The sequence below is a fragment of the Megascapheus bottae genome, chromosome 23 (genome assembly GCF_031878675.1).
Source record: "Megascapheus bottae isolate mThoBot1 chromosome 23, mThoBot2.hap1, whole genome shotgun sequence".
Lineage (NCBI taxonomy): Eukaryota > Metazoa > Chordata > Mammalia > Rodentia > Geomyidae > Megascapheus > Megascapheus bottae.
Window position 1 is genome coordinate 9,289,486 of NC_143531.1, and position 250,973 is coordinate 9,540,458.

A 250,973-nucleotide genomic window follows, 5' to 3' on the forward strand; every position below is an offset into this window, starting at 1 on the left:
CCAGGCACTTTGCTCAAATAAATTGATTGGCACAACCTATCAAGAATATACACAATACTACTGTCATTTCCATTTGCCAGAGGACAAACCTAAAACACAAAAGTTTAGTCATTCAATGAGCGAAAGCAAATCATAGCAAATGAAGAAACCTCACCAGGATGCAAGCAGCAGGGGGAGACAGGAATCCAGCCAAGATAAAACAACTTCTTTCTTTCTCTTTTTGTATTCCTTATACACCTAAGGCCGTAGGAAAGGAACTAGGCACAAGGCTTCCCAGGAACTGGGGCAACTTTATAGAGGAAGAACAAGAAAAAAGGAACCTCTACCTCCCTCCTTGCCCATCCCATACTCCCCTCCTCCAATTAAAGCATAGATCAGCTATAAAACATTTCAATCATATCAATGAGGTGCCACCAGCCTTTATCTCCTTGCAACTTATCTATTTGGATAGAGCTCAGTGCATGGGAGAAAGCCCTGTGGAATGAGAAGTTAGAGAACAGGAGAGGAAAGGAGGATTGTCCAGGCTTGTAGGTCGGGGACAAGGGTGAATGATGACCCGGGCAACAATGTGGGGAAAAAAGATGTGAGTGCTAAGCCAATGATGCTCTGTCTCTCCCTCACTCCTTTCCTTTATTTGACACGATGATCCCAAATCTCCTGGGGGAAGGGGTTCTTATATATTCCTGTCATTTATGAAAATGCCAACGTTCCTTTCCTCTGTCAAAAACCAGACTCCTCATCTAGCCTCGAAATGTTTCAATTCTCCACCTCAACTGCAGAAAGCACTCTCTACTCAAGCCCAGGCTACCAGAATACCTATGTTAGACTTTTCTCTTTCTTGTAGCTGCTGTGCACTTTTTTTAAAAAAAACCTAACATTGGGGAGAATTCTGTCTCTGTGTTCAAGCTTCTGATGACCGTTGAGATCCTTGCTTCTCTAGCTTGTGACAATGTCACTCTAAGCTCTGCCTTGTATTTATTTCTCTCCTGTCCTGTAAGTCCCAAGTCCTCCTCTGTCTTTCAGTGCAGTGAAGAGAGAGGAAGAGGAGGAGAAAGAGAGGGATAGAAAAGTAGGAAAAGGAGGAGGAGAAAAGGAGAAGGAGGATGAAAGAGTGAGAGAGGGGAAGAAGGAGAAGAAAGAAGAGGAGAATCTTCAGAACTAGAGCCCATCCAAATAATCCAAGATGACCTTTTTTCCTCAAGATCCGAATATATTCATGTCTACAAAGATCCTTTTTCAAAAAAAAAAAAAAAACCCCGAAGTTAACATTCACGGGTTCCAGAGTAAAACAGAAAGGATCTTTGATTGGGAATCACTCTGCAGCCCCACTACACCCCACAAGAAGGGCCCATTAAAAGAAAAATAAATAAACTGTAATGGAGTTGTATATCATCTTAGGATCACCCTGCCCATACCCATCTTACCAAGAAAAATACTAAACCAAGAAAATATATAGAGGCTGGGAGTTTGGCCTAGTGGTAGAGTGCCTGCCTAGCATGCACAAAGACCCGGGTTCGATTCCTCAGTACCACATACATAGAAAAAGCCAGAAATGGTGCAGTGGCTCAGGGTAGAACACTAGCCTTGAGGAAAGCCCAAGGACAGTGCTCAGGCCCTGAGCTCAAGCCCAGGACTGGCAAAAAAAAAAAAAAGAAACCCCAAGGACAGTGCTCAGGCCATGAACTCAAGCCCAGGATTGGCAATAAAAGAAAACAAATAAAAAAAGAAAAATAAATTAAAAAAAGAAAAAAAAAAGAAAATATATAGAGTTCCCTGAAAAGTAGTCCCAGAAAGAACACCAGGCCCTTTCCCAAACACGTTGCCAACCAGACATGTAATTCTGGGTGATTCATGGAACCTTCAGGGCTTGGGTCTTCTTATCTGGTAGTGGCAGACTGCCCCTGTGCTCTTTGAGGGCCCTTCCAACTTCTGCATCTTAGGATTCTCCAGAAAATTCCAGGCATAGTTGAAAGCCCAACAAGCGCACAGTTAGAAAACAGGCAAAAGTAATGTTATCACAGCTAGTCTTTCATTCAGCAAACACTGTCAAATGTCTTCTTTTTTCAGGGTGGGGGGGGAAGATTCCATAAACAAGCCATTGCATTGACTCAAGTAATAAGCCTCAGAACATTTCGCTGATATTCCAGCCAGCAAACCCCAATGAAGTGGACCTGTTTTATGTACACAAAATCTAAACTATCAAATAAAGAGGATAAAGAGGAGGGGACAAAGAAAAAAGGCCTGGCATAACTAATCTGAAGCAGAGGTGCCTCGTGGTTGCTTCTAGTGGCTGGATACTATTTTGTACATTAGGGAGACAGCAAGCATGGTGGAAAGAAAAAAAAAATGTGTGAGCACTGGCTAAGGTCTAGTCTGAGATACATCCCAATTCAGTGAGATCTGGAACAATTCTCTTCACATTCTAAAACTCTCTGTGTACTCATCAGGAAAATGGGACCATTGAAATGGAGAAAGGATGAGGGAATAGAGTCATGATATTCTCATATCCAAGGTATCTATGTGAACATTGAACTAGACAACCCCTTTGTACAACTACTTAAAGATAATAATAATAACAACAACAACAACAATAGTAATACTACTATGGAACTATTGCACAGAACCAAAGAAAGAATGGAAGAAGAGGGAAGAAAAAGAGAAAACTGTTAAGACATACTTGTGAGTGTGTGTGTGAGTGTGTGTGTGTGTGTGTGTGTGTGTGTGTACTGTCTGAACCCGGGACCTGGGAGCAGTCCCTTAACTTGTTCTCTCCAGGCTGGTGTTCTACCACTTGATTCATGCCTTCACTTCTAGCTCTTTGTTGATCAGTTGGAGATAAGAGTCTCAAGGACTTCCCTGCCCAGTCTGGCTTCAAACTGTAATCCTCAGATCTCATCCGTCTGAGTAGCTAGAATTAGAGGGGAGAGCCACCAAACACAACATGAATAGGTATTCTATAGAGGAGTTATGAAAACACAACAGGAGCCAGCATTCAATGGCAGCTGCCTGTCATGTCTTGCTTTCTTCTGCCTGCCCTGCCCAGCTAAAAGTAAACAGATCCAACCTTAAACAAAGCTATAAAATGTTTAAAGTTCAGTTTTCTCCAGTTTTCCTGAACTTGTCTTTTCCCTTTGGGTAGCAACCTTTCCAGGCAGAAAACTTGTGATATGCAATTGTTCATGGATTAAACCGAAATTATTTGCACCCAGATCAACCTAAACTGTTTTCCAATTATTTTGTCCCTGGCTTTACAATGTACCTCACTACGTACTTAGATATGAGAAAAAAGATGAGCAGAAACCCTATTAGGAACAGAGAAGCTTATGCTGAAGTTTCTTGACAGGAAAGGAGGTCTCTCAGCTGACTCAAAGACGGACTTTGTTCAAACCTTGTTGAAATGCAGTGGAGAACTGAATGTAAGAAACAAAACTCCAATTCTTTAAAAAAAAAAAAAATGCAGGCTGAGGGCCGGGAGTTTGGCCTAGTGGTTAAAGTGCTTGCCTAGCATGCACGAAGACCCAGGTTCCATTCCTCAGTACCACATACATAGCAAAAAGCCGGAAGTGGTGTTGAGGCTCAGGTAGTAGAGTGCTAGCCCTGAGAAAGTCCAAGGACAGTGCTCAGGCCCTGAGCCCAAGCCTAGGACTGGCAAAAACAAACAAAAAAAATGCAGGCTGGAAGCTAGGACCTCACTTAAATTTGCTACCAGAGCTGATTTAAATAAGTAAGGGGATGTCCTTAAGACAAGAAGCTGTCTGGCACTAACGACTCATGCCTGTCATCCAGCTAGATCTGAGGATGGAAAATTAGAAGTTATCCTGGGCAGGAAGTTGAGAAGCTAGCCTGGATGTCCATGAGACTCTTTTCTCTAATGAAGTACCACAAAAAAGTGTGTGTGGGGTGGGGTGGGGGAGACCCAGAAATGACACTGTGGTAGATCACCAGCCTTGAGCAGAAGCAGCTCAGGGACAGTACCCAGACCTTGAGTTCAAGCCCTAGAACTGGGGGGAAGAGTGGGGAATTGAAGTCTGGCAAAACCATTTATGCAAGTTTATGAGATATGATGCTGTAGATGATAAATAGATAGCCAGAAAACCACATTTTAAAGCAAATGTAAACTGTTAGGCTCCCGTCGTATCATTTTGTTTCTCTATAACTGTTATTTGGGTTTTGACTTTCTTTATAAATTGTTCAATAATCTGTAGTCAAATCACTCAGAAATCAACAACTCTGCTTTCCACTTTTTTTTTTTTTGCCAGTCTTGGGCTTGAGCTCAGGGCCTGAGCACTGTCCTTGGACTTTCTCAAGGCTAGAGCTCTACCACTTGAGCCTCAGCACCGCTTCCGGCTTTTTTCTATATATGTGGTACCGAGGAGTCGAACCTGGGTCTTCATGCATGCTAGGCAAACACTTTAACCACTAGGCCAAATTCCCAGCCCTCCACTTTTTTTTACTATAAGTAAATTCAAAAAGCAGGCAGAAGAGGATGTTGAACATAAGCAGAAATGTATGTCTGCTGTTCATATGGAGCTTTGTTTTTATCAGAAGAAAGAGAATATGTCACAATTTCTAAATTTATTGTACTTGCTAAAGAGTAATCAGTCTTTATGAAACAGAGTACAAGGTCAATAAAAAGCAATAAAAAAAGAAGACGAAGAAAAAAAATTTCCCAGGTAAAAAGCAAAGTAGCAATCAGAACATGACACATGATACAATGTCTAAAACTATTTCAACCCATCATTTCCTACTACCAAGAACAAGTAGTGCAGATCTTGATTTTTTTCACCCTTTAATTGACTGAAACAAGAAGATTTTCATTAATTCTCACCATCTTTATTCCAAAGAGTCCACTTCAGATAATACCATATACTTGTTTAATTGTGTGCAACTATGCCAGGATGTTCTTAGAGAGAAAAAATAAAATAAAAAGCTCCAACATAACCCTTTCTAAGAACCTTACCATGGGGACTTTACTCTTATTCAAATGAAGAGTCAATCCTTTATTAAATATATTCTAACCAGCTATTACTCTTATTGGAAAAGCACCTCTATGAATAAAGAGATTATGGATGGGAGAGGCAAAGCCAGACTGACCTAATTGCTTGGTTCATCTGTTCACCAGCACTCCAGAGAAAGTTTTGTAAAAATAAATAAATAAATAAATAAATAAGGAAGAGAGTGGAATAGAGCAGAACAAAGTGCAGTATAGGCATTAACTAGACAGGTTGAACTGAAACATGCACAGCCATTTAAAGATAATAAAAAATTTAAAAAATACCTAAAGCAAAAACAAAATGTCAACAAATAAAATATAAAGCACTGTCTTTACTGTTTAAGCACTATATCACACTGCATTGTGTGCTGTGAAATTGGGCGCTAGATCTTAAAGGGAGACTACATGAACTCACTAGGGCATGAGACATCCTTGACAAGGAAGCACGAGTAGTTAAAGCATGTTTAGAAGTTCTGTAAATTAGATGGAAGGCTTTCACAGTTTGATGACTATTTGTCTTTGTTTTTTTTGTTAAAATTATAAGCAGATAGGACTTACATGAAATGTTGATATATAATATAAGTATATAATGCATAAATATTTATGCACATCTATTCAGAGTAGCCTATTTAAAATCGTAATGCTTTATACCGACCTCCTATTGAGAATTCTTAAACATAATGTTCTTCTCTTTACATGTACAATCCAGGACACACACACTGAGGGAATAATTTCACAATAATGTGACTATTTTAAACAACATTTTCTCATTTATAAAAAGGGCTAAAAGTTAAGCAAACCACTATCGTGGAACTAAATCATTTTATTTCTAAGTAGTTAGCAGAGATGTCATTTACCTTTCTTAAATGTGTCAAGACTACTTTAAGGTAAGAACTCGAGTGAAAATAAAAAGATCTGGAAAAGATGAATGACCTTCTCCAGGAGCATGGCCTAATGGTAGAGTGTTTGCCTAGCATGCATGAAGCCCTGGGTTCAATTTTCAGTACCGTATACACAGAAAATCCAGAAATGGTGCTGTGGCTCAAGTTGTAGAGCTCTAGCCTTGAGAAAGCCCAAGGAGAGTGCCCAGGCCCTGAGTTCAAGCCCCAGAATTGGCAAAAAGGAAAAGGAAAAAGAAAGAAAAAGAATAACAGCCTTAGCCAGGCACTGGTAGCTCACACTTGTAATCCTGGCTGCTTAGGAAGCTGAGATGTGAGGATGCAGTTTAAAGCTAGCTTGATCAGTGTAGTCCATAAGACTCTCAAATCCAACTAACCACAAAAAAAGCTAGAAGGACTGGGAATATAGCCTGGTGGTAGCCTGGTGGTGAAGCCCTGAGTGCAACTCCCCCATACCAAATAAACAGGAAAGTAGAGCGCTAGCCTTGATCAAGATGTTCAAGTACAATGCCAAGGCTCTGAGTTCAAGCCCCAGGACTGGATAAAAAACAAAAAAGCTAAAAGGGGAGCGATGGCTCAAGTAGTAAAGTACCAGCATTAAGCAAAGCAATAAGAAATAGCACCCAGGCCTTGAGTTCAAGTCTCAGTACACACACACACACACACACACACACACACACACACAAAGTGAATAATATTAACCTAAAAAAACACACTGATCAAAATAATAATGAAAGCCATAGCAATACCCTCCCAAACAATGAGTTTTCAACTCATTAGTAACATTAACTAAAACCTAACAGCAGTAAGAATCTGTGGCCCTGGTGTCAGAGGAACGCTGTCATCCATTGCTCTGAAGCTGTAGAATTATACCAATTCCACAGTTTTCACTTATTTGCTCGGAATCTAAGGTCAGAAATAAGATGAGTCAGGTAAAATCAATGAAATTGGATCCAGCTCAGTAGTTCAAGCTACTCTTGTTTTACACTCACATACGTAGTATTTTCTCCTCACAGGGCAAGGGCTCATCATTGTCTATCGCGCTCTGGAGATCTGCGCCATGCAGGTAATGAATAATTCACAGAAAGTACAAGCGGGTGAACTCATTCCACAGTTGTCAACACAGTTGTCACCTTGAATGTGACAGCTGGACACCACTGCAGGCTACTTGGTATCTCCTCCAATCCCCTGCTCAAGTCCTGCTCTCCAAGTATTCCTCATAGGTTTGTCATCACCCAACATGGGCATTCTGGGACATACCTTTGGCGAGTAACTCATGCTCTTCACTATGAGCAATCCAGATTCACCAGCTGATAAGACAGCAAAGTGAGAGTTGCCTTGAAGTTGATACTATGTCTCATCTTTCTTCAAATACCAGAAGCCCTTTGAGGTCTAGATTGGTTCTTGATTGATTCATTTTCCAGTCAAATAATCTTAGAAAGGGCCCAGGAATAAGGTGCTTCTCCCAGCTGTTGTTGTTGCTGTTATTGTCAAACTTCCCTAAAAGATCCCTTTAAAGAAAAGGCAGGGACTAAACCACTGCATTCTTCACGACACAAAAGATCATTTGTAAAAACATATTGGGGGAGGAAGAAGAGAACATTACCTGTAATTAGAAGTAAATCTCAGGCTGGAAATGTGGCTTAGTGGTAGAGTGCTTGCCTAACATGCATGAAGCCTTGGGTTAGATTCCAGTACCATATATACAGAAAAGGCCTGAAGTGGTTCTGAGGCTCAAGTGATAGAGTGCTAGCCTTAAGCAAAACAGAAGCTCAGGACCAGTGCCCAGGCCCTGAGTTCAAGCCCCAGGACTAGCAGAACAAAGAAGTAAATCTCCAGTCTGTTTAAAAAAAAAATGCAATGTTATTTCAATGTTATTTAAATTCAATTGGAAAGGAGAAAGGGAAAAAAAGAAGAAGAGGTAGAAAGAAGAAAGAGAAGGGGGGAGAGGGAAAGAGCTTTGCCCAGCATCTGGTACCCCCAACCCCATTATTCTATACCTAATTAGAAATGAGAAGACCAAGGAAACTCATCAACCCCTCAGACAGCCTTCTGAGATTCACAGAGAAGAGTGACTTAGGAAAGGAGAAGGTTGAGCCCAGTAGGGTCCCAGACCTACCAAGCCCCAAACCTATCCTTGACGGAGAAGAGAGTATCCATCCTTTAACAGTCTCTATGGCAGGCGTACATATTGTGAACTTCAAAATCAGACACGCCCAAACTTAACCTTCCTAGGTGAGCAGTAGCACCAAGATGTTAGGTTTGAAAACCAAGATAATAGAACAATACTGTTCATGAGTGAAATCCATATGAAGTATCTGTTCAGGCTGTGTGGACTGCCACAACAAAATGCTATAAACTGGAATTCATTTCTCACTTTTCAGGAAGCTGAAAGTCCAAGATCCATGTGAAAGTGGTGTCTGATAATAAATAAGGGCCCATCTTTTCTCATGTAACCTCACATGGTACAGGGATAAACAAACTTTCTTAGAACTAATATGTGTGTGTGTGTGTGTGTGTGTGTGTGTGTGTGTGTGTGTATGCTGGTCCTGGGACTTGAACTCCAGAGCCTGGGCACTGTTCCTAAGCATCTTCTGCTCACAGCTAGCACTCTACCACTTGAGCCACAGCCCCACTTCCAACTTTTTGCTGGTTAATTGGAGATAGGAGTCTCACAGATTTTCTTGTCTGGGCTGGCTTTGAACTATCACCATCAAATCTCAGCCTACTGAGTAGCTAGAATTACACACATGAGCCACCACTACCAAGATTTAGAAGGGCTCTATCCAATGATAAGGGCTCTACCCTCCTGATCTAATTATCTCCCACTGGCTCCCTCTCTTCATTTTTGTCGTATTATGTCTCAAGGTAGGAATTTGCACATTTAGATTCTGACAGTATCTAGTGATATGCTTACCTGTCTGGTTAAGTGGCAGCTGTCACTTGACAGTTCTTAAATATTCCACATGAGGCTGGGCTATTTTTTTCTTGCTTTATGACAAAGATCAGAATGGCAACCATAACTGAATAGGCCTTTGAACCTGACTGCTGGCACAGGTTCAAAGCCTTTCACCAAGACTTTGAAATTAAGTTCTATTCCGGGGAGTCTAGGGATCTTGATTCTTCATGTGTTCACCCAGCTGATGGCTAGAGCAGAATATTTAACAAAGATGAGCAAGGGCAAGCTAGGTCCCCAACTCTACTGCCTCAGCACAGAGCTTCCCAAACACAGAAGATCATTTTGACTCCATCAGACATTTGGTGAGACCTGTAAACATCAATTTGTTTGGAGGGATTTTCTTGTTTGCTTTTTGTTTGTGTTTTCTCTCCTTTTCTTACCAGTATGTATCAATTGTATAATGGGGAAGTTTTCATTGGAATATTCCTGTGAGTGCATATAACATGACTTGCCTGTATGTACCTCTTTTCATTATGTATAGTATAGAATAAAATGTGATTGGTGTAATTTTAATAATAAAATAATAGGTTAAAATAATTGGTTCAATCTACAAAACAAAAGACTCAAACTAATCTTCTAAAGTCAATGTGAAACACAAATTTCCACTCTCTCCTACTCTTCTCTTTCTTCAATCCTGACTTTACTATAACAATTTAATCCTCTTTTCCCTTTCCTTTTTTCTTTTCTTTCCCTTTTTCTTTTTTCCTTTTTAATCACTTGGATATAAGTAAACACTTCTATTAGTCCTTTTATTTGCCAGTCCTGGGGCTTCAGCTCAGAGCTTGTGCACTGTCCTGATCTATCTCAAGGATAGCATTCTACCACTTGAACCACAGCACCACTTCCTGCTTTCTCTGTGTGTGTGGTACCAAGAAATCAAACCCAAGGCTTCATGCATGCTAGGCAAGCACTCTACCACTAGGCCATGCTCCGGGCTCCCCATTAGTCTTTTTTTAAGCCACCATACATATCTAATGATCTAGAACTCTCATTTCATCATCCAGAATTCAGCATAAGAAATTATCACAAACTGATTCTTGAAGCAGATGGTTCATGCCTGCATTTCTAGCTACTCAAGAGGCTGAGATCTGGAGGATCACTATTTAAGGCCAGCCCAGTGGAAAAGTTCATTAGACACTATCTCTAAAATAACTGGCTACAGGTAGCTTTGGAAGTATGGTCCAAGTGGTAAATAACAGCAAACCACCAAAGAGAGCACAAAGTCCTGAGTTCAAACTCTACTAGCTTAACTAAGTCATCTTGCTGTCTTGCTCAGTCATTTCTTCTTCATTTATGGCCTTCTCTTTATTCAACACATTCTTGTGGATTTGGACAGAGAAAACATGATATGTATCTTTTCTTAAGTATGAGAAAACAAACTAAATTCCCAAAATTGGGAGTAATCTGAAGTTCTTAACTTTTGCAGCTTTCACTTGATATTCATAAACTGAAAATGAATACAGTGAATGAATAAAGGAATGTCTTTTCAACTGTGGCACAGAGACTGAAGATTTATCACAAAACATCTTGAACCCGCAAGGCTCACAGCTACTTTATCTAGGAATAGATACAACATCTATACAATGATACAGCATGCCTTCATGGATAGCCACTTGCCTTTGTCAATGGATTATCAGTTACAAAATGTGACGTGCATCTCAGAAAGTTAAAGCAATAAGAGTCCTACTGGTTTTTGGACAGAATTGAATTTATCATATACAGTATGTTTTAATATATTCATATATTTATGTATGTATATGTATATATGTATATACCTCTGTATATCTATATATGCATATCCACGTTGTAGGATGATTCAGTCTAGCTACCGAATAAATAACTACCTCACATAGCTATCATTTGTGTGGTAAGAACATTTTAATATCTCCTCTGAATTTGTCCAGATTACAATATGAAGCCCTTAACTGTAGCTGTCCTGTTGAGTGTTAAGAGTGCTGAATTTACCCTCCTATATACTTGTGACTATACATGCTATTGCCAACACACACACACGCACACACACACACACACACACACACACACACACACACACACATCAGCACAGAGCCACCTGAACTAGCAAACCACCATTCTAGTCCCTATATCTAGGAGATCAACTGTGTTTATAACTGACATATATATATATATATAAACACTTTGTATTCATCATTTCTGTGTCTGGCTTGTTTTTAATTGACAAGTAGAAAATGTGTCCATTTGCTGAATCTGCTCTCTAGGAGGTGTTCTGAAGAATTCTTCTGCCTTTGTTCCTAAACTGTTCAGGAAGAACTTCACCTTCATCTTTGGAATAGGTGAATCTGAAAGAACAAAGGACATTTATACTCAGATCAGAACTAAACATGGAAAAACGTACTGATTCCATAATTACTCCAACACTGTCTCTTAGGAAATCTGAACATTTTTCAGTGAATCCCATTTCATGAAGTCGGGCTTAGAAAACAATCCAAATACATGGGTGAGAAAAGACACATATAAACAAAAGAGCAATTGTGAGAACCTCCAGAGTGACATGAACAAAACGACCTGCCTCCTCCCAAGAGACAGAACAAATATCAAACGTCCTAACAAGTGGAGATGGTCCCTCATGGTAGAAGGTATGCCATGTGCACAATTCCCAGCTAAGAACAAAATCATGACAGTAGCGGCACTGTTCGTTCCCTGGGATATTTGAAAAATATGACAACTGTCTCTATCTGTCAAGTAGCACTCACTGTAAGGGTGAAATTTTATCAACATTGGCTAACTTATGGTGTATTGGGAAACTAGCAAGGAGATAAATTGATGGATTAAAAGATAAAGTACTCACAGGCAGACACACAGAAGGACAGATAGAGTTACAGTCAAATGTGTGCTTTATTCAGACAGTAAGAAGTGATCTATCTCCCAGGAGAACCCTGAACGCAGCAATTTTTGTTTTCATTGTTTTTAATTTAATTCTTTCAGTGACATTCTATAACCAGGTAAAATTATCTAAAAATTCTCCTCCTCCTCCTCCTCCTCCTCCTCCTCCTTCTCCTCCTCCTTCCTCTTTCTCCTCTTTCTCTTCCTCCTCCTCCTCCTTCTTGGTTAACAGTCTTCTTGACACAGTTTACCTTTTTGCTTTATTTTTCCAAGAGGCCCACATATTTTTCCTCTGGGACAATCTGGACATGAATCATCTGAACTGTACTTCCTATGTAACTGGCATGCCAAGCATGTACCATCACACCTAGAATTTTATGGTTGAGATGGAACCTTTGCTAACTTTTTGCCTGGGCTGGCCTGGAACATATAACTTCTACCTCCTGAGTAGCCTGGATTACAGATGTATTGCCATCTTGCTTAACCTTTCATTCAGTTGTGCTTTGTTTTGTTTTTAGATGAAGTAAGCATGATATAGCTGAAGGATCCAAGAAAATGTATTTTCTATTAAGCTCTTTGATGTAACAGTATTTTCTTCAGTAGTTAGAGTTCATTCCATACACAAATGCTCAGATGTGAAATTGTGAAGCTTTAGAATACAGGGACAAGAGCTCTAAGAAGGATTGCCCTGCAAGTGAGTAGCTGGCTGTCCTTCTAGAAATGGCATAAACACAGGCTGATGCAAACAGACACTCCCTAGGTCCTTTCTAGTTCTTACTTTCTAAGGAAATTAGTTTTCCCATGTAAAAGAGCCACTATGAGAGGGTTGGGGGGAGAGAAATGGGAACAAAAACATGAGAAGGAATAGCAATGTTTGTTAAGTAATGCACCTTCTATCTGGTGAATATAATGTAACCCTTCTATTAATCACAATAAAAATGTATTAAAATAAATAAATAAATAAAAGAGCAACTATGAGATACCCAAGGATAGAAAATGTGAATTCTAATCATCCTCAGACATTAGCCTGTTATCCTCACTACTCAGGAGGCTGAGACCTGGGTAGGAAAGTCTATGAAGCACTTCTCTCCAATTAATCACCAGAAAACCAGAAATGGAGCTGCTGCTCAAGTGTAGAGTGCTAGCTTTGAGCAAAAGAGCTCAGGGACAGCACACAGGTCCTGAGTTCAAGCCTCATGGCAGATCCCTTCCCTGCTCAAAGTCCATAGCATTCTGGATTCCTGTAATGCTCCAGGTTGAAATCTCTTTTGAAATAAATTCACCTATCCTATTATACTTATTGTGTTATCATTATTATTTTCATTCGTATAACTCCTTTCTTCCATGTCACCTAGTCTACACACAGGGCAAAGTAAAATGGGAAATTGATTCTTCTGTTTTCCTCCTATGCTTCATGGAAAGCTAGCTTGCACTTATATTTACCTGTTCTAGGAAAGGCCAAAATGGGTCCAATTTTGGATCATTGTCAGTAATGCATAAAGCCTGAATTGAGAACTGAGCGCTGCTGGCTCACATTTGTAATCCTAGCTGTTCAGGAGGTTGAGATCTGAAGATTGTATTTCAATGCCTGTCCAGCAGGAAAGTCTATAAGACTCTCCTGTCCAACAAATTATCAAGAAATCTGAAAGTGGAGATGTTGCTCAAGTGGTAGGATGTTGCCTTGAGCAAAAGAAGCTCAGGAACAGCACCCAGGCTCTGAGTTCAAACCCCAGGAATCACACACACACACACACACACACACACACACACACACACAACTTGAATTGAGACAGTCATTGACTTGATATATTAAAATGGACAATGGATCCTGTGGAAGGTTCTGTATATTCTTATCAGGGAAATGTTCTACTGAAAATAGGCAAAATCCAATTTTCCCCAGCATGGCTACTCATAGACCATGCCTTTTAATGCACTTGCCCGTGCATTTGTCTCATGATACCACTGCATCCAAGATTGTTCTTCAGCACTGAAAGTTTTGTCACGTAACATTTCAAATGACCTCATGACAGTTATTAGAAATGCTAGACAGAAATAGGTAATAATAGGTAAAAAAAAAAAATCTCATGTCTCCTTTGAGCTTGTCTCCTAACAGGTTTTTCTAGATTTCATTTTCCACTCAACTTACATGTTTCTGCAAATATAGGTTTTCTGTATTCTGGGTCCTTATTTTTATCTCTCTTTGGTTCTAGGATAAAACTATTCAAATCCAAGTTAGAGATTTTATTCTCATTGGGAACCTCTGGGACAAAGTTCTTATAAAGTGGGTTCCTGAGATCTTGTATTAGACTCAAGCCAATCTGATTACCTGGGCAACAATTTGCCTATGGGTCAGAAATATCCCAGAAGTTAGTTTCTCTCTCTCTCTCTCTCTCTCTCTCTCTCTCTCTCTCTCTCTCTCTCTCTCTCTCTCTCTCTCTCTCTCTCTCTCTCTCTCTTTCTCTTCCTTCCTCCTCCTTCCCTCCCTCCTTCCCTCTGTGCCCCCTCCACCTGGAATGAAGTGCTATGGACAAAGGACAGACATGAGCTTTCTGTATTCCCTTTCCCTTACATGCAAGCATTTTTCTTTCCTCCTCTTACACACATTTCTGACTCTCTCCATCCTCTGAGAAATACATTGGCTTTCACTGTGTCTGCATGTTTCCTTTGTTAAAATGTCCCAAAGGGAATCTTCTGTTTCTATGCCCCAGGGGATTCTGATCTCCATTCATCATCAGTTCAAGGTACTAGTTAACATGTGGGACTTCAAAATTAGGGAAATTTACATACAATCATCTATCATTCCACTTACCAACTATGTACACTGAGTGATTTCTTACCCACCCTGGACTCCAGTGGTGAGAAGCTTCAATTTTACCAGCTCAAGGACCGTAGGCCAATGACAGAATCATAAAGAGAATTTCAGAGTGGCATGAGATGGGGGACGGGTGGGGGAATGGAGAGGGGAAGAAGAGAGGGGGAGAGTGACTTAGTTACCGCACTGAATGCAGGTTTGTTCAACTAAAGTTTCTGTTAACTTCAGAGTCCCCTTCATCTCTCACTGCTCTCAGTTCCTCCTCCAGAAAAGCAAGGAGACATTCTCCCAGGAAGAAGCTATTGCTGCCAGAAATCCCAAGGAAGTTTACAGGTTACATTTTTTAGGTTGGTGTTGACTAAGTAAAAGCTTAGTGTTTTAAGTTGGTTGTTTGGGGTAATAATACTGATGGTAGCATCTCTATAAACTCTCCAAAAATGTAAAATGAATGCAAAAAAAAAATAGTATGCCACTTTTACTTAGAAGGGTTAAAGTAGGTGTTCTGGGGGACATAAACCTAGAAAAAAATCAGGTTAAAATATTTCTGTGAGTCTCTCAAAAACAATATTGTACCAGCAGAGCAAGCTATTTTAAAATCAGTATAATTACCAAATCACCAAATATGATTGTGATGCCAAACAATGAAGTTACACTTGGTAAGGACTTACAGGTCTTAAAAGAGAGTTCAATGACAACAATCAGGGATAAGATTACATTACTATAGTATCACCACAATGGTCAGATCACCAAATTATTTTCATTCAGATGGCTTCTGTGGCTTTATTTTCTGAACTGGCTATCAAGGAATTATTTATTGCTGCTGTTGATCGAAACTCAGATTGGCAGATTAAGTGAAATCTATAAAGCAGTTTGTGTCTTCCTTGGTTCCACAAATTACAAATGAAGTTGAAAGCGTCACTGGTGGATCCTGGGAATTTGTCAAATAATTACCATACTCACATTGTTTCCTGCCCGGTTCTGCATATGCTGAAACTTCTGCAGTTACAAAGAAAAACAGACATATCATTTGCATCCTAATAGAATGCTCCAGAAATTCCTTCTGCACCAGATTTGATTGAAAAATCCTGAATTTGGAGTCATCTCTGAGGCTACCTAAATCCTCCCCCCACCACCGTGTACAGCATTAATTCCTCCCTATTTATAATTTGTTCAAGAATGTGGAGGGTGATGGTTTGGGGAGGGCACTCTCATACACATGTTCAAACGCCTTTACAAGAAGAAAAAAAGCAGAAGAGTGGCATCCACGTTGAAAGGAAGCAGGCATTTCTGATTTCCAGAAGCAACTGTGAAGAGAACATCTGTTAGATCTCCCAGGTTTCAGAACAGTCTGTGTAAGTCTTCCTATCTCTGAACGTATGCACATAATGGAAAGGGTGGAGATATTTCCGAGGGCCCAGATGTGCAAAAGGTCAGAGAGACCAATATACAGACCCTACCTCACAAAGAGGGGTAAGGTTAGGGTAGAATATTGCTGCAGAAGGGCCGCCACGGAGAGGTAAGAGAGTTTCTGAATAATTAAAAAGTTAAGAAGAAGCAAACTTGGTTGCTATGGGGGAAAAGAGGTGGGTTGAGGGGATTAAAAAAAAAGAAGAAAAGAAAAGAAAAGAAAAGCAGTTGATGTGGTAATTAAGAATTTGGTGGGAGTCTGGGTAGGTCACCTCCTTTCTCAGATCAGAGCCCCATCAGAAATTCTTTCAAGTGTCCTTCTGCGTCGCCAAAGATGACAACAGCAAATCAATAAGTGCTTGAAATGAAAGGGGCTGTTGGCTAGCCCCCAGGCTACAGATTTCCCGCCGCAAGCCTTTTCTGAACTCCTATAGCGTGCCTTTACACTGCCTCTCTTAAGAAGAGCTACCTTTTATTCCTATTCTCCGGACGAAGGTAAGTGCTCAGTTAGCATATCTATTAAATGTCGGCTTTGACTTCGGCTCTCTGATCGTTCTGAAAGCGCCTGCCTAGCCGCGGCTCTCACAGCCTGCTGTTGGGACAGAGGGACCGAAGAAACTTGGTAGCACAGCCTGCAGGGCCCCATACCTCTGATGCTGGCCCAGAATTTCAGGGCTTGGGGCTTCTGGGTGAAAACTGTAAGATCCCAGACAGAGCGGAGAACCTGAATGGCTGCAACCAACCAATTCCCTCTTTCCCTTCATTTATTTACAAACAAATACAAGTCATCACCAGCAGAGAAGAAAAGACCTGGATTGCAAAATTAAACTCCATTCTGAGTAGTGATCCGTTATCCTTCCAATATTCATCTCTTCCCTAACATGCCTTGATTTAACAATCTTTCCTGCTCCTAGCCATTCCCCTGGACGTTTTAATTAGGTAATTCATTAGTGAGTCAATACAGACATTTATATATTCTTTTAGCTCAAGTGGTTAAGTACTAATTTCAGAATGATTATAAAACACTGGAATAGGCAACGCATAATAATTTTAATTTATATGCAAATCAATCAGTTCATCTTAAATGCCTTTAAAAAAAACAATTATTGTATTGTAACATCAGACGTACAGATCAAACCTCTGGAACAGATCATTCGGAAACAAAATCTGGATAGGGAAGAAAATTTAGAAGAGCTAACAAATCAATAACGTTTGAGGCAGTTAAACACCGCTAGCCATTGGTATTTACATACTCGCTTGTGGTCAGATAAGAGGCTGGGGGAATTGCTCACCAGGGTTGAGATTGTAATCCGTGGTGGAGAACGGAAATGGTAGCATACAGCCCGTTGGAGCTGAAAATAATACTGTACCCTTCTCAGATCTTGACTTTTGGGTGAAAGGGATCTGGCTGAGGTCACTCCATGTTTGTCCTTGTATTTTACCTGCTGTGAGCATAAAATGCTTGTTTCTCTCCACTTCCCATTTTGGTTCTGGTTCTAACAGTTCTAGTACTTTGCTACATGATGTTGTCAGGAGGAATAAAATTCAGAATGTCCCTTAAAGTCACTGAATGCATTTTTCCCAGGTTATGTTTCAATCTGTGGGTGTCCATGTAAATCATAAGAAAAGTCAAAATGAATGACTGGAGGAAATGGGATGATACACTGCTTTACGGAACGACAACGATCTTCAGATAGCGTTCAAAATTACGGAAGAGCAGAAAAAGAATATAAACTGGGAATAAGAGGCTGAAGCTATTCTAGAACCAGTGAGTTGTACCAGGGCTCACCAGAGGATCGGCCCTGGAGTTGTTTATGTAAAAGGATAACATCCTTGAAATTCACAGCCTCCCCACCCCTGGCCTCCAGCCTCCAGCCCAGGCAATCTAGCTCGGAAGGAGCTGGTTGGTACCTTTGATGCTCCAATCTTGTTTACAGCAGCAGGCAGAGAATTACTCGCTTTGCTTGGATACTGTCTCTCCACCCCCTTGTAATTCGAAGTAGTAATCAGAAACTAAATACAATCACCGTGGCTCGTTCTTCCATTACTGCTTTGACAGGGGCGGGGGATAGGGGCGGGGGGGGGGGGGGACAAAACCTGAAATCCAAGTCTTAAATCAGCTCGGTGGTTTGTTGCCTCCCCACACCCAGCCTTCTCACTGCATGCTTAATGTATTCCCTGGTGATTCTGGGCATTAATTAGTTGTTTAATAGGAGTATGACTAAAAATGTAAAAGAAGGATTAGGAGCGTGAAACGTATGTCCAGCTCCTTCCACACACTCGAGGAGAGAATGAAAATCATTCTGTATCTTCTATTTCTCCAGGAGCCATTTGCATTTCTCACCAGCTGCTCACTTCAGCTGCACAAGCCCTGGGTAAAGCAAGGACCCATAAGCGCAGCGCGTTGACTGAGGCTGTCCAGGCTGAGGTTAAACCAGGCCCCGCCAAACAAAATTCCCGACACAAGTGGGGGTGGGTGGATGAGGGAAATGTGAGCTTTCTCCATATCCCTGCATCCTAGTGATGAATTCTGCAAAAGGAGAAAGAGTTGCATGCGTCCATTTATACGTCTCGGTTGCTCAGCTACTTTTCCTTTTCCAGCGTCTCTGGAGGATGCCTGAGCCTTCCTGTCTTTGATTTTTACATTCTTTCAAATTTTCTAGACAATTTCCCATCCTTGCCACCAGCTAAAGGCTAGGCCCTTCCGCTGCAAGCATCATTTAATCGAAAGCAAGCAAGCAAGCAAGCAAGCAAGCAAGCAAGCAAGCAAGCAAGCAAGAAAGAAAGAAAGAAAGAAAGAAAGAAAGAAAGAAAGAAAGAAAGAAAGAAAGAAAGCAAGCAGAGAGGGGTGATATTAATCCATTACTTAGGAAGGTGGAGGGAGTATCCCCAAACTGTCCATTGTGAGAAATGAAAAATAATATTTTCAGACTAGCTTTTTCAGATATGTGGTGTCTAGAACCCAGTGGGGAGGGGAGAAGGTAGGAAAAAACTTGTTGAAGGAATTTGATTTTTTAAACATAAAATAGTAAATTTTTTAATTCTCAGAGACAGAGAGCAAATTAAAATTAAAAACATCACGTGGGTATAGCCCCTCCCCCCCAACCACCCAGCAACACAGTCTTAAGTTTCCACTGGGTAAAAAAGAGAAAGTTTGACTTTTTGTGGACAGTACTTGGAGGTTAGAAATGACTTAAAATGCAGATCTCTCATCCGTTTTCTTCGTGGCTGAAGAGGCGAAGTCTTTCTGTAAAACGAGTCCATCTGTCGACTGTTAGCTATTTCCAAGAGAAGGGATTTAGCACTCAAAACAAATTGAGCGAGTTTGTTTGCCTGTTTTTACTGCTAACTCAAATGAATTCAAAACACGGAGTAATTCAAGAAAACACAGAACACGTTGCAGACAGTCCCCCAACTGTAGAGGAAGCTCAGCCATCTATGTGGTGAACCCTGAGCTAGAGCTAAACGCCTGGCTTTTTATATCTGTTTTGTACAAGGTCTTCCAATAGGATAGCGCATCTGCCTAAAATGACAAGAATTGGTGTCTTGATTTAGGAAGAGCAATACAACTTTCAGATGAAACTTTGATCTCTAGTGGGGATTAAACAGAAGAATCCTTTCATGGCAGGCCCTGGTGGAGGTTTTGTTCTTCCCAAGAAATGAACAGTGATGGAAGAACTCAGAGCTAAGTCTGTTGTCCCACACTTTGCAAAAACCCTGCATTCCCAGGACGCCCTTGAGATTGAAAGAACTAGGCTCCCCGCTTCTGCTTCCGCACCTGGTCTTCCAGGCAAATCATATTTATAGTCCTTCTACCCAAAGGCAGGACGGAGCTCAAAGACCCTGCGCACTACCAAAATACACACTGCTGACCGAGGAATCGGAGTAGCAGGGTTCCGAAAGAGGGCACCCCATCGGGTGAGAATAGCCCTCGCGGGTCACCTAGTCTTCGATTTTAGGCGCAAACGTGAATTTGAAGGCGCTAACCCCCCATCCACCAGCACTCCCCCAATCCAACCCCAGCCCGTGCAATTTAACACCACTACCATCGTCAGGAACCTTAACCTCGTCATTTTAAAAAATGAGATCCCCGTGACCCGGTGTGAACTTGTGAAGTGTGGGGGCAGCGGAGGAAATTCTACACTCAGCTCTGAGCCACGTCCAGGCGACCCCACCGGGAGCCATGGTCGGCGTGCGGCGTCGCCTACCTGCGCCCCGAACGCCCCCACTCGGAGCGCTCCGGGTCCCACCCGCCTGAGCTCCAGGCTCGGTGTCCCGGCCACTCTGGCCGGCCTCTTTCCTCCACCAGCGTGACTCCAGAGTTTTCTTCTCCCCTCTCCATCACACCCCCATTTTTTTTTTGTCTCCAATTTCTCTGAGTCGTCTTCTCTTCCTCCCGTCCACCCACCTCCACTTTGGCCCTCAAATGTCTCCTACTTTGCTTCTTTCACCATCATCCCTCCTGCCCGTGACCTTTTCTCTTCCACTCTACAGGCCCGAAAGGAGGTCAGGAGCGCGCGTACACACGCGCGTTCACACGCACATACACACACTCCAAACAAACCCCTGCACACTCTCCTTTGTTCCATCTCCTGGGCCACTTGGCCGGCCCCTTCCTCCCAAGTCGTCCCGATCTGTCCCCAGAGCAGGTTTCTACCCCTTCCACCCCCTAGAAGCTCTGATTTATTACGGCTCCCGCTCTGACTCTATTCCTCCCCCCCCCCCTTCTCCCCTCCCCACCGCATCCCCCTTCTCCTCCCCCTTCCCCTCGGGGAGAGCACGAGCCTGCCCGCGGGGTCGGCGGCGGTGTGAGCCTTGCGCCCTCTCCTTCTCCCTCTCGCCCCGATCTTTTTTTTTTTCCCCTCCTCTCTTGGGCTGGCGAAGTCCCCAGTCCGCTGCCTGCACGCCTCGCCTCGCGTCTCCCCTCCCACCCCACCCCCCACCCCTGCGCACTGGCCGCGGGCGAGCGAGCGAGCGCCCGGTGCCGGACTCGTCCATCACCCGCCGCCGCGCAGCCCCGCGCGCCCGCCCCGCGCGCCGCTGTGCACTGGAGTTTGGTGGAATCTCTGCTGACGTCACGTCACTCCCCACTCGGAGCCCGAGGAAAGAGAGAGAGAGAGAGAGAGAGAGAGAGAGAGAGAGAGAGAGAGAGAGAGAGAGAGAGAGAGAGAGAGAGAGAGAGAGAGAGAGAGAGAGAGAGAGAGAGAGAGAGAGAGAAAAGAGGGAGGGAGGGAGGGAGAGATGAGAGGGAGGGAGGGAGTGGAGAGAGTGTGCAAGACCCAGTGAGAAACCCGCCGAGGAGGAGCAGAAAGAAGCTGCTGCCCTGCCGGCCGGCTCTAGGCTCCCGAGCCCGGCCCCCCCTCCGCCTCCCCGCGCCCTCGTGGACTTGCTCGGCTCTTGGCACCCCTGGGAACCCCACACTCTTCTCGGATCCGGCTTTCGGGTGCAGCCCGACCCCCAGCTTGCTGCAAGTCGGCCCCGGGGAAGCGGTGTGGACGCCCGGACCAGCGGCAGCCCTGTCCCTTCCCCTCCCCCGGTAGCTGGTAAGTGGAGGCCGCCTCGCCCGCAGGGTTGTGAGATAATGCGAGTCGGGAAATTTGTTCCACTTTGGAGAATCTTCACAGTAGGTGATTTGTGGCTCTCTGGGCAGCGTTTCTTTCTCTCCCCCCCCCCCACTTCCCGCACCCAGCCACCCCCCGCCCTTCCCCGGGAGGGAACGCAGTTGGCAAACAGACCTTGCAAAGCTCTGTTTCTTACGTTTCCCGGCCGCCGCCGCAGAAACGAACAATCTACAGGGCGCGCTCAAGTGGAAAGCTAGACCACGGCTGGCATTTCAAACGAGGTATCTTCCCCGAAATCGCGGTGCCAACCGGCCCAGACACAAATCTTCAGGCCGAGGATTAGCATGCTCAAGATAAAGAGCTACCGAACAAAGTTTCAGCTACTGGAAGATTAGCCCCTTCTCCCATTATTATCCACTGGAGAAAGAAATTCCATCTTTAACTGGCAGTTTAGTGACCTCTCAGGCCCAAGCGAATTACCTGGGGAGCCAGGCCTAGGTGCCGAGTCCGCACATTTACTTCGGATTATAAATCCTTTAGTAAATTGATCACCAGACAACTCCGATCTCGCACTTCAGGAGAGACATTTTAAATGAATGCTGGAAGAGAATTGTTTTCCAACCCGCAACTAAGGGGGAGGGAAGGGGGTGATGGTAAACCTGGGAAATAAGTTATTTTTATTCCGATTTATTCGCTTTACTTTCTCTAAGGAATCAAGCTATTGTGACTGTGAGATTCTTACGCTGTTTCCTATGAGTGTTAGGTCTTATTAAAGTAAACGTAGAGAGAAAAAAAACTTACTGTTCAGACTGGCAACAATAGAAATACATACATGCTAAAATATTTTGATGAAAAACAATCTGATTGAGAGAGAATTCTTTTCATTCCTTTTAAACCATTAATCACAACTAAAGATGCTTCTGTAGCTTGAATATTAATATCAGTTCAGAGAAAAATCCATCTAAAATTCAAATACCAGTCAGGTCAGATGCAAAGCATGTGAGCAAAATAAACTGAGAATTTTTGTTGGTATCACATAAAATAAGTATATGACTCTAATAATCAAACTTTTCTGAAAAAATTAAATTGCCACTGCATTTATGAAATGTTTTACTTTGCCTCCCAAAAAATGATGTTTAATTATTCCAGCTCTTTGTCTATGAAGTTGATCATGTTTGTCTTTAAACACTAGTAAACCAAGTGTACGTATTCGTTTGAAAAGGTTTGCACATGGTAAAATATGAACTGCATTAAAGCAGTTTTTTATTTCCTTAAATAATCATCCACTGCAAATTAATTTACTAGCTAATCACACCAATTTAGCTCATGTTCTTTGTGCTGTTTATTTTTAAACTTTCCATTAATTATTCTGTTACAGGGTAACAAGATAAATGGAAAGAAAGGGAAAAGAAAGTGGAGCCATCACAATTATTAAAACTATGGTTCTTTTCCTGGGGTCAGTCCTCAGAAATTATGTTTAAGCAAACTTTTACTTCTTGGGGACTACCAGTCTGTCTTACCAATACACTTTTTCTGTGTACACTAACTGTTGTGTTGTGCTTTTTTTTTTTTAACATGGCCACAAAATAAGACATAAATTGGCCAAAATAAGATTCCAATCAGAATATAGATGAATTTTGGGATGGGGAGAGGTGAAAATAACTTGCCACTCAGAAATACTCCTCATCTCAATTTGTGAGATTTAGCCTTCAAAGCTATTCCCAGAATCTGGCAGCAAAATTTGCCACACAAAATTTGTCTTGACAGGGCAAGTTTAAAAATTAGCAAGAAAGTATTGGAGGTCTCTTTTTAAAAATTATCGTTCCTAGTTATTTAGGCTGAATCCCTCTAATAGGCCTGTTATTATTTTTTATAAAGCATGTAAGTCAGATCTTGGGACTCATCTTGCTGCAAAATAAATTCCAAAGTCACAATGATGTGTGGGAGTGAGCTAAGAATATGCCTTGACCCTCCTCTGGTCTGTACACGAAGCCCTCTAGAGATCTGGAAGATTTCTTTTCTGTTGCTTTGTTTGGTCTTCAATATTGGAGCATAGGCTAAGGGCAGAATGTGGAATCATTGACCGACTTTGCCACCCAGACTATCAAATCTTTCTCTCTTGTATATTTCATTTCTTAAAAAATAAAATTAAAATAAAAAAACTATTTGCAGTTACCATCTGCAATGCTCTAGTACCCACTAATAATGCAGCCAGTTCAGACATATAAAAAAAAAGATTATCGAAATGATGATGACATGCAAATTTCCCCAGAAATTATCATAAGTAAACATTTGAAGTCTGGACTAATAAAATCCCATCTGTGTTACTTCATATCGAGTTAGTAGAAAGCTGTGATAATGAATTTTGTAATATCTCACGAACAGACATCTCAATCAGGGACTAATCCTGTGATTTTACGGCGGAATCACTAAATCTGGAGCCGCCAAACTGCTACTTCTGGGCCCAGGAGCCCACAAGGATCGGCAGAGTCCCGGCCTGGGGCTCTGTAGCTGGTGGGGGAACAGCCTGTCGACCTCCACACTCGGCTCTCTCTCTCTGCCGCACTGGGCAGCCCCTCCGGTGGGCTTCGACTTGGCCAGAGGCCCCTGGACCAGGCTAGCTCCAGGAGAGTCTGAGGAGGATGAAAAAGAGACTCATGCCAGAACTAGGCCCCTAGCTCCCTACCCTGCCTCTGTCCCTCCAACCAACCCAGCCACGCGAGCTCCCACCCCAGCCTCGGACTAAAGACAAAGTGGCTCCCATCCGAACACCAGTTCTGGTTATCCAGAACCAAAAGACTGGGGAGCCGGAAATCGAACGGGCCTGGGGAGCCCGGGACTTGCTTTCTTTTCTCATATCCCCTTTTCCCGAACCCACTCTTACGAGCCTACCACCCCCCCTATCTGCCACCTACCTTTCCCAGTTTGCCTTTGGCAAAAAAAAAAAAAAAAAAAAAAAAAAGGAGGGGGAATAAATGCTTGGCTGTCTGTACTGTGGTTGGAAATTTTAAAAAGATTTGGCTTGCCTAGGAGAGGAAAAGAAATCACTGGAGAAGGAGCCCCCTCCCCCTTCCGTACTTGGCGCTTGGCGGATAGTAAACCCTTTTAAGAATGCTCGCTCAGTCCTCCCCTCGTCTCAACTTTGAGATCTTAAATCATACTTTAGGGTAAATAAATGGTTGGATGAGTATCTCCAGGGAAAAGTGTGGCTAAATATGGAAAAGTGGCTCCTGATGAGAGGCCCGGAGTCAAACTCATTCCAGGAGCATCCAGGCTAAAATTCCCTTCCTTTCAGAAAACCTAAGGTATCTTGCTGTCGGTGACACGAGAAAGTTGGCAAATATTTACTGAGTTCCAATTAATGGACATTGTGCCGAATGGTGTCTTTCTCAAACAGAAAGATCCACTTCGCCCATCACCAAATTGTGTCTATATGCTTAAGGCGCCTAGAACATAGATGCTTTGCAAAGTCATTGTGCAGCCTTTGCAGCTCTCGGCCGTTTTATCGGTCCCCACCCCCCTCCCCCGGGTCTGGACCCATCGGTTGCAGTTCTGGAGCTGGATCATCGACTGATGTCCAGCCAGAGGTCCTGGATGCGAGGCTAGGTTGGGCCTGGAGCTCGGCAGCCTGCAGCTGTCAGGCCCTCGACGCGCGCCTGAATCCGGGTACATATTAGACACACCACAGCTAGACTTCAAGTTCACCACGGCCCAAGCGGCCCTTCGGAAGCCTTGTGCGACCGTTTGGTCACACACTACTCTTGTGTTTTTCAGATAACGGGGAATGGAGACCAATTGTCGCAAACTAGTGTCGGCGTGTGTGCAACTAGGTAAGAGCCTGTTTCTCCTACTGGGGTCACTGAATGCGAGTCGGCGCTTGTGAGTCTCCCCAGCCATCGGCGCTTTTCCGAGGAGCCACCTAAGGCAGGAAAGACATCAGAACTAAGCCAAGTGCATCCTCACCTCTTTGGGGGGAGGTTTGGGGAGCCGTAGACCAGGAGGAGACTTGGCACAGAGTGCCCAAGGCCTGGACACACCTTCTCCCCTCGGCAGCAGCGCAGGGCAGCCAGGGAGACGCGGAGAAAGTTCGCCACCCTAAGCTGCTTTGCAGATGAAGGGGGGTGAGGGGGCTGACTCGCTTGGGCTCTTTCCTCTAACCGGGTCTTTGCTCTCGGTCCCTCTTTCTCATTCGTCTTGCCTTGATACCCACGCCGGCCCCCGGCCCGGTCCTGGGCTCCTTTAGGCCCGCGGCTTTGGGCAATCCCTTTGCACGGCACAAGGGTTGTGCCAGGGCCCAGGGGTGCTGCTGGCAGCGTTGTCCTGTCTCTTCTCCTAAGACTCTGAAATCCCAAAGACCGGGTCCACAGATCCCCCCACCCCCGGGAGCGGAAGAGAGGCCGCCTTGCAGCGGGTTGTTCCCGCAGCAGCAGCCCGGCGCCGTGGGTAAGGCCGGGAGGGCAGCGCAGGCCTCGCGCTGGGCACCCGCCTCGGGGACTCTGAGCCTAGGGCTGAAACTCGAGGCAGCCGGAGCCTTCTGTGGCTTGAACTTAAGACTTTGGCCCCAGGGTAAAACGAGCAACTGCCGTCCCCGGGAAGTGAATTCCTTTTCCCCATTTCCAGGACACTCCCGAGACCCAACACCTCTGTCTGGTTCTCGTTCTCTCTCTCTCTCTCTCTCTCTCTCTCTCTCTCTCTCTCTCTCTCTCTCTCTCTCTCTCTCTCTCTCTCTCTCTCTCTCTCTCTCTCTCTCTCCCCCTCTCTCCCTCTCTCCCTCTCTCCCTCTCTCCCTCTCTCCCTCTCTCCCTGTGGTCAGATCTCTTCTGCAAGTCTCAGCCTACCTCCGCGCCTCCAGCTGGCGTGGAAAAGTGGTCCAACAGCGACCTCTGTCGCTAGCCATGTCCCACTGCGCTCAAAGCCACCAGTGCCCACTCCATGGGCGCTCTACCTTGGCCCCATCCCTAGGTTTGTGGGGTGTGGGGTTGAAAGTCGGCAGGCGAGCACCGAAAACGTGTTGGCGATGGAAGATTCGCCCGGGGGGAGTCGGGGTTCTGCACACTCCTCTACGGAGTCTGGGACGAGAGAGCTTGCGCAGCCGCCGAGGGTGGAGAGGGTGTGGAGTGCTGCGGACCTGTGGTGCAGATTGTCAGGCCCCGGCTTTGGGTGATGTCATGACTTGATTGGCTGTTTGCATCTTAAACCAGTCCATAGGCTTGTGTAATCGTTACCCACGTCTCCTATCCACTGCCCAGGCCTCTGCAGAATTGAGATTGGGAGGTGGGTGGAGGATTTTTGTTGTTGTTGTTGTTGTGTTGTAATTGCCATGGGGGGGGGGACGGGGAAAGGCAACTCCCAAAGTACTGTTTCTCTAAGTTCTCCGACTTTTCCAGGCTCCGAAATAAATAAGTGTCTAGCCTTAGGAGGTTGTTGACCTTTGATAGTGTGAGGAGATAAAGACCCCCCCCCCCGCGCCCCCAGCCCAGGGGCCCTAACCTCCTCCTTCCGGATTAAAGTGTAAGGACAGAATGTAATGTGTGGAGAGCTGGAAGATTTGGGACAACGGCCAAGTAAACAAACCAGATTGCTCAGAGGAAAACAAAGACCCTCCATTTAGGCTTCTCTATGTATCCGAGAGATTGGAAGGGGGGTGTAGGGTAGGGAATTATTTGTTAAAAAAAAAAATCAAGTGTCCTAAGCGAGCCGGAGATTCGCAGGCCCCCCTGCAACTATTATTGCCAGTTAAAGGCTCACTTGTCCGGATTAACCCCATGGGGTTAAATGAGAGCAATGCAGAGATAATGTCGGGTGATTTCTGTCATTAAGATTGTGTTAAATTCTTCTTCTGTTTGATAATCGGTCGTAAAAATAAATTATTAGACCGGAGAATGTTTGAGATATGGTTAAAAATCAAGAGCAGCGATGACTCCCGGGGAAAATGCTTTGTGTAAATTCAGGCCCGGCTCTGGCTAGTCCAGAAGAGGTTCGAGGTTGTCCTTCGCTCAGGGCGGGCAGCCCTCGGCCTCTGGCCGGGCCGACCTGTGTCAGTCAGTGTGCAGGGAACCAGAGAGAACCGTTTTGTCCCCTCCTCTCCCCCCTCCCCATTTCCACCCAAGTTTTGTTGACCTAAGGAATGGTTTCTGTAAAGCAGCCACAAGCCAGAGGAAGCCTCGAAAAATCAAGCACCGGCGCCCCTGAGGGTCCACTTTTGATAATTAGCAAGGAAAAAAAAGGAGAGAGGACTAGAAATAATCAACGATTGCTTTCTAAAACATTACTTCCAGGCTTGTATTATTTTCATATGTGTGGAAGAGTATTCCTTTTACCTTGTCTGTTCTTCTACCTTGTGGATCGAAGAGAAACAATTACTGCCTAAACATGTTTAATGTTACTAATTACGAAGCGGCATGTGGTGGGAAGAAATGTTGAAAATGTTGATTTTTTTTTTTTGGCTTTTAGGGAACTGTCAGACAAAAAAAAAGTCATACACGAGTAAGTAAAAATATAGCTTCACTAAAAGAAAGTGGTTAGAATAAATACTCCTTAGCCATTCTAACGTGATTTGATAAAGATGTAAATGTTGTCTGAGCCTGCCCTTTAAAACAAAAGCAATCTTGTATTGCCATTTGTAGCATTTGTTTTATTTTAAAACATGTTCATAACGAAATATTATTTTTTGTTTTAAGAACTCTGATGTTATATTGTTGGCCCTCCCCTTCCTCCACAAATAAATACTAGTCCTACCCCGAGGCTGAAGTTCTCTGAAGAGATAGTTGAGGTGGATCAACGACCTCTGAGAGGTCGCAGCCAGCCCCACACCTCTTTAAAACTGAGTCTCCTTTCCCTCCCAAACCACTGATGGCACCACTAGCCCAGTTGAAACCCACCAATTTCTAGGCAGTGTGAGGGGTTAAGAGGGATCACCGGGCACCTAGAATGGTGTAAAAGGTTTGAGTTCAAGTTAAAGAGTTAAAGTCCTCTCCTCCTATCCCCTCCTTTATCCCCCTTCCCCTAAACAGTCGACCGAACCCAATAATCACAGACTCGAGGTTGAATTTCATCTTTGGGGTATCCCTCAAGGAGTATTTTGAGGAGCTCCTTAAATGGGCTTGGCCTTCAGAAAAGGGACAGGTTGACCTTTTCCCATCCCCCCCCCTCGAAAAGTTTCTAGGTGCAGATTCGAGATCCGAGTCTCCAATCCCACGAGACCCCCACACCTGGCTTTGCCTTGTCACTTGGCCACTTGTACTTGGCCAGGCCTCCTTCAGCTGTGGCATTAATTTTTAAATACCATCGACAGAGCTGTTGGACTAAAAGTGTTCCACTGAACCCAAGTCTAATTGTGTCCAGACCTTCTTCGCCTGGGAGGTGACCGCCCGTGGACACTTCTAATAGCGACCCAGGTCTTTCTCTCATTGCCACAGCTCGGCCCAACCTCCTTCCCTGCACGCGGGTTAACTCTGGCCAGATCAGTAACTATCCAGTGCCTCTTCTATGACCATGCATTCATTCAGCAAATGTTTGCCAAGCTCACAGTTGCGTAGATTGTACCCCCCCCCCTGCTCCCAGAAGCCAATAATCCGGTTTTCTGTCTCCTGTATAAAACATTAATACCAACAGGGAAGCCAGAGAGATCAGGTGATCTATCTATAGCAAAATGCACAGCGCAAAACATTTGATGCAACCATGGGTGATCCAAGACCTTGAGAAAGAAAGTGGAGGAGAACTCTTACTGTGTGTTTCCAAGACCAGGGACAGAGGCTTGTCAAAGGAAGAAGCTTGAGGCTTCCAGAAGAAAATAAAATTTTAAAAAGGGGGAAGAAGAAGGAGGAGGAGAAGGAGGAGGAGGAGGAGGAGGAGGAGGAGGAGGAGGAGGAGGAGGAGGAGGAGGAGGAAAAAGCCAGAAAAAGTCAGGATTGCTGGGGAGTGAATGGAGATTTCCGTTTCTTTTTCTCCATGCCAGCCAATGCCACCAGAATCAATTCTGCAGCTTACTCACAGAAGCTGCCTCTCTGTGGTATTTTTTTCTAATTTTCCTGTACCAGGGAGGGAATATTGTGCCCATCCTCCAAAAGTAGGCAGTCCCGGTGGGTCCTTGGCAAAATAATCTGCAGGTCCGGTCCCTTCTTCCTGACTCTGTTCGCACTCAAAGTTTCTTCCCGCTGCGAGGGCTTCCATTCGGCACCAAGTGCGGTTAATCTATGCAGCAGTTGTTAGAGCAGCCCATGGGGGAAAAGGAAATGTATAACGAAAGCTTATTCGTGAGCAGGAATATACTAATGGAACAATCTGATGTCCTCTTAATCCTATGTAAAAAGCTTTGTCATCTTCCTAATATTGACTGAATGGGTAATTAATGGCTCTTCATCTAGGCGAATACCCTGTAATCCAAGATAGGCAAAAGACAACAAGCCCAAGGTAAAAGACAAAAGGACCAACTGCAGTCGCGTGCTCCTCCCCAGGGCATCCAATTGGGAAAGCATATACCTACCATATCTGTCCTAGAGGTAACCACAGCACCTGGCAGCTCAATTCAGTTCTCTATGATTTGGTCTCTCCCTTTCCAGTCTTGCTCTCGGCATTTCCTTATTCAGAGTCACTATGATAACCCCCCATTAATTAAACTACCACCTTTCATTTAGGGAAGTGATCAATACACACAAGGTCTCCAAAAGGTTAGTACTGCATCCTTTTTAATCTAGGAGGCTTCTTTCTTCTTTCCTTCCATCCCTCGTCCCTCTCTTCCTCCCCTTCTTTTCCTTTCCTTTCTCTCATTCTTTTTTTCCAACCTCTCTTTTTCTTTCTTCCTACCTTCCATCTATCTGCCTTCCTTTCTCTCTCTTTTTTTCCTTCCTTTCTTCATTCCAGAATCGGGACTTGAATGCAGAGCTTGAGTGCTGTCCTTAGCTTCTTCTGCTTAAGGCTGGTATTCTACCACTTGAGCTATTCCTCCGCTTCCAGCGTTTTGGTGGTGGTTACTTGGAGATAAGAGTCTCACAGACTTTCCTGACTGAGCTGGCTTCTAACCTCCATCCTCCGATTTCAGCCTCCTGAGTAGCTGAGACCAGAGGCTTCAGCCACAGGCACCTGACTTACCTGTTTCTTTAACAAATCAGTGAAGACTAAGTTGGGTAGGGAGAGAAGAAATGAATGAAGAGAGTGTATACAAAGGTGTGTGTGTGTGTGTGTGTGTGTGTGTGTGTGTGTGTGTGTGTTAGAGATCAACCAAGAGTAATTGAATCAACTTCATTGTGTGGATTTGACTTCAAGAGTGCCCAAGATTCTCCTAGCATGTTTCTAACAGGCTGACATTTTAATTTAAACCTTTAGAAGTAATTTATTACTTGGGTTACTACAATGAGGTGGGTTCCTTTTTTGTTGTCAGCTGACAGCTTTTAAAATATTATTTCACTAGGGAAATAAAAGCTTCATCTCAGATTATAGGTGGGTATTTTTGGATTTATGTGATTTATGGTCACCATGACAACTAATGCTGAATGTTAGCTACCAACATGTCTGGGAGAGAAAAACAGAAAGAAGATAGAGTGAGAGAAAGAAAAGGGAGATGGACATGAGTTACCTAGAGGAAAAGAAGAGAGAGAGGAGTGTTTCTATCTAATTGTCTTTTAAGTGGCTTTATTCATCCTCTTGCCACTGTCTTTTCTCCAAACCTGGCTGTTCATGTTTAATCTCACACTTTCATTCCCTCCCCCCTCCTTTCCTCTCTTTCCTTTATCCCCCCCTTATTTCTTCCCCATCTTGCTCTCTTCCCCTCTCCCCTACACTTCTAATACATATGTATATAATGCCATTCTCTCTCTTTTTAAACTTAGCTCTTTAAAATACTCACTTTCTAGACATTAAATAAACACGCAGTAAACCCATAATGCTCACATTCAAATGTGTGAAGAAAACATGACTGGCATGTTGGCTTGGCCATTTTGGTACCCTGTCCTCCATTCCTCTCCTCTCCAAGTGAGGTGGAGATGCTCTCCTTGGCATCTTCTAGGCTGCCATTCTCTCCTTCGGCAGCTTGTGTGAGACCGTGTCATTTGCATTTTCAGGGACACAGAAAGGGTGAGCATTATCCTGGTTCAGGAAAGAGTCCCCTTAAACAAGCCTGCACCTTTTCATTCCATTTAGAGAATGGGAGGAAAAATCATTCACCGCAGAATTTTTGATTTCGGGGTCAGGTTCGTGGCTATGGGCAGTGAAGGGCACCTTTTCAGCTTCTTTGGTGAAAAGCCTGGCCGTGGAAGGCGGGGAAGGGAAAGCCAATTCTTGTGCAGCAGGGCACCTCTGGTCTTTATACCGCCCACCCTCGACTGCACTCACCCAGCTGAGTCCCAGCGGGCTTTGAGCCTGGACAGCACTTGTGGCCCCTCGGTGGCCTTACAGCTCCGAGAGACAAGTGACATCTTCTGGGTGAGTTCTGAGGAGAATTTCTTCCAGAACTTTCAGGATTTCTTGCTTAGGTCCTAGCCCATACATACTCTTCATTAGCTACCTAAAGTGATCCTCCAACCCAATTGTGCCCTTTGATAAGTAAAAGGGTTTATGGGGGGGGGTAGGGAGAAGATAAAAACAGAATACTAAAGAGTATGCAATTAAATGCGACTGTAAAACTAGTCCTTGATGGCAAATACCAACTCAAAACATGCTGCTTCCACCTTGCACATTTCCCTCCTGGAGCATCTTTATTTGAAAGAGTAAGCAAGAAGAGGCCATTGAGAAAACTGACCCCTGATTTCTTCTAGACTCAAAACTCAAACCAGCCCTGGGCTTCCTGGCTTTCCACCCCTCTCCTAACCACCACCCCCACAACCTGCCAAACGGAGACGTGTGCAGCAGAGCCAAGATCATTCTTTTCTGGATTGAAAACGTCTGTGATGAAGGCTAAAATCAGTCATTTCCAATCAAGAATCCAATGGAGAATCCAGTCTTTTGGATTGCAGCAATTCTGTAGTGTTCAATTCAGCAGTGTCTCCAACTTCAGCTTGCAATGCAACTAATTCCTAATCTATGTCAGCCAGCTCCCGGGTACAAGTCTTCTGTAGAATATATCTTCAAATCTGTCCTCCACCCGCACTCACCATGAAGTGATCACTGTAAAGGGAGCATTTCTTGGTGCCCCTCCCTCACCAACCCTCCTTTTATCCCATGTAGATTTCATGTTGGAGTCAGCTCTGTTGGTCTGGAGGAAAAGTGTCACTCAGTTGTGGCTGTTCAGAGTGTATAAAGTGATTAGGAGATTAGGAGAGGGTTGAGATTCCAACTAGAAAAATGCAAAGAAAATCATCACTTTGAGTCAATTATGTGGAAAGCTGGGAGTGTGTGTGTGTGTGTGTGTGTGCACAAAATACATAAATAGATAGATACATAAATAGATACATAAATAGATAGACCAACAGATAGATATTCCCTTGCTATAGATATTATTTCAATATATGAGTGTCTATATATTCTTTCTAGAAATATATGATGTATGTATGTATGTATAGATTCTATTTGAGAAATAAATGTTTAAGGAGCATAGAAATATGGGGCAGAGTGACAGGAAGGTTTAAAAGAAGGGATACGCAGAGATATATCTACATATATTTATATGTACATCACATATGGATAAGTGATTTTTGCTTTTGCTCTAACCAGTATTCCTTAGATTATTTTTTTTTTTGCCCTCCTGATTTCAGTAGACCTGGACAATTGAAGGTTCTTTCTCCTCCTCCTCCTCCTCCTCTTCCTCCTTCTTCCTCTCTCCCTCTCCCTCTCCTCTTCTTCTCTCTCTCTCTCTCTCTCTCTCTCTCTCTCTCTCTCTCTCTCTCTCTCTCTGTCTGTCTTCCTCTGTCTCTCTGTCTGTCTCTCTGTCTGTCTCTCCTCTCTCTCTCCCTCCCTCCCTCCCTCCCTCCCTCCCTCCCTCCCTCCCTCTCTCTCTCTCTCTCTCTCTCTCTCTCTCTCTCTCTCTCTCTCTCTCTCTCTCTCTCTCTCTCTCTATCTTCAGGGATTCCAGCAAATCCCCAAGCATTTCCAACGCATCTCATACTTTGGCACTATGAGGAGTTGTCACTTACCCCTGGGGTTTTCATATGCTTGTGCCTAACAGGTTGAGGTCTTTCCTATATGACTAGGTTTGGCAGAATGAAAGTTCCACAGGAAAAGCAGAACCATACAAGCTTCACAACAACAACAGCAACGTATTTCATAAAAAAGGAGCTTAGAAATTGTATGGCTCTTTAGCGCTTCTCAGGTTTTAATTGAGTGGACAGGCATTTTTAAAAATGTCCACACTTCAAAAATACTACTCCCTCCAAAAGTTTTGTTTCGTTTTGTTTCGTTTTTGCCGCTCTCAGATTTGAATCCTGAAACAAGGGTGAGCAAATGCTCTGCCATTTTTTTCATTCTTTGATATGATAGAGTCTATTCATGCAATGAAGTTTTAAGGGGAATTGTATCATAGGACCATACTGAGGTTTAGAAGAAGAATTGGAATATGGGCCCAAAAGAGCTGGATTCATATTGACTTAGTTATAGGTCATCGGCTGGTAGTGCAATGGGAGAAAATATTTACTTTACACACATATTTTATGATCTTGGGGGAATTAGAGGAAATTCAATAAGAAAATGGCTAGAAACATTTAAAACCCTTATTTAAAAGACTTAAGCAAATTAGAGTCTTATCAGATTAAAAACCACTACAAATGTAAGAACATTGTCTTCAGTGGAATGCTGTGGGGTCTGAGAAGGAGATCTTCTGCCAAATCTCAGGGATAAAACACGTCATTTAAGCACCAGATAATGAGCAGAATGTAAATTAATTTCACCTTCTTTACCAACAGACTCCTGGTGTACTACGTATAATTTAGTGATAAGATTGCAGGACCTAATATGGCTGAGATAGAAGCTTCGGTTCATGTAGACCTGTCAAATGGGGAAAGAGTTATCCTTTGAGCAGGTGTTGGTGTAGGGGTGTGTGTGTGTGTGTGTGTGTGTGTGTGTGTGTGTGTGTGTGTGTGTGTGTGTGTGTGTTGTGTGCATGGAATGGGGTGAAGTGAAATAAAAGGTTAAAACCAGAATTGCTGATTTGAAGCTTACTCTTGAAGCAAGATTCCTTAGTAGCTAAATGCTTCTTACAGTCAGATAATGGTGGTGGGAAGACTTTGAACTGCTCTCTAGTATAGTTAGAATGGGGGGGGGAATTGTTATAGATAGGGTTGGATGCAAGGGGAATGAAATGTGCTAAGTGTATTTGTGGTGGGCTTCATCTGCTCTGTGCTAGACTGTGTACATTTTCCAATATGCTGAATAAGGATTCGGAGGGAATTTGTATCTGAAGATACCTTATGCTGGCATTGCAAATCATTGACTGTAACGGCAAACAAATCCACATTCAAAGATGATAACACTAACTCCACAATAAAACAATCGTCAATGCAGAAACCTAGGAGAGATTACTTTGTGTTCTTCAACTGACCTAAGCTAGACAAAAGGACTCCCCACACACACCCCCAGTTCTGGTACTTAGTAGAGCGCTCCTCAACTATAGCCCCAGCCAGGCAAGAAGACTTTGCAAAATTATTTTGCCTAGATTGCACTTTGTTTCTTAATTTCCTTGGAACAGAAATTTCCCTGGGAATAATACTATAAACAGTTGATTCTCACTAACACCCTCAAGGTGATTTTTTTTTATATAAATGAAAAAAGCAGTGTGTCCTAGTTGAATGTGTTATCTAAGCTTAGCGCACACCCTACTACCTCTGCCTGCCTGTACTTTAAATCATTCCAGACAGCCTTGAGTTCCCTATGAAAAGAAAATGACTGTTAAAAATTATCCTTGAAATTGGTTATTTGGCAACATCCTTAATTGTATGAAAATTCATTAAAGCATATTTTATATATAATTAGCTCAAGGTTGTTGATTCTATGGACTTTATGGACTTAAATGTGATTGATAATAAAGTAAACAAGAGAGTCGAATTTAAAGCGTGGCTCTCTTGGGTTAGGACGAGCTTAATACAGTGTACAAGGAATTTGAAAGATCTAGGATATTTGTCTTAATCAACGTTAAGTAGAATGGATAAGCTTTCAGCGTTTTGAAAACTCTGGGTTAGGGTTTCTCCTCTATTGTGTGCTGCTTTCTGTCTAGGGACTAATAAGCATTACCAGGACGTGATTTGAGGCGACTTTTTATTCTTGTTTAAATCCAGAGTGAGCCACCAAACAGTTGTCCGTCTACAGTCAAAGTGATTTTCTTTCGACGGGTCCATTTTCTTCTCGATTTCTAATTTATTAGCCTGCCTTCCACTCTCACCCCCACCCCACTCCCAGGGACCCCCATCTCCTTTGCAATTAAAGTAAAGCTTCCTTAGATTAGCGCGGCATTCACCTGACAGGCAGTCTGGGTGGGGCGGGGAAATTAAGAACGGAAAGGTAATCTGTGCAGGTTTTAATCACTTTGGAGTTCTAGGTAGGGTGTCTCCTTTAGACAGAGCCGAGTGGGGCTGGCCGGGAGGGCGGTGGGGGTGTCTCACTGCAAAGAGATAATAATGAGACACAAAAGGAAGGGCGGTGAGGGTCTAGGTGTCTTGTTGATCCTGGTAACTCTCAGCCTTCCACTTTTCGGTTTCTTTACTTCCAGGCTCTATTCCTCCATCCCTAACACCTATCTTAAAAACCAGATCGCCCGAGGCCGGGCCGGGGTGGAATTCCCAAGAACTTGCCAGGACAGACGGGGTGGGCGCAGCTAGGAATTAAGCCGGCCCCGCACCGCTGATAGGTGCAGGGAGAACAAGGCCTTCACCCCCTGCTCTGGGCCTCGGGATTGGTGTGCAGCCACGTCACTCCAGTCCAGCGAAGGGTCTGGGAGGGGGAGGGGGGAGGAGGAGGAGGGGGAGGAGGCGGAGGCGGAGAGAGCCGGGGAGGGCAGCTGCAGAGTGACGTCTCACCAGCAGGAAGCCCGCCTCTGGTTTTAAGACGTTAGGCCAACAGGGAAGCGCGGAGCGGCAGATCTGGTCGGACGCTCGCTGGGGTGCCTGCAGCTGAGCGGCGGAGGGGCCCGGCTCCGGCTCGGCGGGCCCGCGGGGGTGTGCGTGCGCTCGGCCGGCCGGGGGGTTGTGCTCAGGGGGCCCCCGCGCCGCTGCCTGTCGCCACGGCCTCCGCGGCGGGGGATCTAATATCAGCTACCTGTCCCTGTCACTCTTGACACTTCGCTGTCAGGGCTGCCGCGCGCGCGCGGGGGGCGGGCGGAGCGCGGTCGGCGTTAGCTTTCCTTATTGGAGAGGTATTTGGGGGAGGGAGGGAGGGACGGAGTCGGGGGGGGGTGGTCTTGGCCCATTCTTGTTTCGCTTTGGATCTCCGAAGCCGACTCCCCAAAGACGCTCGGAGCGGGCGCCCTCCCGCCCAGACGACCCCTCACCCCATGTCTCCGATCGCTCCGTGACACTCAGTTGCTGGACTTTTCTCCCCCCTCCCTCTCGCTTGAACCTTGCGGTGGAGATCGGGGGCAGCTTGGCTGCAGGACTTGGCGGGGGTGACATCCCCGGGGCGGTAGCCCTTGCCTGTGGGGTGAGGTGTGTGTTGGCGGGGGGAGACAACAGCGCAATCCAGGAACCGGCGGCGCAGTTCTCCCCTTTGGGGGGTCGCGGGGCGGCAGCCCGGGACGCGCGGCGCCGCTCACGCCCTCGCCCATGAACTGCATGAAAGGCCCGCTGCACCCGGAGCACCGTGCAGTCGGGACCAAGCTGTTGGCGGCCTCCACGTCGTCCTCCTGCCACCATCCCCAGCCACTAGCCATGGCTTCGGTGCTGGCTCCGGGTCAGCCCCGCTCCCTGGACTCCTCCAAGCACAGGCTAGAGGTGCACACCATCTCCGACACCTCTAGCCCGGAGGCCACAGGTAAGGCGCCTCGCCGCCCCGCGGACGTCGTCGTCCACCTCCCCTCACCCCCCTAAACCGCTCCGGCAAAGCCAGGTCTCCAGATCTCACCGCCCTCCCCAGCCTGCCCCGAGGAAGTCGCCCCTCTGGCGGGAGGGGAAGTGTGGTGCGGGGGAGTGGTCGCCCTGCTGGATCGCGGCAGAACTTCCGGGGGCAGGAATTGTGAGGACTCGGGTCTTTTCAGTCTACCTTCACCGACCTGGCTCGTGGGGCGCGAATGTCTCGAGCAATCCACCCCCGCCCGGTTCCTTAAGCTGCCCTCCTTTCTGCGTCCTGGGTCACCAAAGTCCCCACATCTTGATTCAAGGGCGTTGGGAGGCCACCCCGCCTCCACGCTAGTTCCCTTCTTGGCTGGCAGCTCTGAAGTTCAGAGTGTTAGAAAAAGAGGGGGGGGGGAGTTATTTTCTGAAATCACTCAGAAATGCTGTTCTCCAGACGCTCCCCTCCAAAATAATAGATCTGGCGAACTTGAGTGCCTAATCCAATGCCGGCATCTACTTCCCCGACCCTTTCCCAAACCGCATGGTAATCTGAGATTTCTCCAGGGGAGTGGGGATGCGTGGGGAGGGGTGTCTGTAAAACGCGTGCGCGCGTGTCCCGGGAGACGTGGTGTGTCTGCGCAGAGGTGGAGAAACCCACGTTGAAAGCACGGGTTATTTAAAAAAAAAAAAAAAGAACAAAACGATCCGTGCCGCCTCCGTGAGATAAACATGTAAATAAACCGTGCGGGCGCTGAGGGGGGAGGGGAGGAGATGGGGCGCACACACCCACACTTTCATCTGCACACCGCCGGCCAAGCGCGCCCGGCCACGGCCGCGTCCCCGCCGCCCGCCGCCCGGCTGCGCCCCGCCGCGTCGCACTCTCTCTCTCTCTCGGCCTCTGCCACCGTCGGGTCCGGAGGGAAGACGCGGGTGGCAGGTGGGCCACTCTGAGCAGAGTCTCCGTGTGTTTCGTTTTGCAGAGAAGGATAAGAGTCAGCAGGGAAAGAATGAGGACGTGGGCGCCGAGGACCCCTCCAAAAAGAAACGCCAACGGCGACAGAGGACTCATTTTACCAGCCAGCAGCTGCAGGAGCTGGAAGCCACTTTTCAAAGGAACCGCTACCCCGACATGTCCACGCGCGAAGAAATCGCCGTGTGGACCAATCTCACGGAAGCCCGAGTCCGGGTAGGAGCCAGGAACCCAGTTTTGGGGAGCGGGGTTGTGGGGCCCGGTAGATCTGCGAAGGGGAAAGGGAAGTGGTAGCTTGCGCTCCCCTGCCAGGCGCCGGCGGGGTGCCGCCCGGCCCGGGCGCCAGGCCTCCCTGCCGCGCGGGTGACGAGGTAACAGCTCCCCCGTCCGAGGCCCTGCTGCCACGGCCAGGCGCCAGCGCCCGGAGCCGCGCCCGCTCTCTGCCCGCCATCCTGCGCCCTCTCGAGCAGGGCCGCTTGGGCATTCCTCAGCAAAGGGCATTGTGTTCCCGGCTTACAGTCGCCAGACGAGCACTAATAAAATCCCTCCCGGCCAAAAGCGGCAAACAGGCTCCAACCTGTGCTCCTTTAACAAGGAAAATCCGCCCGGGACGGGCTAGGGTGGGTCTTCACTTCGGAGAGTTCCCTCCCGGCCAGGCCCAGCCTCTCCTCTCCCGGCCTTGCTCACACACACCTCACCAGGCCTTCTGGGGAAGGTTCCACCATTCTGATCTCTCTCACACCCTATATCCCCTCGTTTTGTAATTTCCACGAACAAACTACGATTCTACTAGCTCTCTTAGGAAAAAAAAAGTGGGGGAAGACTTTTCAATTTGGTTTATTTATCTTCTCTCAGGAGTTGAACTCTTTGAAGACGGATTCACCCCTCCGCTTAATTATAATCATAGTTTTAAGAAAGAGAGCTTACCTCAACTCTGTAGCAAATCTGCACTTTATGGATTGGCAAAAAAAAAAAGACAGAAAGAGATTAAATAAAGTCAAGCAATAGCAACATCCTGGTTTATGCCGGTCGATGGAAAATTCCAAAATTATTAGGATTCAGGAAGAAGAAAACAGAACTAGGCATCATTCAGAGGCCTTTTTGTTTTGTTATATATGAGTTCGGTAGAGAAAAATAAAAATCTTCAGGATAAAGAATGAAAAAAATAAATCCTTAGATAATAATAACGAAATAATAATAAAAAAGGCGCCCAACGCAGAGGGAAGAAAATTCTTCTGGGTGACATTTGTGCGGGGCAAGAGGCTATGCTAGGAAATGAAAAAGAGCCGGGTTGGAGGTGGAAATGGTTTTACTTTAACCGCCCCGGGCCCGCGCGATCGAGCAGGGACCTCGTGGTTTTGCGCTAGGTCAGCCTTTCACTCGCTTTCAGCGTCAGGGAACGGGCCCTGCACGTACTCCCCTCACCCGGGCAAAGTTTAGAAGGCCTAGGGTGGAGATGGCAAGTCATTAAAATGAAAACGTCGTTTGTGGTTCAGGGGAATCTTCGGGGAAAGCCTCTCACCCCACTAGCTTTCCAGCAGCCCTTGCAGGGCCCGGGCTGCGCGGGTGAACCGTTCTGTTCTTCTGTCTCTGCGTCAGCAAAGTGGGCTTTTTATAGCAGTCGGGTGCCGAGGGCAGAGGATAAAAAGAAAATTGAGAATGGAAGAGGGAGAAAGGGAGGGGGGTGGGAAAGAGCCGGATTAGGCGTCTGGACCCGCCGGAGATGTGTAATGTGAAACATCACTGGTGTCTGCTTTGGGGACATTGAGCCAGGCCTTGCTCCAATACACAAAAGCCGCCGCCGTCTGGGGCGACCCGCAGGCCCGATGTGGATTGGGAGAGGGGTTGCGGCTGGGCCACGGGACGCAGATGGGGGCTTGGGGGGGGGGGGCTGGCCAGCCTAGGCCATCGCCAGAAAAGCCAAATTAACCCACTGGGCCGGGCTAGAGCAGAGCCAAGCGCGCAGGCCAGGCCCAAGGTGGGCAGAGGGCTAGGAAACGCAGAGGGAAGGGGGAAAATGGGCTGTGGATAGAACCATTTGTGGTTCCCCGACTTTTACACGCGAAGCCCGTGGGACTTAACGAGTCGCTTTTTCTTTGGTTGTTTTTCTAAGCGTAAGAAGAACGTGGCGTCCTGGCCCCAGTTTCTTGGGGTGCGGTGTGGGGGGTAGATGGGGGAGGGAGGAGCTGCGGGAGAGGGAGAGCAGGTCCTCAGGTGCCCTCCCCAGGCCCTAGGGCTTGTGTCTGGATCTGTGGCTTTGGAATGGAAGCCAGACGGCCAGGTCGGAGGAGGGTTGGGCGGAAAGCTGACTGATCCGGGTTTATTTTCTACTAAGTGTTTGGGGCTCCGGAGGAAGGGCCTGGGTTAGCAATCCCGCGGCCCGCAGGCCACTGAGCATCGAAGTGGGGATTGTGATCCGGCTTTGAGCCCAGGATCGGGGATCGGAGCGGGCTGGGATCCCCCCAGCGCTGGCCTGGATAGTTTAGGAGCCTCCTAATCTTGGAGGTGCACGCGCGCGCGCGCGTGCGCGGCGGGGGAGAGGCGGCGGGGGAGGGGCTCCGATCCTTGGATCGATCGTGATTTTACTAATCTGTTCTGTGGCCTCTGTTCCCTTGCCCTCTTCCCCTGCCCCACCTACCTACCCCCTCCCCCCCTCCGTGTCCCCTCACCAATCCTCAGGTTTGGTTTAAGAACCGCCGGGCTAAATGGAGAAAGCGAGAGCGCAACCAGCAGGCCGAGCTCTGCAAGAATGGCTTCGGGCCCCAGTTCAACGGGCTCATGCAGCCCTACGACGACATGTACCCCGGCTACTCCTACAACAACTGGGCCGCCAAGGGCCTGACGTCGGCCTCGCTGTCCACCAAGAGCTTCCCTTTCTTCAACTCCATGAACGTGAACCCCCTGTCTTCGCAGAGTATGTTCTCCCCGCCCAATTCCATCTCGTCCATGAGTATGTCGTCCAGCATGGTGCCGTCGGCGGTGACCGGCGTCCCGGGCTCCAGTCTCAATAGCCTGAATAACTTGAACAACCTGAGCAGCCCGTCGCTGAATTCCGCCGTGCCGACGCCCGCCTGTCCTTACGCGCCGCCGACTCCGCCGTACGTTTATAGGGACACGTGTAACTCGAGCCTGGCCAGCCTGAGACTGAAAGCCAAGCAGCATTCTAGCTTTGGCTATGCCAGCGTGCAGAATCCGGCGTCCAACCTGAGCGCTTGCCAGTACGCGGTGGACCGGCCGGTGTGAGCCTGAGCCGCGCGCGTGCGCGCTGCGCCGGGAGCCTAGGACTGTGCCGGTGGTGGGGGGCAGCTCCGCCCTTAAAAAGACTTGGGACTCTGCTAGAAGGTGGTGCGCACTAAAGAAAGGCTGAGGAAAAAGGGGGGAGATGATGGGGGAGGGGGGCGGGGAGAGAAAACCACTGATTTCAAGAGAGAGGAGAGGGAAAAGAGAGTTCCTTTGATTTCAAAGGAATGGCCTCAGAGGCTGACATCTTTCACGCAAAAGTATTTCTTTCCAACAGTTGCAAGGACATGTTACACCAAAATATTTGACTGGATATGACATTTTAACATTACTATAAGCTTGTTATTTTTTAAGTTTAGCCTTGTTAACATTAAAATGACTGAAAGGATGTATATATATGGAAATGTCAAATTAATTTTATAAAAGCAGTTGTTAGTAATATCACAACAGTGTTTTTAAAGGTTAGGCTTTAAAATAAAGCATGTTATACAGAAGCGATTAGGTTTTTTTCGCTTGCGAGCAAGGGAATGTATATACTAAAATGCCACACTGTATGTTTCTAACCTATTATTATTATAAAAAATGTGTGAATATCAGTTTTAGAATAGTTTCTCTGGTGGATGCAATGATGTTTCTGAAACTGCTATGTACAACCTACCCTGTGTATAACATTTCGTACAATATTATTGTTTTACTTTTCAGCAAATATGAAAAAAATATGTGTTTTATTTCATGGGAGTAAAATATACTGCATACAAATTGGTCTGGATTCTTTCTCCTCCCTCTTCTGTCACCTAGACAGGGAGCCTTGTTTACTGGCCTCTAAACAAAACCAGTCTCCCCCAGGCTCCTTGCTAAACTTGCAAGGTATCAATATTTATTTAAATCTGGTAGAAATAAATGATATCCATACATTCATCAGTAACTAAAAAAATGGAAGGGGGCACTCATAGAGTGGGGGATAAAGACTTCAAAGTCTAGTCATCTCAGATTTTTTTTCTTAAACTTAGAAGATTACATTAGTGCTAGCAAATAATGAGAGTGAAAGAGGAAGAAACTTGAAAGAATTGTAGAAGCACACCAGTTTGCAGTGACTCTCATTTATTTACTCCTTTAGAGGAGAGAGCCACACCTCCAGAAAAGGATTCTAAAGAAATCTGTGCTAGGGTCCACATATCCAGTTTATATACATTCCTTTTTAGGAGTAATACATCTATAATAAATTCACAAGGAAAAATCCTCCAGTTCAAAATATTTAGGCCTCAGCGTTTATCTTTAAGGCTTAAGTAGAGATATTCTTCATGCTATATTGCATTACTATTTCTAAACCCTTTGCAGACATTAAAAGAAACAAAGACCATTTCTAATAACTACAAGCCTCCAGTTTTTTTTTTCCTTTCTTCTTTTATTTTTTTTTCAAAGAGCTCAGGGGTTGAGAGGTTAGAGTAAAGTTTCCTGAGTCTTGTCCAGCAATATGTAGTTGAGGTAAAGGTCACGATCCCCGTGTTTTGTTTTAAATAATATTGACCCATTAATTCTAAACCTGCTTGTTCCTGAAATTATACAGGATTATAGTTTGCAAACTGCGGGACAATGGAGCAAATCAAGATGAATTACAGTCCGGGCCCTCACTCTCATCCTCTGACGTCTAATCAGGAATAAGGTCCCCGTGAGTGTTTAAAAGAACATGAAGCACACAATCCACTTTCAGCAGCTCTTTTCAGCTCCTTTTTTTTTTTTTGAAGTGAAATTTGATTTCATAACAAATAGTAGCAAAATAGCACTGATTCCCAAAGAGTTCATCCGCAGGGTGTGTGTGGGGGGGGATTTGTAGTGGAGAGGGGTGAGTGCCGAAATCTTTTGTTATTCTTGTCATTTCCCCCGCCCCTTCCCCTGTGAGCTGGGACAAACACGCAGCCCGAGATCCCAGCGCGGAAAAAGTCGCAGCCCAGAAAAACCTGTGCGTTTTTTGCACTTAGATGGCTATTATCTGAAATTTCACCTAGAAGCTTTGGGAGGTCAGCACTGAGTCTTTGTTCGGCATGGAGTTTGTTGCTCCCTGCTTAAGGAGAATGCAGATTAAAAAAAAAAAAAGTCTCCGGACTGAAGACCAGTGCCCAACACAATTTAACTTTCTTTCTCTTTTAAAGCTTTGCGCCCGACCTGTGACCTGTGGTGGAATCACGCGGAAGTCGCAGTGGGAGGGGAGGGGTAGATGAAAGCTCTTTAGTCGGGGGTCACTCGGTCCCGGGGGTTCACCTGAGAGCAGTGGAGGGGAAAGCGGTCCCCACTGGCGGACTTTGGCTCCTGGAGCGCGGGGGGGCCCAGCGCTCGAGGCCTCCCTGAGCCTCCGCCTGGTAGGGGGCCGGGTGGGGGAGGGGTGGGAGGAGAGAAACTTGGGAGACAGCTTTGGGGAGGGGGGGGATTTGGACTTGGAAGCGTTGGGGAGACCTGTCGGGAAGATTGGCTTCTCCACCAGGCCAGGCAGAGAGGGTGATATTTGGAAGCTCTGGGTAGAGAAAGTGGATCAGGACGGCTTAGTGTCTGCTCACTCACATAGAACTCAACTCCAGCTAATCAACCAATCTGTGGAAGAAGAGGAAGAAGAAGAAAGAGGAGGAGGAGAAGGAAGAGGAGGAAGAGGAGGAGGAGGAGGAGAAGAAGAAGAAGAAGAAGAAGAAGAAGAAGAAGAAGAAGAAGAAGAAGAAAAAGAAGAAGAAGAAGAAGAAGAGAAGAAGGAGAAGAGAAGAAGGAGAAGGGGAGAAGGAGAGGAGAAGGAGAAGAATGAGAAGAAAGATTTAAAGGTTTGGAAACAATTGCCACCATTTAAAAGGGGTGTGGGAGACGATTTGGGGACGAAAGAGAGGAGGGGAGATCCTCAGCTCCTTTGCTCTGACGAGGAAACTTCGTACCTGATCCCTGGCTTTGAGCCCCACTCTGCTCCGGGAGCCCGTCTACCGGACACCCCCACCCCTCCTGCTCCCGTTTGGGGGGCGGGGGAGGCCTCCAGCCTTCGAGGCAGCCACCAGCTCCGTTCCACTCAATCGATCGCTGCTGCACGTCGACACTTATTACCGGTGAGTGTGAGGGTATTTTTCCCCCCTCCTTCTCTAGGTCTCTTAATGATTTCTGAGCTAGTTGTGCATTAAAGTGCTTAAAGAAACCTTTAGTGTAATCTATAGCATGAAGACCAACCTCCCACCCTCTTCCCAACCCCTGAGTTTAAAAAAAAATGGCGAGTCTGAGGTTTGCAGAAGAGCCGTGCGGCTCTGGCTCATTGGCCTCTGTCCACCGCTGCCTATCTTTTCCAGTGTCCAGAGATTGGACTGACTGGGGACAGAAGGCCTAAGCACACCACTAGAGCTGTAGGGGTTTCTTTTAGCCTCAGTTAGCCCACCTGTTACTCTCTTGCACCTTTCCCTACTTCCTATCTTCGGCTTATTCTCCGGATTTTTTTTTAAATTTTTCTTTTCTTTTAAAAACTTTCTGAAACGTTCTTCAAGTCCTCGACTCAATCCCCCCTTAACACCGAGTTCAGATGAGCAAAGGTGTGCACTCACCCACATTTCTCTCCATTTCCACGTCCTAAATCTCCGTTTTTAATGCCTAAAATTAAACAATTTTAATGTAATTAAAATATCTTGGAAAGCCTAGGATCTATCCGCTGTTCAATTAGGCCAAACCTTCTCCCTGGCTTGCTATCTCCCAACAAGGTGCTGAAATGGGGAACTCCCTTTCTTTTATTAAAGGACAGTAACCAAAAAAAAAAAAATTGATGGAAAAAAAACAAACAGTGTCTTAAAAGTCCCAATATTTCTCAAAAGCCCTATAAATTAACCCTGCAGAAAAGCAGTGAGCCCTTTTAAAGCAAACCTATAAAAATCCAGCCCTCCCCCCACCAACCTCAGTGACCAGACAAAGGTCTGTCTTGCAATCCACATCCTACTCCTGCTCAGCCGCCGCCATGGCCCGGGTTCATCAGACTCAGGCCGCCTGGCAATTCTGGCTAGACAATTCAACTTAAAAAATAGTTGTTGTTTTTTTTTTTTTAAAGAGGGGTAGGGGAGAAGTGTAATCAGATCGCAGGCCTTTATGAATATAGACTCTTGATTGATTGATTTATAAGCCTCCGGAGAATTGTAGTTAATGTAAGCACTCAGAGATGAGAGAAATTTCTAAATAGCAGATTTTTTTTCTTCTTAATACCCTTTCCTCTCTCAGCCTTCCAAACAATTGCAAATCTTAATTGAATTTGAGGGATGGGTAATTCAAGGTGAGATTTTTGAAACACAGAAACGGGTTAAGTAGAAATACTATGTAGAATACATAATTGCCTTTTTTAGTTTGGAGTAGACCAAACCAAGAGAATTTTCCTCTAATCCTAAAAGTTTTGTGGCCCTGGCTGCTGTGTCTGAGGCACATAGTTTCATCTATATGTTTGATATTTTGTGTGGGTGGTGTAAATGTCAATTCTAGATTTGTTTTCAGGAATTGGGGGAAAGTCCTGCAAGAAATAAAATATGCTTCTGAAGAACGACCTTAACTGTCTTTAAATAATTCAACTTCCTTTAAATTTTTATTTCTTTTAAATTTTATTTTGCAAGAATACACTGTGAGCAGTTCAGTGGTAGTCATTAAAAATAGATACTTAAATGTAAACTCCAGTGCCAAAAAAAAAAAAGACTAAAGACCATCCTTTTAGTTCCAAAAAGAATTTGTTTTACAACGTCCAATGTCTATAAGGAAATGTCGTTTAAGGAAAAGAGTATTGCGTCTGTGATTTTTGATGGATCTTTTCAGTTCTTTTTCTCTTATTCTAAGGTGCCAGCAAAAAAAAGTTTAAGGCGTTATTTTTCCCTCTCAACTCTTGGCCTTTTCTCTTTCTTTCTTTCTTTCTTTCTTTCTTTCTTTCTTTCTTTCTTTCTTGCTTGCTTGCTTGCTTGCTTGCTTGCTTGCTTGCTTGCTTGCTCTCCTTTCTCCCTTCTCTTTTCTTTGTCTATAGCCAAAATTGTGCTTTGCTTTGTCTTATTTTCTCATTTCCCGCTTCTGCCGATTTAGAAAATAGCTCGTAATGCCATTACCTACTGTCCCAAGATCATGGCGCGGGGTTTTCCGTGGAGCTGCAGGCTTGCTCTCTGGCGAACAGTTGGCCAAAGCTCCGCACCAGCTTGGGCAGGAATCCTTTCCAGGGGGATGGGGGAGGAAGAGGGGGAGGATCTGGGAAGAAAAGACCTCAGTCGCCTGGGCGATCCCAGGAAAGCACCGTGTCACCTCCTGAGATATAACTTGTAACTCGCACTCGCCTTAGCCCGGCTTTGGGGCAGGTTCACCAGCTCCCCTGCCTGGGTGAGTCGGCTCCTTCTGGTCTCACCCGCCGTGTGACGACTGCACCCCATAAAAACCTCGGTGGCATCCTTCTCCGTCCATCCCGATGGACTGACACGGCCTTCGCCCGCATCCCCACGCGCGGTGCCCGCGCTTAGGTGCCCGTATCTCTCTGACAGCTTCCCCCACGCTGGGTGCCGGCCTGGAGGGGTAGGGGTGTGTAGGGAGGGGGGCGAGGTCATAAACCGAGGGTGAAGACCTGGCCCGCCAACCAGGACCAGAAAACCGGGCTCTGCCTGCCAGAGCCCAAGGCTCCAGACTCCAGAACACTAAGTTTGCAAATAAAATAATACGCCCCCCCAGTTGCAATAAACCCTTCCAGGCTCTGGGTCTGTATCGACGTTCATTCTCAGCACTTGAGGGACCCCAAACTGTTCCAGGCGGCCCTCACCCCCAAGTCCTCTGCTGGAAATCCGGGGAGTCGGTGTTATCTGATGAGGCCGCCTTGTTTATGTTTCTCTGATAAAAGAAGAAAGGAAAGGAGCGGGGGAATAAAACCTCCTGCCTATGCCCCGAACCCCCACCGCTAGCATGGCTGGGGTGCTTATTCTTGATGGACCCTAGAAGCTGCCTCAGCCACCTGACTTTGCCCTCAAGAATGCTTTCTAGCCTGAACCGTGATTCCTCAGCGGCTCTATTCAGGTCTCTCTCCGATGACCACAGCAACTGCTTCATCTTAAAGATCGCGCTGGGGTCAGCGACCTGGGGAAAGGGCGGTGGTACCCCCCTCACCCTCCTCCGCCGCCTTTCAGGGGCTTGCAGAGAAGCTGGAATCCCAGAGGGCCAGCTGGATTTGGTCCTATTGGGTCCTGAGGTTTCCTGGCTGCAAGCGCATCTGCACAACCAAATCCCAGTGGAGCCTGCAAGCTGCCTCATCTCCCCCTCCCCAGCCTGTAGCCCCAAGTGGATCATCCAGGTCCCTTAGGGTGGACAGTTCCCCCATAAGGTCCAGCTGGAGACAAGCATTGCCCAGGTGGGGCCTGAGTGGCTGCCTCCTTGGGCGGTCCAGAGCCCAGCCAGGGTATGACCTTGGAACTGAGCCTCAGGAGATACGCGCTGCTGGCTGCGGCCAGGCGTGGGACAGCTTGTCCACGCATCCACGGCCGAGGGAGTCTCCTCCTCCCACACAGTGCAACCCTTCTCACCCACTCGGTGGTGGCCTGAGCGTCTTCATTTCCGAGCACTCAGTGCTCTCAGTGGGTTATCCCTGCCTGCTTCCTACACAAGCAGCCCTGGAATCCTGGGATTGAACATTAACTGACCCAAGCTATAGAGTAAGGTAAAACGTTACATATAAAAATGAATCATCTATTCTGTAGTGGTATAGCCTGCTGTGTGCCCATGGCAGCAGCCTGGCCCTGAGTTTCTAGCACCCAATATACCCACTCTTCGGATAACCACATGTCCTGGAGACCACAGGTAGTTGAGGACAGGCAGGGGACTGCAAGGCCACCCATCCAACTTCTTTGAGCTTCAGACTAAGGGCTTTAACACAAACAAATGTCCTGGCTCTCCCTCCATGAGGTCACTTCTCCATCACTTACTAAGGTCAGTCGAGGTAGATGCATTCTGGGAGAAACAGCTGCCTTCATCTTCATCTTAGAGAAGCTCTGTGTCTCTGTCTCTCTGGTGATGGAGGTGGCAATCTGAGGAACAGACTGGATGATAAGGGAACAACCGCACAAACCTAGAAGTCCAGATCTGGAGAGGGAGAGGAAGCATCAGGTGGGTGGGAGATGTGTGTGTGTGGGGGGGGATTAGTGCTGGCCTGAGGGCAGAGACCCCCGCCACAAGCTGTGGCTGGTAGTTTGAGAGAAAAATCCCAGGCTCCGACTGAATAACCCCTTCCCCCCACAAACACACCCAGTCTTAAGCTCTGCCTTTTTGACTGATTTGTTTCTTTCAACATAAATAATCTCCAGTAACAATGTTACTTCTCCATTGATTTATGCACCCAGGCCACGTGTCTAGACAAATATACAGACTTTATGAAAAGATAACAAACCCAAGGTATTCTACAAGACTGTGCCTCTCCTGACTCCTCATACCTTAGCTTGGAAACATTAACGACTCAGGGGCATAGCAAATTCCTGAAGAGGAAGGTGATTCCCTTTCTCTCTACTTACTTCCCCTCTGCTTACTCGTCCATTGTCCATTGCCAACCCCCTCGCACTTGCACAGAAACAGATAAAGTGAGTGCAAGCAAGAGAAAGCTAGGGTGCTACTTGGAGCTTTCCAGAATTGCTAATAAATGATAGAAGATTCTTATATTTTGTGAGTATATGTATGTATATATATGCGTGTATATATATATATGCATGTATATATGGTGTGTGTGTGTGTGCGTGTGTGTGTGTGTGTGTGTGTGTGTGTGTGTGTTGGTACTGAGGCTTTAACTCGTGGCCATCTATTTTGACTTGGCTGCATCTTTACCACTTGAGCCACACTTCCACTTTTGGTTTATTGGGGGAGGGCGAGTTAATTGGATATGACTTTCCAAACTGGGATCCTCCAATCTCAGCCTCTGAGTAGCTAAGATGACAGGTATCTGCTGGTGTCTTGGCAGATTCTTGTATTTCCTGAAGCAACTGGGCTGTCTCTAATGCAAAGTCTTGCTTAGAAAAACCTCTTCATATTATCCTTTATTCCTCCCATGTGGAATTTTTTTTTCTTTTTTCTCCCAAGCTGGACAGTACCTCTGAACTATTTGCTGGAACAGCAGAACTTTTTTTTTTTTTTCTCTCTAAGAGCATTCACCTAAATCTTTGCAGCAGAGCTGGGAGGGTGGGGGAGCCAGCAGGGGAGTGGCTGTGGTGTTGCACATGTCAGCTTTAAACTTTGAATGACTTTATGCAGTGTGTGCTTAGCTTCTCCAAAGGCTGACACTTCATTGCATTCACAGCCTGTGGAATGATCCCAAGACTTCGTGGGAAGATCCCGGGCCCACAGCAGAGACAAGGAGTGAGCAAGGCCTTCCAGAAAGAACCCGCATCCAGCTTTCTTGGAGTAATGTGTATGTGTATTCATTGGGAACATGATGCAGTTCTTTGGTACAGAGTCTTGCTTGAGTTGAAAAGGCAGTTACATAGTCTCTTCACTTCTTGTAGCTTGTCACTGTTCCAACTTCAATGCACGCAATGTTCTATGTCACTCTGGTAAAACTTTGACAGCCCAAACCTTGCCATTACCCAGCTTGGTATTACCCCACTAAGAAAAACAGAATTGACTCAAATGTTCTTTCAGCTTGCTCCCAAGAGACAATAAACTTCTCCAAGCAACTAAATAAAAAGAGGTATGAATCACGGTCTCGGGGACTTAGAGATACAGAGAAACGTACAGGAGAGAAAGAACATGTTCTTCTAAAGGTGTGGGTGGCTGGGGAAAGCAGTATTAGAAAGGAGATGGTAGCATTCAAACTGTCTTCTTCCTCACCAAACTACCATGTTATCTGACACCCTCAATCTATTTGTGTCCTGAGGAACAGACAGTTTGACAGAGAGGTCACAGACTAGAGGGCTTGGGTGACTGGAAACAAGCTTGACAAGGAAGGAATTTGGGTGGGGTACCTTCATGGAGGTTTAGAGAGGATGGGGCCACAGAGGCAGGAGCAGGCTGGCCACCCCAAAAGTCTGCTGACCCTGCATTAAAGATCTTGTGTGTTCTTTAATGAGACTCCATTGCAATGCTGGGTATCCTGGGAAACTCATGACTACCTCACTTCCCTTCAGCATCCCATAGTCTTAGCTGCTTCTCCTCTCCGTTCACTTGTGGACTTGAACACTGTGTTTAATTGTTGTTGTTGTGGATGATGATGATTAAACTGGGACTTGAACTCAGGGCTTGGGCACTGTCTCTATATTTTTCATTCAAGGCCAGTATTCTACCACTGGAGTCAGAGTTCCAGTTCTGTTTTTAATGTCTCTCTTTCTTTTGTGGTTAGAGACAAGAGTCCCATAGACAATCCTGCCTGGGGTTAGCGTCAAACCTGATCTTCAGATGCCAGCCTCCTAGGTTTACAGGTGTGAGCCACTGGCACCCAGCAAATGTTTGATTTTTTTATTCCAGAAAGACAAAGACCAGAGCCTTGCCAATTTTCTGTTTTGTTTTATTCTCCTTTCTTCATCTCTTAATACACACAGAGGTATTTGTGTTCTATTCTCTTGGCTTAGCAGTATATTATGGTGATATTCCTTTTTGGGGGGTGAAGGGTCATGGGGCTTGAACTCAGCCTGGGTGCTGTCCCTGAGCTCTTCAGCTCAAGACTACAGCCCTATCCTTGAGCCAAGCCACTTCCCTTTTTTTCTAGAGGTTAATTGGAGATAAGAGTCTCAGGTAGTTCTGGGCCCAGGATGGCTTTGAACCTTGATCCTCAGGTCTCAGCCTCCAGAGTAGCTAGGGTTACAGGCCTGAGCTATCGCCTGGCTGATATTCTTTTTGTGATTCCTCTTGCAACTCGTTTCAATTAGAGCTTGGCTGAATGATGTGTGTGCGTCCCACAAGGGCCCTGATGCAGACTTGTTTGACCTGTTCTTTTCCCTATTAATTTCTTAAGAAATTTCACTTAGAAGCAATTCTAAACCTGAAATTCTTTGCTTTCCTTTCCTTTCCTTTTTTCCTTTCTCCTTCCTTCCTTTTTTCCTCTTGTCTTGTCTTTTTATTCCTCCTCCTTCTTTTTAATCTCCTGACAATTACTATTTTTATTCCTCTCAAACAACTTTTTTTTTTTTTTTTTTTTTTTTGCCAGTCCTGGGGCTTGAACTTAGGGCCTTAGCATTGTCCTTGAGTTTTCTCAAGGCTAGCATTCTACCACTTGAGCAGTACCACTTATGGCCTTTTTTCTGTGTACGTGGTACCAAGGAATTGAACCCAGGGCTTTGTGCATGCTAGCTAAACACCTACCACTAGGCCTAATTCCCAGCCCTTAAACCACTTTTTAATTGCATTAAGTCTTCAACAATTGCCAAAGGTGTCTTATGATGAGTTAAGAGTTTAAGAATCTTCTTTCTTCTGCTTCGTGGAGCCTGGTATCATACCTGCTCAATAGATGTCTATTGATTAAGTGACATAATTAAAACCTTTGTTTACAAAAACAAACATTTAAGGACAATATAATCTATTTAATTGACAAAAATTAAATCTCAGATTAATTTTAATTCATTTCTAATCCTTCCCACAATAAATCAGAGGTATAAATTTTATAGCAGAAAATTCTTAATCATTTTTGTCATCCACATTTTGTCATTTTTTTAGGATGATCACTCAGAATCAGGGTTCATAAAATGCTGCCTAAGCTTTAATACAGTAGTATATAGATACAAAAATAGAGATTAATAAAACAATCTTATTTGGGGGGAAATGTGTGGCAAGGGAAGACTATATGTAGTTAGTGGGGAAAACTGAGAAAATATAGAAGTTTCCAGAAAACAGTTGTCACAGATAACTTGGTAGTTCAGGGATTATGGTTTTTAATCTTCACAATTACTTTACACCTTAATTTTTTTTCTGTTTACAGTAGTATCAACTATGCTATGACTCACAAGAAAATCAAAATCCATTGCAGAAAAAATTCAATTTTTCTTGCTGAGTATTGCTAATACCTGTAATTTTAATTACTCCAAGGCTCAGAACTGAGGATCATGGTTTGAAGCCAGACTAGGCAGAAAAGTGTGTGAGACTCATATCTCCAATTAACTGCCAAAAAGCTGGAAGTGGGGCCAGGAGTTTGACCTAGTGGTAGAGTGCTTGCCTAGCATACAAGTAGACTGGGGTTCAATTCCTAGGTACCATATACATAGAAAAGCCAGAAGTGGTGCTGTGGCTCAAGTGCTAGAGGTCTAGCCTGGAGTAAGCCCAACGACAGTGCTCAGACCTTGAATTAAGCCTCAGAACTGGCAAAAAAAATAAAAAATAAAATGAAAAAAAACTTGAAGTGGAGCTTTGAGCAAAACAATTCAAGGCCAGGAGTTCAAGTCCTAGGACCAGCACACACAGGAGAATTCTATTCAGAAAATAAAAGGAAAAACACAGCTAAGTTGTTGTAGAGATAATAGTACCTGATTATCTTTTAAGATGATTATAGTGAACGAATCAAAGATAAAGTTGGTTTACTCTTTCACATGTGTTTCAAGGCAAAACATACAACTTCTCAAGGCATCTTTTGACTTGTGACAGCTTAGATATGACAAGAAAAGCAGCAACCTCAAGCTGGGTGGGGTGGCTCACACCTGTAATCCTAGTTATTCAAGAGGCTGAGATTTGAGGATAAAGACAGCTGGGCACTAAACAAGGGGAGATTCTTATCTCCAATTAATCTCTAGAAAATGGGAAGTGGGGCTGTAGCTCCAGGGGTAGGGCAGTAGCCTTGAGCTGAATAGCCAGGGACAACACCCAGGCCCAGAGTTCAAGCACCATGACTGACAAAAAAAAGAAAGAAAAAAAGAAAAAGACAAGCAGAAGCCTCTTGTTAATATTAAAACAAACATAAATATAACCTTTTTACTTATAAATTTATTTAGTTTTTGTCATGGGGCTTGAACTTGGGGTGTGGGCACTGTCCCCGAGGTCTTTTTGCTCAAGGCTAGTGTTCTAGCCCTTTGAACCAAAGGACCACTTTTGGTTTTTCTGGTGGTGGCTAATTGGAAATAAGAGTCTCATGGTCTTTTTTATTTTTTATTTTTATTTTTTTGCAAGTCATGGGGCTTGAATTCAATACCTCAAGGCTAGAGCTCTACCACTTGAGCCACAGCACAACTTCCAGCTTTTTTTTTTTTTCTTTCTATGTATGTGATGCTGAGGAATTGAACCCTGGTCTTCATGCATGCTAAACAAGCACTCTACCACTAGGCCAATCTCCCAGGCCGTCTCAGGGTCTTTCCTGCTCTGGCTGGCTTCAAACCTTGATCCTCAGATCTCAGCCTCCTGAGTAGCTAGTATTATAGGTGTGAGCCACAGACTCCCAGCAGATATAATTTATTAATATACATATGTATGCACATATAATATACACATATACACCTATATTAATCAGTGGATATAGGTGATATATTCCCTTAATTTTATGATTATAATCTATTCCTGTTTTTGCCTTCTCCCAACCTTAATGCCCCTCCAAATCTCAGCTTAGACATCCCTGCTCTGCAAAGTGGTTCCCTTATTCTTGGGCCCTGGGTCAGGTCAAAGTTTCCTCAATATGAGCTTTCATAAACTGGAAGCCTTAGGAGATTATATGCCATTTTGAAGACTGTTTCCATTGGGCTACTTTGGATTGGTTTTCACATGACTAGATTCAGATGACCTGTCCCCTGAGGCCATCGGTACAGGACAGAGAGTGTCATAGTCTGGGTCAATACCACTAGGCACACAACGTCCATTTGCTCAGTACTCAACGATGTGAACAAATTACTTGATTAAGGTAGTAAGTACCCATCATCTTCACACATAAAGTCTTTTCCCCATCCCTCTCCCTCATGGCAATAAACATTTCATGGGCATCTTGGTGATGAGAAAATGAAACCTTCTACCAACAGCCATATGAGCAACTTTGGAATGGAATTCTCCAGCTCTTCAAATAGCCACAGCCCTTATAGACATCTTGGCCATACATCCTGAAGAGTCCTAGAGGAAGAGCTCAACTATGCTGCTCCTGGATTCCTGGCCCTCAAAAATCTGGATGAAATAACTTCTGTTGTTCCAAGATGCTAAGATTTAGAGTCATTTGGTACATATGCCATAGATAACTACTATACATCGATTTCTATATTCCAAAAGTGATGGCCAGTTTTCACATATTACAATCTCTTGCAATCTCCTTTCTAACTGGGGGTTTATGCTTTTCAGTGGCCATTTTTTTAATAGCATTTTAAACTATATAACTAGAGTAAAACAGATTCATGTAATTCACCACATTTTAACCCAAGTACAAGGAAGTACAAGGAAAGGCTTAGACTTAATGATGAAAGATAATCACTTGAGACAGAAAAGCTATGAGAGACAGAGTCAGAGAAAAAGTCATTATATAGAAAACAGAAATATACTCTTATTCCATAGCTTAATACACCTAACTCTGATCTTTATAAAGATTGTATCTCTCTTCTACCTCACCCTCCCCCCTCCCGCCCCGCCTTTGACTGGCCCTTAATTCTTAAGTTCAAGTTTTTTCTGCCTTCTTTACAGCTGGGATCACAGCTTAATTCTGTTTATTTGTTTGTTTAACAGTGTTTGTTGGCACTGGGCTTGAACTCGGGGCCTAGGAGCTGTCCATGAGCTTTTTCAGCTCTAGGCTAACATTTTACACTTGAGTCTCAGCTCCATTTCTGGCTTTTTTTTTTGATGATTAATTGGAAAAAGAGTCTCCTGGACTTTCCTGTCTGGGATGGCTTTGAATGGCGATTTCAGCCTCCTTAGTTGCTAGGATTTTACAGCTGTGAGCCACAGGTACCTGGCTTAATTCTTATTTTAAGAAAATTAAATTGAGGCTGGGAGATTGGCCTAGTGGTTAAAGTGCTTGCCTAGCATGCATGAAGACCCGGGTTCGATTCCTCGGTACCACATACATAGAAAAAAGCTGGAAGTGGTGCTGTGGCTCAAGTGGTAGAGCTCTATCTAGCCTTGAGAAAGTCCAAGGGCAGTGCTCAGGCTCTGAGCTCAAGCCCAGGACTGGCAAAAAAAAAAAAAAGTAAGAAAATTAAATTGAACAATACTTACTTTGTCTAGTGCCATCTCCTTTTCTGTAAGTTGAACCATAATCCTCTGGAAGGTAATTCTTTTACCTTTCCTTCAGTCTACTGTTTTGGTGATGGCTGTCAACCACAGACCATTTCTGTGTGTTCTGAAGATTAAATGCATGACCTGAGCTGGCCGTTGGATCTTTCCCTAAGAATTCCTCAATGGAAATTTATGGACAAGAAGCAGTTGCTTCCAAAATGCAGAGATGCATCATTAAAAGTCATGTTCTCCAAAAGTCTATAGTTTCTGGTTTAGAAAGAAAGAAAGAAAGAAAGAAAGAAAGAAAGAAAGAAAGAAAGAAAGAAAGACTGAAAGAAAGAAAATTGCCTCAGAAAATCACAAGCAAAGAGTTTGGAAGGCAGAGTACAGATGAGGTCTTTCTTCTTGGGAGCTCTGAGTTCCCATTAAATCTGTGGCCTTGTGAGAGTCTGCTACTGAGGCCAATAGAGTTTCTGTTTTGACTAAGGTAGTTGTGGGTTCCTGCCACTTGCCATCACTTGCTTGATGTCATCTCCTGGGGGCCACAAAAAGTTCAAGTGGAAAAATAAAAATCCCAGCTGGGTGCCAGTGGCTCACATCTGTAATCCAACTCAGGAGGCTGAGATCAGCCAGATTTGAGATCTGGCTGGTTTAAGCCAGGCCAGGCAGGGAAACTGGTGAGATTCTTTAATTTTTATTTATTTTTTATTTTTATTGTAGAAGTGGTATACAGAGGGATTACAATGATATGAATCAGGTAATCAGTACAATTCTTTTTGAACCATGTCTCCCCTTCCTGTATAGAGCTAGCTTATTTTCGACAGTGTCTAGTATCACTGCTGCATTTGTTGGCCCTTTGTCCCTCCATTTTTTTTTTTTGCACCGCTTACACTCCCAAAGATAGCTAAATGAACAAACAATACAAAAGGCATGGAAAACAAAAACAGCAATTAATTACCAAAAATAAATAAATAAATAAAAGGCAAAAATGGAGCTGTGGCCCATGTGGTTTAAGTGGAGTGCTAGCTTGAGCACAAAAGCTCCAGGAGAGCAACCAGGCTCTGAGTTCAAGCTCCAGGATCAGCACACACATACATACACACACACACACACACACACACACACACTAAAATAAAAATACTTCTCAAAATCCAGCGGTTCTTAGCTAACCCCATTTGATATGAGGAAGGAAAGTTGTGTGCACAAATACACAAACACACATCTAACCTATTAAGACTTCCACATCACAACAACACTTAACTGAATGAAGGACTATTAATTTCTAGCACTTTCACACACATCTGTTCTCTGTTAGCTGAAGACACGGGATTTTCAGACTGTTCTTAATTATAGATAAGATAACAACTTTAAGATAGAATATGTTAAATATTAGTCTTTACTAAGTAGGAAAGTCAGGAGTAAGGGTCCTGTGTGCTTTTCCACACACTTTTCCAGGGCTGATCTGCCCCTCCTTAAATCTTTCCTGCTTGTTTGAACAAAAAGGTTATCCTAAGAAACTTGAAATGGGATTTCAGTTTCAAATGCTGAGTCAGTATATTGGCTTGAAAATGTTATATATTTTTTTTTAAAAAAAGAAGAACTGAAAATTGGAATCAAACTATAACTAAATAGCATGACTCGCCTGGAAATTCTAGCTGTAATCATGTGAGTTTGTGTTTCTTGGACTTTCCTCCAATGAAGAGAACAGAAGCAAGTCAGCCATCTATGTAAATAGACCTCAGGTAAGCTGTGGTATTCAAGGTCTTAATTCTAGCTTTCATTATTACTTTGAAACTTGGGCAAATAGTGTGTATTCAGTAATTTCTTGTATGTCCTATCCTTTTGGTCTTCCTATAGGAAAAACATTACAATGGCTTAAAATGACCCTAAAATAAGTCCAATATTGGCAAGAAAAAGGTGCCTGACTTTTTCCTTTCACAGTAGGTGGTCTAGCACAAAAATTCCCCAAGGGTGGAGAATCTGGAGCCTGCCTAGTATTTCCAGGAGCTGCGTCATTTAAACATTTTTTATATGTAATTTAAGATGTCCAGGGCTACAACAGATACTAGATTTTTTTCCCATTAGAAATGTGTAAGGAATTCTCAACAGAATCTGTAGAGTTAAGATGATACTACAAATCTGTGTCCAAAAATTAAGTTCCTCATGTCTTACTTAAAAGAGAGAAATCTGTTTTGTTTTGATTTGCTTGAGACAGAATCTCTCCCGAGAGAGCCCTTGTTGGCCTGGAAATCACAGCTCTCCTGTGTTAGCCGGCCAAGTGCTGGGATTATAGGCACATACTACTGTGTGTGCAGCTAAGAAAAATGTAATACCTAGCCCAGTGCTGGTGGCTCACATCTGTAATCCTAGCTACTCAAGGGGCTGAGATCTGCAGATCACAGTTTGAAACCAGCCAGGACAAGGAAGTTCCTGTGAGACTCTGATCTCCAATTAACTACCAGAAAATCAGAAGTGACATTGTGACTCAAAGTTGTGGAGTGTTAGCCTTCAGAGAAAGAGCACAGGAACAGGGCTTAGGCTCTGATTTCAAGCTCCATGACCAAGAGTGGAGGGTGGGGTGGGGGAGAGTAAGGAAATACAGGTATAAGACTCTGCTAGCCCAGGACTATGGCCCAGTGGTACAGTGCTTGTCTCCATGCTCGAAGCACTGGGCTCGATTCCTTGGTACCACATACATAGAAAAAGCCAGAAGTGGTGCTGTGGCTCAAGTGGTAGAGTGTTAGCCTTGAGAAAGCCCAAGGACAATGCCCAAACCCTGAGTTCAAGCCCCAGGACTGGAAAAAAAGAAGGACTCTATGAGGCACAGGGAAGATATTAATCAGTAGGTGTTTTATTCATTTATTTATTTGTTTATTTAGACAGGATTCAGGCTGGCCTGGAACTCATGATCATCCTGTCTTAGCCTCTTAAGTGCTTAAATGACAAGCACACACCACTATACCGAGCAAGATGAGTGGGTTTGTTTGTTTTGTTTTGTATTGTTTTGTTTGTCAGTCCTGGGGTTTGAACTCAGAGCCTGATCACTGTTCTTGGGCCTTCTCAAGGCTAGCACTCTACCACTTGAACCACACCTCCACTTTAGGCTTCTTTTTTTTTTTTTTTTTCTGTATACGTGGTACCATGGAATCTAACCTAGGGCTTCGTGTATGCTATGCAAACACTCTTACCACTAGGCCACACTCCTGGCCCAAGATGAGTGTTTTATGTCATCTATCTTAATTATGGCAAAAAAATCTATGAAATAGGCACTGTTATATCACTTTCATTGATGAGAAACTTGAGGTGACAAAAGATAAATTTTCCCAAAAGCATTCAGCCTGGAACTGACAAAATTTAAGTCTGGAACTGTTTGATCTCCATTTGTCTCCCCTATCCTGAAGCTTGAACTTATTGGTCATTATTCCTGAGCTTTTGTGTTCAAGGCTAGAGCTCTACTACCATTTAGCCACAGCTCCAGTTTTAGCTTTTTGGTAATTAACTGGAAACAAGAATCTGATGGACTTGCCTGCGCAGGCTGGCTTTGAACCTCAATCCTCAGATCTTAGCCTCCCTGAGTAGCTAGAATTGTAGGTATAAGCCACTGGAACACAGCCTTTCCCACCACTACCCCATTCTGTTAATCTATTGCACTGTGCACTACTGGCCAGAATCCAAAGTGTAACATTTTTTTGATGGTTTCAACTCCTGAAGAACTGACTGTAAACAGAGCAGTTATGCTAAATGACTTCACGTGGAGTGTTTTAGCTATGTTCTTGGGAAGCGTAAAGCACGTTACAGGAGAGAAATCATGTAGGTAAAACACTAAAGCCTTCATTAGAAAACAGTAAACATCTTAGCAGTACTATAAAATACCAAATACCATACACGTTTAGAAAAAAAGTTACTTCAGGCTGGAAGAATCAGGACATTGTATTTGTAAGTCCTTTTGATTTTGTTTTATTTGCTTTGTTTTTGTTCTTTATGCCAATAGTGGGATTTGAACTCAGCACCTACAAATTGTCCCTGAGCTTTTTTTTTCCTTGCTCAAGTCCTTAGCTCTACCACTTGCATCATAGCTCTATTTTCAGCTTTTTTTTGTGGTCAATTGGAAATAAGAGCCTCAAGGACTTTCTTGCCCAAGCTAGCTTCGAACTATAATCCCCATGTTTCAGATTCCTGAGGATTACAGGCATGAGTCACCAGTGCCTAGATAAATCCTCTTGATTTTGGCTGTAAAAAGCTGGACAGGATTTTAATAAAATCGGAGGGAGACCATTTGAGACAAAAGGATGAGTTGATGGTAGATGTAGGATGGGTTTGGTAAAGCAAGACCAATGTGGTCTGGTGTATAGCGGAGGAGTCTGGAAAGCCAAGCTGTGGCTAGAATATGGCAGATGCTGAAATCCACTCCATTTTTAGTTCACTGTGAAGTTTGCCTGGAAATGGGGTTGGGGTTTCTGAGCAGATTTTGAATTTCAGGTCAATGTGGTGAGGATGAAAGAAATGAAAGGATTTAAACTAGAGTTGTGGAAGAAAGAAAGAAAGAAAGAAAGAAAGAAAGAAAGAAAGAAAGAAAGAAAGAAAGAAAGAAAGAAAGAGAAAGAAAGAAACGAGAGAAGGCGAGCCCCCAAAGTTCATTCAGAACACTAACAAAGTCTGGGGAATAAACAGATTAAGATACACTCCAGGTTTTTGAGTTATATGATTGATCAAATGGTAAGGTGATTAGCAGAAATAGGGAAATGCAATTCATTTGAAGATTAATTTCTCAAAGTGGAGAAACAAGAAGAGGAATCATGTCCAGAGATGTACCGTGAAAGAAATAAAGGGTTTTTGTTGTTGTTGTTGTCTGTCATGGGGTTTGAACTCAGGGTCTCGGCATTAGCCTTTTCACTCAAGTGGTAGACCACTTAAGCCACAGCTCCACCTTTGGCCTTTTTATTTTGGGTAGTTAATTGGAGATAAGATTCTCAACGACATTCGTGCCCAGACTGGCTTCAAATCACCACCTTCAGATCTTAGCCTCCGGAATAGCTAGGATTACAGGTGTGAGCCGCTGGTGCTTAGCTTAGAGATGCTATTTGAATGGGAAGGAATCTGGGGGCGGGAAGGCCCTTCAGTGGATGTAAGTGAGGGTGGCATGTAGAAGTCACTAAGATGGCCTCTGAGTAGTAGTGGCCTCTCAGTTCTCATGCTCCTGTGTTGTCTCCTCCCACACAGGATAAAGCTGACCTGTGTGACCTATATATGGTATATGATGAAGGTAACAATAGGTGACTTTCAGTGCTAGGACATAAAAGACAGCGTGGCTCTTATCTTCTTCTCTCTTGAGTCACTGGCTCTGGGGGGAAGCCAGTGTGACATAATTCTGACACTTAAGTAGTAATCTGAAGTCATAGTGTAAGGAACTAAGCTAGAATAAAACAAATATCCACTGTATGGGTCATCCCAGCAGACCTCCAACCTTAGATAAATGTTTCGAGGACGAGTGTCCCAGCTTCCAGTGTCTCTAAGGAGACTTGAGCCGCAATCTCATGAGGCACAGCTGAGCCAGAGTCACCCAGCTAAGCTGCTGTGCAATTCCTGAACTACAGAAAGTTCCGTGAGATATTTGTTTTTGTTTTCAGCCACTGAGTTTTGGGTAAATTGGTTATGCAGCAATAGCTAACGAATGGAATAAGCTACCCTCCTGGTATGATTCAAGAGTATGACATGATTGTTTAGAAATGTCTTGTGTTCTGTAGTTGCACCAGTCAGACAGCCTATGTCAATCTACGCTAATAATCTACTTTTAGATTTACTGTAATTGAGGATGATGTATATACTTTGAACCATGTCCTCTTGAAGATATTGGGGGAGATATCAAAAGTCCTACATATCCTCAGAACAGTGAAGACTGTGCAAAATTGAGAGGGTCCCCAAGTTAAAATGTTTATTTATGGGTTTTTTGGACATTATAATGGTACCAAAGCAGTATACATTCAGCAGGAACTATGATTTCACTTTCTATCTTTTTCTATGATTTGGAGCACTAAGAATGAATTGGAGCTATAAGTAGTGATGCTGGAAAGCAGAGGTGGTCAAAACTTCCTGGAAAAAAACCCCAAAAAACAAAAAAAACCCCAAAAAACTGGGGCTGGGAGTTTGACCGAGTGGTAAGAGTGCTTGCCTATCATGCATGAAGACCCAGCTTCAGTTCCTCAGTACAACATACATAGGGGGGAGAAAAGCCCAAAGTGATACCATGGCTCGAGCTCTAGCCTTGAAAAAGTCCAAGGACAGTGCTCAGGCTCCAAGTTCAAGCCCCAAGACTGGCAAAAAGAAAAAACCCACAAAGAAACACAACAAAACAAAACAAGAAAACAAAAACCAAAACCAGAAACATTCCTAGCTACTCAGGAGGCTGAGACCTGAGGATCACAGTTCAAAGCCAGCCCAGTCAAGAATGTCCATGAGACTCTTCTGTCCAATAAAGCACTAGAAAACAGGAAGTAGTGCTGAGCAGAAAAGCTCAGGGACAGCACCTTAGCCCTGAGTTCAAGCCCCACATCTGCCAAAAGTCAATCAAGAAAAACCCCATGAGGATGAGGAAGTAATGCTCTGCAGTGTACTGTACGGCCAATCGGCCACAGTCAGGAGGTGAAGTGTGTTACATGCTCTGCTGGTCTGCATTTTCCACATAAAACGCATTCAGTGACTCGTGACCCTACCCTAAGGCGAGGCACATCAGAATAACCTGAGCTTGACAAAACTAGTGACATTTAATCCTGAGTAGATTGAGGAGTGATATGGTATTTCAGATATGTACAAAACTAGTCATGCAAGCAGGGTGTACTGGAAATACTCCACACATCCTATGTTCCCAAAGGAAAAGGGACTTAGAAGAGTTATAGAATGGGAGATCTCAACAAATGGAAGCTTTCTTTTGGTGCTTCCAATAGTCTTTCCTCTTTAGAAAAACTCAAATATAGGCAGGGTTAATATGTATTCAGGTGTACTATGAAAAAAAATCCTTGAGTTGGGTTAACTTTGTCAAATAGCTATTAGGTTGCTTTTCAATCTGATCTAAGATACATACATTGTAGTTTATTGTCTTGGTATGGACAACAAATGCCAGATGTATAAGAAGTCCCTTACACAAACTTCCAAGCTCTTGTAGAAGTACCATCTTAGGTAACATACAGGATGTTCTCTATTCTCTGTCACCCAGCTACATGAACATCTAGAATCACACTCAAAAGACAGCTGTAGGGGCCAGGAGTATGGCCTAGTGGTAGAGTGCTTGCCTAGCATTCATGAAACCCTGGGTTCAATTCTTTAGTACCACGTACACAGAAAAGGCTGGAAGTGGTGCTATGACTCAAGTGGTAGATCACTAGCCTTGAGAATGCTCAAGGAAGTGCCCAAGCCCTGAGTTCAAGGCCTAGGACCAACATACACACATACACACACACACACACACACACACACACACACACACACACACACACACACACACACACACACAGAGCTGTAAGCTGGGAATCAGTGGCTCATGCCTGTAATCCTAGCTACTCAGGAGGCTTAGATCTGAGAATCACAGTTCAATGCCAAACCAGGTAGAAAAGTCCATGACCTTCTTAGCTCCAATTAACCACAAAAACGGCCAGAAATTGTTATGGCTTATGTAGTAGAGGGCTAGCCTTAAGCCTAAAAGAACAGACACAACACCCAGGTTCTGAGTTCCAGATCCAAGACTGGCACAAAAACAAAACATAAACAAAAGACAAAGGTAGAAGAACACTCTCACTCTTTGTTCTTATTTTGATAGAGAGAGAGAGACAGAGAGAATGAGACAGAGACAGGGAGAGAGAGACAGGGAAACAGAGACACACACAGAGACTTCTTTAGATTTGATGTATTTTTTAAAGCTAAGACACGTTAAGCTTTACCTTCATATTAAAGGCAGAACTTTGTGGTTTAGAATAATTTATGAGATTTAAAATTAACCTGTATATGGCAAAGTACAAAGAAGGTAAGCATAGGTAGCATAGGTCATTTTCTTCACTGGAATAATTTTTCTTGTGGTTCATGGGGCTTGAACTCTGGGCCTGGGTGTTGTCCCTGAGCTCTTCAGCTCAAGGTTACTTTCCTACCCCTTGAGCCACAGCCCCGCTTCTCATTTTCTAGTGATTAATTGGAGATAGGAGTTTCAACAGTCTTTAGTGCCCTGGGCTGGCTTTGAACCACTATCCTCAGATCTCAGCCTCCTGAGTAACTAGGATTACAGGCATGAGCCACCACACCTGGCTTTCATTGAAATAATTTAATTATCTACTGTTTGAGGCTGTCTAGGGAATCCAATATGTATCATACATGTAAGTGGTCAACTTCCAATCAGTTTATCCAAATCACATAACTATTGATGACACAGCTGGGAAAGGAATTGAATTCTTAATGAAAAACTCAGAATTCTGGAGTCTCTGAAAAGAAACAGACTTCTTTTTGACTAATACAAAAAATTTAAGAAAACAACTGGATGTCTTTAAAATAACAGGAATTATTAGTGGAATAATATTTATAATAATAATAATAAAAATCTGGAATTCCTCATTAGATTATTTCAAATACAACAAGAATATTTCCTTAATATGAAGACCATAGTCATTGTTTTTGTTTTTGTTTTTCATTTTTGCCAATTGCTTCTGGAGTTAGGATTTTTTTCTCAGTTTCCCATCTACAGATATATTTATGTAGGATATTTTCCTTTATACAAATATTACATATTGTGCTTTGAAGATAAAGAACCTGATAATTGGAAAAGAGTTTTGAAATTTCTGGTTACTAATAACATTTTCTCAGCAATAACACATAGTCAAATATTGATTTTAAGTCTGAAACAAACATTTTTTACATTGTGCAGCCCCACTTTTCTGACCATTTCTACCAAGAAACTAGTCCCTTAAAAAGTCCCTTCTTAAGATGCTTGGGATACATGAAGGGAAATGGGGACAAAAGCATGAGAAAGGGTATCAATGTGTGGGAAGCAATGTACCTAATACCTGGTGAATGCAAAAGTAAACTCTCTATACATTATCCTGACAATTAAAAAAAATAAATTAAATTTAAAAAAGCCCATTCTTACATGATTACCTTGGGAAAACCTTATATTCAAACAGTTTTTCTTATCATCATCATTATTATTATTCCATCCTACAAATATAAGTTAAGTAGAAAAATATGAAAGGCAAATTAGGCATAAATGTGGCAACACAAATATAGAGATTTACCTTTCAAAATCTTATTTACTAATGCCAACATTCTTGGATAGTTCAAAGTCCTTAAATTCTTAGCACTGAAATGGAGGGGAAATTGCTGCTCTTCTTACTTCTTACAAAGCATGTTCATAGCCTAGCAACCCTCACCTGTCCCTGGAACCCAGGGATTAACATTTGTAAATAGCACACAAGAAGTCAAGGGCCCAGGACTTCCAAATACGTCTAACTATGTAAAAATACGTATAAATATGTTTCCTAGTTAAGGAGATAATCCCAATTATTATTAATAGAGAACTCTACAATGTACACCATAATTACATTTGATTTCTCAAAGACCTGGAAAATTTAGAGGTGTCATTTCCAATAAGAATGAAAATAATTAGCCAGGCCCAGTAGCTCACACCTGCAATCATAGCTGCTCAGGAGGCTGAGATCTGAGAATCACGGTTCAAAAACCAGCCTGGGCACTAAAGACCAAGAGACTCTTCTCTCCAATTAACCACCAGAAAACGGGAAGTGGGGCTGTGGCTCTAGGGGTAGGGCAATAGCCTTAAGCTGAAGAACTCAAGGACAACGTCCAGGTTCAGATTTTAAGCCTCATGACAGAGAGAGAGAGAGAAGGAGAGAGAGAGGGGGAGGGAGGGAGGGAGAGAAGGGGGGAGAGAGAGAGAGAGAGAGAGAGAGAGAGAGAGAGAGAGAGAGAGAGAGAGAGAGAGAGAGAGAAGAAAAAGAATGAATGGAAATGACTAGTTCCGGCATATTTGAATCTCTTCATCAAAAGGCTAAGGGCTTTGAAGTTCTAAAACCATTATTAACCTATGTTTGAAGAGTTGAGGGACAATAGAGACTAAAATAAATAAAATATCATCAGAATATTTTTGAGTATGAAGTATAGTTTTTACTGGTATGAAATTGTTTCTAATAATGGGAGGGAAATCTCATCATTTTAAAAGAGAATGCAATTTTAAATGTAAGGTAAATGGATTTCTATTTTTCTGCGAGTTATGCACCAATATCAAAATTTCCCACTGGTAAAGGAACCCAGGGACAGGAGGTTGTGTGGATTAGGATAGGTAGGGACAAATATAGAGCAGGGCATGCTGTACTCAGAAACAGGTTCGTTGAAGTTTGTAAAATTCTTTAAAGCTAATTAAAAAGCATTACACTTAAACATGAACTAACCCGGTACCAAAAGTGTGACCTAGTGGTAGAGTGCTTGCCTAGCATGCATGAAGCCCGGGGTTCCTCAGAACTGCATACATAGAAAAAGTAGTACTGTGGATCAAGTGTGCAGGCCCTCAGTTTAAGCCCTAGGACTGGCACAAAAAAAGTAAATAAAAATTAAATAACTTTTTAACGGTCATTGGTACATAGAACATTTCTAAAAGTCCAGTAGTCCTTGATCAATTATAGCTAAAGGGAGTTTTTAAGCCAGATGCCAGTGGCTCAAGGAAATGAGCGCTGAGGATTATGGCTCAAAGCCAGTCCAGGTAGGAAAGTCTATGCCACTCATCTCCAATTAACCATCCAAAAGCCAAAAATGGAGCTGTGACTCAAACAATAAAGTGCTAGCCTTGAGTCTTGGCCCTGAATTCAAGTCCTAGGAGAGGCACTGGAAAAAGGAAAAAAGAAAAGAAAAGAAAGAGAAAAGAATTTTCAGTGTTTGATAAAAGAAAATTAAGTCATCTTCAATTTGCATCTTCTTTAGACTAGCTTCAGGTTTTCCCTTGTGGCTCTGATATTTATACTTTTATTCCTGTTACAAAATAAGGTGAAAACAACATTAACAAGTCAGAAAAGAAAGTATCACTATAGTATTCTGATATAAGATTTCATAGACATTTTGACATATCACTATATTTCATAGATGTCTAAGGCCTATTCAGTGGCTTACAATACTGTATAATTACATATAGTACAAGAAGGAAGAAGAGAGATTTAGTATGAATACATTTTAACCAGGGGACTCACCTGTCCTCTTCCTTCTTAAATAAAAACAAGATCAAAATCTTCATGTAATAACACACATGTACTCAAATTCTGTGTGTATATGTATGGGGGGGGGAGAGACAGAAACAGAGAGAGACAGAGAATGTGTGTGTGTGTGTGTCTCTGTGTGGAGTGTTTAAGGAGAAAGACCTGAGGATTGAAATTTGGAGACATCTCACACATCCATGCACTAATAAATGGTAGGAAATATTTGACTTGAAAAAGAACTGACCATTTATATTCTACATGTTTCATATTTGGAACATTCCAAAATATTTTATTTTTTGGTTGGATATGGGGCTTGGACTCAGGGCCTAGGTGCTGTCCCTGACTCTTGAGCCATAGTTCGACTTCTGCTTTTCCAGTGGTTATTGGAGATAAGAGTAACACAGGAACTTCACTGCCCAGCTAGCTTAAAACCAGATCTTTATATCTCAGGCTCCAGAGTAGTTAGGATTACAGGCATGAGCCACCAGTGCCTGGCTCCAAAATCATTTTTGCTTAAATCTCCAAGTCCTTATCATGGTTTTCAAGTGATTAAAAAGAAAAAAGAAGATCACTCTTCAGTAACAAACTTGAGGAAGCTTTTAAATACATAGGTTTTTTTTTTATTAAAATGTGTAACTAAATTATTTGAAAATAGTTTTGTTTTAAATAGGTCATTAACTTGTGGGTCTGACTGGATCATATTTATATTTGTTAACTGCATACTGGAGATATTCACTTTATTTAATGAATTATTGTAAAAAAACAAAAGAAAAATATAAGTTTTGAGAATTAAGCATCTTTTATGCTAGTAAACTTGTCATTAATCCGACGATAATAACTCACTTTTTGTTTTATTTTCAAGGAGCAATCTCTAAGACTAAATTAGCATTTATCAAGTAATTGAACTTAATACACCTAGTCATAATTATAGCAAGCTCATCTTAATTTTTGCTTAAACTACATTTTCCCAGATTTGATCTGGAACAATAAAATGCACCAAATAGTACACAAATATAAGTGGGAGGTTGAGATTTATGTCATAAACACTTGTTGATCAGTGCTACTTACCTACTTTGTTCAGCCAGCTATAGTCACTGTGTTTTCAGTGGGAATTTTGATGAATAAGTTGTCGTGCCAATGTGGATAGATGCTAGTTTCTTATCTGAAAATACTGGGGGTGAACATTAAAACAAAACAGCGATGCCAGCAGATAATCAGGGCAAGAATTACTACCTTGGACTAATACGTTTGACTTCTCTTTTTCTCTTAGGTATTTTAAGGAAACCTTCAAAGATCCTTGGAAGAACAACACATTTTCACTGAATCCCTCAGAGAGTTTTTCTCACCAATCCCGCATATTTCCCAAATGATGTCGAATGTCTAGATTTACTCTAGGATTACTAAACCCAGAATTGACTAATACCGATTTACTAAACAGAATTGCTCCCTCTAGTGAACTCACCATGTTACTGCACTTTCTGGCACTTGTACACTGAGTAATTTAATATGTTCTATAAATGATGATGATTATTCTGTTGATGATAGTGGTCTGGCCTACTTTTTGTGATATTAAATTTTAATGTTTTCGCTGCTTGAAAGAAGGGACGCTTCATAATGATTGATTAGAGCTGCTGGCCAGATAGTTTGGAACATTACATTTGAAAAGCCTGTGTTGAAAAAATAATTTATTACTAAAACCCTTGAGATTACTTTTGAAACACAATTGGTACCATTAACTTTTAGAGCTATGTCCAAGCAGACATTAGCCACGTAAAGAGGGGAATTAAAGTGATTCTCCTGATAATTAAGAGAGTGTTCTAGTGGAACAAAGTTTAACTGGAAATTTAATTCTGGTTGAAATGCTTATCTTTGCTCTGGTTACTAGTGATATTATCAGTTGTATTCCTCTCTTCTAGTCAGAAAAATAGTATAATGAATGTTTGCTGAAAAATACTTGAAGTTCTTTGAAGCTGTTATTTAAATTTCTGTTGCAATATATTAAGATAAAGTAAAATAGTAAGGTTCCCATGAAAGAAAGAGAACAATTTAAGTCTATTTGTTAATGTAGACTTGGCCTTAAAATAATTCATCTTTAAGTCACAGGAAAGGGAAATGCAATGGAGCAATTATCCATTCATGAAAGTGAGTAGTTTAAATGTGGCAATTTTAGCAGAACTAATTGAATCAATTCACCAGGAGACTCACTTTCCTTTTAAAGTGGATTCCATTTTCTGGGGAATTTGAATTAGCTAGATGATTATTTCTGCACTGTACCCGTTGGCCTGAATAGGTGTAACCTTCAGACAATATACCGTCTGAGAATATAACTCTCTTAGCAGATGGTCCCTTGTGACAAGCCCTCTCAAGTTCTTATTTTTCTGCACCAATAATAATAGAGCCATTACATCTAATTTTATTTTATTTTTTACTTCCTAGTGTTTAGCAAATATTAATTCATCATTACCACACTCCTCTGAGGATAAGCCCTTTTGTTTTGTCAGTTGTGGGGCTTGAATCCGGGACCTGGACACTATCCTTGAGCTTTTTCTGCTCAACCACTTTGAGCCACAGTTCTGCTTCTGGTTTTCTGGTGGTTAATTGGAGATAAGAGTGGCACAGACTTTCCTGCTAGGCTGGCTTTGAACCAAGATCCTCAGATCTCAGCTTCCTGAGTGGCTAGAATTTACAGGTGTGAGCTACCAGCTCCTGGCTTCAATCCAGCATTTTTCCTGGTCAATTGGACATGGAGTCGGGGTGGGGGATACTTTTCTGCCCAGGCTTGTTTTGAAAAGTACCCCTCTGGATCTCAGCTTCTAGAGTACTTGTTCATTCATTTCAAATCTAGTAAGGTGGGAACCCAAAGGTCTGGATTGCAGAGGCCATAGGAAAGAGAAAGGAAGGCATATTAAATGAGAAAAGTTTTACTTGGCATAGTCACATTTTGAGGAGATGAAGTTCAGAGGAGGTAATTGTGTATTGGACAATTCTGTTTTCCTGTCTTACAAGAATTCCTCCTTTAGATCACTCCTAATTTAAGATAACAGAAAAGTCGATTTTATGAAGTCCATCAGAACTATTTGAGTCTCAATCTTGGGTTCTTCAAATAAAACATTCTCTCACTCTATCCCTCCACAATGTAGATCACAGTCCGTCCAGTTCATCTCTGTGTACAATAGATTTCCATCCTAGAAGTTAGTGGCTCACGTCTGTAATGTTAGCTACTTAGAAGACTGAGATCTGAGGACCGTGGTGGAAAGCCAGTCAGTCTGTGAGATAAGCCATAAGCAGTGCTTTGGCTCAAGTGGCCAAGTAGCCTTGACCAAAAAAGGTCAGAGATAGTTCCCAGGCCCTGAGTTCAAATCCCAGGTACTCTCTCCCCCCCGCCCTCTCACACACACACACACTCCAAAAATACCTTACATATTAAAAATATATAATGAAAAAGGCTTAGTGACGCTTTGGGGATCTGTACCAGAGTGACAAGTTGGTGCATAGTTGCTAAAGTCAAGTGTTTTGACTCTGAGTTTTCTCATAACAAGTAGGAAAAAAAATAAAAGGAAGGATCTACTGGCATCTGCAGGACAATTTTATAAATTCCTTAATCTACCACTAGAGGCTGCTCCTAATTCTTAATATTCACAGGCTAATCAAGCAAGAAGAGGGCTTTTCTCCCCATGGTCAGAAGTTACTTTGAAAGTCATATTATTTTGTTATTCATATCTCAACATAATTTTCCTCGTTAACCATTCTTTGTTTTTCCTCTTTTTTCTTCTCAGGTTTCTTTCCTTCATCTCTTCTTTTCTGCCTTTATTTTTTCTTCCTTTCTCTTTTAATTTTTTTTATTGGTTTCCAAAGGAAGATAAAGACACTTTCAGTTTATATTTCTGTATTTCAAAACAGAGTGACAGTATATATATACCTGTTATGGTTGGGGTTAATGTTATTAATTTCTATGTTGCTTTTAGAATGAAAGCCTACATTTTATTAAAGCACAGTTCATGACCCAAATGCATTGCATCTATTGCTGTTTTTATTTACCATTATAGTGAAATAAATAGCTCTTCAATTTCCCATTTCATTTTCAAGAAAGTAAAATGATATTCCAAAAGAATTTCACAAATAGGCAAGAAGTAATTAGATTCCAAATAAGTAATTACAGGACAAGTACAAGGTGAAGATTTATGAAAATATTAAATGAAATATAATGAATTCAAGCTATTTTCATTTCTGACAAGTGATACTGACACCTTAAGTATACGATGACAAAATGGCAGAGACTCAAACATTCAACAACTTGTAGAATCCTATAAGGTCTGTGTTTTTCGATTCTCTCATTCCATTGCCACTTGCAAAGGGGATAGCTTCTAATGGTTACCAAGCTCCTGCTATGTGTAGATTACAATACTAGTGGTTGCTGAGTCTTAAGAATTCTTGGATTTTTTTTAACTTGGAGATTTACTTTGAGATCTTTAGACACATTCTAGCTACCACAAATGAGGAAAATCATGCTACCTATGTTTCTTTGGGTCTGGCTTACTGCACTTGCTATATATTTTTTTTCCTAGTCTTTCCATTTCCTTACAAATAGTATAATGTCATTCTTTTTTTATAGAAGCATAGAATTCCATTATATATGTCATATATATCATATTTTCTTGATCCATTGGTCCATCTAGGATGATTCCAGATCTTGATTATGGCAACCAATAAAGCAATGATATGGTTCTGTTGGTATCTCTAGTATGTCTTTGTTTATGATCTATTGGATAAATGACCAGGAGTGGAATTGCTGGACCATAGGAAAGCTCTATGCTTAGTCTTTTGAGGAACCTCCATACTGCTTTCCAGAGTGGTTGAACAGATCTCTAGCACGAGTACACACAGACACACACCTATACACACATACACACACACACACACACACACACACACAAACAAAAACAATGAACAATCCTTTGCTTTCCCCAATTATGGATCTGTTTACTAAACAGATCTGTTTATTTATTTGGGCATGGGCTTAAACTCAGTGTGTGGGTGCTGTCTTTGAGCTCTTTTTGCACAGACTAGCACTCTACCACTTTGAGCCACAGAGCCACTTCCAGTTTTCTTGTGGTTAATTGGAAATAAATCTCATACACTTTCCTGCCTAGGCTGGCTTTGAGCCATGATCCTCAGATCTCAGCCTCCTGAACAGCTAGAATTACAGGCATGAGCCACTGGTGCCCAGATTAATGATTTTTATGGTTTCCTTCTCCATAGATTTCAAATTTTGAACTTATCTGAAAGGATGGATTCTCTTTATTATCATGTTTCAGATAAATATTTCACAAACATTCATTTGAGCTTTTATTGATCCCCAGATCTAGACCTTTTACTCCTTGGATAAAAAACCAGTTAGACCACTCAGAAATAATCACTGTTCTAATTTTAACATAGATCCTTCCAATTAGAATACATGCTCAATTTACCTTCAAGTGTTAATTGCAGAGATATATTGATTAAAGTTATAGATTTTATATTACTCTATCAAGAGTTATTTTCTTTTTTCTCCAAAAGGATATTGCTGAAGCAGAAGTCTAGCCATAGTCCCTTAACTTTTTACAGCCTGAAAATATTCATTTTTCCTTTGTACCTTATCATTTTGAGACCCTAACAGCAATTTTTAGTCAACAGTTAGTAACTTGGGAGACTATGTGTTTGAGAATAGATAGATGGAAGTCTACTTGTGTGGGAAAATCTTGCATTTTCATAACTTTTGAAGTGTATTCCATTGAGAAGTGGCCTCTCGGCTTCTGCAAGAATTGTTCACCATTTCCCCGAGTTCATCTTAGTTTTGGGTAGCAATGACATCTATATTCAAATCAATTTCTATTTTAGTCAAACTTATCAAAATGCTGTAGAAGCCAGGTGCCAGTGGCTCACACCTGTAGTCCTAGCTACTGGGGAGGCTAAAAGTTCTGAGGACTGGGATTTGAAGCCAGCTGGGGCAGTAAATTCCCAGAGACTCATATCCAATTAATCACCAAACAGCCCATAGTGGAGGTATGTCACAAGTGGTAGAGTTCTAGCCTTGAGCAAAGAAAGCTTAGTGACAATACCCAGGTTCTAGGACTGGAACACACACCCCCATAAAAAAAACTGGCCATGGAAACAAGTGTCCCAGAGGAGACTTTTTTCCTGAAAAATACAGTTCATTCATCTAGCTATTCTAAAATTAAGAGAGTCATCAGGTTTTGTACTTGGCCACAATCACGGAATAACTGACTACTCCAATACTCCAACAATCGACTACTGACTTTTGAAAGGTATCTTGGAATGCACCAGTGGAAGTCAACTCCTTTTAGAATGGGCTTAAGGGTGAAATCACAGATGAGAATAAACAATTCTTTGGGAAGTTTTCTAGTAAAAACAGAGAAGACCTGGAAAGGGAAGCAAGATAATACTTTTTTTTTTCCTTTGGGGGACCTAACAGTATGTTTCCCTGCACATACTAAGAGAGGGAAACATGGATAATTCAAGAGAGAAGAGAGACCTTACCAGGGCCAAGAAGTCAATTAATGATGCACAAGCACACAAGTGCAGAATGCTTGAGTCCAGTGTGTAGTAATGCTTTTTGTGATGCAGAGTTCTATATTGTCTGAAGCTGGCATCTTATTTTTAATACTTTTTCCTTCCCCCACCCCAGTCCTGGGGCTTGAACTCAGGGCTAGGCACTGTTCCCGAGCCTCTTGAGCTACAGCGTCACCTCCACTTTTTTCTGAGTAGTTCATTAGAGATAAGGATTTCCTGGACTCTCTTGCCTGTCTTGGCTTCAAAAACCATAATCCCCAGGTTTCAGCCTCCTGAGTAGCAAGGATTACTGGTGTGAGCCACTGGCACCCAATAAGATAATATTTTTAAATTAGGTATTTGTGTATTTCAGAAAAGGGTGAAGATTCTAAGGCACACAATTATGCTTTGCAGTTGACATGCAACTTTTTAAAAAAATAACATACTGCTGGGTGCTAGTGGTTCATGGCTCTATCCTAGCTACTCAGGAGGCTGAGCTCTGAGGATGGTGTTTCTGACAAAGCAGGAAAGTCCATGACACTTTTATCTCCAATTAACCACCAAACAACCAGAAGCAGAGCTGTGGCTCAAAGTGGTAGAGCACTAGCTTTGAGCAAAACACCTCAAGCCCTGAATTCAAGCCCCATGACCAAAAAAAAGAATGAAAAATAGCATACTATAAAAATTTTAAATTGATATGTCATAAAAACTTCCATCCTCTCCAGGGATTAAAAATATGTAATTTAATGTCACAAATATATATTAACTACCCACTATCCCTTAGGCTATGTGCTTTTATTTGGTCCTTCCTGTATTTTCAGCTTCTCTCCTCAGTACTATTCTCAGTTTATTGGAGGAGGGATGTTTTCTTGTTTTTCCCATGGCCTTGACATTGCAATGATTGATGGTCTTTGTTGTAGTGATAATGAATACCAAATTGGTCTCAGCTACTAGGATGACTTTGGTTGTTTGTTATAGTTTGGGTCTACAAGTTTCTATGTAAATGCTTGGCCCTTAGCTGATGAGGAGGTGATTGGAAATGGGGATTAGAGAAAGCAGATCACTTGGGAAATATCCATGAAATATGTAAGTATATACTGGAACTCTAGTGCTTGTCTCTCTGTCCCTCCCTCCTTCTCTTCCTCCCTCCTTCCCTTCCTACCCCCTTCCTTCTTCACTAGCTGCCATGATTAAGAGTAACTTCTTCCACCAAGCACCTCCTACCATAATATTTTGCCTCACCACAAGTGCAGAAACATCAGGGCCAACTTAGCTGGACCTCAGCCTGCCAAAGTGAAACGCTATTTTGGGGTGTATCTCTGAGGGGTCTCTAATATTTGAATCAGTGGACTCAGCCAGTTGCCTTCTCCTATGTGGTAAGCCTGAAGAGAACAAAAGATGGGGAAGAATTCTCCCCCCCAACCCCCCTTTATCTTGCCTAACTGAAACATAGCAGCTGACTATTCTCTGGCTGGGAACTGGAATTCCTACCAGCAGTTTTCCCTGTTTCTCAGACCCACAGATTAGGACTGAATTTACACCACCGGCGTCCCTGGATTTTGTTTACAGTTGAGAAATTTGGTTTCTAGGATCGCATAACCCTTAGTAATAATAAATCTCCTTTTAATACATTGCACAAATTCACCATGTATAAATACATAATAAATCCATTTATATATACATATGCATAACACTTGGTTCTGTTTTTTTTTTTTTTCTGTTTCTTTCTTTGCTAGAACATGTTGGCCGATTTCAGTAGTCTTTCTATTATTTCTCTTTTCCCAAGTCTTCCTTTCCTTCCCCTGGCTTTTCAATTCCTATGACCTTGGAAGGCAGGGGTGGGAACCTACTTCAGTCAGCAGCCTTCTCCTACTCTGTCATGAAGGCTGGTTAAAAAATGTCTGCAGCCATCTTGATAAAGCAGTGCTACAGGCTATTAGCATTTCCGTATGTTCCCCAAGGATTCAGGTGTTGGAAGCTTGAGACTCAGTGCAGTTACACTGGGAGATGGAGGAATATTTAAAGGTTACTGTGTCATTAGGGACATTACACTGTCAAGGGATTAAAGTAGTACTCCCAAGATCATCTCAATGATTTGTTTTCATTTTTTTTTCGTCAGTCATGGGACTTGAACTCAGAGCCTGGGCACTGTCCCTGAGCTGTTTTGCTCAAAGCTATTGCTCTACAACTCTGAGTCACAGTGCCACTTCTGGGTTTCTTGGTCATTCATTGGAGATAAAAGTCTCACAGACTTTTCTGTCCGGGCTGGCTTCAAACTGTGATCTTCAGATCTCACTCTCCTGAGTATCGAGAGTTACCACCAACACCCGGCATGCAATGATTTATGTTAATGTGCTTTTCCTTCTGCTATAATTAAGAATATTATTCAAACTTTTTCCTCTCTCCCTCCTTTCCTTGCTCCTTCCTTCCTTCCTTCCTTCCTTCCTTCCTTCCTTCCTTCCTTCCTTCCTGCCTTCCTCTTCCTTCCTTCCTCTCTTTCTTTTTCATCCCCCAGGCTAATGTAAGATTAGTTGCATGAATTGAGAAATCAGAATAAATAATGATAGAAAAGTCTGCAACATTTTGGAGTACCTGATTGGAAAATTGTGTAAATAAAGTTGAAGCTAAGATTGTTATTGTACCCATATGCTTCAGTTTTCATCAAGCCAATCTCAAGTCCCCCTCTATTTCTGAAGATTCCAATAAATTAAGGTTTTCTGAATGTAGCTGATTAGAACACAGGAATCTCCTCTTTTTTCTGGATGTCTGGTGGCACATGAAACATATTCTGGCCACCAGCTTCTATAAAATTGATGTCTTTAATCAAGTCATGCATATAAATCTGATCAGTGCTGTTCTGTATGGAATAGGATCTCAGGGTTTACATGGGAAACCTATCTATAAAAAGATACGTCCTCAGGTATGCAGAGTCATGCTGGAGGCATCCAGGGGTTTGCATGGTCACACTTAGATTGGTAGGTGAGGCCCAAGCTAAATTCTAATTCCATTTAGTGTTATGGAATAATCGCTTTCTCTTTTTCTTGAACAGTTTTCAATTATTTAGCTTCCCCCCCACCTCAAGTCCATGGGGCGCCGTTAAGCACTCTCTTCACTCTAATTTCATAGCATATTTGAAGGAGCTTTGCCAGGATAGAATAAGAGGAAAAAGTACCATGCATGAAAAAGACCAGGTTCTTTGAATCCTAGCTATGACTTGCTTGGTCATTTGGGGAATGTGTCTATCATATTTATTCAAGAGTAAAGTGAGAACTGGAAAATAATGCTTTTTGTCAAGGTAATAATTTAGATTTATTTTGAGGAAAAACAGGTTTCATGTTGGTTTTTATAAAAGCAAAGGCAACATTCAGCCGTTTCCTTGGTTAATTCATTCAATCCTTGAGCAAAACTTAAAGCCAGGTTACCTTGGTAGGATTTAAAATAGTAAGACATATGTGAATAAAATGATATGAGATCTATATAATTCTGAATAATAAAATAAAGATTAAGATGGTAATATGTCCCTGAAGTACTGATATTTAAACTTTAAAAATCAATCAAGAGAGAAGATTAAGTGGTGCTTCTTCGGTACTAAAAATATAAAGTGAAGACCAAATTGTTCTATTTTCACAGATTTAAGATACAGAGTGATATTTAAAGACATTAAAAGTGACGATGAAATTCTCTTCCGTTTGTAAAGAATGTCTTATGAAGTATACTTAGAAGAAATCCCTGAGTATATTAAATACTCCATTAGTATCTTCTTCATAAACAAAAAGGTATAATTTAAAGGCTTTGTAAGACATACACAGTATTTAGCAAAAAGCAATATCCATTTAGAAGATTGTAGAGAGCTTGTAAATTCGATTACAGATGCTCAATAAGAGAAGCCACCGACCCACAAAATTAAAATAGGACATGTTGAACACATTAGCTATTATTAGGAAAGCTAAGGAACCATTCCCGTATAGAGTCTCTATTGAGTTTTAGCCACTCAATGTTGTTTTTCACTGTTTCCAGCACTTGTTGTCTGGGCTGTTCTCCTGCACCAGCTTCTGGATATTTTGCAAAAAAGCTCTTCATCTGAAAACAAGTGAGAAATAATTAGCAATGTCATAGGAAGCGAACTTCTTCAAGCATTCATTTGCGAACTGAATCAGTTTCTCACAGGACATTTAGTATCCTGTAGCAGTAAGGTGAACTTTTCCTTTCAGATTAACAATCATAGTCAGGCGCCATGGCTCCCGCCTGTACTCCTAGCTACTCAGGAAGCCGAGTTCTAAGGTTCACAGGTAGAAGGCAGCAAAGGCAGGCAAGTCCATGGAACTCTGACCTTCCCTTTGCTTGTGAAAAGCCAGAAGTGGGACTGTGGCTCAAGTGGTAGAACACAGCCTTGAGTGGAAAAGCTAAGGGACAGTGCTCAGGCTCTGAGTTCAAGCCTGAGTGCTGGCATACAAATTAAAAAGTTAGAAAGAATACTATCATCGCCGGGAGTTTGGCCTAGTGGTTAAAGTGCTTGCCTAGCATGCACGAAGACCCGGGTTCGATTCCTCGGTACCACATACATAGAAAAAAGCCAGAAGTGGTGCTGAGGCTCAAGTGATAGAGCTCTAGCCTTGAGAAAGTCCAAGGACAGTGCTCAGGCCCTGAGTACAAGCCCAGGACTGGCAAAAAAAAACAACAAAAAAAAAAACAAAAAAGAAAGAATACTGTCATATTTGTTACAAGAATCATTGCTTTCCTATTGTCTTCTGTGATTTTAATGAGAAAATATCATTTCTATATTTCTATCTATTTGCGAAAGGAGTTTAGTATTCGTCCCTCCTGTGTAAATAGAAAAGCAGTTTTCTTCTTACCTGCCAGAGTTGTAGTTCAGTGTTGAATGGATCTGTGATGGTGATAATTCGGCCAAGGTTTCTGTCATTTAGTGTGTATCTAGAGAATTTAGAGGAGAAAGAAGAAAACTAAGTCCCCAGAGCTTTACATTTTTTTTCTAGATGCAATTCTTTTTATCTCTATATTTACTCACTTGTGTAACCCTTCATTCATTTATTCATTCATTCATTTTTGTGTGCTTTTAAGCACACTAAGAAATCTTATTAGCCTCAGAATAATTGTTTCCAACAGATTCTTCATAAATTCTTTTTGAACACAGATTCATACTACCTTCTCAGATGTAGTAGACTGTGTATTGTACTTTGCATAAATGTTTTTCTTTTCCCTGCACATATAAACTATTAGGTAATGACTAGATATCTCAGACTTCCCTCATAGAAAGGTGTACATATGACCCTCTCTTCCTTCCTTCCTTCCTTCCTTCCTTCCTTCCTTCCTTCCTTCCTTCCTTCTTTCCTTCCTTCTTCTCTTTCTCCTTTCTACTTCCTTCTTTCCTTTATTTTCTTCCTCTCTCTTTTCTTCCAGACCTCCATCCTTTTTACCAGCACCAGGGTGTGAACTCAGGGCCACATCTCTTACTCTGCTTTCTTGCTCACAGCTAGTAATCCACTACTTGAGACACGCCTCCATACTGACTTAATCAACACACCTATCTTCCTCCTATCACCTGCATTTGTTGCTTCTTCCCACTTTTTAAAAAGCACTTTATTTTTTTTGTTCTGTTCATATGTTAAGTATTTTGTGCTAGAGCCTTGTGCTCTAGCTTGGGTTTTTTGTTCACACCTGGTGTTCAAGCACTTGAGTCACCCCTTCATTTCTGATTAATTGCAGATAAAAGTCTCATGGACTTTCCTGCCAGACTGGCTTCAAGCTGTGATTCTCAGATCTCAGGCTCCCAAGTAGCTAGGATTACAGGTGTGAGCCACTACCAATTGCTTTATATATTAGTGTTCTCATTTCATGCTATTAAAAGCATTAACTATATTAAAAAATACCTTCCATTAAAAAAGTAGAAGAAAATCCTTCTTAACCTGACATGCTTCTTTTCCTTACTGTCTCATTTATTGATTTTTGCTCAGTTGGAGTCAGCCTTCATCAATGCAGTGAAAGCTCTTTCCAGTTATCAATGGCTTTTATGTCTCTACATCTATGGGACATTCTGCAGTTCTCAGTTACTCAAATTAGGAGCACCTGACAAGAACCCATGTTGTCCACTCTTTCCCTTTATCACAAAAGAGAGAAATAGAAGGATCACATGGAATAAACCCACCCATGTTCACTTTCTGCATGATAGATGCTTCTAGAAGCCTATTACCTCATCACCGTACTTTCAGTGGTCATTTTTAATCTACAACTAAGTTCCGATTGTTATTGGTTTTGTTGGGGGCTGTGTGAATACCAGGCTTGAACTTAGGGCCTCAAGCTTTCAAGCTGGTGTTCTACCACTTGAACAATGCTTTCTATGCAGCATTTTCCCTCCTGGTTAATTAGAGATGGAGTCTCGCAGACTTTTCTTCCTGGCTTTGACTTTGAATCTTCATCTTCAGGTCTCAGTGTCCTGAGAATCTAGGATTGTAGGCACAAGCCAGTGGTACCCGGTATAGTTTTTACAATTTTAAGTATACATGCATTTGTGTGACTCTTTTAATATTTGTCTCCTTTACAAAGCTCTAAGCTCTTTGAAGACAAAGCCATAATTGGTTTCTCCTCCCAGTTGCATTACCAGTGATAAACATAATGCCTAGCACATAGAAGGAGCATGACATGACTTAGTGGATGAGCTATAAGTTAAAATGAGCTCCTGTGTTTATCTCTTATACTAGCAACGACATGCAAAAAATACTACTATGAGTATAGATAAAGGTTGGAAAAGGTAAGGCCATTATTAAGAAAATGACTTTTGGATCAGAATTCTGCTACATTTGTCAGAAACTCTAAAAATAAATCCTTTAACCCTGCAGTATTATTTGTATCCTAAACATATTCTTTCAAAGATATTATCCATCAATACAGTATTTACAGCTGGCTACTTAATCTAAGTCTTATACATTTAATTACTATTGTATCACTTAAAACAACATTGAAAAAAGCAAGCTCTAAGGTCTGAAATGATCTTCACATTATAGAATCATGTGGAAATACAGCAAATCATAAAATACCCACATGTACATGAATCTGTTTGTTAAAAATAAATGAACAAATAGTGACAGAAAAACAAACATAGTAACACAGCAATAGAAGTTATTCCTAAGTGATTTCATTGCTGGTAATTTAAATATATCTCTTTTTTTTCCCTTTGCCAGTCCTAGGACTTGAATTCAGGGCGTAGGCATTGTCTTTGAACTTTCTCAAGGCTAGCACTCTACCACCTGAGTCACAGCACCACTTCTGAGTTTTCTGTTTATTTAGTACTGAGGAATGGAACCCAGAGTTTCATGCATGCTAGGCAAGCACTCCACCATTAAGGCTGCATTCCCAGCCCCTAATTGTACTTCTTATTGCGTATCTACATTCTGTGCAAAAATCATATATCAGTTCTAGAATAAGAATATGGGCACATAGGGGCCAGGAGTTTGTCCTAGTAGTAGAATGTTTGCCTAGCATGCAAAAGAAAAGCATGCCTAGAAAAGTTGGAAGTGGTGCTTTGGTTAAAGTGGTAGAGCGCTCACCTTGAGGAAAGCCCAGGGACAGTGCTCAGGCCCTGAATTCAAGCCCCAGGACTGGAAAAAAAAGAATATGGGAACTTAATTATCTTCTTGGACTTAATATTTATATGAGCATTATATTATTTCATTCAAAGGAAATTCTGAATTCCTTTTGAATAGCATAATGGGAATATATAAACCTTTATTTTATTTAACCTTTAACTTTGTTTATGAGATAATATTTATATGGTATCCATTATATTCAATTATGATCATTAAATGAATGAAAATAAATAACACAATAACACACACATGTTCAAAAATTAAGATGGCTTGATTTTCATGCACAGTCAGTCAAACTACAAAAATGGTTTCCTCATACTACTGCCTTGCTGGGTTTATTCAACCTCATAATTTCACCTAAGTATTCAGTAGAATAAATAGAAACAAAGAATAATCTCCAGATTATCTTTGGAAATGGGATTATGGTTCAGACTAGCACTAGAGATGATCACTTGTAAGAATCACACAATAAAATCTTTGTATAAGGCAGTTGGGTTTTTAGAGTGGCAGTAAATTGTTCAGAAACAAGGGCAATAAGACCACTCATCCTGAGACTGGGAAAAATGGTCAAGACTTTGGAAATAGGGGTAAGACCATTTCTGTTTATTTTGCCTTAGATAAGACCTTCAGGGTGCACATTCTATTCCCATCAAGCATAATTAATATATATTTTTGTGTGACTGCCAGATATATGGTTATTGTAGAATTTTGTGGTTAGGCCATAATACTTCATGAAAATTAAATGATTAGACTATGAGGAAATATTAAAGGCCTGGGGTGAATGTTTCTGAAAATGGTTTATTAATTATTTTTCTTGAAAAAAGTATCAGCTTATTGAGTCTCGTACATTTACTTTAAGATCGGTGTTAGTGATCCCTGTGCCAAATTAAAATCTGGTTGTTTTTTTTTTGCCAGTCATGGGGCTTGAACTCAAGGTTTGATCACTGTCCTTGGACTTTTCTCAAGGCTACAGCTGTATCACTTGAGCCACAGCACCACTTCCAGCTTTTTTCTATGTATGTGGTGCCGAGGAATCAAACCCAGGTCTTCGTGCATGCTAGGCAAGCACTCTACCACTAGGTCAAACTCCTGGCCCCAGTAAAATTTATTTTTTTCTTTTAAAATTTGAGGCATAATAATAATCTAATTTTTGAAAATGGAAAAAAACCACTGTTCCAGAAAAGTCACATCAAAGCTATTCAAATAGGCCTTGAGAAATGCTCTATTAATTAAAAAAGAAAATAACCACTTAATTTTACAAAAAAACCCTACTTATATTTCCACAATTCTAAAATAAGCACTGTATTTCATCCACGTGAGTTTCTTTAATTTTTTTTCCCCCCAGAGCTGAGGACTGAACTCAGGGCCTTGCACTTGCCAGGTAAGGGCTCTTCCACTGAGCTAAATCCCGAACCCCACCCACATGAGTTTCTTACAATCATGCATTTAAAAAAACTTTCAGCTGTAATCATGGCTACACAAGAGGCTGAGATCAGGACAGTGGTTCAAGGCCAGTCAAGGAGACCTGAAGTCAACCAATGAACTTCTAGGGTGGTAATATATGTCTATTATTCCAGATTCAGAGGGAAGAGTAAGGAGGATTGCAGCGTACCCCTTCCAATGTAAAAAGAAAGACCGTATGGAAAACATAATAAAAGCAAAACAAGGGGAGGCAGGGGTGGTGGGAAGAGAGCATGGCTCAAGTGGTAGAGTGCCTGCTTAGAAAGCACACAACACAGCATCGAGGGGAAAATGTTTTATGGTCTCTCAACCAAGACAAAACATATAATATATCATTATGCATATACCATTCAAAGTGAATGACGCTAGCTTGCATAATATAAATCGTTGTGCCCAGACAAAAAGTTCTTAACAGCCTGATTTACTCATAAATCAAGCTATAAACAGACAGATAATGCATATTCAATGCATCCACACAGGGGTGCACAGAGCAGTCTTCAGAGCTTGATAATTCACTAGTCATAAGACTAGAAAAGGCAAATGTCAATCACAACTAAGCAAAAGAAACCTTGGCTGAGAGTGAGATAATGTGTGGATTTCAGAAGGAAAGAAAATACAGATGAACCTGATGGTGCCACAGACACAGGACAGAGAAGAGAAGAGAATGAAAGCTGCAAGTGTAGTTGGTATTTCTCACAAAGCAAGCCCAGTGATTCTTGTTTGGTTTTCAGCGGAGATGAATTAAGAACTAACTAACTAACTGGCAACTGGGAACAAAGCCAGGTATTAGCACAGTAAACAGTACTATATTTAGCTTGTTTTGACTAAACTACAAATAATATCGTTATATTAGTCATCTTTCCACATTTCAGGATCTCATACTTCAGTTGGAACTAATCATCTCCAGAAAAATAATAGTGCCAAAAATTAGCATCATCACCTCTGATGAGATGTCATTTCAGATATGGTTATGCTATCAGGGGGAGTACACTAAAGAGAAAAAGAAGGGGGCTGGAGATAGCATCACCACAAAGAGAATGATACACCACTACTAAGCAGCCCACCTGCTCACTAGATAGTCCCAGTTGAGCTGTATCCAATTCCAGGCCATTGTCTTCCCATAGCTGTTATAGGAGATATATCGGATGACTGTGAACACATCCTGAGATTTGATGATGTTTGGGTCCTTGAGCAATTCCAAGTACCTACAAAAAACCAACACACAAAAACCATGAAAATCCAACTTTTCATGTTCACTCTCAGCTAAATACCAGTTCCTGCTAGTTCTTGAGGCAACAACCAACAACAATTAAAAACTTGCTGATATGTTTAACTGTTTTTAAGTAACAGTGTATGGTTCTGAGGACTATAAGAACACAAAAAATGAGTCATTGTGGAAACACCAACACCATAAAACAGAAATTTAAGGATTGATTTTTTTTAAAAGGAGCTTTTCTTGAATAGAAACATTTTACTCACTGAATTAAAAAAAAGGTCTGGTAAGTTAAAGCTGAGAATAAAATTTAAAATTTTCTGCTCTTCTCTAAGTTGCAAGAAACAACCTTCTAATGTTACTTATGTGGATAGCTTAACTATGATTATAATATGACACAAAGAGTCCAAGATGAATTAAATTACCAAAGGGAGACATTATACTACTTTGATGTTTTGTTATTTCATTGCCCAGAGGAATTTAAGTTCTTTAGAATAGCTAATATAAAACTGATGCAGGTAAAGAAATATTTTGTAGCTGCTTTAGTAGAGGGTGGGTTACTATTAAATATTATTAATGGGATTATTGCAAGTATATTTATCTGCAACTCCAACTGTAGTCAAAGATACTGTGAATACATATTGTCACTAGAAAAGACCAATGCATATTTTATTCACTATGAGAAGGACCCTTGTAAACACATTATATATTGCTAATAGATCAGATACATTTGAATTCTCTGCTAGTCTTGTTGTTCTGTGGTTTCTTTCTCCTTGGCTTGGCTCATTCATATCTTTAGGAAGATTAAGACATAATAGCTCTAGCAAAGGGTTCACTGTTTAACTTCTTCATTTGTGAGAGAGTTTTAGCCAACCTCAGTCAAAAAGGAAAAGACAAGTCCACACCTCTTGGGTTTGTATCAATCCAGCTAGAGCCAGGCTAAGCAGATTTGACTATAGAAATGTACCCTAAGTGAGAGACTAAAGAAAGATCAACCTGGAAGAGGAGTCCAGGCACTCTGGGAAGTTGGAAGACACACATCTTTCCCGCCCTTGGAGGAAAACAATCAGCAGTCAGTCTCAACCTGCATTAGACCCGGCATGGATGGTACAGAAGAATGACATTGTGCTTGCTCTAGGCAGGTGAAGCGAATGTGTACATAAGTTTGCAGAAACAGTTCTGGACATTTTAACTTGTGCGCTGTATGAGGGACCTAGACATTTCTTAGCAGTAAAATGTCACAGGGATGCAGAATGGACTTCTGGGAAGACAAAAGTGCTACACAGCACTGGCACTTGATGACCAGATCAAATGACAAATGCCACACTTTCCGCTCTGGAAGACAGAAGGTGTTCCAGCAATTACAGCCCAATGGACTCTGATATAGGACCCCAAACCAGGGGAAAGCTCCGTAAAGTAAAACCCCAAGGACAGAAGAGACCTCTTTCTCCATCACTCCCTAATGCCTTCTGCTCCTTGCACAGGAATGTGGTAGTGACAGGAAGGAATTCAGAAGGTTGAACATTTTATTTGAAGAGACTGTGTAGTTTAAAGATCAATTTTAAAATGAGACCAGCAGACAAAACTAGTCTATAATTGTTTCTCCAATATCATGGGAACAATCACATAGGAAATAGATACCACCTTTTGTGTGCTTGTAATTGTGTGTAGGCAAACCTACACACACTCATCTGCAACACAGCACATTTACTGCAGGTGTTGGATAAGACAGCAATTCTAGCAAAGGCCTGACTACATCCTAGACTTGTTTGCAAAACTTCCTTTAGGCCAAACTGAGAGTGTGTATGTGATTGAAATAACACACTGTGGGATATATTGTTGCTAATTTTTAAAAAATGGCAGTACTCAGTAAAATAGTGTTTTCGTTTGTTGTTTTTGTGGTAGGTGTTATAAGATGTTTTTTGTGGTACTTTCATCTTGGAGAGAATACCGCAGCATGTGGTGAACTAGAAACTGCACTCAGGTGAGCCCTTGCATTATTGCCCAATTTAGCTTCCACCTTCTAGTTTGCAAGAGTCTTACTACATCTAACGTATACTAGCTGCCTTTACAGATAACAATCGGTACAAAGTCATAAGGTAATAGATTCTGGCAATGTATTGGCAAATGTCAATAGGACCGTGCTTTTTATGTAATTTTAATTAAATATATTTAAATATATATATATATATATATATATATATAGAGAGAGAGAGAGAGAGAGAGAGAGCAAAATAAATATGTGTGCTTAATGGCTAGATACTCAACACATTAAGCATGGCAGAAGAGAATAGCCCAGGATTTGAACTAAATGTTGAGACATCATTTGCTACTAGAAATGATCTATTTTCAGAATACTTTCAACAGGATTATATTTCTGCATCTAATTAATTAGCTAATTAATTTATATCTGCCATGGGGCTTGAACGCAGCACCTGGGCTTTGTCCCCGAATGCTTTTGCTCAAGGGTAATACTCTATTACTGGGTGCAGAGCCAAACCTCCCCATCTAATTTTCCGGTGCTTAATTGGATAAAAGTGCCTCAGAGGCTTTCCTGCCAGGATTTATTCTGAACTGTGGTCCTCATATCTCAGCTTCCTGAGCAACCAAGATTACAACTGTGATCCTAGGGCCCAGCTTATTTCTGTATATTTTATGCCAATATTACATCTTGAAAATCTTATCTTTTATTTCTTATAAAATAATTTTAATTGCATTTTGAAAAGTAATGCAGTTAATCATAGTATATGATTCAGAGTCTTAGGGACATGACATATAAACTATTGAACATTATTTACACAGGTAAAATTAAAGCCCAATTTGGGCTGGGAACATAGCTCAGAGGTAAATCACTAAAGCCGTAGGTTCAATCCTCGGCACTATAAAATAAGCACAAGCAAACTTACCTTGCCAAAAGAGTAACATCTTTCACAGATGCTAATCCATAGAGCAGTTTTTCTTTTTCTTGGGCCAGTGAGGTTTCCTGGTATTGGGCTAGTGTATAATTCCATGAAATCTCATTGCCAGATGTTTGCATGCCATACCGATAGGCCAGAAGTCTCAGGTTCACAGGAATTCTGGAAGAAGAAAGAGCACTTCAGCCATGTCTTATAGTCATTGCTGTTTAAAGTCCTCTCGAGATGAAAGCATATTTGACTCTGACTGTATAAAATAATATGCATTTAAATGAACTCCAGGAAATAGAAAAGAAAACAAGACTGACAGTCACCTTCCATTCCCAGCAATCCAACTCTGAAATAACTGTGAAGCATTGTTGAGGGCATCTGTATCTCCCATCTTACACGCAAAGCCCAGCACAGAGGCCCGGAGCAACCTTCCAATAAAAAACCAGTACCACGTCACCAACAAGTCTTGACACATCAACACATGTTAAGGAAATCTTGGTTTAAAAAAAATATGAGAGATTATGCTAAGTCTGGCTCAGAGAGACAGAGTACACATTTTCTCACACATTGCAAGCTACATCTAATTTCCACATGTAGATGTAACCGTACAATCATTATAACTGAAAGATGATCTATGTTAAGAGTGAACTGCAATGGTAAAACTCTCTTTAAAACTGATTTACAGTTTCACAACGTGAAAACCACAAAGTTTTAGTGTGTTGGGAGGTGAGGATGTGAAATCAAGGGGAGGGAAGGTGGACACATGGAGAGAGGAAGGGTGGGGGGATGTAGTTATAATATTCGACTCACACACGTGAAAATGGAGGTAAGGATGTTGAGGGATGATTGGGATTGGGAGATGTGGGGGGGAATGATATGTGGGTGACATTGGTTGAGATGTATTGTACTCATAAATTGACATGTTGAATTGAAACCCCTTTGTACAACTACTTAACAATAATTCTTTAAAACTAAAAGGTAAAAAAAGGTGAGAACTAACTTAGTGATGTGGCTGCCGGTGTCTTCCCAGGTCAGACTGTCAGCGATGGGCTTTACTTGACTTCGAAAGTATTCCTGAAACGAGGAACATGAAGAGCCATTCAGTACTTATGCTGTCTCCAGTTAGGTTATCTCTCGGTAGCCACATTGTCATCTTTCTAGACCAAGTTGGACACTGGCGGATCAGGCCTGTAATTCTATTAAGAGGCCGAGATCTGCAGACAAAAATACAAGAGACTCTTATCTCCAGGTAACCAACACAAAAGCTAGAAGTGGAGGTGAGACTCAAGTAAGAGTGCCAGCCTTGAGCAACAGAAGCGAAGGGAGAGTGCCCAAGGGCCTAAGTGCTGTTTGTGAACTTTTTAAATTAAAGGCTAGCAATTAATCTGTACTTCTGCTTCTGGCTTTTTGGTGATTAATTGTAGATAAGAGTATCGTGGGCTTTCCTGCCTGGGCTATGTTTGAACCCCAAGCCTTAAATCTCAGCTTCCTGAGTAGCTGGGATGGCAGACAAGAGTCACTGCTACCTGGCTGACCTAGAGATTTATGGCCAGATTTTGTTTAAAATCACAAACATCCTTGTCCAAATGCTACCGAAAACACAAAACAAAGAAAACGTATTGAGGATCACCATCTAATAGTGAAATCTTAGTGGAGAGATAACCGCAGTAACGACAATGAAATGTTCTACTTTGGTAAAAATATATTCTTTATAACAAAGATAAAAGCGATTTAAGATAGGTCCTAGATAGGTCCCTTCAAGAAAACATTCATGATTGGATTCCTTCTAATGCTAAAATACATACCTTTATGCAGTATACTGAACTACATACACTAATTCACTTCAAATAAAAAAGGACAGGCTTTCTGCCCTCATTAGTCTAATTAGTCACTGTACTTTCATTTTGCTTTCATTTGCTGGGAAAATATGCATTGGGTCCCCCAAGAACAAATTCCTTTAGAAGTCACTGTCTTTCTTCCCTTCCTTCCTTCCTTCCTTCCTTCCTTCCTTCCTTCCTTCCTCCCTTCCTTTCTTTCTTTTTTTCTTTCTTTCTTTCTGTCTTCCTTCCTTCCTTCCTTCCTTCTTTCTTTGCTTCTTTTTTTCCTGTTGGTTGTGGGGCTTGAACTCTGGGCCTGGGCGCTGTCCAAGAGCTCTTCACCTCAAGGCTATCTCCCTACCCTTGAGCCATAGCACCACTTCCACTTTTCTAGTGGTTAATTGGAGGTAAGAGTCTCACAGCCTTTAATGCCTGGGCTGGTTTTGAACTGCGATCCTCAGATCTCAGCCTCCTGAGTAGCTAGGATTACAGGAGTGAGCCACCACACCTGGGGAGGTCACCCTGTTTCTAAGCATTGTTCCCATGATGTCACTGTAGCATTCACATCACCTCAATGTTTGGATAGATTTCTCTATCATCTTCAAACATGGTAATGATGTAGGTTACAGCTGAAATGACCCTCTGCCATGGTAAAAAGTCCTCTTCCTTTTGGAGATATAAGGTCAAGTTGAGAGCCAGCTTGTAATCTATAATTTGAGCTCTGAGAAAGAAAACAAAAGCATAGTTAAATAAAAAAGAGTTTAGTTTCCATTCAATTGAAAGAACTAATATCTGAGAATCCTAACATATGACACTAAGGAGAATTAAAAACAAATAAAACAGTTAAAGATTATATTTAATTGTTGAGGCCCAACCAAAATGCATTCTTCAGGGCTTGGGGTGTTACTCAGCCTTGACTATGTATATAAGGAAAGTGGTAGAACATTTGCTTAGTACATATGAAGGAGTTAGTTCAGCTGGTGTACAGACTTAAAAAAAAAGTTATTCCTATAATCATAGCTAATTAAGAGGCCATTCGGAGGTCAGCCCAGAAATAAAAGTCAGCAAGACTCTATCTCAACCAACATACTGGATATGCACATACCTGTGACCTGAGCTACAGGGGAAATTCTAAGTAGGAAGACTAGATCCAAACTAGCCCTAGGCAAAAGCACAAGACCCAATGTTAAAATGTAAACTAAAAGCAAAAGGGCTGGAGAAGTGGCTTCAGTGACAGAGCACTTGTGTAACACACACAAGGCCCTCAGTTCAAACCCCAGCACAGCCAAAAAAGTTTAGTTGCTGGTGACTCATACTTGTGATCCTAGCTAATCAAAGGATTTAATCTGAGGATTAAGGTTCAAAACCAGCGTAGGCAGGAAAGTTTGAGACTCTTTATCTCCAATTAATCACCAAAAAAAAAAAAAAAAGCCAGAAGTGGAACTGTGGTTCAAGTGGAAGAGTTCCAGCTTTGAGCAAACAGGCTCAGAAACAACATCCAGGCCTGAGTTTAAATCCTGGGAATGATACATTAGTACAATGTAAAACAACATAGTCATTTGTAATTTTCTCAAGCACCTAATTATAGCTCTAGCTTTAGTGTAGTTTTGAGGAATTCTACGTGGAAATTATGCTTTTCCACATTATATCTTGACTTTTAGGACAAATGTTAAGATGTTACCATAATGAAGAGTGATCTTTAATTATTGAATTTAATAATACAGAAGCATTATATGCTATTGTGATTGGGGTCATCTTCAAAATAGACAAATAATGTCTTGATTTCTCCCCAAGTTTTAGAGAAATACATAGGAATCATACATAACAGGATTTTTCCTGAGGACAGACAATGCAGACTGTTTTCAGGGCTGATTTCTTTCTTTCTTTTATCTCACATCCTATACTTACACAGATAATTTCTATTCCCTATTATTCAGTATTCCTCAATAAAAGCAGAAATAGCTTTGAGAAATGGATTGTTCCATTGAGAATGTTTGTTAACAACACTCGAAGAATCTACTACCCAAGTAGATCTAACATTAATATACAACCAGTATTTTCTCAACATTTGTAGAACAGCTGTCTTTTGGAGGATAAAATTAGTGAGGATGTTCTGGAAAGTTTAGGAAGAATAATAGATTCTTTGATCAAGAAACCAGGGAGGGGCCAGGAGTTTGGCCTAGTGGTATAGTGTTTGCCGAGCATGCATGAAGACCAGGGTTTGATTCCTTGGTACCACATACATAGAAAAAGCTGGAAAATGGTGCTGTGGCTCAAGTGGTAGAGCTTAGCTTTGAGAAAAGCCCAAGGATAGTGCTCAGGTCATGAGTTCCAGCCCGTAATGGAGAGAGAGAGAGAGAGAGAGAGAGAGAGAGAGAGAGAGAGAGAGAGAGAGAGAGAGAGAGAGAGAGAGAGAGAGGAAAGCCAGGGAGGCTGACAATTTCTGAAAGGCAAGAGGATTCAGTGAAATGGGTCATGGTTACAAAAGCCAGAAAAATGATCTATCTAGGTAGTATAAGTAGTGAAGGAAATTCAATGATCCAAACTTGTGACTAAATGCTATGTATTTGAAAACGCAATGTACTATCTGATGCCTTATTTTTCCTAATACATCTTACACATATGCAATAGTCCCCTTCTAGCAACATCACTTTTCTTGAAGTCTGATACCCAGAGCCCAAATACTGGATGGAAACTGAATCATCTGTGGATATTATATGGATAGTATTCTGAGAATCAAATGGATGGATAGTTCATTCCCCACAAAGGATGCCATTATTCCTTCTATGGCACCCCAATGGCATCTGGTTATCTCCAAACAACAACAGTATCACCTGGAACCTCCAGAGGTCCCAGATTTGAGCACAAGTCAACACTACCTGGCACAACTGGGAGGTATTATTTAGCCCCACTTTCATAGCTTCTCATCCATTTGGGGGAGTAAGGTCCAAAATGTACATTTCTGTAAGTTCCTAGGTAATTCCAATGCACATGTTAAGAAATGGCTTTTAGGCTGGTCCCACTGGAATCCTAGCTACTGAACAGGTCGAGATCTGAGGATCACATTTCAACACCAGTCCAGGCAGGAAAGTCTGTAAGATTCATCTCCAATAAACTGCTTCAAAAAGTTGGATGTAGGATTGTGGTTCAAGTGGTATTGTACCATCCTTGAGCAAAAGAAACTCAGGGACAGCACCCAGGTTCTAAGTTCCAAGTCTTAGGCACACACACACACACACACACACACACACACACACACACACACACACAAAAGGAAAGAAGGAAGGAAAGGGAAAAGAAAAGGGGGATGGAAGGGATGGAAGGGAGGGAAGGAGGGAGGGAGGGAGGGAGTAATCATTGTTAGGACAAAGACTTATGCAGTTCCTGGTCCACATCCCTTACAGTGCTCAAATGGTTCATGGCTGCTATCTTCTCCAGAGAATAACTCTGGCCAAAAACATAGATCTTGCCTAAGACATTATGAAATCCCCACCTCTGCCTATTGATTGCCTGATTCACAAATACAAAAGGACAATTCCCTTCCCACAAGCCAGGCCCACTCCCCGGTATAATTTATAGCTTCTTACTGGAATTTGGCAAAGCTACACCTCAAAGGAGACCTGGCCTTGCTCAACATTTTCCTCCACACCGTCCTGCCTCTCTTACTCCCTCTCTTACTCCTTATCTCACAAGACTACTCTTTTCCAAAACCTCTAAAGAACCTTCACTTCTGGGGAACTCGATCCAAGACAACATTCTTTCCTAACCTCAGGTAACAAACCTCAACTTGTTAAGTCCATAGACAAAGGGCAATTCTGAAGGTCAGGGTTAGCAAGAATTCGCTTCATAAAAACATCTTCTATTTACACGATGAGTGTCTAATCTGGGATGTTTAAATCACAGTATTTTAGCAAAGTTCACAGTATGAACAGGCAGGAAAATTCAACTTAAAGCTTAGGGTAAAGAGCTAAAGCACCTCAAAAGGTTAGGGAACTCATACAAGTGAATGTCTGCATTTTATTTTCTTGGGCATGATTTGGCAAAACTACTCCATCCTTAGAAGAGCCATAGTTAAGAACAATGTCTTGTCAGGTAGGGAAGGTCGCTCTGTGGTTGCACAAAGCCCTGGGTTCAATTCCCTGGTACTATATACACAGCAAAAAACAGAAGTAGTGCTGTGACTCAAGTGGCAGAGCACTAGCTTTGATAAAGCCCAAGACCAGTGGCCAGGCCCTGAGTTCAAGCCCCAGGGCTGGCAAAAAAAAGCAAAACAAAAAAATGGTTTAGAAGGGGGCCTATGTGGAACTAAATCCAAGCAAGGCCTTTGGTGTTCTGAGGAGCACTGACATCTTTCCAGTTGTCTAATTTCTTCACTTGGCGATTAAATTAGATCTCTCACCTAAAACAGTTTCTTTATGATTAGCTAAATCTCTTACGCTTTTCTCAACCTCTTCTCCTTTCTTGTCATGGTAGCCCTATGATGGGGTAAGAGAAGTCTACATTATCTTGTGGTCCCTTTTGCAAATATCTGAAAGAACTCTTTACTGGAGCTGGGTACTGGTGGCTCGCGCCTAAAATCCTAACTGTTTAGGAGGCTGAGAGATGAGGTCCATGATTCAAAGCCAGCCTGAGTAGGAAAATCTGTGAGGCTCTTATTTCCAGTTAATCACCAGAAAATTGGAAGCAGAGCTGTGTTTTAAAGTGGTAGAGTGTGAGTCTTGAGCAGAAAAGCTCAGGGACAGTGCACCGGTCCTGAGTTCTCACACCCCACAATCACCCAAAAGGCAAACACATAACAACAACAACAACAAATAATGTTACACTGATGTAGAGGCCTGGAATCTTGGATTTGTCTACAGTCGCCTGGTGGTATACATTTGCCAGCTTGGCAGAAAGGTAGAAAGGAGCTGATATAGTCAAGAGATATATTACAGGTGCAATCTATACAGCCCTGCTAAATTGATGAAGAAGGATAAGGCTTTGCATGTATGACTGGCTTCCATTCTTTTTTTTTCTGTTGTCTATTGTGGGGCTTGAACTCAGTATCCCATAAACAGAAAAAGCAGGAAGTGGCTCAGGTGGTAGAGTGCTAGCCTTGAGCAAAAGAAACTCAGGGACAGTGCCCAGGACCTAAGTTCAAGCCCTAGGACTGATAAAAATAAAGAAATAAAAATCAATCTGAAAAGAACAAAAGCTTTAATACTTGATTTGACTGAACATATTAGAATTAAAATGGTTTGAAGGGAACTAGAAAAATGATAGATGCATTTTTGTTTCTTAACTTGACCAAGAGTCCTGTTCCACAATAGCACTAGCTCTTCACACTGAACTTGAAGGCCAAAGGAAGGAAGAATGCAACTCTTGGTAGTACCAAGGGCATATGCCTGCAATCCTAGCTACTCAGAAGGCTGAGATCTGAGGATCATGGTTCAAAGCCAATCTCAGGCAGAAAAGTCTGTGATACTCATACCTTCACTAAACTACCACAAAAATGTCAGAAGTGAAGCTGTGGCTCAACTGGTGAAGTGCTAGCCTTGAGAAAAAGGAAGGTCAGGGGCAGCATCCAGGCCCTGAGTTCAAGCCTCAACACCAGCACAAAAGAAGGAGGAGGGAGAGGAGGAAGAAGAGGAAGGGGAGATGATGGCAGACATACTCTGATCCTTGCATTTTCCTTTTTTGAGCACCATCACCCTGCCAATGGCACTTATCTAAGCAATGATACCTTTCAACATTTCCTCATCTTCTCCCAAGTTTCTCACTGGCTTAGGTAGAATCTGTTCTTTCTGAGTTCTTGCAGAAGTAAATCAGGCCAGGTGACAGCTCACCTGCAGTATTATGTTTTTTCACATTAGTTTCACTTTCTCTTTTTTCTTAGCTCTTAAATTTTTCCCCCTGTGGGGTCTTGGCCAAGGAGCTCAGAAAATGTAAGGAAGTCTTTCGAGAGAGTGGAAAGTGTTGAGTTATTTGCTTGACACCCGGTTCCTTAGAAAGAGCAGCTCAAGAGGCATTCACTTCATCTTCAAGCAAAATGAACCATCTGCAGTGTGTTGTGAAGGGAATTAAAGTATAGAGGCTTTGCGATTCTTTGTAATTTCCAGTGGCCAAGAAGCGAAGTTTTAGTTAAAAGGTCATGCTACAAGGAGCATCTGGAGGATTTTGCACCAAAAAAAATGTCTAAATGGTACTGTGATGCTTTAAAATACTCATTGATCATTTGTTTTCACACATAATTTCCCAGAATGGCAGTAGTGCCTTGTACATGGAAGGTCTTTGACATGCATGCATGCATGCATGTATGCATCCATGTATGTATGTATGTATGTATTTTCTGCCAGTCCTAGAGCTTGATCTCAGGGACTGAGCACTGTCCTTGGGCTTTCTTAAGGCTAGAGCTCTACCACACAGCACCACGTCCAGCTTTTTCTATGTGCATGGTACTGAGGAATTGAACCATGATCATGGTGCATGCTAGGCAAGCACTCTATTGCTAGCGTAAACTCCTGGCTCCTGGCATGTATTTCTGTAGTGACTAAGTAGCATACTCTAATGTCATGAAAATTATAATGAATCTACTTTCTGTCCAGGAGATTAAGCCTAAAGATTCCTTAACAAGAATCATACAAAGGGAATCCAGATAATTCATTCAGAACAAACTTTCTTTCATTTTTTTTTGTTTGTCTAAGACAGAGGTTCAAACTCTGCATCTGATGCCTTGGCTCATTGACTGGTACTCTACCACCTGAGACATGCCTCCAGCCCCAAAAGAACCGTTCTAAATGGGCCTTTGCTACTTATCATGAATGGTGGACCATCTTTTAGCTTTTTACTTTTTTGCCGGTCCTGGGGTTTAAACTCAGGGCCTGAGCACTGTCCTTGGGCTTTCTCAAGGCTCCAGCTCTAGCTCTTGAGCCACAGCACCACTTCTGGCTTTTTCTATGTATGTGGTACTGAGGAACTGATCCTGGTCCTTTGTGCCTGCTAGGCAAACACTCTTCTATTAGGCCATGCTCCCGGCCCCTGGTGGACCATCTCTGAACTTTGATCTAATAGTATAATCACTGAGCACTTTCTAAAATTAGATCATCTTTGGGTGATGTGTGTAGATTATTTTCCTCATTTATTCCTCACAATAATTTTCTAAGATCTTCTCTTCTCCATTTTACCCATAAGGAACCTGAGCCAGGGAGGGCAAGCAGAGATGTAAGAGAACTGTGTGTGTGTGTGTGTGTGTGTGTGTGTGTGTGTGTGTGTGTGTGTGTGTGTGTGTGAGAGAGAGAGAGGGGGGGGGGAAGGGGGGAGAGTAAGTGTGCGCAAGCGTATATTCTAGGGCTTAAAATTAAGCTCTCATTTAACATTCTTGCTAAAGGCTAATTCTCTACCTGTTGAGCCATAGCTATATTTCTGTCCTTTTTCTGGTTAACTGGAGATAAGAGTCTCTGATTTGTCTGCTGGGCTGGCTTTGAACTTGGATCTCTACATCTCAGCCATTGGTATCTGACTAGGGGCCACTTAAAAAATGTATTACCCTATAACTTCTACCTTGAAAAAGGACAAAAGGGATTTTATGACTTCTGATATGTCCTCTAGGCATTACATCTCTGGAGCCTTGGTTACTATTAAACTTGTGGCTTTTCTACCAGCCATGGGTTAGTATTGAGCATCAACTTGAGCCATACCATCATCAACTGTACTTAGTACCTTCTCTTTTCAAACTTACTATTTTCTAGATGAACCAGGCAGCTAATAAGTAACAGCCCATCAAAGGCACCCTAAGCCCAGACCCAGAAGCCACTTGCTTTACTCAGATTTTCAATGAGGCAGCCACAAACCCAGATCAATCAAATCACCTGGGTCACTACTTTAATAAATATTTATTGGATTATTGGTCTGAGCTGATCTGAGAATGGAAAAGAAAAAGGTACTACAATCTTTAGAGCTCAGCCTCTGGAGTAAGCTGACAGGCAGGCACGGGCCTTTGGCATGTAATCCTCATCACATTTTAAGTAATTGTGATTTCATTACAAAACTCACCTTGCCAAGGCAAAAGCATCATCAATAAGACTTGCACGGTCAGCAGCGGAAAACTCCTGAGGAAAGATAGGAACACAGGTTTTTAAATTTTTTGTTCTTTTTATGATCCTGCATTCTAGCTTGCCTCTCTCAGGGGCTAGCACATAGTAAGGGCTTAATAATAAAAGACCCTTGAGTGAAGAAGGGTTATGTCCACGAGTAGAAAAGTTAGATTCTAATTCCTACTCTCTTGGCAAACTCCACTCACTGGACATCCCATAGGCTTCCTGTCTGTACATAACACATCCAAGACCAAGATGAACACTGTCTTCCTTGGATCAACTCTGCCTTCTGTGACTCTCCCCTGGATATTCCAAGGTGCTGGCAACACAGTTTTACAGTTTTCCCTTTCCCTCCCCATCACATCTAATCTCTATTAATGAGTCTAACTTTCCTTTTAAGCCCTCAAGATCACCTTAGACAAATCTCCTCCACTAGCTCTTTCCTACCGGCTCTTCCCTGCCCCAGCCTCTGCCTGCTTCTTGTCAGATTCTACACCAGTCTCCTCCATGAAGCACAGATTTGAGAGCTTTTTGGCCACATGGAAGTCCTTTAGTAGTTTGCTTGAATCTTGCCACGGAAGATGTTCTCTGACCTGACTCCAAGCCCCCTCCAGATTGCCTCCAGCCCAGGTGCCTTTGCTCACTCCCTGTTTCTTTCTCTTCATTTGTTTTGCTGTTTGCAGTGTCCCCTATTTTCTGCTGCTGTTGCTCACTCAAATTGAGGGTCAAGAGAGGAGTGCCAACTTTTAAAACGTAGCAAAACGACCATCTCCTCACCGGATGTAGTGACACAGCCTACAATCCCAGCTAGCTGCTTAGGCTAGGGCAAGAGGACTGAAAATTCCAAGTCACCCAGGGAAATTTAGTAAGCTCTATCTTAAAAAGTATGATATAAGAAATAAAATAGTCCAGCCGGGTGCAGTGGCTCATGCCTAGAAACTCAGGAGTCAGATCTGAGGATCAAGGTTCAAAGCCAGCCTGGGCACAAAAGGACCTGAGACTCTTATCTCCAATTAATCTCTAGAAAATGGGAAGTGGGGCTTGGCTCAAGGGTAGGGCGGCAGCCTTGCACTGAAGAGCTCAGGGACAGCGCCCAGGCCAAGTTCAAGCCCCATGACCCACAAGAAAAAAAAAAAAAGGAAATAAAATAGTCCAAATAAAATAGCATAGTTCAGCATAAAGTGCTTGCCTAGAATTCTCAAAGTCCTAGGTGCAATTCCCAGCACCATAAGTAAATAAATGCAAAAACAAGTACAAAAGTCACCTCCCCAGCGAAACCTTCCCAGGTATTCCTGTGGAAAGTGACTTGCTCTCATTTTTTTTTTTTTTTGAGGAAGTACTCAATGTCTATTCAGTTCAAATAATGTCTTTGCTACTGTTACAAAATGTTTCCAAGCAGGTGATTTAAAATTATTTTGGTGTATAGAAAGTATAGGTACAAAACAATTCTTATGTGCAAAAGAAGTCATCAACTCATCTGTAACATCTACTTTCAGGAAGAAGTAATTGTAATGTCACCAACTTTTGTTTTTCTTGATTTGTTTTGAGATGGTATTTTTTAGTTCTACAAGGATTTGTCAAGGTTTCCTGTACTCATAGGATTTTTATCTTAATGTTACTCTCATTTTTTAAAAACCATGATTCTCAAAGCAAAGTGTATCGAAAAAATTAATACCATCAAAATGTTCCTATTGGAACAACAACAAAACCCAACTCAACCACTACTGTCTCATACCTTGTGGTTTGAAGCAAGCTTTGTTGCTATCTGGAACCAAGTTTCTCCTTCATAATTTACACGATAATACCCAATATGATCGGGGTTTATTTTGAAAAAAGCATTTCCACCAGAAGTAGAGTTCAAAGTGATTCCTGCGGTGATAAATAAACACTAATGAGACACATGTTTGCATATACTGTAAACACAGAGATATTAGACCCAGAGGGGCGAAAAAGAAAAGAAAAAGGAATATTAGCTCAAGGAGTCAAGTTCAATTTGGATCCAAAGCCCAAAGTCTAATTCTTATTTAGTTGCCTAACTTTAGAATGTCATTGGAGTGACTAAGCTGAAAAAGAAATAAGTAAAGTCAACAAACATCCTGTCATTTGTGACTTATACTTCTTATTAGCAGAAGCTTGCCAAATGAGTAGAATAATTCTGAGCCAGTCAATCCTTCAATAAAAAGAAATAGTGCTCAAAGACAGAAAAGTCCAGGCCTTATATTCCTAATCATAATAGATTAATTATATAATGAATATTCCCTGGGCAGTCTTGGGAGGGGATAAAAGTGCAAACTCCTAAAAGACTATTTTGTTTATGAAAAATCAACATTGAAGCTGATGGAGATGGCTAACCCTAAGCAGAATAATGATTTGAGAGTTAATAATGCTTTGAAAATGTCAAGAAGACCTACAAGAAAATTGGCATCCAAGCATTTTATTTGTAAGCCATTTCCTACTTGTTCTGGCTATGATGTTTGTCTTTGTATGTAAGGTGTGCTGCTTCCTTATTTTGATTCACTGTAGTAATTTAGCAAACGACTAGAGTTAGCAAATTCGCTTTCTCTCTTAAGCAGTACCCCCTAGTTACATGGGGTTGTGCTATGCACAGTAAAGACACCCAACAATGAAGGAATGGAGTAACACATAGACATGTTGGAAACAAAAGTTGTGCTGTGGCATGAGCATTACTTGTTAGTATTGCGTCTACACTTTTCAACTGCCAGACTTTTTGTTTGTTTGCATGGACCATGCACGCTAGTTTACATAGTGACTTACAAACACTTGGTGTCATTGAGGAATTTCAAATCGTTGAGTGCCATGACAATGGAGAGAAGATGACATAAACATAGGAATGGAAGCTGGAACTGAAGACCTGCACTTCACTGCAAAGAGAAGCAGAAAGACAGAAAAGCTCTGCAGGGTTTTGAAGTATTTTGAGACAGGATGTTGCTCCATAGCCCGTGGTCTTCCTGTCTCAGCCTCTCCAGTGCTAGGATTCCAAGTATGTGCTATCACACCTGACTGACTGATAGAGATTTTGTGTGTGTGTGTGTGTGTGTGTGTGTGTGTGTGTGTGTGTACATTGTGGGACTTGAACTCAGGGCCAGAGTGCTGTCTCTGATCTCTTTTGCTCAAGGATAGTGCTCTACCACGTTGAAGCATAGCTCTGCTTCCAGTTTTCTGGCACTTGATTGAGATAAGCATCTCACACACTTTCCTCCCCAGGCTAGCTTTGAACAGCAATTCTTAAATCTCAGACTTCTGAGTAGCTTAGATTACCTAAGATTACAGTCATGAGCTACGAGTACCTAGTTAGAAGATTTTTTTTTGCCAGTATTGGAGCTTAAACTCAGAGCCTGGCACTGTCTTTGGGCATTCTCAAGGCTAGTGCTCTCACCACTTGAGCCACAGCACCACTTCTGGCTTTTTCCATGTATGTGGTACCAAGGAATCAAACACAGGGCTTTGTGCATGCTAGGCAAGCACTCTATCACAAGGCCAACCTCCCAGCCCCAGAAGAATTTTTTTAAGCAGAGAAGTAGCATGCTCAAGTATATTCTTTGGCAAAGATAATTTTGATAGTAATTTGGGAGATATTTTGGAGGAGAATCAAGTGACTAGATAACGAATTTAGAATCCATCGTCATTATCTAAGGCAGGAAAGGGTAAGGACTCGCACTAATGTGCAGGTGAAGAAAGGAGAAAGGATATAGTAGTCAAGAGATGTATTCCAGGTAAAGGCAATGCAGACCACCTTCTGACTTGATGAGGACACTTAAAGGACAGAAAAGGGCCTGGCATGATGGGAGGAATAACAGTGTTGTGCTTAAGGAACAGAAGATGGTAAGCCAGTTGGGGTGGGAAGGATGATTTAAATTTGGAAAGTGTTTACAGGTCTGGAAGATATCCAGGATACAGTAGTGTTTTTGTTTTTATTTTTGTTTTTGTTTTAATATAATCTATGAGTATACTCTTCAACCAGACATTAACTTTCCTCAGGATCTTTCTGAATAGGTACTTGACAAATTATAAACCCTCACCTCACTCATGCCATATTAATCTTTTTTTTTTCTTTTTTGTCATTCTCCCATGGACAAGTTGTTGAAAGGAAGCTAATCTTTTGACAACCTTGCACTTCGAATGTCTGCATCAGGAGGAGAGTCTCCTGCTAAGTATAAAGCCATATGTGACAGGAGAAGGAACATGAACTTTTGTGTCTGATAGACCTAGGATAAAATCCTTTCCCTGTGTCTGACTGGCGGGTATCATCCTGGATAAATCACTTGACCTCTCATATTCCTGTTCACCAGGAGAAACACAGGGATTAAAAATCCCTCTCGGGCTCGAGATTAAATAAGATCCCATAGGTAAAGTATCGGTCAGCCAGTTACAAGCTATGTGCTCCACAAATGGTAGCTGTCCACATGGTTATGAAAGGACCTGGGCTGCCAGATCTATAAATAGTCAGGCAAACAGAAATAGCACTGAGAAGTTCCTGGCAATCCAGCCCAAACACTGTAGTATTTTAGTGGTGCTTTATATACTCCCAGTTAAGCCTGTCTAGGGTTACTGTGATTTTTCTCACTTTATAGATGAGGAAGCTGAGATCCAGGAAGTCAGTAGTTAAGGACTTCCCAAGTTCACGCTACCTTCCGAACAGCTGGCAGCAGAGGAATACTGTGGGTGGTTGAGCTTTATAAAGAAGTTGGACTAAAATATAGATGCCTGTTCTTGGAGACACATAGAAAAAAGGTCGCATGTTTCATTTTCTTCTTTTTTGTTTTGTTTTGTTTTCTGATTATAACCCTGGTATATGTTCTTTATGGGATACTTAAAAATACAAAAAAATAAGTTAATGTAGATTACTTTAAAAACAAATATCCTATTGGTCATCAGTAACTCACATCTAATGAATGACTCAGGTAGCTGAGATCTGAAGATTCCAGTTCAAAGCCAGGCCAAGCAGACAAATCATAAGAGACACTTATCTCCAATTAACCAGCAAGAAAAAAAAAACGAAAGCAGAAGTGAAGGAGTAGTTCAAGTGAAAGAGTAACCACCTTGAACAAAAATAACTAAGCAAGAGCATGAGGCCATGGTTTCAGGCCCTGGTACTGGCATACCCAAGCAAACACATATTAGCAAAAGCAATCCATTGATTGCTTTGGTAGGCCTGGTACCATTTTTGTCTTATTCTATCTCTGCCAAGATACAGAAGTTTGAACATCCCAGTGGGTAAAAGAAGAAAATGGGGCTGCTGTGTTCTGAGCTGGGACAGCCACCCAGGAGAGATAGCATGTCAAGGAGTACCTCTTTTTGGGCCAATAGACAAACAAATAAGAAGCTTTTATTGCATGGAGCTTTTATTGATAGTTTCTAAATACGGTAATTAGGTTCACCTGGATAATATTATCAGGCGATCACAGATTGATGACATCTTTAAAATAATTGATCTCCCTTAACTCTCCCCTAATCCTTACTAAGTAAACTTTCTTTGTGGGAAGAGTTGCCTAATTAGCTGGCCATGAGTATGCCAGTTCATGAGGCCAGTGTATTTTATCTGAGTAAATGAACAAATTAGCATTCTTGGTTAATCTCTTGTATGTTTGGTTTTGATGAAAAAAAATCTCCCAAAGACCTGACTGAAACTTCTGAACCAGAAAAACGGACTCCATAATCACTCAATCAAAGTCCACACATTCCACAAGTCTGAGCTTGAAAACTGGAAGAAAGTCCTTTCTATACAAACATGCATGCCCAACTTTATTTTGGAAATATACGTTCAGTTATATCTATTGCATTTTCAGCAAAATCAGTCTCTGTAGCAGTCAGAATTTGGTGATCTAAATTCTCTACAGTCTGCAAAGAAGAGTTATACAAAGTTATCCTAAAGCCTCTACCTCAACTCGACCTTCATGTTATGTATAAGAATGTCCATTTTGAGTAGAGCTGTGGCTCAAAGTGGAAGAGCTATAGCCATGAGAAAAAGACCTCAGAGACAGTGCCCGGGCCCTGAGTTCAAACCCATGAACAGCAGCAACAACAACAACAAAAAAACTGGTAATAATTGTATGTATGTAGAGACATAACATAAAGAATGTCCATTTTAACTACTGAGTTTTCACTACACTCGTTACCTAGTTAGTAAATAATAATTTTCAATCCTTCTAAGTGTTATAAAACAGCAAACAAAGAGCAAAAATGGGATATACTACTACATAAAGATCTATTGAAAATAGCCAAATAGCTGATACCAGAGATAGAGACATACCTAAAATATACAGACATACCTAAAATATACACGGGAAACAGATTGAGGCAAATGACCCTCAGTTAAGCAAAGATTCTTAAGATATACATTTCCATTTGTTGGTCATAGAGGACACAGAGGACAAGAGATAGGACATCAACTGTCTATCTACAAAAAAGTATTACTTGCTTGAAAATGAAATGCGTTGTTTGAAATATAATGCAAGTTCAGGCACTGGGGCATACACCTACTATCCTAGCAACACAAGAGGCTAAGATCTAAGAATTGTGGTTCAAATGCAAGACAGAAAAGCCTGTGAGACCTTTATCACCACTTAACCAGCAAAATGCTGGAAGTGGGAGTGTGTCTCAAGTGGTAGAGCATCAGCCTTGAACAAAAACATTGAAGGAGTGCCCTACTAACAGCGCGCGCACACACACACACACACACACACACAAGTATATACATTAAAAACAGCAGGAATTAAGAGTCAGTGAAGCTGACTGCATACACTGTATTACAGAAAAAGTATTTAGAATGACTTATCTTGTCATTAATTCCCAGTGAGCAATAATAGCAAAAGCAAGTCTAAAGAAATAGATTTGGGGAGGAATAAATTCATTTTAAAAGAGAAATCCAAGTCAGATGCCAGTGGCTCACGCCTGTACAACTCAGAAGGCTGAGATCTAAGGTTGGTGTTTCGAAGCCAGCCTGAGCAAGAGAGTGTGAGACTTTTATCTCTGCTAAAACAATAAAAAAAAGTCAAAAGTGGAGCTGTGGCTCAAGAGGCAGCTTTGAGCAAAAGAAATCAGGACAGGCCCTGAGTTCAAGTTCAAGCCTCAGAACCAGCATCTACCATCCCAACAAAAGAGAGGAAGGGAGGGAGGGAGGGAAAAGAGAGAGAGAGAGAGAGAGAGAGAGAGAGAGAGAGAGAGAGAGAGAGAGAGAGGGAGCCATTTAAAAGATGTTATTAATATTTATAGTCTAAATAACTAGAAAAGAAGTTTCTATTGTTAGAAAGTGCATGTTAATTTCTTAGCTAATGCTTAAAAGATTCTGTACATTAAGAATGTAAGGGAAAGACGGGGGTGGGGCGCCGTCCCTTTACTGCCCAGGACATCTCTAACTGATAATCAACAAAGCAGCCCCCAGCAAGGAGGCAGGGCTGGTAACACGAGCTGGGTGCCCATTCTCTACCCTCAGGACACGTTTGTCATCTGTGCTCTGATCTGAGAACTGAAGACGGCCTCAGACAGGAAGCAGGAACTTATTGCATTGCCTAAAAATGGAACAGGCACTTTGAAGTAGGAAGAGGCGGCTAATTTTCATCTGGCTGGGAGACCCGTCCTGATTCTGAAGTTTCAGATAAGGGCAGTTGGTCATCATAGCTTTGGAACATCTAAGCCTCTTTCTTTATCCATCTGTTCACTCGTTCACTCAGCCAAATAATACAAGGTGATTGCTGAGATCAGAAAAGCAACAGCAGCCACAAAGAAGCTCCATTTTCTCAAGAATTATTTCACAATGAGGAGAGACACAAGTGAACAGTTATAGGGGAAAATGTGTTAAGTATATTGTCAGAGGGAAAGAAAAGAGCAGGAGAGTTCTATCCTCACTTCCATGGCACATCCTGCCTACATTACTGGCCTTCTCTACACTTGTTCACGCTTCATCACCTATTTAGCTTCCATCGTCAGCTGGGGAGCTCTTGGCTTAAATGTTCTTTAGGAAGCCCAAATCTGGCCTGGTACTTGTCCTGTGAATTCCCTTCACCCATCTGTATCACCTGCTGACTCAGCAGCACAAGACAAGACAGTAGTCTACCCCAAAATGAGATCACCACTTTCTTCCCCGTGAATTATCCCCAAATCAACTTCTTTTTTCTTTCTTTTCTTTTTTTTTTTTTTTTGGTATTTTATCACTGGGGTAACATAGAGGGGTTACCGTTACAATTGTTTAGTTTAAATAGTATATTTTATGTGAATTTTACTAAATTAAAAAAAGAATCTCGATGCTAGAACTAGAGAGCTCTTTATTCATTAAATAATCCCAGTGGGTCTTGATATTTACCAGTACATTGACTAGCTAGAATAATAACATTATTTATAGCCAGAGTAAGTCCTTCATTATAATTGAATTTTGCTTCCTCCCTTTGCCTCATTTCTGCATCTTCAGTAAGTGACTTATTAATTGATGAGAAAATATTTGTTTCCTACATTTCAGTGGTCTTTTTTTTTATAACATCATAACTCAGATTGCGCATGCTTTTCAAACCCAAAAAGATAAAGGCCAAAGTAAGGTCTTTCCCTGAATCAGGTTATTTCCTGTTTCACAGACCTACTGAGCATTACTTCCGTGTGGAAAATACAGTCTATGCAGTCCTTTAGCAGAAGATTCTTTCCCTTTTAAAAATGTTGATGTGGTTTAAGGATTTGCAAACACTATTCAACTAGTCATAGTAAAGTTGCTTAGGGAGTTTCTCTCAAATTCAGGAGCCAGCCATCTGTGCACTCTGCTGGAGAGGGCTTAGCTGTAGAACTAGATGTCTGCATGTCTTTCACATTCCCTCAGGTTTTATGAAGCACAGTTTGAGTCCCGTGGTATAGTTCATTGTTTTAAAGGCATGATTAAGATGTTGAGTGAATGGAATTGTGTATCATAGATGCTTAAAGAGGAAGAGAATACTAAAAACAGAATCTGCTTGTATACATGCTTGGCACTAACTGTCACGTTTGCATCTGTCATTACAGAAGAACTTAGTGCCAATGTCTCACTGACAGTCCTATAGGTTAGTTTCGATAGATACTTGTCTGCAGGAAGCAATAAGGATTGAATTCACATATTCCAACTAGGCTACCTAAAAAGTACATAATGTATATTAAAGCAAGACATATTCCAAATGCTCAAAACAGGCAAATGTGCCTGTACAGAGTTGTTATGTCAGGAAAATGCTGGGTAGATTGTATTAGGATGGATGGATGATGCTGTTACATTTGTTAACCAAGGTTCTGCTCAGACCTTCTTCAACTTTCAGTTAGATGTGTCAACAATTATGGAAAATATGTGGTAACAGATCACAGCTCTTCAAAATATTTGAATGAAATCTTAAACTTTCTTACTATGTCTCTTACCAGTGCTGGCACACTTTTTTTTTTGAATCCTGAGCTTGAGCTCAGGACCTGAGGCTAGCCCTCTACACCTGAGCCATAGCACCACTTCTGGCTCTTTCTATGTATGTAGTACCAAGGAATCAAACCCAGGTCTTTGTGCATGCTAGGCAAGCACTCTACCACTAGGCCAAACTCCCGGCCTCCTGGTACACATTTTTAAGTGTCTTTTTTTTAATGTCTTTCCCATTTTCTTTTGTCAAATGTCCTACAAGGAAGAAAATTGTCAGAAGGAAGTTCATAAAAGATAGAACTTAGTACTTAAACATATATGCACATATATGTGTACATGTATGTATGCTAAGACAAAATGACAAACTGGTCTGGGATTTCTGAAACAATTCAGGATTGCTAACCATGATGTTGTAAGAATCGTTAGCATGGATAACAAAGGGGAAATGGTATTGTAAAAGAGAGGACTCTTCATAGTAGCACAGCTGAGAAAGTTTGTAGAAAACAAAAATCACAAACGGTTTTATGGTGGAATTTACAACGAAAAGAAAGATCAGCAGTTTGAAAACCTCCTGCAAACAGAATAAAACTTGGGCACAGATGATTCTAGCAGCATTTTGCGGGGTTAAAACAACCCAAGAACCTATCAATTGGTACTTAAAGTATGATATATATCCATAAAATAAAGTACAACTTGCCCTAAAAAATGATGAAACACTAATCCGTGTCACAGCTTAAAAACATCAAGATAAAAGGTAAAAGCCACAAAGTAACCATTGTGTTATGTCATTTATATAAGATGTACAGAATACACCAACCTATGAAGATATGGCTCAGTTTAGTGGCTTTCCTGGGGCTGTGCAATGGGGGGACGGGGTGATGGTTTCATGTCTATCTTAAGTAGAGCCTTCTTTGTTCTTTATCTATTTTTTTTTTGCCAGTCCTGGGCTTGAGCTCAGGGTTTAAACACTGTCCTTGGACTTTCTCAAGGCTAGAGCTCTACCACTTGAGCCTCAGCACCACGTCCAGCTTTTTTCTATGTATGTGGTACCAAGGAATCGAACCCGGGTCTTCATGCATGCTAGGCAAGCACTTTAACCACTAGGCCAAACTCCCGGCCCCTATCTATTTTTTTTTATGATGGCACTTTGTGGTTTGAAGTCAGGGCCTTGCACTTGCTAGGCAGGCGTTCTATTGTTGAATCTTGTCTCCAGCCCTTATCTATCCTAGATATTTGGAGAGAGGGTTTTGTTGGGGCTCAGGCCCACACCTGGACCATAATCTTCCTATTTAAGGTTTCCCATAACAACCGGGATGATGGCTCATGCCTAGCTTCTTCGCTTATGATGGAGTCTCCTCAGCTTTTTATTTATTTGTTTATTTATTTATTTTGGCCTGGGCTTGACTGGAATGGCGATGCTCCTAATCTCAGCTTGCCACATAGCTGGGGCAGTGAGGGCAAACTACCATAACCATCTATTGGTTGAGAAGGATGTGAACTCTTTCTGTGGGGATGAAGACTCTGGACTGTGGCAATGACCTCACGTATCGGCGCATATAACTTAAAAACTCAGACACTAAGTTGTTCACTTTGGACAGGTGAATTGTGAGACTGAGGATGCAGCTCAGCGACAGACAAGTGCTATGTATGCTCAAAGCCCCGGATTTGTTTCCCACCACAGCAAGATGAAACAGACTATCTGGTATGTGAACTATAACTCCATGAAGCTGCTTTCTGAAAAGAAGTCAAGGAGGGTAAAGGTGAATGCAGACATAATTACTATTTTAGAATGCTCTCCAGGGACAAAAACATAGGTAGATAAAAGGGCAAGAGCTCTGCTATCCTAGATCAAGCCCTCATGGGATGAAGAGAAGAAGAGACTTGGCTTGTTTTCCATAAGAAATGTTTTGAGACACTAAGTCCCATGGAAAAAATATAGAATAAGATTCTTCCATGATTGTTGCTGAAACCTACCTCATGGATTACTTCTTTCCAGCAAGTTGGAGGTATGTGATAATGTCTCCTGGCTTTTTGAAAAAATAACTCTACTTTCTTTATCAAGTAAGAAAATGAAAAATTAGTGGAGACAGAACAAGAAATATATTGCAAGGCCATGATGGCTTTAATTCAATAAAAAGCATTTTAAAATTGTCACATAAAGTATATCTGATATAAAGCAAAGCAAAGAAAGAAGAAAAGGGTAAGAGGAAGAAGGGAAAGAGAGGAAGAAGGAAAGAGAGGAAGAAAGAAGGAAGGAAGGAGGGAAAAGAAGTAAAGAATCATTGATCTTTCAATGATTGGACATATAAAATATTTACTTGATGTAAGTCATGGAAAAAAACATTAAAATGAATAGCTCAAGGTAGGAAAAATTTCTCATAGATAAAGATTTGGAATCATCAATAAATTAAAAGGTATCTTTTCACTGAAATTTACTTAAGTTCTGGCCTTATTGTTGTCTTTTAAATTTGTCATTATATTAGCTTAATGAAGTGCATCAATTTAGAAAAGAAATAAATCATTAGCAATATTTACCTCCTTTTCCTGACCTATTGTAGACTACAATACTTGATACATTATTTTCGGTCCATTTAACTGGAATATTCCATGTGTAACTAAAATTTTTAAAAAAAAGAAAAATTTAACTTAATTACTAAAAGAAAGAGAAGACATTACAAGTAAAAAATCAACTAGATAAAAATATTTTCCTACTCAATGTGTAGAACACAATCTTTAATTAACACAAAATTCTTTCATAATATAGCTACCTGATTGTTTACAACTGCTATAAAGCAATATATGTAGAAATCTGCATCAAAAATGGAAGATTATTCAGTTAAATGTATTGAGGCTTTGGAACAAGGCTTTTTGCAGAACAACCTGCAAAAGTATAGCACATTATACTAGAATATTGAACATTCACACACTCACACACATGTTTGTGCACTATTGTTTCTGTCAAGGAATATAAAACATTGTTAGACTTCAGAAGATTGTTCCACCATCATGCAAAGAAAATATTTTTTTAATTATGAGAATGCATACATTAGAAAGGAAATAAAACTTTAGGGGTTCTAGGTGCAGTCATTTGTTATTTAGTATTTTCTGTTATCAGGGGAGGGGCAGAGGGAACATTAACCTTGTCTGTCTGCTTGCCTGCCCTTCTCTCTCTCTCCCTCTCCCTCTCCCCCTCCCCCAGCCCTCTCTCTCTCTCAACTTGAACTCAGGGCCTGGCACTGTTTCTGAGCTTTTTTACTCTCTCACTTTGAGCCAGAGTGCCACTTCTGGTTTTCTGGTGGTTAATTGGAGATAAGACTGTCACAGACTTTCATGTCCGGACTGGCTTTGAACCACAATCCTCAGATCTCAGCCTTCTGAGTAGCCAGAATTAGATCTCAAAAAGTAATCTTAAATATTTCTCTTCACTTTAGCTAAGACATCAGAAAACACAGGCCACATTGAAAGACGATAAACCTGTATGAGAAATCTACTACTAGCTGTCCTATGTTTATTTATTTATTAATTTATTATTTTCAACACTAGGATTTGAACCCAAGCCCTTAAGTTAGTTAGGCTGGTCTCACACTTCTTATCTTTGTTCTATTAATTTTTTTTTTTTTTTGGTGCCAGTCCTGGGTTTCAGCTCCGGGCCTGAGCACTGTCCTTGGACTTTCTCAAGGCTAGAGCTCTACCACTTGAGCCTCAGCACCACTTCCGGCTTTTTTTCTATTTATGTGGTACCGAGGAATCGAACCTGGGTCTTTGTACATGCTAGGCAAGCACTGTACCCCTAGGCCAAACTCCCGGCCCCAGTTCTATTAATTTTTTTTACAACATTGCATAGCTTTTTTCGTGCTTCCCTGCTCTAAGGCATTGTGCCTTGGTTAATGGTATAACAGGTTCTTTGATCTCTGAATACAGTTCATAAATTTATTTTCTGGTGCCTCAACTATGCTTCTTATAGAGTCTGAGCTTCCTTGGTTTGTTTGCTCACATGGGACATGAAGCATTTATGTCTGATCGTCCTTTCCATGTGTCTGGAATGCTTCCTCATTCATTCATGTTTAAAGGGAAAAAACTTGGTCATTCTTCGTTTTTGTTTTTGTTTTCCTTTGTGATAGTACTTAGACTGGAACTCAGGATAATGAGGCTGGAACTCAAGACCTCATTCGAGGCAGAAACACTATCACCTGAACCACACCTCCACTTTCAGTTTTTTTTCTGGTTAGTTGGAGATAAGACTTCTCTTCTCAGGCTGGCTTTGAACCTGAAATTGCAAGTGTGAACCACCAGCCAGCACTGAGTTGCTTATCCTTGGTGGATGGCAATCTCCATACTACTTCAAGAAGGAGATGTGGTTTATTGAAGCAGGTTTGGCCAGGCACGCAGGCCTGCACATCCTACAGATTACACAATGGAAAACACTTTGTTGTGAGAATCCGAGTCATTGGCTCTGACTACTTGATTTTTGCAAATCTTGCAAATCTTTTCATTCTTCACTATAACCCACAGCCTGTCTAAGAAGAAAAGACCTCTTATTATTTATTATATAGCTATACCTTCCTCATTAAGTCTCCTCTGATTTTCTTCCAAAATTTCCTACTGTGCACCACCTTACCCATTTATATTCTTTAATAGAATTTTTGTCTATTTTATAATATCAGTACTGGGCCTTGAACTCAAAGCCTGCATGCTATCTCTTAGCTTTTCCTCTCAAGACCAGCACTCTACCACTTCAGTCACAGCTCCACTTCTAGAATTTTGGTGGTAAATTGGTGATAACAGTCTCAATGGACTTTACTTCCTAGGCTGGTTTCAAACCATGATCCTCAGATCTCAACCTCTTGAGTAGCTAGGATTTCAGGCCATGATCCACCAGCACTTGACAAGTTTATTATTTTTTCAGTGCTTCTGTTCCTCTTATCCCAATATGTGGGAACACTGGACATGTATAGAAGTGTTTAGTCCAAGATTTTGAACAGGAGACCCTGTTGGCCAGTTTTGAACTCTTTCGTTTCCTCTTTTCCATCAATCATGCATTCAAGAGCAGAAGCCAAGGAACTGAACAGGATTGCTGTAAAACCTCTACTTTCCTTTTGAACTGTGTGGTAGAGGCTTACCTGAGAGGTGAGGGTGGTTGTAAGGGATCCGCATTGGGATCAAGCAGGAAGCGCTGCTGTGTGATGTCTGCCTGATTTTTCACGTTGAGCACAGGATAACCCATCTGGCTCGTCCACGTGTCCATTACTTCTTTCACTGGGAGATTACTTGCCTGAGATTGAAAACAAAAAAGTAGATGAAATACGAACAAACACAAAGGCTTGGCTAATGAGTACAAGAAATGACTGGTAAACTATGTGAACATTGAACTCATCCCCCCACAAAAAATTCTTGGAAGAATGGACTTTTCCATACCTCTTCGAGAGACTTCCAAAAGTCTGACGTTTTTGCATTCTTGAACTCGAAGTTTTTCAGGTAAATCTAGAGGCAAAAGACAGCCAAAGCTTTAGAAGGCAACATTAGTGTCTCTCACACTTCTATAACATGAACTAAAAGATCCCCCCCGCCAAATTGTGCCTCAATGACACAAAGCCAACCACAGAAAACATGCTAACACATGAACTGCCTTCCGTTGTAATATCATTTAGTGGATACTTTAACCCTACGTCATTTTCATGTCATGACGTATTTTCCTTTTTTCAATTATTTTAGTTTTTTTTTTAAATCATCTAATGTATTTACTTATGTGTGCCTGTATTGGGGCTTGAACTTAGGGCCTCATGCTCTTGCTTAACATTTTCACTCAAGGCTGGTATGAGCCACAGTTCCACATGTGACTATTTTGGTGATTAATTGGAGATCAGAATCTCGTGGACTCTCCTGTTCCTTCTGGCTTTCAACCTTAATCCTTAGATCTCAGCCTCCTGAGTATCTAGAGTTATAGGCCTCAGTTACCACCACTCAACTTTGGTAATTTTTTTTTTGTCAATCCTGGGCACTTTTGCTCAAAGCCAGCACTCTGCCACTTGAGCTACCTTTTCTGTGTTATGTGGCACTAAGGAATCGAATCCAGGGCATCGTGCATGCTAGGCAAGCACTCTAACGCTAGGGGATGTGTTTGGCCTATTTTGTCTCTGATGTAAGGAAATACACAATCTTTTGAATAGCATTAATGATGAATGGTAGTGAGTGACCTGAAATTATTTACTTTATAGAATAGGTCTTCTACTTAACCTCTTCTAAATAACTTAATAAATCTCTTTTGAAATATGAATTTTTAAACTAGAAGGTGTCCCCTATCAATAGAAGATTCTGTTCATTAAACCTCTGTGTGTATATGTTTTCAGATGCAGCATGATATATACACCAAGAGAAAACACTAATCTCCTAATTGCATAGTGGGTCATGTTTGATACTCCAGGAAACTTTTTAAAGAGTTGGATTGGATAGGGAAGGGGGGAAAACAAGATGAGGGGTGGGGGTGGGGGGAGGGAAATGGGGACCAAGACATGTGAAAGGGTATCAATGTATGGGAATCAATGCACCTTCTATCTGGCAAACATCATGTAACCCTTCCATTAATTACAATAATAAATATATGAAAAAAAGAGCTCCTGCTTCTCCTTCCTCCCCTCCTCCTCCTCCTCCTTCCTCTTCCTCTTCTTCTTCTTCTTCTTCTTCTTCTTCCTCTTCCTCTTCCTCTTCCTCTTCTTCTTCTTCTTCTTCTTCTTCTTCTTCTTCTTCTTCTTCTTCTTCTTCTTCTTCTTCTCCTTCTCCTTCTTCTTCTTCTTCTTCTTGTTATTGATGGTCCTGGGGCTTGAACTCTGAGCCTGGGTGCTGTCGCCTAGTTGTTGTGCTCTACCACTTGAGCCATAGCTTTACCTCCAGCTCTTTTTTACAGTTTACTGGAGATAAGAGTTACAAGGACTTTCTTGCTGGGTCTGTCTTTCAACCATGATCCTCATATCTTAGTCTCCTGAGTAGGTAAGATGATAGGCATGAGCCACTGGCACCTGGCAATAATTGACTTCATAACTTATTTTGCCTTAAGTTGCCATATTTTAAGCAGGTGCTATTCCTAAATCAGATACTATTCTTAAATCATAGTATCTGCTAAATGCTTCTTAATTTTAAGCACAAAGAGAGAGAAAAATAGCAGAATTTTAGGAAGACCGGAGAGAGGTCTGAGAGCACTTAACTACTGTTTCATTTGTGCTTCTGGTTAATTCACTTCTCAACATTACCACTAGAGGGCAGGCAAGGAAGGGAGAAGAAGCAAATAATCTATATTTTGGGGGTTATTGATTCCAGAAGTTTGCATTGATTATTCATTGTATCATCGTAATAAAACAGTTAGATGTTTAGTATAATCAAAACCATAGCTATGTGTTAACTAGTGTTTAATATGATCACTTTTCTGAAGTATTAGAGTTTGAACTCAGGGCCTTGTGCTTGCTAGACAAGCTCTCTACAATTTGAGCCATGCCTTCAGCCCCTTTTCTTTTTTTTTTTTGCCAGTCCTGGGCTTGAGCTCAGGGCCTGAACACTGGCCTTGGACTTTCTCAAGGCTAGAGCTCTACCACTTGAGCCTCAGCACCACTTCCGGCTTTTTTCTATGTATGTGGTACCGAGGAATCGAACCCGGGTCTTCATGCATGCTAGGCAAACACTTTAACCACTAGGCCAAACTCCCGGCCCTTCAGCCCCTTTTCATTTGGTTTATTTCTCAGACCTTGCGTTTACCCAGGTGGTAGCTGTGGACCATGGATTTTTTTACCTCCATCTCCCAAGCAACTGGAAATACTGATGTACACATCAGTATTTTATCTATATTTATCTATATTTGTCTATATTTTTTGCCTGGGATGGCCTCAAACTTCTATACTACTATCTCCACTTTCCAAGTAAATGGGATTTTTTTTTTCTTATGCCAGTTCTGGAGCTCGTACTCAGGGCCAGGACACTGTACCTGAGATTATTTTGCTCAAAGCTAGTGCTCTACCACTTGAGCCATAGCTCCTCTTATAGCTTTTGTGTGTCGAGGGGGGGGGGTCATGGAGATTGAGCTTGGCCTGGGCGCTGTCCTTGAGCTCTTCAGCTCAAGGCTACCACTCTACCCTTGAACCAAGCCCCACTTCCCATTTTCTAGAGGTTAACTGGAGATAAGGATCTCAGGTCCTTTTGTGACTGGGCTGGCTTTGAACTTTGATCCTCAGATCTCAACCTCCTGAGTAGCTAGGAATACAGGCATGAGCCACCGCATCCGGCTTTTTTGGTGGTTAATTGTACATTAGCGTCTCAAGGACTTTCCTGCCTATGCTGGGAGCTGGCTTTAAATTGTACTCTTCAGATGTGAGCCTCTGAAGTAGCCAGAATTATAAGCATACCCCACTTTATTCCTACATTTTATATAATAGAAGGAAATGACTCAGATTATTATTCTGCATCTTGAATTCATACCCCACTTTATTCCTACATTTTATATAATAGAAGGAAATGACTCAGATTATTATTCTGCATCTTGAATTCATGGATAAGGTTTACCATCACAATTATTGTTATGGGATTAAAAAAATAGCAATGCACATTTTCACTCTCCTGAACCCAAGGTGGAATGGAAATTTACATAGCTACCATATTAAAGTTCTATTTTCATTTTGTTTTTTAGCAGTCCTTCTAAAACAGTCTATGAAGAAATTTCCTCTCTGTCTGGATAATTGCAATGTATCATTCTAGCCCACAACCTAGGTTGTGGTACCTCACCAGTTGGTACTGGTGTTTATATACTCACTACACAAGAGGGCAGGGGACAGTGTTTTACCACCAGTGTGTGTGCAAGGAAAGGATATTTCCTGGCTCAGCCATTTCTATCTTACCTTGGGACCCTACTGATCCTGGAATAACAAGAAAGGATGGATGCATTTCTCCTTTTCATGTCACCTTCCAACACTGGTACCCATTCCCTATGACCTCTCTACTTTTTAGTTCACCGGGTGTGCCTGCAGGATATTTTTCTATTCGATGGTGTTGCTGTCTGAGGCTGGATTGGGATGGGGTGGGGGGAGGGGAAGGTTATACACATGAAAGAAAACAGGCCATTAGCCACCCTCACACTCAGCAGGCTAGCTCATGGAAGCTATTTCAGGCTGAAAGCTAGTATTGGTCAGGGAAAGGCCTTGAACTTCAATATGGCACCCAGCCTGAAGAACTGAGGGGCTATCTCTGCTGCGGGATATTGGGGTGATGGATTTTCTCTCTAATCTGGGAGCCTATCGAATGGTATGTGTGGATCTTTACCTGCTTGCAGATATTAGTGAGTACTTCAAGAGTGAAGATAGAGAAAAGTGTTTTATTTTTTTTTCCCCTCCGTACTTTCGTACAATAGCACTCTCATGGCACTGTAATTAGTATCTATTCAATTCAGTTCAGTGTTTAGGCCATCTAAAAGTAGAGCATTTTAACATGAGGAAATTTATAGACAAGGCTTTTAAATTAACAATAACATGGACGACAGGTTAAAGGCATTGTGGATGTGCCACTGAATTGTAAGATTACTAACTGGCCATTTGCAAGAGAGGCAAAGGACTCTATCTAGCCCTAGAACTGTGAGAAAATAAATGTTGTTTAAATGTGGTGGTTTAAATAACAAAAGTTCTTTAAAAAATGACTAAGTAACAGAACTTCTCCATAACACACTGGTTAAAAATAACTGTAGACACCATGTAGTCTCTTAATTTGACTTGAAATCGCCTTTTATTTCTTGCTGTGTTATCTATGCCTGAGTAAAAGAAGAGACAAACTATCCTTAATGAGTTGACTATCTCACCATTTATTAACCACAGAGCAGTATAATTTGCTATTAATACCACTCAAAGTAATACACCATACCTGACATCCTTTCTGAAATTTCTCTGGTGTCATCCAGTCTTCAAGCATTCGCAGGATAGAAGCTCCCTATGATGGGGAAAGGGGATGAATTAAAACAATTCAAATTATATAAGGAATAAATACTAGTTACCACTGTTGTGACATTGCATGATTATTCCTTTAAGAAGGCTCTATTAAACTATACTGTTGCAAAAACTATTCTTTTAGCACAAGTATACCACATGACACACCTCCTTCATTGTTGCTTCTAAGGAACTAGAAGACACAGTAAAATTACTAAAATCATCATTTTGTTGACCCAAGGATCAACTAAATCTTGCACTTCCCCACATACACCAGCAGGTGGAGCTCTGCTAATGAAAAAATGATAAGGGGGAGGGAATCAAGTTCTTGGATGAAGGAAAAGTCCAGAAAGTTTAAAATATATTTCCAAGGTGGAAAAATATATATTAAACACAGGGAAGTAGAATTCCAAGAATTACCTTGCTAAATAATTTAGCATAAATTCTTAGATATAATTAAGGCATAAAAGTTCCTCAAAAGTAGATTATCATATGTGGTTTTCTTTCATCAAAACAATTAGATTACTACCTCTGTTTTTGAACTTACTTTTATGTGTTATAAGAGTAATACTTAGGTGCACTATTAATGAGATTTTAAGTCAACTTTCAAGTAGCTAATCAGAAAACTATTATCTCCCATTTAGTAAATTCTATTATCATTTATCAACATGTTAAACTTTTTGGGGGGCCTAGTAACAAGATTACAAACTTAGGCAAATTTGTTTACTTAGGCCCTAATATGTTAAGTCTCTAGAGTATCTAGGACTCAGAGAAAAATGATCCAACTTTGCTGGTATGAATTATTATAAGCAAATGAGATGTTATCATTTTAGCAGAAAGGTAGAAAGAATCATTGGTAATGTGAAAGCAAACTTAATAAAATAATTCCCCAAAGGCGCCGGGAGTTTGGCCTAGTGGTTAAAGTGCTTGCCTAGCATGCATGAAGACCCGGGTTCGATTCCTCGGTACCACATACATAGAAAAAAAAAAAGCCGGAAGTGGTGGTGAGGCTCAAGTGGTAGAGCTCTAGCCTTGAGAAAGCCCAAGGACAGTGCTCAGGCCCTGAGCTCAAGCCCAGGACTGGCAAAAAAAAAAAAAAAAAAAAAAAGAATTCCCCAAAGATGCCATAGAAATAATAGGACAAGGAAAACTCCAAATATACTTTAAGCTTGAAATACTAATATTTTCCTCCACTGAAACTATCATCAATGAGCATTTGTTTTCATTATTAAACTACAAATAAAGGCCTTTTAAGCACCACCAAATATATCCTCAGCAACTTTTTGTATATGACAGTACTGGAGCTTGAACTCTGAGCCTAGGTAAAGACTGGCGCTCTACCACTTGAGTCACTGCTCCACTTCTGGCTTTTTGGTGGTTAACTGTAGATAAAAGTCTCATGGAGTTTCTTGCCTGAACTGGCCTTGAACTTTGATCCTCAGACCTCAGCCTCTTGAGTGGCTAGAACTATAAGCATGTGCCATTGGTATCTAGGCCACAGTAACTTTTGAGTAACTTAATGTAGAGAGCAAACTATGAGAAACTGAGGGAGACAGCTACTAAAATAAAAGCTTAAGTGATACTACCTGCAAGAATACTGTATATATCTGAAAGTGAAGTTGAAGATGATGTTTCAAAAGAGACCATTAAGTGTCTAGATTTTTTTAAGTAATATTTCAAATAGTCTTAGTGGTTAAAAATGCTTCATCTACAGTATTTAGTATCATGAAATGTTATGTGATATGAAGAAGCATATTTTCTTCCAACTACGTCAAATTCAATGGGTAGCATTAATGGGTTCTGCTAGAAAAGCAAAATATAAGCTGCATTTATACGGCAGTCCTCATTGATTACATAGCAGACAATGACACTTATTTTCTTTCAAGAATAAAAGCAAACAATTTTACATTGGATGCTTAAAGGTACGTGTGTGCGGGGGAGGGAGGGGGTACTGGGAATTGAACACAGGGCCTCACACTCTCACTTGGCTTTTTCATTCATGTCTGGTGATCTACCCCTTAAGCCACACCTCCACTTCTGGAATGTTTAAAGTCTAAAGTTTAGTTATCAGAAAGAAAGTAGTGATAAACAAAAAGAAAAAGAAAACCAAAACACAATCATGTTTAAGATCAATTCAAAGTACTGTGGCCACTGCCGGCCTTAGTGCATAGTCCTGAAGAGTCGCTGGCAAGATTGAGCACAGGGTTTTAGGCAGAGGGAGGAGGGGGCGTGGCCACACTCACCATTCCAGGATATTTACTAGAAGGAAAGTCAATAAACAGAAAGATGCCCAGAGTAGTACCTTGCTTTCCCCACCTTGCTATAGGAGATCCCATCAAACACAGATGTGATTTCAGCCGGGGTTTTGACCGTGACAACAATGGGATGCGAAGACATTAAAGAATCTTCTTCCTGGACAGGCAATACATCTTCAAGTAATATCTGTTCACGCTGAAAGGACAGAACAAACCAGTTCCATTTCAGAATACCATAGGTGTGTGTGTGTAGGGAGGGACAAATAGATATGAAAGCAAATTTAAAGCAAATCGTTTAAAGTAAATAGCTTATGTTTATAACATATGGCAAATGTTTAGTAGCCACTTAAAGCACCTGTCTTTCGTTACATGTTGTACTGATTGCTGTATGCCAGAGTCGTTCCCTTCTATTTGCTACTTGTGACTGGCAAGCATTGGTAAAGCACCATTCATACTTGCGTGTGATTTTCAAGGCCTCCTCCCCACTCCCCTTTCCTCACCTGAGGGATAGGAAAGTGTGATCTTATCTCACTGGGCTAATTCTGAGAACTTGCCAAGGCCTAGGGGTCAAAGGTGGTGTTTCATGTTTGTTTCATGTCACTGGGTCACTGGAATTTGGACCATGCATAATTAGTCAAAGAAAACATGAGTTTAGTCTTCAATCCCAATAATCATTTTTTCCAGCACTAGATTTGTTTGTTTGGTTGGTTTTTGTTTGTTTATTGCTGGTCCTGAGGTTTGAACTCAGGGCATGGGGTTTGAATTCAGGGCCTGCTGATTGTCCCTGACACCTGGTTTAAAATGCTTTTCAGAAAGAATTTCATATTTTTCCCCTGGGTAGTGACATGTTCCTCCTTCCTACAAGCTTCTGCACAGCTGGGCTTACAGATGTGCATCATGCTGAAATTGTTGGTTGTGATGAGATCTCAATAACTTCTTGTCCACAATGGACCCAAACCACTATTCTCCTAGTCTCCACCTCCTAAGTAGCTGGTATTACAGGTGTGGGTCACTGCGCTGAGTGTTTTCCCTTGATATGTAAAACCAAACAAGTTCCTTCCTTAATTAAATAGTGGTAATGATAGGACCTCCATTCTGGATTTGGATGCAGGATTGAAGATATAATGCCCATTTAAGCATTTGGCATAATACCTGACAAAATGAACTCACAGAGTAACACAGCTAGTACATTACCTTCTGTTACTATTTTGATTCTTAAGCAATAAGATGATGGAATATAGCCTTTTAGTCTTCTTTTATTTTTTGCCGGTCCTGGGCTTGAGCTCAGGGCCTGAGCACTGTCCTTGGACTTTCTCAAGGCTAGAGCTCTACCACTTGAGCCACAGCACCATTTCCATTTTTTTTCCCTATGTATGTGGTACCGAGGAATCAAACCTGGGTCTTTGTGCATGCACAAGGCAAGTACTACCACTATGCCAAACTCCCGGCCTATAGCCTTATTTCTTAATGAACACTTTATTGGTCCCACTAAATTAAAAATATGTCCAGAAGTGGAGCACGCTGTATTAGTATATTTTCCCCAATTTCAAGGTTTCTGTTTTTAATAAGCTGAGCAATGACTTCCAAAAAAAAATCTTGACCTGGATTTTGACATTTTTGTCCACCTAAGAGTAGAGAGAATTCTATTTTTGGCACCAGGAAATTTGATTGTGGTTCTGGCTTTCACATCAGCGGTCTGTGTGACGCTAGAAGTTCACTCTCTCTCCACTTACTGGCATTTAGGCTTTGTAATATATACATATATATATATATATGCAGTTAAAATGAGAATCCACTATTGTGGCACTTACAAAGGGCAGTGAGTAAACCTCCGTATTTATCAGACTCTTTCTTTCATAAGACCCTAAACTGGGAACTCACTGAGCAATGAAAATGTGTCTTGTTCAGGTGTGTGTCTTCTCCATTGTTGGCTAACTAGATTGAATGAATGGATGAAGGAATGAACGAATTGTGAATATATCATATGAATAAAACCAGATTTTTACTCAAACCCCACCTCTGGTGCTTAGGGAAAAAGAAAAAACCTGTTATTACCATGCTAAGAAAGTGCTTTATCACTAAGTTACAAGACAAGATCTTGCTATGTAACTTAGGCCAGCTTTGAACTCTACCGTGTGTATTCTAGACTGGCCCGAACTCAAGATCCTCCTGCCTCCATTTCCTGGGTGTTGGGATTATAGGTGTGATTCACCATATCTGGAACACTAAAATTGAGATTGTTTCTGAAACACTAAAACTGAGATAGTAAACAAAAGTAAAATATTAACTTCTTACATAATTTATACAATATTCTTATATATTTTCTCATAACAGTTTAATAGAAGGAGCACATATGTTAGTTTAAGAGTAAATAATTTTCCACTTAGGTCATTTATTTTAATAATTTATAAAACTGACAATTTTTAGTGTAGTGATTCACAGCTTTGGGGATTATTAGCCGTTTTTAAAACACTTCACATAACCAAGAATTATCTTGTCCAAAATCTCAAAAGAGTTCCATGATTGAAAATCTTACATGGAGTTTAAAATTTTAAAGACGCAATTGTTATAAAATAACTTTATCCCAATTTAAAGTAGATAGGGAAACTACAAGGACTTCCAAGACTTCATTTGTTCAAATAAAAATTTTCCCAGCAGAGGGCAGTATTCTACATAGTACACAACCTCTAGTAATCATGCATGCACCTCTATGTAAACACGCACTCATGTGTTCCACAGAGAGGGATCCTTATGTGATCTAACTAGAAACGAAAACCTTCTAGGATTGTAGAAGGAAATTTTGGTACCCCTTACCCAAGCATAGTGTTAATGGGCACTCTGTGTATATACAGAGCTTTTAAGCTTGAGAGAGACAGAAAGCAGTGTTCTTATTAGACATGGAAGAGGGAACTGAGTCAGAGCGTTATGTAACTTCTTCACGCTCACATTTCCTCTCCTGCAGCTAAGAAATGGTGCACACATGATTTGGCTCGTATCTAACTACTCAGGGTAAGCTTTCATCACTCCACTCTAGTTCGGCAATATGTCTAGGGTAAGACAAAAGAAGACCAGCATTTTTCAAAGGATTCACACCGGAGATACTTTCTGGATCACAAGCTTGACCTTTACTTTGATCTTTCCTTTTCTCTTTCTATTTCCTACTTACCATCTTTCCTTCCTTCTCCATTCCTCCGTTCCTCTCTTCCTCTCTCTTTTCCTCTTTTCTTCCTTCCCCTCCTTATCTTTCTCTTTCCCTTTTTTTGCCACGGTCTTCTTTCCTTTTTTCTTCCATCTTTCCTCCCTCACATTCTCCTTCTTTCTTCCCTTCCTCATTCTTTCCTCCCTCCCTTTCTTCCTCTACCCGTCCCCTCCTTTCTTTCCTTTTCTTCCTTCATCTCATCTTCTCTTTCTCCTTCTGTCCCCCACCTTCTTCTTCCTTCCTTCCTCCCTCCTCCTCTCTTATAATTTTCTTTTTTTCATTCATTCTTCCCTTTCTCTCTTTTCCCTTCTGCCCTCATTTCCTTCTTCCTTCCTTCTTACAGTTCTTTCTCCTTTTCTTCTTTTCTTTCTTTTTTCGTTCTTTTGTGTTTTTTTTCCTTCCTTTCTCCTTTCCTTCTATAAATTTGTAACTGACTCTGTCCATGATACCCCAATGTATGGCTGTCACTTGTTCTCTAGGGACAGAACCAAAGCTCTCAGCACAGAACCATCCAGAGGAAGCCATGAATTCCACCTACTCTCACAGCAGACCTCTAAGCTCACCACTGCACCTGGCCCCCAGTCATAACCTGAAGACTTCCATGTGCTTTGAATGTGCAAACAAGAGCTAGCGTTGGATGTGTTCAGAGCTCACCATTTGCCACTCTTTTTCTGCATGGTTTACTCCTAGGAACTCGAAGAAAGAAGCAAATCCTTCATTTAGCCACAAGTCCTCCCACCAGTCCATGGTTACAATATTTCCAAACCACTGAAATTAGAAGCAATAAAGACACAGTTCAAATTATCCTTGTTGTAGAAAGACCTTCAAAACTTACAAAACACGTATTTGTCATCATAAATTTTGTCGCTCTAACACAAATGGCAGACATTGTAATTAACACTTTCTTTCTGCTTGGTTTATCCTGGAATTAATGATTTGTTTCTCCTTGGATTATTGTCTTCATTGTCATATTGCTGGGAATATATAAAGTTACATGGATTGTTTGGGCCAGGAGTTTGGCCTAGTGGTAGAGTGCTCAGCTAGCATGCACAAAAACCTGGGTTTGATTCCTTGGTACCACATACATAGAAAAAAGCCGGAAGTGGTGCTGAGGCTCAAGTGTAGAGCTCTAGTTGTGAGAAAGTCCAAGGACATTGCTCAGGCCCTGAGCTCAAGCCCAGGACTGGCAAAAAAAAAAAGTTACTCATTGTGTACTCGTTAATGAACCTTAAATTTTCTTTAGTGTGCATGTGTGTGTGTGTGTGGGGGGGGTTAGGGCCTGGTACTGTCCCTGAGATCCTTTATCACAAGGCTACACAGCGCTCTACCATTTGAGCCACAGCACCATTTCTGGCTTTTTCTGAGTCATTTATTGGAGATATGAATCTCAAAGTCTTTCCAGTCTGGGCCGGCTTTGAGCCACCATTCTCAGATCTCAATCTCCTAAGTAGCTAGGCTGATGGGCCTGAGCCACCAGCACCTGAGAGTTGCAAGGTTATTAATATTAAAAATATTTTAATGCAGGATTTTTTTGAGTCAGCTCTTTTAAAAAATATTCTCTGTAATGCATACTTTGAATTATCTGTATGCTGCTGATCTAGATTCCGAAGCAGGCTGTTCAATACCTGATGCACAAGTTCGTGAGCTATCACGCTGGCTACCCTCTGCTGGTTGGACGACGCTGATTCCGCAGGGTCATACAGTAAGTTTGTTTCTCTGTAAGTTACGAGTCCCCAATTCTCCATGGCGCCAGTACCAAAATCTGGAATAGCGATTTTGTCTATGGAAAAAGACAAGAGTCCGATGAGAAATGCATTTTTTTCCATTTGTTCATACCATGTCTTTCCAAATTAAGTTCTATTGATGAATTTTTTTAAGCTAAAAATAATTTCTTAGAGTGAAAAGCAGTAATCATGTGTGTAAACAAGTGGGTTCTACTGTACTCAAAATTTCCACGGAGCTTTTTCCTGCTGTCTCCAGACACCACTGTGACTTTTTTTTTCTTTTTAAAGAATGCGACTCATGAATACTTTCCTTCACAGCTTCTATGATTTTTATGTCTTTGAGTCCTTTCTGTGCAGTACTTGATTTTTATTAGTTTTTTTTCTTAAGTTTATGTTTATTCATTCTTGTCCCTTCTCCCTCCCACGACTTTCACTGAGGTTATGGAAAGCATCTGTTTGGAAGATAAACCAGGAGGAGAAAAGGAACTGAGAAATAAATGAGCACTGAGAAATACAGAGCTTCAGAGCACACAGAAATGGGTCTTGGATTTAGGACAGAGAATACTGGAAACTCTGTCCCCCAGCACGGTGCAGTTTGAGATCAGCCTAATTCTCTGTAAATCTGATTGTTGACCATCTACAAGTATGTCTCAGATAAATTCAAGAGGAACATGCAATTGACTACATGCTCTTTAAATTCCCTCCAGGTCTAAAAGGTTGAGTTCCATCAGGGTTTTCAGTCTTCAGACATAATATTTGACAGTAGGGTCTGTATTGAACAGAACTAGTTTAAATCCCAAATGGAAAATGCTGAGGTGATGAGTGAGAAACACAGCTTCCCCTTTTATGAACAACAGTCAAAATGTGATGTGTTATGCGAAATCCAAACCTTCCCTATGACACAACCATACCATACCACTCCTGGGTATCTAACCAGAACACCATAAGCCAGGACACCATAAAGATACTGGCATATCCATGATCATTATGGCACGATTTACAACAGCTAAGTGATAAAACCACCCGGATACCCTAAAAAAGATGAGTGGATCCAAAACATGTGCTATCTATACACGATTGAATTTTACACAGCCATTAGAAAGAATAATATTATGTCATTTGCAGGGAAGTGAATGAACCTAGAACAAGTCATGGTACATGAGGTAAGCCAAGTTCAGAGAGACAAATGGAGCATGTATTTTCTCACATGTGGAAGCTGAAGCAAAGGGCTCTAGGCGTTCACACACGATGAGGATAATTCAGAGAGGAACACAAAGGCTCAATGCCTTTGTGTCTTTGATCATATGAAACAATAGTTATCAAAATGAACTCCACGAGGGCTTTGTTCTCTTTCTGTCTTATTTGCTCACTTTCCATTTTGGGGGAAGGATTAAAGGGACACAAAAATGGAGGGACAAAGGGTAAATCAGTGCAGCAGTGATACTCATTAGACTCCGGGTTGGAAATGAACCACATAAACTTGGAGAAAATAAACAAAGGGGTTGCACTGCCTCAAAAGAAATTACCTGACTTACGTAACTATAACCCCTCTGCATATTCCCTTTATAATAACAATAAAATAATATGTAATGTTTTGTCATTGCATGTAATTTAAATGAAGCACAACAAAGGAAAAGGAGACAGGATTTTCATCTAACATGTAAGGGAAACTATTTCCTCATTGTTTATTATTTAATTTTAATTTTATTTTTATTTTTATGTCAGTACTGAGACTTGAACTCAAAGCCTCAAAGCCTCATTTGGCCTTTTGGCTCCAAGGCTAGTGCTCCTACCACTTGAATTACACCTCCAGTTCTGACTTTTGCTGGTTAATTGGAGATGAGGGTCTTCTCAGATTGATCTGCCTGTGCAGCCCTAGTGTCTGGTTTTAACTATTGGAGAATTTGCCTCACATGCTAGTGGGAAAATTGATGGACTATAATATCGTTTAACCCCACTCTCCTTCATTCCCCAGGATGGAAAGGCAGTGGAGTTATCTGTATGGGTGCTGCACTTTAAAATCAACTGATATAAACGGCCGTTACATTTCTAGTTCCAATAAGTTCTCTAGTGTTCTACACATACTCAAATACTTTATCTTTATTTGGAAAGGAAAGAATATATGCATCTATCAGATAAGAACCAAGCCTGTACAACAAGTTTGGAGGAATCCCGATTGAATCTTATCTTTCAGAGTCAAGTTGACACGAGTCACATATTCTAGGCACAGGATAAAAGACTTGGATGTGTCTGTTCACAAATGGTGATACAGAAGCAAGGAGTGAATCTAGGTTACAAACAAAGGTGATGCTAGAAATAAGAAAACACAAACAAAAAGCCATTCTCACCTAATTTTGGAAGAGAATAATTCATACCAAAGTATTCTTCAAAATAATCAAACACAGTTTTGGTTATGTTGGCTGCATATTCAGCAGTGTGTTTTTGCTGTGGCTGGACATAAATAGTGAGCTATTAAAGAGAACACAAAAAAGTCAGTGAAAGTCATTTTTCATTTGATAAATCACACATCAGAAAAAAACTATGATACAAGACAATGTTTAACAAAAGAAGGAAAGTTTTGGAGATATGGGGGTATAATTTTCATCCCTGTTCTGTTCTTTACTAGCTGTGTGGTCTAAGATAAATTCCCTTCCAGCCGAGAATCATGCAGAAGGTCAATACAATTGAATGATGAGCCAGTTTATGCCTAGAGATAAAGACATTGGTTGGCACGGCCATTCTAGACACTAAAGTATATATTCTAATTGTTTCTACTTAGGAACATATATTGCCTTTAGAGTATCTATGAATCTATGTATCTATTTATACCTTCCCCACCCACTCACCTCTCTGTCTCTTTCTGGTTGTGAGTGTGTGTGTGTGTGTGTGTGTGTGTGTTTCTATAGTTTGTTTTGAAGAAAATGAATTGTGCTTTTTCTCATCTACACAGACCTTGAATACATATTTTCTCCTTTGGCAGATTCCAGGTTGTTTTTCCAAATTGTTCTCCTGTTGTTTCAACTCTTCTACTTCGACATTTTCCTGAGAGGGATTCCACTCAGTAGGCTGCATCAATCCTTTCAGCTGCTAGACTCTTTCTCACATCAAACCAAGTACCAACAATCCTCCAATCCAAAGTACATATGACTTTTGAGAAAACCAAGAATCTTCTCAAACATACTGTTGTGAAAGTACACATGTTCCCTAGACACTAGGATATGGCATCACATCAGATCAAGACCTGATCCAAAACCTTAAGGAACAAAATGACAGCCTTACAGTAAGTTTTATGGCTGTTGACCTGTAGAACAGATGACTCAAGACTTACAAAAACAAGTAACACCTACGTGTTTCCTGTATCATTCCAAGTGTGTTGCCAACTAATCTGTGCATTTGGGCACTGCTTGCATCCTCTTTTCTTACAAGCAAAGAGCAATGGGGAAAAAAATAAAGATAAAGAGCAAGTTGTGAAAGTGCATCCCTGAAATGGCCAATCTTCAGCCAGTCTTATTTCTTCTGGGTATATAACCATCTAGTCTTATTTGAGTAAAGACAGATTCATGTTAGCCTACCTAAACAACATAAGTCACTCAACGATTGTGTCAATATGCATTGAAGTTCCAATTTTTAGTTTGCAGCAAGTGATAAAATGGTCCATTTCTACCCTATCCTCCTGATCTCTTGACGAAGAGCAAGGCTCATTTTTCCAATCGATGAGTAAAATGGACAGTCCAGTTGGCCAGGGAACAGAGGTAGAGTTACTGATCATAGGAAATCAAAACTAACATGTGAATTGGGCTGAAGATATGGCTTAGAGATAGACTAGCAAGCACAAGGCCCTGGGTTCAATTTCAGTGACACACACACATAGACAACTCAACATGTTCACGAAGCATAGGCATGGTGACAAATGAGAATGTCAGAACCTTGGATCTGTGAAGTAATTAGTCCCACAGAACAGGCTCCATCTTCTCTCTGCCATTAAACTCTCCGCTTTGAATATTTCCTCTTGGTCCATTGTATCATGGTCCATGTGTTCTGTGCTTTTGTGCTTCCCTTGATGTTTGTGGAGAAAAAGAGGGTGGGGCCAGAGGAAAGATGGGTCATGGGGAGGCTTCAGCTTCAGGCAGGCCATGTCAAGAGGAATTTGTGCTGAGATTCCATTTCCATGCTCATACACAGACTTCCTTTCAGCACTATGCTTTTCTCAAACTAAAGCAGCCATCTTTTCTCTCCCTCCAATATTCTACAGCTAACAGAAGCAGAAGGATGGTGTCTTCAGATAATATTGATATCCGTTTTCATTCCATCAAGGAAAAGTCCCAGGCCTTTTCCATCAAAGAAGTCCAATAGACTTCTCAGACGTCCTGTCCTCTCTCAAGATGTGCTGTCTTTGCTGCCTTGACCATGCTGCAGATGACTTTTAGCTCTGATCATAAATTATGACTGCTCTTTTGATCAACTGAGCCAAGCCTTCACAGAATATATAGATACAGCTTATTAATATTGTCATGCTAACTAGCCAAAGCATATCTTTTCATGTGCCCTACCTTCCGTATTTTGTGACTAAATTTTCACATGGAAGACTTTACCAAGAAGCCTACATTTCCTGCCATTCAAAGCATTCAAATAGTGGATTCACAGAGTGGTGTCCAGATGTGCGTATGTAAAAGAGAACCCACATGCACACCCACATGCACACACACACACACACACACACACACACACACACACACACACACACACACACCTTCATTTCTCATCTGCTATAATTCTTTTTTCTTTTTGTGCCGGTCCTGAAAATGAACTCAGGGTCTGGGTTCCGTCTCAAGATTTTTCCTATACCACTTGAGCCTTGCTCTACCTCAGGCTTTTTGATGGTTATATGGAGAAAAGAGTCTTATAAACTTTCGTACCCAGGCTTGCTTCAAACTGTGACTCTCAGATCTCAACCCCCTGAGTAGCCAGAGTTATAGACATGAGCCATGAGCATCTGAGTTGTCTATTGGAATTCTGGTCTCTCACTTCATCTCTGTGTACGATCTTCATTCTCCTCTCCTTTTTCTGGGTTTTGATAGAGGTGGGTAGCCCCCCTTCATCATAAGCTAAATCTCCAATCTTTTACCCAGGACTAAGTTAAGTGAACTACCCTGAACTGTCACACGTGTGTGTGTGTGTGTGTGTGTGTGTGTGTGTGTGTGTGTGTGTGTGTGTGTGTGTGTGTGTGAAGGCCTGGGCACTGTCCCTGAACTTCCTTCACTCAAAGCTAGCATGTTAGCTCTTGAGCTAACTACTGGCTTTTGGAGGTTAATTGGAGATAAAGAATCTCAAGGACATTCCTGTCTGTCTTCAAACCACAGTCCTCAAATCTCACCCAGCTGTCATCATTTCTTAATAGTGAGAGTTCTGTTTTCAGTTCAGGTGCTTGCTTTACTGAGATGAACATCTTTTTTCTTAATTAAAACTGAGTTTTTACATCATATTTAAAATGTCATATGAGGGGCTGGGAGTTTGGCCTAGTGGTAGAGTGCCCACCTAGCATGCACAAAGACCTGGGTTCAATTCCTTATTACCACATACATAGAAAAAATCTGGAAGTGGTGTTGAGACTCAAATGGTAGAGCTCTAGCCTTGAGAAAGTCCAAGGTCAGTGCTCAGGCCCTGAGCTCAAATCCAGGACTGGCATAAATAAATAAATAAATAAATAAATAAATAAATAAAATGCCATGTTAGATGAACATTTCTAAGTGTGTAACTAGGCATCTTGAAACATGGAGGAAGGAGGTCCAGAGCCATGTGCTTTATTTCCTATTTTTTATTTTCTAAAATAGTTACACACATCTTTATTACTCAAAGACCTTATTAAAAATAACATTTATAAAGTTTATATTTAAATAAAAATAGTAAATTTTTGAGGCTTTAAGAACCTAATTTTTATGAATATAATTGTGTGTGTGTGTGTGTGTGTGTGTGTGTGTGTGTGTGTGTGCTGTTACTATGCTTGAACACAGGGACTGTAATAATACACATTATTTGAAAGCATCACCTTTCACAAATCCAGAAATTTCTGATTTCCTATATGCAGCTAGTCATAAGGAGTTTGGATAAGTTTGTAGATCACTATTTACAATTTTAGAATTTAAGGTGCTTAAAAATGAAACTTCATGGAAGTGGCACTGTGGCTCAAGTGGAAGAATGCTAGCCTTGAGCAAAAAAAACTCAGGGATAGAGCCCAGGCCCTGAATTCAAAAATGAATAAGTGAATGAATGAAAATTTTAATGTTTGCATACAAAAAATGGAAACTCAAGGCACAAACAACATGAGAATTCAGGACAAAGTTTGCTCTTACTCTACTTGTAAGGCTGAAGTCTTCCTTTCCCTTGGTGGCACAACAGAGAAAACAATAGCAGTGTCACTGATAGCTAGAATTCAGTAAGATAATGCTTTCCCGTACTTGATACAAAGTCAGCCTGTGTCCTGTAAACACCATCAATATCACTATAGATAACAGGTAATTCATTCGTTATCAGCCTGGTGATTTATTTTTATAAGCACTATACAAGTGACAGCACATGATGACAAAGTCAAAAAAACCCTTTGATTTGCAAGAGCTTCATTCACAAAGGCTGTCAGCAATTAATACAGAAAGGCAAAGCACAGTCTGGGTTGTGATGTCTCACTGGACACAGAACAGAATGGTGTCCCATACCCTGTTTGAAAAGACTAGATGACCTGGGGCAGAGCTGGGGAAGAAAGGCTGACAGGATAAGGCCTTGACCCGGTATAGTTAGAATATGAGCCACGGCCTTCAACTTGGAGAGACTCTATGGACACAAGGGACTCTGCCCTCACAATGGGCCTGCCAGCATTGCCACCATCCAGGACACCAGCCAGGCATGGCAGGAAGTGCTTCCGCTGGGAGGGAGTGCTTCCTGTCCTCATTGTTCCTCCTTGTTGAGCATCTTGGATCCATGAAGATGTTAAGGTCTGCTTAGGAATACACGTCTGTTGCTTACCTGTCTACTCCTTACCACAGAATCATTTCCTTAGGGATTTATCAATCATGAATAAAACATTCCATTGTCCGGTTCCCTCCCTACTCCACCCAGCAGGAAGAACAACATTCACCTCCCCAGGTTTTACAGGCTGGTATCTGAACCCCTCTAGTGACATGCCACATCAGATGTGGCCTTGAAGGTTCCCTTCATTCCCCCCCACTCCCTCCCTAAGTTGAAGGTGAGGTCCCTGAGCACATAGGTTGGATCTGGCCGTGAGCCTCTGCTGCCCATCTCAGCTCAGAATATTTCACTCCCTTTGGGGTGCTTAGTAGGTGCTTATTCAGGATTTACAAGAAAATGCATAAGGGGCTGGTAGTTTTGCCTAGTGGAAGAGTGCTTGCCTAGCCTGCACGAAGGGGTTTGATTTCTCAGTACCATATAACAGAAAAAGCCAGGAGTGGTGCTGTGGCTCAAGGGGTAGAGCACTAGCCTTGAGAAAGCCCAAGGACAGTGCTTAGGCCCTGAGTTCAAACTCCAGGACTGACAGAAAGAATGGAAATCCATAAGTCTTTAATTATTTTTGTTTCCAACAAATGGATATTGTATCATATGGTACTACTCCATGCCGTGGCATACGTGGAGATGAGTTGCTGAATTTCATCAGTGTCTGTAGGAATGCATGTGTATGTTCTACATAAACTTGCAGCAGTGGGTGGATAATTAGGGGAAAGGGCTTCTTGGTAGAAAAGAATAGTGATAGAGTCATTTTTTTTGTTTTGTCTTTTGATTTTTACTTTCAGTTCTCTGACTTTTGGAAATGCATCCTCTTTGCTCTCCCCTTATCAAGCCAAAAATGGAAAAAGACATGGACCAGAAGGAAAGATTTATTCACAGAAATTCTAGGTGCAGCTTATTCAAGAATTACCCTGGGGCAGGAGTTTGACCTAGTGGTAAACTTCTTGCCTAGCATGCACGAAGACCCGGGTTCGATTCCTCGGTACTACATACATAGAAAAAGCTGGAAGCAGTGCTGTGGCACAAGTGGTAGAGCGCCAGCCTTGAGAAAGCCCAAGGACAGTGCTCAGGCCCTGAGTTCAAACCAGGACTGGCAGAAATAAATCATAAATAAATTTTAAAAATAAGAATTACTCTGTCTTTGAGCTGAAGAGCTCAGGGACAGTGCCCAGGCCGAGTTCAAGCACCATGACCCACCAAAAAAAAAAAAAAAAAGGAATTGCCCAGCTTTGTTTTGTTTTTACTGAGTTCTTGGAATCAATATGATCTCTGGGTAACAGTGGCTCTCACCTGTAATCCTAGCCACTCAGAAAGTGGAGATCTAAAACTCAAAGTTCCAAGCCAATCAGAGCAGAAGAAACAAGAGTGACTCTTATCTTCAACTGATCAGCAAAACCCAAAACTGGCTCAAGTGGTAAAGGGAGCACTGACTATGAAAAAGTAAGCTAAGTAAGAGTGTGAGATTCTGAGTGCAAGCCCCAGTACAAGAACAAAAAAGGAGAAAAAGAAGAAGGAGGAGGAAGTGGAGGAGAGGGAGGAAGATGGGGAGGAGGGAGAGGAGGGGGAAGAGAGAAAGAGTTAATATGATTACTATGATTGTTTCAGATATCTACTTAAAGGACAATACTTCCAACCAGCAATCTAATCTAAATTCCTATGCTAGGAAAGCCAAGAAACTTTAGAGTAAAAATAAAAGGATTTCGAACAAGGCAATTGTTCTCTTTCCTTTTCCTCCACACCTTCCTTTTCTAGACATAGGCCAAATGCTTGAAATTCAAGGCTTCATTAAAATTTACCGCTACTCAACGCTAACATAACCCTTCTTTGATTTCTCTTGAATTTCATTCCCTGGCGCATAGGTAATTCAATCTCAGAAAGCTACTGTGGGCCAAATATACTTAAGAAGGCATAAGAGACTTAATTTTATATGTGGAAATGTGGAAAGCTTACTTTCTTGCTTTCAATCTATAATTTAGAAACCATCAAGTGTATTTAAATCCACCTGGTTCTAAATTTGGAAATGAATGGCCACACATTCCAATGGGACATTCTGAACTGAAAGGTCAAGTCAAGAATAAACTTAGGGTTTCCTGTGAGATGACTCTTACAAGAGCCAGGAAATCAAATTTTTCATTCATAATGAAAGAGTTCAATTAAAAAGTCACGAAATCTTTCTACCCTTGTGTAGTTTAAAAGATTGATATTTTAGGATGGAATTCCTTTATTTACATTAAAACCCTTAACCAATCAATGAAGGAGTCTCAGGAATACGTTTCCTACTTGTAGATGGCAAAAGAATAGCTTTCCTCAATGGCTGGACGCAATAGTTGTTAAGCTACTTTAATTCATCAGGTTTGTCTATTTTGTTTTGGTTTGGTTTTTTTTCCAATGTGAAGTCAGCATGTAATGGAACTAGTTTTCCAAAGAGAAAACAAGTGGTATCAAAAGTCTTCAATAGGATTTTTCGGTGAATCTAATGTATAACAGAAAGACCCATAATATGTAAGTGCTAGGCCATCTCCAAGTTGCATTAAAAAAGAACTTGGAGTTGTGTGTGTGTGTGTGTGTGTGTGTGTGTGTGTGTGTGTGTGTTTATGGATGTAAAAGAAACTCTAAGCAGAGGGGTGAAGAAACATTTCTAAGTGTGTTTAATCAGAGCATTGCAGATTCTTGAATGACATGATTCAATTTGACTACAAATAGCAAGAGGTCAAGGTATCAGAACAAAACTGTCAGTGCACTTTGAATAAGACAGGCCTTTGAGCCAGGCAGGGAAGGGTGGCTCTTATCTGTAATGCTAGCGTCTGGAGGCTGAGATCTGAGGATGCTGAGGATGATCCCTTTGCAGCCTGAGTCTGAGTCTATGAGACTCTTTATCTCTAACTACTAAACAGCTGCAAGTGGAGCTGTGGCTCAACCATAGAGTGCTAGCCTTGAACAAAAGAAGCTTAGAGGCAGAGCTCAAGCCTTAAATTCAAACCCCAGAACTGGCATACCAAAAACAACAACAAAAAAATTGGATTAACAAAATTGTCATTAAAAAGTGGAGTGCACAGCAATGGTCTAGCTCCATTTAAAGTCATGCTTTTTATGTTGTTTGACTGCAATAGTAAAACCCAAATGAGTTGTGTATTTCAAGGCACCTTGTTTTTGCATCTAAATATTAGCCCCCTGAGGTGTGGTGAGGGCAAAGATGCTAAAGTAAATTGATGCTTTAATGACTCTTTGCTGATCTTAATATTCAGAAATAATAGAAAAGAGTGTAGAAATGGAAACTTACAGAGTGCTATGGGCTTTACAGGATATAAACATCTCTACAGAGTCAATACAATGCAAGGCACTGGGCAGATACCAAGGCTCTATTTTTTTTTTTCTTTTCTTTCCTATTTTTGAGACTGGATCTCAGGAGCCTTCAATTGGTGATCTCCTCACCTCAGTGTCCTAATTACAGGTGTGAACCAGCATACTGGGCTCTAGACTGAACTGGGAAGGAATTGGGAGGAAATATGGTCCCAGCTCATGCTTCAGATCTCATGTTTTCAATCTCTAACTACTGCTGAATGCCCTAATTCTGGCTGTAGATACTCAAGAGGCTGAGATTTGAGGATCATGGTTCAAAGTCAGCCCAGGCAGGAAAATCCAGGAGACTCTTTTCTCAAATTAACATATAAAAAGCCAGAAGTGAAGCTGTTTCAAGTGGTAGAGCACTAGCCTTGGGTGAGAAAACACAGCCCTGAGTTCAAGCTCCACGACTAGCAACAAAAAAAACCCTCTAACTAATATTGCTTGGTGCTTTTCTCAATTTTTTGATAATCATATCTTCTTTAAGCCTACTATTTAAAGGTTATGTGCGTTTATGCTTAATTTGCACAGCTTAAAAAGGTCTCTTTTGTTTCTCCAGCTGTTGCAATGTATTTCTCTGTGTTTTTACTGTCTTGGTATTTCTTTTTTATGTTGCTGAGTTTCCTCATGTACCTGGAAAAGAATATAAACTAGGTGTGGTGAAGCACGCCCGTGATCCCAGTTACTTAGAAGCTAAAGGTAGAAAGATCTTGACTTAGAAACCAACCCCAGCAAACTTAACAAGACCATATCTCAAAAATAAAATATGAACAAAAGTGCTAATGACTATGGCTCTAGTGGTAGATCTCTCACACTGCACAGGTTAAGTCTTGGGTTCAAATCCCAATATTGAACAAAAGCCTGGAGTGGGTATCCTACAAAAATACATCACAATGGACTTAAACTCGTTGACTTTTCTTGCAATTCTCACTGGAATAGGAGTACTTTGTACCCCAGTGTCAGCTGTTAGATTTTAATTAAGAGTGGGTGGGGGGCTGAAAGTTTGGCCTACTGGTAGTGTGCTTGCCTAGCATGCACGAAGACCCAGGTTCGATTCCTCAGTACCACATACACAGAAAAAAAAAAAAAGCCAGAAGTGGTGCTGAGACTCAAGTGGTAGAGCTCTAGCCTTGAGAAAATCCAAGGACAGTGCTCAGACCCTGAGTTCAAGGCCCAGGACTGGCAAAAAAAAAAAAAGAGTGGGTGGGGTGGGTAGGGAGAAAGAGGGATTTCCCAAATGCTGAAGAAAGAGAGAACTCACAGAGGAGCAATAATGTCACAAGGAATGTTTCGCCTCTCCTTCTGGAGGGTCTGTTGAACTTTGAATGGCCCCACAATGTCTCACCGGGGAGCATTCTCAATCTCAGGGGTGGAGGAGAGGGGTGGGGCCATTCTAGCACCAGTCCCACATCTTACTTTCTTGGCACTCTCCTGATTTGAAGCATCTGGGATTTTTCAAGAGCAAGTTTGGCTTCTGATGTACTTGTTAAAGAGCTGATCAGACAGTAATATATGACAACACTATTATCTTTGTTTCTCTTCCAAATGATGCAAAGCTTCACTGATTCGGGCTAGAATGCTATGCTCTCGGCATTCATAGGAGGAGCATTTAAGAAATATTTACCCCTCGCAGAACATTTTGGGGATCTACTGCCCAAGAAAATTTTCCATTCTGTCACTGTGAATCCTTTACCTGCAGTCTGTCCTTAGGACACAGATAATGAACTGGCAGAGCCTGCCGTGCCTCCCCCAGTTCGTGGAGCCCACTCAGAAACAAGCTTTGGCTGTCAGAGCGGAAAGTCAAGCTCACTGTCACCACGGGAAAAGAACTCTAGGTAAAATGCCCTCCGTTGTTTGGTTGGTTTCCTCATTCTGATTCTACCACCATTGGTAGAATAATCTAGAGTTTTTTGCTTTGTCTTGATAGTTCAATCCAAAATATATTTCATCTACTATTTTATGCATTATAGCATATTGTGGATCATAGATCATATTTTACTACATATTATTTATATATGATTCAATGTTTTGATATAATAGAGCATATACATTATAGCATTGTAATATATGTTATATGTCATACAATGTATATACAGTATATAGTATATATACTGTGTATAGTGTATACACTGTATATATCTCATACATTGTATACATAGTATATAATGTGTATAATATTGTGTAATATATACATGGTATCATATATACATGATATATATACTTATACTGCATTAACATTGCTTTTGACACTTTACTGAGGTCCAATATTGGATCATTATGAAATGGTACCATAAATTTCTCAGATCAGAACGATTATTCCTCTACCTCTGCTCTCTTCCTCTCTTCCTCCCTCTCTGATTTCTACACCATTCACCACCAGCTCATCCATCCATCTGCATGCTGCATTGTACAAACCCAACTATTTTAATGTATATGTTCTAGGTATTTAGGAGCTCAGCTGGGATTCATGGTGAGTTTTCCTCTTAGAATAACTCAAGGCCCTGCATACTCCATTTGTCACATGTATGTCTCCCTTTCCTATCTGCTGTGAGATGTCATCAAGCTCCCACACTCTGGTGACTAATGGTCTTTTCTGGCCTCTAGTGGGTGGAAACACCCAAACAAACAACCATGTGAGAAAATGGAAAGTGAGCCCCCAAGGTAGCAAGAAGTCAAAATTGAAGGGCACTTACCGGTTTTCCACTCTTTGACATTTTCACTATGGGAACAAACTGGTGCACAGCAAAGCAAACCAGATAAGTGCTCATGGGAACTGACTTCTCAAAAGTTGTTCGATTCCATTTGTCATCCAATGATTCTGTTTTCTATAGCAGAGGAAAAAATCGTTTATTTATCCAAAGATCATTCTTGCCAGGCACCAGTGGCTGACACCTGTAATCCTAGCTACACAGGAAGCTGAGATCTGAGGGTCAAAATTTAAAGCCAAGTCACAGGCAAGAAAGTCTGAGACTTGGTTTCCAATGAACCACCAAAAAGCCAGAAGTTGAGTTATGGCTCAAGTGATAGAGAACTAGCTTTGTGCAACAACAACAAACCTCAAGGACAGTGCAGACAGTGCCTGGCCCAGCCCTGAGTTCTAGCCCCGGGATACCCAACTCCCACTCCCACTCGAAGATCAATCAACGTGTCATGGAAGACAATGAAATTGCTTTCCCAAGCTCCAGCCTCTTGTCAGAGTTCTTTCTTAAAGCTCAGGGGTTATGTGGATGCCGGCGGCTCTGGCCTGTCATCCTAGCTATTCAGGAGGCCGAGATCTGAGGATCCCAGTTCAAAGCCAACCTGGGAAGCAAACATATCTGAGAGACACATATTCAACTAACCAGCAAAATAGCCAGGAGCAGAATTGTGGTTCAAGTGGTGGAGTGGCACCCTTGAGTAATATAGCTGAAAGAAAACATGAGACTCTGAGTTCAAGCCCCACTCACTGTTGCCACACACCAAAAGGGAGATCAGGTATTGAATTTGCCAAAGACTCAAGGGTATGGTAGTTACCCAAATACATTTCACTTTGCACCATTATAAAGATGAAAAATTCTATGCAACAACCAAAGAAATCTACTTTATTTTCAGTATTGTAATAGATTGAATTATATACTGTGTCAGAGTATTCAGGGAGCAATACAATTGTGACTTTCTGTATTAGCCACAGGAGCCATAATATCTTAGGGTACTAGGATATCTTCCTGCGGAACAATATCTTGTGGACAAGAGAACATGAGAAGGTACTTGCTGATTGACTATATTCAGAAGGCAACAGCAGTATCAGGAATTATGAATGTTAGCTTCTCTTTCTCACCTCTAGTTTTCTATACTAAAGATCCAGGGTACAGCTATGAACATCAATGTTTTACCATAAACAGAGAGTAGAATTGCATTGCTGGATAATTCTCACTCCATCTGGGGCCTGTGTGTCTACTAGATCTGTGGGCTTGAGGCCCCTGTAATGTTTCAACTATGAGCACTGACTTGCAGGCATTGAAACCCTATCTGAATATAATTGAATATAATCCTTTGGGGATTAGGTAGGTAGAGGACAAATCCATCCAGGAAAATATCTGATCACTTAATACATCAACCATTTAAATCATGCCATTTAATTAGTGACATAATCCATTGTGGAGATGAGGAACGGAAACAGAGGAAAAAGTCTTAATAATTATGCAGGCAGAAATTATTATAGACTGTTAGTTATTAAACATTTGGCGAAAAACCTTCTGCTTATCAGAATATCTCTGGTAATGGCAATCTCTGAAATTGACTTCTATAATCCACTCCTTCAATAATGATGATGATGATGATGATGATGATGATGATGATGATGATGATGATGATTTATTCCTCCATCATGGCTTGAACTCAGGACCCAGTTACTCTCCTTTAGTTTCTTCACTCAAGGCTAGTACTCTACTAGTTCAGCCATTTTCAGCTTTTTAGTAGTTAATTCGAGAGAAGAGTCTCAAGAACTTTCTTGCTTCAGCTGGCTTTGAACCATGAACCTCAGATCTCAGTCTCCTAAGTAGTTAGGATGATTGAACTAAGCCATAGTGTGACTGGCCTCAGGAATGATTCCTTAGAGAAATATCATCTGGTTTACAAACTGGGGTTATGTTCAACTAGAAAGTAAAGTACTGAGTAGGTTCTGGAAGCCCTAAACTGAGCTCCTGTCTGTTGCTTATTTGTCATGATTAGGGAATTTGGGTTAGTTAAACTGGACTCTAGCTGGGAGTTTGGCTTAGTGGTAAATGCACGAAGACCTGGGTTCGATTCCTCGGTACTACACACATAGAAAAAAGCTGAAAGTGATACTGAGGCTCAAGTGGTAGAGTGCTAGCCTTGAGAAAGTCCAAGGACAGTGCTCAGGCCCTGAGCCCAAGCCTAGAACTGGCAAAAAAAGGTGGGGGGGAGTTTGGCCTAGTGGTAGAGTGCTTGCCTAGGATGCATGAAGACCCAGGTTCAATTTCTTGGTACCACATACACAGGAAAAAAGCTGGAATTGGTGCTGAGGCTCAAGTGGTTGAGCTCTAGTCTTGAGAAAGTCCAAGGACAGTGCTCAGGCCCTGAGCTCAAGCCCAGGACTGGCAAAAAAAAAAAAAAAAAAAAAAAACTGGACTCTAATAGATGGATGTTTATTGTGTTTCTCTTTTGTTTAAGAACTGAAAATTATCATAACACCAGACTGTGATATCTAAAGTAAAAGACTCAAGGGAAAAGAGAGAGACCAAAAAATGCTAAAAACATGTTTTTCATCTTCTAAGTCAATAATTAGTGAATTTTTTAAAAAAATAATTCACTGGATTCTCTTCCATAGCAAATCAGACAATTCTATTTGTATTCAAATGTAAATCATTTGTATCCAAAACACAACTTAAATAATACCCACCTCTACTGGCATATTTGAGAGGGCCCAATATTCATTGGCATGGATGATAGATATTGTGTAGGTGGCCTTTTTGTTGGGCTCATCAAAACAAGGGAAGGATTTCCTGGCATCTGTTGGTTCGTGATCAGTGGCTGCTATGCTCCTAGAAAACAAGACACCAACATGGTCTCTATTGTTTCTTTCCACAGCCCCTAAATCCATGCCTACAGAAAAAGAGTAAACTATGCAATGATCTCTATCATCTCTTAATATGAATTACCATCTAGGAAACTGTCCGGTAACAAACTCTTACCTGGAGGTTTTAAGTTAACAACCAATAAATGAAAATCCTTCCAACATTTTGATCCCCAATTTTAGATAGTTTGATACCACAACTAAAAATCTGTTAGAAGAGCAAGAATAAATCCAATGATAGGAGATGGTTCCAGGGCAGGGAGTGTGACTGGTGGTGGCATGCACAAAACCCTGCGTTCAATTCCCCAGTACCACATACACAGAACAAGCCAGAAGTAGTGCTGTGGCTCAAGTAGTAGAGTGCTGGCTTTGAGAAAGCCCAAGGACAGTGCCAGGCCCTGAGTTCAAGCACCAGGACTGGCAAAGAGAGGGAGGGGGTCCCTTCACCCAAAGCCACTGAGCTACTGAGCTACAAGGAGATAAAACAGAGTCAGAGGGAAAGACATTTGTCTATCACCCTAAGAGCAGTGAGCAGGTGTGTTCCATCCCAGCACAGGGGAGGCGCTTCCAGAATCTCCAATTCTACCTTCATAGCACCTTCTTTCATATTTATGTTACACACACTTTATTTTCCATCACAGCCAGTGCTGAGAAATTCCGCAGGTGAATGGAACTTTTAAACCCAATTTGGGAGACTGGGAAAAACAGATAGCTTAGCAGTAAAGCACATGCTTAGCATGCCCAAAGCCCTGGGTTCAATTCTCAGCATCAAAAATATTAATTGTGTGTGTGTGTGTGTGTGTGTGTGTGTGTGTGTGTGTGTGTGTGTGTGTAGGTATTGGGATTTGAACTCAGAGGGATTCATTCTCTTGCTTAATCAAGGCTGTCAATCCACCTCCTGAGCTACACCTCTACCTCCTGCCAAAAAAAAACCTTATGCTTGATTTTAAAAGTTTACTTCTAAAAGGAGGCAATAGTTTTCTTTGTATGGCTGTTATTAGACATACCTAAATTCCCTAAAATGCCAATGTGTGTTATTGCCAGAATGCCAAAATGAATATTATACTACTTTCTCTAAATAATTTCTCTAAATAATCCACTTATACCTTTTTCTTTTTGCACTCTCTCACACCTCCAGTGCAATGTTTTGCTGGTTAATTGGAGATAACAAGTCCTGAGATTTTTTTTCTGCCTAGGCTGGCTTTGAACCTGGGACCTCAGATCTCAGCCTTCTGAGTATTAGGATCACAGACACAAGCCACCTGCACTTAGAAACACATGCTTTTTACCTATCACCATATAAAAACAAAAGAATTGTATTTTATGTTTGCTCAACAGAAAGCTTAGCAGTGGGAAAAGTATAATAGAAATGAAAAGTAGAGAAATGTTGATTTATGTTCATTAATAGTTTATGTAAGTAAAATAGTTTACCCTTCATAATTCTCAGGGAGTATTTAAATATACTAAGCTAAAATACCAGATTGTCCCTTAACTCCACAAATACTAGTGTCACATCTCTCTGATATATGTGTGTTCACACATGTTCTATCTCTCTTTCTCTATCTCTCACACACACCTCACACACACACACACACACACACACAAATACACATACACACATATACATTTGCAGACATTGTTCTAGATGCTGAGGATGAAAGTAAGATGGTGTAATGTGGAGATGATAGGCAGTAATCACACAAGAAATAAATTATGAGAGCTATGAAGGATATAAAATAGTCAAGGGTCAGAGGGAAAGGAAGGCACATCTTCAGGTGGTCAGAGGTGAGTCCTTAGAATAAATGATGTGGTGCTGGTTTATATAATGACAAGTAGCCAGACAGGTGAAGATGAAGGAAAACAGGTTGTACCAAGAGAATGGCCAATACAAATTCCCTCAGGTGGTAGAACTCTCAGAGGCAGAGGGGAACTGTTGGGTGTGGATAAAGCCCAGCAAACCAAGGTCTGAGTTCAAGCACAAGCTGATCCAGTTTTGCAAAGGCCCTGAGGAGAGTCTGTGTTTAATTTTGCCTCAAGGATTTATTACATCCATTAATTTATCTCAAAATATATAGCACAGCACAGTAAAGCATCATTCAGAGTATTTATAATATTTTAACATTTCTTCCAGAAAAATCCTTCTAAAAATAACTTGTTAAGAATTTGGCAAAGAAAAGAACCTATATTTTTAAAAATTAATAATAATACTAGAAAATTTCTGGTGGTTGTTGGAAGGGTATGGACTAAAAGAGGGAATGTTCTTAGGTAGCGTGGAAGTTCTGTCCTCTTTTGGAGATGGGCAATGAAGATGTATACGTTTGTAAAAGTTCACTTACCTGTACCCATTAGACTTGGGGATAGATAGAAAGATAGATAGATAGACAGATAGATAAATGTATATATGTATATATTAAATCTATCTATATATGTGTGTGCATATATATACACTTTATTTAAAATAGTGAAACTGTCTAATAAGTAGAGGGCTTTTGAAGAGGTGGTATGTGTAATTCGTAAAGAATTATTTAGTACAGATGTGGGCATGTGAATATAGAAAGGCACTGATTTCCTATCTCTGTCTGCTAAGCAAGATTTAGAAGCAATGACAAATGGGCAGTAAACTCTTAGTTCCCAGATGATTTCTAAATACCATTTTCCAGTCCAAGGAACCAGGCATGATGTTAATGCAATACATAATTGCAGGCTGGATATCTGACTGGGGCTAATTGATGAAATTTGCTTATGGAATACATGATTGTATTCATGTTAAAATTTCTGATTTAAAAAAAGACTTACACTGACTGTGCTAGAAGTATTCTTAAGAAAAAAAATTCTGGTATTAAGAAGTAAAAGGAAACAAATGTTTCATTATATTCATCTATTCCATAAGGAAGAAAGAGGCAGATGGGGAAGAGAAGGGAAGAGAAGAGAGGGAGAGAGTAAAAAGGAAGAGCAAAATAGGAGTAATTGGTCCATCTGGGAAAAAGATTTCTATAGGTCTCATATACTATTCTTGTAACTTTTCTGTAAGTGTACAATTATTTCAGCCAAAACAGTCACCCAAGAAAAGCTCCAGTCACTAATTTCTTCTGATGGACAGAGGAAAAGAGTATGAACACAGTCATAATCGTGAAGGTGCTTATAGTAAAATGGGTAGGATTGGAACAGATAGCAAGAATAATGGAAATAATAATGGAAAGGGTGGCATGGCTCAAGACACCTTAGACTCATAAACCGGCATATTGAATTGAAACCTTGTTTATAACAAAAGATAATCTGCACAGAAAAGATATTTCTTCTGTAAAAGAATAATTGATTCATTCCATGGATGTTAACTGTTCAGTTAGTTGGAATTTCTAACACCTTGCAGATCAGACTCTTAAAAATTTATACTTTTCTCAGTTATTAAGGTTTTATAATAAGATCCAACCAACCACAGATTTACTCAGCCATTTTTTTATAGTGAATTCTGGCTTCTGAAGTTTAGCTGCCCCCTACACACACACAGGGAGCAGAGGGAAAGGAAAAATCACTCTCCTACAAGAATCTGTCAGTTTAGTCATCCCACCACATGTCAGATATAAATCAGCTAACTGATTCGGGAATGTGTGAGACTATAGGGGGAATTTATACCCCAAAATGAAGGATTACACTCATTTGATTAATGGAATGGAGGTGAAGAGCAAAGTTAGAGAGGAGACAGCCTTCCTGTGGGGATGAGAGTGGATTTAGATTTCTTAAGGAATGGCCCTGGTAGGGTTTACGAGGACTCTATTTCATTCTTTCTACGTGCTTTTAAGTATACACTCCTAAAACTTCCGGATAGGAAAAATAATGAATTCTGTTGATGTCTTCTTTCCTTTTCTTTTTGTCTTTTGTTTTGTTTGGTTTTTGTTTTTGTTTTGTGGATTGTGGGGCTTGAACTAGGCCTGGGCACTATCCCTGAGCTCTTCAGCTCTAACCCTAGAGCCAAACCCATCTTCCCATTTTCTAGAGGTTAATTGGAAATAAGAGTCTCAGATCCTTTTGTGCCTGGGCTGGCTTTGAACCTTGATCTTCAGAGTTGCTAGGACTACAGGTGTGAGTTACCACGCCCAGCTCTATTGATGTTTTCATAAATAAATACAATAAAATAAAAGGTTCTGCCAATTGTAGGCACAATTTGCTCTCCTAAATTAGATAATCTCTGAGTTTTGCCTGTCAATGGTAATGAAGACTATTGAAGATGTGCCTGTGTGGAGATGTGCCCATCTCTACGATCCTCTCAGCAGCTCATTGTAGGGACAGTGACATTTCTCCACCAGTGCTTGCTATGTAATTTAGAGAACAATCTCTCTTCTAAGCATTGAAATTGCTTAGATTCTAGTTGTACTTTAGCTGTAATGATGATCTTGAGCAGAATGGCACACAACCTTCTGATTTGTAATGTCCTCAGACTGGAAAACTTAGTTATCAAGGCATGTCTGGCTTCTTCTCAATGAAGGGGAAACTCACATGTAGTATATTGGAAATTTCTTTGAAATTTCTAGCATGCAGTTAGGACCTATTTACCTCATGTAAATATAGAAGGCTAAACATAATTCCTTGCATCGTTATTGTTGCTGCTTTTAATCTCATTATGATATTCCTACTTCCTCAACTTCAGGAACACAGGGATTATTGGAAGGAAGGTGGTACCATCATGCCAGGCTCTAACAGATGTAGCACTTTAAATTTCATTCCTCTGCCTAGATTATGCGCTGGAACAATTTTGCTTTGTGTATACAGATTATAGGACATTGTATTGTTTACTTTTCTCACCAGTCACAAATCATCAACAGAAATAACTTAAAGAAAGGTTTATTTGGACTGGGGTTTCAGAGATTGTAGTCCATTGTCCTTGGTTCTGTTGATTCCAGGCTAGAATTTCTCTACCTAGAGATGCAAAATGTCTTAGTGGTGGAAGCTTGTGGAGGAGAAGCACATTATCTCATGGTGGACAGGAAACATACTCACAGAGACAAAAGGACCACGAACTAGATCAAGCCTTCAAAAGCATCCTCAAATGACTGAATCCCAGCTAAACCCCACCTCTTGAGTTTTCCATACTTTCTAAAACAGCGCCACCAGATGGAGGCCAAGAGTTCAACACATGATCCAGTGGAATATTTCATATTCTAACGATAAGAGCAATGTGTGTGCATGTGTGTGTGTGTGTGTGTCTGTGTGTGTGTCTGTCTGTCTGTCCTGGGGCTTGAGCTCAGGACTTGGGCTCTGTCCCTGACCTTTTTTTTTTTTTTTTTCTCAAGGCCAGCTCTCTTCTATTGAGCTATGACTCCACTTGCAGCTTTTTGCTAGATAACTGAAGATAGGACTCTCACAGACATTTCTTGACCAGGCTGGCTTCGAACCACAATCCTCAGATCTTGGCATCCTGAGTAGCTAGAATTACAGATGTGAGCCATTGCCCATAAATGTAAATATTTTTAAAGCTAGTAAGCTGTTACTTTTCTCATGGACTAGTGAAGAATTCAAAAGCTGCTGTTGATTTATGCCAAATTGCATACATGATTACTAGGTTTTTCTAAATATTATGTAAATTTGAAAATGCAGTAATGTGACAGCAAGTTAAAGCAATGTGGTATCATAATTTCCCAGGAGAACATTTCTTCAATGATTAAAATTCTTTTTGAAATCTGATACATTGTGTTGCAAACTGACTAAACAATGACTAAGACACATCACAAAAGGTTCATAAGTGATTCCTTGATATGTCATGATAATTACCTTCACAGGAAAATGGGCTGAGGTAAACAATAAATGTCCCACAATGGAATGCTAACGAATGACCACTGGACCTAACATATGATAAAATTATCTCATGTAGCCTGCTAATTTGCCAGTGGGAAGAACATTCCTCTGATTTCTCAGAGCCTCGGGTCAAAATGACCTGAGAAAAGACAAGGAAGCCCAGTTGACTGAATCAACTTAAAAAAAAATCCTCCCTCCAAATCTGCCTGATTATCTCATAAATCACTTTCCCATTGTAGACTCTTGGGCCAGGTTCAGCAATTTCATAACCTAAGCCAGTAAAATAAACACCAGTGTTTGGGTGAAATCCTTAAACAAAGGGCTTGTCATGCTGGAAAAGCAGCCACAAATGCTAAGTATGTTAGCAGAGCAAATTAAGGGTCCCAGAATTGTGCAGAGGAGGTAAGTCAATGCAAGAAAACCCATTGAGATTACTCAGACCTTAGTGTTTAGAGGTTTGAGTGACCCAGCCAATTGCTTAATTCAATTTCCAGTTACTTGATTTTCTGTTCAGAAGATAGTTAAGGTCAAGTAATTTAAAAAAAATCATATTCTTTGCTTCCAAAATAAAGGAAACTACTAAAACCTTTGGCAACAAGTCAACGGGACTTTCTCCAAAATTATAATCTTACTCTTGATTGATCATCTATTCTAGTAACTTGACAGGCCAAGCTGAGAATGTAGTATGTGCTGACTACAAATAAAATGTCAAGATTATACACAATTTCGTTGGCTAAAGTGTAGTTTCTATAAGACTGAAACTCCACAGAATAAACCTTTGAACAATCAACAGACAGTTTTAAGAAAATGAATGCTAGAAGGTTGAAAGATTGGCGGAGGGGGTTGTGGGAGGGGATTAATGAATGAAAAAAGGAACTGGGGCAAATATAGCCATAATACTCAATGTCCACTTGTGACAAAAGAAATGAGGAGTGTGAAATGAGTCTAGGGGGAGGGAACAGACAAAATGGGGGAGAATCATGGGATTACTGAACACTTAGATGAACATGCTAAATTGTAACCCAATGGTACAACGTTCTGAAGTTTAGATAATTTAAAAAATCCCAATGCCTGAGCATAGACATTCATGCTAAGGAGAATCTCTCTCTCTCTCTCTCTCTGTCTCACACACACACACACACACACACACACACACACACACACACACAATCATCTCATTGATTTTTCCACTCACCTCCTCACAAAATTTAATCATTTGCTCCAGTCTTAGTCAAACACCTATGATTTATCTCTTCTTAGGTGTCTGACAAAGCCTTCAAGCGGTCTACTATGGAATCTATAGCCTTTCCCTCCAAATTAGCACTTACTTTTCTATTTTCACTATCAATCCAAGATGAGGCCTATCATTCAGATCAGCTAGGTGGAGTTTCCTAGGCCCATAACTTTAGTCCCTCCCCACTGTCAATCATTCTGTCGACACACTTTTCTCCATGGGTCATCTTCTCTCCACGTGTCATCTTCTCTTCTTCTTGAAATCACTGTGCTTTCTGGTTGATTCCCATGTCTTCCCTGGATCATCAAAGTATCTCCTTTATAGTTAGCTGTTGATTAACTTCTTTTCTTCTCCATCTACATCTAGAGTCACTGGTTGATTCTTCTAGCTTATCATTGCTATCCTCTCTCTCTTCTACCCTATGAATTGCTCCATATCTCTGCCTAGCCTCTTCATATAACCTTCATTTTTTCCTATAATTAATGTTCTTGTCCTATTATGATTATCTGGATCTTTTCTGCTTGCTTTTACCTTTGCACTAGCTTCTGTCTATTGAAATCTCATCATAATAATGTCAAAATTCAATTTAAACCTTGCCAGTGTTGCGAAGAGCATCCAAAAAAAATCCAAATTAGAGGTATCTTGTTCTTTTTAAATTCTTGTACTTCCTGTCCATTCCAATAATTCTTGGTCCCAAAAGCATGCATTCCAACACCAAAAAAAGACGTGACAAATTTTTCCCTTCCAAAGGGATGGGAAGAGGGAATAAAGGGTAATTTTCCACTATGACAAAGCGAAAATAGGGTAATGGTGTTGGTGAAAGCTGATGTACTACTTATGGAATAGGGGTCTTAAAAATGCACTATGTCCTAGCATGGACAAAGTATATGGGACTAAGAAAGCCTATGTGAGAATGTTTGCCTATATTCCTTTAATCATATTTGAGTGCTTACATAGCTCTTCTCAGGAACATTGTTAGAAGCTTCTAGAGTCACAGATAGTAAACTGCACACTGTATTAGCCCCCATACAAGCCCTCTTTCTCATTCTACCAGTTCTGGGCTTGAACTCAGGTCCTGGGCACTGTCCCTGAGCTTTGTTGCTCAAGGCTAGCCTTCTACTATTTGAGTCACACTTCACTTAGAGCTTTTTTGGTGATTAGAGATAAGAGTTTCACACATTTTCCTGGCTAGGCTGGCTTTGAACCTCCATCCTCAGATCCCAGCCTATTGAGCCACTGGCATCCAGCAGTCCAGATCTACTAATATCTCTGGGAAATTGTATGTGACAATAACATTGTGAAGAAGTGGCTACTTGAGAGAAAATATGCACTTTGGAGATATGGAGGGAGATTTGGGGGGAAGGGGAAGAAAGAGTAGGAGAAAGACTACGGGATGAGGGACATATCTGAAAGGTCACAATTCTTGTGAACTGTTAACTTTTCTTTCTCAGACACTCATACACTTGTGACTAAGAAGGAATGTGTTAGAAAGGGGAAGTGATTCAAGATGTCTCAAGATCTCTCCTCGATGAACCTGCCCCCGGCATGATCACTTATTACTGCTAAGAAATTAAACTGGATCCACTTCCTTTTTCCATTCTTTCTTTAACTCTCAGTCCTGAGGAAAAGAGCCCCGGATTTGTTGTTTCTCCTTTTGTGAAATTTAATCTGACTGGTTTGGTTGCGAAAATACAGGGAATGTTGGTTATACTACTAAATGTAGCCATGTTTCTTTCACATTGATAACTCAAACGACCTAACACTCAGCTCCCAAATTAAATTCTGTATTGGGGCAGAAAGGTCAGAAAATAAACATTTTGGATGTTAAACTAGTGAGACACCTGCACTTTTATGATCATCAATGGCAGCACTATTTACAATAACCAAAAAACAAAGTGAAGCAAAATTAAAATGCACCTGATTGTGTATCATCTGATGAAGAAACTGGGGCATACCTATACAATACTATTCAGCCAACTGAAGGATAAAAGTCTTGTTTATCTGTACCAATCTCAACGGAAGTGGAGTGGAGATTGTCGCTATGCTAAGGCATGAGAAACACTGTCATATACTGTATGAGCTCACTGATATGGAATCTGAAAAAGTTGGTTTCGGAGAAGTTGAGAGTGGAAGAGTAGTTATTAGAGTGGAGTGGGAAGGAAGGAAGAAAGGATGAGGAAAGTTTTGTCTGTGAGACCAAAGTTACAGTTAGATAAGAGCAAGATCTGGTATCCTATTGCACAATAAGGTGATTACATAGACTGTAGATTTCAAAAAAATCTGGAAAAGACTTTGAATGTCATCCCCACAAAGTTCAAAGATATAGATACACTCTGACGTGAATGTGACACAGTGTATACATATATCACAATATTGCACAGAGCTGGGGATGTAGTTTAATAGTAGAATATTTACTCAGCATGCATGAAGCCCTGGGTTTGATTCTTCAGTACCATATTAAACAGAAAACCAGAAGTGGCTCTGTGCCTAAAATGGTAGAGTGTTAGTCTTGAACCAAAGAAGCTCAGGGACACTACCAACGCCCCTGAGTTCAAGCCCCATGACTGGCCAAACAAACAACAGCAAAAAAAAAAAGATGCCCCATGAATCTGCACCATTTAATCTGTCAAATAACTAAGAACATGTATTTGGAATCTGAACTTACAAATGTGTGTTAGTATGTTAACATTTAGAACTGTCAGGGACATCAAATATACTGAAACTCACAGTAGGGCTATCCTGTGACCTCACCATGGCAGCCTTTTCTAGATTGGGTGGATGAGACCCCCCTTACCCACCCCTCCCCCAGACTGCATTGTCAAAAGGCTAATTATAGTATTAGATGAAAAAAACCATAATACACTTTTCTCATGTGCTTGAAATATTTCATAAGAAAAACAAGTATTCCATTTAGCCTAAATGGGGTTGTTGAGAAAATGCTGGACCAGCTCCAAAGCCATGTGTAACACAGTCCTGCAAACATCCTGTGCAATGTGAAAGCTCTGACCCATGGACACTGACCAACTCCAGTAACCAGGCCTGTGTCCACTTCCACTGGAAACCAGTCAACTCAGGATGTCCGGCCCTCACTGACAATGCAGCTGAGTACTGGCTTCCTCTCAGTCTTGCTACCATTTTGTATTTGTCAACCAAAATTTAAGTAAGCTGATTTTTCACAGTAGCAGCTCTCAAATATAAGTATTTCTGGGGATAGAATTAACTGATATAGAAAAGTAACCCAAGAAGTCAGGGTGAGTATCATATATTTGAGTATAGGACATGTCTGAAAGTTACAAATTAGGTAACAGAAGTGTATGAATGGAAATTTGTTCCATAATTCAGGCCTTTCCTGTAGTATGTAAAAATTTTACTTCATTTAATAACTGATTTGTTAAATTTGCCATTGTCTTTACAACCTATGAAATAGTTTAAAAAATTTTGGTGATAAAAAACCATTTGACTCATTTTCACTTCACATTAATGAATTTTCAGAATCCCTCCAAGATGAATGTTCTTCAGAATAGAATGTCTTTTGTTCTCTGAAATTGGCACACAGTATAGAAAAATCACTATGCTGAGGTAGGGCTAACAGAAAAAGTAAATAGAATATGAGAGATATTACTTGAAGGTCAGTATAGAGACACACACACACACACACACACACACACCTTCTTGTATACATATGTATAACACATATTGTACAAACAAATTCACCCAGAGAGAAAATCACAAAGATAAAATACCCAAGCACCCCTTTATATGTATATAAAATAATATACATACTGAAACAAACTCCAAAGATATGGAAACAAAGGACTCTATTTTGCTTTTTTCTTTGCTGATGATTCTGTATTCTTTACCTTATGTACAGTATATTCACATGCGTATCTGTAGGAAGGTGGGGGAGGGCACAGATGGAAAGGAGGGGAAAAGTACAGTAGTAGAGCTCACTGGATATTGATGACAATGAACTATGCAACTCGCAGGTGGAGATGGGAGGGAGGGAGTAGAAGAGAATTGGGGAATTGATGAATGACACTGTAGGAAAGGAAATGTTCATATTACCTGATGCTTATAAATTTAACCCCTGCGCATATCACCTCTATAATAACAGTAAAGTGAATTGATAATATAAAAAAAGAAATTCACCTAGAAATGGCTAACTAGCCACTAAAAAGCCAGAAGTTGAATTGTGGTTCAAGTTGTATCATTCTAGCTTTGAGTAAATAAGAGCTTAATAACAAGACACAGGTTCTGAGTTCAAGTTCCAGGACCCACACACACATAAAAAAACATATGATGCAAAACTGTATTAATTCCATTAGAATTACACAATAACTTACCATATATTCAATGGAAGGGTATCAAAAATGTTTAACAATCAGTGTGATATTGGAAACCTATGGTACACATACTACCTAACACAGCATAATGGCATATTTACGCGTGTCCAAAAATTAAATACATACAAAGGGATTTACCAAACCATTAAGAAAGGCTATCTTTTTTTTTTTGCCAGTCCTGGGCTTGGGCTCAGGGCCTGAGCACTGTCCTTGGACTTTCTCAAGGCTAGAACTCTACTACTTGAGCCTCAGCACCACTTCAGGCTTTTTCTATATATCTGGTACCAAGGAATCGAACCCGGGTCTTCGTGAATGCTAGGCAAGCACTTTAACCACTAGGCCAAATTCCTGGCCAAGAAAGGCTATCTTTGGATGATGAATACATGGATGATTTTCTGAACTATTTTTTATTAATATCATGAATAAATGAAATATTTCAAGTTCTTTGGTATTTTACATATTTGGCCCAGCAATCATATTTTAAGGATAATATTCTAACCCAAGAAAATGAACAAATACACACATATAGATGAACATTTAATTGTGTTCTGGATTCTTTATGGTAAAATACTAGAAGTAACTTACATACCCAATAACAGAGAATTAGAGGATATCACACAGAATTGCGTGTGTGTGTATACATGCATGCACATTCGTGTGTACTCAGTAGTCCTGGGACTTAAATTCAAGGTCTGGGCATTGTCCCTGAACTTTTGGACTCAAGGCTAGAGTTCCACCACTTGAGCCATGGCTTCACTTGTGGATGTTTTGGCGGTTAGTTGGAGATAAAAGTGTCAAGGCTGACTTTGAACCATGATCCACAGATCTCAGCCTCATGAGTAGCCAGGATTACAGACATGAGTCACAAGCACCTCACTATTACACAATTTTTAAAATAAGATTCTTGTAAATAGTTTAAAATGCAAGACATGTTTCTGATCTATCACACTTAAAAGTCACATAGATAAGCAAATCGAGTGCACTAATAATGCTGATTGCTCAGAAAACTATTACCGTGAACATGTTAACTAGGCTTACTACTGGGTTGTGAAATTTTGAGTAAAAATTAGGTTTCCCATAATGTTATTTTAAAATAGAACGGTAGAAATAATAAACTTATTTCATTGCTAGCAACAGTATGATTTAGGATTGATAGATACATGATCCTGCCAGATAGTTTTTATGAATTACTATGAATGTCTGCTCAAATTAGTGTACTGGGCAGTCATGGCGGGCTACTGGAGGATTTTTTTTTACTCTCTGGTTCTTCCTCACAATCACTAAGAGGAATTTTAACCAAGAGGTTTGCTTTGCTCTGCAACATGTTTCAAGCAAGAGAGGAAAAGGATGTGTAACAGGCTGACTGCCAGACTCACATTTCTGACCTGTGACACTAAGCTTTCTTAATCACTGACCTCTTCTTAATCCAAGCAGACAGAGCGCAGAGCAGTTGAAAGTGCAGGGACAGCTCAGGTGGAGAGTAGTTATCTCCCAAGTCAAGGACCATTTCTAAGTCTAAAGCTTTTTGTGAGTTCAGTAAGAGACCTTATGCCTTTACCCCAGTTCTGGTAATAGTCATTGACTCATGTATATGTGAGCTAGCATGATAGATAGATAGATAGATAGATAGATAGATAGATAGATAGATAGATAGATAGATAGATAGATATAGATGAAGCATAAATGAAATATAAATATTAAACCTAAATGTATATGTATGGATATATACACGCTGTAATTAAGTGCAATATATGTGTGTATATGGGTATATATGGCATACATTTATATGCATTTACTTATTTACTCTCCAACACCAACATTTATCCCCATATTGTCACTGATAATATCGTGGGCTCAGGGAAGATTTCCTTAAAGTCTAGTCTTGGCCAGGCACCAATAGTTCACACAACTGGAATCCTAACTACTCAGAAGGCTGAGATCTGAGGATTCCAGTTCAAAGCCGGCTTGGGCAGACAGACAAATCAGAGAGAGTCTTACCTCCAACGACCCACAGAAGGGTGGACAGTTAAAGGAGAGACGGAGGAAGGAAGGAAGGAAGGAAGGAAGGAAGGAAGGAAGGAAGGAAGGAAGGAAGGAAGGAAGGAAGGAAGGAAGGAAGGAAGGAAGGAAGGAAGGAGAAAGGGAAGGGAAGGGAAGGGAAGGGAAGGGAAGGGAAGGGAAGGGAAGAAAGTTTCTTTTTCCCCCTCACCATGAACTTTTCTCGCGGCGCCCTGAGCTCTCCTGCTGAGCTGTGCACAGGACCCCAGGGCAGGCGTGTGTGCAGGTAGATGCGGCTCTCCGGGCCGCCCCCTCTCACCTGGTTTCCCCGTTTTCCGTGTAGGTGGTCCGGTAGAAGCCCACCAGGGATCCATTCAGCCAGCCGGCGAACTCCAGGGTGAGGACGTAGTAGGGGCCGAGGGCGCTCGTGGGCCCCAGCTCCTGCGCCGCCTCCACCACCACGTACTCCTGCTTGGTGTAGAGGAAGCATCTCTGCACGGGCACCTGCTCCCCCGTGGGGCTCCTGAGCTCGGGGAGCCGCGTGATCCGCGTCTCGCGGAGGTGCAGCCACAGGTGCTTGGTGCGATTGCCTAGGCGCACGGAGATGTCCACGCGGCCCGTGTACCTGTCCTCCTCCAACAGCGGCCTCACCTCCAGGTCGTAGTGCTCGGGGTTCACCCAGTCCGGCAGCCTGAAGTTGGTCCAGTCGCCATTGTCATCAAGGCTGGCGGGACAGGCGCCCTGGTCCTGGGGAGGGGGCTCCGGAGGGGAAGGGCTGGCGGTGGGAGGGTGGGGAGATGGAGCCGGGCTGGCGGCGCCCTGGCTGGAGTCACACGATCTGGTTAAGCCCACGGAAAGTCCCACTATCAGTCCCACCGCCACCACCACCGCGCAGATGATGGCCACATGGGTGGCTTTTATGCAGTAACGCTTAGGACTCTCTTCCTCTGCAAAGTTCATTTTTGGTTCCCCAGGCAAATGGGGCACATTAAAAAAAAACCAAATTAATTTAAAAAAGATGTTAAATGTAACTAACCCACGTCAGCAGCAGGCGTCCCCCCTCTCCCTCTCTCTCCCTCTCTCTCCCTCTCTCCCTCTCTCTCTCTCTCTCCTCTATTGGAAGGAATCTCTGCTTTGGCAGCCTGTCTGCTTTTCCCACACCTCGCCCTCTGGCTGCTTTTCTAGTCCGTTCTCCTTCCCACCAGCCACTCAAGGAGAAAGGCTGAGAGGTGGGGGTGGGGAGGGGGCGCTGAGTCTCCAGAAGCAGCGGAGGTGCAGGGCAGCAGCCACTGGGCAGAATGCTGTGCAAGCTCCCCTTTATCAACAACCTACTCCTGTCCCTGCCCTCCCGGCCAGCGAGTTAAACTTCAAACTGGGCTTCCCTTCTCGCTTATCAGCCAATGGGAGGATCCCTCCCTCCCTCCCTCTCTCTCTCTCTCTCTCTCTCTCTCTCTCTCTCTCTCTCTCTCTCTCTCTCTCTCTCTCTCTCTCTCTCTCTCTCTCTCTCTCTCTCTCTCTCTCTCTTCCTCTTCTCTAGCTCTATCCACTCTCTCTCTTCCCTCTCTGTTTTTCTTTCTTCTCTCTTACTCTCTCTCTCCCTCACTCTCTTCTTTTGCCAAGAAAAAAAGCTGTTAGCTGTTTTCTTAGAGAAGCATTTGGTTTGGTTAAGAGGTGTGCTCACAGGAGAAAAAAAATTCAACCTTTGCCACGAAGTCTATGGATTCTTCCTGTTGTGTTTATACTTCTCTCTCTCTCTCTCTCTCTCTCTCTCTCTCTCTCTCTCTCTTCTCTCTCTCTCTCTCTCTCTCTCTCTCTCTCTGTGTGTGTGTGTGTGTGTGTGTGTGTGTGTGTGTGTGTGTTGTGTCTCTCTCTCCCTCTCTAACTTGAGTCTCCTTAAATTGCATGGTTTTGTCAGGTCTCTTGCAAAATGAGCTGTGTTTTCATTCTTTTTCACCCCTATTACGTAAACATTCCAACTCCGCCCTTTGCAGAAGTCAGATGCTGGGGTTGGGTGTTGGGAGTGATTCCTCAATTCAAGGTTGGCTTAGCTATTTGGTGGCATTGGTGGATTAGTGAAGCTGAGGCAGTCGTTTGTTTGGGGGAAAATGCTGGGTGGAAGAGAAAAGAAAAACATGAATGAACCAAAGCAGTAGAAAAGCTGAAATAAACAAATCAAATCAAATAAACAAGGAGAGAGGGAGAGAGAGAGAGAGACCAGGAAGATGAGAAAAGCAGGGTACTTATCTCTGGAGCTTGCATCCAAATGAGATGGACTTCTATAGACTTTAATGTTATACATTAAATTTGGAGAAGATAGCAGATGTGAAAATTGGGAGACGCACTAACAATGCAAAATCATTGCATTTGAATGGCAAGACTGAAGGGTAGTAAGGAAATTTGGATGTGTGTGTGTGTGTGTGTGTGTGTGTGTGTGTGTGCGCGCACACGCACACAGGCACATAGGTATCTGTAACAAAGCTGATTGCATTTTTTGAGACAGAACCAGGAAATAAGGTTAACAGATTACTGGAACACCAAGAAACAGATCCAATTTTTCATGAATGAAGACTTCTCCGTTCTTCCTATAATCCTTCCAGTGTAGATGTTAAATGAGATAATTTCCCTAAGCACATTAGATCTGGCAATAGAAAATGCTTGGTTTTTGTAAATCAGTGGATGGAATAAATACCTAAACACAGATGAGGAAGCACAGAAGTCTCTGTATGAGGCTCAGCGCTTAGCCAGACTCATGGCCTGGAGGCAGTGATAGTTATCAAAACAGGGCAATTGGGAAGTTGCTAAACAACCATGTATCCAGGTGACTAGCCCAATGAAGAGACAGAAATACTGTGCATGTAGACCACCTATGAAGTCCTCTGCTTCTCTCACCCACTTTCCTTGCACCCCACGTGGCCTTCCTTTGCTAACGAATTGTCTGCTGCCTGCTACTTTGTGTATTTCATGGATAACTTCAAAATTCATTTCATCCTTATTCCAAAATCTGGTGGCTCTAGAAGGTTCGGGAAAACTGAGACTTTGCCTCTTATCTTGGGGGACACTTCTTTTTTTCCAAATACATTACAAATGACTACCAAGTGAGGGAAGTTCTTAATGACTTCCATATTTGTGGGTAGCCTAGACATAAATATTGAAGCCATCTCTAATAGTACAAAATCCACAGATCATTATATTAGTTTCATAACTTTATGTTCTGGTTATCCTGTATTCATAAATCAACATGTTGGGAAACTCCTTTATATAACTATTTAAAGGCAATATAAAAAATTAATTTAGCTGAGTACCAATGGCTCACACTCGTAATCCTAGCTACTCAGGAGGTTGAGATCTGAGGATCCTGATTCCAATTCAGCTAGAGCTGGAGAGTTCATGAGACTCTTATCTCCAATTAACCACCAGGAAACTGGAAATGGAACTGTGACTCAAGGTGGTAGGGCACTAGCCTTGAGCAAAAGAGCTCAGGGACAGCACCGAGGACTTGAGTTCAAGCCCTATAACTAACAAAATAAATAGATAAATAAATAAATAAACAAAATAGATCAAAATAAGTTGTGCTTTTAAATTTTCCCAGTAACCCTGTGTAATTGATGTTCTAGTATCATACTTATTTTAGAGACCATAAAATTGACAATTAGAGGTTGTCATTGCTGGAGATCACAGAAGGTCAATAACAAAACTAAGGGTTGAACCTACATGTTCAGGCTGTCTGATAATATGTAATATTGATATTATGTTACACTATGGACTATATTACACTGCTTTTGTTTTTGAAAAAAGAGATATTCAAAGATTAGATAACTGAAAATTATGGCAATGCAACTGATGAGTATTAATAGAGGCACTGGAAGAGCAGGCAACACTGGGCTAGATAAACTTATTTATTGTCTTCCATTCCTTTTCACCTTCCAGATGGTGATATGCAGAGATTCCCAGAGAGTACTTTCCATAAAAGTGTGTGTGTGTGTGTGTGTGTGTGTGTGTGTGTGTGTGTGCTACCACTTAAGAGGTTTGTGTTCCATGGAGCAAACTGAAAAATATTCCCTCAAACTATCCTAAATTACAAACTAAACAAATAACAGGAAAGGGGAAAAAAAAAACTTTACAGGCGAAGCAGTCCACTATCGTGTAACATTTGTGTTTTCCCATGAAATAGCAAATGGGAAAAGAGGTATGTTTTTCAAAATTATGGGTCCATCTTGTATTTATTAAATTTGCATTTTGCAGCCATCCTAACTAAACTATTTGAGATCTGAATGTGGTTAAATTTGGCAAATCAACTTCCTGCAATTTAGCTCTTGAACCCCTCCTTCCCCCCAATCCTTTTTATTGAAAAGATCATCTGACATTTCACTAAATATTAGATGGGTCAAATATTTTCATGTGTGTTTCAAAACACAAAGGACAAAATCTGGATCAAATTTACCTCAGTATTAGGGAAAGAAAAAGGAAACCAACTGAGAAAAGACATGCAACATTTGTCAAACTCGAAGCATTTTGGGGGGAAAAAGTCCCAGATAAAGACACGTATATGAATTTCCCTCTAGAAGATAAACAGTAATCTCAACCTAGACCTTATACTTTCACCACACAGAGAAAATAATAGACCTTTGGGATACAGTATGCTTTAGGATTTAAACAGACCACATGCTCTCTTTACGTATAATTTGTGTGTGTGTGTGTGTGTGTGTGTGTGTGTGTGTGTGTGTGTGTGTGTGCGCGCGCGCGCATGCGTGCTTGAACTCAAGGCCTGGGTGCTTGTCACTGAGCTTGTTTTTGCTCAAGACTAGTGTTCTACCATTTTGAGTCACAGGGCCATTTCTACAGTTATGGTAATTAACTGAAGATAAGAGTCTCATGGACTTTCCTGCCTAGGCCGGCTTTGAACTGCGATCTTCAGATCTCAGCTTCCAGTGTCACTAGGATTGCAGACATGAACCACTGAATCCTGGTGGTGCTCTACCACTTTTTTCATATATTTTTATTGTAATTAATAGAAGGGTTACATTATATTCACCAGATAGAAGGTGTATTACTTCACAAACATTGATACCCTTTCTCATGTTTGGTCCCCATTTCCCTCCCCCCACCCCGGCCCCTCATCTTGTTTTTCCCCTTCCCTATCCTATTTCAAATAACCAAATAAACATATATACAATATATCAGATAACAAGGTAAAATACTGTAATAATATGAGATACCCAAGGGATAGCAAAAGAGATGAGAGATAACATAGTACATTAAGGACAACAATCATTCATTATATGGCTTTTATTTCTATAACATGGAGGTCCTTTCATTTAGCTTCATACTATATGGCCTTATATATCTAGGTTTTGCTCTATTGTAAATCTCTGCTAGGAGAGCCCAAGGTTTCTACTAATTATGACAAATGAGGTAAACTACTGAGCCTATGTTTCTTTGAGTTTGGCTTACTTCACTTAAGATTTTTTTTCTAAGTCTCTCCATTTCCTTACAAATGGGGGGATGCTGTTCTTTCTGACAGCAGCATAGAATTCCATTGTGTATAAATACCACATCTTGTTGATCCACTCATCAACTGAGGGGCATCTGGGTTGGTTCCATATCTTTGCTATGGTAAATAGTGCTGCAATGAACATCATTGTGCTAGTAGATTTAGTATGTCCTAGTTTCTGGATGATTGGGTAAATGCCAAGTAGTGGAATTGCTGGGTCATAGGGGAGCTCTATGTTTAGTCTTTTGAGGAACTGCCATATTGCTTTCCATAGTGGTTGAACGAGTTTGCACTCCCACCAACAGTGTAGTAGTGATCCCTCCTAGCCACATCCCCGCCAGCATCTGTTGTTATTAGTTTTCTTGATCGTGGCCATTCTAACTGGAATGAGATGGAATCTCAGAGTTGTTTTGATTTGCATTTCTTTTATGGCCAGAGATATCATTGTTCTACCATTTTAACCACAATTCCACTTCTGGATTTTTGGTGGTTAATTAGAGATGAGAGTCTCATGAACTTTTCTGCCTGGGCTGGCTATGAATCACAGTCTTCAGAACCCAGACAGTTTAGTTACAAGAACTACAGGTATAAGCCACCATAGCCAGACTGGAAGTTGTGCGTGCGTGTGTGTGTGTGTGTGTGTGTGTGTGTGTGTGTGTGTGTGTGTTTAATATTTGTGTTTGAAACCCCCTTCTAGCCACAGTACGTAAGTACCAACTCATGGAAGTTGACTACACCAATTGAAAGGCCTCTACCTATCAGGGTCAGCTGGTTGGATAAGCTTGTGTTACAGAGATTAAGCACACTGCCGGATAAGGAGCAGAACAGAACCATCATGTGCATTAAATGCTTCTAGGATCATCAACTTCAGGGCTGTCTGAATATAACCCCTGATCTTTCATAATTTGATACATGCTCCCATTGCAGAAGTAATCAAGAGGGGAGAGGCCTTGTACTATAAGAACCACCTTCCAAGAGGATTCTGTTGGATTCCTCTTTGGGGCCCCACCTGGATGGGAAAGTCTTGGTACTTTCCTTCATGGCTTTTCTTTCACTTTCAAATAAATTTGCCTTGTTTATCTTAAACATTTCCCTGCCTTTTAGACCACAACAAGAGGGCTTCCAGTAATGTCTATTATTAACGTATTTTGGGTAGGGAGACCAATATTGGGTCCTTGTTTTTTGACACTCCATAAATATTGGTTGCTTATTGAATAAGCAAATATATAAAATAATCCAGACTCATAAAGTATTCGTGGTGCCTGAAATGTTGCATTCATATGAAATCAAGCTGGTGTCATAGTATAATCCCAGCTACTCAGAAGGCTAAGATCTGGTTTGAAGCCAACCTTGGCAGGAAAGCTCATAAGACTTTTATCTCCAATTAATGCTGCTTCCTCCAACCACTCCCCCCAAAAAAGCACCAGAAGTGGAGCTGTAGCTCAAGTGGTAGTGTTGGCTTTGGGCACAAAAACTCAAGAACAATGCCTAGGCCCTGAGTTCAAGCCTCCAGGACTAGCACAGAAATAAAATAAAATCGCTATAAATTCTAAGAAAGCCTGGAAAAACATACCCTGGATTGATTAATTCCTCTCCCCAAGCCTGGAGATTCACTGTTACTGTGAATACTTAGCATGTAGCTCTTTCTTCAAGGAGCATCACTTTTGTTAACACTTTTGTCTTAATTACACATTTCTCAGGGCAACTGGGTCTTCTATACACTGGGTCTTAACTGGTGCTAGGACCATCTCCAAAAGAGCTTTCAACAGTTAACGGTCCACCGCAACTGTCTGGCTAGCCATTGACTCATTGACTCATCACGAAATCATAGCCAAATCCCAGGGCACAGGAGAACAGAAACATAGAAAAACGACAAACTGTTTTCACAAAGGATGAAATGGAACCAAACCTTAGGCTGAATATTTTTAAGGAGAAAGATCTGAATCGGTTTCTCTGGTACATTTTTTTTTCTGGTCTTGAGGCTTGAAATCTGGACTTGGGTGCTGTTCCTGAGTTCTTTGGTCTAAGGCTAGTGCTCCATCACTTTGAGCCATGGCACCACTTCTGGTTTTCTTTTTTCTGTGATTTAATTGGAAATTAGAGTCTCATGGACTTTCTTGCCACAGCTGACTTCAAAATGCTAAGACCTTAGCCTCCTGAGTAGCTAGAATTACAAGTATGAGCCAATGGCACCTGGCTATATTTTTATTATGACTTTTAAAAATTATCTTTAAGTAGTTATACAGAGCAGTTGCTATTTTATAAAGCCATATAGGAATGTAAATGCATCTTGAACAATATCACCCCTTTCTTGTACATTCTTAAACATATTCTATTCACGCCCCATGGTCAAGGTAGTGATTTCCAGTATAGACAGTTTGAGAGTTGAAAGAGGAGTGAACCCCTCTCTGCCCAACCCCCAACCTGTGTTTGACTTGGCTCCTTGAGAGGTCTAAATCCATATTGGCTTTGTTCTCTGTAACCTTGTTCGATCAGTTTTATTTTCCATGTCTGTGTTCCATTTGCTCATCGTTTATTTGGCTCCAGCAACTATTTGAAAAGGCTCAATCCATTTTAAGATACAGTAAACTAAGAAAACATTCCCTAACTGCTGAAAACTACTTTAGATGTAAAGCAGTTGTGTTTGTTTGTCTTTGGGGATTTTGGTTTTATTGTGCCCGATGTGGGGTTGAACTCCTGGCCTGGATGCTATTCCTTTAGCGTTTGCATTCAGGGCTCATGCTCTATACTTGACTCATTTCTAGCTTTTTGTTGGTTAATTGGTGCTAACACTTCCTCGCTCCATTTAGTTTTAAGTATTGATTCTCAGAGCTCACGCTCCTGCGTAGCTAGGATTACAAGAATAAGCCACCGGCACCTCTCCTGGGAATAATTGCACAATGGAAAATGTTCATTGTGCCACATAATATTTGTGTGTTGTTCAATGATACTTCTATCCAATGGCTAACAAAATATGGGAAACCACTCCACACAAAAGAGGAGAGGGACAAACGAGAAAAGGATACAGAAAGAACCATTTTCTAAAATTAAGAGAAATGAATAAAAAGAATAAAAGTTGCTGCAATTGTAGGTTTTTTTAAAAAAAAATTTTGTTGGTCATGGGGCTTGAACTCTGGACCTGGGTGCTGTCCCTGAGCTCTTCACTCAGCTCAAGACTAAACCCTCTACCACTTTGAGCCACAGTACTACTTCTGGTTTTCTGGTGGTTGATTGGAGATAAGAGTCTCATGGACTTTCATGTCCAGGCTATCTTTGAACCATGATCCTCAGATCTCAGCCTCCTGAGTATCTAGGATTACAGGCACAAGCCACCATTGTCCAGCTGAAACTGTAGGTGTATATCTTTCTTTCTTTCTCTGTTTCTAGGCCAGTTCTACCACAGGCTGTCCCCATCCCCATCCTCCATGGGTGTTCAGGCTTCTCACTCCTATCCAGATTATGTATTTAGATCACCCTGAAGAGAATCATTTTAATACTCTGGACTACTGTTCATTCATCCATCCATTAAGTCATTTATTCAGTCAGTCACTCTACAAATACTTACTGACTCAAAACATATTTATGAACTATAAAGTGTTGGCACTAGAAGAAATGAAAATACTCTTAAAGGCCTGTACATAAAACCTGGGTTGCTCTCAGTATGTAGAAAGTTTGGAGCTAGCCAGGAAAGCAAACAAAACAAAGCAAATTTATTATTCCTATAATTTTGAATGGCTTTCTATTGAGTTCCCTAATGTACAATATTATATACACAAGGAAAGAGCAGCTGGATGTAGAAACAGCAGGGGAAAAATAACCATCACAATATACTCAGTGTTTCTGTTGTTCTAAGGGGTACAAAATTAGCTTTATAAATCTTCTCTATGTACTAGATAAGAGCTCTCTATTCTGAGAGAGTTTTTGAATTTCTCAAATTGCTTAATCCATTCAACATTTCAGCTTTTGTAGTGTTCCAGTTCTTGGCTAGGGTTTCTTTCCTCTTCTTGTACCTGCAGAAATAATGTTGGTGAAGGGGAGCTAGTCTCGTGAGTGTTCTTTTAACTCCATAAGGATTCCATGTGAATTATAGTAGCAATGATGATTTGGGATCCAGATTTACACACACACACACACACACACACACACACACACACACACTTCTAATATACCTATACTTCCCCTTAGGAAATATTAAGGATCTCTTCTGAGGAAAAAACGTCTTCATTTCTTTTGATTGTTATTTATTAGTACTAGCTGTATGGCTTGAAATTTTCTTGGTGACCACATTAACTTGAATGAATAAAGTTGTCTTCAGGTTCTGTTTTCCTTGGAAGTAAAGACTTGAAATGCATTATGATCCCCAATGAGTCACAGGAAAATGTCACTCATGCTGCTGCTTGTTTTGGATTGAATAGGAAATGTCTCTTCACAGGCTCATGGACTGAAGGCTTGCCCTCAGGTTCTGGTGCTATTTTGGGAGGTGGTGGAAACATTAGGAGATGGGCTGGAGGAAACAGGTCCCTGGGGAGATGTTTATGAAGATATACCTGGCTTCCAGCACTTTCTCTCTCTCTCTCTCTCTCTCTCTCTCTCTCTCTCTCTCTCTCTCTCTCTCTCTCTCTCTCTCTCTCTCTCTCTTTTTTGCCAGTCCTGGGCTTGAGCTCAGGGCCTGAGCACTGTCCTTGGACTTTCTCAAGGCTAGAGCTCTACCACTTGAGCCTCAGCACCACTTCCAGCTTTTTTCTATATATGGTACCGAGGAATCGAACACGGGTCTTCATGCATGCTAGGCAAGCACTTTAACCACTAGGCCAAACTCCCTGCCCTCTCTCTCTCTCTCTCTCGTACCTCATCATTTGTTTTTCTGAAGGCATCTTTCATTTGTCAATGCATTACACATCACCTTCAGTAAGTCCCATCTGCTGGCCATATCATGTTCCTGGGATGGTCTCTAAGGCCCCCTGTTTCCTCCTAAATTTTCAAAATGTGCCATTCATAAGGAAACAGAACAAACTGGAAAGAATTCTATTAAGTGACATAAGGCAGCCTAAGCCAGACCCAGAGAAACAAAGGTTACATGGTTTCTCTTGTTAGTGGTAGATAGAAGGTGCCTGTATTTTTTTTTTTGCCAGTCCTGGGCTTGAGCTCAGGGCCTGAGCACTGTCCTTGGACTTTCTCAAGGCTAGAGCTCTACCACTTGAGCCTCAGCACCACTTCTGGCTTTTTCTATGTATGTGGTACTGAGGAATTGAACCCGGGTCTTCGTGCATGCTAGGCAAGCACTCTACCACTAGGCCAAACTCCCAGCCCCGGTGCCTGTATTTTTGTAAGTAAACATTCTGGGTGATATGCAAGCAATTCCAAATGAATTCACTGAATTATAATAAATGTTACAGAGAGTTCTAGAAAGGCTAAGTCAAAGCCCAACCAAAGCACTAAGAAATGAGTACTTGCAAGGGGAACATGGGGCTAAGAAGAGAGGGGTAGGCTATGAAGAGAAGTAAGGGAAAATGATGTAAAAAACTACACAAAATTAGGGGGCCGGGAGTTTGGCCTAGTGGTTAAAGTGCTTGCCTAGCATGCATGAAGACCCGGGTTCGATTCCTCGGTACCACATACATAGAAAAAAGCCAGAAGTGGTGCTGAGGCTCAAGTGGTAGAGCTCTAGCCTTGAGAAAGCCCAAGGACAGTGCTCAGGTCCTGAGCTCAAGCCCAGGACTGGCAAAAAAAAAAACTACACAAAACTAAGACATATAAGGAAAGAAGTGAGATGACACAAGTCAAGATGCATCGTTTCCATATACTGCTTTTTTAAATGACACTTCCCTGGTACAATACTTCAAGATCACTTTTCAAATGTTCTTTCAAATTGGTCTCTCTGTGGCCATGCACCTCAGTTCATAATGCATTGCTCTCTTTCTGCACTTGCCTGGATGCCCCGGTTTCCTTTCTTCTCCCTCTCTTCCTAACCCAGCTCATGTCGCTCCTCTAGCAAATTTATGTTAATGTCAACAGATCACATCCATCATCCCTTCTCCACACTTCCGTGATGATGTCATTCGTGTGTCATTTGTCCACAGGCCAACCACATTCTGGCTAATTATGCTGTGTATGAGTAACGCTAGTCTAACTTCTCAAACAAGCAGTACCAATATACCTGAACAGAAGACAACAAAAATGGACTTGTCACTCAGGCTCTTTCCCAAGTGGATAGTCTTAGTTGGAGAACTCCATGCAGTGAGTCGGGCATTAAAGCTTCTTTCATCATAGTACTACATTCTTTATATCTCTAATGTATCTGCCAAAGGACAGAACATGAGGAGATCACACTGGTTTTTTTCATTTCCCTAGCCTGGAAGGCACAGACATTACTTTTCCCTTACCCTCATTGGCCACACAAACTATGTGCTTACTTTTAAGGGGGCTGTGCAGGACACACAGGCATCAACAACTCTGCATGTCTGGAAAGGAGTCACATGACTTTGTTAATCTACTAGCCACCTCTGCCCCATCCTAATCTTATATTTTGCTGATACTGTACAGTGACAAGTCATAAAAAGAAAACTAACCAGGTTGTGATAGAGATAACCAAAGTCCCCCGTCTAAGGGAGTCACTCATCTCTTTGTATACGCAGAAAAACAGTACAGCTGAATGCTAGTAGTATGTGCTTTTTCCCATTGTGGCTTCATTGAGAATTGCTATCACCTTTGATTTTTCCAGAGCAGGCCTATTTTACTCTGAGAGGGGTATATGAAAAGCAATGTGGGCCTTATCCTGATTCTAGAAGTGCCTTAGATACAAAACCTTCCTATTTTGATTCCTAAACGATCATTTATTTGTATTTTAGAGTACCACTTAAACAAAAGAACAAAAATAATTGGCATTCCTTAACTAAATGAGATAGAAATAGACTTCTTAGCCAGATGTCTTTTATTTGCTGTCCTTTCAGGCTATCCAGCGCCGCTGTGAGTTAGTTATGAGCCCCAGCTGCCATCATGCTGCCTCCAAATCTATGAGAAGGAATTTAGGGCTATTTGTGGCCTAGTCCAGACCTGTCCATGAGTAATTGTGCATCTTGCTGCATTACGTTTTATATAGTCTAGCCCACAACTCACATCTATAATATTACTTTTAAAGGAGAATGTACTACTTGATCACATCCAGCATATAAGATACAGTTATCAGGCCAGGAATGTGGCATGGTGGTAGAGTGCTTGCCTAGCATACATGAAGCCCCTAGTTCCTACGACATACACAGAGAAGGCCAAAAGTAGTTCTGTGGCTCAAGTGGTGGAGTGCTGGCCTTGAGAAAGCTCAAGGATAGTGCCTTGGCCTTGTGTTCAGGACTGGCAAAAAAAAGTAAAGGCATGGTTATCTGAGTATCACTAGGAGAAATTCACTCACCAACAGGGGCTAGGCTACCACTACATTCTTTTTATCCTGCAGTGATCTGAGCTTCCCCTCTGTTCTTTGAGAATTTAGAAAGCAGCCTGGTTATCTAAGTCATGTTTCAGGACTGCCTAGTTTATTAGTTATAAGACAAAGGTTAGAAAAGCCCAAAGAGCAAAGGTGCAGTGTCTTGCACCAATGTGTAATGCAAACTTTCTATTACTTTATTTTATGAAGCCCTTGATATGAAAAAGTGACAGTGTTGTAAGGTGAATTCAATCGGCAAGCTACAGAGATGCCACATTTTGAGAGGTAGAATTGGAAGTCTTTATTAGAAAGCTGGCATCTGCCGGTGGGGTTAAAAAGCCCTGCAGACCTCCAAATACACTGAACACTGTCAGAAAACTGAGCCATGAGCACAGGAGAGGAAAGAAAGGACAGAAAAACAATACCAACAAACCAGATCAGCTCCAATGGAGAGCTGAAGTCAGATGCCATGTTGATGGGAGAAGAGGCAGGAGAAAGGATAGGAGCACAAGACATGGTGTAAAGTGGCACCTGAGCTGCTCTGAACTTAAATAGGGTCAGGTCAGGGGGCTGGGACAGGGAGCTTGAGAGATCACAACCCAAGACTGACAGGTCCAGTAACCTAGTGTCCAAGTCACTGCCCCTGCCTCTAGGAACTCAGGCCTCCCCATCACCTAGGATATGAAACTTCCCTGCCTCCATTATGTAGACAAGATGGCACCAGGTAGATTCAACTCCCTACCATACAGTTCCAGCATCCCTACTTCAACAACATTATAGGTACACAGGCACACATGCACACATATACCTTATACTACTTCTCTTTAAACTCTCAAAGGCTTCCCAGTGTGATTGGAACAATAGGAAAATGTCACATGATCAGTAACACCAGATCTCTTTTCTTCAATATCCCTGAGCTTCATTCTCCTAGGCTTTCTCTTTCGCAAACACTGGGCTCCAGTGTTCCATCTCTGGGCCATATTGCTCAGAACACCTTCTGGCCACATTCCATGGTAATCTCCTTCTCACAGCTCATGACTCATCTAGAGAGAGGGTCATATCCTCAGAGGACTTACCCCATTGACTTGCCCTTAACTTCCTCATTATTGCTTCTTCTTGGCATTTTTAAAAATCATATAGAGCCTTCACCCCATCCCAAGCAATTTTCCTGTGTTCACATAACTACATACCATCTGCCTCCCTAGCTAGAACGTAAAACAAAATCATTGTCTTCTTTCTGAATAGTCTAGAAATGTGTCAAGTACATACTAGGTATAGGAAAAAATACCATTTATTTTGGGGATTTTAATAAAAATGGACTCTGAGAGAAGAATATCACCAGCCAGGGCCTTCTTCAATCTATGAAGGTCATAGAATGAAAAGAAACAGCTTTGAGCAGCCTTCCTTCCCTGTTCCTCCCATTTCTCTCTATCATTATTGTCAGACTGTTCTTTCCAAGTCACTGCCAAACTGCCAAGGAACCAAATTCCTCCCTCACCCTTCAGCATTCATCCAATTTCTGGCGAGATTCCTACCATTTCCTGTAAATAGCCAAATCGATGAATCCTCACTGTTGACCTTTCATCAACAGAAGGTAAAGTGCCGTGTCAGCAGCAACTGAGTCTAAAACCAGACAAGTCTCTTATCTAGGTGAATTTTCCATCACACCCGTGTCCCAACCTTGAATTCGAATTCTTCTCCAAGGCTGGCCTGGAACCATGGTCTGGTTTAGACATAGATCAAAATGGGAGTTCTTAGCATGGCTTCAGATGACTAAAGTAAAATACATAGATGAGGAGGCATCAAAATCAAGAAATATTAAAGGGACCAGACTCAGACATCAGAACTCCCTCTCTACTTTGAGATATTAAACTGTAAGAATAGGGTCTATAACGGGCCTATCCTGTCTTCTTTGAGATATTGAATACTGTGTGCTCTTTGCAATGGGGAAAGAGAGGGAAGCAGATGACAATCGGGCAAAAGAAAGTGCGAGGCTTGGTGATACCTCACCACCTGAGCCACCTGGAAACATGGTCTAAGGATCAGTGAGTATTCTCACAGCTCACACTGCATAAAGGCTGCTAACTGGAACTGCCATCTTAAAAACAAATTTTATTGTAAAGGTTTTGTACAGAGGAGTTACAGTTACTTAAGTAAGGCAATGAGTAGCTTTCTTGTTGAACATTCTTACCCCCTCGCCATTTTTAATCTTTAACTTCTATTTCCTATATGGGGAGTGATGGCCTTCCCCTCTTTTAATTTAATTTTGTTGTAAAGGTGTTGTACAGAGGGGTTACAGTTTTGTAAGTGAGGTAATGGGTACATTTCTTTTCAAGCATTGATACCCTCTCTCTCCCCCTCCCCCCACCCAAGTTGTAAAGTGCAAGTCTAACAGTGTTCTCTCTCTGTCTTTCTCTCTGTCTCTGTCTCTCTGTCTCTGTCTCTCTGTCTCTCTCTCTCTGTCTCTCTCTCTGTCTCTCTCTCTCTGTCTCTCTCTCTCTCTCTCTCTCTCTCTCTCTCTCTCTCTCTCTCTCTCTCTCTGTCATTTTTTTCTTATTATGTTTTTTTTTTTATTTTGCCAGTCCTGGGGCCTGTACTCCTGGGGCTTAGGTACTGTCCTTGAGCTTTCTCAAGGCTAGTGCTCTACCACTTAAGCCACAGCCCCACTTCTACCTTTTTTTCTGTGTAGGTAGAACCAAGGAATCAAACCCAGGGCTTTGTGCGTGCCAGGCAAGCACTCTACACTAAAGTCTTGGTCCTGCCTCTCTCTTCTTTAATACTATCTTTTCTAGCTTATCCCATTATACTCACATAAACTCTTACTGTGAGATATCCTTATAATGACCCTCCTCCCTTCCCCCAAAATATTTTTGGTTTTTTATTCTTTTATTGGCCATTTCTTGGGCTTGAATTCTAGGACTGGGTGCTGTCCCTAAGCTCTCTTGCTCAAGGCTAGCACTCTACCACTTGAGCCACAGTGCCACTTCCCCCAAAATACTTTTCTATGCGACTCTGATTTTTGCTTGGAAACTGGTAGACTGAAGGAAAGTCCTCATCTATCGTCCAGTGACAATGACCAAAATGTTTCTCCTTCCTTCCTTCCTTCCTTCCTTCCTTCCTTCCTTCCTTCCTTCCTTCCTTCCTTGGACCATATTATTTATTTTATTTTGTTGTTGTTTTGTCTAAGTCCTGGGGCTTGAACTCAGGAGCTGGCCCTGATGCTTAGCTTTTTCTATTCAAGGCTGCCACCCAGCCACTTGAGCCACACCTTCACTTCCCTAAATGGCTTTTCTAAATCATCTTAAAAATGTCTTCACGCATTGCTAATGAAACCAGATTTAAAAGTAAAGAGCAGGTTTCCCCACATAAGAATAACCCAAGGCAGGGCGCAGTGGTTCACACCTGCAATCCTAGCTACTCAGGAGGCTGAGATCTGAGGGTTGCGGTTCAAAGTCAGCCTGAGCACTAAAGCCTGTGAGACTCTTTATCTCTAATTAACCCCTAGAAAATGGGAAGTGGGGCTGAGCCTCAAGGGGTAGGGTGGTAGCCTTGAGCTGAAGAGCTCAAGGACAATGCCCACGCCCAGGGTTAGGGCAATCACCTTGAGCTGTCAGCACCCAGGCCCAGAGTTCAAGCCCCAAGATCCACCAAAAAAAAAAAAAAGAATAATCCATACATAAGCAATGCAATTTAGATATGACATGATGAGGAGATAAGGCCAGGGTGAAGCTAAGCAAGCATCCAAAGGTCACCGCAGCAGCTGAAGGCCAAGCTGCCTCTACACCTCAGGCCATGGTTCTTTGCCGTGTACCTAATGGAACATTTTATTAGACATAGGTTGAATTAGTTTGCAATATTAGCATTTTCTTCTCTGTCACAGAGCTTGGCATGAAGAAGGCTTTACAACTTTTTTTTCGAATGGGTGCTGATGGCTCATGTCTGTAATCCTAGCTACTCAGGAGACTAACGTCTGAGGATGAGGGTTCAATTTGAAGCCAACCAAGGCAAGAAAGCAATTAGTCAGCAAAAAGCCCGAAGTAGAGGTGCAGCTCAAGTGGTTGCCGTGAAGGGAAAAACCCAAGCAAGAGAAAGAGGCCCTCAGTCCAAGCCCTATTATCAGCATATACAGACATTTAAAAATAATACAAAGAATAAGCAGAGTACTGGTAACTCATGCTTGTAACCCTAATTACTCAAGAGACTGAGATCTGAGGATTGTGCTTCGAGATTTGAAGCCAGCCTGGGCAGTAAAGTCCATGAGACTCTGATCTCCAATTAATTACAGAAAAAGCCAGAAGTGATGCTTTGGTTCAAGTGGTAGAGGACCAGCCTTAAGCAAAAGGAGCTCAAGGACAGTGCCCTGGCCTTAAGTTCAAGCCACAGGACCAGCAAAAATATAAAAAAATTGAATTAAAAAAAAACAAAAACAACCCCCCATTTTTGGGAAATGGAATTCTTTACTGAAAATACATGAAGATTACAGGAGTGAATCACCAGTGCCCCACCAAACTTTATTAAGTAGGGATTTGGCTAGAATTTATATCTTGGTTGGTTGGTTAATTTAAATGACGATTACAATGTCTCAGCGTGCTTTTCAATGACCTGAAGTTCTGAGACACCAGCTCACATCACCCACCGTGATGTAACCAATGTTAATGGACTTGATGTAGGCCCTACCTCCTGCATTCCAAAGCTACCTCTGCTAGAAAACAGACCTTGACATTTAACTGCTGCTTCGAAGCTGCTTTTGCAAGAGAGCACAGACAACTACAAACAGGAGAGAAATTCAGTCTCCTTACCTCCATTTTGCGGGTCTTTCTCAAAGCCCTGCTCTCTGTAGACGCTTCACGATCACCTGGGGTATTAGATGGTCAGAGCTGACCAACAACACTTTTACAGCAAGGGACAGAAAGTATCCTAAAGAAACAATACACCATCCACAGATGGACCACAAGGACTCCTTTATCACCACCGGTGATGAGAGATGAATCTGTCACCAAACCCTCCTTCTCAAACCAGGACTGAAATATTCATCACCCAGGCTATACTTTGACTAAGACTATTTAATATGTGTGCCTCTTTTCCTCTTTCCCCAGTTGTTATTTAAAGCTAAAGCTCATGTTTGTACCCAAGATACATTAAAGTACTATTCCCGTGCCATGTGCTAAATCTTTCTCTACCCTATACCATGTCTCTTTATTTAGTGTGTGGAGCTCAGCAACTGGTACTAAAGTGTGGAACTCCTGCAGTTTGGGGCCTGCGGGCCTAAAAAGTCTGGTTTTAGGAGATGTATGCACCTTGGTTTTCATAACACAATGGTATAATTCAATTACGGATGTGAACTGTAACACAATATTACCTTGTTAATTTGTTGATCATTATTTCGTGTATTATTATTTTTAAATGTTCTCACTATATTACTCCTGAAACCCTAAACTCAAGTAACCTTTACCTGATAGCTAGCTTGAACTCTGAGCCTGGGCACTGTGCTCTCCCTGAGTTCTTCAGTTCAAGGTTAGTGCACTTAAGCCACAATGCTACTTCTGGGTTTCTGGTGGTTAATTGGAGATAAAAGTCTCACAGACTTTCCTGCCTGGGCTGGCTTTGCACTGTGATTCTTGGATCTCAGGCTCCTGAGTAGCTGGGATTACAAGTGTGAATCACCAGCACCCATTTTTTCAACAAAAAATGTTAAAAAAAATCACAGAAAGACACATTTTTGAGCTCAGGTTCTGCACTGAATCCTAACAGATTAAGCTAAATATCAAAGCAAAGTCATTCAAGCTCAAGTTCCTGGTCACAAAATTGGATCCAAATTGTTTGACCTTCCTAGAAGTCAGGCTTCAAGCTAACAGCCAAGTTTTCTCTACCAGCTAGTTTCATCTGGCATGATATCAAAATTCCCTTTGCTTGGGGAGAAAAAATTAAAATAACCTGGGGAAAAAAAAACAATAATAACCAGATTGTTTTTATTTATTTGTTTGCTTGTTGGTGGCACTGAGGTTTGAACATAGGACCTTGTGTTTGTTAGGCAAGAACTCTACCACTTGAGCTAAACCTACCTCTATTCTTTTTGTTGTTGTTCAGACAGAATTTCACTCTGTGGTCTGTGCTGGTTTTATACTCATGACTGCACTGCCTTAACCTCCCGAGACTTGGGATTATATATTTATGTAAATGCCCACTTTTTTGTTGTTGTTGTTAATGAAACCAACTTCCTCAGCTTGGCTCGATGAACTGTTTATTCTCTTTTATTCAAAAAAGTGTTCGCCAGTTCTAGATGATTGTCAAAATGAAGCCAGTTAAAAGCTTTAAAGTAAGTATTATCATTTTGTCCTTTGGCAAAAAAATAAATTAGGGCTGGGTGAAGTGGCTCACACCTGTAATCCTAGCTACTCAGGAGCTTGAGATCAGAGGATCAAAGTTCAAAGTCAGCCAGGGCACAAAAGGACCCAAGACTCTTATCTCCAATTAACCTCTAGAAAATGGGAAGTGGGGCTTGGCAGGGCGGTAGCCTTGAGCTGAAGAGCTCAGGGACAGTGCCCAGACCGAGTGCCCCATGACCCAGAAAAGAAGGAAAGAAAGAAAGAAAGGAAGAAAAAAAGAAAGAAAGAAAGAAAGAAAGAAAGAAAGAAAGAAAGAAAGAAAGGAAGGAAGAAAGAAGGAAGGAAGGAAAGAAGAGAAAGAATTCTTAGCTTTAGTTACCAACAATTGTTCTTCAAGTAGATAGTGTTTGCTAAAATCAATATAATAATAAAAAAAGATTTTTGCCATTGTATCTTTAGAAAGTCTTCATGCAAGTATACCATTTGAAAATCTATACAACAAATTCTCAGGTTACTGATAATAAAGTGAAACTTGATGTGAAAAAAAATCAGATGTGGTTGGAATTAGGAAATGGAATGACAATGTCTCAAAGTTTTCTTCTTTGAGGGGTAATTATCACAGGGACTAGAATTTCATCAACTCAAATGCTAAGGTATCAGTCACGTTTTTACTGATGCTTTGTATTTCGAATGACATATGCAAACCAAGTCAGGGCAAGGCCAGTTGCATTTTTCTTTCACTTAGAAACTATGCACTGGAGGGCTCAGACCCCTCACCACCGCCCTCCTTTGATTGGGTGTAAGTGGCTGTTCTGGTTTGGATCTGAAATGACTGTCAGAGCCCCTGGATTCACAGCTTGGCCCAGGCAGAGCTTCTGCAGGGTGATTAGAACAGAAGGACTCTGATCTCAACAGTCGTCCATTTCATTTGGTAGATTCTTGGTTTTCTGGGCTTTAGGCGAGGTGGGACCTAGTGAGAGAAAGCCGGTCAATGCGAGGGTACCCAGCCACAGAAGGTTATATTGTAGACCCAGAGCCCTCTCTCCTTCCTCTCCCACTGTCTCTGCTTCTCTTTTTGTATCTCTGTCTCCCTGTCTCTGTCTCTGTCTCTCTCTCTCTCTCTCCTTCTGTGTGTGTGTGTGTGTGTGTGTGTGTGCAAATCCTGGCACTTGAACTCAGGCCTGGATTCTACTTCTAGAGCCACAGCTCCCCTTTGGACTTTTTGCTTGTTAATTGGAGATCAGAGTCTCAGACTTTTCTACCCAAGCTGGCTTTCAACTATGATCTTTAGGTCTCAGCCTATTAAGGAGCTAGGATTATAGCTCCCCCCTCTCATTTTCCTTGCTTTCCCTCTTTTCATTTGTCTCTCCCTCTCTCTGTTTCTCCCTCTTTCTCCCCGTCCATCTCTGCCTCATAATCTGTCTCTCTGTCTCTCTCTCTGTCTCTCTCTCTCTGTCTCTGTCTGTCTGTCTGTCTGTCTGTCTCTCTCTCTCTCTCTCTCTCTCTCTCTCTCTCTCTCTCTCTCTCTCTCTCTCTCTCTCTCTCTCTCTCTCTCTTTCTCTCTCTCCTAGAAACAATGGACCAAAACTTCTGAAATCCATGAGCCAAAATAAACCCTCTTTCTCTTTAAGTTGATTTATTCCAGGTACTTTGTCACAACAGCAAACATCTGTTGCCTCAATTTAACTTTGCTCCAAAGGAGCACAAAACATTGTTCCTTCCCTCTTCGTAGGTTTATACACCCCACCCAGTGGTCCAGTTCCAGGAGTCTTCAATTTCACTGGCTCTCTTTACCTTCTCTCTCCACATATGCAGAACAGCATCGTTCTGCTCAGCCCTGGGGCTTAGCAACACACTCCCTTTGTTTCATTGCCAGGCAGATCCAGACTCAGCAATCTACTTCTAGAGGCAGCAGAGAAATGAGGGTAGCAGTCTTGCAGGACTGTACACAGCATGATCTAAACAGCTTTGTGCCCGGTCTACGGAACAGTCAAGCTCCTTGAATTGGGTAATGATCCAATAATGAGTGAAGTCTCCCACCGTTATGCAATCAACGGGCTGATGACTGACTTATAAATCATGTCTCTCCTGTCCCACCTTGATGAGGTGAACATTATCAGCCAGAGAACTGATCTCAGGAACAGATGGGGCTGAGCTGATTTTAGGATGTAATGTTCTAGAATTTCTACTACTGGGAATGTTGAACTTCAGATCTGCCCTACTTGTCCTAAAACTTTTTACCTCTGAAAGTGTTAGCATGTCTTTTATGTCATCAGAGGCACACATTTGTAATCTTAACTCCTCATGAGGCTGAGATCTGAGGATCATGATTCAGTGCTAGCCCAGATAGGAAATGCCATGAGATTTATTTCCAATGAAGTACCTAAAAGCTGGAAGTCAAGCTGTAGCTCAAGTGATAGGGTACTAGCTGTGAGTTAAAAAGCTCAGGGATAGTACCCAGGCCCTGAGTTCAAGTCCTAAGACTAGCGTGTATGCATAATCATGTTTATTGCACTATTCGAAGTGGCCAATTATAGAATCAGGCAAGGTACTTGTCAAAAGAGGAAGCGATAAAGAAAATGCAGCCTAGATCTATAATGGAGCATTATTCAGCCCCAGAGAAAAATTAACTGCAAGCAAGAAGCCTTCAAATCCAATACTTCACGAAAACAGAAAAAAGTGATGTGAAGTACCAATGCACACACATATGCACACACGCGCGCGCATGGTTCTGTCTCAAAAAATGCAATCAGCTTTGTTACAGATACCTATGTGCCTGTGTGCCTGTGCACACACACACACACACACACACACACACACACACACACAGGACTCTGTGTGTGTGTGTTCTGTAAAGGAAGTATGATCCACCCCCACTCCATCAGAGTGAAGTCTAGGAGTGAGTCTAGGTGAGCAAGGTAGGAGAAAACCCGAGCTGTATTGGAGCAAGGAAATGAAATGAGAACGTTACTGCAGCCCACAGACCGAAAAGAACATGGGAAATAGTTGAGGAGAGGATTCGTGGGAAAGATGCTCCTTGTCTTTGCCATCATTAAAAGAATAATTATGACCCAGACCAGGCAGCCAGTGGTCCCCACCTGTAATTCTAGCTTCACGGAAGTCTGAGATCTGAAGATCACAGTGCAAAACTAGACCAGGCTGGAAAGTCTGTGAAACTGTGGCTCAAGTGGTATAGTGCTGGCCTTGAGCACAAAAGCTCCAGAACTTTATCTAGACCCAGAGTTCAAGCCCCGGGATTAGCACATATGAAATAATAATAATAATAATAATAATAATAATAATAATTTCAGCATATAAGACAACCAGAGCACAGAGGAAAGAGAGGATGAATTTCTCTTGAACAAAAGTTACCAGTTTTACATTATTCTCATGGAACACGGAACTGTAACTCCAATGCAAGGATAACAGACTACACAAAGGGAATTCCAGGGGACATTTGTTGAACAGAGCACCACTAGCCAGCCCGTCCTGCTTACCTGAATGTGTGTATGTGGAAATGAAGGCGAAGTTGACAATAACAGTGCCACACATGAGCCCGAAGGACAGTCAAGGTCATTAAGGCCCCTGAGAACAACTACTACAAAACATAAAAAGGGAAGAATGTAATGAAGAAAGAAAGAATAAAGTAAACAAAGAAATAGTGTAAAATGGAGAAAGGCTCTTGACTGGGCTACAAGCATAAAGTTTTGTTTGTGTACCAAAGGGAGAGATGTCACTGAAACCACAGCTGAAAATCCAAAGGACAGAGGCCAAGAGACCTGGCATGAAAAACAGGTTGGTGAACCACAATGAGCTAATTAGGCTGGCTGCAAGAAATACGATCATGAAGTGAAAAAAATAAATCAATTGTGTTTCATAATAATAATAATAATACAAAAAAATCATGGCCTAGCATCCAAATCTGTGAAATATTTGGAGAAAAATAATCAAAATACATAAAGACCCTATATACTGAAAACTATAAATTTTTACTAAGAGAAATGAAAGAATTTCCAAATAAATAGATTGGCAGGGTAGATTATTCCTAGAAGAACCTAAAAGCTTACAACTGACAAAATGCAAACAAACAAAACCCCCAACAACAAAAAGGAGGCTACCTAACAGAATGAGCAACTTGAATATGGAATGAATTTCACACGGAGAGAATGAAAAAGCAGAGTGCTTGCATTACCAGAATACTTGCTGGGTTGATTTTTATTTTGTTTTTTTATGATTAGATTGAATGTGCACTGTAAAACTGCACAATTTTAGACTGTCAGCAAGATCGGCAGCTGGAGCAAATTCTGCCATCCTTTGATTCTTTCAGAGTAAAATGCATACTCATTGGCGAGACTGTTGTTCACTTCAGTGATTCACGAGGAGGGGAGGGGTAGAGCGTAGTAAATTATACTGGAAATGATCTTAATTTTGACACCAAAGCCACAAGCCTCAAATTCCAGTTCCACACACTGTGTGGTCTGCGGTAGTTCTAGGAGCTAGACCTAGAGTTCACAAGGCAACTGTAAATACGTGGATTTCTATTTCTACACCACCACAAAGCTTAACTTCCTTGGTTTTTTTTCTTCTTTAAAAAAACCCCAAAAGTCTCGAAATTTCAACATTTCCTGCAGATTCCCCTAGTTTGTCAAAATGTATGGCTTCTATCTCCAGATCTACTTATGCATATGCCATCATCCTTGAATTCTGTAAGCATCATCCACACATTCTTTAAGTCATTCTTAAGTATGCCAAAGGATGAAATAAAGCAAAACAACCAGCTGCCTAAGGGTGAGAGGAAAGCCTGAGGTTAGCAATCTACAATGGCTCTAATGGACAAGTTTTGTGCCCCGGTCAGCCTTTTGGGCTTGGGTGTGTCCTATGACTGATATTTTCTTAAGTTCTGGTCTAATTAGTGTAAGAACACTCCTCCTCTGACAGGCTGGGTGCAAAAGGTTGGAGGCAGGTCATGTGGGCCGGCTTTAGACGCAGCTGCTGAGCAAAACAAGCCTCTTGGAAACTAGCTTTGCCTCATTGAAACTTAGCAACATCGGAAACAAAACCCTTGTTCCAGTTGCTAGTGGAATTGAGTATTTATGTGGAATCCCCTTGCACACCTGGAAAGGAAACCTGTACACTTCCACAGCAAAGTGATCCATTAACAACAAAATTGGCTATTTGACCAATGACAGAGTGTCAGACAATTATTTATTTATTTGTTTATTTTAGAAGTGAGGATTGAATTCAGGGCCTTGTGCTTACTAGGCAAATGCTTATCTTAACCCCTAGAAAATCATTTAAAATCATTTAAGTCTCATTTTCCCTCCATAGCGTTATCAAAGTACAAAATGTAATAAAGTCCTTGAAATACTTTGTCTTTAGTTTTCTGCTAAATTCTAGAACCAGACAGCATTTCACAATTGTTATAAACTGAGCAGAGGAAATTGGTTCCATAGACGAGGTGTCTTTGAATTAATTTCCAGTATACAAAGAACTTAAAAAAATCTGAACAATAGAAAAGAGCAAATAATCCAGTCAACAAGTGGAAAAAAATAAACTGTTACTTTTCAAATGAAGATGCGGAAACAAATACAAGAAAAAAACATAACATCTGAAGCAATCAGGGGAAGTCAAAACTACACTGAGATTCTAGCTCAGTGAAGTCAGATGGCTATGGTTGAAAACATACACAGAAAATGCTGGCTATAATGTGGTAGTAAAGGAATACTTATTTACCATTTATGGGGTTATAAATTAGTGAAGCCACTATGGATCTCAGTATGGAACCTCTTCAAAAATTTAAAATAGAGGGGCCAGGAATTTAGCCTAGTGGTAGAATGCTTGCCTAGCGTGCATGAAGACCCAGGTCTGATTCCTTGGTACCACATTCACAGAAAAAGCCGGAAATAATGCTGTGGCTCAAGTGGTAGAGCTCTAGCCTTGAGAAAGCCCCAAAAGAGTGCTCAGGCCCTGAGTTCAAGCCCCAGGACTGGCAAAAAAAAAGTAGAGCCTCCATATAATCCAGCCATACCATTTCTGGGTATGCACCCAAAAGAATCAAACTGAGCATATTAAGGGATATGTCTATCACAGCACAACTCACAATAGTCAAAGTAGATACCCACCCATGAATGAATGAAGGAAGGAAAATTATATATTATATAATCACATATAATTGTATGTCATTATATGTAGTTATATATTAATATAGAGGGACAAGAGAATAAAATGAGGGTGCATGCAATCAAGTATCTTAGTTTTATTAGTTGAGGCTCTGTGCAGAAGCCGAGGTCAAAACAACGTGTACTAACACTGTGCTAGACAGAGCTCAGACTGACTTGTTCATGGATGAACTAAGTTTGACAAGCTCTCTCTGCTGGCAATAGAGATGACAAAGATGAACATTTAGGAAAAGACCTTGTTCTGTATTGCAGAATGTTAGGACTTAGCAATTTCTTACCAAAAAAGTGAAAATCATTGTTTCTTTTTGTAACTATTACTTATCTATCTGAAATAAGGAGACAGCAGTTTGCCAAAGCAGGTAATTTTGTTCATGGAGAATAGTATTAGATAATACTAACCTTTTCTTCTTTCTTTCTTTCTTCCTTTCTTCCTTTCCTTCTTTCTTTCCTTTCTTTCTTCCTTCCTTCTTTTCTTTCTTTCTTTCTCTCTTTCTTTCTTTCTTTCTTTCTTTCTTTCTTTCTTTCTTTCTTTCTTCCTTTCTTTCTTTTTTTTTTGTGCTAGTCCTGGGGCTTGAACTTGGTCTGGGCACTGTCCCTGGGTTTCTTTTTTACTCAAGGCTAGCACTCTACCACTTGATTCACAGCACTGTTTCTGGCTTTTTCTGAGTAGCTTTTTGAAGGTATGAGCCTCACAGACTTTTCTGCCCAGGCTAGCTTCTAATCATCATCCTCAGATCTTGGCCTCCTGAGTAGCTAGGATTACAGGGGTGAGCCACTGGCACCCAGTATAAACGAACCTTTTCCAGGATTGGTCCACACAGTGTGGGAAAAGTGACAGGTGTGACTGCTCCATGAATTCTTAGCAGAGTGAACAAGCTTCAGAAGAAAAAAAGAGAACAAGAAAAACAAATGGATCTGTTTTGATCATTATTTTATTTATTTATTTATTTTTTTGCCAGTCCTGGGCTTGAGCTCAGGGCCTGAGCACTGTCCTTGGACTTTCTCAAGGCTAGAGCTCTACCACTTGAGCCTCAGCACCACTTCTGGCTTTTTTTTTTCTATGTATGTGGTACCGAGGAATCGAACCCGGGTCTTCGTGCATGCTAGGCAAGCACTTTAACCACTAGGCCAAACTCCCGGCCTTTATGCTTTGTCCTCTCAAACTAGTGTTCTACCACTTGAACCATACCTCTGCTTTTCATTTTTTGCTGATATCTTAGAAATGAGTCTCTCATAGTATTTTAGGTGGACTGGCTTTAAACTGTGATCTTCAGGCCTCAGCCTCTGGGGTAGCTGGGATTACAGATATTATCTTACCAGCACCTGTCTTGATCATTGTTTTATAACTTGGGATATAATTTTTGTATTGGTATAACATATACATATGTATAAGTTATATGCAAGTTATATATATATATAAACAGAAAACAAGTAATAACAAGAAGAGCTAACAAGATGAAAAAGAATGAATACAGATCAAAATAGATTATATGCACCTATGAAAATAAAACAAAGAAGCCTGTTGAAATTATTTTGGAAGGGAGAAGGGAAGAGGGAGTGAAATTTATTGTAACATATTGTGACCATACCTGGAAACATAGCAGCAGAGTCCCCCCTCTTACATAGTTAATGTAAGCTAATTTTTAAAAAGAAAAGTAAAAAGGCACACAGGTATCTTCCAATAGGTTCAGCTCTGTTTAAGCTGATTGGAAAGACTGAGTCTAATGAGATATAGTGATGCAGAATACAGAAGCAAACATTTAATAAATTAGCATCTCATTCTACCTTTCACTTTTCACAGTAATCCCCTAAAGATGATCTCATTTTACAAGCCAGCACTCAGCTTTCTGACACTGAATTGGTTGATATGGGCTTAAATAGCTGCTAACCAGCAAAACTGAAGTTTGAACATAGTTATTTTGATCGCAACATATTATTCTTTTCACCACTGATGAGCTACCTTACATTATCTTCCTCCTATTAGAATTTCAGAAATATACTCATTAAAAAAGTCATAAAAATGTAGCCCCCCAAATCTTAACCATGAAAAGACATCCTACACCCCAGTCTCTCAGATCTTTATTTATCCCTAAGTAAAGTAGGAAATTGAAGCAGCGTTACGTAGACCACATTTTCCCCCATTGTTTGATACAATCTTCCATGTTCTAGGCAGTTAACATAGTTATTCTTAGAGGCAATGAAGGGCCACAGAAATACTAAACTATACAGCCCAGTTCATTGAAGACTTCAACAGGAAAAGGTTGCAGACACAGCTCATTAAACCCAGAACAGGTCTTACAATTATCTAGCCTGGTTTGCTCTTATTTTTAGAAAAGGATGGCCAAAAATGTCACAGCTTCCAAACCTGACATGAAAATCACAATCTGCAAGCACCTAACAGTGTAGGTTGCTTATGAAATTATCTCACAGAGTTGATCCGTTCTGCCCATAGCATCACTGAAGTCTCTCCCATCTCTTCTATAATAAAAAAATTAGAGTTCATTTCTTTTTCTGATATCCATCTTTGCACATTGTTAATAAGGTAACAAGTCCTGAGAAACCACTGCAATCAAAAGTGAAGGACTCAGCTAAGTATAATGGCTCATACAAGTAATCCTGTCACTTAGGAAGCTGAGATCTGAGGGGGGGGGAGACAGAGAGACAGAGAGACAGAGACAGAGACAGAGAGAGAAGAGAGAGAGAAAGGAAAACTGCCCAGAGATTAAACCTTTAAATGAAGAACTTTCACTTTTTCATGTTTTACTCTCCTGTTAATTTCTTCTCTTCCTCTCCCCTCCCAACAATATCTTTGATTAATAACTGACTTCCTGCTTTTCCTCACACACTGAATCTTTTCAGGCTCCCATCTTCAGAGCCCTAACCTTTCACCTTAGTTCTGCTGATGCTATAAATAGAGTTTCCGGGTTTCTCCCCACCACTAATCAAGTCATCTTAATTACTTATGAACTTGGACATTGTTCTTTGAATTCAAATTCTTTTTAAGTGGCTAAAACATTTACTATGCAGCAATCAAGGTTTGGCTAGGCAAAGAGACTTAAGATAATATTTAAATTGGAGGTGGAATTCTATGACCAGAATCACTGATAATAAACATCTGGACTTTGACAACAAGTACATTTTTATCTTGTGTAAGCTATTGCATTCCAGCCCTTTCTGTACTTTATATCAGTGTCTAATTATAGATAAGTGGTGATATCAGTGTGTCATAAAATAATCATGGCTGAGGTTAGCTATTCTTTATGTTCTAAGATGGTGCTAAGTATTGAACAGCTATTATCTTGCTTAATATTTATACTTTTCCAGTCAGATTTGCCCCATATTGCCAATTAATAAGATGATTTAATTGATGTTACCAATTTTGCCCATATGACAAATATCAATAATAAAGTTACCTCGATTATGCCAACTTATAATCAACTTTTGTGGGCTATAACCTCATTTGTGTAAATTAATTAGAAATCCCTTTTGTTAAAAAAAAAAAAAGAAAAAGGAAAAAGAAAAAAACAACTCAGAAGCTGGGAGTTTGGCCTAGTGGTAGAGTCCTCACCTAGCATGCACAAAGACCCAGGTTCAATTCCTTGGTACCACATACATAGAAAAAAAAAAAAGCCAAAAGTGGTGCTGTGGCCCAAGTGGTAGAGCTCTAGCCTTGAGAAAACCCAAGGACAGTGCTCAGGCCCTGAGTTCAAGGCCCAGGACTGGCAAAAATACAATAATTAAAAGAAAACCCTCAGACCTTCTTTATATCTTCCACCACTGTCACATGTGTCCTTGTGTTCTCTGTCTTGGATTTCAACCTTCACCCTTTCCTAGTTCCTCAAAACAGAGGCATCTCTAGTCATTGTGTCCTGAGAATTCTAGCTTGTGGCATGGAATAAAACCATTCTGTTCTTCTGCTGTTTTGGTCAAGGCTCTGTTATTTTTCACAATATTGCAATATTCCTGCAAGAGTCTTTGAAGACAGCAGCATCAGACCCTCTCATAGACTTCCATTTCAGAGTAACCTCCTTGGAGAAGAAATTGGGAAATCATTTTCAAAATGTCAAAGGCATATATAGTCTTTTCATATTGCAAAAGTTATCTGATAATTTTTTAAATGATTGAGTGCCCAAAGATAAGTGTAAGATGTAAATTGTGACATGGCTTGTAATCACTCACATGAAGATACACACATCCACACAGAGAACACAAAAGTAAGAAAAGTCTGAATGTTCACTAGTAGGAAAGTAGTTTAACTAGACCATGATACAGTGGAATAAAATGAAACCATGAGGAAGAATGAGGCAGATTTTCTAGGAGACTGTTGAGTGTAACAGGGTGCTATAATTCCAATTGGCTTAAGTATGCACATTTACTGATGCATAGACCTTTTCTGGTAGAACAATAATATGAGACCAACCATAGTACATATTTACAACATTCACAGAATTTTTCTGATATGAAGAAAATATCTATGCATAGTGATTTCCTTAGAAGAGCAAGATGAGGTCAAGGGAGAATGAGGTAAGTTTAACCGTATGTACTCTGTTTTTCCGCGTTGTTGAAAGTTTCTTTTATCAGATGCATGCATTATTTTTTTACTACTAAAACCACTTACATTATAAAATGATTCTATATTTACTTATCATTTACATTTTTCCTGGTCAACTTTTTACATTATTAAACATTTCACATTTATCTGCCATTCTCATTATATATATGTATAACACCCAGCTTGAGGGCAGTGCAGGTAAAACTTATAACACAAAAGTGTATATGTCAGCTAGTACTGATGTCTAACACTTATAATCCTAGCCACCGGGAAGCTGAGATCTGAGGATCACAGTTCAAAGTCTCTTATCTCAAATTAACCACCAGAAAACTGAAGTGGTGCTGTGGCTCAAGTGTAGAGCACTAGCTTTGAATAAAAGAGCTTAGGGACAGTGCCCAGGCCTGGAGTTCAAGCTGAATGACTGAGAAAAAGGAAAGGGCTGCGGTCTCGCCAGACTTCTACTCTTTGTACTGGCTACTTCATTTGGGCCTAATTAATGGCTTTTTGACCAAAAAGAGAAGACAAATTTTTCAAAGAAAAGTAGGATGACATTGAAGCTAAATATTGTGTATATAAGCACATGTATGAATGCATGTCAGTACTCAAAGCCTTGTATGCGTTCATTTGGCTAGTTTATTCATGTCTGTACTACCTGAAACATGCTTATAGTTAAATATTTTTCTGGTTAATTGGAGCCATAATCTCAAAGACTTTTCTGCCTGGGCTAACTTCAAAACCTCAATATCCCATATCTCAGTCTTCGGAGTAGCTTACAGGCACCCAGCTTATAGTATCTTCCATACCAAGTTTCATTTATATGGAAATGCTGGGTTTTTTTTTAAGAAGGCAGCAAAACAGCCTAACAAAGACAATCATTATCTTTTATGCAAGTGAGATACAAACTGATTTTTATTATGACCTTTTATATAAATTATTGCAATGAATAAAGCAGTGATTCTGTGAAACAGAAAAGGAAAGGAAAAGGAAGGGGAGGGGAGGCGAGGGGAGGGAAGGGAAGGGAAGGGAAGGGAAGGGAAGGGAAGGGAAGGGAAGGGAAGGGAAGGGAAGGGAAGGGAAGGGAAGGGAAGGGAAGGAAAAGAAATAGTATATGTCCTTATACATATTTGAAGCAAATCAAAATTAGATTTTGTCATTGTGGTTGTTTGCTTGTTTTTGTGCCAGTTCTGGGCCTTGAACTCAGGGCCTGGACACTCTCTTTGGGCTTTCTCAAGGCTAGCGCTCTACCCCTTGAGTCACAGGACCACTTTCAGCTCTTTTCTGTGTACGTGGTACTCAAGAATCAAACCCAGGGCTTAATGCATGGTAAGTTAGCATTCAACCACTATACAACACACCCTTCCCTGTTCCTGTGCTTTTTTTACTCAAGGCTAGTTCTCTACTACTTGTGTCACATCTTCACTTCCAGCTTTTTGGGTATAAGAGTCTTACAGATTCTCTTGCCCACGCTGGCTTCGAACCATAATCCACAAATCTCAACCTCCTAAGAAGCCAGAATTATAGACACGAGCTACCTACCAGGCACTAACAAATCACACATTATAGACATATACTTAGACACAGTTACCCTACCCAGAGGAGCTGAGAAGGGACAGGGAGGGGGAGGAGCTTGGCTAAACTTTGTCCCAAGAATGGTAAATAAATGGCAAAATTGGGAAAAGGTCATTTCCTTAACCACGGTGCATCAAAATAGCAATGTTTGACATCTTCTGGGAAAAAGGCCACAGAATTATTCATAAACAAGTGAGCTGGTAGTAAAAAGGGAAGTTTGGCGAGAGTTTGGCCACAAAGCTCAGGCAACAAAACACATAACTGAGAGTCAAAATGTGAATTCTAAATCTTTCGCTACTCCCTTCATGCCATGGGGCTGTTAGCCATTTCCTTTTTTTCAGGCTTCACTTTTTGCATTTTGAAGAGATATATAGGAATATAGGATCTACTTATTTTACAAAACCTACAGAAGAAATAGAAGATTTGAGCAGAGTTGGAAATCAGACAGAGTATGGGTTAGGGGATAGAATTACTAATCAGGTACATTGATCCAAGGGGTAGAAAATCACTTAAGAGTGGATTGATTGGGTTTTGTTTTGGTTTTGGTTTTGTTTTTAGAATTCTGACATTGTCCAAAAGAAAAAAAGAAATGTACTCATTGCCTGACTTATGAAATGGTAACTCATCTGTACAACACATTAATAATAACAATAAAATTATATTTAGAAGAAGAATAGCGCTTCTGAGTTTTCCTTCCTAAGGAGAAGAAAATATTCTGAAGTTTTTCTGGAAAGAACGTGGACTTTGGAATGGAGCCTGCAGCCAGACCCTGACTCTGCTGTTTTTTGTCTTTACAGCCTTAAGCACTTTTTTTTTTTTTTTTTATTAAACTCCCTGTGAACCTGAGTTCTGTTACTGGAATGGGAGGGCAAATGTAAATGCTTTTCTTTTTCATGGAGTTGAGGGAAATGAAGATATATATAAAGGGCCCAACCTAATTTCAAGTAGAAAGTACATAATTAATCTCTTGGGCTAGGAGTTTGGCCTAGCATGCACAAAGACCCAGGTTCAATTCCTCAGTACCACATACATAGAAAAAGCCGGAAGTGATAGAGCTCTAACCGTGAGAAAGCCCAAGGACAATGCTCAGGCCCTGAGTTCAAGCCATAGGATTGGCAAAAAATATTAATCTCTATCATTTCTATTTAGTGTTTATATTTTTCTCTATGTGTGTGTGTGTGTGTGTGTGTGTGTGTGTGTGTGTGTGTGTGTGCATCCTAGGGCTTGAACTCATGGACTGGGCACTGCTCCTGAGCTTTTTTGCACAAGGCACTCTATCACTTGAACCATAGTGCCACTTCCAGCTTTTTTGGTACTTAATTCCGATAAGTCTCCAGGACTTTCCTGCCCGGACTGGCTTTCAACCACAATCTCAGATCTCAGCCTCCTGAGTAGCTAGGATTACAGGTGTGGGCCTGGCTGATATCAGGTTTATTTTAACATTTACAAGCTAACTTTGATGACTCTAAACAAGAGACCTCTCCTGGTGTCACCCATTGCAGTCTGCAGGAGCCCTTCTCAGCTTCAGCTGCAGAGGTGCTGGGGGGATCACTTTGTTTCAGGGATGCCTGGTGCATTGTGAGCTGTTCAGCCTCCGCCTAGCAGATCCCAACATCAGAAATGTCCCTGGGCAACAAAACTGCCCCCAGTCGAGGACCACTGCTCTGGGGAGGTGGACTTTTCTGGTTACAAAAGGGAGCATAGAACAGAGATTCATGCCACACAGAGCAGTTGAGAACAGTTTGGATGTTTTAGCTATCAGTATGGTTTTCAGCAGTGTAGAGTTGTTTCTCATTTAAGCTGAATGTTTATCCCGTAGCAAACTAATATGAAGGGTAAAGAAGAGAGATGTCAGTGGGCTCTGATGGCTCATACCTGCAATCCTCGCTATCAGGAGGTTGAGATCTGACCATTGCTATTTAAAGCCATCCTGGGCAGAAAAATCCATGAGACTCATACCTCCAATTAACCACCAAAACAACACCAACACCAACAACAAAAATGGAGCTGTGGCTCAAGTATACAGCATTAGCCTTGAGAAAAAAAAAAAAAAAACTAAGAGACAATGCCCAGTCCCTAATTTCAAGCCCCAGTACACACACACACACACACACACACACAGTTTTTAGAAGATGGATATCTGGGTTGGCACAGAGCTTAAAAGTTTGAATAAAGATGATTCATTTTAGAAGAAAAATAACCAGAGCAGTAAAACTGGCTGAAATGTGGAACATTGGCTATGCAGGAGATTTTGGTAGTTAGGGTCAGCTGAGTCAAAGCCAGGAAATGGATGCAGAGAAACTATACAAATTAAATGGTATGGAGAAATGCTCTTTAGGCTCTTGGCAGCTTTCGTGAGCATTGCATCCCATACAGCATCATGGCTAATCTGACAGAAAGTAAAAACAGGCTGAGAGTTTCTCACCTGATTCTGGAGACCCTCCTTGGCCTCTGCTTGTAAGATTTTTCCCACTTAGCATTGAAGTTCAGATTCCTCCAGTTTGGGAACTAGCAGCTGTGTAAGCAACATCAGTTTACTTTACAGAATAGAAAACAAAGACAAGGCTGGTTTCCAATGAATGGCACAAAGAGTTGGAAAATGGACTCTCAGAGTATTTTACCAAAATCTGCTTTGGACCTTGTCACCTAAAAGAATCACAGTCAGTTAACCCCTGAATGGCATTCTGGCATTCTTTTTCTAAAAAAAAAAACAAAAACAAAAACAACCTCAGGAAAGACTTTAAGATAATGGAGTGAGAAATAATTACTCAATAATAACCCTTGACTCTATCAAGCATTTGTCTGGCACCCATACATCAGGTATTGTCTAGGAAATCAGACACTTTGGTTCTGTCTTATTTTATCTAAGGGCATTGTGTCACTAAACCTGGGTCACCAGGTCAGGGCTAGAAGGTTTTTTGGTCTTGTCAGAGAAAGATGTCAAGGACAGGCACAAAGACACTTCAGCAAAAACACATTTACTAATGCAAAGCCAAGAGAGAAGAAGGTAAGAATGCACCCTTGAGCCGAGAGAGCACCCAGCTTTGGGAATCACAGACTGTATTGAAACGTTCCAAGACCTAAAACCTTGAAAGGAGTCTACAGGCATGGGTTTACAGACGGACGCCACTGTACCAGCCCCTTCTTTTCACTCTCTGTTCTCCTTTAACTTAATCCACCCTCAGAACTACCTGAATCAATGGGAAATCCACTATTGTGGGCTCAGATTAACACACACACACACACACACACACACACACACACACACACACCCTTCATTCCTCCTCTTTTCTCATACATATATAGACTTTCTCTCAGCAAACATTTCTCCTCCATTTTTTACGTATCTACAGAAGTCATCCATCTCTTGTCACTCCCCCTGCAGCCATCTGGGTCCAAGTCTCCAGAATTGCTCCTTTAGATGCTTTCCTGATTCCCTAACTGTGTTCTTCCACCTTCTGCTCCTGCCCCTTGCAACTTATTTTGCAACACAATATCGAATGAAGTCTCTTTAAAATAGAAATAAGGCCAGGCACCAGTGGCTCATGCCTGTAATCCTAGCTACCTAAGAAGCTGAGATACGAGGCTCCCTGTTCAAAGCTAACCTGGACAGGAAACTCTTATCTCCCAGTAAGCACATAAAAGAGCTGGTTGTACAGCTAGAATGCTAATCTTGTGTAAAAAAGCTCAGAGACAGTGCCCAGGATCTGAGTTCAAGGCTCAGGACTGACAGAGAGAGACAGACAGACAGACAGAGAGAGAGACAGAGAGACAGAGAGAGGTAGAGGGATAAGTGTTCAATGATCTGAACAGAAGAGAAATTCTATTGACAGCAAAGGGCTTGGAAAAAAAATCAGAAACAAAAATAAAAACAAGCGGATGGATTAAAGTTATTTCCTGGGAGGCGGGGAACAGGGAGAAAGAATAAGAAAATAACTGATTAGCCAGTAGCTGGTGGTTCATGTCTGTAATCCTAGCTACTCAGAAGGCTAACATCTGTTATTCAAAGCCAACCCAGGCAGGAAAGTCCATGGGACTCTTTTCTCCAATTAACACCAGAAAACCACAAATGGAGCTGTGACTCCAGTGGTAGAGCCTTGAGCAAAAGAGTTCAGGGAGAGCACCCAGGCCCTGTGTTCAAGCTGCATAACTAACAAATATGAGTCAGGTTACTTCAGGTTATATCTTTTGTGGAAGGACTGAGGTAGAGGAAACCTTACTAGTATGCTCACGGAAACTGGCCTGTGTAAGAAATTTAGGTATCATCTCTAATTCTGACTTCTCAGAAGGTCAAATAACAATTTCCTTTCAACTTGATGACATGAAACTTTAGCACACCTGCCTCCATTTTTATTTTTAGCCTGGTCTGTGTAGGTGCTCAGTCTAAAATGCTAGCTTCCTGTGGTTTTATATAACACATCTTCCTGATGAGGAAACTGAGAATTAAATAAGGAAATGATCTTACCACAAGATGAAGAGAATATGCACACAGATTTACTTTCCCTCTGAATGTCAGAGTTATGTGCAACTCTAGTGGTTTCTGACATAACAAGGGAAATTAGCCCAGTGAAATCACTGAATCACTGAGTTTAAATCAAGGGAAAAGAAAACATGGGCCTAATCATTTTCTTTGGGAGGAATGAATCTTCTGCTTTCTAGAAAGCACAGTGAGCACAGTGAGAGTGTCAGGACTTCATAGAGAACTTTGGGGAATGCCAAGAGAAACCATTTCACTATCTTGGTTTGACTCCCACTAACTTCAAGCCTGTCAACTGTCATATTAGTAAGCTCAAGCCTTTAAGATGACTGTCCCATTCCAGTCTGACAGTGAGATCAGATATAGTATCTTTTAAATGCATTAAAACACCCTGGATACTAAACTATTTGACTAAGAATTAAATCCAAACCAAACATTGATATAGGAAAATTACATTCTGCAAAAGCAAACAGCTATTTCAACATGACACCACCAAGTTATGTAAGAATGGTGAGGAATGTATCCAATAGAGAAATTCATTTCAAGTGATTCTCCTCATCCCAGGGTGTTTTTCAACACTTGATCTGCACACTTACGCCTCTGAGTAGAAGCAATTATTATGAGCACCAGCAAAACAGATACAGGCCAGTTAGTTGGCTGTTCTGTGACTCAATCCATCCCTCTAGTTTTTACTTTTCTATTCACATTCTTGTTGGGATCCATTGATAGGGGCACAGAAGGACACCAAAGGGTTGGAGGAAAAGTGATATAGGCCCTTGGGTTTGTATGTTTTTCCAGTCTGGTGACTGGAAACCCCACTTCACCCAACAACAACCCATGAATCCTCCTCTGAGCAGTGCCGCCTCCATGTTTTGGTATCTCCTTTTCTTCTGTTATATTGGTCACCATTTGATTTGCTTTCCTGCTTAACCAGTCCCTGCATTGGATTCCTCTGTTGAAATTCCAAGTGTGGTCTCTAACCAGACCTCAACTGAAGATAGGGTATTAAAAACTATCTGAGGGAAAAAGACTTAAATCAAAAACACTCACCTTTCCCCCTACAGCCATACCTTAGAACTACCCTTGCTGCCCGCCCTGCTGAATCATATCCCCTCCTCCTCCTCCTGAACAAACCCACCCAGTGGTCTTAGAAGAGAGCCTGAGATCAGGGCCATATTTGATGTTCACACAGTTGGTGGGCACAAAAAATCATGAAGTCCTCCACTCGGGTTAAGATTGCTGTGTCACCCCACCTCCATCTCACCCCAGTTCCCTCTGCCCTGCCCGACTTAACCTTCTCTGTCTAGTATTCAGAGAGACCCTATTTCTAAGGGTGGGCTCCATTTCCCTTCAGCTGGGCAGAAGGAGACTTGATTACCTTTCCCAGGCTTTCTTCCCAAATAAAACCTGTGGGTGTCTTGATTTTGCCTTTCTGTTCTTTTTACTTTCTTACATCTTCTATTTCAGAGAATTGGCTGAAAAGGCTTACTGAGATAATTTTTAGAAAAAAAATAATATTTGACCAAAGTTGGGCACTGGTGGCTTACACATAGCTACTCAAGAGGCTGAGGTCTGAATGATCCTGGTTTAAAGCTAGACACACAGAAAAGTCTCTGGGATTGAAGTAACATGCAAGGTGGCAGACTTGGAGTGAAGCAGTTTCCTCTTCATGATGTGAGTGGCACTCAATCAGCGAAGAGTGAAGTTGTGTCTTTCAGGTAAGAGCAAACTCTGCCAGCAGACTCAAACTGCAACATCAGTTCACTCCTGGGTCTCCATTGTGTCAGCTGTCTTGCAGACTTTAGTCTTGTCATCTCCACAGTTGTGGGATTCAGTGTCCCCAGTGATATATTCCATATCAATATCTATGTATCTACCTATATAGCTATTTATATATGAGTATTTACAAACAAATGTGTCTATTATTTCAGTATTTTGTTTAACTTTCTAGATCCCCAATATCCACTGAACAATTCCATGTAGTGAATCCTATTTAAATGTGTACATGTAGGTATATAAAATAGAGAGTGATTCTATTAGTTCTGTTTCTAAGGAGAACTCTGGCTAATTTAGTCCTAAGGCAATACCAAATATCCTGCAATTGGTGTCTGGTAAGGATTCAGTCAAAATCCGCTCCATTTAAATTCAAAGCTTAACATTAGGTGTCGTTAAGTGGGAAAAATACTTTTAAAGCCATGATTTGTTTCTGATGTGTAAAAATCACTCTGCTCCTGGAGTTATCTCTTGCATGTAGTAGCCCTGCAGTAAGTATTTATCAAGTATTATTTAGACTACTTAATTTAAGGGGCCTGTTAGTGTCTAACGATATTGCATTCTAGCCACTAAGCAGAAAATAACTCCTTAAGAGCTTCACCTAAAAAAATCTGAAGTTCTACTCTGAACCAAATATTGTATGATCAGAGAATTATGGCAGAATGATGTAAACTAGAGAGACTGCCTACAGCCAGTTTTTACTTTCTAGACACAGTGTTGCCAAATATAGTACAATGCCAAGACATTTATTCAGAGCAAAGTTTTGCTTCACAGCATATCTAAATATAGTTAACATAGAGCTATAGTAGACTTGCTCTCACAGCATATCTAAATATAGTTAACATAGAGCTATAGTAGACTTGCTCCTATCAACTAATAAACATTAGTGCATGCAAAAGGAAATGCTGACCTCATGCCAATGGGCTGATTTGATTTAAAGCTTAGGCGTTCTCTGGCATGAACTACACAGGCTGTTGTCTCCAGCCAGGTGGAGCTGAATGGGCAGAAATGAATTGCAGAAATCCAAGTACTATCGGCTCTTAAATTATAAGGCAGAAAAGCTATGGAGGCAGAGCCTGCTGCTGCCTTTGAAACTAAAAGATGAAGCCTCATATGAAATCAGAGGAAGGAACCATACTGCTCTGCTGGTAGGAATGGAAGCTTGTACAATCACTCTGGAAAGCAATCTGGAGGTTCCTCAAAAAACTCAACATACGGGGCCGGGAGTTTGGCCTAGTGGTTAAAGTGCTTGCCTAGCATGCAAGAGGACCCAGGTTCGATTCCTCGGTACTACATGCATAGAAAAAAGCTGGAAGTGGTGCTGAGGCTCAAGTGGTTAGAGCACTAGCCTTGAGAAATTTCAAGGACAGTGCTCAGGCTCTGAGAACAAGCCCCAGGACCTGGGGGGGCGGGGGGAAACTCAACATACACCTTCCCTACAACTCAGCCATACCAGTCGTTGACATGTACCCTGAGCATCATGAGTGAGAAGATGACAAAGACACCTGCACAGCCATGTTTTTTGCCACACTACTCACATTATCCAAGATATGGAAACAACCAAGATGTCCCACAACAGATGAGTGGATCCAAAAAAAAATGTGGTACTTTATACAATGGAATTGTACACAGGTACTCCAGAATCGAACAGCACATGACCTCCCTGATACATGGACGTTAGAGCTAAAACACACTGGGATGTGACAAATTACACAGAATTCTAGATCCTCACATATAGTACGACCAAAAGAGGACAGTCTTAAGAGAGAATCACAAAGGTAGCTCATGTGGATAATTCTAGCTGTTCAGGAGGCTGAGATCCCAGGTTCAGATCCCAGATTCAAAGCCAGCCTGGGCGGGAAAGTCCATAAGACTTTTATCTCCAATTAACCACCACCCCCCCAAAAAAAACAAACAAACAACAAAAAAAAAAAACCCAGAAGTGGAGCTGTGACTCAAATGATAGAGAGCTAAGCTTTGAGTAAAAAAGCTAAGAAACTCCACCCAGGCCTTGAGTTTAAACCCCAGTACTTCTAAAGGGGAAAACAAATCTTTACCACTGAGATATGTTCAGAATTTGTAATAAAAATTTAACAAGGTACACCATGGTTTTGTTTTGCTTTGGGTTCCATGGACTTTTTAGCTAATCTTTTCTAATGTGGGATATATTGCTCTCTTTGACTGGAATCTCACACACACACACACACACACACACACACACACACACACACCCTCACCCCCCCCACACACACACAGAGTCAGCAGGTAGATACATGGCAAGTTGAAGTAATCCTATCTGCACAAATACAAAAGCAAGCACTGGTGCTGTGAGAGTTGAGCTTAAGCTGTGTCAGATATTAGCTCTTTGCCTCTCTTAATCTAGTCCATGGCCCATTATGGGGATTGTAGAACCTTTTCTGCTTACAACAGCAATACTGTTGAGAGAATTGGCTAAGATAATATAAAAGTTTGTAAACAATGAACTACAGTTAAGAATTTTAATCATATCATCATCTTAATTGGCTTACTTCTTTCTGCTAATATCAACTAATCCTCAATTCCAGGAGATTTAGGCACGCCAGAGCAACTCATTATCTCTCATCCTGCCACAGAGCAAAATGTGTTTCAGTAATGGACTCAGAAAAACTCCATTCAATAATTGTATGGACTGAGGGGAAAATAGGTTGTTAAATTGTTCCCCAAGCCACAGATGAGAACATCCTGGGTATTATATTAGAACAACATTGTACATCATCTAAAGCAAAAATCATGAAAGCATTTCACCACTGAGCCATCCATTTATTATTTTTTTGAAGAGTATGGTAGTTTCTGTGAAGTGAACACACTCACATATTACTGGTGAGAGTAGATAAACAGAATATAGATTCCTATATCAACACTACTCAGCAAGAACAAGATAGAAGTGCTGACACATGCTGCCACCTAGAAACCCAAAATGACAGTGCCAACGTGAGGAGCCAGGGAAAAGAGGTAATGCATTTTGTGGGATTATTGATAGGAAATTCCCAGGAAAAGCAAACTGCATAAGACAACAGGACTCTTCCTTGACGACAAGTAGTTTTAAATACGTTCTCTTGACTTGTTCTAATCCCACCCACTAAATTGACCTTCTATGTATGTGTTCAGCATTTAATTTTACTTCCTTAAGGAGAAACTAACCCTGGACACTGGACACATGATGGTCAGAAGGTACCCTGCCCTTCTTGACTTGGTGATTTCTGACTATTGTTCAGTATTTGATTACAGTCTCAGTACTGCAAGACCACGGTGAGGCAACCTCAGAAGAGAGAATACTGACAAAAACCACAGTTTACTATTCCACCAACGCCTTGGAAGGATAAATAACAAAGCAGTATCCTCATCAGATTTTGACATCATTTCCCTTAGTCCCAGAAGCTATTTTAATTTCAAAACGGGTTTGACTTAGATTCAGTAGTGCTTTGATAAGTCTTCATTTTCAGAGTATTGTTCATTTATGCCAAAATGTCACAGGTTCCTATCTGAAAGATAAATGTATCAATTTATAAATTGATAAATCTGAAAAGTTAAATTGAACTGTTACTGAAAGTAAATCTAAATCTGCCCTGAAGTTAAGAGCAAAGAATAGAGGCTAGTAAGAAAAAGGGAAAAAGGCCACCAAAAGTCATCTATTTTCCTTCTTTGATATACATTATTATTTTTATTTTTTTTTGCCAATCCTGGGACTTAAACTCAGGACCTAAGAACTGTCCTTGAGCTTTCTCAGGCTAGCACTCTATCACTTGAATCACGGCACCACTTTCAGCATTTCATTGTCTGTGTATGTGGTACAAAGGAATTGAACTTAGGGCTTTGTGGATACTAAGTAAGCTCTTAACCACACAACCACAGTCCCAGATCCTACAGTTTTTAAATTAGCATATATTATGTGTTCTCATTGTGAACTTTCCACTCATATACAATAGATCGAGGTCACCTGCTCTGTCACTCTTTTATATCATTTTCTCCACTGAGAACAAATTGATCAGGTCAAATTGCTTTGTTTTCATATATATATATAAATTTCACTGACCATATTCATATTTACTCACTCTTGTCAGCAGAAATACTGAGTTATTCTCTGAGAAATTACAATGGAACACATGCATCTGCCTATAACGTTATAGCACACATATCAGTATATGAAGTCTAACATGGTATTGACGATATCATGAAATAAAAGATCAGACAGATGAATTGCACTGGACACAGGGAGGTCTTGAACCCCTGAGCTCAAGTAATCTCCCACGCTAGCCTCCTAAATGCTTGAATTATAGATGCGTACTACCTTGCTTGGCAAGAATTTTTCTTAACCATACATCATAAGAAACTTCTGGGGAGGTTTTAGGAAAATAAAAAGCAACTTTATAGATCTGATTTAACATTCAGACTAGCATTGCATATGACTACCTAATTGGACAAAGGATTAAAATTTTAATTTTAACTCCATTCATACTGATTTTACACCATAGCACAATAAAAATTGTAGGGTGAACCCTAGTGCCAGGAACTGTCTTTATTTTCTTTCTGGATTCCTATACACACAATATGCCCACAAATCCTAGGTCCTTTCTCTTACGTTACAGATCCTGATGACAAATCTGTACTTCTGCTGAAGTTTGTCATGGCAATAGCCTAATCTTAAAATAACTACCATAGGTCTTTTGTTGCTATTGTTGTTGGTGTGGGGAGGGGGGAAGGGGAGAGAGAGAGAGTTGTTTAAGAATCTCCCCTCAGGGGTAGGGTCATGACTGCCTAGTAAGCAAGAGTCTGGGAGTTCAAATCCCATTAGAGCCAATAATAATACTAAAGACTGGGACTCAAAAGAGCCGAGCCTTTTCTTAGGGTTGCTCTCCCGCTGGGGCTGGTCCTGCCTATTTCTTGGACCTTCCAAGAGAGCTAAGGCCAGTGAGGGTGAGGCATCTCCTTCACCAGGTACAGTGCCCCTCTCTCCCGTTCACCCACATCCACACCAGCTTTATCATGAGGAGATCAAAGCAGCTGGCACGAAGGTTAAATCTTGGCGGCCTGGCCAATGTCAACACTGGCCTTCAATTTAGGGGCTGGCCCGTATGCTCCAAGCAACTGAGCCTCCATCCCCGGGAGATCCTGTCATCTCCATAACTGCTGCCGAGCTGCAAGGAAGAAAGCAGAAGCCAAGAAGGCACCATTGAGAGGAACGAACGCAAGGATGACCTGCACTTGTTTGTTTTTTAATTCAACCAAATCTCTCTCGTCCTATGTTCAAGAAACAGCTGAACACTGAACAGCAGAACTCCCCTCAACATTGACTCAACCACACACCCTGGAAGAGCAAGGTTATAGTGTTAAGAACAAGTGTTATAGGTCCGAGGAAATATTCGTGTTATAATCGTGCCCAGTGACCCGCTGAGCCTGTCTAAGCACAGACGTGAACGTCTATTGCATAATGGCACATGAATAACTTTTGGCTATCGTTTAAAAATTTAAATACCTTGTAAACAGGAAATATGTCTAAAAACAAAGGCTCCCTTCCTTTTTAGCATTGTCTATAGTTATCAGTAGAAGACCAACCTTGTTCTGCCTCATCTTCAGGCATGGCTAGTGCCAATTATTGCAGGAAGAATACAGGAGATCTGTCTTATGATTGGTGACTTTAGCTCATCACAATATATAGTATTCTCGAACTTACGGAGACCAAATTTTAAGTGTTCTCAACTTATTCCCAGAGATAATATCCACACTCGATTTTGCCAATCTACAGTGTATACCTACTTTGAAACATCGTGCTATACCACAAATGTACACAATTTTATTTGCCAACTCAAAATTAATCTCCTAAAAATAATCACAGTGGAATGGAGGGAAGGTAGGATCAGAGATTTCCTTGTAAACGTGCTAAGATATACTGTCCATTTTCTTCCCTTAACCTTGACATTTGAAAAGTACAATCCCAGCCATCCCTTCTTGTTTGGTGCCAACATTGAGATTTGAAATCAGGGCTTCAAGTTTTCTCTAGCTTTTTTTTGTTCAAGGTTGGTGCTCTACTAAAACCATTTTTGGCTTTTGCTGGTTAATTGGAGATAAGAGGGGAAGGGACTTTTTCTGCCTGAGTTAGCTTCAAACCACAACTGTCAAATCCCAGCCTCTTGAGTAGCTAAGATCGCAAATGTGCCTAGCTTGGTTTTCTGTTTTATTTTCCAGAACAAAAGAAAATTTTGGAAGAAATATATATACACAAAGAATACACACACACACACACACACACACACACACACACACACACACAGAGAATGCAGTTTTTCTATGTAATTCATTTGTTTTGGGGATTTGTCTGCCCAGGCTGGCTTCAAAACAAAGTCCTCACATTTCAGCCTCCTGGAGAGCCATGTAAGATACAAACAGCCACTGGCATCCAGCACTAAATATTTTTATGATCTAATATTTTTACATCAAAACCAACTGCATTTATTATGAAATACTAAAAGCTTAAACCATTTTTGATGCTAGGGACTGAATGCTAACTTTTACACATGCTGGGACATCCCGTTCATCTCATCAAGCTTTTGAGAAGAATTCTTTTTAAAAAGAATATGTTGGCCAGACCTGGGCACTAAAGACCATGAGACTCTTATCTCCAATTAATCACTAGAAAACTGGAAGTGGCAATATGGCTCAAGGGGTAGGGTGGTAGCCTTGAGCTGAAAAGCTCAGGGACAATGCCCAGGCTAAGTTCAAGCCCACAATAGACCAAAAAAAAAAAGGATATGTTTTAATAACAATAGCACTGGGGCCAGGAGTTTGGCCTAGTGGTAGAGTGCTTGCCTAGCATGCATGAAGCTCCAGGTTCAATTCCTTGGTACCACATATATAGAAAAAGCTGGAAGTAGTGCTGTGGCTAAAGTGGTGGAGCTCTAGCCTTGAGTAAGCCCAAGGACAGTGCTCAGGCCCTGAGCTCAAGTACTAGGACTGGCAAAAATAATAATAATAAGTAATAACAATAGCACAAAATTTTCTTTTGTATGCTAATTAGCATTACACATCAAATAATTCCCAAATAAAACTCAGTTACACTTAGATTATTGATGGAAAATATATTTTAAGGAAAAACCTGGTTTTTTTTTCAGAGAAAAACAAATGGTGACTTCTTTCTGGAAATTAATTCAAACAATTTGTTACAAAGAAATTGTTGGAAACACACTATATACTGTATGCAATATACAAACTGACTTAAACACATTCCAGATAAATATCTTCACCAGTAAAAATGCACCGATTTCTTTTAATTTCTTTCTTAATTCTCAGCTAGCCCTTTCTCCAAACTCCATTTTGTACTGTTCTGTCTCAGTGATCTTAATTAACTGAACGTCTATCAATTAAGTGTACAACTTTCACCCTCACAACAAGCCTCTTTTATTATTCTTGTTATTCTTTATCCTTTACTTCACTTTCTTAACTTTCCTAGGCTTGAGTCATTGAGAAGAATGACCTTGTTTAGTTTTATAAAAATAATGTATAGGTCAAGAACTTAATCCCCCCAAACCTAACAAACCATTCACTAAATGGGCAAGGGAACTAAAGAGAGACTTATCAGAAGAGATTAAAATGGCAGAAAAGCATATGAGAAAATGTTCATTATCTATGGTCATAAATGAAATGCAAATAAAAACAACCCTAAGATACCACCTTACCCCAACAAGAATGGCCAAAATTTTGAACTCAGACAATGACAGTTGCTGGCGGGGTTGTGGAGAAAAAGGAACCCTACTACACTGCTGGTGGGAATGTAAACTAGTTCAGCCACTCTGGAAAGCAGTGTGGAGGTTTCTTAAAGAACTGAAAATAGACCTTCCTTATGATCCCGCCATACCACTTCTGGGCATCTACCCTGAACATCATAACCCAAGATATGATAAGGACACCTACTCAGCTATGTTCATCTCTGCACTATTCACAATAGCCAGGCCATGGAAACAATCCAGATGCCCTACTGCAGATGAATGGATACAGAAAATGTGGTATATCTACACAATGGAATTCTACATAGCCAACAGACAAGATAAAATAATGGCATTCGCAGGGAAGTGGATGAATCTAGAGCGAATCATGTTGAGTGAGACAAGTCAAGACCTAAGGAACAAAAGGCGCATGGTATCCTTAATATGTGGTTATTAAATCCAAAGAGTACAAGAGCGAGGACTCAATATTTGCATACCCAATGCTATGGACATGGTAATGGGAATATAAACATAACTAGATAGACATAAAAACATATGACTCTATAGACTTAATGTTTTATTTCATAAATTAATATGTTTCTATGACATACAAACCCTTAACCTAATTTGGATTAGGTTCTAAAAACTGAGTCCCAGTGATTGTATATAGAGATTCCCTTCTTGAACACTTGTTTGTTAAATTTGTCATTTGAAATATGATGTAAAAATCAATGTTAATAAATTCTTTAATAAAAATAGATAAATAAATAAAAATAAAAAATAACGTATAGGGAGAAAGGCCTGCTTCCAATGTGTGTGTGTGTGTGTGTGTGTGTGTGTGTGTATATGTGTGTGTATATGTGTGTGTGTGTGTGTGTGTGTGTGTGTGTGTGTGTGTGTCTCCAACTTCTGATGAAGGGAAAGGGAAAGGGGACTGCTTCTTTCTTTCAGTCATCTCCCAGCAGACTGCTTGACCAGTCCCTAAGTCAAATGGACTAGCTCCACCTGCTGCCTACTCAACTCCAGGAAGCCATTTACTTGTCCCTTTCCCAGACAGTTTGCTCACAGAAAAACTAAATCACAGAGACAGAGTTTGAAGGTTGCAAGTTAAAATAACAATCATCAAGGAAGTGATTGCTTAAAGAGGATGGAGTAACAAAAATATCTTTGAACAAGCTGAACAACACTATGAGGACACTTTGTGTGCTCTCTAAAACACTTGATCATATGCTATATGTATTTAATCTTAATCTTAACATAGAGTGGCTCACCTGGAGTGTGTGTAGTGTGCATGAAGCCCTAGGTTTGATTCCCAGGTACCACCTATACAGGAAAAAAAGAAAAAGAAGTGGCACTGTAGCTCAAGCAATAGAGTACTAGCCTTGAGAAAGCCCAAAGACAGTGCTCAGACTCTGAGTTCAAGCCTCAGGACTGGCAAAAAAAAAAAAAAGTAGAGTGGCTCACACCTAGCTACTCAAGAGGCTGAGATCTTAGGATCTTGGTTTTAAACTAGCCTACATCAAGAAAGTCCAAAAGACTCTTATCTCCAATTAATCAAGGAAGGAATGAAAAAGAAAGCCAGGTGTTAAATGATTAGGTCAAAGCCAAATATGTAAATAATGTAAGGTAGTTACTGCCAGTGGCTGGGTGTGTTTAACTCTAGCATTACCATATAAACGTGACAATTCAGGCTCTTCCTGTTCGACCCGATGATTGCTGATAATATTTTTGTATACTTTCAGAATAAGTACTAGTTGGCAAACTACCCTTTGTTGCTGTTTTTGTGACTTGAACTCCAGACCTTGGCACTGTCCTTGAGCTCTTTCACTCAAGGTTAGATCTCTACCACTTGGAGCCACAGCCACTTCTATTTTTCTGGTGGTTAGCTGGACATAAAGAATCTCATGGACTTTCTTGTGCTGGCTTGCTTCAAACCAAAATCCTCAGATCTCAGCTTTGGGAGTCGCTTGTCAGTAGCTAGGAGCATGCAAATTATTCTTGTAGTAATAGGACCTCAGAAATTAAGTTGAAAAGGCTTTGAAATTCAAACTGATAGCTGCTTGAAGTGAAAATACAGGTAGTTTGCTATTAAATAGCTCCTACGGCTTATATTTTTTTAAAGTTTGCTTAAAATTTTTTGAAACAAATGATCATTTGAACTATAAATATCAAATAAGAGATGCGATAATGAAACTGGAGGTTTGGCTCAAGTAATAGAGGGCCAACCTTGAGAGAAAAAAGCCCAGTGAGAACATGAGTTCCCGAAGTCAAGCCCTGGGACTAGCACAAAAATAATCTGAAGAACAGCTGGGTATTGTAACATACATAGGAGACAAGAAGATCATGAATTTGAGGGCAGCCTGGTATACGTAGCAAGGCTATCTCAAAAAATAATGAATATTAATAACATACAAAATAAATTTCTTCCAGTTTAAAAAAGAAGTAAATTAAGTGAGAAGAAAACAATGGAACATATAAAAGTCTTGGTAAGATTAAGTATATGGGCAAATTGTTAATACTCTAATTTTGAAGCATCCCTAATATAAATACTAAAACAATACTGAGTACCTAGTAAACGAAAACAGAAAAAGATGGTAGCAAAACTTTTCCCCCCTTCAGTGCTGTAAATCTCTCATACCATTCTAGCATCTACATTTCTGGTGAGAGGTTTTCTGTCAGGCAACCTAGAAGAATATCCACTATTTCATCTTGCTTTTTCTCTCTCTCTCTCTCTCTCTCTCTCTCTCTCTCTCTCTCTCTCTCTCTCTCTCTCTCTCTCTCTCTCTCTCTCTCTCTCTCTCTCTCTCTCTTTTTCCCGTGCCCCTATTTTTTGCCTGTTTTCTGGGGTTTGAACTCAGGGCCTGTCCCTGAGCTTTTGTACTCAAGGTTAGTACTTTACCATTTGAATTACGTCTTTACTTCTGGCTTCTGTGTGTTTAATCAGAGGTGAGACTCTCATGGACTTTCCTGTCCCAGCATTTTTCAATCTCCATCTTCAGCTCTCAGCTTCCTGAGTAGCTAAGATTACAGGTGATAAACTTGACTGGTGACTTTTTATCTTCCTGCTCCTTGAGGGGTGTGCTTCAGAAGTTTTGGGGAGTTTGCTGGTGTTACCACTGTGGAATTCTGTCTTCTCCTTTGACATTTTGAAGTCTCCCTCCCAAACACAAGTCTTTCTTGAACACCAATGACCTGAACATTTGGGCTTTTTTAGGGCCATCCCATAAACTATTCATTTTACTAAGTCTCATCACCTTTTATCCTTCCGATTGTTAAATAGCTTGATTTTTCTCCTGTTGATTTCTTTGTTCTGTTTGATCTATTCTGCTATTAATATCTTTGTTCCTTTTTTTCCATTTTGTCTAGTTACCTTTCAGTGCTAGGAGTGTAATTATTAAGTTTCTCTGACAAAAACTGAATGATTTCTCTGTGTCTTTAGTTCATTGGAAATTATTTCTCTGTGTTCTTGGTTTCGGCTGAGGTTTCTTGAAAAAGAACTATTTTGAATTCTCTATCCAAGAGCCTCATATGTATGGATGGCTCAATTTCCTTATGCTGTATTTTGTTCATTGCATGAGTCCACGGATCCTTGAAAGCTCTTAATTCTTGTTGATTACAATGATATCTGAGCTTCAAATTTTTGTCCCTCCAGAAATTCTTACTACTTTTTCTGAGTCTGTAGTCCTGGCCACAAGATGGCGCCTGGAGCCCAGGTCGGCTGTGCAGGTCCAATTGTAGGTATATTGGGTATGTTGTGATGATTTCAGCACTAGAAGGCATCACAAGACTAGTTTGTAAGAGATTCAGATTTGGCAAGGAGTTCCAGGTGGATGGAGCTGGGGGTTGCTGTATAGTGAGATTTGTGACTCCATGCCTCTAGCTACAGCTGGAGTGGCTAGGTGCTTCATCCCACAGTTACCAATCTACGATTGGTACCTGGTTCTGCCACAATGGGTTTAGCCCTAAGCAATGATAAGTGCCAACTTCCTTCATCTTTCCCAAGTAGATAATAAATTTCCTTGCTATTATGCCCTATCACACAATGCTGGGTTAAACTTGGAGCATGTCCCACTGAGACTAGGGTAACACAGGATCAGGTAGGTTTGTGCTGCGATGGCCTGCCTGCTCCTGTGATTCTCATGGCCTGAGACTTTGGCACCAGTTAAAGACAAAGTTAACCAGAACACAAATCCCTCCCACTGAGAGCCACACCGCTTCACCTGACAGTGGAACGGGTTCTGCGACACCCTCAGCAGACACTGGGCTGGGAACAGAGGTCAATTAGGATTTGCGAGATATTGGGACTCACTGGACCAACACTGAATCCCAGGGGTTAATTTCTGTGTTTACTTCTCTGTCTTCTTCATAGCAAGTGAGGTCTTTCTCCTTGGTGGGCTGCTTGAGGTCTAAGATTAGGAGGTAGAAGCAGATCTCTGGCTGTCTGGCTGACACAGTTGCTGTGGCTTGGCTTTAGAGGTATTGACCGTGGGACCGTGGAGGTAGGAATATCAGGCTGTATTTTGTAATAGGTTTCTCCACAGCAGATTTGGTATTGAGTTGTAAATCTGAAGTCTGTACTTAATTCCTTCTCCGTTCCCCAAACGAGAGGCATGGATTTTGTTGTTGTTGTTGTTTATTTGTTTGTTTTTGTTTGTTTTTCTATATTGTACTGTTTGGCACTGGGTGCGGTGGGAGAGGATGCAACTCACCTTCTTCAATGAGACTTTTCTCTTTATTATGTTAAAATGGAAGAGGGGGGTGGAGGGGAGGGTAATGGGGACCAAGACATGTGAAAGGGTATCAATATATGTGAATTAATGCACCTTCTATCTGGCAAATATCATGTAACCCTTTTATTAATTACCATAAAAAATATAAAAAAATAAAATGGAAGACAGTGATCCCTGACCTGGTTTCCTTAGCTTTTATGAAAATAGCTTCATTCAGAAGTAGCTGTCCAAACAGTAGAAAGATAACTACTGGAAGACTTTCCTTTGCCACTGTCTTGTTCTGCCTTCTTGGCTTAGGTTTGATTCTTCAGTCTGTCGATATTCTTACTAAATAAAAAAAAAAATCTTTACATTAGTTGATCTTATCTCTACTCACAATTCTAACTTCCACTTACAGCAACATCTCATTTGTATTAACACCATTAAGCTGGACTTTAAGTGTCTTAATTTATGAGTTCCACATTTTGATTGACTATTTCTACTCAACATGTGATACATGAAACTCAACAAATCCAAAGTGCAATTAATTATCTCTACTCCCTCCCTCCAGCCACCTGACCTCTTCTCAGTGAATCTAAACTATGCTTCTTGTCTTATCTCAGTCAATAGTAACTCTGTCTTACCATTAGTTGGGAGTTTGATCAGCAGCACTCTAATTTTATCCTCCTTTGGTACTACAACTACATTCTGATTAATTCTACAAGTACAATGAAATTGTTCTGTGAGAGGCTATAGTGTTACACCCCAATTCTGTCTAGTGTCCTCCCCCTCTTTTACAAACCCTTTACCCTGTCCCAACTCAGCATATTTCTCATTTGTCCTACAGCTTTAGTCACAAGCGTCCAGTCCTTTTTGCATATACTTCTCAGAGAGCAGCCTCTGCTCTCAGCTCCTCCAGTACCTCCCCGTATTAGCTATGTAAGTCTGGCCTCCTTCGCATAACTTGTAAGACAGAGACTCTATCTCCTTCCTAGACTCCTTTCTTGACTTTTTATGCCCAATTGTAATTTCATAATGCTTTCTTGACTACTGTAGATCTCACCAATTGAAGATAAATCCTTTCCTTCCCCTATCTGATCTGGATGAAATCATGAACAGATTTCAGTTACTTCACGGTATTTGGAAAGGACCAGGGTACACCAGTGTGTGAAGAGTCTCATAGCCGTGGTATTTCCTTGCTCCAACACATAAAGATTATTGTGCAAGGTCGGGTGGGAATTTCAGTTCAGGTGCACCAGTGTCTGGCTCAACCTGAGTTCTAACTGCCTTCTGTGAGCCTGCCTAAGGAGGAAAATGTTACCTCTTCTTTGACCTTTCCAAGGGTGACCTGATTAGTCACCTGAGGGTGACCTGACTCATGGGTTGTCTTCAATCTGCTTCCACCTTACAACACCAGCTGTTTGCGCAGGTGGAGCTCTCCTTTGATTTTGTAGAAGTGAGGCTGCCTCAGTCACAAATAACTGCAAATTCAATCCTTCAATAATAGATAAATAAAACTACAAATGTATCCCGCATATGCACAAAGACACAAACAAGAGGACAATTGCCAATTTCTTGCTACAATTACTTATTGGACATAAATATCCAAGATCATAACTTTCATTTGGAAGGAAAGGTAATCACTTAATAAACATGAAAACTTTAAATGCTCAAGGGAAGGATAGAAGTCATGCAAGTGTGTGTGTGCTAGTTCTAGGGATTGAACTCAGGACTAGGCCCTGTCCTTGAGATGTTTGTACTCAAGACTAGCTAGCAGTCTACCACTTTAGCCACAGCTCCACTTCTGGATTTTTGGTGACTAATTAGACATCATGAACTTTGCTACCCAGGCTGGCTTTGAACTGTGGAACTCTCAGACTTCAGCTTCCTGTCTTTGTTTTTAGAAGAATTTGGGAGCTCTTTACTACCAGAAGAGAACAAGAAAAAATGGTCTCCCCTTTGTTTTGTTTGGTTTTGTTATTGGGTTCAAAATAGTAAGAAGACATTGCTTGTTTGGGAGGAAGTTTGATTTCCTCACAAGATTACTTATCTGTGAATCTAATCTTTCTCAGAAGCCCATGGAAATGGCACAGCTGACTGCAATCAAGAATGGCTCAGATTAAAGGACATGGGCCCAAAGCTGGGTGGTGGGGGGAGCTTTAATTCACAGAACCCAGCAAAGGCATCTTTTACGTTGCCTTTTCCAGCATATCTGTTTCTTTCTCCCTTCCATTCTAGCTCTGTGATACTAAGACTAGCATGCTGTACACATTTGGTCAGATTGTTACCTGTTAGGTTTTACTGGTTGGAGAAACTAGAGGGGAATTTTAGAAGGCTGAAATATGACCCCCCAAATCCCTGTTATTTCTCATGAGCTCTCTACCACACACCTTTCCTCCAGTAACACAAGTTTCCACCCTGTTAGAATCAGCCTCCTAAAGACATTCCTCGGAAATACCAATGACAGTAAAAGTATTCGACAGGACGTTATTTCTCAAGCTCCTAGGCTTAGGAAAATGACATTCCAGTATCACAGGTGCAAGCTACTTCCCAGGGGATCTGAATTTTTTTTATGGTAGTTCAGTTCTTATTGTTGTCACAAAATACCTGAGATAAACAAGTTAAAAGCCAGAAAGGTTTATTTGGGCACACAGTTTCAGAGGTTTCAGTCCATGATCCATGGATCCTTGTTTGGGGCTTATGAAGAGTTCAAACACCACAGCAGGAAGAGTGGTTGGGAGCAAAGCTTCTTGCATCATGGTAGCTGAGAACTGAAGAGAGCAAGAAAGAGAAGGGACTTGAATTCCAATAATTCCTTCAAAGCCATGTCCCAAATGAGCTATTTCCTCCAAGAAATCCTAAAATTTCCATCATCTAAGGAATAACATGGCTAGGACTGAGCCTTCAAAACACAAGTTTTGGTGAGGTAAGCCAAGCTCAGAGAGACAAACAGTAAGGATTTTCTCTAATATGTGGAACTTAGATCTAAAATATCCTAGAACATGATAAATTATCACTAGACTCTAGGCATTCACCCACAGTGAGAACAAAGGACTATATTCTTAGGAGGGGAACACAAAAATTCAATGCTTAGATGTATCTGATCACTTATAATCATAAATAATATGTATCGAAACAAACTCCAGGAAATGGAAACAAGAGGGTTTGTCATTGTTGTCTTTGTCTTCAGGAGGGCAAGTGTGGGGCATGAAAATGGAAGGATAAATAGTGAAGAGATGCAGCAGTGATACTCACTAGATACTATGTGAAAAATGAACTATATACCTTTTGAGTGAGAACCAGAGGGAAAACCTGGGAGAGAGTAAGAGAAGGTAACACTGTCCAAAAGGAAAGGCACTTATGACCTGACTTATGTCACAGTAACTCCTCTCTTCATCACCTTTGTAATAACAATAAAAATAAAAAATTTACAAAACCACAAGTTTGGGGAACTATTTAAAACCCAGTGCAACACACCTTCGAATGTCTTGTTCACAGATTACCCACACTGAGTGTTCCTTGTTGTGGCTCTTTTCCTGGATGGATCCCGTTTCTTTGGTCTCTGAAGACGAAATGTATCGATATCATGTTGTCTTCACACGCAGCCTAATGAAAATGGTTCTTCATCAAACTTCCATGAAAAGCATTGATTTTATCTATCTACATGAACTTGGTCTCTCCAGTCACTGGGACTGGAGCAGTAATGAGCCTCCCAAATGAACTATTCACCCAGGCTTGGCGTTGACTTCAACAACAACCAAAGTCATTATTATTCCATCCGTCTTGCGTCAACCTTTCTTTGTAGTTAACCACTTTTAAGATGTCTTACCACTGAAATTTTAACAACTATCCTATGTGTATGTCACCAGTGACATGATAATTTTGCATGGATGGCTATTCCAGGCCTACAACAGTATCATGGACTCTGAGGTCTTTTTCCAGGCGGTATAATTTCCCTCATCTTCATCTGAGATTCAGTTTTATTTAGAGATTCTTGATCATGGATGTATGGATGGATGTAGGTTAGATGGAGTTTATCATCTGTGTCAACCAAGAAGGTAACACCATTGTCACCAGTGGTTGGAAGCAAGGTCATCAACACTGCAAGGAAACATTTCACCATATCTCATCTAGCTACAATTGAAAGAAGTGTCCACTACCTGCCAGGCAGGCACTGCCTGTCTTCTGACTCACCACCAGACAGGGCAGGCAAAGAGGCGGCAGGAGGTGACAAAGTTGTGCATGTGTATCTCACACATGTCCTGCCTGCTTTGTAATGTGCATTCCTGTGTAATGAATCATTTAGTAGAAATTTATGTTGCTATTTTAAAAAAAAAAAAAAAAGCTCTTAGAGTCCCATGAGCAGTTAGCTGCCTGAGCAGGGCCAGATCAAATGATTTCCAAGGCCTTCTACAGCACATAGACCGACATTTCCCACCTCTAGTTTTCATGAAACAAATTCTGCCCCCCCTCTGTTAAAGACATCAACCATATTGTGGCTATTTTACATTTGACATTAATGTCTAGGGTAAAAATTTCAGTTTGTAGAAGAAAAAGCTAAAAAGACACTGGATCACAGCAGGTAGAAAAGACATGACTCAGCTAGGCACGTGTCTCATGCCTATAGTCATAGCTACTCAGGAGGCTGAAATCAGCGGATCACAGCTCAAAGCCAGCCAGGGAAGGAAAGTCCAAAAGACTGCTATCGACAATAAACTCCTCAGAAAAAGGTGGAATTTGTGCTGTGGCTCAGGTGGTAAAGCACTAGCCTTGAGTGAAAGGAAGCTCAGGGACAGCATCTAGGCATTGAGTTTAATCCCTATGACTAGGGGAAAATAAAGATATGACTAAGACATCTCCTGTTGGTTTTGTTGTTGTTACTGTTGTTGTTTTAACAAATTATGTTAAATATGTGTGTGTGTCAATTTATATTCCTTTATATGCCCAAAACAGATTTGTGTAAAAAATGATTTTAAAAAACCCATGAATATAATTAGAAAGGCAATTTGGGAAGATGAACAAAATAAATCCATGATTAAGGTAATATGCAGAAATATTGGGAGAAGATCCTGAATACCACTGCCAAAGGTAAGGAGCAAATTTTAACCTGAGTTTCCTAGCAGCCAAAGCTGAATGGAGTAGATCCAAGAGAATCAACTATTCCTGGCATGCTGGTATTTTCTCCCATGATTCCTCATGGACAGCTTCTCCTTGAGTAGGTAGGAGATGGTGTTCTCTCGAGCATTCTCCCCTTCCTGCACCACCCTGCGGTTGCATGTGTCATGTGACCATGCATTGAATCCAAGCTCCATTACCAGAAAGAGTTGCTGGGTACACACAGGACATTGTTAAGCACACAACTTTCCTGTGACCAGTTTCAAGAGAAGTAAAACAAGATTGGAAGAATAACATATTTGTTCACTATGGGCATTACTTCCTATAATGGAGCTTTTGCTGAGAGCTAGTGACTTCTCTAAAATCAATGCAACATCCAGAGTATGAACAACCACCAATACAAGGGTTTATTGAACATTCTCTTAAGGATAACTGTTTGACTACTCATTGACCAGCTTGAAAGGATGGAGATAAATGTTGTGGGTAGAGCCAATATTTTCCTCAGAAAAATGATTATAAGATAATGAGCAGGAAGAAAATGGAGGAACACCAGTTTCATGCTTTCACATTAGCTTAAAAACCTTCCAGATCAGTTACTCTTTTTTGAAGCCTACAAAAGTCATAAAATCAAGAACAAAATCCTCAGGAAAGAGCCACAAGCTGATTTTTCTACACATTCCATTGGCCTTCTTTAGTGGCAGGAAACATTTGTGGGAAGTAAGCTAAGTAAAGGCTTGGTAATGTCTGTCCCAGTGCGCTAATTTCAGACTGAAGTTACTCATGTGAACAGTAGTAGACAGTCTCCATGCATTCAACAAGGATGATTAATAGTGCACTACATTTGTGACCAGTGAATATTTTAGGTCTCCAGTGCAGACTCCTGGGCTCCATAGACCCCACCATCATAAAAGAGGGTGTGGCAGAGGAAGAGCAGAGAAAGGAAATTCATTATACAGCATAGGTAGCTGTGCAAAGAGGAAAAATAACATTTTAGTGTATCTTCAGCCTTTTTCCCTAAGGCAAAGGGGAGATAAGAATAATTATTAAACAGCCCTGGCCACTGATAGCTCCAGTAGTGATTTACAGGTGATCTGTTAGCTCCTTGTCTTGGGATTGAGGCCTTTGATCAGGTAGAGTCACTCATTGACACCTGGCAGGTGACCCAATTCTTCCTGGATTCCAACATGACTGTGAAGTGAGTGCTGGAGAGAATGGCTACCAGGACGATGTCTACCGTGGCAATGAGGAGACAAGCATGCCTAGCCCTTTTCCCTGGCTTTCACTCTATTCAGGGGCTCAAGGAAGGAGCCAGTCCTTCTCACTAAAAGCAGCGTTTAAACAGCTGTTTCAGCCATCAGCAACTGTTCCTTAGGCTTTGAGACACAATGACTGTGCCCTTGTGGGACTTACATTGTTGCAATAAGATACTAAGATAATCTCAGTAAGTGACATTGATGGATTATGAAGAATAGTGAAGCCGCAAAGGAAGATGGAGTATACCAGATCTGAAGTGATATTATAATCTTAAGTAAGGATCTGCAGAGAACTTCCTGATGAAGAATCTGAGCAAATGTCTTTCTCATTTGCATGTGGGTGTGGTCAATGCAAACTTCTGTTTTCTTTTCATAGTAGAGTTAAATCCTTGGAATTGGGCAGAATGTTTGTCCATAGAGCTTATTAGAAGTGTCCTGGTGGTGTATTAGTGGCTCACGCCTGAAATCCTAGCTACTCAGGAGGCTGAGATCTGAGAATCATGGTACCAAGCCAGTTGAAGTAGGAAGACCTATGAGATACTTCTCTCCAATGAAAAACCAGAAAACAAGAAGTGGAGGTATGGCTCAACGTAGTAGAGTGCTACCCTCGAGTGAAAGAGCTCAAGGACAACACCCAGGCCCTAAATTCTAGCCTTATGACCAAATAAAATATAAACAAACGAAGAAATACATATAATAAAAAGTGTTGTCCTAGCCTTTAACATTGTGCCTTTTTCCTTTGCATTTACATATGACTGGATTCATTATATAATTTTCCAGGCCACTGCAGCCTTGTTGGAAATTTCACAAATGTTTTAACTCATCTACCTTGCCCAGTGTTTCCACTTTTTTTGCAGCTACCTTTTTATGAACAGTTAGTAGCCATGGTAGATACAGTAAGTTCTAATGAAACTTTAGAAGATGAATGATTTCCAAAAGAAGTTACAGCCTAGGCAAGAAATGGGCTTAAAGAACAGGGCATGAAAGCACTTTGGTGAGTGTTTGTTTGTTCAGTCTTCTCTTCTAGGAGAGGCCTTGTTCCTCGAACTTTTTCAGGGCAACTGACAAACAAGTTCCTGCCTTCCAGCCCACTTTAGAAGTGGAGCATCATGGTACATGACTGTAATCCCAGCAGCTAGGAGATTGCAAAATCTAGGCCAGCCTAGGCTCTACATGGTGAGACTTTCTATCTCAATAAAAGGACCTCTTTGGCAAATCCATAAGCGAGGATACTATCTGAGATCAGGAAAGAATATCCTGGATGACATATTTTCTGAAAAGCTATTGAATCATAGCCATCACCTATAGAACTATAAAACCTGAAGATTAAAAAAACCCAAACTATCTGATTATACATCTCTCAATTATGTAGTTAGAAAGGTACCCTAAACATATTTCTTGAACAAATGAGTCAGGAGTGAAGTTTTTTTTTTCTTTTTGTGGGTCATGGGGCTTGAAGTCTGGGCTTGGGTGCTGTCCCTGAGCTCTTCAGCTCAAGGCTAACACTCTATCCCTGGGCCTGATCATTGTCCCTGAGCTCTTCAGGGCAAGGCTACTGCCCTACTCCTTCAGCCACAGCCCCACTTCTCTTTTCTACTGATTAATTGGAATAAGAGTTTCACGTTCCCAGCTATGAGTGAAGTCTTTACCACATTCCCACATTTTAAAATATCTCTTGCTGGAGAGATAGCTAGGTGATAAAGTGTTTCGCGTCCCTAGAACCACATAAAGTAAACATAAGATTAATATTCTTGCACTTTTAATTCTAGAATGATTAGTTCTGGCCTCCAACACAAACATCCATGTCATTCTGAACCTAACTGTACCTCCATGAAGTTCACAAAACACTTGCTGTGATTTGACTGTGTCATCCAAACGCTCATGCGAATGGATTTATAAGTTAAGGCCTTCCGAAGACAATGGAGGCTTCATGAAGTTGCAAAAGTTGAGCCACCACCTGAATTTGTTTGCTTGTTTGTTTCAGTGTCAGTTTGGGGATTTGAACTCAGAGTTAAAGATTCGTAGCAAATGTCAGAAACTCAGGGAAAAGATAGGACATCCATCCTCCCTTACATTCCTTAGGTGCTTTGACAAAGCTAAGCAACACCAGCAATTGCTAGCAAATGTCAGAGGTTAGGAAGGAAACATGCAGCCTATTTTTTCTCAAAGCCTTTGGTAAGAACCAACCCTACCAAGAATTTTATCTCCAATTTCCAGCTGCTAAAACTGTGAAGCAACAAATTTAGGTCCTGCAAGCCATCCAGTTCATTCTTTATTTTGGCAGGCCTAACCCATTTCAGAAGATAACATCAAGATTGTTTTTGTTTTTACATTGTGATAGTAGAATAAACTGAACCATTCTTCCACTGTATGTCATCATCACTTATCTTATATACTGTCAGGTTTGATAGTTTATATTTGCTTGATACTGTCACAACCATGGGTGGTTGTGGGGTGTTGTGCAACAACCTCATTTAGTTACAGTTTCCCCCACTCCTCAAAGTTTGACATGTCCCTCTTATGAGGCACATTCACTTTAGGTACATCTGCTCATATGTAAGCCATCAGATGGGGCTGACTTAATACCACTGTTACTCCTCTGCTACTAAAAATGTGCAATATCCCTCCCTAACCATGTTGCATTCCATAGTGGTCTAATCTGAATACCCCGGACAATGTGACCTTAGAATCTGTTCTCCTGTGAATATAGAAACCATCATTGCACGCTTCCAAGCTTTTTGTATAGAGATGAGTGACAGTCAATTGCTGTCTGTCAGTTTTTCTGAGCCTTGAGCCATCAGATATTTTAGTCAAAGCTTATTATCGATGTGTCTATGAGCAGGTTTCTTGATAAAATGGATTTCCCTTCTACTGCAGGTGGGCCTGCAATCAACTGAACACAGAAAAAAAAAGGCTGAGTAAGAAGGAACTCTTACTGCCTGAAAGCCTTCAAAGACTACATTGATCCTCCCTGCCCCCAGATTCAAACTGAAGTGTTGGCTCTTCTTGGGTCTCCAGCCTTCTGGCTTTGGAGTTAGAACTATATTAACAGCTCTCCTGGGTCTCTAGCTCATTGAGTTCAGATCCTGGGACTTGTTAGTCTCTTGTTTAGGATAAATTTCTTTTCATGTAAATACACACACAAATTTTTGCCAGCTGTTGGTCTTTTTTCCTAGGGACTCTGACTAACACTTTTATATTTAAACAGCTACATGGATTGAAATGCAGATTACCAGTCAATAATAGTAACGGCAGGATAGCCAAGAATGCAGTGGTTGAATTGAGCAGATAGAAAAAACTCCCCATAAAAATATAAGCTATTTATTATGGGATTACTAATACATGTATGGAGTACACATACAATTTTGAGTTCAAATCAGATAAACTAAAACCAGATTCCATAGTGCAAGATCATCAGTATGATGACCAAAGTAAGAATGAGGGTAGAATATTCCAGACAACTCTTCTTACTTGGGTGGTGATCATTCAGGCACTGAAGAGTGCCTCGGTGTACTTGTTTGCTTAACACAAGGTGTGGCCACTGACAATAATGGACAGTCCCAAGAATATTTCAAAATCTTAACTTCTTATCATCTACTCCCTCTAATTTTATTTCCTTAACCTCAAGAAGCTTGAAGGCCAATAAGCTGTCATTTTACCAACAAAAAAAGAAAACTCTCAAAAAACTAAAATATTCTTAGGAAGAAGCTGAAATGGAGACAATTAACTCTGATGGGAGAGTTTCTGGGAAAAGAAAACAATTTGTTTTTTTTGTTGTTGTTGTTGTTATTGTTTGCAGGTACCAGAGTTTAAACTCTGGGCCTCTAAGCTTGTCTCACTAGACTTGCTTGCTCGACTGCTGCTCTATTACTTGAGCCAGGAGGCATCTAGATTTTTGTTGGTTAATTGGAAAAACAGTTGCATGGACTTTTCTGCCCCAAGTGGCTTCAAACCATGATGAACCCCATCTCAGCCTGGTGAGTAGCTGAGATTAAGATGTGAGCCTACTAGCACACAGTATAAACAAGTAGAATTTTCAAATATGCCCTTCCCAAAGATTTTCCTGAATTGTATGCTTATGTGAGAACTCTGAAAAATGTATCAAAGGCAAGGATGGGTTTCTAATATTACAAGACTGGTGTATATTCAAAGACTTTTAAAGTCAAATTAATAATAAACATTTCCATGTAATTAAGGGTCATTGCAAATGTTTTTTAGTTCCAGCTGTATATTTGAGGACTATTTTTTTTAATGCTTTTATGTCCAAAGTGCCTCATTTCTGTTCAGTCTTTACTAACATTCTGTTCTGGCCATGTCCTGTACAGATATGCATGGCACACTTTGTATGTGCCTAGTTAGCAAATGTGATGGGCTTTTCCTCCAGGGCTAATTACACAGTCCCTCCAGCATCCCCCCAGGATGCTACAGAGCTCTGTGTATAGCAAACCACTTGTAAAAAGAACCCAGTGTACCTCTGAAGGCAAAGTACACTGAGGGCCAACACAGAGCTACCTGGAGGATAGCAGGTACATAAACTGTCCTGAGGAGACCCAGATTTGGGTCTCCAGATTTAGAATGGAGAAGGTGCCAAGAAACAGCCACGTTCTCTTGGGTAAGTAAGAATGATACCATTTCTTTCACTCCAACCTGTTCAGGAAAGGGAAGACAATGCAGATCGTGACAGTGACAGGGTGATATTACTATTTGTCTAGAGAACTTGATATATGTACATATCCAGCCAGTCCACACTATTGGTGATGTGTGTGTACCCAGTGGTCTGTGAATTGGACAACGCCGCTGTTTCTACTTTGTGATAATGCATGAGATGATCTCATTAACTGGCAACCATTAGTGTTGACTCCATAGCACTGTTTCTATTGTCATCATCTTGTTATTGTTGTTGTTTTCTTCCTCCTCCTCATCCTCCTTCTTCATCTTTCCAAGATATCAGAGAGTTGAAATCTTCTAGCACACAGCCTTTTCCTATGGTCTTTTCACTTGGTAATATATAGGTCAGACTCCATCCCGGGGTTATGTGGTTTGGTACATTGGTCCTTTACACTACTGAACAGCAACCTGCTGTCCAGATGTTCATGTATACTATTTATACCATGGTTGATTTATACTAGTCACCTACTGAAGGAAGTTGTGGTTGCTTTTTAGTTTGAATAAATTATGGCTCCCACCAGCAACGGACAACATGAGATCCTCCACTTAACATTTTCATCAGCACTAAATGTGACCAGTTCTTCTGATCTTTGCCGTTCTAGTTAGCATGAGGGAGACCCATAAATGTTTGAAACAACATCCCTTTTCCCTACCTCCTAGAGAACCATTTACATACACAGACCAGCGGAAAACACAACCCCACCAAAACAAAAATCTTCCATTATAATCCTGGCCTTATCACTGTAATTCATTTTAATATTTGGTATATATCCTTATACTCATGGTAATAAGTGTATAAATATATTTTCCTTTTTATAGGCATATATACATATGATATATGTATACAGATGTATACATCTAGCTGAAATCAAATACACAGTGTCCATTTTTAGCACAGGTATACATTTTATAAGTAATTTAAGAGTCTATCCTGTGATCCTGTGGCCAATTTGAGGAAAGCTAGCCAAATATTACCTGATATTTGTCAAAGAAAAGAGATACTGATGAAACATCCCAGGAAGTACTGCTGCATTCTAGAATAAGCCTAAGTAATTAACTAGTTTTAACTAATAACTCATTTACCTTAACCTAGGATGTCATGTATTAACTTATGTGCAATTTCAGCCCTCAGAGCCCCTTGATATTTCATAACATTGATAAAATAAAGATTAGCTTATTAGAACAGATGACATCACACAAAAGGAAATGTGTTCATGACCTGACTCATAATCTATAAGCCCTTTGTACATGAACTCTTACAATAGCAATAAAGTAAATGAATAGTTAAGATTTCAAAAGAAGATTAGCCTCTTGCACTTCATCTTATCTGGACACCTGTTCAAGAATCACTTCTTTGCCCAGAGGTTAAGCTTCTTTAGTAGGCCACAGTGAAAGAGTGATTATGTAAGGAGTTACATAAGGGGAGGTGATTTGGAGTGACAAGCAAGTCAGTGGGCTACACATGCCTTGGTGTTCAGTCTCAGAAGCCCCTCAACAAATCTGGAGTACTAATGGTTCATGCCTGTCATCCTAGCTATTCAAGAGGCTGAGACCTGAGGATCACAGTGTAAAGTCAGCCCAGGCAGAAAAGTCAGTGAGACTGTTATCTTCAATTATCTGCCTTAAAGCCAGAAGTAGAGCTGTGTCAAGTGGGGTAGAGAGCACTAGTCTTGAGCATAAACAGCTCAGCTATAGTTCCTAAGACCTGAGTTCAAGCCCCAGTATTAGTACAAATAAGTAGCACTTCCACATACCCAAAGATTCATCAGAACTCTTTGCAAGCTCTTGCTCCATTTTCCTTAGTAACTAGTTTAAACTTTGCTCTGTATTTCCTTTTCTCTTCCCTTCTCTTTCTGAGACAACAATTTCATTTCCCATTCTTAGAGGGGAGAAAAATGCCTCTGTGCATCAGCTCTACATGTAGCTTTCTGCCACCAACCTGCACTCTTGACCTCCACACTTCTTGCATCTCACCCAGCCTTCTTCCTTCTTGGTCATTCTATCAAAATCTTACTCTCAATGTGTCCTATACCTTCTGACTACTTAAGAGTCTCATTGCAGTTTCCCTCATTTGTCATAATCAGTAGAAACCTTGGACTCTCCTAGCAGAGATTTACAATAGAACAAAACCTAGATACATAAGGCCATATAGTATGACCCTAAATGAAAGGACCTCCAGGATATAGAAACAAAAGCCATATAATGAGTGATTGTTGTTCTTAATGTACTATGTTATCTCTCATCTCTTTTGCTGTCCCTTGGTTAGCTCATATTGTTATAGTATTTCACCTTCTTATCTGATATATTGTATATGTGCATATTTGGTTATTTGAAATAGGATAGGGAAGGGGGAAAACAAGATAGGGGTGGGGTGGAGGGAGGAAAATGGGGACCAAGACATGAGAAAGGGTATCAATGTTTGTGAAGTAATGCACCTTCTATCTGGTGAATATAATGTAACCCTTCTATTAATTATAATAAAAATATATGGACAAAAGAGTCTCATTGCCCTAAATGTCCCTTCTCGGGTAATGGCACCAACAAGGGGCTTATTTTTCCTTTTTTTTTCTTTTTATCCTATTTGTTCTTTTATCTGTCTTTGGGAGGCTAAGAGGAGGCAAAGAAATAGAGGGACAAAAGGTGAACAAATGTAGCAGTGGTACTCACTAGACATTAAATTAAAAATACAACTTGTGAGTGGGGACAGGAGGGAAAATCTAGGAGATAGGCTGAGGAAAGAGGTAAATCCAAAAAAGGAATGTACCACTGTCACCTCTAAATAGATCAACTAGGCAAAAATTCAACAGAGAAACCTCAGAATTGAACAATGGCATAGACCAACTAGACCTAACAGGCATCTGTAGATTATTCAACCCAGTAACACCAGAATATATATATTTTTTCAACAATGAATAGAACATTTTTTAAAATAGAACACATTTTAGGGCATAAAGCAAACCTGTGCAAAATTCAGAAACACTGAAATTATTCCCTGCATTCTCTCAGACCACAACAGCATAAAATTGGAATTGAACACCAATCTCCATAAAGGAAAACTCTGTAACTCATGAAGATTGAACAACACATTGAACAACATTGTGGGTCACTGAGGAGATCAGAACAGAAATTCAACAGTTCATGATACTTAACAAAAAAAAGCATACAATACAAAATACCAGCTCCTTTGGGACATAGCAAAGGCAATACTCAGAGAAAAATTTATAGCTCTGAGGGCCTACATTAATGAATTGGAAAAAAAATCTCAAACCAATAATTTAATGGTGCACCTTAAGCTCTTGGAAAAAGAACAATAAACCAATCCCAAATCCAGTAGAAGGAAAAAAATTATTAAAATTAAAGCAGAATTAAATGAATTAGAGTCCAAAAAAAACATAAAAAGAATCAACAAAACAAAGAGTTGGTTCTGTGAAAAAATTACAATTGACAGACCCTTAGCAAATCTTACCAAAAAAGAAGGGAGCACACCCAAATAAACAAAATCATGGATAAGGATGGAAATATCACAACAGAAATTACCAAGATCCAAAGCACCATAAAGGAACACTTTTCAAACCTTTATGCCAAAAAAATCTGAGAATCTAAAAGAGATGGATAAATTTCTGGCCAATATTGACATACTCAAACTGAACCAAGAAGATTTAAACCAACTAAACAGACCTATTTCAAGTACCGAAATAGAAATGACAATAAGAGACTTCCCATCCAAAAAAAGACCAGGATCTGATGGATTCACAGCTCAATTCTATAAGACCTTCTTATATTGGCTCACACCAATACTCCTCAAACCCTTCAATGAAATTGAAAGCAAAAGCTCTTTGCCAAACTTTCTATCAAGCCAGTATAACTCTCATCCCAAAGCCAGACAGGGACTCATCAAAGAAAGTGAACAATAGACACATTTCTTTGATGAACATTGATGAAAAACTTCTCAACAAAATACTGACCAATCATCTTCAATAACTCAACAAAAAATTATACACTATGATCAAACAGGATTCATCACAGGGAAGCAAAGCTGGTTCAACATACACAAGTCAACATAATTCATCACATCAACAGGAGCAAAGACAAGAGTCACATGATTATCTCAGTGGATGCAGATAAAGCATTTGAAAGATCCAACACCCCTTTTTGCTAAAAGCTCTGGAGAAACTAGGAATCCATGGAACATTCCTCAGTGTAATAAAGGCTATGTATGACAAACCTACAGTTAGCATTATACTTAATGGAGAAAAGCTAAAGCCATTTCCGTTAAAATCAGGAATGAGACAAGGACACCCACCCTCTCCACTCCTCTTTAATATAGTATTAGAATTCCTAGCCAGACATTTACCCAACCATCCAGAAACTAGGGCATACTAAATCCACTACCACAACAATGTTCATTGCAGCATTATTCACCATAGCAAAAATATGGAACCAACCTAGATGTCCCTCAGTTGATGAGTGGATCAACAAGTTGTGGTATTTGTACACAATGGAATTCTATGCTGCTGTCTGAAAAGATGACATCGCCCCATTTGTTAGGAAATGGAAAGTCTTAGAAAAAATCATATTAAGTGAAGTAAGCCAGACTCAAAGGAAATTAGGCTCAATGGTTCCCCTCATTTGTCATAATCAGTAGAAACCTTGGGCTCTACTAGCAGAGATCTGCAATAGAGCAAAACCTCGATACATAAGGCCATATAGTATGAAGCTTATTGAAAAGACCTCCAGGATATTGAAACAAAAGCCATACAATGAATGATTGTTGTCCTTAATGTACTATGTTATCTCTCATCTCTTTTGCTGTCCCTTAGTTATCTCATATTGTTACAGTATCTCATTTTGTTATCTGATATATTGGATTTATTTATATTTGGTTATTTGAAATTGGATAGGGAAGGGGGGAAAATCAAGACGGGGGGATGGGGTGGAGGGGAGGGTAATGGGGACCAAGACATGTGAAAGGGTATCAATGTATGTGAATTAATGCACCTTCTATCTGGCAAATATCATGTAACCCTTTTATTAATTACAATAAAAAATATAATAAAAAAATTAATCCTCAAAAATCCATGGTTTTCCTATATGCCAACAACGAGAAGAACAAGGCAGAAATTAGGAAACCAACTCCTTTCTCAATAGCCTCAAAAAAATAAAATACTTAGGAATTAATTTAACCAAGGATGTAAAGGATCTTTATGGTGAAAGCTTTATAAACCTGAGAAAGGAAATTAAAGCAGAACTGAGAACCTCCCATCCTCCTGAATTGGAAGAAATAACATCTTGAAAATGACAATCCTGCCAAGGGCTATCTACAAATTCAACACAATACCCGTCAATATCCCAATGTCATTCTTTCAGGTAATAGAAGAAGCAATCCAAAAATTCCTATGGAATAATAAAAGACCCCATATAGCAAAAAATAACCCTTAGCAGAAAGAATAGCTCTGGAGGAATATCACTACCAAACTTTAGACTCTATTACAGAGCTATAGTAAATCAAAACAGCTTGGTACTGGCACAAGAACAGGCCTGAGGACTCATGGGATAGAACTGAAGACCCAGAAATCAATCCACAAACCTATGGTCACAAAATCTTTGATAAGGGAGCCAAAAAATAGAATGGAAGTAAGACAGCCCCTTCAACAAATGGCACTAGCAGAATTGGTTAAGCACCTGCAGAAAACTAAAGTTGGATCCTTACATGTTACCCTGCACCAAAATTCATTCCAAATGGATCAAAGACCTTGGGGTAAAACTGAAAACTTTACCAGAAGGAATAGAAGATACACTAGGGCTCCTTGGCACAAGTCGAGAGACTTTCTTAATAAAGACCCAGAAACACAACAAACTAAAGAAAGTTTGGACAAATGGAACTGTATTAAACTGCTGAGCTTCTGTATGGCAAAGGACCTAGCTAACAAGATAAATAGAAAGCACACAGAGTCGGAGAAGATCTTCACTAGTCATACAACAAACTAGGACCTCATATCTAAAATATATCTACAGCTAAAAAACTTGAATTTCTCCAAAAGAAATCCTCAAAGAAACAACCATCTCATTATCTTCTGTCTGTTGTTAGTATGAAGAATTAAGAAATTGTTTTTAGTTTATAGGAGTCATACAGAGGGGTTACTTTTACATAAGTTAGGTGCATTCATTTTGAAAATTTTCTTTCTTTTTTAAAATTATATTGTTGGTTAATGTATACAGGGGTTACAGTTACATTCATTAGGAAGTGGGTGCATTACTTCTCACACATTGATATCCCTTCTCATAGTTTTGTCCCTATTTCTCTTCTCCTACCCCCTCCCAATCATCTTGTTCTCCCCCTTCCCTTCCCCATTTCAAATAAACATTTATGCAGTATACCGGGTAATAAAGTCAGATACAGTAACCACATGAGATTAACCATAAGGGAAAAAAAGAGAAAAGAAATAACATAATACATTAAGAACAACAATCACAAAAATAAACCTGTTTCCATATCCTAGAGTTCATTTTATTTAGTTTCATCTTATATGGCCTTATGCACATAGCTTTGGAGCTATTGTGATCCTCTGCTAGGAGAGTCCTAGATGTGTGCTAATTATTACAATTGTAGCTCGAACATTTCTTCCTTCACAGTCTATCAACTGGAAAATCTTGCCACAGTTTCCTATTGGATCACAGTTTTACAGTACAAACTTTTCTTCCCAGGCTGACCTCGAATCATGATCCTAAAATTTCAACCTCCTGAGTAGCTAGGATTACAAGCATAAGCCACCAGAGCCCTGCTAGGAGATAACTTCTTTGCAGGAGTAGAGCAGAAATTCATTAACTGAGTTCAGGGGCTAATTTTTTCGTCTATGTGACAAATACTTGAGAAAAATAACTTAAAAGCAAGAGACAGTCACTTTGGGTTAGGTTTCAGAGCTTTGAGTCCATGGTCATCTAGCGTCTTTGCTTTGGGCCTGCAGTAAGGCTGAATATCGGACTAAGAACTTGTGGCCAGACAAAGCAGCTCACCTCATGGTAGGCAGGAAGCAGAGAGAAAGGAAAGGAAATGGAGATTTGCTCTGAGTGAGCTCGCCTTCCAATAATGATGTGGGATTTAAAAAAAAAATTGTTTCATTGTTTGTTTGCATGCTAGTACTGGAGCTTGAACTCGGGGCCTTGCCAGTATACCTTGGCATTCTTCACTTGTGTCTGGTTTCTCTACCATGTCAACCATACCTCTGCTTACAGCCTTTCCTGGATAATTGGAGAAAGGAGTCTCTCCTGTTTGTGTTCCCCAGACTGGCTTTGAACCTTGATTCTCAGATTTCAACTTCCTCAGTAGCTAGGATTACAGATGTGAGCCACCAGTGCACAGCTCCAAACCATATTTTAAACACGTTTCAGCTGTTTGTCTGTTGGAGCAATGGCTCCCATTAGCATGTAATTCTCAGTGGCCAGTCATGTGAGCCCTGTCATTCCAGACTTGTCCCTTGGTAATGTTCCATTTAGCAAGACTGAATTTTTTTACTCCATTACTCAGGAGGCATAGGAAGGAACACAGAGCTTAAGGACAAGAGTGTAAGACATGATATGTGAAATCCTGCCCAGCTACTGTGAGATTTAAGTATTATAGGAGCAATGCTGGCAAACATTGAGCTGAGCTTTGCCTTTCGTCACTGGGACTTAGTATGCACCTCCAGTTTAGATAGTTCTTTAACAGGTACTATTGGCACAGGCCCCAGCAGGCAAAAATAAAAGCTAGAACAGGGCTGGGAGTTTGCCCTAGTGGCAGAGTGCTTGCCTAGCATGCACAAAGACCAGGGTTCAGTTCCTCAGTACAACATACATAGAAAAAAAAAAAAAGCTGGAAGTGGCACTGGAGCTGAAGTGGCAGAGTGCTAGCCTTGAGGAAAAAGCCCAAGGACAGTGCTCAGGCCCTAAGTTCAAGCCCCAGGATTGGCAAAAAAAAAAAAAAAAGTAGCTTCATTGGTGTAGAATCCAATATATTTCAAGGAAGTTATTTTGTTTGTCATATGATTGCTATATTTGAATCCATAGGAAGTGGAGCTGTGGCTCAAGTGGTAGCTTGTCATTATTGAGCAAAAGAGTTAAGCAAGTGTGTGAGGTTCTGAGTTCAAGCTCCAGTGAGTACAAACACACACACACACACAATTCCTTGAATATATAACTTCTTGAAATATACTTCAGATAGAAATTTAAGGTTTCAAACTACCAATGTCCTAAAAAATAATTTTTAATAAAATTTGAAAACTATAAAACAAAATTCCAATGTCCTTCCAGTTTCAGGGTTCATTATAGGGCTAAACTTGGATATATAATGCAAGCACTTTTTGTTTGAGTGTTTCATGTCATGTTCTACAGTGCTTTGTGAGAATCCTTGGAAGTAGAGTTTGGGGCACAATTATGGCTTAATTGGAAAACCAGTTTATCCTTGCAAATAAATCTCTGAGCTTGGTACTTAGTTCAGCCGTAATATTCCCAAACTTAGATGTTCTTATGAAAGCACTTTTGATTTAGTAAAATATTAGTATCATTGCATAATAGTCAGTTTAATCCATTAATACCATTATCTTTATACTATAAAAATGATAAGTTACACAATTATGATTTTATAAGCAACCTGATTAACAGGTACTATGGATTTGGGAGTCTCTGGGAGTGAAAGAAGATAGAGATGGTTACCTGAGTGATCGTTAGCAGCATGGAAGACTTGAAATTAGCTCACGACCCACAGTGCACAGTGGCCAATATTTTATTCTATTATTTTTGCTAGTACTGGTTGCTTGAGCTCAGGACTGCAGACTTTTTAGACAGGTACTGTACCACTTAAGCCACAGTCCCAGGAACAGCCACTTCTCCTTTTTGTTTGTTGTTGTTGCTTTATTTTTCTTTGGGAGGTAGGTACTTAAAATATTTAGTGAATTGATAAAAATCTGAATAACTGCTTGCTAGGTATTTCCAGGTCTCCACTGTTTTCCTTTCTTCTACCTTCTTCATAGGATCTACCTTCATATATTTTTGTCCAGGGCTAGTTTCAGACTGTAATCCTCCACCCTAAGGCCTCTAAGCAGCTGGGATTACAGGCATGTATCACAACACCCAGCGAGTGACCAACATGTTGATACAAAAAGCAATATGATAAGTTGTGGCCTAAGGAAAGACTAATTTTTCTTAGCATGTACAAAAAGGTTCATCTCTTTGTCAAGTACATTCGATCCTTATACCTAACAGTTGAAAGCTAATGAATTTCTGGGTGCTAGTGGGTTATGCCTGGAGTCCTAGCTTCAAAGAAGGCTCAGATCAGCAGGTCACAGATCAAATCCATCTCAGGTAGAAAAGTCTGTGAAACACTTATCTCTAGTTAACCACCAAAACCCCAGAAGTCTGAGGCCAGGAGCATGGCCTAATGATAGAGTGCTGGCTTACCATGAACAAAGCCCTGGCCCTGGGTTCAATTCCTTGTTACCACATACACAGAAAAAGCCAGAAGGGGCATTGTGGTTCAAAAGGTAGAGTATTAGCCTTGAGCAATAAAAGCCAAGGGACAGCTCTCAGACCCTGAGTTGACCTGACCAACACTCTGATTGGGAAGGGGCTCAGCCCAATATTGAGCCTGAGTTATCTAGACATTCAAGCTTTACTGAACATGACATGGGTCAGCCCCTCCACGCACCCTCTTGAGCAATCAGGAGAAGTCCCTAGGCTGCTGACACACTAATAGGACACCTTGCTTTTGCAGCAAATTTGGAGCTAGCCTAGTTGTGCTCCCTTGTAATCTCATCACCTAGGCTTCATAGCAAGATCTGGGTCAGCTTTGACTACACGGGGAAACGAAGAAACAAACCAAGCAACCAACAAACAGAAAGCAGGAGTGCACCCTAAAATAATGGCAAAGCTATAAGTTTAGCAAATAAGTAACACAGTCGATTATCAAGCATGATAGCTTCTACAGAAGTGAATGTGCTTTGATCTTCTACTACTAGACCCACCATTCATTTGTGGTTATCAGATTAGTAAACACATATGTGATATTACACTGTAATATCAGAATGGCTCTGACATCATTCGGCCATCTGATATTTCTCAGTACTCTTATGGCTTTACGGGGACCACCACATCATATGTGATCTATTGTTAAACAAAATGTCCATAATGCAATAGTTTTGATATCTTCCAAAGGCTTTTTGAGCTCAGTGTGGTTTCACATGCCTGTAATTCCAGCATTTGAGAGGCAGAAGCAAGAGAATCACAAGTTCAATGCTTTGTGGTGAGACTTTCCAAAAAGAAGAAAGACTTTTTGATTGACAGGGGAGAAATGGCCTTTTTTCTAGGTCAGTGAAGGTTTCAGACAGGGGTGTGGCCCACAGGTAATGAAGCAAGTATACAAACCAACAAATCCAGAGTAACATCTCCACCCTCTGCCCATTACCACCTGCTGACGCTCCCATCTAGCCATGGGTAGCCTGCTATGTCTCCTGTGTCTAGGACTTCTGTGTTTCATCACCTGTTTTCCTGAGCCTTCTTGGGTCTTCAGAGCCACACTTGTCTGGCCATCTTATACAAGAATTCAAGATGGAGGAAGGGAGCCTGGGGAGGGTCCAAGGTTAGATTCCTGGTGAAGATTCCACCACATGGCAGAAGCAGAAGAAAAGCAACCAGGAGTTTCCAAAGAAGCAAGCTGGGACCATAAAGTTGTCTTCCTGTTGGAAAATCATCCATAGGTTTTTATCATTTCTCTCTACAAAAATATTGTGAAACTGGTATCTAGTGAGAGGGAGTTTGGAGGGTTTGAGTTACAGCAAAAAACAACACAAAAAGTTGTTTGCTTTTCCATACAGCTTCAGACTGAGCTGCAAGCCCTTCCTTGTGGTCCAGAGAAATGATGAATCTTTGGCTGTGTCCTCCATGAGGATTTTGTGGTCTCTGCAGGGTTGGTGTCGGCCTTTCCCCTCCCCAGATCAATGGAACACTGCAAGGTATTGTTGGGATGGGTGGCTGACCCCAATATCATATTCAGAATCTCTGCTTCCGATTCCCAGCCACCACCTTTTATCAGGAAGTGCTCTGAAAGATTCACAGTTGATGGAGCACTTTCTTTTTTCTTTTTTTTTTTTTTTTGCCAGTCCTGGGCTTGAGCTCAGGGCCTGAGTCCTGTCCTTGGATTTTCTCAAGGCTAGAGCTCTACCACTTGAGCCTCAGCACCACTTCCGGCTTTTTGCTATGTATGTGGTACCGAGGAATCGAACCCGGGTCTTCGTGCATGCCAGGCAAGCACTTTAACCACTAGGCCAAACTCCCGGCCCTTGATGGAGCACTTTCACAATTTTAATAGTCCTCAGAGCGAGGATGAACCTCCCAATGTAACTTTTGGGGGGACCAATTGTGTGTGTGTGTGCGTGTGTGTGTGTGTGTGTGTGTGTGTGTGTGTGTGTGTGTCCTAGGGCTTGAACTCAGAGCCTGGATGCTGTCCCTGAGGTTTTGTGCTAAAGGCCAGTGCTCAACCACTTCAGCCACAGCTCCACTTGCAGCTTTTCAGGGGTTATTTGGAGCTAGATTCTCACAGACTTTACTGTCTATGGGCCAATATTTTTGGAAGTAAAATGCTACATGAGGCTTCAAAACTCATTCACCCAGGATCCCTTCTAAATCCCACTGTGATCCCAGGAGCCTTAGAAAGGAAGGAACTGCAGACCAGAAGCAGGGGTCTTGTCAGGAGGACGAGCCTCCTTCACCAAGATCCCCAAACACTCCATCTCCCAAGACCCTCACCCCTTCCATCCTCACCAAGCAGTTCTGCTGGCATATCACTTGCTACAATTGCATCCAGTGGCATTAACACCTGTGAAAGAGGCTGACACTGACACGGACACCACTGTCACAACTAGATGAAGAGATGAATGGGAAGAAGCATTTAATTTTAAGCAAGAAGGGGAGCTGGGCTTGGTTATAGCAATAGGCATTTCTACTTCATATGGAGTTGGGAGGACATTTATCATTTCCTAAGCCAACACTTACTTGGGGTTTTGGCCTGTTCATATACCTTGACCCTTGACCCATGATCAATTAGCAGGGGGTAAAATATCAGTAGAACTTCAGAATATTTTAACAAATATTTTCCATGTTTGTCAATGCCAAATACCTATCTGAGACAGGCATGTTTGTCCTTTAACACACTGTGAATGTTTCTAAACTCTGATTCTAGAAACATCTAGAATAATCAGAAACAAGCTAGAGAAATTGAAACTCAAAATCTTTGTTAGCTATTCTAATCCAATGAGTTGACTACTTTGTCTTACTGGAAATGTTGTGTTGTGCCCTATCAATTCTTTACCAATTGAAGATTTTAATCCTTAACAAAAAATAATAAACAAGCCAATTTTCTAACCGCCTACTAGATACAAACCTGTCAGGTGAAGGAAGAAGCAAGGGTTTTCAGCAGGCCGGAACCCCTGGGAATCTTGGGATTCCCATAAACACATCCACACAGGTAGATGCCACCGTTATTACCCCACAGCTTGAACATTCTATTTTCTTTCTATCCCTATCTGTGCTGATAGGAGCCCAGAGCATATTATCTACAAAGCCTTTATGTGTTCAAATGGCTTGGGTAAGCCCTGATTTTGTTTCTACAGCTTTTATCACCTCCACCTCAATATCTACCAAGCTAAGTGGCTGACAAGTATTTCCATTGTCCCATTTTCACAAATGACCTCTGGACACTGGTGAAAGGCCTGCCCTGTATTCCTTCTAGTCTGTGTTCCATTGCTGTCATGACCAGATCCTGGGGCATTTACAAAGACTAAAGACTTAGTTCACCCATGGTTCTGAGACAGAAATCCAAGATCACGGCCTGGGCATGTGCTTAGAATCTGGTGAGGGTCATGACATGATAGACAAATACAGTCACCTGCCAGAGAAAGTCCACTTGCATAACAAAGCCACTCCTACAAGGAATGACCCATCATCAAGAACACCCTGGTGATCTGATCGCCAAAGTTCCCACCTCCCAACCCTACTTTACTTCACTAGAGACGCAGCTGTCCTCCAAATACATTCAAACCAGGGCCCCCACACAGTTTCCAAAACTTCAAAGAAAGCTCCAGAACAAAATGCAAGCCCTACCATCTTTGAAACACATCACTCGACAGTGTTCTTCAAGCCACCTCACTGGTGGCAGCTGAGGGCTGTAGCAGAAACTGGAATTTGTGAGAAAGGTTAGAGAGGCTGGAAAGTAGTAACAACAGTGCCCATTGGGTGTGTGTGTGTGTGTGTGTGTGTGTGTGTGTGTGTGTGTGTGTGTTGTCACTGGTTTCATTCTCTTGCTTAGTTTTTTTCTCTCAAGGCTGGTACTCTGCCACTTTAGCCACATCCCTGCTTTTAGCTTTCTGCTAGCTTTCTTTCCTGGAGATAAGAGTCTCCAGGTTGTAACTGCCCGTGCTGGCTTTGAACTATAGCCATGATCCTCAAATTAGGCTCCAGTTCCTGACTAACGAGTATTACATGTGTGAGCCACCAGTACCTGGCTCACAACACCCTTTTAAGGATACATTGGGATGGACTAATCACTGGGATGGAGAAATAATTTGCTGCAGCCAAGGGAAACCTAAACTCTAGAGCCAAAACAGGACAAATCATTCACCCTGGTCCTTTTCTTTTTCTCAGACTTTGCAGTGGAGAGGAGAGTTCAACCAATTAAAACCAACTGTAAGAATAAACTCATGTAAAGAGAGGAATTGTTCTCCTTTCAACAAACAAGCCAGGCATGGTGATGTGCATCTTAATCCTAGCTATGTAGGAGGTTTAGGTGGGGCTATTGTCACCATATCTTAGAACAAGACATATTCTCAAATCTGGAAATGCAACTATTGGTAAAAGGAATTTAGAGGCATGAATCAGGTGGCAGAGGATTTGCCTTGTAAGAAGCTGTTGGTGGCTCATGCCTAAATCCTAGCTACTCAGAGGCTGAGATCTGAGAATCATGGTTCTAATGCCTAGGCAGGAAAGTCAGTGAAATGCCTATCTCCAATTAACCACCAGAAAATTGGAAGTGGAGCTATAGTTCGGAGTGGTAAAGCACTAGCCTTGAGCACAAAAGTTCAGGGACAGTGCCTAGGCCCTGAGTTCAAGCCCCATGACAGATGAGAAAGAGGGAAGGAGGGAGGGAGGGAATGTAGGAGGGAAGGAAGGAAGGAAGGAAGGAAGGAAGGAAGGAAGGAAGGAAGGAAGGAAGGAAGGAAGGAAAAGAGAAAGAAAGCAGCAAGCAACAGTGTGAACTCATGTACTAACATTTGTATTGCTCCTCAGATTACTTCGTCCTTTAGTGCAAGCATTGTGTTGTAATGCCTAAAATAATATTATCATTGTCTATGTAATATTGGGAACCTAGAGAATAAGTCAGGGACTCTCATGCTGTAACATAATAATAATAATTATTATTATTGGATAAGACTACTTAGTATTATTTCCAGATCATTGACAATTCTTGAGGATAAAATCTCCACTCAAGGGAAATAGCTCTTCCTGGATATAACCCACTTTCATCCATTTGCTTCATTTTAATACAGATGACAAGGGAAGGTGGAGTATGGGAGAAAACAAATTCGTAGTGAGATGCTATAGTAATTGAAAGGGGGTCCAATCTCAACCTACCCTGCTCAGAAGATGAGAGGAATTGTCCTACATTAACTGGGGGCTTGTGGGACAGCTGTGGGCTGGGGTTGGTGCTGGTCCTGAGCTACTTCAAGGCTAGTACTCTACCACAGCTACACTTTCAGCTGTTTTAGGTAGTTTGGGTAGAGCTAAGAGTCTCACAGACTTTCCTGCCGCAACTGGCTTTGAACCATGATCCTCAGATCTCAGCCTCCTGAATAGCTATGCTAGAAGCATGAGCCACCAGCGTGTGTTAATAGCACAATCCACACTGTTTTTCTAAATTAAGCCCAGGTAAAAGAACTGCACATTCATCTTAGCATCAGTTCTCTTTGGATTTCCAATTCTCGGCCTCCCCTGTGTACTGACGGGGTCCACCCCCCGGGAGCTCCTGCACACACATTCCCTTCTCACCCCGACATGCAGTTGTCAACAAAGCCTAGAAACCAAGATGTGGTCATTTTAAGATTTTTAAATGAATTGGAAAAAGCTTATTTTACATTCATTTTTTTTCTTATCAAATATCCAGGAATGCTTTTATTCCGAATGCACAGAAAAGCATATAGATTAACTAATTCAGATCCAGTGATCTGAAAAAAATAATTATAAAAAATATAATTCTGTTATTTTAAATTAGTGTAAAGTTTTATTAGTAATAGTTTTGGTGGAAGTGTTATGCATACCTATAGTCCCAATTTGCAAGAGGCTGAGGCAGGAAGATTGTGAGTTCAAGGCCAGCCTGGGCTATGTAGAGAGAAACTGTATCAAATATATATATATATTTAAATTATAAAAGATTTACTTTGTCATATTATTTCACTACAATTAAAAAGACTTTATAAGCTGGGTACTAGTGGCTCACAAGTGTAATCTCTGCTACTCAGGAGGCTGAGACAGAGGATTATGGTTTGAGGCCAGCCCAGGCAGGAAAGCCCAGAAGACTCTTATCTCCAATAAACTACTCAGAAAACATCAGAAGGGGGGCTGTGACTCAAATAATAGAGTGCTAGCACAAATAGACTCAGGGACAGCATCCAGGGCTTAAGTTCAAGCCCTAAGACTGGCAAGAAATGAAAAAGACTTTACAGATGAGCAGCTATGGGCTAAAAAAAAGAAAAAAAAAAGATGTCTGTTTCTGCCTCACTAGTATTTCTTGCAACTATGATATCCTTATAGAATAGAATTCTACATGGAGCTCTGATGCAGCTAAGACTTAGCAATAGATTGCTGTTCAACCAAATTTAAGATTATGTTTTTAACTCCTGTAGAAAGGATTGTATATCCACTCACAGTGCATAAATATCATATAGGTCAAAAAGGAATCACATTCAAAATAAATGCAATATTCACACTGGGAGATAAAAGGCAGGATAGTATTCAGTATAATACTCAAACCTTTATAGAGCTGTTTTGGGGTGTGTGGTGTGTGTGTGTGTGTGTGTGTGTGTGTGTGTACAGACAGCTGACCCTATTGCCTCATACAAGTAAGAAAAGACTCTACCAGTACCTTATATCCCTAGTCTAAGTTGGGTATTTTCAACCGAAAGAAGTTGAATAGAGGGGACTGAATAGTATTGAAAAATAAAAATTTGGACAACCTTTTGACTGAATTTCCTGGGATAATCCCTTGGTTCCAGGAACGCTGTGGAATGGATTGCTTGGGCTGCATTGGCTCTGAGGTCTCTTCTGGGATGATTGTGTCCAAAGTTCAGCACCACCACTATAATTCAGAGATGAAGATGTTGGAATCAAATCACTGCCATTTCTGCTTCTGCCTCTGGCAAAGTTGTATTTCAACATCCAGAGAGCAGAACAGACAATGGAAATGATTGATGTAGAAAAACCTGCTCGCTATGAGAAAAGAGCCAAAAGGGAAAAGATGCCCGACCATTGCCTTCTTCCTTCCAAATGTGTCATGCTCGCATCTATCTACTAGCAGGACCTAACTTGTCTCCAGATTCGAGATGCAAAGACAAGCATCCCACACAGGTTCCAGACTTCCCATTTACATAAAGCCACTCCAGAAGGAATGAAGGGGAGAATGGGAAGAATAGTCCTTCACTGTTCAGTATCTGTCACATATACAACATCCTGGATGGGATATCTTGAATTTGAAATATTACCATGCCAGAAAAACAAGGCAGAACTTCTTTGGGGAAATAAACTATTTTAAGCAAATCAATTCCATTAAAAGCAGGAGAAATGCAAGAAGTGTTACCAGGTAACTCTGAATACCAATGAAATGATTAAGCACAAAGTTTCCATTTATTCATGAACTTTGGCAATGCAATGCCGATTTTCTAACTGTTTGACATTACAGAGAAGGAAGAAAAGGAATCTGACATATATAAAGCTCATTTGATCTTAAAGGGATGTATTTCAATGCTCATTCCTCTCCAAAATGTTTTTATTCTCTCACAGGCAAAGGGGCAAAAATATCTAAGAACCACCCTACAGCTTACATCAAATAAAATATGAAAATTTTCCAAACTCTAAATGAAGTATCATAAAGATATCAGGTCCTAGTCACTGAGACCTATAACTATTAACTTATATGGCAAAAAAGTCCTGAAAGATAAAATTAAATTAAGAATCTTGAAATAAATACTGACATACGTAAGCAGCTATAAATGCACTAAATGTATTCTTTATGAAGGAAACAAAGGAAAATTTAACATGGAAACAGAGAAGAGATGCTAGAAGACAGAGTAGCAAAAGTGGAAGACATTTAGAAAGACTGGAAGAATGTAACCATGAACCTAGGGTTACCAGAAGTCACCAAAGCATACAATAATCAAGAACCAGCCTCTAGAAATAGTGTAGCCATGGCTTGGATCCAGTCCTGCTAATTTGGGAATTCTGGCCTCTAGAAGTATGAATCCATATATTTTTGTTGTTTTATGATTATTTATTCTAGCAGCTGCAAAAAATTAATACTGGTGCTAAACTGTGAGAGCTCAGTCTCTTAAGGCAGTTTTACTCCGTTACCATATTGCCATGAAATACCAGAGGGAATTCTTCTCTCATAGTTTATTCTGAACTTTTATTTATCAGTTGCTAGAGTGCAGTATATAAAAGTCAATTGGCCGGGCCTGGTGGCTCATGCCTGTAAATCCTAGCTACTCAGGAAGCTGAGATCTGAGGATCGAGGTTCAAAGCCAGCCCAGGCAAAAAAAAGGCCATGAGATAATCCTAGCTACTCAGAGGCTGAGATTTAAGGATCATAGGGGTAAAGTCAACCTGAATAGAAAAGTTCACAAGACTCTTCTCTTTAATTAATCATCAAAAAGCCAGAAATGGAGGGATGGCTCAAATAGTAGAGTACTAGCCCTGAGTTTAAAAAAAAGAAAAGAAAAAGCTAAGGAAGAATACTCTAGCCTTGAGTTCAAACACATGAAAAAAAAGTCAATTTAGAACATAGGAATGGAATGGTGATGAAAAATCTCAGGAATTATTTTGGCAGACAGTCTCTCTGTAGGGCAGCCTGGCCTTGAAGTCCTCATGCTTCCTCATGCCAGAAAAAAATCAGAATTTGATAGCTCTCATCAGTGCAATCAACAGCCAAATGATGCCACACTGGAAATGAAATCCATTAGAAAACAGAAAAATCAAAAGTCAACAAAAGAAAAGAAGAAAGGAGCTGATTTGCTAACACAACCCCTGAAATCTCTGCAATTCCTCATATCAAGTGTTACAGAAGGACCAAAGCTGAGAATGGGCAAAGTGTCTAAAAGTCTCTAGCAAGACCAATTAGATCAATTTGAATCCCAAGGGTATCTTACCTCCATGTGTCAAAAGGATCAGACAGCCATCGCTCTCATACCCACTAAAGACCAATGGTTTCTTACTTGGCAATTCAGATCACTGAAATCAGATCACTGAAGCGTGTTCCACCGTGTCCAGTATGCTTAATGAAGCTTTTTTATTTCACTCTTGGTATTTTCCATGTTCAGTATCTTCTGACTTCCACTATAGCTTCTCATTGCTGGTTCATGTTTTTTAATGTTCTCCTTATCTCCTTGATATTATTATGCTGAATGTCTCATCCAGCTTTGTGAGGTAACTTTATTTTCTAGCATATAAATTATTCAAGTTTGGGCCTTTCTCTAGGGTGCTTGTTCTTGTCCAACCTCTCCTCCTCCTCTCTTTAAATCACATTTCCTTGGGGCTCATTATGTACCAGGCCCTTAGCCTATGTCCCTTAAAGTAAGCCTGCAATTCAGGTAGAAAGGTACTTATAAAGGAATCTGAAAAGCTAAAAGGCCAACATCACTATTCGCACCAGTTCCCCAGCCAACTTTTAATGTGATTTCCTTCCAGATTCGGTTTGCTTTTTTGGTTGTTTGTTTGATTTTAATAATTGTCTAGCACCATTGAAATTTATTCATTCCAACAATCAGAAGGCTGAGACAAGAGGATCAAAATGTTTACATTCTGCCTGGGCTACATACCAAGTTAGAGGGCAGCCTAGCCTAGATTGCACAATGAGATCGTGTCAAAACAAAACAAAATAAGCATGAAACAAAACCATAAAGAAGAAAAAAAACAACAGCTTACCCCCCACACGCACCCACACCCACACATGTTGTTTTTTGTTGTAGTTGCTTTGGGGTTTTTTTGTTTGTTTGTTTGTTTGTTTTGCCAGTCCTGGACTTGAGCTCAGAACCTGAGCTCCTTGGATTTTCTCAAGGCTGGAGCTCTTGAGCCTCAGCACCACTTCTGGCTTTTTTCTATGTATGTGGTACGGAGGAATCAAATCCAGGTCTGCGTGCATGCTAGGCAAGAATTCTACAAGTAGGCCAAACTCCTGGCCCAAGTTTTAAAAATTGCTTCATCTAGCCAGGTGCAGTGGCTCAGGCCTGTAGTCCTAGATACTCAGGAAGCTGAGATCTGAGGATCAAGGTTCAAAGCCAGCCCAGACACAAAAGGACCTGAGACTCTTATCTCCAATTAACCCCCAGAAAACGGAATGGGAAATGGGGCTTGGCTCATGGGTAGAGCTACCAGTAGCCTTGAGCAGAAGAGCTCAGGGTCAGCACCCAGGCTGAGCTCAAGCCCCATGATCCACAAAAAAAGAAAAGAAAAAAGAAAAAGAAAATTGCTTCATGTACCTGGATGGGAGACAAAGCAAATTTTTTCTTGAGAAAGTTTCCCTTTGTCATTCCTTATCTCTTTGCTTGGGAAACTTTCTCTTCGTCATTCCTTATCTCTTTCTCCTGATATTAATCCTTCTGTACATAGTTACTTCTAGGCTAAGACTTGGTTGGAACTATTGCTTTTCTATTCAAAATATGGAAGAATGGTCATGAGTCACAAGTTAATTTCAGGGTAATTTCTTGCAAATCATTGTCCACTCTTTAATGTCTGTCTAGCAGCATTTAATGCAAGGTGGAAATGGAAGAAAGATCCTACCAATAAAAACATTAATCCATCCGCCATCATTACAGTAGATTCCTGATATTCAAAAGTCCGTTTCCCACTCTGAAGAAAACTCATGGTAAGCTCACATTGCAGAATTCAGAATTGTACTGTATGCTTGATTGATTCTCCCCACACCTCCCCCCCAAAAAACCTGTCCAACCTCTGCTATAAACATACTGCCTTTAAACAAATCTCAGATTTTCACTTCATTATGTCAGTAAAGTACCTAAATGCTTACCTAGTTTTTTTGCTCCCATTTGCACCTTGGGAGGCAGATTTTTACAAAATGAAGTGCAGGAAAATACTCAGTAGGTCATAGCACAATGGAAGCATCACTGACTACAAAGTAAAATTGACACACAAAGTAAAACTGACATACCAGCTGAATTTAATTTTTTTTTAATTTTCTTAAAACTTCTTTTCTTATTATTACATTTGACCAAAACCAAGTAGAATAAATCCACCTCGTAGCAGGCTTACTGTATATTAATCCTGTTGTGTAGGTAAGAGAAGTACAGGTAACTATCACCCATGTCTCTGCCACCAGGGTCTACATACTATTCCTAAAGTAGAAGCTCTGGATTTCTCCTCAATATTTCTCCTTTCCCCACTTTCCCCCACTCCCCTAATCCCAGTCATGTATTCAACAAGGAATTCCTTCCTGAGTTCCAGCTCAAGTTCTTGCATCTGCTTCCTCCTCCCAGTCTCATTGTAACTCCCTGAGTTCCTGATCTCATTGTCTCCTCCCCACATCCCAGCAACAGCTCACCAAGTCTCTCTACTTAATACCCATGGCTGGCACAGCATTCGCGGGCCTCAGACAACTTTGTCTCACCAACCAGTATTCTATTCAACCCCATCTCATCTCCCAGTATTCTAGTGATACACTCAAATACTAGCAGTGATACACTCAAATAGTAGCGTTTGCTGGTTTGAGACTTTTGCAGCTCTGTGACTTCCTGGCTTTTTGTTTGCTTGTTTGTCTGCTTTTTAGGTCCTGGGGCTTGAACTCAAGGCCTGAATACTGTCCCTGAGCTTTTATGCTCTACCACTTTGAGCCGGAGCTCCACATTTGGTTTCTTAGTGGTTAATTGGATATGAGCCTCGTGGAGGCCTGGAGTTTGGCCTAGTGGTAACTTGCTTGCCTAGCATGCACGAAGACCTGGGTTCGATTCCTCAGTACCACATACATAGAAAAAAAGCCGAAAATGGTGCTGAGGCTCAAGGGTAGAGCTCTAGACTAAATCTAGACCTGAGAAAGTCCAAGGACAGTGCTCAGGCCCTGAGCTTAAGCCGAGGACTGGCAAAAAAAAAAAAAAAAGAGTCTCGTGGATTTTCCTGCCTGGGTCGGCTTTGAACCACAATCTTCAGATATCAGCCTCCTGAGTAGTTAGGGTTATAGGTGTGCCAGCTGAGATCAAGTTTTAGCTTAGTTTGCATTTACATTTTCTTCATGGAATTTTATTTCAGGTATTTACTGGCTATTTGTTCTTCTTTTAAGAACTCTGTTCAATTCCTTCACACATTACTGACTGGATTCTTTTTTCTTTTGGTATTTATTTAGTTAGTTATTTATTTATTTGTTTTTGCCAGTCCTGGGCTTTGAGCTCAGGGTTTAAACACTGTCCTTGGACTTTTCTCAAGGCTAGAGCTCTACCACTTGAGCTTCAGCACCACTTCCGACTTTTTTTTCTATGTATGTGGTACCGAGGAATTGAACCCGGGTCTTCGTGTATGCTAGGCAAGCACTCTACCACTAAGCCAAACTCCTGGCCCCTTCCTTTTGGTATTTAATGTTTTGAGTTCTTTGTATATTCTGGATATGAATCCCCTAGCCAATGAGTAGTGGATGAAGATCTCCCCATTTGTGTAGGCTGTCTATTCAGTCTGGTGATTGTTTCCTTTGCCATATGGATACTTTGTGAATGGATGCAACCCTAGATGACAGTTCTTGTTCTGTATTTCCTAAGCTGATAGAGTCAGCCACTGCCTGAGTCTTGGAGTGTTTTCCTCGAGTAGAGACTGTTGCTTGATTTTGGGGTCCTCAGACTAACACAGTTTCATGTAAGAGCTCTTGGCTCTGTCACTCTTAGAAACAGATTACTGCACTGAAGCTGGACTTTACAGAAAGAGTCAGTCCCACCAAATCCCTGCACTGGATTTTAAGTGTTTTGAAAATGATGGAACTTTCAGGCAGATAGGACAGCATGCTAGCTAGTCTTCTGACACCAAAGCTACCGCCTTACCTGGGGTCTGTGCCTGCTTCTGCCCCATCCAGAGTTAGATCTATGAACTTTTCTGGCATCATCTTTGTTTCTCCATGTTTTTCATCTGTCCTGTACCCACTTTCTTGAGTTCTGATCCATTTCTTCTCTTTCTCTCCTTGGAATGCAGTCTGTCCTTCATTATTCTGGCACTTCTCATCATGGAATTACACACACAGAGTGCCACAAGGAGAGAATGCCACAGCTTGGTACTGGTGGCTCACAACTATAGTCCTAGCTACTCAAGAAGTTGAAATCTGAGGATTGTAGTTCAAAACCAACGCAGGTAAGAAAATCTGTAAGATTCTTATCTCCAAACAACTACTAAAAAGCCAGAAGTGGAGCTGTGGTTCAAGTGGTCAATGCTAGCTAGCCTTGAGCAAAAAAGTTCAGAAATAGAGCTTAGGCAGTAAATTCAAGTCCCAGGACTGGCAGCAAGAAAAAAAAAATGTTTTGAAAGAATCTTTGAGAAATAGAGAATATTTTAACTTCATATGCAGATGGGCTGCATCTAGCATCACACCACCCTCTAATCATTTGCATTCCCTTCTCCTTTGTCATCAATGATGGCTCAGGAGGGCACTTAGACTTCTGATACTGATCTAACCCGCATCTCTTACCAGGACAAGAAAGGCCCTCGCCTACCCAGTTACTGTTTGGTCATCTCTGAATCCATCCCACCACCAACGTCTCTCACACATTCCCACCACCCGAGTCATGTGACTATAGCAATAGTACCTGCTCCTCTTGAATGGCTCGGTCTACTAGAAATCATGTTTCCCTGAGTATTTGATCTCCAGGATCTGTTTCCCAAGCTGAATGATGGGTCTTGACAAATCACGCTGGAAGAGGGAGAAAAACATTCACAACATCCACTTAGAATTCTATGTTGGAGATGACTCAAATTTTCTCTCCACCAATACACATCCATGAGTGCTAAGTGCTTTCCAGTTATTCAAGTGATGGCCCTGAGGTCCAAAAGTGTTCAGGAATCGTAGAAGATGAGTAGTTAGTGAGAGTCTCAGTCGGCAAGCAAACTCAAGCTTATCTTCCATCAGTGACCTTCACCTTAACCCCTTCTTCCAAAGGGCTCTTTGGGGCTACCCTGTTCTTTTTCACCACTGTCTACATTAAACTCCTCCTAGTTTTCCTGCCTGAAGTCTTCCCTGAATCCCCCTAAAAACCTTTCTATTTGTTCAAATATAACTTTCATGCCAGAAGTATTTATTGAGTTCCTCTGTAAGGTAATCTGCATAAAGAGACTAGAGAGTTGCCAGTGGAGAGAAAATCTCTAATAATAATAATAACCTGCACTTACCTTCCTTGACTACATTGTAATGATCTGCAATTATGTCACCTCTGGTGGCATTCATTCAGGGGAAGGAAGATGTGAGTAGACCGTGATGGACTTCTTCATGCATAAGACAATAACACTCTTTTAAAATTGTAAATATTAACTTGTATTGTAATTAATAGAAGGGTTACATTATATTCACCAGATAGAAGGTGCATTGCTTCCCACACATTGATACCCTTTCTCATGTTTTTGTCCCCTTTTCCCTCCCTCCCACTCCCTCCCCTCAACAATAACACTTTTTGTTTCAGCCAGGCATGATGGCACCTGCTTGTCATCTTAGTACTCAGGAGGCTGAGGCAGGCAGATCATGAGTTCAAGGACCACCTAGGTAACATAGTGAGTCATGGCAGCATTGGCTCTAGAGAGAAATCTCAAAAACAAAACCCAAGACAGGTAGATACTGGTGACCCACACCTGTCATACTAGCCATTCAAGAAGCTGAAATCATGGTTCAAAGCCAGTGGGAAAATCTAGGGGCTTTTATCTCCAACCAACTTCTAAAAGTCAGAAGTGGAGCTGTGGCTCAAGTGGTAGAATGCTGGTTAGCCTTGGGCAAAAAACCCAGAAGACAGGGCCCAGGCCCAGAGTTCAAGTCCCAGAGCTGGTACCAAAAATTTTTATTTTATTTACTCCAGGAAAATGAACAAGACAAAACTCTATCAGAGCATTGGAAGGTTTTACCTGGAAATATTGAAGTTTGTATGAATATTGAACTCCTTTGAACAAAATAGCACCTTGGAAAAGGTAATAAAAATGGGAATTTTCATTATTCAGTTCCATGTAATAAGTTTGTGGTTTTTTTATGTTTATAAATCAATTCATCAGTTTTCCAATGGAGTGTTGAAAATGGTATTTTATTTATTTATCTATTTAGTTAGCAAGCACTCTATTACTTGAAGCATGCTTCTAGCCCAGCTTTTTTTTTTTTTTTTTTTTTGGACAGGTAACACTTTCTGCTTTAATGATGCCAAGTTATAATTTTCAAATGCAGAATACAGAAATATACAGAAAGGACTTTAATGACAGGCAATCTATAGGAAAGCTCACAAAAGGCATTTCTATATACATATATAATGAGTATTAATTTCTCTCCCTCTACTTTAGACATTGGTCCATCTTCAATGTTGAACTCTCCTTTAATCAAGTCCTCCAAAAGATTAAAAAAAATTCTCCAAATTTACAAAACCTTAGGGAAATTTCTAGTGTGCTTTGTTTGGTCAGAGGAGCCAAAAGACTATAGGTATCATTAAATGATAATCAGAAGGAGGAACTAATTAATCAGAATTAATGACTGCCAGACAACAGGCTTCTGTAATTAAACATAAATCCCAAGATTAGGGTTCAGGCATAGGAAATAGTGACTTCATTCCATTTAGTACCAACTAATATTTGCAAAGCTACTTGAATTTTTCTGCCCATCTTCAGGGTTGTTAGGGAATGATAGTTTTGATGGTGGTATAACTTCAGTTTTTTAAGTGCAGGATGATCTGAGCTGAATGAGAGAAAGAATGATTAAGGGAGGGAATGAAGGCAGGTCTGGCATCACTCTGAACAACTGTTTACCTTGTGCTGGACCTCGCATAACCACAGGAATGCCATAAAGCCCCCGGCCAGTTTAAGGACCTCAGGGGTCTCTTCTGGTCAAGTGCTAGAGTCACACAGCCATCAGCAGCAGCAATTTAGATACAAAGACAACTGCATATATACAATGTTTTTATATAACTATTTTTATTTTTATGATTAAGGTTTTAAAAATATTTTATAATCTTATTTCTATAGTTGTTTAAAAGTGGCACACTTAATTCAAAGAAGAGCTAGAAATTAAAGAAATAATCTTTATTTTCACTAGCGGATAGTGCAGAGAAACCAGATTTTGACACCAACTAACAGAACACCATGTACAAATGTATAAGTCTAGCTCTAATCCAAGTAAAGGACATACATGATGTGTTAGGTCTGACTCTGCCCATTCTATCTCTGAACTTAGCTACTGAAATTCTGAAAATGCTCCTTTTCTTCGGTACCTTTTTTGTCACAGGAGCAGTAAGCAATTCAGATCCTGCTCCCATTAAGCAACATCTCACCAGAGGGGAGGTCAGCAGCCACATTACACAGTTAGTGAGATATTTATCTCTTCTCAAATGCTTCCAGGACACCCGAAACTTTGGCAATTATATTTAGATTTTCACTTTGAATTGTCCTGGACATCATTTGAAATGCTTTTTCTCTTATTAAATGTCTTTCCATTCTACACAGAATATTTTTGCCTCTTTGTACTAACTACTGCAGAATGAAACAAAACATAGATTCTATGTTTCATACATTTTGAATCACAATGATCAAATAAATAAAATGCTATACAGGATCATTATTTTCCATTAATCGTATTTCTAACTTAAGATGACCACATGTATAAAATTCTGTAAAATCTTTAGGATTATCATAAAGCATCATCACTTTGACTTACTTCAACAATACAAAGGAGTTGGCACTGTTATGAAAACAAGTTGTGGTCTGGCAGCCCGTAGCATTTGTCACTCACTCGTCCCCTACAGACTACTATGCTTCTGACTGCTTATTCATTACTGTGCATTATCTACCTCTCGAGGGTGATCAGAAAAATGCAAAGACAGAACACTTGGAGTAGATAACTAGACTTGAGGACTTCAGGTAAGAGAGGTTAAAGACTAGCAACCAAAATAAAAGAAAGGAAAAAGTTACCTGTGAATTTCACTTATACTAGGACTGGAGTTTAACAGACAAGGGACTGGTAGCTACACAGTGGTCACTTACAAACACTCCAGTGACATTTTCCAGCAATTTTATTAGCTCCAGTTTTAGGATACCATACTCTTTTCACACTGTTTAAATGTCCCATTTCCATAATCCAAATATGAAAAGAATTACTAACATATTCCCTTATATAGTTAAAAATAGGTTTACTGGAATGCTTTTAGTTATAGCTGAAGACAGAAACATTTACAACATTTAGTTTTTGTTACAACTATATATTTGTGGAAAGCAATTCCAATAGAAAAAAAATGATATTCTTGCAACTGATGGAATGGTTAAGTATCCCTTTGAGTATAGTATTTTGGTACTCAACATAGGCTTCTTGACCCCAGTCTAGCCCCACCTTGATGCAATAATTCAAGTCCTTATATTACTAACATATTAGTATGAAATACTGTCACCAATGTCTAATTATATACACAAATAATGAACTGGCAAGTATCTAGCTTCAAATTAGATCCTTGGAATACAACAAAATTGTTATCTTTGCCTTAAACGTCATTATTCAAAGCACATTTTGTTAGAAGGGAAGAAGATAATTGGACATTCTCCGTGTTCCAATTTGAAGGGATACTTGCCTCTTAGTTTCTTGAAAAAGGAGTTTTGAAAGTTATATACATAGATTTCATTTAAATTATGCAGCAATCTTTTATTATTGTCCCATGATGGCTTTTATCTTGCAGCCACGCCACCACATTTGCCTTCGAAGTTGTTTGGATCTGTTGCTAGAAGCAGTTGCATTGTCCCATAAGCGTTCTGATTTGTCCTGCAGTTCATCTAGTCTCTCCCCTCCTTCAATTGCCTTTGTAATATTTTCTTGCATGACATCCATAACTTCATCCACCTGATTCTGCACATGCTTAATTTGATCATTTCTAACTCCAAATCTTGGTCCAGATGGTCCCCTTAGAAAAAAGTCTTCTTCTTCATCTGAATCATCTTCCAAGAGATTTCTAAGGTACTCTTCTGTTTCCCAGCAGAGGAAGTATTCACCTGAGGCTCCCAAGGAGTCGCGGGCAGTGACAGGCTGCGCTGGGCTGGCGGAGGAAGGTGCGAGCAGCCGAGGAAGGAGGAGGCCTGGCCGGGGCTATGGTGGGCGCAGACCCCACGTCGGCCGCTGCTCTAGCCCAGCTTTTTGTTAAGTTATTTTGGATATAGTTCCTCAAGAACTTTTCTGCCCAGGCCAGATTTGAACCATGATTCACTGTATCTCAGCTTCTTGAGTAGCTAGGATTAAAGGTATGAGCCACTGGCCCCTGGCTGAGTTCTGGGAATCCTTCCTCAGGTCAATAGTGTAATTTTTTTCCTTCCATGCTAGGCAAGCACTCTACCACTAGGCCAAACTCCCGGCCCTTCCTTCTTTCTTTCTGTGGTTATTTGTAATTAACATTTAGTAATCACACATACTGTTGAGATACAGTAAGACATTTGAACACATGTATACACTGTATATTGATCAGATCAAAATAACTCACATATCTATGGTCTCAGATATTCTGATTTTGGGGCGTTGAGAACATCTGAGATTCTTTCTATTAGCTATTCTGAAGTGTTTAATTCATTACTAGAACCATAGTTTTTCCACGGCCTTGCAGAGTTTTGAAATCTATTTCTTCTATCTGACTTCCTCGTTAGTGGTTGTGTCTCCATTCACTCTGCATTACACCATTAGCTGGTTCTACTAAACACCAATTTTCAAACATCAGTTGTTTAACTATCATATAGGAAGTATTTGTCTTTTAGTGTCTGCATTATTTCACCTAATATAATGTTGATTATTCAATAACTTAATATAGCACACTGTTACTTTCCTTGTTATTCTCTGAATGACACATTTTTATTCTTTTTGATGGCTGAATAATATTCCACTTTGTATGTGTAGGGCATTTTCTTTCTTCACTTATTTGTTCATGAACACTTAAGTTGAATCCTTATTTTGGCTGTATTGAATAATTCTGTAGTACACACAATGATTTCAGTTCCTTCAGATTTAGAACCAGCTATGAAATAGCTTGACTCTATTATACTTATGGTCTAAGATTTTTAAAGAATCTCCATACTGCTTTCCATAGTTCCTGCACTCATTTACATTCTCCCCAACAGTTGAGGTCAACTAATCTTTCCCACGTCCTCACTAACATTTTAGTTTTGACATGTTGCTAACAAACGATGACATTTTTTGTCATTTTGCTGAGGGTGAGGTCATTTTTCATTGTGCTTTTCATTTATATTTTCCAAATCATTAGTGAGGTTGAGCATGTATTTTTTCGTATGTCTTCTTTTTGAAAAAAAGGGGGAGATTTGTTTGCATTTTTGATGATTGATTCTTTTCTTCTTTTTGCTGCTATGTTGTTTGAGTTCCTTAGATATTCTAGAAATGAATTCCATCTCCACAGACTATTTTGGAACTATTTTCCCCCCACACTGTACATGGTTGATTATTTCCATTGCTACAAAGAAGCCTTGCAGTTTGACATAATTCCATTTGTCAGTTTGGGCTGTTGTGACCTTTACATTTGATGTTGTATCCAAAAATTTCTTACACAGACCAATGTCCTGAACAATTTCCCATTTCTTCTTGTACTTTCCTTGCCTTGGGTCTTGTATTAAGTCACCAGACATATTTTACATTAACATTTCTATTTGATGAGAAATAGGGGGTCAGTTTCTTTTTCTTCCTGTTTACATCCGGTCTTCTAGCACCATTTATTGATGAGATTTGGGGGTCTTCAACGTATGCTTTCTATGGCCTTTGTCAGGGGTTTATTTGTAGGCTATTTTGTATGTGTGCCTTGAGCAAGTACACCGTGACATGTGTTTTATAGCTTTGGTGTGTGTGTGTGTGTGTGTGTGTGTGTGTGCATGCACGCACACAAATACACACACACACACACACACACACACATGCGCACGTGCGTATTAGCCTGCCTGTGCACAACGCTGGTGATCAAAATCAGAGCCATGTACCTGACCTGGGATACCAGCCCGGACCCAACGCTGCACTAGACAACTCCAAGACACCTCCAAAGACTGACCAGCTCTGGACAAACAGCTCATGTGATTTGTAAGTCCTCAGGGGGCCAAGCTTCTGAGAGTAGACTACACCACTGCTGCTCTGGGCTGGCAGAGAAAGGACAGAGCCACCCACTTATTTCCTAGGTATCCCACAAACCTAAAATCTCAAGAGGATTGGCAGGGTCACCTGGCCAGTCCACAGGGCTGTGTTTCCAGCAGCAGTGGAGCTGTTTCACAGGAACCCAGGGCAGGGTGTGGAGTCTCCAGAAGGCACCATGCAGCAGGAATGCAAGTGGAGAGACAGGGCACCCAAGCTAGGCTCTCTGGCATGCAATGCAACACCTGCCCAGGTGCATAGGTGGAGACAGACTGGAACCTTCTGGCTACCCTTTCCCCTCTGTGCAGTCTCCTCATTCAGGTTGATCTTGAGAGAAATGATGTCATAGACAATGGGTACCTAATTCCTGAGACCTTTTTGCTTCACATGGTCCCCACTACCTCCCACCCTGTAGTACTTTTAAACACTCTTGTAAAGTAAACACTGGCATTCTGATCATTTTCTTTTGAGGGTGTTGTTGGTTTGGGGGACGGGCTGTGAGGTGTGAACTCAGAGTCTCACATTTGCTTGGCTTGCTTACTTAGCTGGTGTTCTACCACCTGAACCATGTCTCTATCCCAGCTGTTTGCTGGTTAGTTAGAGATGGAGTCTCAAGGACTTTCCTTCCTGGGAATGCTTAAACCATCATCTTTCAGATCTTAGCCTTCAGAGGAGCTAGGATGATCACTGGGGTGAGCCATTGGAGCCCAGCTTCTTCTTGTTCTTCACTGGGGAAGGAAATGCATCAGGCACTTCCAATTGGCCAATTTGCTGCATTTCCCCAGCAAAACGATCATAATGTTATTAGGAATTCTATATTATCAGTCTTGTTTCATTGGTCTCATTGTAACTTAGCTGCTTTTAAATACTTTCAGAATGGGAATTCGGTTGTTTTTATGGCATATAACATTTAAGACTAAAGTTAGCTTTGATTGTGTGTGCCATTCCTAGGGCTTGAACTCAGGGTCTGGGCATTGTCCTAGAGTTTTTTTGCTCAAGGCTAGTACTCTGCCATTTGAGACACAGGACCACTTTCAGTTTTTCCTGAGTAGTTTATCCTGTCAAGCTTGTGTGTGTGTGTGTGTGTGTGTGTGTGTGTGTGTGTGTGTGTGTGTGTGTGTGTTTAATGGACTTTCCTGCCCAGGCTGGCTTCAAACCATGATCCTCAGATCTCAGCCTTCTGAGTAACTAGGATTATAGGCCTGAGCCACCCAGACTCAGCTAGACACTAGCTTTAAGACTCCTAATACTCTACCAGAGTATATCAGATTCCTGTGAATTTTATATTATCTCTGGAAAATTCATGTCAATAATAAATATAACCTAAAGAAAGATTAGCACTGCTTATTATTTGACAATGCTTCCCAATGTTTCCCATATAAGCACATTTTTTTTTTCTTTTGAGATATTCCAGGGACTGTTCTGGAAACCTTCATAGTTAGTTTGGAATCAGAAGTGTTTAATTTAGAATATGATTCTTGGAAGCAGTCGAATTGTCAAAAAGTTTTAAACATATGATTAAATTAGGATACCAGGTCACTATATAAGCATGGTTTGAAGCCAGCACAGGCAGGAAAGTCCGTGAGACTCTGATCTCTGATAAATCACCAACATCCAGAAGTGGTGCTATAGATCAAGTGATAGAGCCCGATCCTTGAGCACAAAAGCTCAGGAGCAGGACATGAGTTCAAGCCCCAGACCATGCAGAAAGAAAGAAAGAAAGAAAGAAAGAAAGAGAGAAAGAGAGAAAGAGAGAAAGAGAGAGAGAGAGAGAGAGAGAGAGAGACAGAGACAGAGAGACAGAGAGACAGAGAGACAGAGAGAGAGAGACAGAGAGACAGAGAGAGAAAGAGAGAAAGAGAGAGAGAGAGAGACAGAGAGACAGAGAGAGACAGAGAGAGACAGAGACAGAGAGACAGAGAGAGAGAGAGAGAGAGAGAGAGAGAGAGAGAGAGAGAGAGAGAGAGAGAGAGAGAAAGGAAGAAAGGAAGGAAGGAAGGAAGGAAGGAATAAATCATTCAGGGGCAAGTCAATTCTCCAAAAGAACTTCCCTCTTTTAAGTTAAAAAGAAAACCCAATTTTAGCTTTCTGTCAGTATATTATGGGGCTTTTAAAAATTCATAAGTAATGACTACCTAATCTTAGTAGTTTGGCCCTATATAAATTTCCATCTTCAAAGCTTCTCCCTTCAGTTTTGTCTTATGTTTCTTCTTTTTTTATTCTATAACAAATGAGCTCTCTGTCTGGAAAAACTTGCTTTTTCTCTTATCGAGTACACATGCCTTAATGAGCACATTTCCATATGTAAAGTACATCCTATTTTGAACATTTTTCACACAAAACTGTTTCCTTTCCTTCTTTCCATTGATTTCCATCTATCTAGGAAATGTTACTTTTGTGGTTTATTTATTTGTTGTTTTGAGCCATCTTGGAGTTTGAATTTCAGGCTCTTGAACTTGCTGGGCAAATGCTCTACCATTTGAGCCATGCCTCCAGTCCAACAAATTATTTTTCCTGGATTGACAAATTTTATAAGAGAGATAACACCAGCCTATTTGACTAATAAAGCTCTGAAAAAAAGTCCACTTTTACTAAATCACCAAAATCCATATTTATTAAGATTATTTGGAGATTCTTGTGGATCTCAAAACCATTGGGGACTGGTCCTTTCTTTCATGCATACAGTACCTAGTACGGTGAAGGGGCCCCACTCAGGGCAGCCAGGAAAAATGAAATTGAGAAGGAAAAGTCAGAGAGCCAAAAGTCACTTCTGGAGCACATCTGCCAATGCCCCACTTCTTTCAAGTAAGTCTTACCTTTCATCTATGTGGCCACCTCACAGAAGTGCCTCCCAGAGCCACACTAGGCCCCCTCCATCCCCAGTTCCATCACCTCCTGGGGAGCTCTTGTGGGTATTGAAGGCCAGCCCTAACAGTCATACAGTTGATATCTTGGGATCATTTCATCATATTTGAGTTGGATGCTTACAGTTGGCAGAGGCCAAGTCTGAGTCTGTCTAACCTATCCAGCAATTAGAAATTACTCACGTTTTCTTTGTGGGGACTTTTGAAGTCTTATTGGAGTTTGTTCAGGGCCTAGGGAAGGGAAAGGGAGGGAAGGGGAAGGGAAGTAGGGGGAGGAAAGGAAGAAAAGGGGGAGGAGCAGGGAGGGGATTGGAGAGGAAAGGAGGGGGAGAAGGGAAGGAAAAGGAAAGAGAAGAGAGAGAGGAGGGGAGGGGCAAGGAGGAAAAGAGGGAAGGTAAGATAGAAACACTGCAGGAATGTGACTGGTACCCCCAAACACACATCTTCCCTGGGGTTTTCACAGCTCAGTGAGCATACACCTTCCACGTAGAAGGCAGCTTCTGTTGGAATCCCTGAGCCCTGAGTCAAAGCTTTTCACTTGGATTGAGAGCGACCGCATCCAATGTTAAGAGAAGTTAAGGGAAGCAGCTTAGTCTTTACCCTTGGGGATTCAGGGCACCCTGAAAAGGAGGTCATCCCTCACATCATCGCTCACCCATTCTGATGTACTCCCCTTGACCCTCATTCCACACACAAAATCAGTCTGCGTCACGGAAATCAGGGATACAGATGAAAATCCAAGGGAAGCCTTCCATACCGCAAGCAGATTTCTCCATGTGGCTATTAGGATCTTGGGGCAATGTCGCTGTCTGTGCGAATCCTTGTCACTAAAACCTTCCCTTTCTCACAAACCTGTGAATATGTGTGCTACATAACAGCCTCTTAAGAGAGCTTCTCTACTGCTCATTATCTATGGAATAGAGTCCGTGCATGGGAAATACCTAACAATGTATGAACTCACTTTTAAAATTAAGGGTTTCTTGTGGTTTTGGTTTTTTTGACTCACGGCTCCACTCTTGAGCCATGCTTTTGTCCCTTTATTTTTCCCTCTGTTTTTTTTTTTTTGATATCACATTTTATCTAGGCAGGACTGGACAATGATTCTCCTATTTATCCTTCCCATCATAGCTAGGATGACAGGTGTGTGACACTATGTGGTTTCAGATAGCATCTGATCTCAGCCTCTTGAATAGCTAGGATTACAGGTGTGACCTGAATGTAATAGTTGAATTGCGAAGAAGTATGCAGGCCCTCTCTTGCATGCTTCCTGTGCCCCCTCTGGACCCTCAATATGTATAGGCTTCCAATAGAGGAGACCCCCAAAATAGCACTGGCCCTTCCCAGCTGTTCCCCTGTCAGAGGCATCTATCAGGGCAGTATATCATGCTTGGGCCTTTGGAGAAGCAGGTATTACATAAGACTGCTTGAAGGCATGTGTGTGTGTGTGTGTGTGTGTGTGTGTGTGTGTGTGTGTGTGTGTGTGTATTGGCACCAGGGCTTGAACTCAGGGCATTTGTCCTTGATTTGACCTTGATTCCCTCCTCCCCCATACCCCCTCTGTGCTGCCCTCAAAGCTAGTATTCTACCACTAAAGCCACAACTCCACTTCTGGCTTTGAAGTGGTGAATTAGAGATATGAATCTCATAGGCTTTCCTGTCCAGGCTGACTTTGAACTATTATCCTCAGATCTCAGCCTCACAAGTAACTAGGATTACAGGTGTAAGCTACCAGTGCTTAACTAAAACTCAGTTATAATCTTGTTGTGCTTTTTATAATCTCACCCAGAATTTTCTTTCTTTTTATTATTTATTGTATGTTGTAATTGTTATTATAAACATGATATACAGAAGAATTACAGTTGCATATAATAAGGTAATAAATGCATTTCTGTTTTTTTGTTTGTTTTTGGCCAGTCCTAGGGCTTTAAGTCAGGGGCTTGACACTATTCTTGAGCTTTATCAAGGCTAGCACTCTACCACTGGAGCCACAGCACCATTTCTGACTTTTTCTGTGCATGTGGTACCGAGGAATTGAACCCGTCTTCGTGCATGTTAGGCAAGCACTCTATCACTGGGCCAAACTCCCAGCCCCCTTCCTCCCATTCTTTTCCTAGCTTGAACATATAAATCATTATCTTATTCTATAATGAATTTACATATAAAACCTATAAGCTTATAAATGCTTATATTTAAAATATACAGGCTTTATACAGATCATATGTTCTATGTGTTATGAGCTAGAAAAAGAATGAAAGGAAGCAAAGAAAGAAAATAGGAAGAGAGGGAAGGAGAAAGGGAGAGAAGGAAGGAAGGGGGGAAACAGCAGCTCAAATGCACACAAAGGAAGACCTGACAAAAGAAGTCACTTCAGTCACTGTTGGATAAAGACATCTGGAAAGAAAAAAGTTGAGACACAATAGAGAAAGGAACAGGCCTGATAACCAAAGGCACAGCTCTTCCCTATGCCAGCCCTTACCCCAGTAAGTGAGCCAGGTATATTAACAGCAGTTCCACAGAGAAAAGGCCACTATGATACACCAAGAGGCTCTGTTTAAGTTGTGTACCATCTACAAGCTGGAAACCCAGGAAGGCTTGAAACCAGTGGAGAAATCCAGCATGGCAGCCAATGACCTACAAACCATTGCCCAGGTGGACACATAAAACTAGCCAGCAACATGTCGGGCCCTGGCAGCTCATATTTGTACTCCTACCTACTCAGGAAGCTGAGATCTGAGGTTCCCGGTTCAAAGCCAGCTGGGCAGGAAAGTCTGCAAGACATCATCTTATCTCCAATGGACTACCAGAAAACCAGAGGGGGAGCTGTGGCTCAAAATGGTAGAATACTAACCTTGATGAAAAGAGCTCACAGACAGCATCAAGGCCCTGAATTGAAGACCAATCAAAAGCCAAAACTAGCCAGCAACTAACTCCTGGGTAAATTCCACTATCTTTGGGGGCCTCAGTTTCCTCCCTGAGATGTGCAGATGTTGCTGAGTATAGTCAGTCAGATTTCGCCTAACTAGAATACTTTATGGTCTAAGGAGACCAAAGAAGAACACCTGTAAGAACCATGCTGCTCCCCACTTCTCTGAGCACAGTGGCTCTCACAGAGAGCCACTTCTGGTATGGATCTTTCTCAGATTTCCCAGAGAACTCATAGCAAGAATTTGAAAGAGGTAATTGTAAGTCAAATGATTAATGAGGTGTCATGGATTTGAAAGTATGAATCATTTGACTTTTCATAACTGCCATCCCTACCAGCATGTATAGGAAAGGAAGAAGAAGGAGAAGGAGAAGAAGAAGGAGGAGGAGGAGGAGGAGAAGGAGGAGGAGCAGAAGCAGCAGCCACCGCCGGAGAGCAGGCTGGAGATGTCACACTGCTTGAAAGGAGATGAGAAATGACACAGAATGATAAGGTTTCCCAAGTGAGGAAGGACTGGGGGAGGGGAGAGAGAGAGGGGGGGGAGGGAGGGAGAGGGAGAGAGAAGAGAGAGAGGAGAGAGAAGAGAGAGAAGAGAGAGAGAAGGGAATCAATGTCATCAAGGATTTAGCTGGCTGCAGCATTAGGGGGGAACACTTGGCAAAATGAAGCTTATAGATTCATTTCTTTCTACAGTGACATCGCCAATGATGACTTCACCTTCTCTTCTGGTAACTGAGTCTTACTGTTCCCTTTGGGGACATCTGGGAAACTCTTATTGCATGTGGACCCTGTCAATCACCAAACATTCTTCCTATCCTAAGGGAAAGATTGGGTGTTTGACAGGGCTAGGTGTTAGTACTCCGATCCCTGGGCCTCGTTACTGGCTAGGAATGGCCAATGACCCAATCAGACCCACTTGCAGATAGGGGAGGTCAAAGGACCTTTTCTCTTTTCCAGACTGTTCTCTGGGTGGGTGCTGGTGGCTCTAATCCTAGCTACTCAGGAGGCAGAGATCTGAGGATCAGGCTGTGCCTCTGATCTCAAAAAAAGCTACCAAAAAAAAAGCCAGATGTGGCTCAAGTGGTAGAGTACTAGCCTTGAGCAAAAGAAGCCCAGACCCTGGGTTCAAGCCCCAGGAGAGTGCAAATGGCTGATGTGAAATGAGAAACAAGGCACACATTTCCCTTGTATTGCTATTTTCTTTTGTGATTATAGAGTCTAGGAACTAAAAGAGGGAGGTGATTTCTTTCATGCAGAAACCATATGGTTATTTCAGCTTTTCACGGATCCTAGGTTCAACAACTTTCCATTTCTCCTTTGGACAGTAGCCTTGGTCCCAAGGTGTGGGATGCAGACTTCTTGAAGGTGGACAAATCTGTGCAGCCAGAGCTAGTCTGAAACAGGAAAGACACAACACGTGTTTCTTACCTGACTTCCTAGCATTGCATTTCATTCTTTCTCCTTTATAACGTATCCATTTCTTCCTCTGTCTCTGTCAAGCACCAGGTCAACTGCTCAAGATATTCTAAGTAAAGACTCACGTCCAGTGGGCAATGCCTTAGGTATTTTTCTAATGCTATAATAGAATATCCCAGACCAGATGATTTACAAAGAACAGAGGTTTATTTCTTACATTTCTGGAGGCCAGGAAATCCAGGGTGAAGTAGCCACGTCTAGCATTTGCATCATTCTATGGTGGTAAGGTAGATGGAGGGCAACAGAGAAGAGGGAGGTAGGCAGAAAGAGATTAAGGGACAAAAGTATGAGGCCAAGAAGCAAGAGAAAGAGAAGGGCATGCCAGGCATGGTGGTTCACACCTGCAATCCTAGCTAGTCATGAGGCTGAGATCTGAGGGTCTCGGTTCAAAGCCAGCCTGAGCACTAAAGTCCAAGAGTTTCTTATCTCCAATTAACCACTAGAGAACTAGAAGTGGGCTGTGTCAGTAGCCTTGAGCTGAAGAACTCAGGAACCATGCC

General features: G+C 41.1%; 3 protein-coding genes across 4 annotated transcripts; 2 read left to right on the forward strand and 1 right to left on the reverse strand.

The window, feature by feature from the left end:
* The first annotated feature begins 21,210 nt into the window (after window positions 1-21,210).
* On the forward strand, window positions 21,211-41,731 carry Pitx2 (paired like homeodomain 2). Of its 2 annotated transcripts, XM_090356561.1 has the most exons (4): window positions 21,211-21,475; window positions 25,268-25,323; window positions 38,379-38,584; window positions 41,048-41,731. In XM_090356561.1, the coding sequence occupies exons 2-4, from the start codon at window positions 25,278-25,280 to the stop codon at window positions 41,609-41,611; spliced, it is 816 nt and encodes a 271-aa protein (XP_090212687.1). In that variant the 5' UTR covers window positions 21,211-21,475; window positions 25,268-25,277; the 3' UTR covers window positions 41,612-41,731. The 2 variants fall into 2 exon arrangements, with proteins under 2 accessions (XP_090212687.1, XP_090212686.1); XM_090356560.1 differs by lacking the exons at window positions 21,211-21,475; window positions 25,268-25,323 and adding an exon at window positions 36,810-37,378.
* Window positions 41,732-43,650: 1,919 nt separating this feature from the next.
* Window positions 43,651-68,286, forward strand: LOC150047285 (uncharacterized). Its single transcript, XM_090356538.1, has 3 exons — window positions 43,651-43,655; window positions 43,878-44,685; window positions 68,201-68,286. The coding sequence occupies exons 1-3, from the start codon at window positions 43,651-43,653 to the stop codon at window positions 68,207-68,209; spliced, it is 822 nt and encodes a 273-aa protein (XP_090212664.1). The 3' UTR covers window positions 68,210-68,286.
* An 8,477-nt stretch (window positions 68,287-76,763) lies between these two features.
* On the reverse strand, window positions 76,764-153,422 carry Enpep (glutamyl aminopeptidase). Its single transcript, XM_090356681.1, has 20 exons — window positions 152,663-153,422; window positions 138,805-138,946; window positions 136,097-136,228; window positions 125,396-125,516; window positions 122,949-123,103; window positions 121,978-122,091; window positions 118,186-118,320; window positions 115,808-115,873; window positions 111,335-111,400; window positions 111,040-111,191; window positions 108,455-108,534; window positions 98,285-98,418; window positions 96,509-96,564; window positions 89,048-89,198; window positions 87,661-87,734; window positions 86,984-87,088; window positions 86,661-86,831; window positions 83,606-83,746; window positions 78,333-78,411; window positions 76,764-77,559 (listed from the first exon to the last, which is right to left on the reverse strand). The coding sequence occupies exons 1-20, from the start codon at window positions 153,301-153,303 to the stop codon at window positions 77,407-77,409; spliced, it is 2,868 nt and encodes a 955-aa protein (XP_090212807.1). The 5' UTR covers window positions 153,304-153,422; the 3' UTR covers window positions 76,764-77,406.
* Window positions 153,423-250,973: the final 97,551 nt, after the last annotated feature.

Excerpts from the sequence above, each read along its gene's own strand:
- Enpep (XM_090356681.1), bottom strand. The coding sequence starts at position 153,303 with ATGAACTTTGCAGAGGAAGAGAGTCCTAAGCGTTACTGCATAAAAGCC. Across the intron at positions 136,229-138,804 it reads TCTCAAATATGCCAGTAGAG|AAAACAGAATCATTGGATGA; the intron begins GTGGGTATTATT and ends CCTCTGCTATAG. Across the intron at positions 98,419-108,454 it reads CAATAGGTCAGGAAAAGGAG|GAATCACTTTGAACTCTACT; the intron begins GTAAATATTGCT and ends TTATCACCGCAG.
- Pitx2 (XM_090356560.1), top strand. The coding sequence starts at position 37,171 with ATGAACTGCATGAAAGGCCCGCTGCACCCGGAGCACCGTGCAGTCGGG. Across the intron at positions 37,379-38,378 it reads CTCTAGCCCGGAGGCCACAG|AGAAGGATAAGAGTCAGCAG; the intron begins GTAAGGCGCCTC and ends TTCGTTTTGCAG. Across the intron at positions 38,585-41,047 it reads TCACGGAAGCCCGAGTCCGG|GTTTGGTTTAAGAACCGCCG; the intron begins GTAGGAGCCAGG and ends ACCAATCCTCAG.